At 47.2% G+C, this 213,114-nt stretch overlaps 3 protein-coding genes and 1 long non-coding RNA gene across 19 annotated transcripts; 2 read left to right on the plus strand and 2 right to left on the minus strand.

The window, feature by feature from the left end:
• Nucleotides 1-44,335: 44,335 nt before the first annotated feature.
• Nucleotides 44,336-67,403, minus strand: LOC137217410 (uncharacterized). Of its 2 annotated transcripts, none has more exons than XR_010940090.1 (3): nucleotides 67,264-67,403; nucleotides 59,802-59,921; nucleotides 44,336-44,593 (listed from the first exon to the last, which is right to left on the minus strand). It is a non-coding gene; the product is annotated as an uncharacterized lncRNA (long non-coding RNA). The 2 variants fall into 2 exon arrangements; XR_010940091.1 differs by lacking the exon at nucleotides 44,336-44,593 and adding an exon at nucleotides 58,707-58,912.
• Nucleotides 67,286-102,648, plus strand: GRHL3 (grainyhead like transcription factor 3). Of its 2 annotated transcripts, none has more exons than XM_067724184.1 (16): nucleotides 67,286-67,439; nucleotides 79,200-79,386; nucleotides 82,125-82,186; nucleotides 84,385-84,730; nucleotides 84,988-85,061; nucleotides 85,514-85,667; nucleotides 85,871-85,982; nucleotides 87,376-87,470; nucleotides 89,706-89,864; nucleotides 90,454-90,532; nucleotides 90,654-90,787; nucleotides 92,486-92,577; nucleotides 93,717-93,805; nucleotides 94,657-94,742; nucleotides 97,192-97,256; nucleotides 101,714-102,648. In XM_067724184.1, the coding sequence occupies exons 1-16, from the start codon at nucleotides 67,423-67,425 to the stop codon at nucleotides 101,826-101,828; spliced, it is 1,866 nt and encodes a 621-aa protein (XP_067580285.1). In that variant the 5' UTR covers nucleotides 67,286-67,422; the 3' UTR covers nucleotides 101,829-102,648. The 2 variants fall into 2 exon arrangements, with proteins under 2 accessions (XP_067580285.1, XP_067580293.1); XM_067724192.1 differs by having other exon boundaries at nucleotides 92,486-92,520; nucleotides 101,714-102,647.
• A 2,531-nt stretch (nucleotides 102,649-105,179) lies between these two features.
• Nucleotides 105,180-160,565, minus strand: STPG1 (sperm tail PG-rich repeat containing 1). 9 transcript variants are annotated; one of them, XM_067724279.1, is made up of 12 exons: nucleotides 160,468-160,565; nucleotides 159,054-159,254; nucleotides 156,003-156,121; nucleotides 148,212-148,352; nucleotides 140,438-140,556; nucleotides 131,081-131,182; nucleotides 126,568-126,738; nucleotides 122,862-122,921; nucleotides 121,522-121,630; nucleotides 117,607-117,772; nucleotides 109,237-109,436; nucleotides 107,252-107,457 (listed from the first exon to the last, which is right to left on the minus strand). In XM_067724279.1, exons 4-12 carry the CDS (start codon nucleotides 148,282-148,284, stop codon nucleotides 107,381-107,383), a joined length of 1,077 nt encoding a protein of 358 aa, XP_067580380.1. In that variant the 5' UTR covers nucleotides 148,285-148,352; nucleotides 156,003-156,121; nucleotides 159,054-159,254; nucleotides 160,468-160,565; the 3' UTR covers nucleotides 107,252-107,380. The 9 variants fall into 9 exon arrangements, with proteins under 9 accessions (XP_067580440.1, XP_067580380.1, XP_067580398.1 ...); XM_067724297.1 differs by lacking the exon at nucleotides 160,468-160,565 and adding an exon at nucleotides 159,786-159,965; XM_067724289.1 differs by lacking the exon at nucleotides 160,468-160,565 and adding an exon at nucleotides 159,693-159,965.
• On the plus strand, nucleotides 160,083-210,809 carry NIPAL3 (NIPA like domain containing 3). Of its 6 annotated transcripts, XM_067724245.1 has the most exons (14): nucleotides 160,083-160,222; nucleotides 161,104-161,247; nucleotides 163,275-163,607; nucleotides 181,878-181,946; nucleotides 183,530-183,701; nucleotides 186,272-186,331; nucleotides 190,283-190,428; nucleotides 194,078-194,174; nucleotides 196,731-196,866; nucleotides 198,770-198,858; nucleotides 200,884-200,947; nucleotides 202,665-202,759; nucleotides 203,956-203,987; nucleotides 206,970-207,187. In XM_067724245.1, the coding sequence occupies exons 3-13, from the start codon at nucleotides 163,515-163,517 to the stop codon at nucleotides 203,970-203,972; spliced, it is 1,038 nt and encodes a 345-aa protein (XP_067580346.1). In that variant the 5' UTR covers nucleotides 160,083-160,222; nucleotides 161,104-161,247; nucleotides 163,275-163,514; the 3' UTR covers nucleotides 203,973-203,987; nucleotides 206,970-207,187. The 6 variants fall into 6 exon arrangements, with proteins under 6 accessions (XP_067580346.1, XP_067580315.1, XP_067580337.1 ...); XM_067724214.1 differs by lacking the exon at nucleotides 203,956-203,987 and having other exon boundaries at nucleotides 206,970-210,809; XM_067724236.1 differs by lacking the exon at nucleotides 203,956-203,987 and having other exon boundaries at nucleotides 163,275-163,580; nucleotides 206,970-210,809.
• The last annotated feature ends 2,305 nt before the right edge of the window (nucleotides 210,810-213,114 follow it).

Here is a 213,114-nt window from a genome sequence, read left to right on the forward strand (position 1 = left end):
GGCTCAAGGATGTATTGTACAACATGGGAAATATAGCCAATATTTTGTAATAACTGTAAGTGAAGTGTAAAAAATTTAAAAATTGATGGTTTGATAATATATATGCTGTTCTGTAACCTGTTTTTTTCCTCACTTAGCAATGTATTGTGTCTATTTTTCTCTATCAGTACAGATGAACTTAATTCATTCTTTTTACCAGCTATATAGTACCATTGCATGGTTCTGTCCAAGTTATTTAACAAGCCCCCTATTAGTGTCCATTTGAGTTGTTTCTAATTTTTACTATTTTAAGCAGTGATACCATGAACATCTTGTACACCTGGTCTATCTTTGAACTTCTGTGCCAGCATTTCTGTAGGATTGATTTGTCACAGCAGAGCTACTTCACTGAGGTGTCCACACAGTTACTATTGTGCTCAGATTGCCAATGGCCCTGCAGAAACTACCCTCCAGAACACAGCACATGCAAGTTCCTGCCCCTCGTTGTAGCTCTAGCAGCTTTTGCTAGGATGTGTGTAGAGCCTCTCAACTGTCTTCCCACATTCACCCTGCTACCTTCCAGTTTTTCTCCTCACAATAGCCGGAGATGCCTTTTCAAAATACAAATCTGATCATGTCATTACCTGCCACCTCCCCCAAGAAAGCCCCTTTGAGGTCACACTGCCCTTGGGTTAAAGACAGAATCCTTCCAACACCCTAGAAGGCCCTGAAGGATCTGGCCCCCACCCACCTCCCCAGCTCCTTCTGCTGCATGTTCCACTCAATCTCTGCAGCCACACCGGTTCTCCTTGAGTGCCCTGCATTCTCTGCGTTCCTTCCCACCTCAGGGCCTTTGCACGAGCTTTATCGTCTGCCTGGAACACGCTTTCCAGCCCTCATTCCACCCCTTCACCTATTTAACTCCTGCTTATCCTCCATCTCCCAGCCCAAATGGCACTTCCTCAGGGAAGCCCTCCCTGATGCACCCCCAGACTAGGGTCTCAGAGGACACCCCACCCCCACTCCTCACTACTGATGAGCGCACATCTGTCTATGTGATTATCCTCCTCTTTGAAGGCCAGGGCCACTCCCCATGGCACCCCCACGTCCCAGCACAATGTCTGGCTGCCAGACATTCAGTAAAGATTTGCTGGATTTTATTTTATTTTTTACCACGTGCTTGTTTATAAAACCCTAACCCGTATAATGTGTTCTTGTTTGACCCTCCCTGTGACCTTGCAAAGTTAGTAGGGTTTGGAGTATTGTAGCCATTTTATGCAGGAGGAAACTGAGGTTTTGAAGAGCAAACTGCTTTGGCTAAGATCCCTCAGCAGGTAAATGGTCCGGGCATGGGATTCGAACCCAGCTCTCCCACCGATACTTCTCACACCTCGACTCTCCTGGGGCTCCCATTCCTTCCTTTACTATCTGTAGAAAATTCCATCTTTTTTTAAAAAAAATAAATTTATTTATTTATTTATTTTTGGCTGCATTGGGTCTTCGTTGCTGCACGCAGGTTTTCTCTAGTTCCAGTGAGCAGGGGCTACTCTTTTTGTGGCACATGGGCTTCTCATTGCGGTGGCTTCTCTTGTTGCGGAGCACAGGCTCTAGGCGCACGGGCTTCAGTAGTTGTGGCATGCGGGCTCAGTAGTTGTGGCATGTGGGCTCTAGAGTGCAGGCTCAGTAGTGGCGCAATGGGCTTAGTTGCTCCGCGGCATGTGGGATCTTCCCAGGCCAGGGATCGAACCCGTGTCCCCTGCATTGGCAGGCAGATTCTTAACCACTTGCGCCACCAGGGAAGTCCCAGAAAATTACATCTTTATCATTTTTCTTTTGCATCTATTGCTGATCTTCCATCTGGGCTTTCATGGTTCTGAACAATCAGAGAGTCACAGCCCGTGTTAGAGGTGAAGGGGTCTTGCAGGTGAAGCTCAGGTGCCTCATTTTCCTCACAACAGAACCACGGTGCAGAGAGGGCCTGCAACCGGCCTGCCATGACCCCCCTCGGAGCTTCTTCATTCCCTAGTGAACAAACACACGCTGAGCACCTACTCCTGTGCTGAGGACACGACAGGGAACGAGACTCAGTCCTTGATCTCAAGTTGCTGACATTCTACAGGGGAAAGACAATCAATAAACCTGATCATTTCAGAATATGAGAGGTTTTATGCATTTTTTTTTTACAGAAAAAAAGGGACAGGGAGTGATTATCCATGGTGGTCGTAGAGGGTCTCTCCAAGGAGATAAGACAAAAATGATGGGAAGGAGGGAGCTATGGGAAGTTCTGCGGGGAGACCATTCCAGAGAGAGGAGACAACGTAGAAGGCACGGACAGCAGGGCCACATGCTTAACGCTCAGTGAGCAGGAGTGACGGGGGAGGGAAGGGGGTGTTGTTGCAGAAGGAGAGGTAAGCAGGGACCAGATCAGACAGGATCTTGAGGTCGTGATGAGAAGTGTGGCTTTTATTTCTAGTGTGATGGGAAGCCAGGGGGAAGTTCTGAGCAGTGGAGTCATACAATCTGATTTATAGCCTTACAATACCACTCTGGCCACTGTGTGCAGATGGACTGTGGAAGAGCAAGGGTAGATGAGAGAGCAGGTTAGAAATGATTGGTGATTTGAACTGGGCTGATGGGGGTGGCAAGAAGTGGGGTCAGATGTGGGGTACATTTTGACAGCAGACCTACAGGAGGTGCTGATAGATAGGATGTGGGGCATGAGGGAAAGAAGAATGACTCCTGGACTCTTGCCCTGAGCACCACTTGCTGGGCTGCAGAGCCCGGGGAATGATCAGGGATGGAGTGATGGTTTGGTTTGGGACAAGTTTGAGATGCTAATGAAACATCCAAGTGGCCCAGTGAGTGAGCAGGTGGATATATGAACCCAGCCTGTGGCGGGGGTCTGAGGAGGTACACACTTGGGAATCATCAGCTTAGAAGCGGAATCAGGGAGGTTACCTGCCTCCTGATTCCTGGCCCAGTCCTTTTTCCACCTTTTCTCTCTCTGTCTGGCCCTTTCTTGCCTTCTCAGCTTCCTGGCAGATCCTCCCAGGAGCAGGCAGACAAGGTGGGCCTCTGGGGCGACACAGAGCTCTGCCCTCTGTTTTCCCCGCCTGCCCTGGCCCCGTCCCTTTGGCAAACAGCCCCGGGCCTCCTAGGCTGCTGTATTTCAGAAAAGCGTTCCAGTTTGGCAAAGCAAATACAGCTGAGGAGAAAGGCAACACCTTGCAAAATAGCACCAGGCCCCCAAAGGAGAGTTTTCTTGGTCTTTTCTTTAACTTTCTCAACTGGCCTCAAGCCAAGAATGTGTCCTGTATTTTCTTCCTTGGTCCCTCCCCACCACCCACCCCATCCCTGGTGTCTACAATTCCCAGAGTGTTAATCTCCCATCGCAAGAGTGGGAAATCTCAGAAACAGCCTGGAGGTGCACAGCTGTCCTGGGCCCTCCTCTGCCCTCCCACAAAGCCCTGGGCTTCCAGTGGGATGGTGGGAAGGAGCGTGGGCTCCGAAGTGGGACTTCCTGGATTTCAGTCCTAGCGTGACGGCTGTGTAACCTTCGGCAAGTTACTTCCCGCTCTGTGCCTCAGTCTCCTAATCTGTAAAGTGGGGCCAATAATAGTACCACCTGACAGGATTGTCGTGAGGAGTGAATGAATTACTATATGTAAAGCTTAAAATGGTGATGATTATGATTTCCCTGGGCTGGTCAAGATAAAGAATACAGGCCCCAGACCAGCACTGCCTGAGTTCAAGTCCCAGCTCCACGACTTACCACTTAAGCCCTGAGTGCCTTGGGTCTTGTGTAGAACAGAACTGTCCTCACAGGTGTGGGGGCCTTGTGCAGGTGGAGCCCTTACCAGTGCCTGACATGGAGTCCTGAGTGCTCTGTGGATGTTGACTTGATGGAAAATCAGTGCACTTCCTTACCTGGGCTTCCTAAATCTGGCCCAGGCCTCTGACCTCCTCAGCCCAGGCTGAGATCACTCACTGGCAGGCTTCTCTGCCTGGACTCATCCTGATGATGCCTGAAATTCCACCATTATTGCTTCACTTCTTTGGCTGAACACTTTGTCATCATTAAAATACAGATAGCCCAGGAAAGGGTCACCAGTTCCATCTTCCATCATCTATCACTTAGTGTGAGGACATTTATCAGCCGTTTTCCTGAGAGGGATACGGGAAGGAAAAGCATGCTCTCCCATTGTGCCCCTCCCCTGGGCTTGACCCTCAGGCCCTCCTGTTGCCCCTGAGGGGAGTCCAGGTTCCTTGCCCTGGCCTGTCAGGATCTGGTCCAAACCCACCTCTCACTGTGCATGCCCCACATGACCCCTTGGCCAACCTGGATGTCTTCTCACCCCATATTTGGGCTGTCTGGCCCCAGTGCCTTTGTTCATTCGAGTCCCATCACCAAAATCACCCACCCCCGTCTTCCCATCCCCACTCACACTGTTCTTTGCCTCTCTTGGATAGTCTATGTCAGGGTCTCTGACCCTCAGCACTCCTGACATTTGGGATGGGGTAAGTCTTTGTTGTGGAGACTGTTCTACAACAGTGCAGCATCCCTGGCTTCTGCCCACTAGAAGACTGTTGCACCTCTCCAGTTGTGACAGTCCTAAATGTCTCCAGACATTGCCCAATGTCCCCTGGGGTAGGGTGGGGTGGGGTTGAGAACCACTGGCTTATAATGTATGGCAAGGGGCTGGGAGTCGGCTAGACCTTGGGTTCACGCCCCCCTCTGCTCCTGCTAAGTGGGGAACTGGGCGGGAACTACCACAGCCTTGGTTTGCCTGGCTGCAGATCGGGCACCGGAGAGCCTGTCTCACAGGTGACGTTGTTTTAAACCACAACTGTTGCAAGGTTACCATGATAGCTGCTTGAAAAAGTGAAGCTAAAATTCAAATGACAACCATGCCATCTGCTCAGACTAAATTCCTCCTCCCAGTTTCCTTATTGCAGGAAATGGCAGCCCTGGCCCTCCACCCAGTACAGGCAGGCCCCCAACTCGAGAGTCTTCTTAGAGTCCTTCCACACCCTCATCTGTCCACCAGCAAATGCTCTGGGCGCCTCCCAGGCCAGCTGCGGTCCAGCCTTCTCCCGACTTCCACTCCTCTCACTCCAAACCACTGCGGGCATCACAGCAGCCTCCTCACTGGCCTCCCGATTCCACGCCGTCTAATTCACTGTCCGCACAGCAGTCGGTGGGTTCTTCTTCCAGCAAACTCAAGTCAAACCCTAGTTAATTGCAAACTCCGCATCAGGGCCTCTACAGCCTCGCTGGCTGGCCCTGCCTCCCCTCACCCTGCCCAGGGGGAACCATCCTCCCTGGTCTTTCCCTGTTCCTCAGACAGAATTGCGACCACCGCTATCTCACTCCGGCCCCGACGCTGATGGACACCCTGCCCGGCCCTCGGCGCTCACCTGGCTGGCACCTTCGCGCCCATCACATCCCTGCTCCAGTGCCGTCTGGGGGCCTCAACAGACCCCACCTACAACAACCTTCCCCCGCCCCCCCCCCCCAGTTACACGTGGTCCCCTTAGCCCACCTTATCCTCTTCACAGCCTTTATCAGGATCGGAAACTATGCTCTTTATTTATGTAGAACCTTGCCTATTAATAGTCTTCCCCAACCAGAATGGTTAGCTTCTTGGAAGAGGAGCCATGTTCTGTCCACTGCTGCATCCTCAGGGCCAAAGACAGTACCTGGTGCACAGCAGGCATCTGATAAATTCTCGCGGGATATGTGAGTCCAGCTGTAAAGTGTTGCCATCTTTAAAATGCAGCTCAGAGGCCACCTGCCCCACCCTATCCCGCCACGGAAGCCATATTTCCCTCCCGTGAACCTCCCCTGGCCGAGTCACTTGGCCCTCTCACTTCTTTATGGAACACGGCCCATTTTCCCAGACCCGCTGTGAGCTGCCGGAGGGCAGGGACTAGGAAAGTCTTATTTCTGTGTCGCCCAGAGAGCCTGGCACAAAGAAGCTTCTGAATAAATACATATGGGGACAGTGGGTGCCTAGGGAGGGGTAAGAAGGGCCCTGTTGATTTGCTGATTATTTCCGGAGCTTGGCAGACAAACCTCATCTCCCCTGCTGTAGCAGTTTAAAGATGACTGCAAATTCTCTGACATTTCTCCTGTGGAGAGGTGGGGTCGAGGTCCCCTTCCCTTGAACCTGGGTGGGCCTGTGACTGCTTTGACAGAAGACAGCAGAAGTGGTGCCCTTCTGGGTCCTGGCTCAGGCCTTGAGAGACTGCAGCTTCTACTTGCTGGCAGCTGGAGTTTTGAGCTGCCGCGTGGACAGGTCTCACTACACTGGCCGGTGAAATCACGCGCACAGGCCCCGAGACCTCGTGGAGAGGGAGAGCGGCCCAGCTGCGCCCAGCCTTGCAGCAGTCTCCACCCAGCTGCCAGGGATGTGGGTGAAGCTGACGGACCCTTCAGATGAGCCCCGCTGCTGGCTGAATCAAGCAACCTCAGTAATACCACGTGGAGCCAAAGTACTGCCCCGCCGCCCCCTGCCTGAATTCCTAACCCACAAAACCAGGAGATGTAATAAAATGTTTGTTTTAAACCACTAAATTTGGGAAATTCCCTGGCGGTCTAGTGGTTGGGACTCTCACTGTCGGCTCCCAGGTTTGATCCCTGGTCGGGGAACTGAGATCCTGCAAGGGGTCTGTGATCTATGAGTGAGGTCTGCCATGGGTACAGGGGAGAAGATGAGGAGATACCTGTGCCACACGTTTCATATTCCTGGCAAATTCATGTTGAATACAGCAAGACGTGATTTCATTTAATCCTCACAGGTAGGGCTTATCATCTCCATTTTATAAATACGGAAACTGAGGAACAGAAAAGCTACATAGCTTGCCTATTCGTTTACTCAGCTAATAGGGGCAGAGCAGATTCTGGGCCTCCGAAATCCACTAAACAAGGCAAGAACACAGGTGTTTTCTCCCATCTGTCCTGATTGATGGCTGACCCCTCACCCCATCTTCTGTTTGCTAGCCCTCATTCTGGCTTTACTCTGGGGCTGAGGATAGCTGGCACCTGGCCAGCGTCACCAGGGCCCCAGAACAGCTGGGTTTCCCCCTCTGTCATGGGAGGCTGCTGCTTAGGTATCTCTCAAGGGTGGAACCATCTAAGTTTGTAAAGAGCTAAGGAAATACCAGTTTCATGGCTCCTGAAACCAGGAAAAGACAAGCACTCCATTCAGGGTTCTTAGAGAGCAGTTACGAAAAGCTTTCTTGGGGAATTCAGGAGCCCAGGATGGGGGAGGGTGTGAGAGGGGTTGAGAGCTCAGGCCCAGCTCCACCCCTTCCTTGAGGTGTGATCCTGAACAAGTGATTTCACCATGCTGACTCTCAGTTTTTTCATCTGTCAAGTGGGTGTTATTAGACTTACCCTGTGTGGTAATTTTGAAGATAAAGGGATTTAATGTAAGTAAATTTCCAGAGCCATGCTTGACACACATGGGTGCTTATTCAGTATTTCTCGATGAATGAGGGAATGAACAATGAACAGGTGGATAACACTTTACCAAGCTGAGGTGTGTACTCAGTTCTGGATCTCAGCTGGCTGGCTCCCTGTACCCACTGTGCCTGGCACAGTGTAGGCACCTAATGTGTATTTGCTAAAATAATTCTTCCAAGTCCAACCTAAGGAAGTCGTTTCCAGGCACCAAAAAAACATGACAAAAAACAACAAAAAAAACAATACAGTACATTCCAAAGCAGACAGAATTTATTCAGGTGATGATAATACCTACCCTCTTCAGACCCCATATCAGGCAGCCTCATCTGTGAACCAGGAAATAAGCAAACAAAGAACTCTGAACACACGAAACAGACAGTATACAGTTCATGCTCCAGTACCTATGACTTTTCTCCTAGAAGTACCCTCTGGTCTTCATTTTTAACCTAGTTACCCTTGGTTTACAAACAAATCCAATACGTATCACATGGTGGTTTTGAAGCCCACCTTTCTCAGACGAGAAGAAACAAGCTAGAGATGAAGAAGCCCTCAAAGATGGAGAAGCACTCAGGCAGAAATGATTCCAATGGGAAATTGGGCTTCTCATCCATACGATAGGATGATAATGAAATTCAATAATACCCATGATAATGCAAGTTCTGGTAAACTGCAACTGGCTCCTGGTCCCCTGGAAGCTACGACCAGCTAGCTACGCAGACAGCTCTAACTTTGCAACACGCAATCTTGCATTTCACATGATTGATTCTAACGCCCACCACCAGCCCATGAGATGGGTTTTATCATCCCCTTATTACAGAGCAGGGTTTCTCCACCTTGGCACTAGTGATATTTAGGGACGAATAAATATCACTAGTGGGGGCCGTCCTGTGCATTGTAGAATGTTTAACAGCATCCCTGGCCTCTCCCCACTAGATGCCAGAAGCACCATCCCACCCCTGAGTTGTGACAACCAAAAATGTCTCCAGACATTACCAAATGCCCCTGGGGCAGAATTGCCCCCATGGAGAACCTCTGTTAGAGACTTAGGAATTGAGTGTCAGCGAGAGTGAGAGTTCCCCAAGGTCACACAAGTCCATGGGCAGCCTAAGCTCTGAGCCCCTAAAAATTATGCCAAGTTACCCCACAGAGACTGTTGTGAGGCTCCAATGAGATCATATCCTGGAATAAAGGTCACAAATAGCTGTTCTTAAGCCATCAGTGACTGACCCGAATCCTTGCAGATGACCTTTGTACTTGGGGATGTATTTCCCTGAGCTGCACCCTTGGCTTCCCCGGCCCTCTCCTCTCCTGCCTTGATAGCATCTGCATCCCTCTGGGCCTCACTCTCTGTGATCTGGACCTGGAGGAGTCTAGGTGGAGCGTTCTCTTGGGGTGTGGAGTGGGGGGCCTCTTGCACACAGAGGTAGACAGGGAGCTGGGCATTTACTGAGGTCACTGAACCCAAAGCTGAGGGAGCATGGCATGCGACACAGAGAACTTAGCAGCGTGATGCTGTCTGTGCTTATTTCCCTCTGATCCCCCCTCTCGGCCTTAGTAGCATCTTGTTTAAAGGGTCTCAGCTGTGCTGTGGGGAATGCAGGCGAGAACTCTAAGGCCACGCTCTAAGCAGACCGTCAAAGGGAGGGCTATGGTTCCTTCCCCAAGACAGCAGGGATCTGTGAGAGGGTGAGGCTGGAACCACAGGACTTGGAGCTGCCCTGCTCTGCGGCCAACTTTAGAGGCTGTGGGCTTTGGCAGGCAGATTCCTTATAAAACACCGCCCCAGGGCTTCCCTGGTGGCGCAGTGGGTGAGAGTCTGCCTGCCGATGCAGGGGACACGGGTTCGTGTCCCCGTCCGGGAAGATCCCACATGCCGCGGAGCGGCTGGGCCCGTGAGCCATGGCCGCTGAGCCTGCACGTCGGGAGCCTGTGCTCCGCAACGGGAGAGGCCACAACAGTGAGAGGCCCGCGTACCGCAAAAAACAAACAAACAAACAAAAACACCGCCCTCCCCCAGATTAGGGGCTGGTTCAGATCTTGAGTGGGAGGGATCTGGGAAGTGTCTGAACACAACTGCACCCTTATGGCTCCCATATACACATCACAGCCCCAGGTGAACATTTTAAACAGTTCACTGGGTATGGTGGTCACAGACCCTGGATATTCAGGGCAGCTGCTTTCAAATAGTCAGGTGCTTTATTCCAAATTGTTAAATGATGAAAGTTTTGAAACAGTGATAAGCATGAACTTTTTCTTGATGTGAATTTTCATTCAACAATTCATTAAATAACTGTTTATTGAGCATATCTGTATGATGTGTTAAGGGGAAAGAATAAAGCAGAGAAGAGTTGGTGAGGGGGGATGTAACATTTTAAATGAGGGAGATGACAATGAGAAGATGATTGTTGAGTAAAATCCTGAAGGACACGAGGGTACCAGCCAAGGGATATGAGGGGAAGAGCATTCCAGGCAGAGGAGACAGCAAGTGCAAAGGCCCTGGGGTGGGAGTGTGCCTGCCTCATAAGAGGAACATCTGGAAGTCTGAGCAGAGTGAGTGAGGGGGAGGGTGGGTGGGTGGGGGCAGAGAAGTGACAGGCCCAGGCCATGTTGTGACCGCAGGGTGTGGTAGAGAATCTGAATTTTCCTCTCACTACAGAGGCCATGCTACACAATGTTAACAGTGTTTTTTCCTAGGAAGTAGAATTGTGGGTAATCTGTCTTTACTTTGTGTGTTTGCCTCTAAATACAATGAATATATATTGCTTTTAGAGAAAGAAAGGAAGCCAAATAGCTTTTTAGTTTTAAAAATGTACATTTTTGCTGAGTTTTGTGTTTTCCCCGTTTTAAAGCAATTCTTAAGCGCATCACAAAATTTGACTTGTATTTTGAAGGATTTTTCACTTAAGTAAAAACCACCTGAAGTCTTTTATGGAATGAAGTGGGTACAAATAATTGTATTAAGAATACAAGGTAGAGTACATTTATAAGGCGGGAAATATGTTTTCCTCCAATCTAGTTATTGAGGGTGTTCCCAGAGTATAAGGGATGCCTAGCAGGGTGAATGGAGCTGCAGAGAGCCTGGGGCAGTGGCTAAGGGCATTGCTGGGAAGCTGACTGCCACGTTTTACTGCTTATTCCCACTCTGTGGCCATGGTAGTTTTCCTAACCACCTGAGGCTCAGTTTTCTCATCTATAAAAAGGGAATAATAATTATGCCAGTATTAGTACAGGAAACAAAAGCCATTCAATGTATATTAAACAATAGGGATTTAACACAGGGAACTGGGGGCTTACAGAATTGCTGGAAGGACTGAAGGCAAAAGCTCTAGGCTGGAATTCTGGGAACTGTGTCCAGAATTGACCCACCAGGAGAGCTATAGCCTCTAAGACCATGTTCAAGCCACACACCCCTAATTGCCAATCACAGGACAGGAAAGCAGATTTTGAAGCCACCATTGCAGTTGCTTCCTGGCACCCATGCTTAAGGGGCATAGAAATCTGCTGCAGAAAACCTCGTATTTTCGCAAACTTTGCTGGCCAGAAGAAAAAACTAAAGGCAGAGGAAAAGGAGATCCTGCCTCTCTTCCACCTGCAAATATCTCACTAGAGCAACTAATTGGCAGAATCTAAGTCATAGCCAGAACCCTAGGTGCGAGGGAGTCTGGGAAATATAGTTTTTAGCTTTCCAACCTTTTCACAAAAGAAAGGTAGTCTAGGTCCTCTGAGAAGCAGAGGCCAAGACAGAATTAAACATGCAAGGGTTTTATTAGGGGAAATGCATGAGTAGAGAAAATAGGTAAAGAGCCAGGTGAGGTCGGGAGAGCTGTCAGGTTGCAAAGCAAGTTGACTCAAGTGAAGGGGAGATGGAGAGACAGTTGGGTGGAAGCATGTAAGGAAGTTTCAGCAAAGCCATCGGAGGACACCTGAACCAACGTTGGTCTACAAAGTAGTTCATGTCTCCAAGGAAGGAGTCTGTCTTAGTATCCCCATTACAGTCAGTCATTAATGGAACCACCCCATGGCGATGGGTTTCAAAACACAACTCTTGGGGCCCTTAGGCAATTATACTCCCTGTAGTAAGAAGTTCTAGGCATGTTCTCATGGCCACCCCAGAATGGTGGAATGGAGGTCAATCCACAGAGCCTACCCTGATAAAAATACCCATTTCCTAGGGTAATTTGAGGGTTAAATGAGGTAATAGAAGTAAAGCACTTAGAACAGTACTTGCCACAGAGTAAGTGCTCAGCAAATGTTAGGAGCAGGTTGGAGATTGAAAACCAAGGAGGCCCCTTCTGGCCCTCAAGGCCCTCTCTGCCCTCTCAGAAAGACCATGCCAAGCATCCTGGAAGCAAATAATGAGAGGACACTGTGCTACAGGCAGGGATGGTGTACATGGCTGTATGTGCTCATCAATAGGGACGCCTTTACCATGATACAGACTCTAGGCCCCACCCTGGAAGTGCTGATTCAGCTGGTGGGAGGTGGGACCCGAACATACAGAGACTGATCATGAGACCTGGGGTTCTGAGACCAGCCAGGCTTGGGATCCCAGTTGTAGGTGTCAGAGGAAGGAGTGCTTAGCTGTGTGGAGGGTGAGGAAAGGAAGGTAAGAAAGACTTTGAAGAAGAGATGGAGCCTGAATAGGGTCTTGAAGGATGAATAGGAGCTGAAAGTGAAGGAGCAGAGGACATTCCAAATGGAGGGAACAGTGCACATGAAGGCAGAGTAGCTTCAAGGACCTCAGGGTGTTTGGGAACCCATAAAGTTTGGTGTGATCAGGTCAAGGGTATTTTTTTCTTTTATTGAACATTTGCTAGTGGCCAGGCTCAGTGCTAAGGATTTAACAAGCTTTACATCACTGAGTCCTCACAACAAGTCTATGAGGTCGGTATTATTATCCCTCCTATTTTGCAGATGAGGCTCAGAGAGGTTGAGTGACTTCCCCTAAGTCACAGAGCTATTTTAAGATGAAGTCAAGGTTGGAATCTATTTGTGTCCACAGCCTGTGCTGTTGACATTCCTGGGAGAAGAGGCTGAAGGAACAGGCAGGCATCTGTTGGGACACATGTGCATGTACAATGTGGCACCTAGGAACTCAGTCTTTGGTGTCATCAGAAATGGGTTCAAACTGCCCCTACTGTCTCTGTGGCTTTGGGCAAGTTAGTTAGCCTCTCCAAGCCTTGTTTTCTTCATCTGTAAAATGAGGAAATAAGGCCCACCTTAGGGTAGGTCATGAGATGGAATGAGTTATGATATTAAAGCACCTAACACAGTGCCTGGTTCTTAGTAAGCACATGGTAATTGGGAGCTGTTATTATTAACTCATGCAAATGTGTTGGGACTTCAACTTGTAGAAGATGGGGAAGCTAGAGGGTTTAAGCTGGAAGATTGTAAATATCTCGAGAAGGTCCATTAGGGAGCAAAGTTCAAGGAATGCTGCTCAAATGGTGAGCTTTCAGGCACTAACCAGTAGTCCAGGAGGCTTTGGGGGTAGATGTGACCATGGCAGCACATGGCATTGTGGGTATTCTGGAAGTCTCACCACGTGGTCAGTTACCCACTGCCTGGTCCATCAGAGAGCAACTTATGTGACTTTGGAAAGTCTCAGAAGGGGCTTCCTGGGCTGAGCTGGGGGTGAAAGACATCTCGTGGTGCCCACTGCTATAATGTTGGGGTCACGACTCTGTAAAGACTCAGTTCCCCAGATATTAGGACAAACACCAAAATGTGACATATATGTATTCCTCGGGTGTTGGAATCATTGAGGATTCCTTTTTATCCCCTTGTGTTTTTGCATGTTTTCCACCCTGAGTTTGTGCTGATTTCTGGTTTTTGAAATAGCCAAATAAGTGTTATTTAAAAGGAAAAAACTAACCCTCGCGTAGGGAGGCTGACTCACGTCTCCTGCAGCAGCCCAGTGAGAAGGACTGATCACAGCCTGCCCCTCCCAGAGCAGCTCCATCAGAGCCATCGGGGCTGGCGACTCCTTTGTCCTTATCTGCAAGCCTGTGGTGTGTGTGTGTGTGTGTGTGTGTGTGTGTGTGTGTGTGTGTGTGTGTGTCTGTGGTTAGGAGAGCAGTTCTCAGACTTAGTCTCAGGACCAATTTACGCTCTTAAAAATTATTGAGGGGTTTTGCGGGTTATATCCATTGCTAATTTTCAAAATAGAAATTGAACCTGAGACATTTTAGTAATATGTATTTATTAATCCATTCAAAGCAGTGGTTGCCAATCAGGGGCAATTTTGCCTCCCAGAGGGACACTTGGCGATGTCGGGAGACATTTTTGTCTCCAACTGGGGGCTAGGGGCTGCTACCGGCATCTAGTGGGCAGAGGCCAGGGACGCTGCCAACATCCTACAATGCACAGGATGGTCCCCACAGCAAAGGATTACTGTGGTCAATGTTGCCAAGGCTGTGAAACCCTAAATTAAAGTAAGGATAATAATATCATTACATGCTAACATAAAAACGTATTTTCATAAAAAAAGCAAAATTTTTCCATATTAAAAAAAAATTAGCGAGAATAGTGGCATTGTTTTAGATTTTTGCAGATCTCTTCCATGTCTGGTTTAACAGAAGATGGCTGGATTCTTGTATCCACAACTGCATTCACTCTGTTGTAACATCACATGTCATGTAGCTTCTGGAAAATTCCAGAGAATTAGTTTTGTCAGAGAATGAGAGTGAAAAAGACAAATAACAACTCAAAACTATTATGAAAATAGTTTTACCTTGTAGACCCCCTCGAAGGGTGTCTAGGACCCCAAGGAGTCCAGAGACCACCTTTTGAGAACCGCTGCTGAAGGCAGACTCTCCCAGACTATTTCCAGAAAGAACCATTGTGAGTTGGGTGTGAACACACCTGGCCCGCCGTCCAGGGGGGAAGGGATTGGTGAGAAGCCAAATGTGTGTTCGGTGCCCCCAAACGCAGCCCCCTTCTCTCACCGCCTTACCGTGTCAGCTGCTAGACTATCGTGGTAATTTCTAATGACAGCTCTCACGTTTCACCTCGGGTGAGAAAACAACAGGCCAGACAAGTGGGGATAAAAGGAAAGAGGAGAAAGGGTGGAGGAGGTGGGCTTTGCTGGCTGCTCTGAGGGGCAGAAGCGGGAGTGGGGGTTCTCTGTGGCTTTGAGGTCCCTGCGGGATGTGGGTGTGTGTGGACGGCCCACGCCTTGGCCTTGCCTGGGAGCCCGGCCCTGGGAGCAGCCGTTGAGGTGGCCTGCCGTATCTCTGAGTCACCCACCGGAGTTTCACAGGATGCAATAGGCTACTTTGGGGAAGGAGAGAGGGAGCCCCAGCCTCGGAGACCCAGGTGGGGTAAGCCTCACCCCTTGTCTCAGAAGGAGCCATGAATCCAAGTCAGGAAGCCTGGCTCCCCGGGTCCCCCCTCTGGGCCGCACCCTTCACTGTCCCCATGCCCCCGAGGGGGTGGAGGGTTCCAGCTGCCGCTCTATGGGGGCCGAGGAAACAGGAGCACGAGGGCATTTATGGAGTGCTTGCTGTCTGCGGTGGGCTCTGAGCTAATCCCTTCCAGCGCCTGGTGCATTTAACCCTCACAGTAACCTGCACTGTGGGAGCTGCTATTATTCCCTTTCTATCTGTGAGGATACAAGGCCCAAGGAGGGAATAACTTGTCCATGCGCCAAGCTAGGGACTGGAGCTGGGATTGGTCTAGGTTTCTCTAGATCCACAGCCCAGACTTGTAACCTCTCCTCTATAAATCGCTGTGCTAAGAGTCAGGCATTCACTAACGTACCAGATACTGAACACTGTGCTAGGTGCCCCAACACAGATGAATGAAACACTCCCCTGCTCTCCTCCCAGCGGGCCGTCTCCTTGGCCGGGATGTGCGGGGTGTGTGAGGGCTGAGCAAGCAAACAGGCGATGGCACCTTGTTGTGCCAAGTGCTGTGATGGGGTGAGCAGTGCGAGGGAGCCAGAGGACGTCCTGACCCAGACTGGGGAGGGGGTGGGCAAGGATGGCTTCCTGGAGGAGGTGGCATGTAAGTGAGAGACAAGTTGGGGACCCACAAGCAAGGAGGAGGAGGCTCCGTGGAGGAATAAATAGCATCTTAGGGGCACACAGCTGGTGACCCCGCTCCCCGTTTTGACTTGTTACTGGGACACTGCCTCCTAGCCCAGGAGGAGCTCCAGGATTTCTACCACGAGCCCCGTCCCCTGTTTACATTCTATTTCTGGGGTAAGAATCAGATGGGGCACCAGCTGGGACAGTAACAGCAGCCCCTTCCCCTTTATGGAAGCTGGGGCCAGTGGTGGCGGATGGGGTCTCAGGGTGGCTTCCAGGCCCCAGGGTCAGGAGGTCAAGCCACTTTTAGAAATAAATATTTGTACATGGAGGCTTCTTTCATGCCAGGCACTCGCCTGGGCGCTGGACATAAAGTATCTCATTGGAATCCGACAATCCCGTGAGATTCGGGATGAATTTGTTTTAGGTGACAATCTTTTCATCGAAGACCTTACATAATTCCAAACTCGCGGGGTACCAGATCAATCCTGACAAAGCTGTCTCAAGTGTTTTCGTTTATCATCCAAAGTGTACAACCGTGAGGCTGTGGTGTGAAGAGGTTACAGTTTGCTTTGCTCAGCCTGCTGTGAGATCATGTGGGTTTTGATAAGTTTTTCAGGTGGGAAGGAGCCATGTATATTCTTTCATAGTTTTGTGATGTTTTGTTAATATGTCCTTCTATCGCCTAACCTCCTTCTTTGTACCTTCACTAACATCATTTTGCAGATGAGGAAACTGAGGTTTTGAGAGATTAAGGAACCAGCCTGGGGTAAATAGCGGAGCTGGAATTGGGGCTCAGGCAGCCGGACCCCCAACCTCCCAATTTTCGCCCTGCTTCTCTTGTTCTAGAAATATCCTTGAATCTGGGAAGGCCTCCTCCCTGCAGCCTGCCTGAGCCACTCCTGGCCTAACTCTTGGATCACTTTTCAAATCTTTCTTTCCTCCGAGAGAGCAGCAGCGGAAGAGGGAGAAAAGTGTCTGGAGTGTGTTTAAGATTTTCCCAAGTGACTCAGGGGCTGGGCCCCCAAAGAAAGCCCCAGCACGCCTGGGCAAGCCCCCCTGTCTTGGTGGCCCCTTTCCCCAAACAAGGAGATGAGTGTGGTGTCACTTGGGGCGAGAGGGGCTGTAAGGGGGGTGCCAGTTGCGGGGGTTGAATAAAAAAATCTTAACGCTGATCAACGGGAGTGAAGTAATTTCTTATTGCTTCAAAATAACTTCTTCCTGTTCCAAAAGTAATAAAGAAAACTTGGAAACTCCTGAGACGCCCAAAGAAGAAAAGGTAAAAACCCACAATCCCATCACTCATGCGTAAACAGTGTTAGTATTTTGGGTGTGGCTTCTTCCATTCTTTTGTCTCTGCACCTGTCTATATACATATTTATAGTTATAATAAAAATGTATTCATAATAACAGTTTATTATTGTCAAAATAATACGTGCTCACTGTAGAATATTTAGAGAGTAGAAAGGAACAAAAGAAGAGAGTAAGAAAAGTTAATCTCGGCTAGTATGACTTTCTAGGTTTTTCTCATTTTTCTTGTGATTGTGTTATAATGAATATTATTAATAAAAAGGTTTTCAGCAGGTAGGCAGGCTTATTGAAATCATTTCTCCAAACAAACAATTTAAAGATAAAACAAAGTTGTGGATTTTAACTTCTTTTAGGTCACAGAGGCTCTTGAGAATCTAAGAGCTATGGACACACAAAAATGCATGTATAATGTCTTCCTAAAACGTCAGGGGGTCCGCAGACTCTCCAGAGCACCTGCCTAGGCACGTGGGCCCCAGTTTGAAAATTCCCCAGTTCTTCATGTATTATTATCAAATGAAGAAGGGCTTTCAAGTCCCTCAAGCTGAAAGGAACGTCACACCCAACACCTCTGCTGCCCTTCACCCTCCTCTTTTTCACCTGAATATTTTTTATGGGGGACATTTCAGTTTAGTTGACAGCTTAGGAGGGGGTTTCCACTGGTTTAGTATTTCATTTCTCTTTTAAATGTGAGTTTGATTTTATTTATTCTTTTGGCTGCGTTGGGTCTTTTTTCTGTGTGCGGGCTTTCTCTAGTTGCAGCGAGTGGGCTTCTCATTGCGGTGACTTCTCTTGCGGAGCACGGGCCCTAGGCGCACAGGCTTCCGTAGTTGTGGCACATGGGCTCAGTAGTTGTGGCTCACAGGCTCTAGAGCACAGGCTCAGTAGTTGTAGTGCACGGGCTTAGTTGTTCTGTGGCATGTGGGATCGTCCCGGACCAGGGCTCGAACCTGTGTCCCCTGCATTGGCAGGTGGATTCTTAACCACTGCGCCACCTGGGAAGTCCTAGTATTTCATTTCTTGAAAAAAATTTTTTTGGTGTTCTTGTTTTGCTTTTAAATAGTCAAGTTTTAAGTTGTGATGTAATTTCAAACTTACAGACAAGTAGCACAAATAGTACCAGGAGCTCCGATACCTTCTGTTTTGTTTTGTTAATTACAAATAATAATAATATATGCCAGTCGTAACACGTCAAACGATGCCAAAGTGTGTGAAGAAAAAGTTAATAAGCTTCCATTTCCCCCTCCAACACAAGGAATATAAACATTCTCTAAGTGCCTGTTAACATATACATTCATGCATATGTATTTACATGGATATGTTCCTTTTGCCTTAAAAAAAAACCTTACTTTTATATATACAGTATAGTCTCTATGTCTGAGATTTATGTTTTTGTTCCTTGAAGGCCTAGATACAGTTATCCGGGGCTGGCTTAATTACTTCCAACCATCAGCAGAGAAGATGTTCAGAGAAACATGAGGGAAAATGAAAATTTAAGCAGAGAATCACAGGAATGATTGGGCAACTTCCAAGGAGTGCGAGTGGAGACATGGCAGCTCAGACCCCAGCATTCCACAATTCGCTTCTTACATTTAACATTCTTTCTAATCTCTCTCTAGGTCAACTCACGTTGACTTCATTCTTGCTAATAACGTCATACTTTTTCATTGTATTGCTGGGCAGGACTTTCTTCAACCCTTCCCCTATAGGTAGACATCCAGGGTGACTGAAACGGTCACGAGGCCTTATCTCTGTGTGGTTGGCAAATCCCTGGGGCTCAGCTCTCTGGCTTGTTAAACGCAGCTAGAAGCAGAGCTGGTGTTAGAACCAGCCCCTGTTATAGGTACCCCACTGCCCTTTGGAAGCACCAAGAAGATCTTTCTAGTGTGGGCATATGATACAGACTGGGGTAGTGGTGTGTTGGTAAATGTTTCACAACCAGCTGTCCAGGGGAAAAAGTCTAATTTCTATGCTGTAAAGACTCCCTCCATAGCTGGTTTCAAGCTACCAATCTGATATCACTGAATGTAGAGTTAGGAAGAAGTGCACACACTGGCTCTTGAGAGCTGGTACCAGATGGCTTAAGCACACTGCTGTATCAGAGCAATCAGTCTGTCTCACTGATGAGCGTGACTGTCAATCACATTCCCTCTGGGGCTGTCCATGGACAGCGCTGTGGGTCTGTGTAGCCACTGGGGCAGGGCTGCCTCTTTCTCAGCCTCTGCAAGTATCCTGACCCGCGGCCCAAGAGACCTGAAGTAAGACTGATAGTCCGTTACCTGTTGGCCACCCTCAATTCCCCGTCAGTAACTCTTTCTTAACATCAGAGTTTATATATACATAATACTTTCTATTTTTAAATAGTTTAAGATTCACAAGAAGTTGCAAACATAGTTTAGAGAGTTCCCGCGTGTTCTTCACCCAGCTTTCCCAATGATAATATTTCACACAACCATAGTACATTGTCAAAACCTGGAAACTGATACTGGTGCAATACTATCAACTCAAAAGTAAGCCTCTTTGGATTTGACAAGTTTTTACATGACACGCTCTGTGTGTGTATGTGTATGTGTGTGTACGCACACATGCGTGCCCCTAGTTCTATGAAATTTTATCACAGTTGAGAGTTTATAACCATCATCACAATCAGGATACAGAACTTTTCCATCACCACAAAGAAACTTTCAGAGCTTTTTCTAACGAAACTGCCCAGCACTTTTTGAGTGGAAAGAACATGGGTTTTGAGTGGAATCAGATCCATTATTTTCAAATCCTAGTCTCCCTACTATATGACCTTGGGGTACATAGCTTAACCTCTCTGAGCCTTACTTTCCTCATTTCCAAAATGTATGGTTGACGTGAGGACTGAATTTAAAAATGATGTTTGGGGCTTCCCTGGTGGCTCAGTGGTTGAGAATCTGCCTGCCAATGCAGGGGACACGGGTTCGAGCCCTGGTCTGGGAAGATCCCACATGCCGCTGAGCAACTAGGCCCGTGAGCCACAACTACTGAGCCTGCGTGTCTGGAGCCTGTGCTCCGCAGCAAGAGAGGCCGCGATAGTGAGAGGCCCGCGCACCGCGATGAAGAGTGGCCCCCGCTCGCCGCAACTAGAGAAAGCCCTCGCACAGAAATGAAGACCCAACACAGCCAAAAATAAATATAAAAAATAAATTAATTAATTAAAAAAAAAATGATGTTTGGGGCTTCCCTGGTGGCGCAGTGGTTGGGAGTCTGCCTGCTGATGTAGGGGACACGGGTTCTTGCCCCGGTCCGGGGGGATCCCACCTGCCGTGGAGCGGCTGGGCCCGTAAGCCATGACCACTGAGCCTGCGCGTCCGGAGCCTGTGCTCCTCAACGGGAGAGGCCACAGCGGTGAGAGGCCCGCGTACCGCAAAAAAAAAAAAAAAAAAAAAAAAAAAAGATGTTTGAAAGTGTCAGGAAGCTTGTAGATGCTCAACAAATGTTAGTTTCCTTTCTGGGTTCAGAGGAGGTTTGGACCCTTGCTCCTGCTGAAGAGTCAGGGACATTAATGAATTCTCCCTTCAAGACCCTGTTTTGCATTTACTGACATAATATTTGGGGTGTCATCTCCTGGTAGACAAACTCCAAAATCTAAGACATGTGGTCATTTGCTATTTGGGTGAAACTACAATTTGAACCACATGCACAAAGAGGCTGGAGTTGAGGGGAGAGAGAGGTTCATTCAGCTGATAAACCAAGTGGATCACCCAGGATCTGCATCTTAGCAGTGGCTTCGTTAGCGCCTTGCTACGTGTGCTGGCCAAGTAAATGCAAAGAGAGTGAAGCAGTCTAAGAAAGTGAAGGTCCCTAGGTTTTAGACACATTCAAGAATTAAACGCCATGGGCTTCCCTGGTGGTGCAGTGGTTGAGAGTTCGTCTGCCGATGCAGGGGACACGGGTTCTCGTGCCCCGGTCCGGGAGGATCCCACATGCCGCAGAGCGGCTGGGCCCGTGAGCCATGGCCGCTGAGCCTGCGCGTCTGGAGCCTGTGCTCTGCAGCGGGAGAGGCCACAGCAGTGAGAGGCCCGTGTACCGCAAAAAAAAAAAAAAAAAAAAAAAAAAAAAGAATTAAACGCCAAACTGAGGAGGAAGTTGGGTCTCTAAGGATAACAACAGCCACTTGCCGGGTACTGTTCTCTGCCTTATTGTGTGACTCCAACAGATCCTCACAACCACCCTTTGAAGCAGGTACTAGATTCACCCCCATTTTATAGATGAGGAAAATGAAAGCACAGAGGGATTAAATAACCTGCTCAAGGTCATACAGTGAGTGAGTAACAGAGCCGAAATTTGAATTCAGGCAGTGGGGTTCCAGAGTCCACATCCGCAATGCCCATGCCCCACCATCCATGTGAACAAGCCCTCCTTGTGAACTCTACAGGAAAAATAAGAAGTTATTAGAGAAACCATTTCAGCCAGGGTCGCTCCGGTGTGCAAAAACAAGACAGTTTTGTTGTCCCTAACACACATTTATTTAGCACCTATTACGTGCACACATGTGCTGGAATAGAATGAAGAGGAAAACAGATGTGATTCCTGCCTTCCTGGAGCCCACGATCCAGTGGAGGTGCCAGACATCAGTTAAGGAGTCCCAGCAATCAGTCTAAAATCATAAAATTGCCACAGCTGTGGGATGCAGTCCAGAGTGTTCTAAGAGAAAGTGAAGGAAGGTTCTGACCTCGTTGGGAGGGTCATCCTTGAAGAACAGATAATTGAGCAGAGATCTGAAGGATAAGCAAGAATTATCTAGGCAAAGAGGGAGTTAGGGGGCACCTCTGAGAAAGCATTCCAGGAAGAGGGAACAAGAAGTGCAAAGATCCTATGAGGAGAAGCAGCAAGGTCTGTGGAGGGAGCAATGAAAGGAGGCTGGAAGGCCACGGTGGCAGCAGGAAGTCTTTAAGAGCAGTGGAGAGCCTTTGAAAAAGCTTAAGTGTGTGTGGAGGGGTGTATGGAGGAGCCCCAATCCAACTTATGTGATGTCAAAAATGCACTGAATCCTGACCACAACCTTATGAGGTGAGCTCTGCTCTCCCCACTCTGTAGATGACACGACTGTTGACGTACATATTACAGAAGTACTGATGATCTGGGAAATTCAGAAAGTCTCCATGTGTGGCCCTCATCCTGACAGTATTTCTCCACCTCTTCTCATCACAGCCCCTCTTGAAATTTGAAGAAAGCTAGTGGCTACTCTGGTGAAACCCTTGCCACCAGAAAACCGAACCCACACACTTTTGAAAACTTTGTGTACAGTTCTAGGGGGACTCTGAACCTCCCGAGACCCTTGAGACCCCAGCTTAAGAACCCCTGACCAAGTGATTTTTTTTTTAATTTCAAACTCCAGAGGGACAGGGCTAGCAATGATGAATCCAAAAAGATGAATTATCAATGAGGGAATTTCAGGCAAGAACCTAGATCCACTCAGAGGAAGAGAGAGTATTGGGACAGTTTCCTCTTGGGAAGTGAGCTCCCAAGTGTCTAGGCTCAAATGAATGAGCTGTGTCATCTATCCATCCACTTCTCAAGTAGTCAAGGACCTCTACTCTGTACAAGGCCTTGTGCTCAACCCTGGGAACACAGAAATGAATCAGACACAAATCCAGTCCTTGAGGAGACCACAGGACAATGGCGGAGGCAGATCCAGCTGTGGATCATCACGTTGGGGTTAACATTAAACTAAAAGTAACTACAAAACGCAGAGCAAAGCCCAACAGCCCTTTCCTTGCTTGGGCTCTTAACATATATCTCTTATAAATGAGAATATGGTGACAAACAAGGCGAGTGCCAAGCAGTGATGAAACTTTATCCCAAGTTGTGGAAGAGCTAGTCACATTAGAAGCTTCCTTTGCCCATAAGATGCCTGGGGGTGAGTTGGGAGAGAAAGGCGTCAAGAAACGTTGAGTTAAAGGGCTGGAAACCTTTGCATGTCCCTAGGCTGCTGACTGCCTCCTAATGAAAGGCCACAAAGGGCAGGTGTCAGCTTCTCTCTTCCTTGTCCATTGACGGGGGTCCACCTTATCTGGTGAAAGATTAGCCCCAGATCACCACCTGCAGGAAGTCCAGGGTGCAATCATCAGTCGCATCTCAGACCCGCACACGTCAGAGTCAAGAGGGAGGCTGGCCTCAGGGAGTTCCCTGAGTCTTCGCTGCTTCACCTGGGGCCGCAAGCAAGGAGGTGTGAAGTTGAGTAAATGCCTGCTTGCAGTCTGCCCACTTCATCCTCTCTACTTAGCATTCAAGGATCGCAGGCCTTGGGAGATGGGCTGGTGGCTGGGAAAGGGAACATCCACAGTTCCAGTTCTGTCGTTGTGATTTCTACAGTTTGTGCTATGCTGATTTGAGAGCATGCGATTATTCACTGGAGAATAATAACCATTCTTCCTATAGGCCAGGCACTGAGCTGCTTTCATTATCTCAAATAAACGTCTCAAACCTGGGAGGTTGGTGGGGTAAGATCACAGAGCTAGGAAACTGAAGAACAGGAATTTGAAACCAAGTGGACTGACTCCAAGTCTTGTGCTCCTAACCGCTATACTCCCCTGCCTCCTGTTGAGAGAGAGAGAGAGAGAGAGAGAGAGAGAGAGAGACAGATCTTGGAGCACCGGGGGTTCATCCCCAACACTCAGTGATGGCCATAATGGCGTCATCCTAAGGAAGCATCTGCTCTATCCTTCCTGCTCCAGCGTTCCAATGCTACTCCATGAAGCAGTCCCAGAGCGTCGGAGCACCCAATCTTCATTTCTTCTGAAGCACAGGCCCTTTCTACTTTGTATTCTATTTCTGCAAGTCTTTTTCTTTCTCCAAGGCAGTAGATGCTCTTTGTAGACACGGGTCGCGTCTGGATCATCTTAATGGTCTTCTTGGTGCTGGTAACCAGCCATAACGTCCTGTCTAGGCTTCCACTTCTTGGGCATCCGAAGTAATTTCCCCAACCTGGCCCTGGGGTCGGTTGCGCTGCTGGGCACATAAACTCTGTTCCAGGGCCTCGGACAACACCACTCTGGCCAGTGCCTCAGAACTGTGGGCATGAAGTATGGACTCGAGTCCATCTGCAAGGCCAATGGCCCTGAGGAAGTGGCACATTAAGTTAGGGAAGTGAGCTGTGACTCCAGGAGTCCAGAAAGTTCTGGAGAATGGCTTCTTCCGGGCCGTGTCTGGAGGCAAACCGGTCCCTTGGGTGACCCGCAGCCCTGGCTCAGCTGATTGGTTCAAGGCACAGGGAGAGGCGTGTGTGTGCAAGGCTCTGCCCAGTAGGAGAGCTCAGTGTTGGACGGTGGCAAGTGGACCCAATCAGAGCTTCCCATGATCGGTACGACCACGCGGGGCACCCTGGGACCGGAAGTTCACATTCGGGGACCCAAAAGGTGGTTCTTCTGGGCCTCCATCTTGTCTCTGGAGGAAGGGGGCGCTCCTCCTCACGCTTTCACGTGAGGCCCCTAGGAGGTTGTTTCAAGGCTGGTGGCATTTCCCCCCAACCCCCGACTCTTTCTTTAGTCCAACTGGAGGTCGCAGGTGTGCCCCGTGGTGGCCTTATCCGGGGAGGTTTGCTATTCCTTTTCCCTGACATGGTCTTTCCTGTGATCATACACAAGCCCCACCTGCTCCAGAAAGCGTCCTAGCACCGCATTCTCTTCTTATAAGAAACAGAGTCCTCTGAGAAGTTGAGTGACTTGCACAGAGGTGCACAGCTAGGACAGAACAGTTAGCATTCAGTCCTTGGTCTGTCGCCATAGCCTGCTCTTAACCAGGCACCTGTAGTGTCTCCTGGAAGCGATCCTGAATCCCGTCCTGTTTTGCACAGCCCAGCAGCAGTTATCAGCCGTCGTTACTGAGTAGATTTCTCTTAGCTCCAGTTCACAGGCTCAGAGGGGTGAAAGGACTTGCTCAAAATTGCCACAGATGAGAGTATCAGAACACAGTTTTGAACGCCTATCTGTATGAATCCAAGATCATAATACAGTATTTGGACTTCAAAGTAAAACTTAGCTTCTGATTACTGTTTTGTTGCTGAATATTTCGCCAGTGCTTGCCTTGGCTCCTCACAAACCTGAAGGAACAGGAAGGGCATGATGTCTATGTGCTGAGGGTTTAGCATAGGGCTGAACGCACAATAGGTCACAAATACGCGCTGGCTTGGTGAAAGCATTTTCTCTCCACTCTTTGCTTCACTGCATAGTGTCATGATTAGGTCACCCAAGAGACACCACTACCCGCATATGAATCCATCAATTCCAAAGGAGTGATTGAAGGAGGAACAATGAATGGTCAGCCTATTGCTTCATTGGCAGACCTGTGGTGAATTTCCAACCCTTCAAGGCTGTTGGCGAGGCCCAGCACATGGGAGAGAGTACAGGCAACTGAAGCAGAAATAAACAAGTGGGACTACCTCAAACTAAAATGCTTCTGCGCAGCAAAGAGAGCCCATGGGGCATAGCTCTTGCTGTGAAACCACTCTTGGTTCCAGAGCAGGGAAAATTCCACCCTGCCCACCTTGGGAGGGACGGGCTCCCAGGGGCCGAACACCCAGGAGTCGAGGATGTTAATAGGGGCAGATGTGGTAGGTGGTCACGAAATTTTCCAGTCCCTTCCCCTCTCCTGGTCCTGTGACCGTCTCCACAGCCAACAACCAGTCATCCTACGTGCTGGAGTTCACAACACGCTTTCACATACATGAGCCCATGTCCAGCCTCACAGCAATGCCTTGCAGGTAGGCATGGGTGGGAGGCAGCTTGACCTGGTGAAAGGATTCAGGTTGTAAAGTCCTCAGACCTGGTTCAGATGCCAGCTCCGCCACTTACTAACCTTTAGACTCTAGGAAATTTACTAAACTTCTCTGAATCTGGGCTTCCGTTGTCTATAAAATGGGGATAAGAATAGTCCCTTCATCATAGGGTGTTGTGGGAATTTGTGTTAAAATTAGGTATGCCTTAAACCATGATGATAGAGTCTGTTGCCCATTGGATACATGACTCACCCAAGGCCATCCAGCTCGTAAGTGGCAGATCTGGGGCTCACACTCAGTTCTCCTGGTCCCGCCTCAGGGACAGTACCAGGAGGTGCTTATTATATATTCCAGCCAAGCTGTATAGGATTGGAAAAGGGATTCAGGCCGTCCTGCAGCTTTTATCATGCTTCTCAGGAACAGGAGAGGGCATCAAGCTAGGAAGTAGTCTGGCACTCAGAGGAGGCAGCGTGGGTGCAGGGCAGGTGGAAGGAAGCAGGGACTCCCTATGATGCGCTTGCATCCTTTCCAGTCCCCTGCTGCCTAAGGCCTCCTTCCTGCTAGTCTTCTGCCTGGTGCTGGAACTTTCCAGTCTCTTGGTGATTTCCCTAGATGAATGCACCGCACCTCAAATAAGCTATTTGCCTAAATGATAGGATGCTCTTGGTTCATCCAATGAATGAATATTTATGAAGTCTCTACAAAACCCTATAATCAGGGCTGGAGGGCGGAGGTGCCAGACGAAAAAAGATCTGGGCCCGCAAGTGTCTTCCAATATAGCAATGGATCCAGGAAGCAGTACCGGGTGGCCGTACTGCTGTCCCCTCCACCTAATTCCTGGTTCAGACACGCTAAGTTTCTTTTAAAATCAGTGTCAGTCCCTCTGTTTAACTTGCATGCAGTGGGTGGAGTTTGGCTTCTTTTAGTCCCCAGGGGCTGTCTGGCTGGGTGGGTTTTGAGAGAGCCAAGAGCAGATAGCTATTTAACATTCCCTGGGAGAGGGAAGAATGAATCATAGGTTGTCTTGGGCAGTGCGTGCCAACTGGCCCTGTATCATATCAATCCTCGGCAGTGGTAGGCTACCAGAGAAGAGATCACTGCAGCCTCTATGCCCCTGGCCCTCAGGCCCTACCCAGAAGGCAGCTGGTGTTCTGGGAAGGCAAGATGTCAGGCAGAAGCTCAGATGCTTTTAGCCTCCTATTGGAGTCTTCTTGAGCCTATGATCTCCTTTGTTATAGGTTATCACCTCTATGGGATGCGACAAATTTGAGAATGTGCTATTTTCAAGGCCTCTTCGGCCCACTTTCTTTTTCTTTTCCCCCTTAAAAAGAAATGAGTCATTTTATTATCAAACAAGTAATACACATCTAAACAATTTGGAAAAGGGAAAATGTAAAAAGAATTTTTAAAAACCATATTTAGACCCACCACCCAAAATCAACCACAAGTTTTGGTATATTTTATTTGAATCCCTTTTATAGTATCATTTAATAAAGACCCCCTCCCCTTTTCCCTTGACCTGTACCCACTGCCCCAGCGCAATTCTTGAGTATAGGAGAGAGGCCACGGGTCAGATTTTGCCACCAGTGCCACCAAACCCCCAGAGAGGCCCTGAGACTGGCTTTAGCCCAGGAAGTGGGTCAAAAGTCACTGCCTCCTTATCAAAATATTAGCAAAGGCCTGAGATGCTTAATCACCATGCTGAGCTGATAGCATCTTTGCCTCCCGGTGTGACAGATATCTGGGAGGAGGGGAGGGAACCGAGGGCGATGTGAATATCTATCTCCAGCCCACAATCCCTTGGGAGGGGTAATGGAGAGGATGCACTCAACCGCTTAGCGCAGGACCTGACCCATTGTAAGCGCTCAGTAGGTGGGAGCAGCAATTATTTGTGTCATCAATTATCATTAAAGAAAGTTAACTGCTACTGAGGGGGCGCTATACTCTGGCTACATCTAGAAAGGATTTGAAGCCCATCGTTTCAAATCCGAGTCCATGTCACACCCCACAAAGGTGACAATAAAGATAAAAAGGAAAGATTGGGTTTGGTGCCAGGCAATCTATAAAACAGAGTGCTGGACAGCTATTAAAACCATGCGAGTTGCCGTATTTATTGCCAGTATTTCGACTGCCGTGTTTAAGTGTTCAGGTGTGAAGCCAAGGGGACCTGTGAGCTTCTGTGAGTCACGAACTCCCAGAGCCTCCGTTCCCTCTCTGTCATCCCGGGGGTTGGGGACCCCTGCCTTACAGCACTGTCCTCCCTGTGGACTTGTTGAATGATTCTATGAGCGCTGGTGTCCCCAAGTCTGGCAATTGAATGAGAATCTCGGGAATAATGATACAAATACAAATCCCTGTAGCTCCAGCCAGCCCTCAGGCAGGTCTAATGCGGTGGACGGCAAACCTGCTTCAGGGAACCGTGGAGTCAAGGTTTGTAAATGAGCTTAGCACGGTTCTTGGCATTAGTAAGTGCTCAGTAAATGAAAACGATTGCTGTTACCAGCAGCCTCTGAGCTGTCCTTGAGCTCCCTATTCCTCACATCTGTTGGCGGACTTCATAATTAAGTCTAAATCCATCCAGTGCTCACCATGTCTACTGCCACAACCCTAGTTACTCTAGCGCATGCCATGTGGATTCCTGCGCTTGGTTTCCTTGCTTCCTCACTTGGTACCCCCTAGTCTAGTCCTCACCACGCAGCCACAGTAATCCTGTTTTTCAAATGGCTAAAATCAGATCTTGACACTTAAAACAAAATCCAAACCCTTCTCCATGATTTGCAAGATCTAGCTCCTGCCTGTCTCTACAACTGTATCTTGATGTCTCACTCAGCTCCAGCCACACTAGCCTTCTTGCTGTTCCTAAGACAGACCAAACTTGTTCTCACCTCAGGACCTTTGCACTTGCTGTTTCCTCTGCTGGATCCAGTCCAAGCCCGGCCCGTTCTCATCACTCAAGACTCAGTTCAAATGTCACTTCCTCCAAGAAGGTTTTTATGACCACCTTTTCAAATGTTGCCCCGACATATTGCATTTTCTTCTTTTAAAATTTTTTTATTTTTTAAAAAAATGTTATTGGAGTATAGTTGATTTACAATGTTGTGTTAGTTTCAGGTGTACAGCAAAGTGAATCAGTTATACATATACATGTATCCACTCTTTTTTCGATTCTTTTCCCCTATAGGCCATTACAGAGTATTGAGTAGAGTTCCCTGTGCTATACAGCAGGTCCTTATTAGTTATCTATTTTATATATAGTAGTGTGTATATGTTAATCCCAACCTCCTAATTTATCCCTCCCCTGCCCCACCTCTCCCCTTTGGTAACTATAAGTTTGTTTTCTACATCTGTGACTCTATTTGCATTGTTTTCTTTACAGCAGTGGTCCCCAACATTTTTGGCACCAGGGACCGGTTTCGTGGAAGACAGTTTTTACGTGGACAAGGGCGGGGGAAGGTTTCGGGATGATTCAAGCACATTACATTTATTGTGCACTTTATTTCTATTACTATTACATCAGCCCCACCTGAGATCATCAGGCATTACATCCCGGGGGTTCGGGACCCCTGCCTTACAGCACTATCTGAAACGAACTTTTAAATTTATTTTACTTTTATTGGTTTATGGCCTGATAACTCCAGTGAGGAAGAGGCCTTGTCTATTTTGTTCATTTTTATTCTCAGTGCCTAGAGAAAGGGCCTGGAAAATATTTATGGATATCATAAATATCTTCTTGAATGACTGAAGGTATTGTTACTCTTGTTATTAATATATTAAATTGTCTGTGGTAGGCTAAGGGTAAAATGTGGGTTTCAAAACAGTAGGTCGTGATTCTCCTTTTTCTAAAATTTCATTTCCAAAAGTATATACACACATGCAAAATTATACTTACCCAAATCTATATGTAAGTCTACAGGGGATACATCAAAAAGTTGAGTTTCTTGTTTAGAGTTAAGATGCATGTATTTAAACTCAGAAATAATCTATAAAACAATTTCTATTTTGAACAAAACAGTGTTTAAAAACTCTTTTTTTTTAACAAAGAGAGCAACCAACAGGAAAAAGAGAGGGCTCATTGTACCTAGAGCTTGGGCTTACAACATGAACCTCATATTTCACTTCATTTCCAAATTTTTTAATGCCAAGGAGGTATTGAGCTGCCCCAAGACAGCATATGTGTTTGTCCCAAGAGACACAGTCTCTGCTAGTGTTCGGCTCTGGGAGGAATAAAGCACAGGAGGAATCTCGAGGTAAGGGGCATTGTGTATCTTTTGTTTTTTTGCGGTACGCGGGCCTCTCACTGTGTGGCCTCTCCCGTTGTGGAGCACAGGCTCCGGACGCGCAGGCTCAGCGGCCATGGCTCACGGGCCCAGCCGCTCCGCTGCATGTGGGATCTTCCCGGACCGGGGCACGAACCCGTGTCCCCTGCATCGGCAGGTGGACTCTCAACCACTGCGCCACCAGGGAAGCCCCCATCATGTATCTCGGTGAATAACGTCCTCGCCAGTGACACCGACACATTCTTCAGTGGCTGCTTATCCCATTCACCGTCTATAAAAACCGAGGGAGAATATCATATCACAACTCAGCAAAGATATTTTTGCATGCAGCAAAACTAAAGTAACTTGGGTACATTGCCTAATACATGGCACTCTCAGACGCTCCTACGTTGCTAACAGCAGCATCGTGCCAGGCTGCACTCCAAGCACTTTATATACATTAACTGCTTTAATCCTCATAGTAACCCTATGAGATAGATACTGTTATACAGCTAGCATCATCCCCGTTTTACTGAAAACGTTCAGCAACACGCCTAAGCTTGCACAGCTAGCAAATAGTAAAGCTGTGGTTTGAACCTAGGTGGGCTGGCTCTAGCATCCTGCATTCTTCACCACTAAGCAATACCACCCCCTGAACTAGGGGCTTCTGGGGCAGTTATGCATCTCTTTCGACTCACGGTGATTTCTGCGTTTCCTGTCCACCTGGATATTTTGACGCTCAACTGCTTTCATCGTTCGAGCCAGCTATGTCCCATATGGTCCTGTTCTTTATTGAGGCGTGGCTGAACATAGCTGGTCCACTAGGATGCGATGGTAGGAGTGTGGGTTTGGGGGACAGACTGCCTAGTGTTTGAACCCCAGTCCTAATACTTTTAGCTGCGTAACAAGTTATTTAACTGCTCTGCACCTCAGTTTCCGCATCTAGGAAATGGGAGAACTTACACCTACCTCTTGTGGGGGCTGTGGAGATTAACTGAGATCACCAGTATGAACGTACTTGTTCTGATGCCCGGCTCTATTGAGCAGGCACGTGATGAGGACGAGTTCTTCTCTGGGAGCCAAGTTCAGCAGCCATTCACTTATTCAGCTTCCTCTTCCGTGGGGAATAATCTTAATACCTAGTTCATAGAGTAGTTCTGGTGACTTAACACAATAATGTACGTAGAATGTTTAGCAGGGTACCTGCTACATCCTCCCTACTTAACAACCGTTAGGTACCCTCATTGTGATCATTGTGGTGCTGGCATAACAAGGTCGGTGAGAGAAGGGGCTCTCCAGAGTCACCTCACCTGGATTCTGGGGCAAAATTTCTTCACCTTTCTAAGCCTCGGTTTCCTGGTCTGAGAAATGGGATAATAATAGTACCAAATGTGACAGTGTGTGTAATGCTTTGGCACACTGCCCTGCAATGAAGCCCTCAGCTACCACACTTGCTAATGTATGTTTACCCAGTGCCTACCTGGTCCTAAGTACCCGTTCCTCTGGGGCAGGAGTTGCGCTGATTCTCCATCTGAGGGTCCTTGGCTTGTAGACCGCTTGGCCCGTGCCTGCCACACGCTCCACAGTAACCGGCTGTCCCCAGGAAAGCTAGCCGGGGCCCTGGCCGATTCTGGCTTGAAGCTCAGGAACGAGCACATCCTGATGATCCTGTGCTTGGCAGACGCTGCTGGAAAGCGGAGGCCTACCTTCAGGGCCGGGCCCTGGCCGAGGTCCAGAGGAAGCCCTTGGTCTTGCCGGCGCCCCGAGCGCGCATCGGCTTTGGGGCTGAACAGAGCTTCCTTTGTGCAGTGACAGCGGCAGGTAGCTATTTCTGGGCGGCAAGTTCCTCACCAAAGGGCAGCCATTGACTTAGTAACTGGGGAACTGCCGGGCTGAGCCAGCTGGACTCAGGGGCTGTTACTGCACCGAGGGGGGGACCCCAGGACCACACAGCTGGGGCCCCTCCACCCCAGGATGTCTGGTCCTCACACAAAGCCTGAGGAGAGATGAACCAGAAGCAGCACAGGACCAGGTGACAGATGTTATCCCCACAGTGGGCTTTGGAAACTTTGAGGAGGGGAGGGTTCTCAGAAACCCCGGAGTCCTCAAGCCAGCAAGTCTCAAGTTCATCAAGTCCTCACAGCAACTCCGCCAGGCAGGGCTTTTTTTTTTTAAATTTATTTATTTATTTATTTATTTATTCATCCCACAAGCCGCTCAGCTTGTGGGATTTTAGTTCCGCTACCAAGGATTGAACCTGGGCCCTTGGCAGTGAGAGCTAGGAGTCCTAACCGCTGGACCACCAGGGAAGCCCCCAGGCAGGGATTATTATCTCACCTTAGACGATGAAGAGATGATTCTCAGAGAGGTTGAAGTTGAGTGGTCCAAGGGTACCCAGCTGACTCCAAAGCCCTCCCTCCTGCCTTGCCTGGTGGTGTTGAAAGAAGAGGAAGACGAAGAGAGCCGGAGTCACTATTTCATCCTACTGAACGTTCAGTGAGCATTTACTATGTGACAGGTGCTGAGCCAAGCAATGTATGCGCATTGTCTCATTCAGTCTCAACATTGCCACTCCGAGGTGGGTACATTATCATGCCTCTAACAGAGGAGAAAACTGAGGCCCATGGAGGTTATTTGTCCCAGGGCACACCACTAGTAAGTGGCAGAATCAGAATTTGGACCCAAATTTCTCTGGCCCCCAAAGCCAGGATCTTTCCTTTCCATTTTCCATTACTCTTCCACATGCTGTAGAACCTGGAAGAATGCATTTCAGAGTCAGGGGTGGTGGCTGCAGTGGTTGAGGAAGTGGTGGGGTGGAGAGTGCTGGGGAAGAGGGGGAGGAACAAAGGCCAGAGGAGGCAGGGTAAATGGGGGGTTATTACTGTATACTGATTGAAGCAGGTTGGTAACATTGTGAGTCTCTCTAAAACCCATTTTAGTAACGTATAATACACTTACATACAGAAAAGAGTAATGTACATTATAGAGAAGTGTAGTGATCATGAATTTTCACAGACTGAACACTCCCATCAGCACCTAGATGAAGAAGCAGATTTCCAGTGACCCAGACCCCTCATGCCCCTGTCCTGACCACATCTAACCTCATCAATTGATCACATCTATTTTGTTCCTTTGCTAAATGAAACCACACGTCATGGATTCTTTTGTGCCTGGCTTCTTTCATGCAACACTATGTCTCTGTATAGCAAGTGTGTTCTTCAATGTTTTATTTTAAACATTTTCAAACACACAGCAAAATTGAAAGAATTTTACAGTGACTCCCACAAATCTGCCACCTCTATTCTGCTATGAACCTTTTAATGCACTAGCTTTCCTTACATATAAAGCTATCCCTCTATCCATTCATTAACATGTCTATTTTATTATGCATTTCAAACAAAGTTGCAGAATTCAGTTTCCTTCCTCTAAATACTTCAGCATGCCTGTCATTAAAGAGTTTAATGTTTGTTCACAATGTTTGTCCTTTTGATACAAAATTTATATATAATGAAATGCACAAATCTTAAGTGTGCAGTTATTGAGATTTGATAAACATATACACATGTGGAACCCCCAACCCTATCAAGATATAGAACATTCCCATCACCCCAGAAAGTTCTCTCCTGCCCTATCCAAGTCAATACTCATGCTTACCACCTCCCACTCCCCCACCCCACACCTCTAGGCAACCACTCTTCTGATATTTTTCTACAATAGATTATTTTGCCTATTCTAGAAGTTCATATAAATGGAATCATACAGTATATACTCTTTTGCGTAAGGCTGCTTTCACTCAGCTTAATGTTCTTGAGATTCATCTATACTGTTATACATATCAGTAACTTGTTCCTTTTCATTGGGTAGTATTCTACTGTAGGAATGTACCACAGTTTGTTTGCCCATTCTCCCACTGATGGATACGTGGGCTGTTCCCAGCTTGGAGCTATTGTGAAGAAGATGCTATGAACACTCTTGTACAAGCTCGTTTGGAAATATATGCTTTTATTTCTGTTGAATAAATACTTAGGACTGCGCTTTGTTATTATAAAAAACTGACATCCTTTTCCAAAGTGATTGATCATTTTCTGTTACCACCAAAAATGAATGAGAGCTCCAGTTGCTCCACTATCTTGTCAACATTTGGTATTGTCAGGCTCTTGAATGTTTCAGATAAGTATGTACTAATATCTCATTGTGGTTTTAATTTATATTTCCATGAAAAGGTGGATATAGCTCCATGTCAAGGGTCACAGCTTAGCGAGCAGAGTACGTGCTCTCTTGCGCAGACCACACCCTGTCCAACTGTACATGGCATCCCTGCTTCCCATCTTCCTGTCTAGTGGGCACAGTGAATAAGAGCCAGCCCTTGAGGTACCATCTTTATTTTAAAGAAAAATAGCATTTATAGTGGTTGAGAATGGCCTCTGCAGTCAGACTATCTGGATTCAGATCCCAGCCCCACCACATAACAGCTGGGTGGTGATGAACAAATTACTTAACATTTCTAACTTGTTCTCTCAAATCTACTCATAGGTTTGTTGTGAAGATTAAGGAGATAATACACATAATATGCTTAGCACAGTGCCTGGCACACAGTAAACACTAGTAAATGTTAGCTGTTTTGTTATTGTTGTATCTGACTAGAAAAGTTATATATGATTATTGTAGAAAACTTAGAAAGTAAATAAAAGTAGAAAGAAGTTTAGAGTCATCCTAACCCCACTACTCAAAAATAACTGTTATTAACACTTGGTGCTTTTTTTTTTTTTTTTATTTCCTACGTAAAATTTTTTAAAAAACACAGTTGACATCATACTCTATATACAGTTTCATTTCCTCTTTCCTATATTTAACTCGACATCATTAACATCTTGCCATGTCATTGCATATTCTTTGAATATTCTACACTTAAAGGGTGTGTAATGTTCCAGCAACAGATATACCACATTCAGAATGTGTCCTACGTGTGTAAGGTGATAAGGCAGTGAGTTCAGGATCAATGACTCTAGATACAGTCTTGACTACATGGGATATTTCCTTAAGAAATTTTTAAAGCCATTAACAAACATTGCCAAATTGGAGCACCATGTTAAAAACATGTTTTCACTTTTCCCTGAACATAAATGTATGAGGCAATAAAAAACGAAAAAAAATGTTGTAAAGAAAAGAAGTGAGACCATATACGAATGTGAAAAAATATTCTACAGTATGGAGGCTCTCCTCCCTCTCTTTACAATCCCACTGGTAAAGGACAATCACTTTGACATACATGCTTCCAGACCTTTTTTCCGTACATATACAGCCATAGGTATAAGTACACTAACCCAAGGGTATGGGGGTTCTGGAGCCTGCCCAAGCCTGGTTCCAGTCCTGACTCTGGCATGTGTAACTGTGTGACCTTGGGCAAGTTAACTAGCCTCCCCGGACCCTGTTTTAAAGGTCTCAGGCTATTGTTTCTGTAGGGATTTTCAAACATCTCCAAGGCCCTCAACCTCCTCAACCCTGGATAGCAGAAGGAGAGTGGATGAGTGCCCATTCTTGAAGCTGGGAGTCACCTGAGCCCCTTGGGCCAGACTTCCCTGCTGAACTGCTTCCCCAGACTCCCCACACCACGGGCAAATTTGGGGCCCCCCAGAACTGCAGCAGCTAGAATGGATTCACCTGGACAAATGGGAAATAGCACACGTTTCCTATGCAGATGGGTGGCCCAATGCTCACTCAGGAGGGTGTGGTTACCTGGGAATAGGTGGGTGTCTGGGCCTCACGTACCACTTAGAGGCCCAATCAAAGTCACCCTGTCCCTGTCGTGGGGGTGGGAGGGATACCACCACTTAGAGCTTCCTCAAAAACAGCATCACCCTCTCCAGCCCGGGGAGTCAAGCTGTGATTGTCACTGTGGCACAGGGGGACAGCTCACCGGACTTCTTTTTTTAATTTAATTTTTACTTTATATTGGAGTATAGTTTATTTACAATGTTGTGTTAGTTTCAGGTGTACAGCAAAGTGATTCAGTTACTCATGAATATATATCCACTCTTTTTCAGATTCTTTTCCCATGTAGGTTGTTACAGAATGTTGAGTAGAGTTCCCTGTGCTATACAGTAGGTCCTGTTGATTATCTCTTTTATGTATAGTAGTGTGTATCTGTTAATCCCAAACTCCTGGTTTATCCTGGACTTTTAAATAAATGTGGAGCAGGTCACAGTGAGCAGCCCTCTCCTCGCTTAGGTCTTCACCAGGAATCGCCAAATGCCACCTTCAGTTTACTCGCCCAGGATCCCAGTCACATGGGTGTTTTCATCACCTCTCCAAGCTGACCTTATTCAACAACACAGGGAAAATCAATGGTGTGATTAATTATTAATCAGTGGTGTGATGAATTGAACTAAAACCACAAGACACGCCCTGTTTGGTCCGGAGACTCCGCAGAGCTGCCTCCAGGGGGAGGGAACTGGGCCACTTGTTTGGCTTATTTACTTACGTGCGTGCATCTGGCCTACTACATCGCATAGTGATTCATTTCAGGACAGGCCCATGCACCCAAGGTGGAACCAGGCTGGGGAAGGATGCTGGAATCCGGGAATCAGCTTCCCTGTAACCTCAGCAGCAGAATTCTCCTGTTTTCCATTCACCCTCTCTCTCTTTCATGATGTGTTTCCTCCCCGGAAATCTCATTAACCCTGAGACTTTCTGAACATTTTCCCCAGGTAGATGGGGCTGGCCTTTGGAGGGAGGGGTTACTCAGGTTGAGTTTCCAGGAAAACCCCACGTGCTCAGGATGCATCTGTGGACCCCCGGGAAGGTTACATAACCTCCTCAAGCCTCAGTTTCCTCATCTGCAAGAGAAGTTTCCTTGTGGGGCGTTGCAGGGTTTCAATAATATGACACCATGTGCCAAGCTTGCTTCCGGGCCTTTGCACGTGCTGTTCACTCTCCCTGAGACACAATTCCCCTCTGTCCACCGCAGCCCTAGCCCCGTCGCTTGATCGACACCAACAATCTTTCCAGCGGAAGGCAAATGTTATTTCTTCAGAGAACACCCACAACCTGGTCAGGTGCCCGGTGAAGAGCACCCACAGTTCCTCCTACTTGCCCTCCCCGGCCTCTTCACAGCTATGATTTAAGTAACGTCCGCCTCCTCGGCCCATACTGGGGGCCCCACAGAGTAGGGCTGGGTCTGAGTGGCTCATCCCTCCGTCCCCAGTCCCTGCACAGGTCGGAGCCTTGGTTGGCACTCAGAAAACGTCAGAGTCCTTTTCAGAACCACGGCCTGTGGATCTGAAACCTCCGACACCCGCCTGAGGCCCTTAGGCTTGGCATCTTGTGGGATGAAGTTTGGGCGGAGGCCAAGGAGACTGCGGCAGAAGCCTCGGGGTTCAGCCTGGGGAGCCTCGTGGCTCTGAGCCCCAGGCTGAGCTCCCCTAGAACTTGGGGTTCAGTCTGTTCCCTGATTCTGTGGTCACATTACTGGTGGGCAGGCTCAGACAGGCCAGCTCTGAAGCACAGTCCACTGGGGCGGGCAAACCCTGGGCCTCACCCTGTACCCAGCACGCACACAGGCTGCTACACGCCTGGTGAAACTCAGAGGGCTGCCTCCCCCATGCAGTTCCACCTTGTGTCCATTCCAGGAGAAAGGAAAGCGTCTGACAGAGAGCGTGGTCCCATCAGGCTCCTGCCCAGGAGGGAAAACACACAGACACGCAGGCTAATAAGCACACACGCGCACACACACACTCCACTCGGAGAAAACTCGGGAGCCAGGCCCAGCCCTCTGCTGTGGTTTTTCACGGGCCCAAATATTTCTCCTCCTTGGGTTATGGGCTGAGGAGGGTGGGAATCCTGATAAACATGGCCCAGGGCCACGGGGACCTGGCTGTCTGTGTGCCCTGGGCAGTTACACTGAGAATAAGAATAATGCCCACAGCAGCAGGCCTTTTATCAAAGACTTACTATGTGCCAGGCACTGCGCAAGGCTCTTGGGAGACAGTAATGAACAAAAGAGGTAAGAAGCTCTGCCCTCGTGCACCTTATGGTTGGAGAAGACAGCTGATAAATGAACTAAATAAGTAACTTATATAGCGGGTTAGGTGACAAATCCTACGTAGGAAAATAAAACAGGAAAGAAATGTGGGGCTGGGCAGGGGACGTTGAAAGTCTAAACAGTATGACCAGGAAAGGTCTCTCTGAGAAGGTGACCCCTCACGGTCTCACATAACCTTCTTAACAAGCTCTTGAAGTTATGACTATTTCATCCCCATTTTATGGATGAGGGAACTGAGGCTGAGAAGGGAAATGAACTTGCTCAGGACCTGTGAGGGCAGAGTCAGAATTTGAACCCAGGCCTTCCTGACATCAAAGCCCTAACCTGCCCTGAGAGCCTGCCTGCCGGACCCAAGGCCCCAGCCTGCCATGCCCCTTGAAGGGCAGGTCTGCAGGACCCGGAGCTGTGTTCAAAATTCCAGCCACTGGGTTACCTGAAGAGGGCTGGGCATGTGTCTCCAAGTCAGACCTGTTTGGGCTGGACAGCCCGGCCCATGAAAAAGTTCTTTTGTGCTTTCTCAAAGGGCCTCACAAGAGGGTTAAACACCCTCACATTAGTGCTAATTTGGGGCTGCCTTTCCTATTCAGCCAGTGACAAAGCCGGGTGTTTGCACAAGGGCCTGAGGAATGGGACCACACGCACTGCCAGGGAGCAGGCTCCGTGCCCGCAGCCACGCTGCCCTCGCAGGCACCTGTTTCTCTCTGCAGAGATTCCTGGTCTTCCTGCTCTAGCTCTGCCCCGCCGCCATCTGAACAAGCCTTTGTCCCCCCACCCATCCCCGTAAAAACCCACTGGGGAAGAACAGAAGCCCCATGTACAAAGGACACCGTTGGATCTTGATTCAGTTACGAACCCCCATCGACATGAACCAAAAATGTGTGTCATAAGGCAAAATGGAAACAACCTCATTGTACATCAAAGGGAGAAATGGTTAAATAAACGAGAGAACATGCACACCACAGATGTTTAAAAAGAGCGAGGCAGATCTGAGGGCGCAGAAACACAGAAAGTGCTGCGCAACCTGCTGTTATGTGAAGAAAAAAATGGCAAAATAATATATATATATATGTATATATATATATATATACATATATATATATATAGTGGGCTCTTATTTAGGCTAATTTTAAAACAGTCCCAAGTAGGTGCCTAGAGGCTTTGATATGATTGTAAACACATATGAGTCTGTTAAGAACATTTAAAAATCATTGCACTTTGGTCAGAAAAATAATAAAAATATGTTATAAACGCTTAAAAATATAGAGGGTCTGAAAAGAATCCATCAAATTGTTAATGGGGAAGGAGCAGTTGGATGCAGGTGGGGATGGAGAAATGAAGGCAGACTTTCAATGTTTTGTTGCATTTTCCCCTGAAAGTTTTAAAATATTGGGAATATATGTGTGTGTATATATATATATATATATTTATGTATGACCATATCTGTGTGTGTGTGAGAGAGAAGTACTTTTTTTAAAATAAATTTATTTTATTTATTTATTTTTGGCTGTGTTGGGTCTTAGTTGCTGCTCGTGGGCTTTCTCTAATTGCTGCGAGCGGGGGCTACTCTTCGTTGTGGTGCGCTGGCTTCTCATTGCGGTGGCTTCTGTTGCGGAGCGTGGGCTCTAGGCGCGTGGGCTTCAGTAGTTGTGGCACAGGGGCTCAGTAGTTGTGGTACATGGGCTCAGTAGTTGTGGCTTGCGAGCTCTAGAGCGCAGGCTCAGTAGTTGTGGCGCACGGGCTTTGTTGCTCCGCGGCATGTGAGATCTTCCCGGACCGGGGCTTGAACCCGTGTCCCCTGTATTGGCAGGCAGATTCTTAACCACTGCACCACCAGGGAAACCCGAGAGAAGTACTTCTAATGAAGAACTCCCATTTTGTTATGCACAGCCAATTCTCGTTATTTGTGACAGTTACATCCTATGACGTTGACACGAACCAATGAATTGAATGAGACAATTCTGAACCAATGATCCTACAGGAAATACAGGGTTAAGTTCCTGCAAGCCTCTGATCACAATATTTTTATCCACTGACTAACATACAATCTTGTTGTGTGTGTTTCTGTTTAAATGCATCTTATTTAATATAAATCGTTGACTCACTAACATCGACCCCAGCCTGCAACTTGTGGCCAGTTGAAGCTTCTGACACATGTGTGTTCTCCGTAAGCCCCCTCACGACTTTCCTGCTGTAGGACACCGGACAGCACTTCAGCACTAAGCTTGGGAGCCATTTTAAACAGCAAAATCAGCAAGAAAAAGCACAAAAATGTGAAAAGCGTGACACCAAATAGCGCACAAAAAGGATCCGTGTTTTTGTTTTTGTTTTTCTTTGCCAGCCGCATCGAGTGCTTGTGGGATCTTAGTTGCCCAACCAGGGATTGAACCTGGAGTCCTCGGCAGTGAGAGCACGGCGTCCTAACCACTGGACTGCCAGGAGATTCCCCAGGACCTATGTTTACAGTATAAGAACTGACATAAGAAGGCAGAGCCACGGCGGGGAATGTGCTGCTGGGCGAATCAGGTTTTTGTCACTTTGTGCATGTCCCAGGATGATCACGAAAGTGCCTTGAGTATTGATTTGGGGATTACAAAGAAATTTTAGCGAGTGGGCATGTTCACAAATGGGGATTGACTGTATATACTTCAGCCTTCCTCCCACACCTGGGATCACTCTCATCTTGGGTTTTTAAGGTTCCATTTGGCTTCTGCAAGCTCCCTGGTGCTCACAGCAGACCACTGTCAGGCTGTGTGATCAATATCTGAGCTCAGTTTCCTCTCCCTTGCAGGGTCGAGCATCTGCACACTGCCTAACACAGTGCCTGACATGTAGCAGGTGCTCAAAAACGGCCAATGTTACCATCACCACCATCGTCCCGTGATGGGCATTGGGGGTTCCACTGAGGTTTGGTAAAGGGCTGTTTACACCAGAACTCCAGGCTGGCATCCTTTTCACGTATTCTTTGTCCCACCTTTCCCTTCTCTGGCTGCACCTACAAAAGCAGACAACAATCTGAATATTGGAACATTGAAGCCAATAAAATGACTTCCTGACACCAGGTTGAATGGGAACTTTTCCCTTTGAAATGATGGTCCTCTTCTCTTCTCTCCCATCACCTCAGGTGTGACCCTGGGGCTCTGCTCTCTCCTTGGGATTCCCATGAGTCTGCTTAGCACAGATCTCGCTGCTTATGGTTAACAGTAAAAAAAAAAAAAAAAAAAAAAAAAGCTTCAGGCTCGGAGCCAGGATGGCAACTCACTAGGGCTGGGCTGCTGCTTACTCATCGATATTCCCTGTGCTCAGCACAGATCAGTGCCTTGTGAAAGGCTATCAGCTGAAAAAATAGGGCCCAGGAGTGAACGGAGCTTCCCACTCCAAACCTCCCCCAGTACCAAGTAGAAGGCAAAGAACACGTGTCAGCAGTGTGTGCTCAAGAAGCAGTATCTCACTTACTGGTATTTTCAGCTTCGTCTAGTGTCTCTAAACTTCCTAAATGGCCCTAGACACCTTTTTTCACTCTAACGAAACTGTGATTTCATTAGAAATTTCACCCTAATGCAACCTGGGAGAATAATGTAAATTTCAATTTTTAATTTTAAGAAACTTTTAATACTGGAGAGAATAGTCAGAAAAACGAAGGGAGCAGTGGACAGAGTTAGCACTCAAAATATATTTGTGGAGGGGTAGGAAAAGGGAGGAGGCTAAATGCTTGACAACCGGATGACCAGACAGACTAGCAAATGGACCAATGCGTGAATGAAATGGAACCACTGCGTCTCCCCTACACCTGACCACGGCTGGAAAGGGAGAGTGGTGAAGTGAGTTGGCCAATACAGAACAGGCATTAGCACAGCAGGTATATTTGCTATGTGACTGGCTCTGTGCTGTGCCTTTTGAATGTATTAACTAACTGAAACCTCAAGCCAATTTCTACAAGATAATTATTGCTGTCCCCATCTTACAGATGAGCAGACTGAGGCCCCTGAGAAGCAAAGCAACTTGCCCAACCTCACAAGGCTGGTTAGCAGGGCAACTGGACTTGAACCCACACGGCTGGCTCCAGAAGCTGCCCTCCCAGCCACTACAAGACACTGTCCCTCTGGGCTGTGATGGCTCTGGTCCCTCAGAGACACTCCCAGGAGGCCAACACCCTACCCGGTGGTGCGAGAGAGGGGTTGTGCCCTGCTCAGGATGGTGCCTAGATCCTGCTGCCCAAATCACTGGGTCCGGACTCCTTTGCTGCCTCTTTCCCATTTCTCCACAGTCTGGTTCCAACAGAACTTTTTGCATCTTATCTCTTTCTTCTTCTTTTCCTGTACCAAGTGCTGCGTCCCAGCCCGGCTGCTCCCTGGTCACACCCATGCGTTCCTGTCTCTACGCCTATCCTACTGCTGCTCCTGCCCTGGCCCAGAATGCGTTCTATTGCAATCCTCTCCACATCTCCAAGCCAAGCTTCCATGCTACCTAGCCCATGAAGACCTCCCTGGTTGTCCCTGCTGGAATGCATCACACCTTGCCTGCCTTTAGGCATCAGTAGCTAACTATCATACCCACCCCCGCCCCCCCCACCCCGCCCTGGTCCTCTCCCCCTCCGCCCACCATTCCCATCCTAAGAAAGTCTCATTGACCAACAGCGTGCGCTGCAACTTCACACCCCTCCCCACCCCAGACCTTAAGATGCTGGAGAGCAGGGAGCTTAGTCCGCCTCATGCCCTTGTCCCCACAACCTGGCACTGCAACTGACATAGTAAATGAACATACCTCTGACCTTTTGGATACAATGAGGGTATTAACAGTAAAAGTCGATGACAGTTTAAAAGTCATCTGCCCCATGAGTCCATGTTCCGCTGCTAGCTGCTAATAACATGCTGGCGTCCCAAAGTCCTTAATTCCAGGACTCCTTAAGACTCCCTCGGTACACACCGCTTTTCATCACGCTTCTGTGCCTTTGCCATGCTGTTCCAATATTTGGAATGTTCTTTCCCATCTCAGTTGCTCAGAGAGAGAATCCAATCCTTGTAAACTTGGTTCAATGTCCCCTCCTCTAAGAAGCCTTCCCTGATCACTTAGCGCCCTCCTTTGCCCCAGAGTGAACCACTTCTTCTTTCGAGTTTCTCTGCACGTCACACCTACCTGGGAGGTTACCAGGCTTGCTGCTGTACTGCAATGGGTATTTCCATGTGTCTGTCCCCTGATAGCTCTTTGAGGCCAGGAACATCTCACATCATCTCTATGGCCCCTGGACCAAACATGGTAATGTTCAAGCATATTTTGGGGTAGATTTCTCCAAAAGAAAATCTATGTGTATTTGGATAAATTACTACACATGTAGTGCTTAGAACAGCATCTGGCACATAATAACTGCTACAGACATATGAGCAATTGATACAGCCCAACGGAGCTGTGGTGAGGATTAGATCAGATCATACTTAAAATGTGCCCTGTCCAGAGCCTGGTATATGGTAAGAGTTCAATTGACAGAAGCTGTTATTTAGTATGAATTTAGCTCAAATCCAGCACATTACATATGAGCTCTTGGGGAAGAAAAACAAACCTGGACAGAAACTCCAAGGCTTTCGATCTCACTCTGCAATCTCCTGTGAAAGGGAAGTGGGTGTGTCCTGCTGCCTGACTCAGAGAGAGGCGCCCCCTCCCACCTGGTCCTACCCGTCTTCTTGTGTCTGCCCATCCATGCAGTGATCAGACTTGACCCTGGAGAGTAGCAAAGATCCTATCACTGCCCCAGGGTGGGGGCTGGCAGGAGGGGTTATAATTATGGGTTTCACTGAAATTGTGGATATAAGGAACGCTGCTTTCTGCGGCTCCTCTAAGGGTTCTGTGGGCCCCTCCACGACCCCTCCTGCCTGGGTGCCCCCAGAAGTCAGCACTCCCAGCCCAGCGACTAACTTAACTGTGTGTGCTAAGCACTTTATGTGAAGTATCTCATTTAATGCCCACAAAGGGCATTCTTTTCCCCATTTCACAGATGAGGAAACCGAGGCTCAGGGAGGCAAAGGGGGTGGCCAAGACAGGCTCCAAGGTCTTTTTGAACCTCGGGCCCGTGATCTTAACCTCCACTTGGTACCAAATGGTACCATTTGCGTCCCAAATGGTACCAAAATCTGGTAGTAATCATACAGTTAGGAAACTGGCCTCTGGACCCCAAGAGCCCTGGGTTTGATTCTTGGCTCTACCTGTGTCATCCCGGGCAGTCACATCACCTCTCTGAGCCTGGGTTTCCTCCCAGGTTTGTTGTGAGGACTAGCTGAGAAAATGTATGTAAGTGTCTGTAAGTGCCTGGGACAGATAAGGGTTCAGTAAGACTCGGATAATATTCATTCACTGTCATTGTCGTCGTTAGGCTGCAGAGTCCTGAAATCACTGTCTACATACATACAGACATCAAGGCGTTAAGAAACCTCTTGGTATTAGACATGCCACATGCGACATTTCCAATTTTGTCCGGATCCTGAGTCATGAAAAAATGCACTGAGTCCTGGGCTTTCCGTTTTGCTTTTATTAAGCCATCGAGTTGTGGGATGTATAGTAAGCAACAGGATCTTCAATGGAAAGCAAATGAAATGGATCCCCGATTTGCTGTGTGAGTTGCATCCAGTCAATGAACCTCTCTGTTCCTGAGTTTCTCTCTGAGGTTCATAGTGACCATAGGGTAGAGCCCGGAGCTCTCGGAGGGAAAGGGGTTTTAGAAGCCCTGGGTCATCCTGTCCTTGTTTCCCTTTTCCTGTCTTCTGTTTCCGTGATGAATGCCTGGGAGGGGAAGATGTGCAACAGGGAGGAGGAAAGGGAGGGAACTGTTATTTACCGATCTGGGAGCAAGACAAAGCACAGAGCCTCATGTCTCCTGTGACCCACTTCCCTCTGTGGCCCCGAGCAAGTAACACCCTGGCTCACGGTGACTATGCTACGATCACCTCCCTCCAACTTACTCACCTCTCCAGGCGAAGCAGGAAGGAAATACCGTGCCTGGCATTGGGCAATGCCAAGGCCCAGGCAGGGCTCCATTAAACCCCGAAATGAACCCCGGGTCCCATCTGCTGGGCCCCATCCACAAGTGTGCTGGGGCTTCCTAGGTAATTTGTGAGCTTCTTCACTTTGCCTGTTTTTTGTGTGTTTGTTTGTTTGTTTTTGTTTTGCGGTACGCGGGCCTCTCACTGTTGTGGCCTCTCCCGTTGCAGAGCACAGGCTCTGGACGCACAGGCTCAGCGGCCATGGCTCACGGGCCCAGCCGCTCCGCGGCATGTGGGATCCTCCCGGACCGGGGCACGAACCCGTGTCCCCTGCATCGGCAGGCGTACTCTCAACCACTGCGCCACCAGGGAAGCCCAACTTTGCCTGTTTTTATGTTCCTCTTATTAACGAGTGGGCTTAGGACATTCAGGACTTCCTTAATTATGGCTTCCTCCTTCCTGAGCATTCTGTCTTAGGATTTTTGACACTGTTCTAGACAACTCGGTCTTTCCACTGGAAACAACAAGGTGCGGGATGAGAGACGGAGATGCCAGGCCCAGATGGGCTCTTGCTCCCCAGGGCCACCAGCCCACCACCTCCTGTCCCTGGCGGGCAAACCCCACACACAGCCAGAGTGGACCTGCGGAGATTCCGTACACACATTTCTTTTAAAATTCAGAGGCCCAACACTTGGTCTCTAAAGGTAGTAGAGTTCTATCTGGTTCACTGCTCTTTTGAGCTTCCTGGTTTCTGAGGTAGGTCCGTGGGGCAGCTTTTAACTTTTGAGGCACTTTTCCCTCAATTTCTCTCGGGCTGAGATGGGTGGGGGGGAAGGGTTGGAGGTGAGGGGACACAGTCTCAGTGAACAAAAACGCCTTTCTTTTCATTCCATGGCATTCGACACACCAGCACGCTTAATGAAACAGGTGGCAGGCCCGGCGAATCCAGGTGCTGATTCAGCCCTGACACCACTTCCCTTTCATCTTGGGCCTCAACTGTTTAACAGCCGCTTAAGGAGAAGAGATGGAAGAGTTGATCTCCTTCATACGCCATCCTGAAACTGCTGTGCGTAAGCGTGCTCCTCTCCCCGGAGGCTGGGGGCATCGTTTCTGGTTATATTAGTAATTTATCTGGTGTGTCTAAGAACTATTCATAAGGTCATCCTAAAAAACAACAACAAAGATGAACCATTGATATGGTTTTTTTGGGGGAAAAAAAAGCAAGTTTATAAAACACAGTATCTGGTGTGCAATTCCATTTTTTGGTGGAAAAAAGATCCACTTATGGACAGAAATACAGTTTGGAAGGTTTAAAAGGTAGCACTGAATGTTGGTATAATGCGGTTTAAAAATTTTTTAGTTATTTATTGCCTTTGGCAATTTTGAAAAATTTCTCCAACAAACATACATAATTAGAAATTTTCTTAAAAAAAGAGAATCCCACAACCCCCAGGATATCCATGGTTAATCAAACCCAGGCTTAGCTTAAACTGTCTCTCCAAAGCAGACAAAAAATCTAGATGTCAGTAGCTAATTTCCACTTTTATCCCTCATTCCTCAATTCAGGCCCACCTCCCCCAAAGCCCAGGGGGTTGAAGCTAATGAGAAATTATCGTTCATCATTTGTGTTTGACTCTGTAGCACATTTTTTCCCCTAGACCTGGTTTCTCCCCATAATGAGAGCTGTCACCGAAGTACGCAGGGGTGGGAGCGGCTGTCTTTCCACAGCCCTAAAATGTTTAGTTTCTCCAGCCTCTGCTTTCTCCTGAAAGGCCAGGGATTAGAACTACTGTTCCGTTCTCAGAGGGGGTTTGTTTATAAAAATTTTCTGTTTAAACCTGGGTTGAGGTAACCAGAACCTCGAGTGTGGAACCAGCCTTCTCTCTCCCATCTGTCTGGGGCTGTATCCTCTGCAGAAGCCAGGAACAAGCGAGGACTCAGAGAGAGGCTTCTGTTACTGTCTCTTCAGCTCTCTCGAAAATGGCCTGCCTCCCCCCTCACCTGAAGTTAAGCCTGGAAAGTCTTGGCATCACGTCACTTTAAGGAAGGAGAAGGGCTTATAAAAAAGATCTAGAAGATCGGGAAGATGACAACCGGTCGTTTGAGAGTAAAACAATATTTTTGGCTGATGAAGCTTGAAAACTGATTTTGAAACCTCAGATCCTAGTTCCCAGGGGAAGGGGAGAAAAACCCTCCAGGCAGGCCATCGCTCCTCGGATGTTCTCCTGAGCCTCCCTTCCACTCACGGTCACAAAGCACCTTGGCCCGTGAGGAGGGCCTTCCGAGTGGCCCAGCGCTCCCTTGGGCCTGCTGCCCTGCTGCTGTTTCAGATGACAGGATGCAAGCTTCAGAGGGAGGCAACCTCCCAGGAGATTATATTCACCCCAAGGAAGACTTGTGCGAGGAGGGCTTGGGGGAGACAGGGTATTCGTATGAATACCACGTGCACAGTGGGCGCTCGATACATGAATCTTGGAAAGCTGTCGTTAGGAATGTGAACTTTGGAGCTGGTGGATCTGGGTTCACATCCCAGGGCTGGCACTGAGACCTGAGTGGTCCTGAGCAAAGGAGAGCTGAATGCCCATGACCTAGGGCTGCTGAGGAGATGAAGTAGGAAAGCTGTCTTGCAGCGCAGAAATGAAAGCATAAAACAATAGTTGGCAGCACGAGGGAACTTAGGGAGTGTCAGAGCTGTGCTGTATCTTGACTGTGGCGGAGGACACACAGTGTCACGCATCGTCAAAACCCACAGAACTGCACACCACAAAGAGTGAATTGTACTTGATGTACATTTTTAAAAAATTATCTCAAAGATTTCTTCTGGTTTTGACATTCTGTGGATTTCCTCACCTGTAAGACAGAGTTGTTATTGGAAAGGAATGATTAAACGGATATGTTTTTGCATTATGATGGGAAAAAAGATGTGTATCTTTTTATAATTTCATTCACTCACCTCAGTGTCCTGATACCCGTCAGCCTCTGGTCCCTTCAGGATTTACCCAGGCCAGAGATGGCCAAGGATGCCCCTCAGAGCCTCTTGTGGTCGGTCACCTGGAGCAGCAATACCTCAGAGCTGCACCATCCAGTATGGTAGCCCTGGCACACGGCTATTGAGACTTGAAATGTGGCTATTGCTACTGAAGAACTGAATATTAAATTTTATTTAATTTTTCGTTAATTTACATTTAAACTTGGAAACTGAATCAGTGTAAAATATTTTCCTATTAAAGGCAACTTTATTCAGACAGAGAAAGACAAATATCATATGATATCACTTGTATGTGGAATATAAAAAAATGATTCAAATGAACTTATTTACAAAATAGCAACTGACTCACAGACGTAGAAAACAAACTTATGGTTACCAAAGGGGAAAGGTGGCAGGGTGCAGGGTGGAGGATAGATTAGAAGGTTGGGATTAACATACACACACTACTATATATAAAATAGATAATCAAAAGGGACCTAGTGTATAGCACAGGGAACTCTACTCAATACTCTGTAATAACCTATACGGGAAAAGAATCTGCAAAAGAATAGATATGTGTATATGTATAACTAAATCACTTTGTTATACACTTGAAACTAACACAACATTGTAAATCAAATATACTCCAATATAAAAAAGAAAAAAAGGACAAAAAAAAGACAACTTTATTGCTTTGGTAGGACTACATTTTAATTTTTAATATATTGTATAATTAACTTTAAAAATTGAGATATAATTCCTATATCATTAAATTCACTCTTTGAACGTATACAACTCAATGGCTATTCATACATTCGCAAGGTTGTGCAACCATCTCCACTAATTCCAGAACATCTCTTCACCCCCAAAAGAAACCCTGTACCTATTAGCAGTCACTCCACAATCCCCCCAACTCCCAGCCCCTGGCAACTATCATCTACTTCCTGTCTCTATGTACTTGCCTATTCTGGACATTTCATATAAATGGAATCATGCAATATATGGTCTTTTGTGTCTGGTTTCCTTCCCTTAGCCTCTGTTTTCAAGGTTTCCTCACGTTGTACTTTATTCCTTTTTAAGGCTGAATAATACTGCATTGTATGAATATACCACCTTTTGTTAATTCACCAGTTGGTGAACATCTAGGTTTTTCCACTTTTTGGCCATTAGCCCTTGAAAATGTAGCATCCAAATTGAGATGTGTTATAGTATAAAATATATACCAGATTTCAAAGACTTGTACAAAAAAAGGAATATAAGATCTCCTCATTAATACTCTATTTATACTGACTACACACTGAAACTATTTTTAATACATTGGGTTAAATAAAATAGATCATTTTTTAAAAAGAGAGCTTAAGAACAAGGCAGGGGAGGTGTGAGCTGTTGAGGAGGGGGCGGGGACTGTCCCCCCAGGATCTCGCCCTTCAGTGCCCCCTGCCCAGTGGTGAGCCTGAATGAGGAGCAGAGTGGGCCAGGCAGCAGGAACAGCCACCCTTGGAGTCACCCTGCCTTGGCACCGAGGGGAGCTGCAGAGAGGACAAGTCCAGGCAGGAGTTGGTGAATGATCTCCCCCTGGGAGGGGAGCCGGGATTGGAACTATTGGGCAAAAGGAGTCATTGGAGCGGCCAGTGACAACAGCGCCTTCTCCTTGTATCTGGCTTGTGCCGGCCCACAGAGTTGCTCAAGTCCCCACAAGCTCCTGGGCTCCTGTCCTCGCCTGGGAGCAAGGGCAGCAATGGGAGAGGCTTGTTTCCTCTGGGCACCAGGTGGCTGGCTCCTGAGCAGCCATTGCGAGGCTGGAGCCCAGGCCCTGCTCTGTCACTACCTTGCTGTGTGTCCTTGGGCAAGTCCCTTCCAGTCTCTGGGCCTTGTCAGAACTGGATTAGATCATTTGGAAGGTGTTTTCCAGCTTTAACCTTTTAGGGTTCTGCAAAAAGTCCTGGCTTTATCCTTACCAGCTGTGTAACTTCTCTGCTCCTCATTTCCCCGTCTTTAAGATGGAGAAAATAGGGACTTCCCTGGTGGTCCAGTGGTTAAGAATCCGCACTTCCAATGCAGGGAGCATGGTTTCGATTCCTGGTCGGAGAACTAAGATCCCTCATGTGCATGGCGTAGCCAAAAAATAAAAATAAAAAAAAAAAGATGGAGTAAATAATCGTTACCTCACCGTGATACTGCAAGGTTTAAATGACATAGTCATTGCTGACACTTAGCACTCACTATGTACCAAGCACTGTTGTAATTGCTTTGCACAGATGAGTTTATTTAATCTTCCCACCAAACCCTCTAAGGCAGGTCTCATTAGTCCCATTGTCCAAATTCATATAGTGAGGATGCTTCAGAGCAAGGGTTTTGAACCCACAATGCCCAGCTCCAGAGTCTGTTTCCTTATCCACATGCCAACCTGCCTCCAGCACAGATGGGAAGCATAATAAATCCTCGATAACTGTTGGAAGGGAGAGAATCCCATGATTGTTAAAATACCTCTGCTGGAATCACTATTAAGCAGAGGGGGACACCAAGCCCCAAAGGATAAGGTGACGTGTCCTGGGCCACTGCCAAAATGGTGACAGTGTGAAACCCGAGTATCCTGGCTCAGAGCTCCCCTAAGTATTTGAAACTGGACTGGATCTCTAGTGATACATGCAAATCTGCCGGCAGATACAGAGCCCCGGCCCAGGCTGATCTCAGAACTTATCACATGTCTGATTAATATCTGAATATCAGGGCAGCGCTTCTGGAACTGCCTTTGCCTTCCTCTGTGCAGAGTCGCTGAATTTCCTCCAGGTACCATTCTTAGTTGTTAGGTTTTGCATTATTAAGAAATGGCTGTTCAGGGCACTTAAAGTCACTCTGTCTTCTGAGACTCAGTTCAGATATTTCGTGAGTGTTTATTATGAATAGAGCATGTACTAGGCATGGGAGCTACACGTAGAAGGAACTGCCTCCCTGCCCTGCCCTCTGGGAGTTCCCAGTTGAATCAAACAGATAGAAGAAATCTCCTTGCTCAAGAATAATTGCTTATAGATGGACAAAAATGATAAAAGCCAGTGTTGGTGATGGTACAGGGAAACAGCCACTCTCATTCCTTGCTGGTGGGGAAGGAACTTGGTGCAAACTTTCTGGAGGGCAGTTTGGTAACAGGCATAAAAAATCATAAAATTGTGCCTACCCTAAAAACCCCTGCAATTCTACTTCTTGAAATTGGCCCCAAGGAAATAATGATGGCTGGGCACAAAGATTTAGCCATAGTTAATTTCACGCAGCATTGTTTCTAATAATGAAATATTGGATATGACCTAAATATCCATCAATGGAGGACTGATAAATGAGGTCAGGTCTTCCATATAAAGGTCGTCATGAAATATCTGATGTTGGAAACAGATTCAGATTGTTGGCTAGTGGGGGTAAAAAAGCAGGTTACAAACAGTAGCTATGGTGTGATGGCCCTTTTTTTTTTGGAAGAATATGCATTTGCTATAATAAGAGCTAACATTTGTTGAGTCACTTTTAGGCATTGTTTCAACCGTATAACATAGATGCTCTGTTTAAAATTTAAAAAAAGTTTTTATATCATAGATGCTCTTTTTATTTTCATTTTACAGTTGAGGAAATGAGGCTCAGAAAGTTCAAGAGACTAGCCCACAGGTATACAGCTAGGATTAGAGTCCAGCCAGAGAGGCTGTGCCTTTAATTGTGGGGCGACGGTCTTCCTCTAAACAGAATAAAGGGTAGGAAAGAACAATGGTGGTTCTCTTTGGATGGAAAATTATCAGAATTTAATTTTTTTCTTCATTATATTTACCTGCATTTTCATTTTTTCCCCCTCTCAAAGACCATGGGTTGCTTTTGAAATGAGAAAAATCATTATTTTATTTCAAAAACCACTGACCTGTTGAATTCTACAAATCAAAGAAACCGAAAGCTTGACCTGTCAAAAGGGTTTTTCCCTGGCAAGTCCTCCACTTGCCAGAGGGTTGTTTCAGGCTGAGGGCAGAGAACCCTAAGTTCTGATCTTCAGAACTGTAATGGGGGAACCTCATCCCCCGCCAGCCCCCCTCAGGCAGAATCCCAAAGGGCAAGGTTCCAGCTGGTGGAACTTCCCATCAACCCCTGAATTCCAAGGCCTGGACTTCACCGGCAATTAAAAGGTGGGCACTCAGGTCATAGTGGCCCCATTCTTCCTGTTGCAAGCCTTCCAACCAATCCACTTCAGAATGAGGTAGGCAAGGAGAAGCCCAAAGCAGGTGGCAAAGATGCTTAAAAAACAAAAGAAACATTTTTTTTTTTGTCCCAAATCAGCTAGGGATCCCCTGGAGTCATCCCCACCAGGGAGTTAGCTGACTTTTTTTCCTCTTGGCCTGACTGGCTGCTGTGATGTGTTTATGATGAAAGTATCTGTCACAACAGCTCTTAGAGGACTATAGCCTGGGTTTCCACCCTCTGAGGAAGGGAGGGGTTGGGAACAGGCCACAGCACTGTTGGGGGAGGGGGAGGAGGAGGCAGGGAGTTGTAATCATAGTAAAAATAGCAAAATGATAATAAGCTCAACAAACATTTACTGAGAACTCACACATTCTGAGAGGTTTACATGCATTGTCTCATTGAATGAATCCTCCCTTAAAAGCCATGAGGTAGGCACTGTTATTATACCAGTCTCGACGGTGGGAGAACCCAGGCTGAGTGATATTAAATAACTTGCCCATGGTCATGTTGTGCGGCTGATAAATGGTAAAGTTAGGGTTATAAACCCAAGTCCTCCTCTTGCTAAGTACCCATTTCCTGGAGCTGTGGGAGCCCCCCAAAGCCTTTACTTCCCAGAAAACACACACACACACACACACACACACATTTTCAATTTCAGGGAAACTGCTGTTTTCAAGTCTCTTGGCCAGAAAGATGTCACATTTCTCCTGGATTTATGTGAAGCCACTTTGGAGGCAGTCCAGCTAAATGGATCTGAGATCAGGCAGTCCTTGGTTTGCATCCTATTTCCAGCACGACACATTTCTGTGACCTTAGGCCTCAGTATTCTCGGTGTACAATGGAGACTCATAATAATAATACATACACACACACACACACACACATGCACACGATCACATAAAGCTTGGAAACAAAGATACTATTAACTTGCCTGTATTATAATGTAATACAGCTAAACCATTCACATTTGTTATGCATGTTTTTCTGTTTTCAGACTTAATGGCTACTCTGAATTTATCTCATGGGGGTTGTGTGTGTGTGTGTATACCTATATATACTTGTGTAAACACATGCATATATATATATAATTAAATATATGTGTAAGGAACTTAGCACACAGCTTGGCACACAGTAGGTGCTTAATACATGATAGCCGTTTTTGTTGTTCTTTTTTTTTTTTTTTTTTTTGTGGTACGTGGGCCTCTCACTGTTGTGGCCTCTCCTGTTGCGGAGCACAGGCTCCGGACGCGCAGGCTCAGCAGCCATGGCTCACGGGCCCAGCCGCTCCGCGGCATGTGGGATCTTCCTGGACCGGGGCACGAACCCGTGTCCCCTGCATCGGCAGGCGGACTCTCAACCACTGCGCCACCAGGGAAGCCCTGTTGTTCTTTATTTTTATGAATCTAGCCTCAACTCAATCTCGCAAACATTTGTCAAATACTTGCTGTGTGAGGGCCTTCCATGAATAATTATGGAAGGCTGTCTATGTTGAGTGATGGGCTGCCAGTGTAGACAGAGTGCTTTGAGAGAATAACAAAGGAGTGCATTCTTGGCAGGGAGATCTAACTGGTAAGATTTTAATTTTTAGATTAAATTTACAATACGGGGAAATACACAAATCTTAAATGTACAATTCAATGAATTCTGACAAATGTACACACTCATATAACCACCACTGGAGTCAAGATATAGACTTTTCCATACCTCAAAAGCCCCTTTGCGTCCCTTCCAATCAATCCTACTCCTCAAAGGCAACCACAGCTCTGTTTTTTTCCACAATAGATTAGTTTTGCTTATTTTTGATCTTCGTATAAATGGACTCATTCATAATGTCCTCTTTTTGTGTCTGGCTTTCATTTAACATGGGTGGCGGGTTCTGAACTGAGCCTCGTTGCTAGGATTGAATAAGTATCAGTGCGGGCAGGGGAGGGAATCTGAGGCAAAAAGAATAGCCTGAGAAAAGGCAGGAAGGGAGAAAGACAAACATAAAGTGCTTTGGGGGAGGTGCTGTGACTAGAATAAGGGGTACTCAATGGGGAGTGGTAAGAAAGAAGGATGAAAAGGTAGGTTGGAGTTTTATTTCGCAGGGTTTTAAATGCCAGGTCACGGCATGTGGACTTGATCCTGAAGGAAACAGGTTGCCACACAGGATTCCTGGACAGAAAAGTGGACTGATGAGATCTGGGTTTTGAGACGATATATACACAACAGGAAGCATAAAATCGAGTAGGAAGAGTCTGGAGGCCAGGAGACCAATTATTTGATCATTCATTCATTCACCCAAAAAGTACTTATCTGATTCTGGGCTCTGGACTTTGATTTTTCTCCAGTACATTCCATCCCTGGCTCTGGTCCTTGGAATAGGAAGTAAGTGCCGTAAACCCTGTCTGCTGGTTGTTTCAAATTCTACTCCTCCTCTTCCCAAATTCTGAAAAATCCCTGATTTTTTTCTGAAAGTAGCATCCTCATCAAATCTTAAGAGAATCTTCATCCCCATTTAGTATGTAATTCTCAAAGACCCTACTGAGCAGACATCACCTTAGATTATTTTGCACGTTAGACTAGCCCAGAGAAATATGAAGGTCAATTTTATACTTTGGTGGTGGGCTTGGGGGTAGCATTTCTCTAAGTGTGTTCCACAACGGATCACTGGTTCTATGGGTTTTCTAGGTATGTGGTGGAGATGGGGGCAGGGGGAGATGATTTCATGGTCATCTCAGTTTGGGAAACCTTGGGTTGAAAAAACAAACAAAACAGGATTCCTAACTGCAGAAATTTTCAGACACTTGATAGCTGTATACTGTTCATTTCTAATGAGAGCATCTGGTATGAAGCTTTTCCCAAGTATTTCGATCCCAGAACCTTTTCCGCCTGGAGCATCTTTGGCATTCTTGGGTCTCCCAGAATGCATTTGTGGGATTCCCTGACATGACTTGAGGGGACTCGGAAGCAGTTTGGGTCCAGGAGAGTTACAGAGCAAACTGCCCAGGAAGGTTGAGCCAGAGCAGGGTAGAGCCCACGGCTGTGAAGAAGAGGGAGCTACTTCCTCAGGAAGGCATAGGGAGAGGAGCAAAGGAAGTGGGCTTGAGCTGGGCCTAGCAGTTACACAGAAGTAGGAAGAGGAAAGAAACTTCCAGCTAGAGAAGGAACTGGCTCAGGGCTGGACTGGAGCCTGGAAAGGACACCCACACGGCAGAATTCTCACAGAAACGTTATCTTCAAAACTGGCTGCATCTGGACCCTGCATTTGCTGGACAGGAAGAAAAGGACCATGGTTACTGGCCATTGGACATGACAGTGATCAGGAAATAGCGTCCCCCATCGCAATATCTATCCCTAGAACCAGCCTCTTTCCCACAGACAGAGGAGCCCTGAGCTGTCAAAGGACTAAAAGATGATCAGGTGTGTCTTCCAGAAAACCGAGTCTGAGATTTCATAAAAGGTGAGCAGATCTCTGCCTGAGCAGACTTCACCAAGAAAGCTTCTTTTAAGTTTGCACACTGAAGTCATGGCTGCAGCAGATGTTCTGGAATAACACAAGTTCCAGCACCACCACTTACTCTAAGCAAATCACCTTACTTCTCTGGACCTCAGTTTTCTCACCTGAAAAATTAAAATCATATTTTTTCCCCACAGTGAAGCCAATATTTTTTTTAAGTAAGATAATGGGTATAAGATGTCTGGTACGATGTTGGGTACTCAGGGCTTCATAAAAGATACCTCTGTTTGTTAGTTACCACCAATAAATTCCTCTTAGGCCCACCGTCTCTGTAAAGGGAAATTTGTTACGTTAAAATGGTGAAGTGATGTTTTACTATAGAGGGTAAAAACTGGTAGAACGAGTTGAAACCAATTGCTTTTCATTTTCTGCAAATCCCACACATCTCATCCCCCTGCGGGTTCAAACAGAGCATAAGAATAACTCAGTGGGACTCTGCACTAACGGAGACACAATGGGGAGGGACCCTTAGGGATGCTGAACGCCTCCTCCATTCCCAGCATCTGTCTCCTGCAGGGGGTGGCTCAGACTGCTTGGGGGGCCAAGAAGGGGGGTAGTGTCAGAGGTCACTAGACCAAAAAGAAAGCGTTCTAGTTCCCTGGCGGGGCCTGTTTTATGACAGATCAGAACATTCCCAGGCTCCAGAGGAAACATCCCTCCCTTGCCATAAACTAATCCATTCTGGTAGAGTGAAGGCTGATGCTTGCTCAAGGCACAGAAGGGTAAAATCCCAGGGTATGATGCTGGGGGCTGGCTAGTTCATTGCGATGCCTGCTTTGCTTTCTACACGGAGTCCTGGCTGTGGCTCTAGAAAGCATCTTGGGGTCTTTTTAACAGTTCCTTGGGTCGAGAAGCTTCAGCCTAGAGGCTGCTGGATGGGGCGGCTTTTGAAGATGGTGTCAAGGTCCTGGGATTTGTGAAATGTAATCTTGGCAGATAAAGGCATCTGGTACTAATTCTTTCTTCCTTTCTTTCTTCTTTTTTTTTTTTTGTGACTTCAAAGTCACAGTTCACAGATCTTACACAGCTAGAAAGAACCCAAGTGACCTTCAAACCCAAAACTTTCATTTCACAGTTGAAGAAACTGTGGCTCAGAGAAGGGAGTTAACTTGCCTAAGGTCAACACAGCCAATGAGCAGCAGAGTTGGAACTCAAACCCCAATCTGTTGACTCTGGGTCCAGCACTGTCTCCCCCACTGCAAGACAATAGTACTGATAACCACTATGTGCTGGGCACTATATTAAATGCTCCACATGTATTTAACCCTCATAACCACCCTATGAAGTAAATACTTTTATTATTCCCATTTTACAGATGAGGAAACAGACTCCGAGACACAAGTTATGAAGCTCAGGGTCCTAGCTAACAAAAAGCTGAGCCAGGTTTTGAACCTGGCTCTAGGGCTCTAGAGACCTGGAGCTTGTCATCATTAACACTAAACTATCTAATGCACAATTAAGTCTTTAAACTGAGAGCTTTAACTTTCAACACCCCAAGCCACATCATAGGCTTCAGGGAACCCCCAGGGACTGGAGAGTGGAAGAGAGTGAAACGTAAGCTCCCGAGCTTGTCCCATCCAGACAGGGCTGTGTCTGAGATGCCACTTAGTCCAAATGAAATACTGTGACCCTCTATTGCTTCATAAATCCAGAGGCCACTAGTAGTTTGGAAATATGTACAAACAGCCAAAGCCACTGGCTAGAGAGTCAAGTCACCGTCATCTGCCTATCAAGACTCTCATCTCCACAGAGGTTTCCCTAGGGCCCATCAATGGGTAAAACTGTGGGTATCTGCACATGACCTCGGAGGGTACGAATGACTGAGTTTATTGTGAAAGGGGAGTAGGTTGAGGCTGAAGGAAATCTCTCTTTAGGGAGAGCTGTCAGGCTGTGACTCAGATTTCAAAGGCTCCTGGACAGAGGGGAACACTTATGCTCACATGCCCTGTGAGGCTGAGGAACCTGGTGACTAACTTCCATCACCAGGCACACCTGCCCTGGGCTGAGTGGCAGGAGCAAAGGAAGAGGCAAGAGAGGAACTCACTCTTTCACTGGGGAGGCCAGATAGGCCCATCCCTAATGATAGCAACAATAGCTCACTTTATCAGGACTTAGTGTACAAGAGTGGTGTAAATGTTTGGCATGTGTTACCTCATTTAAAACCCTACGGGGGGGGGGCGGGGAAGGGTAAGCTGGGACGAAGTGAGAGAGTGGCGTGGGCATATATACACTACCAAACGTAAAATAGATAGCTAGTGGGAAGCAGCCGCATAGCACAGGGAGATCAGCTCGGTGCTTTGTGACCACCTAGAGGGGTGGGATAGGGAGGGTGGGAGGGAGACGCAAGAGGGAGGGGATATGGGGATATATGTATATGTATAGCTGATTCACTTTGTTATAAAGCAGAAACTAACACCATTGTAAATTATACTCCAATAAAGATGTTAAAAAAATAAATAAAATAAAAATAAAACCCTACAGGCACTTCCCTGGTGGCACAGTGGTTAAGAATCCACCTGCCAGTGCAGGGGACACGGGTTTGAGCCCTGGTCCAGGAAGATCCCACATGCCGTGGAGCAACTAAACCCGTGTGCCACAACTACTGATCTTGCGCTCTAGAGCCCGTGCACCTCAACTACTGAGCCCGCGTGCCACAACTACTGAAGCCTGTGCACCTAGGGCTCGTGCTCCACAGAAATAGAAGCCACCGCAATGGGAAGCCCGCGTACCACAACCAAGAGTAGCCACTGCTCCCTGCAACTAGAGAAAGCCTGCGCACAGCAACGAAGACTCAAGGCAAACCAAAAAAAAAAAACAAACAAACCCTACAAGGTAGGAGTGAATTTAAAGATGAAGAAACTGAGGATCAAAGAGATCAAAGGACTTGCCCAAGGTCACACAGGCAGTAAATAGTAGAGTCAATATTTGAACTCAAGTAGTTCATCTCCAGAATCTAAGCTCTCAACTAGATGTGCTCTACCGTCTGTGCGTGCGTGTGCATGCGTGTGTGTGTGTGTGCTGGGGCAGGTGCTCTGCAGTACAGACTCCTGCATCACCTGGAGGGTGAGATTAGAGAATTCTCATGGAATCCTCCAACACACATGAATCCGTGAAATTCGATAGCAAAAAAGATTGAGCAAAACTCCAGTTGTAGATAGAGAAACGAGGAAAGGTTTTCCCCAGTAGAGGGATTTGATGAACGTTCACCCACCAGGCTTCCTTGTGGGCAGAAAGAGACAGTATCCGTTTCTCTCCGCAGCCTGTGGTACACATGCCTGACCAGAGCAGGTCCTCACTAAATTTACTGAATGACTGCTTGTTCAGGCAACAGAAAGTGGTGGTTCGGAAACTGAGTTTTTGAGGCAAACAGCCTGAGCTCAGTTCCCAGCTTGGTCACTCTAGGGCCGCGTGACATGATGAGGTTCCTTAGCCTGTGTCCACACCTGTAAGACAGAGGTGATGGCTGTAACGAAACCTTTGGGCATTTGTGAGGATTGAGTGGAACAGGGTGGGTAATGTGCTTAGCACAGTCTGGCATATAGTTAAGTATTAAAAAAATGAGAGCTACTCATTAAAGAATACCTTTTTAAATAAGTATTAAAAAAATGAATAATGTGTGAACACAGCTGGGTCAAGAAGTGGAGGAGGTTCCAGAGCAATTGGGGAATGCAACGGGGGGGTGATGGAGTCAAATAAATGAGCCTAGTCTGGGAGGGACAGCTGGCCACAGCATGGCACGTGCCCAGGCAGCGTGGGCAGCCTGTCCAGACACCAGCTGAAAGGTGAGTTGGGGCGAGTGAGGGGCGGTGAATGGTTGGTGACCTTTGCGTGACCGCCTTCCCAAGGGCAGAGCCCGAGGGGCCTGATCCCGGTGTAAGATATGGCTCTTAGGCCCCTCTAGACCACAGTTTCTAAATCATTCCCCTTTCCCTTCCCTACTGCTTGACCACCTTACCCCAAACTGAGGGACTTAAAATTCTTCTGGGCAGGCCAGCCGTGGATTCAGAAAAACCCTCCCCTGAATGCCCAAGGTCCAAGGTCAAGCACTTAACCTCTGACCACATGGCCTCTGCCTTCCACAGAAGGTACTGAGCTCAGAAGGCCCTAGCAAATCCCTTCCCCTCCTACCACATCCCCCTCCAGTGAGATCAGATCTAAACAAACACCAGAGGCAGCCTAGGAAGGAAAACCCTGAAGGAAAAGGAAGGGACCTTATGGATTAACTGTGCCTATTTGAACCTCCCTGAGCCTGAAGCAGGCCACACCCCATCCACCCCACCCGACCGCACCTCACTCTAACCTAGGAAGGCAGCCCTGACCCCAGACACTCACTTCTTCCATTCAGCACTGGGGTACCAGGACCCCCTCCGTCCAAGCCAGGCCTTGGACATTTTTCCTCTGTAGTTCCGCAAGGAAATCCTCATCTGAATCCCCAAGTCCCCAGTTTGACTCCTTCAGATAGATGAAAGAGAGGGGGAAATACATTTTTAGCCTTGTTGCCAGGGTGGTAGGGATTAACAGGTGTTTCTCAGCAAAACTCTCTTATTTGGAAGTGGGCAGTATCTTGTTCAATGGCCCTTTTCTGATGCAGGCTGATGATGGCCCACAGTAGCAGGTGGGCTACTAGGGCCCGAGGCCAGGTCCCTGGAAAGAGTGGACCTCAGGGGCTGAGCCAGCTGGGTTCTGTTCTTTCCAGTGGGTCCTCTCCTTCCAGGATTGAGGCTACATTCTTCCTGGCACTCCTCTCTCTAGCTGCCTCCTGTTCTGTCTGGTTCCTGGCAACAGAGAAGGAATCTCCAGACAGCACTCTGGCCTCTTCTTCCTTCTCAGCTCAGGGGTAAGGCTTCTCTGATTTATTACTCTTTAATAACTGTAAATAGTTTCTTTTTTTCTATTAACGGAAGAAATAATGTCGACAGATAAGCAAAAAGAACAAGCTATAAATCACCCCTGATCCTATCACCCATGATATTCTCTGGTGTGTATCTTTCCTCTTTTTTCTCTATTCATGTAAATGGATTTTAAAAATAGGAATGGATTAATTTACTAAAGGTAGAGTAAGTGAAAGACTTAAAGTAGGGAATCAGACCCAGGTTCAAGGCCAGCTCAGAGACTCCCTGGAAATGACCCTGGGTAAGTCACTTCAGTCCTAGGCCTCACTTTCCTCATCTGTAAAATAAGGATAATGGTACTTACTTCACAGCGTTGTCTTGAGGATTAAATGAGATTAAACAACTGAGCCCGGTGCCTTGCACACAGCAAAGACAAAAATGCTAACAATTGTGCTGTAAGTGTAGGAAGTAATTTCCATGGTGCTAAGGGGCCTTCTGTAGCATCCTTTTGAACCATGACTCAGTATCCAACTACAATTCAAGTACCTTAATTTACTTCACTGAATCTCTGCTGAAGGGTATTTATATTAATTCTAATTTTTCAGGATTGTAACAATGCTCTGATGCATATCCTTGCAGATAACTCTTTGCATACAGATTATTTGCTTAGGCGAAATTCCTATGAGTGAAACTGTTAGGTCAAAGGATGGGCTAAAATCGAAAGCCCAAGTCTGGACTGATTCACACTCACTGCGGCAAGGAGAGCCTGTTTTCTCTCACCCTTGCCAACACCAGGGCTCAGCATCTTTTCTCTCATCTTTATCCACTTGATAAGTGGAAAAAACAAACTAACAAACCCTGCCTGTTTGCTTGTTTCCAGGGCTTTCAAACTTTCTCTTGTTTTTTTTTTCAGGGGAGCTTCCAGGATGGCTTTAGACCCCATGATTCCTCATGTCCTTCCATTCCTCTAGAAGGAATGTAGGCCATGTTATTGGCAGAACTGTGATAAAAATCTAAAGTACAGAGTGTAAAAGGGCCTGGAGGCTGCCCACTCCTTGTCCTGACTCTTCATGAGCACAACTTCCAGGTCGTTCCACGCCTTCAAATCAGGGCTATATTCTCTATGTCTGGTGTGTGGCCTATCCCTCCACTTAAGTCCAGTGACAGGGTAGAGAATATTAGGATGAAACAGACCTTTAGGTGAACATCCAGGATGGTACTTACGGGACCCACGGGATCCATAATGGTGTCTACGGTAACGCTTTATCCCAAACTTGAGGTTCCAATCCAAACTCCTTTGCTTAAGTAGGGGTGCTTTCTCTAAACCTCAGTTTATGTATCAAATGGGGCCAGTAATACATTGTGCCCCCACCTCTCTGTGGCCTTATCAGAGGAGATAAAGCATAGGAAAACACTTTGTAAACTGAAAAGAGCTTTACACATAGAAGGGGCTCTTTCTAAGGGAGGCTGAGCGCTGAGTGCTGTGAACTAAGCTGTGTATTGAGGCTAGAAATAGGTGGTGGCTGGGGACCCCTTCCTAAGCTGAGTGCTCACCTATAACACCAGCTACCTACTACTCCTTGCCATTGGCTCTACATTGAGATCTTATTTAATCCTCAGGTCAACCCCACTGAGGGATGATGGGGACACTGAAATTTACAAAATTGAGTCACTGGCCCAAAGGTATATGCTAAGAAAAGGGAGGGCAGGGATTCAAACTTTGGAGGTCTTCCCTGTGGGGTGGGGTAGAAGGCCACACAGCTGATTTGTCCAGAATGATCTTGTGTAAATTATACACACTCATTTTTCATTTATTCAACAAATATTTATTGAACACTTGTTGAGATCTGGGACAGGTGCCATGTGAGATTCATTTTTCCTTGTAGAGTTTCTGCAGTCCAGAAGCTAACAAATCCTTCCTTTCTTCCTTCCTTCCCTCTTTCCTTCCTTCCTTCCATCCGTCCATCCATCCATCTTAGGCTTTATTCCAGAAAGGAACTCAGGAGACTGAAAGGACCGTTTCCATGGTTTTGGGGTCGGGTAGAGGTTGCTTTGACCCTATCTCTGTTACTAAGTAGATAGCCAAGTGACCTTAGATGAGTTACCTCATCTCTCTGAGTCTGTTCCTCTTCTGTAAGATGGGGACAATTACGACAACTACTCCACAGGACTCAAGAGAATTACATGATACACAATAAAGCTCCTGGACTGTGTCTGGCAGTAAGGCACTAAGGACACTGGGTTATCTCCTTTAATCCTCGCGGTGATCATGTCACTGAGGAGGAAACGTGGGTAATGAAGAGGTGAAGTTGCTTGTCCAAGGTCTCGGGCAGTTGACTCCAGAGTTACTCCTTTAGGAACCTGGTCAGTCTCCAGGAGTTTGCCAATCTCTGTCTGGGATGAATTATGCGATCCCATAATGCAGGGAGGAGTGAGATAAAGCATCTAAAGACAGTATCATAGAGTAAGTGCTCAGCAAATGATAATAATTCTGATTAAGATCCGATTCCTGAGCTGACTAGAGCCTGCAGGTTGGACAGCCCCCCAGTCTCTATCCATGGACCTCACAGGGAAGCTCTGAGCAAGGACTGAATTTTTACTATCTTTATCTCCATGTTTACTCCAGGAAGAATAGGGACATGATGACCATTGAGTCAAAGGGCATTTATTTTGGTTTAATGACATTTACACTGGGGCTTTGTTTAGAATTCCTAATTACAAAAGCACCATCAATGCAGAAAATTTGGTGGGAGAGGGGAGATAGGGAAACAATTAAAATCCTATCATTTCAGCACCCACAGAGAAGCACTGTTGACATTTGGGTATTTGTCCTTTCTATATTTTTATATATGCCAACAAATTTTCATTAAGTTTGGGATAATCATGAAGTTTTTTTATATATATATAAATTTATTTATTTATTTATTTCTGGCCGCGTTGGGTCTTCGTTGCTGCGTGCGGGCTTTTCTCTAGTTGTGGCAAGCAGGAACTACTCTTCGTAGTGGTGCGTGGGCTTCTCATTGCAGCGGCTTCTCTCGTAGAGCCTGGGCTCTAGGCGTGTGGGCTTCAGCAGTTGTGGCTTGTGGGCTCCAGAGCACAGGCTCAGTAGCTTTGGCACATGGGCTTAGTTGCTCCGCGGCATGTGGGATCTTCCCAGATGAGGGCTCGAACCTGCGTCCCCTGCATTGGCAGGCAGATTCTCAACCACTGTGCCATCAGGGAAGCCCAACCATGAAGTTTTAATGTGTTAGAAAAGGAAGGGCTGTTAGCAGGACCATCATGCCCAATAGTGCAAGCCTCCTGCTGTAAACAGCCCTGTGACTGTGCAGTGCACAACCTTCACAGATGTACAAAGCAGCCCTGGCTCTCAGCACTCACTTACTCAGTGGTCCTAACCTTTACTCCTCCCCAGCATGCCAAGAATGTCACCCTCTTTTGGAACAGTGGCTCACGGGCAGTCATGACCCTGGAAAGCAGAGGGAGGAATGAAGGACTGTGCCATCCTCCGGAGGGGCAGATCACGAAGTCTGGAGGAGGAATATTTCTTTTCCAGAACTAATCTAGAAAAGAAAACCTAGGTGACGATATGTACCTCCGCCCTTACAGTGATTCACATTTCTTGTCTTATAGAGAGGGAAACCAAGGCTCTGAGAAAAGAGATTTACCCAGTCACACATCTAGCTGGCAAGCAGCCAGCGGTTGGGCAGAACTTGAACCCAGGATAATTCCTAACTTAGTCTAGTTCTACAAGAGTGGAGGCAGAAAGATGTGGGTTCAAATCTCAACTCTTTCACTTAATTAGCTTTTGACTTTTGACAAATCATTTAACCCCTCTGAATCTCAGTTTCTTTGCTTGTAAAGTGAGGTAACAGCTTCCTCACTGAGTTTAAATGCGAATTAAATGAGGGGAAGAGAAGCTTTCCTAACAATTAGTGAGCGCTCTGTGCCAGGCGCTGCACAATGCACTTCACATACATTATCTCATTTAATTCTCACAATAAGCCCATGAGGGGGTACTGTTTTTATAACCATTTACAGGTGAGGAAACAGCTGAGGAAAGCTTAAGTCACTTGCCCAACATCACACAGCCAGTAAGCGGCTGGGCTGGGATTCCAACCCAGGTCTGCCAGTCTCAGGGCAATACTATCAGATGACACAGGTGACTCTTAGCACGGTGTTTGCAAAATGCAAACATGAAATGAATAGCAGCCATCATTGTTTACTATTACTGTGAATATAATTATTATGTCACACAGGATTGGATGGCCTCTGTTTTCAATCTCCTCCGCCAAGAACCAAGAACGGGGCCAATCTGAGAAGGGGAAGAGATGCCAGCCCAGCCAAGCCCTGGGCCATGCCCATGCTACCGAGGAGAAGGAGAGGGGCGAGAGCGGGAGCGAAGCTTGGGTGGTGTCTAAAACCTTGGCGTCTCTGAGGCTTTCAACGAAGGCCTACAACAGCCAGTACCTCCATATTGGGAGGCTCAGCTCCTGCTGGAGGGGTCTGGTGACCTTATAGACTGGCTCATGGTACCCTGCCTACCTACCCCAGACCACTAGTCCCTCTATCTCATCCAGGGTGCCTTCTGGAGCCTTCCGTGTGTGGAGACATAGAAAGCCTGGGCCCCATGATTTGGGCCTCTGCTGATCTCTGCAGATGGGTGCGGGTGATTAAAGACGCAAGATCCAGAGGTAGATGGAAAGGACCCATTTTAAAGAGCCCAGCGAGCACAGACACGCTGCCTGGAATACCAGCCTCCACCTGAGCCCAGCCAGCATGAGTCACCCCCATGGCCCTTTACCTGTGAGTTGCAACACAGCTGACAGAAACTCCACAGCCTTTCAGGAGGTGGGCGGACAGGTACACAGACAAGCGTGCCATCCCTTGGGCTATAGTAAGCTCTGCAGTTACAACTGGCACCAAATGGCCCTCCTGCCACCAGTAACCCCTGTCAAATGCTTGGGTACCCAGGCTATGCTGCCAGATCAGATCCCAGCTCCAGCTCTACCACTCCCAGGCCCTGCAGCTTGAGTAACTTATTTAATCACTTCGTACCTCAGTTTCCTCATCTCTAAAACAAGCATAACAGAAGTGCCCATCGCATAGGGTGGCTGTAAGGATTAGATGAGACAATGTATGCAGAGGCTTAGCACAATGCCTGACGCAGGCGGTACACTGAGCGCCCACCATGTGCCAGACACTGTGGAAGGCGCTGAAGCTACAACAGTGAACAGACAGACAAGGTCTCTGCTCTTATGGAGTTCACACTCCAGAAGAAGGGGAGAAAGACAATAAACAATTAGAAACATGTCCAAAAGTCATAAGGGATTTGCAGAGAACCAAATTAAGTGGCGTGATACAGTGACTGAATGTCTGCTTTGACAAGGGTGGCAGGAGAGGCCTGCTCTGAGGAGGTGGCTTCATTAGCAATTATTATTTGCTATTATTTGTCACGACCCCCTTGGCTATCCCCAACACAGCCTCCAGTGAGAAACCAACCTGACAGTTCTCAAACCTGGTACCCCCTTTCCACAGGCATGACTGCACCCCAAGGGGGCTGCTCTGGATCCTTACTTTACCTTGAAAACCTCCATCAAATTGGCAGGAGTAGCTGAAACTCCGCCTTTCCGTGAGAGAGAAAGGAGTGGGCCAAGGTGAGGCTCCCAGGAAGACAGAGCAAAGAGACAATTTGCCAAAAGGGGGGTGGTGGGGGGAGAACAGAAAGAGAGAAAGGAGAAACAAAAGATACCAAGATTGGCTTAGATTCAATTTCAAATTAATCCTGGTGGAAGCTCTACAAAAAACCTCTAGCATTCTCCTGTCTGTGTTTGTGGACCTTCTGGGTTTACCAACCTTGTTTTTTACAGGAGACAGCTCATGGCAATCATTCACAATTACTTAGTCTAACGGGCAACTGATTTCTCCTGCGTTTCCAACACAGAATGAAGCACTTATTAGAGTTTGTGAAATGACTGGCGAGCTAAGGCTTTGGAGGTGACTGACTTCGACTTTTCCATCCCTTCTGTGCTGGCCGGAGGTATGTGGTTTGCTCACCCCTCATTGAGATCTGTATCACACCAAATAACAGGCTGCCTCCCACCCTACTGCCCCACCCCCCCACACCACCAACACCCGCCCCCAGACTATAAACTCCTCTAAGAGCAGTGACCCTGTCTTTTTGGCCTCTGTCACCTCAGAACCCAGAGTAGGGCCTGGCACACCACAGGTGCTCAATAAATGTCTGCTGAATTGTGGCCACTGACTTCAGCTCAAAGGGAAAGCCAAATTTGCAGTGAGATGACTGAAGATTCAGATCTGGGCTCTGACACTCACTAGCTCATGCCCTTGGGCAAGTCACGTTACCTCTCTGGCTTCCATTTCCTCACCTGTGAAGTGTGTGTATTGGGGAGGAAGAGAGCGTGATAATCATAGCTACCACAGTGGGTCACTGTGAAAGTCAAAAGAAATCACCTGAATAACTGAAGAAGACTATTCAGAAATAAGATGTCGTTATCTTAAAGGGAAGCTCTAGGAAAAAGAAAGGGAACTTTTACAGAGACCCACAGGGGAAGATCTGCTCTCTCTTTTGAGAATTCCCTGGTGGCTGTGAAGTAGTTGATGCTGGGTAGAAGAGGGGCCCAAGGAATTTGCGGGGGTGGGGGGATGTTCCGGGGTATCCAGGATACTAACTAGAAACAGGAATCGAGGTTTCCTGCAGCCAAGTATCTGTTTGTCCCTGTACTTTTCCTCTGGCTATCTTCTCTCCAACATTTTTCTCTCCTCCCTCCTCCTTAATCTCCACCCCCCACCCCCTCACCAAGGAAGGAATTGGCCAGCTCCACCCATGGCTCCGCCCCCAGCTCGGCAGGCCAAGAGTTAACAGCTGCACCTGTTGAGGTATACCTGCTGTCGCCGGCACCTGTACCTGTAGCCAATCAGCGGCAGAGCTGCCGGGAACCTACCTGTCAGCAGAATCCCGACACTGAAACCTCAACATAAATCAAACACTTCCCTGGGCAGGGAATGTCTGTGTCAGGCAAGAATTAGAGACGAGCGGTCAGCAGAGCCTTGGTGCGCGGTGCCGATCCATCCGTCAAGCCTGCGAGCCTGGGAGCAGGAAGATGTCGAATGAACTTGAGTGAGTAAACACCAGTGGATGCCTGGCGCGCTGTGAGCATGGAGTCTGGATGGGGTTTCTAGAAGGGGAAAGAGCAGGGAGGCTGGCGCCAAGATTCACAGAGCAATTTGTAAGGGTAAATGAATGGGCTGACGATCTCATTTTGGCGTGCTGAGGCAAGCCCCGTCTCAAGCTAGAGCTGAGTGTTTCCCTGGGAAAAAAATTTTTTTTTCCTTTCTCTCTCTGCTGAGCAGTTTCGAGCCAGGTAGGGAAACACAGGACTGAAACTGTGAAGGCTTTCAGCACCACTTTCTGATACTGTGAAGGGGGCCTTGGAAATCAGAGACAGCTCCAGTCCCATCTAGGCTTTCTATCTTCTTGCCAAAAGGAACTTCTTTGAGGTGGTTCTAAGAACTGTCTTAGGCAGAGAGTTGGGTTTCTCTAAAGGGACTTGTTTGTTGGGTTGGAACAGTCCCAAGTGGGAAGGTGAAGTGTGCTGGTTAAACATATGCACTCTTTAGTCAGCTTGACCTAGGTTCAAATCCAGCCTCCATTCCTCATGGGCTGAGATCTTGATTTGGGCAAGTCATTCAACTGACCTGTGCTTCATTTTCCTCATCTAGAAAATGGGTACAAGAATGTTTTGTAGGATTCTTGAGAGAGTTGTGTGATAAAGGCTGTAAAATGCTTAGCACAGAGCCAAAGTCTGAAGATGCACTCAAATAACATGTGGTTGATTTCATCCAGAGGCGGTTCTAAGGCTGAGGAGGCTGAGATGTGGTTTTCAGTGAGGTCATCTCTACTGCCTGACAGGACACAGGTGCCTTCCTGCCCATATCTGGGATTTAGAATCCCCGCTGGCTGATGATGACTTTCACCATGGACCCCTGGCTTGGGGTCCAGACCTCAGAGAAGGTGGGATGAGGCTGGGATTCTGCGCTGCCGTAGCCTGGGTTTGGGAAGCTGGCAGAAGCCAGGCTTCTAAAACACAGACTATCCTCTTCCTGCCACCCTCAGAGGTGAGTAGGCAGAGTCAAGGATTGAACAATCTTTTTTTCTAGCTACTCCTTACTAGACTGTTTTAAGAACTTGAAGACCTGAGAGCAGAGCAGTTGGTGGGTCCTGACCGCAGACAAGTTTCCACGATACCAGTCAGCTCTTGGATTCTCTGGGGTTAGCTAACTATGTTCATGGTACAATCACTGGGCATCGGATTTCTCTTGAATGGGCTCCCTGGGGCTGATAACATGTTAACAACTAGGATAAGAACAGGGGCAGTGGAGCCAATACCTGGGTTCAAGTTCCAGCTGCCACTAATTAGCTGTGTGACCTTGGCCAAGTCACTTCACCAGTCTGAATGTCAGTTTCCTCATCTGTAAATTGTGGCCATATTGGGACCCACTTAATGGAGCTGCTGCGGTATCCAGTAACTTTAGACAAGCAATTGACTTAAAGGCTGGTAAGGAGCAATCTAAGATAGCCTTGTTACTTCATACAGAAATAACCAATCAATGAGCATTTCTGAAACTCTTGCCTTCTATTTTTCCATACTTTGAAAACAAAAAACATCTTCTGATGTGTCTCCATCCCACTCAGATCTGTTGGTTAAAACAGCAGAGGCTGCGGACAGAAATGTATTCATTGGTGCCCCTTAGGGGGTAAATGTCCTGAAGCTGGGTTACTTGAACAAAAAGGTTTCCTGCATTTCTCCTCCTTAATGATTTGAGTTTGAAGTCAGAACTCCTGACAGTAGAGGCTTCTCCGGTTGGGGTGGGGTGAGGGGAACCTGTGCCTGCTGTGTAATTGCTGGCAGACTCTGAAGTCACCATTAAAGATTACAATGACAGTGTCTCAGTGCCTGGGGGCTCAAGTGCCTTTACTGATAAGGGGGGTTGAGGGGTGGAATCCGCTGCTTGGCTTGCAAGTTTTGAGCTCCTGCTGCTGCTGCATTCCCCCCAAACGTGTAGAATTAAGAGGACTGGTCCTAGCATCCATTTTGATCCCGACAGAAACACCACCTCTTGCTGGGCCTTGGCGTAGTAGGAAAAGCCGGACTTGCACATGACTCTAAACTCTGCCACTTAGCAACTTCAGGGTCCTGGTGAATCTCCTTCTCCTCTCTGACCCTCAGTTTCCTCCTCTGTCCAATAAAGATTATAAACACCCACCTGGTCAGGGAAACAGTGAGCTCCCGTATGTAGGCCAACCGGCCCGGAGGAGCAGCTCCATAAACGTGAGCCCTATTACTAGGCCACTTCGAAGGCCGGCGCTTGAGGAGCATGGAGGCCAAGGTGGTGGAGTTAAAAGCCAGCTCGAGGCAGCTGGTGGGGGGAGCGCACGGGACTTTTATGTGGACGGGCCGGGAGCATCTGCCAGCCTCCAGGACTCCGCAGACCTCGTGTACCTCCATCCCGCTTTCCTGGGCGCCTCGGGGGGGCTAACGCCGGTCGCAAGGGATCCTGGGGCGGCGAGGGCGCAGGAAGTCGCTGCCGGACGCCCACTTCTCGCGGGAAAAGAGCTCCCAGATGGGCGACGGGCCCCAGCCTGGCCGCCATGTTTAGAGTCCCATCTTTAGAGTGCGCGAGGGCCTACTGGGTGCCTGGCCGGCTTGCACTGTCCCGTCCAGCCCGTCGAGGATATGAGGGGATTAAGATTAAGTGATCAGCACGTAGTAGATCTATCGAATGGACGAGAGAGAGGGAAGTGAGCGAGGCGCGCCAGGATTCCCCTCTGCAGCCCCGCTCGGGCCGCAGTCTGGGCCCCCAGCCGCCGTCTGGAATCATCTTCGTCCCCGAAATCTTGGAGAGCAGAAGCGGAGGGTGGGAGGGGGACCCGACCCATCCACCGCTCCACCCAAGCTCCGGGAGCGCTGAGCTCCAGACTGCCTGCAGCGCTGAAAGAGTTAACTAGGAACGCCTCCCGCTGTGGTTTTGTGGTCGAAACCGTGATTGCCAGGAGCAAATTTTTGTCGTGCACGAGGTGTGTTATTAAAAGTCGGAGCTACGCTGCTGGTGAATGAAAAGTTAAAAATCCTCGTTAAGGCTGGGCTGTAAAACAGGCGGACTGGGCCCCGGTCCGAGAGATCCCTCGACGACCCAAACGGCGGCGGTCCCTGCCACTCGGCCCGCTGCCCTCGCCCAGGAGGCCCGGTCGGTGCCTGGAGCCAAGAGGGTCGTCAGGGGTCCACATAGAGGAGGAGGAGGGGGAGGAAGGGCCGCAGGGCTGAAAACACAAATAGCATACCCTAAGCGCCCTTCGGTTAGAACAAAAATAACAGCCAAGCCTTTTCTTGAGCGCTGACTCCACAGCGGACACAGTGTCCGGTACTTGATAAATACATCATCTCCTGTAACCCTCCCAGCAATCCACTGAAGGATGGGAGTATAAATTTAAGGATGAGGGGATTTCAGCTTGCCCCAGGCAATATCTTCCCAACATCTCACTGAAGAGCTGAGATCTTACCAGGGGCCACAAGGATGCCCACACCAATGTGCTACCCTGCTTCCTACCAGCACAGATGTTGAAAAAAGACTAAGAGTTATAACAGACTGCTTACCAGTGCTTATTTCTGAGCAGAGGAATGCAGGTGAATTCTAGCCTCTGCTTCTAATTTTTCTATATGTTCCATATTTTATATACTGTGTTTTACAAATGTGTTACTTTTGAAATGAGGAAAGGAAGGAAAGAGAGTCATTATTTTTAAAAGAGAGAATTATTGGTTCACCTAATTAAAGAAAAAACGGTGTTCTCAAAGTGTGGTCCTTGGACTAGCATCGTCACCCGGGAACTCCTTAGAAATGCAAATTCTCAGGCCCACCCTAGACCTACTGAATTAGAAACTCTGGGGGTGGGGTTCAGCAATATGTGTTTTAACAGGCCCTCCAGGTGATTCTAATGCATGTTCAAATTTAAGAACCATTGGGGGCTTCCCTGGTGGCACAGTGGTTGAGAGTCCGCCTGCCGATGCAGGGGACACGGGTTCGTGCCCCGGTCCGGGAAGATCCCACATGCTGCGGAGCAGCTGGGCCCGTGAGCCATGGCCGCTGAGCCTGCGCGTCCGGAGCCTGTGCTCCGCAATGGGAGAGGCCACAACAGTGAGAGGCCCGCGTACCGCAACAAAAAAATAAAAATAAAAAAAAGAACCATTGGCCTAGAAGACCTGGCAGAGGATTGGAAGGCAGGAGATTCCCAGATCTACCGCTGACCTACAGTATAGTAGCTGAGTAGGCAGGCTGAGAGCTTTGCTATGGGGTCACACCTGTGTTTGAGCCCAGCTCTGCCGTGTACGGACTGGGTGAGTCCGTAAGTGTCAGTTTCTGCATATGTAAAATGGTGATAACGCCCACCTCACGGCATGTTTGAGAACGAAAAGGCACAAGGCCTGACGCATAAAATAACTTAGCTCCTTTCCTTCCCTTGTCTTCCCTCCCCTTTGTGGAACTCAGCTTTTCCATTTGTAAAATGGAGCAAATAATCCTGGCTGGCTGCCCCCTTCTTCTATTGCTTTTGCCTCCTTAAAAAGGTCAGAGCAACTGATCTAGTGAAAGTCTTGAAGGGAAATTCTCTCACAAATATTTGATGTTATTTCACTGGGCCTTCCTAGGAGGTCAGCAAGAATTGAGAACTTTTGAGGGTGGGGACAGCATGATATTTACCTTTATGTCCCAGTACCCAGCACAGGGCCTATTCAGCAGAGTGAATGAATGAATGAAAGGATGTGGTGCCCTGGGTCTAGAGGTAGATTGCAACTTCTTTCACATCTCAATTGAACAATAGAGGAAAAAAATAGGAAAATTGGACAGGAAACCAAGAGGAGAATATAGCATGAAAGAAAAATTCCCATCGAGGAAGGGATTTTCAAAGGGGAGAAAGTGAGTTTGTGGTATAATTAGAAAATGGCATATAATTAATTTCCGTGCAAGTAGAGGTGTTGGCTGGAGCCTGATGGCTCTCAGTCAGCTTGCCCACCTGGATCCAGAGGATGAAGCTGGCAGTGCGTGCCCCTCTTTATCTGGGACTCTCCAAGCATCAGGTCTCCTTCTGCCGCTAGTAGAAGGAGAGAGTGAGGTTGTGAGTTGTCATGCAGTTTTCTGGGGGCTACCCCACAAAGTGAGTGTTAGTAGTAATAGTTCATGTTACTATGTGCTGGCATTGTGCTGATCACTTTGCCTCCATTATCCCATGCCTCCATTATCCCATTGCATTTTCCAACAGTAATACTTCACAAAGTTCTAAAGATTAAACAAAACGATGACTAGAAATTGTTGGGCCAGCACCTGGCACTTAGTAGGCCCTCAGTGAACAATAGCTATCATAATAACTCTGTGAGGTTAGTGCTCTCATCGTCCCCCATTTTTTTACAGGTAAGAAAATTGAGGCACAGAGAGGTCAAGTTGCATAAAGTCACACAGCTAGTAATAGCAGAGATGAAACTGGAACCCAGATCAGCATAGCTCTGGGGCCCACCCTGTAACTATTAGTTCACACTGCCTCATTCAACTGGAGTCATTGTAGAGCCATGCCCTAGGCGCTGCCATTTCCCAATTGAGGCCCCCAAGTGAGCCCCAGCATGTGATAAGGCACATTTCACAACCTGTGCATCCAGAAACCAGATGGGCCACTGTCAAGCACAACAGCCCCGGAGTGCTCCTGTCATGCCCAGGGAACACCTTCCATGCGGATGACTGAAAAATGATTCCTCCGTGAGCAGCGGCGGCAGGGCCTCCCTGTGGGTAATTAGTGAATGTGATTGATCACTGCTGATGAGGCTGGGTGGCTCACAACAGGGTTTGACAAGTCATTGGGTGTATCTGGGTGTCAACACCCAGCTCAGGCAGCCCCTGGAACTCTTCCTCCTCAGGCTGGAGGGAAGTGGGGCCCAGGTCACTGGATCTGTCCTGTGTCAGGCACCTCCTTTGGTGGGGTTTGAGGCTGCCCCCTTGGTGGTGAGTTTTCTTCCCCCATCTGTAAGATTGAGTCAGAGGCCTTACTTTTCCATCTCTGAATTATTGAAATGCCTTTGAGATAAGGTAGTGATTGAGCTGAGTACTGGACAGGAAGCTAGGAGACTTGAGTCCCAATCCAGTTCTGTGCTGTGTGTCCTTAGGCAAGTCACACCTGCTCCCAGAGACTAGATTTCTAGGGAATTCTCTGGCGGTCCAGTGGTTAGAACGCAGCTCTTTCACTGCTGAGGGCCTGCGCTCGATCCCTGGTCGGGGAACTAAGATCCCACAAGCTGCGTGACACAGCCAAAACAAACAAAACTAAAAAAAAAAAAAAAGAGAGAGAGACTTGATTTCTAAAGTCTCTGCACCCTAACTGGAACCCCAAAAGTGTCAACTAATGGCTGAGACACATTGACGTACTCTCACTGGGAGTTTTAAGTGGCTCAGCCAGAATGCAGGGAGCATTGGAGTCTGAAAGGACTTGGGATGAAACCCTACTTCACCACTGTAGGCATTTCACCACTCCAGCTTCTGAGGAGGCAGCCTTGTGAAGGTTCTTGATGATGGAAGACAGAGACCTCTATTCTAGGCCTGGCACCATGAGATACCAGCTGGGTGGCCTTAGGCAAACCAGTGGCCTTCTCTGTGGTTCATTTTATCCTGCTATCAAATGGGGATAGTCATACCTTCTCTCCCTACGTTACAGGGGCGTTGCAGGATCAGAGGTGATGACAAATGTATGAGAAGCATGTTGAAAACTATAACACGCTATGCAAATGTGAGGGATTATCAAATCTCAGACTTGAGTTTCCTTCTTAATGGGCTGGCCTTCCTTGAAACAAGGCAACATATGCAAAAAACCTGGCTCACACCTGTCACACAGTAGGCAGACAAGCTCTGGGAGCTGTCCCAGGCTTCTGCCTTTGTCTTGCCTTTCACCTGGAAAGTCCAAAATCCTCCCCACCCATCTTCACGCCCCTCTCCCCCTCCACCCCTCTCCTCAGCCAACATCTAGTCATTCCCCAAAGTTTAGGCAGGTCAGAAGTCCTCCTGCTTCTTTCCTTCATAGCTTTCTTCACCTGATAGTAGCTGTCCATTTGTTTTTGTGGTCACGTCTGCCTCGGCTGCCACTAAAATGCAACCTCTATGACAGTAGGGATCTTGTTGTCTTGCCCGCCTAGGACAAAGCCTGGCACATAGTATAATAAATACTGATACATTTTATTAAAGTGAAGCATAGATGGTTAGGTGGATGGATGCCACCCAGATTTATTGTTTTTTCCCCTCTCTTCTACATCCCTTCTTGGAAACTAGTGGTTGGTGGAAAAGTGACTAGTCATGGAATTAGATTCCAGGAGTCTCGCTTTGTAACTCACTCAGCCAAGTCCCCTGGAACAGGCCACCTAACGTCTCTTTCCTTTGTCTATTTCCTGGTCGTAAAGTAGAGATAATAACATGTCATGTATGTCGGGAGGCTCCACGAGATAATGAAGGTGAAAATCGAGGCAAGGGGTTATTACACTGTCTCTTTTGTTTTTGATGTGGAACCTGGTTCGCAAACAGGAGGCTTGGAGAGGATGTTGGTTTAAGAGCCTCGGGCAGCGTCTCCGCTTTACTTTCATTTGGGGGTTCTAAGAAGATGGTGATCATGATGACGGTGATGATGCCAGTTATCTACTAAGTGATGGTTCTCTGGCAGGCTCTGGGCCAAACACATTTCTTATGTTAATGTACTTAATTCTCCCAACAGCCCATGAGATTATCCCCACTCTAAAGTAGCCAGCCCTGGTAACTCCATCACGTGACTGTGCTCTAATTTTCTTCACAGCACTTATCACTAACTAAAATTAACTCATTTATCTACTTGTTTACTGTCTGTCTTCCCCAATTAGATTGCAAATTCCGAAGGGAGAAGAGCCTTATCTGTCTTGTTCTTGGCGGATTCCCCAGTGCCTAGAAGAGTCCCTGACTGGCACACCGAAGACTCTCAATAGACCCCATTTAACAGATGAGGAAGTAGGCTTGGAGGGGCTCAGTACCTGACCCAAGGACACATGGTTACTCGGGTCTGTCAGGCTATGACCCTGTTGCTCCTTCCTCCCATGGTGCTACAGATTCTTCTGTGCTGCGGCCTGGTGGAGACCTGATGGCTAGAAGGCTGCCCAGAGCCACTTCCTCTCCCTATACCCTCCTCCCCCGTTCCCCTTTCACCTTCTGACGGCTGAGGAGTTTGGCCTTGGACAGGGACACCAACAGAGAGTTTGTGGAGGCCCTCGGGGAAGGTGACCACGTAGGTTCCAGTCAGCTGGTTTCCCCTCTTTGTTCCGGCTCTGTCTCCCACTAGTAGGGCTCCCTCCTTCCTGGAGCCCTTTTCACATCCTTACCCACTGGACCCTCAACTCTCAATTCTAACCTTTAAGAGAACAGGGAGCCAAGAGTTTTTGGATCCGTGTTTGGCACTGAGTCAAGGCTAACTAACCTTATCCATAGCCAAGACTTTCTAGAAGCCAGATGCGTAGTCTTGGAACGTGACGCTGATTGGTAGCAAACTTGGGAACCAGGACTCTAGAGCTCCCAGCGCCCGGCCAGAAACTCTTCCACTCATCACACTTCCTCACTCAGTCCCTCTTGTCTTGTATGGGTGGGAAGTCCCTTTCTGTCTTGCAGTGGAGGATTGGTTCAGTTTATTCCAGAGGAGGGGAATTGCCGGAATAAAAGAGGCATTTGAAAGGAGACTAGCATGGGGTTAAGAGCTGCGTCTTGGAGTCCAACAAGTCCAGGTTCAAGGTAAGCCTCTGCCACTTACTAGCTGAGTGACCTTGAGCAGGTAATATCACCTGAGTCTCAACTTCCCCTAAACCTATTGTGCAGAGTAGATAAGATGATGCAGAATAATAGGTGGAACAGTGTCTACCTATGGTAAATTCTTGAGGTATGGTAGCTGCTGTGTATCAAGGAATCAGACTTTGGGATCCCAACAGGATGGATTGGAGACCACTGTAGACCAGAAAAACCCTCCAAATGAACAGCAAACATTGCCTGTCCTTTCGTTTCTGATGTGACTTTACCATTGTCTTCTAAAAATTAACTTTTGAATAGGGTAAGATAACTGATAGCTCATCAAAGCCGATAATGGTCATTCCACCAGAGTCAGCAAATTGGGGCTCCAGGCCCAGATCTGCCAGTGACTTTCAGGGTGACCATGTCTTGTACCACGTTGCAATCCTTTGATGTCTAGCTCCAGGCTGGGCCAAGAGCACAGTTTGTTTTTTTTTTTTTTTGGCGTATTACTCCTTTATTAGAAATTATAAATGAGGAATTATTTCAACACCTGAAGACCAAACTACAGCATAAGATTCCATAGGCTCCAGATTTTTGACATTCTGGAAAGAGTGTCCTGTAAAGTATATCCTTTCCGTGGCATGGCAACACCATTCTTTTTGTATTAAGCACTTGTTATGTGCCAGAGACAGTTTTAAGCATTTTTCCTGTGATGTTGCACTCAATCCTCATCATCCTACATGGTGGGTGCTTTTATTAGACACATTTTATAAACAAGGAACAGTGCTAAGCACTGGGATTCCTTGTTGACCCAGAGAGTGGTCCACCAGGCCTGTCCCTGTTTCTCCTGTGCCTCCTTGGTTTAGGAGTTCCGTTTAGGCTGATACTGGGAGGGGTTGGGGGCAGCCACCTGGGCTTGCTCTGTAAGTTCCTCTAACCCCAGGCCCAGGAGGCAGCTGGAGGGGCCTTCTCTCGCCTCTCCATCTTAAGGCCCTTGATTTATAGAAGCAGAAACTTGAGGTGTGCCTCCCTCTACATGCCCCTGGAGCAGGAAGGTTTCTGTCATCTCTCTTTCCTGTGTGATAGCTCCCTCTCCCTCCCTTTCAGAGCCCAATACCCCACACCCTGGGGCTCAGTGAGATGGGAGACACTGCCCTGGAAGAAGCCCCTGGGAGAGTGCCACCCTCGGCCTGTCTGGGTGTGGCCTGGCTGCTGTTCCCATTCTGTGTCTGAGAATGTAGGCTTGAGCTGCCGGGCAGCAGGAGGGCACTTCCTGTGGTGTGATTTGTGAAGGTCCTTGCCCACCCACCAGTCTGCCACAGTGCCTGCAATTCCACAACTAGAGCATTTTTCTGTTGTGGTAGGGATTGCCCTCTTGCACTATGGTAAAGCTGTGTGGCTTAGTGGAAAATGTGTGGCTTTGGTGCTAGACAAGACTGGGTTTAAATCCTGGTTGTGTCATGGACTAGTTGGGTGATTTGGGGGCATTTTCTTATCTCCTCCAAGTCTCGGGTTTCTCCATCTGTGAACTGCAGCAAATGATCCTTACCTCTGAAGTTCTTGTAAGGAGCAGCGCTGATGAGTGGAAAGGGTTCATATATAGTATAGTAAATGGAAGCTGGCATTATTCCTATGTCTCTAACATTAGAGAATCTATGACACTCACCTAGAAAGGGGGGCACCGGGGCACCAGGATACCAGTCTCAGGAGTTCTCTTTTCTCAGCCTGGCTGTCCCCAGCTTCTCCCCTACCAGTATCCTTCACACATTCTTTGCTCTAAAGTGAACATAACCAGAACTTTCCCACCTCTATGCCCTTGCTCATGATTAAGAGCATGTTCTACACCAGTGATTCACAAAGTGTGGTCCCCAAACTACCAGCATCAGCATTACCAGGGAACTTAGGGGTGGGGCCTGGAAATCTGTGTTTTAACAAGCCTTCCATGTCATTCTGTTGCAGTGGAAGTTTGAGAACGCTATTCTATATTACAGCATCATCCTGCTCAAGCTTGAATCCCCTCTGGGCCACTCACTAACCCACTAACTGGGACCTTGGGCAACTCCCTTAACTTCTCAGAGCTTCAGTTTCCTCATGTATAAAATAGGAAAAATAATAGTACATGCCTCACAGTGTTGTTGTGAGAATTAAATGAGATAATCCATGAAAAGTGCTTAGCTCAGTGCCTAAAACATGGTCAGTGTTCCGTAAAGATTAGACATTATTTTCATCATCATCATCATTAATCTGTATTATGTTCCTATTCCTGGGACACTCACCCTACATATCTGAGTGATATAATCCCCCGTGCTGAGGGTTCCCAACTAAAATGTCTGCCTCCTCCAAAGAGGCTTTCCTGATCTCTTGCCTTTGAGCCTATGTGGCTCGTATTTGTCCAAGTGCTCAGCGCAGCGCCCAGGTTCTGCCTGCCTAGGGGTGCCCTGCAGCGTTCCACTCCAGTTCCTGGCATCTGAGCAGCTGCTTGGGCACTCTACAATAAATGGTGATCTGAAATGCCATTTCCCAAGACCAGGTTCTGCCTATGGGCTTCCTTGCTCTGGCTCTTTCTGTCCCTCACCACACTCTCTAAGTTGAAATGATCTCCAGCCTTCTGTGTCTTTCTCTGTCTTGAGGAGAATTTCATCAGAAGAACTCATGCTGAGTTACCTGGAAATTTTATTCTTTGCAGCTTGTCATTGTTATTTCCCATCCTTGTTACACTAATTCCCCTTGAATAAGTATCTACCATGGGAGCATTTTACTGAATCTTCTCTGAAGCCTTGCGAGGTTGGGATTACAGTCTTCATGTTGTAGATGAGGGAACTGAGGCCCCAGGTCTACAGCTTCTACATGGTAACATTTGGTGGTGACCCAAAGCATCTGGCTCCAGAGTTTGGATACATTCTACTGCTCCATCTGCCCTATGATGACAGAAGAAGCAGTTTCAAGTTTTCAAGGCTGGTAACTCTCTGAATTCCTGGGTGTTGCTCTGAGGCTGACCATTCGCGGAACTTCTGCTGGGACAGCCTAAATTTGACCTTCCTTATTTGCCTTGCAGTTTCAGATCTGTACGGCTGCTAAAGAACGACCCAGTTAACTTCCAGAAATTCCCCTACACTAACGAGGATGAGGCCTGGAAGACCTACCTTGAAAATCCCTTGACGGCGGCCACAAAGGCCATGATGAGAGTCAACGGAGACGATGAGAGCGTTGCAGCCCTGAGCTTCCTCTACGATTACTACATGGTACATTTGCCACCTCTGGGCATGCCCCCCTCTAACTGACTGTGTGTCTTTGCTTTTAGGCCTCATGGCTCACTAGCCCACCATGACCACCCCAGCCCCTCACCATGTTCTTTCACACCTCTGGGCCTTTGCACATGCTGTTCCCTCTGCCTATACCCTCCCCTTCCCCCTAGCTAAACCGTACTCTCAGCTTTGGGCCTCAGCTTCAATGTCAGCTCATTCCACCGGAGGTGAGGAAGGCTTTCTGGGGTCTCCCATTCTGTGCCTCCTCTGGGCACCCTCAGCAACCACCATCCTTTTCCTTGAAGCTATCCTTAGAAACTTGCTGTTTGTGCATTTGTTCCTCCATCTCCCCCCTGACACTGAGCTCCTGTAGGGCAAGAGTCATGTCATGATCATTACCGAGCCCCTAGCATCCCATACTGCCTGCCACACATTGCTCAATACATATTGATTGAATGGATCAATGCCTTGGCCTTACACACCACAGCAATACCCCCAACCTACCATCTTCTTTCTGCCCCTGTACCTTAGGTCATTCCAGTTGCCCTGTCATCCCCACCTGCCTATTCTAACCTCACCACCTAGAACATGCCTTTTGCTCTTGAATCCATTCCCTTCTTTCAGGGCCCTTCCCAAGGCCCACCTTCTCTTGGAAGCCATGCTGCCACATCACCTCTCCCTCTCCTGAGTGTCTCACTGTCGTTCATACCCTCGCTGCCATTATATGCATTGTAATACCTCCTGACAGACCATCTTTTATTGTTCTCTAATTGTTTCCTGGGCCTTGGCCTTGACTCTGGGAGACTTTCAGTTCCTGAGAACAGGAATTAGGCCCTCTCATATATGATGAGTGTGCTTAAACCTGTCAATAACCACAAGTACATAACACATGACATCACCCCTCTTCCAGTGCCTGTGCCAGACATTGCTAATGGATTACAAACTGTATTCTCACTGAGGGTATATGAGGACACAAAATCTTTTCCAACCTAGTACTCCAGGCAGCCACTACCCATCTGTCTGAATTGTCATACAGCAAACTTTCTTACTCTTCCTAGGCTGGGTTATTGCTCCAAGAGACTTTCCCAGATACCAGGCTGGGGGACATGAATAGCTAAATGTTGTGATAACTGAATCTGAACTTGAAGATTTAAAGCCACCTTGTAAATAAGCCATCAAATTCACAGGCCCAAGAAGTAGTTTATCTATTCTACTACACAAAGGAAGGTAAACTCTCTGTAAATTCAGAGGCCAAGGGGGGAAGTGGCCTCAGATATGAGAAAGCCCCAAATTATCTCTCTGGCTTTGGTTCTCATCCTGGAGTAGTATGGTTACCCTACCTTACCTTCTCCCCAGCAGACTGATAACATCCTCATAGCATTTGATGGAAAAGAAATTGGAACTGACTGCCTCAGCCTGGGGACATGGTAGGAGCCAGAATTCTAGGTCTGAGCTTAAACTCCAGCCTGGGATATATAGCTTGAGGTTGGGCCATAAAATAAAATCTAGCAGCATCTCCCCTGGGCAAGAGGCCATTCCCAGGGCCAGAGTGGTGGGGACAGGCTCTGAAGGTGACGCTTGCAGTGGTTTATTGCAATATAGTGTTCCGGTGAGATACACCTGGCCCCCTCTTCCCATCCCAGAGCATGTTAGATTCAGAGCAGCACTGTGTATAGTAAAGACATGATCTAATGGTGTGGAAAGAGCACCAAGTTGGGAGTTCGAGACCTGTTCCTACCACAAGCTGGCAATGTGGCTTTGGGCAATATAGTCCTAAAGGTGACCACTTACCATTCCTTACTGAATGCTGGTTACTGTGCCGGGCACTCTTCCTCATGCTCTTCCACGGGGTGAGGCTAAGAACCCAGGCATTGGAGTCACTAGGCTGGGTCGGAGACCTTGTTCTGGCTTTATTGGCCTCAGGGAGAAATGACCTGGATGTTCTAAGATACAACAATATTATGATCATAAACATGAAAGGTAACATTTACATAGTCCTCTCCACGTGTCAGGTGCTGGTCTAAACACTCACAACAGTCCCAGGGGTTGGTATTACTATTATTATTCCTGTTTTACAGATGAGAACAATGAGGTGCAGAAAGGTTAAGGGACGCGCAAGATCACACAGCCAATATGTGGCAGATCTAGGAACTAAACCCAATAAGTCCACACTCCTAATCACTAAGATGACGGAGCCTCTCTTGGCTTCAGTTTCCTCATCCATATAATGGGGATAACATTAGTAGACATCATAGAGTTGTTATAGGGATTAGATTAGAGGACACAGAGAAGGCACATAGCACAGGGTCCAGTGCATAGGAAGTACTCCATTAAAGAACAGTGAACATTATTTTTATTAATAAATCTTCGCAATCCCTTTGAAGTAGAGTTCATAATCCCCCACTTGACATATGAAGAAACTGAATCTCAGAAAAGCACAGTCATTTATCCAGAGTCACACAACACTTTTAAGTGGTAAAGCTAGAACTTAAGCTAGGCCTCCTTGACTCCAAATTCCATGATTCCTAACTGCTAATCTTGGGGTACTTCTCCCCACTCTGTAACTTGGGGCTCAGACTAAAAGATGGCCTGACAATTCGAAGGACTGGTGGGTTTTCTCCCAGTGACCAAGGTAGCTACCCTGCCCGGCCAAGTCCCCCGCAGGGGGTTGAGGCTCCTAACAGCCAGATCTTACCCAAGAGCTATGCATAAATCCTTGCTTCCTCTCCTCTCAGGGCCCCAAGGAGAAGCGGCTACTATCCTCCAGCACCGGGGGCCGGAACGACCAAGGAAAGAGGTGAGGCTCGCCGGCGCCACCATCTCTGGCCCTTTGCCCTTCCCCACCCCCACCTCTAGGCCCCTTATCCCCCGGGCACAGGAGGTACAGTCCCTAGGGCCCACCGTACTCTTAGGGGCCCACGAAGGCATTGTAATCTATTTTAAAGTCAGAAGAAAACAATGAATATGATCCAACCTGGGTTATATTTGTATTTATACCAATGCAATTGTAAAAGGTTTTTTAAAATATTTTTATGGAGGAAGGGATCTATGAAGGCAAAAGAGAGTAGGGCCCACAAAATCATAGTGAGACCTTGCTTGAACACACAGACACACACAGACACACACATATCCTAGGTGCCTGTAGGCCATGTGAGCTGGAGTTTACTGAAAACAAACTTCAAAGCCATAGTAGTGGAAAAGCCCTGATGGAAGCTTTTCTGTCCTAGCTCCAAAACCCTCCCTGCAGCCTCAAAGGGAGGGGACACCTATGTTCCTGTATTTCTTTCCCTTGGCTCTCTTGGGCCTCTGCCTGGCATTAGTGCCTCGGGGCACTGATGTTCCTTTTCTTGTAGAAAGCAGCCCAGGCCGTGCTCATGGCCAGATGGGCACTGGAAGGGCCCTGCCCCCTTTCTCCACTTTTCCTTTCCCCCCATTGGGCAGGGCTTCTGATGGGAAACCTTCTGGTCTCCTCTCTGCCTTTGAGAACATCCAAACTGCTAAGGCAGGCATTGCGACTCTGGCAGCTGCCTCAGGGCCCCTCCACTGCTAGAAACTGTAGGCTTTGGTTCAGGAGACTTTTCTCAAAACTAATTTTTTAAAATGTTGTTAGCTTTTCTGATTATAAAATAATACCTACTTGTTATAAAATATTCAAACTCTGTAGAAACGTATAAAGTGAAAAAGGAAGGAAGGAAGGAAGGGGAGGAGGGAGGAATGAACCGGTGGATTACATAATATACTTGTTCATCTGAAGAAAATTGTTTATAGGTGTATGACAGTTTTAGGGAAATTATGAATAGACAAGTAGAAAATTATAAAATGAAAAAACTCGTTAATATCATAATTCCAATAACAACAAAAGTTGTTCTAAGAAAAGTTATAGTAAAATATTTGACCAGCCAGGAAACAATATTTGTATAATTATAATAATTAAACTACCTATTGTTGTAACCACTTTTAAATTTAGTTTACTTTTTAAAAATAAATTTGGTGTAGTAACAAAATAAATATCCAGGGCTTCCCTGGTGGTGCAGTGGTTGAGAGTCCGCCTGCCGACGCATGGGACACGGGTTCGTGCCCCGGTCCGGGAAGATCCCACATGCCGCAGAGCGGCTGGGCTCGTGAGCCATGGCCACTGAGCCTGCGCATCCGGAGCCTGTGCTCCGCAACGGGAGAGGCCACAACAGTGAGAGGCCCGCGTACCGCAAAAAAAATAAATAAATAAAAATAAATATCCATGCCCGGGCTGGGCATTGGGAAACAGAAGTATGGTGGTGGGAATGGAAGACTGGCACAATTAAATGAGAGCACCCACTGATAATAGAATCATCTTATTATAAGGTCTGTGTGTTCACTCAGTGTCTCTGATTATGTGAATCTCTGGGCCTTATGTGTGAAAATAGTCTATCTGGCTCTTTTGACAACCAAGTGAGGACCATATGTAAAAATTCTTTGGATTCTGTAAAATTAAATGCATTAAAGACACTGTTATTTTTGCTAAAAAATAAATAAAGTAAAAAAGTAAGTTTCTTGTAATCCTACTTCCCTGCCCCCCTTAATAGTTTGGGGTATATCCTTTCAGACCTTTTTCTCAACGTACATTAACTGTACTCACAAATACCCACTCTTGCCCACACCATGGATGACTCAATACGGTTTTTTTAGTGTGGAGACATTTGACTCTGGATAAGAAATAAATAATTAAACTTTCAGTTTTTTAAATTACCAAGTACTGTAATGGATAAAGCAGACATTTGCCCCCTGAACTCTGAGCCTGTACTTGGTTCCATTCTTGACATCCTCCTCCCTGCTTATCCCTGTGACACACTGGCTTGCTGCAGTATCGTGTTTCACACATGTTGGTAAGACCTAACATTACAATGGATTAAAAGAGGTCAGTATGTCAGTGTGATGGTCACCCTCCAATCTAGCCAAGGAACCCCCGCCCCTCAGAGAGAAGAGGTGCACGCACTTATCCCTCCTGTCTCTCCTCAGGTACTACCATGGCATGGAATATGAGATGGACCTCACCCCCCTTGAAAGTCCCACGCACCTCATGAAATTCCTGACAGAGAATGTGTCTGGAGCCCCAGAGTACCCAGATGTGCTCAAGAAGAATAACCTAATGAGCTTGGAGGGGGCTGCACCCACACCGGGCAAGGCAACTCTCCTCACCCCAGGCCCCAGCAAGCTGGAAGCTGGCTCTGTGGACGGCTACCTGCTGCCCACCAGTGATGTGTATGATAATGGCTCCCTCAGCTCCTTGTTTGAGAGCATTCATGGGGTGCCTCCCACACAGCGCTGGCAGCCTGACAGCACCTTCAAAGATGACCCACAGGAGGTGAGGGCCCACCCCCATATCCCTCACAGCCTCCCTGGGTCTAGTCACACGTGTACAGAAGGAGAGAAGACAGTGAGGCGATCAGAGCTTTGGAATCCATGGGAGAAAGAGTCCTTGAGCTGAGGCAGGGCTGCCATGTACTGTTGTCCAGGTTGTACACTATACAACATTCACAGTTGTATGCAGTGGCCCTGGGCTGAGGTCCCAGCAGAACTGAATGTGGTCATTTATTTTCTCTGGATTGTGTTTCTCTGCAGTCGCTGCTCTTCCCAGATATCCTGAAAACATCCCCGGAACCCCCATGTCCAGAGGACTATCCCAGCCCCAAGAGGTAAGTCAGCCTCCCTGGACCCTTGGCCACCTGGGCAGTGGGCTGCAGAAAGACGCTACTGTCCCCAGAACAGGCATTGTCAGTGAATGAAAAGAGGGGAGTGAAGGCACATAAAAGAAGAGAGTCATTTCTACATCCCTTTCCTGGGCTGTGACAAGGACCTCAGAGCTCAGCACCCTGTTAGAAAACCAGGGTTCTGTTGTCCTAGTCGTCCCTATAACTTTGTCACCCCTCAGGGATCTCTGGTTTCCATTATTCAGGAGGATTATGGCTCAACAAAGCCATTAAATAGAAACTCTGAAAAAGAGGAAACTGAGGCCCCAGGAAGTAAAGTGATTTACTGAGGTCACATAATAAGGCCATAGCAGAGCCTTGGGCTTCCTGCCCTACTGCCCTTTGGGATACTCCTGCCTGGAAGCCCAGCCTCACTCTCCTCTCCCTCCTCCCTGCAGTGACTTTGAGTACACCCTGGGCTCCCCTAAAGCCATCCACATCAAATCGGGTGAGTCACCCATGGCCTACCTCAACAAGGGCCAGTTCTACCCTGTCACCCTGCGGACCCCAGCGGGCGGCAAAGACCTTGCCTTGTCCTCCAGCAAAGTCAAGGTACTTGGGCAGTAGGTGCGGGGGTCGGGTCAGCCCTGCCTGCCAGGGACCCCAGGGAGAGGGTGCTGTTGTATGACTGCCCATTGCCACGGAGAGGGGGAAACTAAGCCAAAGGGCTGGGCCACTTGACCCGGGCTGGGGCAAGGGATGAGGCTGCCTGGGCCTCTTCTGAGGCTGGGGTCACAGTGACTGCTGTGTTGCAGAGTGTGGTCATGGTGGTCTTCGACAACGAGAAGGGCCCGGTGGAGCAGCTGCGCTTCTGGAAGCACTGGCATTCCCGGCAGCCCACCGCCAAGCAGCGGGTCATCGATGTGGGTGAGAGCCCGCCCGAGCCCTCCGTCCCAGTCTCCCTTCCTCTGTCTCACAACACACACACACACACACACACACACACACACACGCACCCCACTTAGGCCTTGCTTGCTGTGCCCCTTTTTCCCAGCCCCCTCTGACCTCTGCAGGACTTATTTCTGACTCCAGCCGCCTGCCTGGCCCCTGTCTCCAGGTCGAACGCTGTGAGGTTTGCAGGGATTTGCATCTGTTGGCTGGAAGCAATGACCTCTTTTCTGTGTTGCTTTGGGATAAACAGGACCCTGGGCACCCTAGTAGTGTCAGATAAATACACCCCTGGGATGCTGACCTGCTTGTCCCCATCAGGGGGCTTGGCCAATTGAGACACAAATGCATAAGAGTGCAGGCAGTGGGTGATTTGGAAGGCTTGAAGCACAGTGCAAGGGCAGTTCTGCCTTGGAAGCTGGAACCTTTGGGCTTTGTCAGAGGGAAGGGGACGGGGAAAGGCCTTCTGTGTGTGCCACCTTGTCCCGGGCCCCGAGATGAGTGGGAGGCACAGCCCATCCTCAGATCTCCAGGCTCTGGCTCTATCACCCTCTTCCTGGCTGTGTGACCTGTGTCACCTCCCCTTCCTGGGCCTTGGTTTCTTCAGCTGTCAATTGGGAAAACAGCAGCTGCCCTGCCTGCCTGCAGTGCTGTTTCTGCCTTGGAGCCACGTGTACTAGAGAACATAATACAAATAGGGATGATTCAGTGACTTATCTGAGAGGCCAGTTAGTAAAGTGGTTAGGAGCCTGGGCTCAGGAGACAGACAGAGCCGGACTCCAGTCCTTACTCTACCTTTTATTAGCTGTGTGACCCTGGGCAAGTGACCAAACTTCTCTGAGCTTTATTTTCCTCATGTGTAAGCTGAATATTCATAGCATTGTTGTGAGGATTAACGGAAGGCTTGCCATATTGTAAGTGTTCAATAAATGACAATAGTACTATCATTTATTTAATATGACTAGTTCAATACTAGTAGTACTGGTACTACGACTGTGACTATGGCTATTACTACCACTATTACTGCGATTACTACTACTACTACTACTGCTTTGTCTGGGGGATGTCCTAAATCACAATCCCATGAAAAGTATAAGCTCCACCACAAAACCATGAGGGCCCTGGCCTAGTTGGCAAAGTGAAGGAGTCCCTCTGGAGTTTGGACAGATCTGCTTCTCAGGCTGGACCTCAGTTTTTCCACCTGTAGCCCAGGGCACAATTACTAATTTCCTCCCTGCATTGAAGCATGGTCCTTGGGGGAGAGGATACAAGTCCCTGCCAAGAACAAGGCCCACCCCCTAAATGACCCCTCCCCATGGGGCCCCCAAATCCCTTCCCTTCTGACTCTCCTTCTGGTCTCCTGTGGTTTCAGCTGACTGCAAAGAAAACTTCAACACTGTGCAGCACATCGAGGAGGTGGCGTACAATGCACTGTCCTTCGTGTGGAACGTCAACGAGGAGGCCAAGGTCAGTGCTGGGGCCGTGGCCAGGATGGGGCTAGGCTGCCAGGAAGTCCCCATCCTGGGAAAAGGCCTTACCTGTACCTAGGATTGTGGCAGCTGCTCCGATGAGGGCACCAGTGGAGGAGGCAGGATACATAGTGGTGGAGAAGCCAGAAACGCTAGGCCCACTTCCCAGCTCTGTGACCTTGGACAGATGCCTTAGCTGAAAATTGGGGTGTAACCATAGCACCAACTGATAGGTTGGCGTGAGGATCGGGTGAGATAAGGAAAAGGTAGAGCACAGCCTGGCACATGAGCAGTGGCTGTTGTTAACTAATCCAATCCACCTATTTACCAGATAGGAAAACTAAGCCTTGTGCGTGGCCACACGGCAAGCTGCCGCTGACGCCGGGTTTCCTGACTTGTGGGCTAGTGCAGGGTGTTGCAGGAGAAGTGCTTTGGAGTCTGGTAGATGAGGGCTTAAACCCATGACCTCACTTCCTGAGCGCATAGGAAGGGAAGAATAATCTGCCTCCTAGAGCTGTGGTGGAGATCCTATGAGATCACACACGTCAAAGAGACAGGCACGATGCCAGGCCCATCGGAGAGGTCTGAGAAATGGAGCCTCTGGTGTTTTTTTTTCACACCAGTGATTAAGCCGTTTAGTGCTTGAGACCAGACTTGAAGTCACCTGTGCTGCAGTGTCCCTCTGTGTCTTGGTTTTCTGTTTGGACAAGTGGCATCATGGAAAGGGCACTAGTCTGCGTGTTGGGGACTCGAGTTGGGTAACCCTGGGCCTGTCCCTTCACCTACCTGGGCCAGACTTACCCCATCAGACCAAGGTTGGGTCTGGCTCTTGGCAAGGGCCTTTCTGGCCTAGAAAAGCTGGGGGACCTAATCCCTGTCTCCCTGGCTTGCCTCATGGGGCGGTCCAGGGTGCCTGGAGAAAATGGAGGTGAAGGGACTCTGAAAACAACAAAGGGAGGCACAAAGGCGAGGGATTATTATTATTCAAACAGACACCAGGGACTGGGGGAGGAGCTGGGGCCTCCAGTTCAGGGAGGGGGGGAATGAGTTTCGTGGGAAGGGAGAGGTGGGTTTCGGTTGGGATTTTCTCACAGCCTCTTAAGCCCCCAGGCTTGGGTCTTTCTCAGGCGTGAGCTGGGTGGGGGCTGCATTAGGGCTGAGCTGGCTGAGGGGGAGGTATGTCTGGCATGCACCTGTGGGCCTGGCCCCCCCAGCCAGGGAAGGAAGGGGGTCTGCTCAGGTACCACACCCCACCCCTACTTGTGCAAGTCAGGGTCATTTCCAAGGGAAATGCCCCAAGGAACAGGGGCCAGCCTGGAGTGGGGTCTGGCCTAGGGTCCCACGGAGGAGTCAGCAGTAGGCAATCACTAGGTGAGCTTGCCAAGTGATGCCCAACTAAGACTGACCCCAGACTGCCATCAGCTGCACATAGGCTTCGGGTTGAGACTCCAACTGTCCCACTTATAACAACAGTTACAAAATATCCAAGCCCCCTAGGTGTTCTGCCAGCCTCACAGCCACAAGAGGTAGGTTTAATTGTCCCCATTTTGCAGATAAAGAAACTGAGGCCCGTGAGATTAAAGGACTTATCCAAAGCCACATGGCTTGAGTGGCAGAGGTCTAAGTGGCCCGATGTCCAGGCTCATTCCACCATGCCGCCCTGCCCAACTCCCTGTGGAAACGTTAACAAGTCACGTCCATGCTCAGAGCCTCCATTTCCTCAGCTGTACAATGGGGGTGCCTGGTTCAGCTATGGCTAGAGCTGGTGGTTGCCGTGCACAGGGGCAGTGTCTCACTCGCTGTGGCCCAGGGCCAGCAGGAAAGCGGTCTTCTGGAGCTGGCGGGGAGGGAGATTTGGCCGTTCTCTACCTCCTTGCTCTGAGTTGCAAAAAAATGGGCTCTGGATTTTAAGCTCCTAAAGGACCCTTAGTCTCCCTCCCAGGGCCTTGATCCTTTGGGCTGCCCTTGGCAATCTAGTGGAAGCTGCATTGTCCACTGATGAAGACCTGAGCCCAAACTCCGGTTCCCTTATACATTCCCTGTGTCGCCTTGGGACAGCTGCCACCCCTCTCTGAGCATCAGTTTCCCCGTCTGTAAAAGAGAGGTGGTGATGTTTGCCTTCCAGGGGCGTTGTGAAGTTAAGGGTGACCGCCGGGCACACAGTAGGCTCCATAATTATACAGGGGGGCCTGGTGACCCGGGTCAGCTGTTTAGCTCCCTCTTCTGTCCTCAGGTGTTTATTGGCATCAACTGTCTCAGCACAGACTTCTCCTCGCAGAAGGGGGTGAAGGGTGTCCCCCTGAACCTGCAGGTCGACACCTACGACTGTGGCTCGGGCACTGAGCGCCTGGTACACCGAGCTGTCTGCCAGATCAAGATCTTTTGTGACAAGGTGGCTGTGGTGGACCCTCTGCTGGGCCCTGGGGGGGAGAAGGGCCAGCCCCTCCTGTGCATCCTCCCCAGCCATTCTGGGCGTGTCTGTCTCTGTTTCTTGCTCTCTGAATGTCTCTCCTGTGTGCTTGTCATTCGTCTGTCTTGGTTTCTCTATGTATATTTTCCTCTGCTCTCTGCATTTCTGTCTCTCATCCCTTCCTCTTTCTGAAGACCTCTTTCTAGATCTCTGTAAATAGTTCTTCAGGTTTCTTTTTCTCTGTGTCTGTCTGTCTTTTTCACATTTCTCATTCTTCTTATCTCTCTCCGAGTCCCTTTCTCTTTTCTGTTTCTCTCTCTGTTCCTCTCTCCCCACACCTCTCTGTCTCTCTCAATTTCTTCTTTCTCCGTCTTTCTATTTCTCTGTCTCTCATGGTCTACCTGACCTCAGGGCTGGGCTGCACTGGGCTGGGCCGAGTGCTGGTACCTTCCCATCTCCTGGTCTCACTCTGGGGAGAAAGCAACACCAGAGGGCTGGCCCACATTTAAGAGGCAAAGCAGCCAGCCCCTCCCAAGACCATTGGTGACCACCTTTCCCTTATCCCCCACAGGGAGCGGAAAGGAAGATGCGGGATGATGAGCGGAAGCAGTTCCGGAGGAAGGTCAAGTGCCCCGACTCCAGCAACAGTGGTCAGTGGGGATGGGTCACAACGGGGCAGGGTTGGGGTTAAGGGTATAGGAGACTAGAGGGCAGTGGTCGGAGGCATAAATGGAGGGACTTCACGGCACAATGCCTTCCTTTTCCCATCAGGCATCAAGGGCTCCCTGCTATCCGGCTTCAGGGGCAATGAGACCACCTACCTGCGGCCTGAGGCAGACCTGGAGACCCCGCCAGTGCTGTTCATCCCCAACGTGCACTTCTCTGGCCTGCAGCGACCTGGAGGGGTGAGGGTCTTGGGCTGAGAGAGGGTTGTGGCCCCTGGGTGGGGCTGTCTTAGCACAGACCAGCAGGGAGCAACCTGCTACTCAGCCATTACAGGCCAGTTTAGATGTTGATAGGTCCTGATATCATCAAATTATCTTTACTGAATCCCAGGGAACTAAAAAAATGTATATATGGCCATATAACTTAAGTGACCTTTTCTACTGAAGAGAAGAATGTTAATAAAGAAATGGACCTCATACCCATCGAAATGTTCACTCCTGGAGCACACACAGGGCAGGTTTCTAATATCAGGGTCCCAAGTTAGACTGTAGCCGCATCAAAGCTGGGTGGATAATAATCGTCACAGCAACACCTGTGAGCGCTCACTTTACTCCAGGCGCTGCTCTAAGTGCTTTCCACGCATTATCTCCTTTAGCCCTCACTACCTCCCTGTGTTGCTAATACGATTCTCCCTGGATTCATGGCATGGAAATGGAGGCTTTGAGACCAAAATTACATAGGACGTGGCAGAGCCAGGATTGGGACCCAGGCAACCTGGCTTCAGAAACAGTGCCCGTTACCATGAGTTACACCCCTTCTCAACACAGGGAGCCGTTTACCAAGCACCTTGACCGGCCCGCGGTGCTGGGCCCAGCCTTTTGCTGCATTTCCCCCTCACCTCACCTGGGCAGCCCAGCCCAGCCATCCTTTGAGGTAGAGACTGTTATTCCCATTTTCCAGGCAAGGTCACTCAACAAGTCAGTGGCAGAATCAAGACCCCAGAGCCTGTCTGTGAGTTTGCTTCCATATTAAACAATCTGACTGTTGCCTTCCACTGAGCTCCCACCGTTTAGGTGGGAATGTTTGCAGAAATGGCCCTCGGTGTACGGATGTGTTCAGTGCAGTGACTTCAAACAATAAGATAGATTATGGTGCTGAAAGAGCAGCCAGTCCTGAGGTCAGCCCTGGCTCACATTCAAAGCCTCCTCTGTGTCTGCCGCACCCCCTTCGCTGCCCTGAAGTAGTTCTGTGGCCCCCACAGCCCAGGAGGCTGCATTAACCCACTCTCTCTCCCCAACCAGAGGCCTCAAGTAGGGAGATGACCACTTGGGCTCAAAGCTCCCTGTGGGAGGAAGAAGTGGGGCGCCAGTGCTTGTGCCTGTGAGCCTGAGAGAGGGCACCAGGGGTGCGGGAAGGCAGAGAGCCCGGTTCTGAGCTACAGTTCTGCCCCCATGGTGGTCCCCCAGCGACCCTGCCGTCTCGGGGCCTGGGTGTCCTACCTCACGGGGCTGGTGATGGCTGTACCAGGTAGTACAGTGCCAGGCACACGTGAGGGTTCAGAAAGACTGCCTCTTCCCCCTCCACTTCTTTTGCCTCAGCTCCAACTACCTAGTTACGAGCTGCAGGACAGTCTGCAGTTCCAGCCCTTCTGGGCCTGCTGGGGCTCAGATGGGACTCACTGATTCTGCCACCCTTTCCTTAGCACCTCATGTGTTCACTGAGTCCTGACTCATCCAACTGGGGCTTGGTACTTCCTTTCAACTCAAGGTCTCAGCTCACTTGAGGGGACACATCTGAGCAGAATGAGCTAGAAAGCCATTGAAACTGCATTCCCCCGTATCTCCCCACAAAGATTGTTCATCCCAGAAAGCCTCCGCAGCTGAGGGCTACTCTCATCTTCCTGTATGTGATGGAAAATGTCTTTCTCTTCATTGCAGGCAGTGCCCTCAGCAGGACACGGCACCTCCAACAGGTACAGAGAGAAGCAGCCAAGGGCCTCATCTCCCTGCCTGTCCCCCCTTTACTGCTCGTAAGCTCCCAGCCTGCCCTTCCCTTTGCTGTCCCCCAAGCCAGAGGCTGGGCCCGGAGGAAGCAGCCTTGAGACTCTGCCCCCAACCCCCAAGCTAGACTCATGCTCCTTTCTCACTGAAATTGCCTGAGTTTTTATGGGTTTGTTTTATTTGAAAAGTTGGAGAATCTTTGGCGAGACACCTGCTTGTAAAATGGGAAAGAGAAAGCCTCTGAGATGGTGGTACAGATTCGGAGAGTAGGGAGGGGAGCTGTGTGGGAGGACTTAGGGGAATCAACCCCGTGTCCCCTCCCCCCACACCCACCAGACTCCAGGAGGCCAAGGGGGTGGCCAGGGCCCCTTGGCCCTTCAGCCCAGGATGGACCTCCACGTCCTTCCCTCTGTCAGCCACAGTCCCTTCACCTCTTCAAGCCTCAGCTAGAAAGCTGTCAAAGGAGGAAAATGGCCTCATGAGAATGAGGCAGATATGAGAAGCGGCATGTAACAGAATCTTTGTAAATGGGAAAGTACTTTATGAAGATCGTGTATTGTTGATATAGGTCTCCTCCTTATAAACAAGAAGTACTTTTCATAAGGTTCTTTCACACCAAATTATGTCACTTATTACCTCACAACAGTCCCAGTGAGTCAGGCAAGCAGGGGTTATTGCTCTACTTTATAGATGAGGAAACTGAGGCTCAGAGGAAGTGAAATGACTTGTCCAAGGTCACACAGCTTTTAGGAAGCAGAGGCAGGCTGGAAGCTAAGTCTGACTCACTCTAAAATCCACAAGCCTCCCTCCTCCCACTGACTCACGTCCAACTTGATTCTTTCAAAAAAGAATAATATTGATGATGAAACAATAGTCCATATTTATGGAGGGCCTGCCATGTGTCACACACTGTTCTAAAAGCAGTGTGCATTATCTCCTTCAACCTCACAACTTTATGCAGCACCCTGCTATAGATGGGGACACTGAGGGGCTGTCACCCTGCTAGTGAGGGGCAGGGCTGGGATTCAAACCCATGCAGTCCAACTCCAGAACCTGCTCCTGTAACTTCTGTCCCACTGCTTTGTGCCCACCCTCATAGGGTCTTCTTCACCTCTGGGGCCCCTCAGACTCTGGGTTCCTCACAGGTCTCTCCCTGCCATCCCCACAGGCTGCCTCTGAAGCGTACCTGCTCACCCTTCACCGAGGAGTTTGAGCCTCTGCCCTCCAAACAGGCCAAGGAAGATGATCTACAGAGAGGTAGCCTCACTCCCACCCCGTCTGTCCTCTGATCCCAGCCCCAGCCCTCCATGAGGCCTCCCCAAAGCCTCAGACTGATTCTGGTCCAGGCAGCCAGGGCAGCGCCCACCCCAGTGGGGAGAGCACGAGGGGCTGCTTTACTCCCTGGAGTTTGGGCCTGGGCCAGGATTTGAGTGAGGGGTGGAGCGGGTAAGGAGGGCATCCAGGGTGCTTGGAGGGACAGCCACGGAGCTGGGGGGCTTCTGCCTCTGACCTTGTTTGAACGTGGGCGTCCTGGGGCAGCTGGTAAGGCAACAGGCTCATGATGTTGGGCAGGTCCTCCCCACTTTCTCTAATGGGGGTAGGAGTGGGGTGGGTTTTCAATACCTGGATTTCTGTCTTTGACACAGTAAGTCTGTGACTTCCTGAGAGAGGGGTGCTCTAGCTGACCATCAGGAAGAAACCAACCAGCAAGCAAGATCAGAAGCTTCCAGCAGCCTGGAACTGAGCCTTGCACCCCACTTGGTGTTCTATCAGTACTGCCCACAACAACTCTGTGAAATAGTGGGTGGAGCTATCTCCATTTTCCATCTGGAAAAAATGAGGCTCAGTGATATTAAAAGAACTTCTTCAGGGTCACAGAGCTGGCAGGTGGCAGAGCAGGGATTCAAACCCACCAAAATCAGCAAAGTCTGAGCAAGTGTGTGGGACCCGCAGAGCCAGGTGGGGTGTTTCCCAGCTGGGTACACACCCTCAGCAAGGATTTGCTCTTTTTGCAGAAATCAATCTTAGGTTACAAATAATATTTTTTAAGATTCTCCCACCCCCAGATGTTCCCTTACACCACTAAAAGCCACCCCTTTGCTTCTCAGTGCTGTTGTACGTGCGGAGAGAGACTGAGGAGGTGTTTGATGCCCTCATGTTGAAGACCCCGGACCTGAAGGGCCTGAGGAGTGCGGTAAGAGGCCTTGTGGACCCTGGCCGTGGCCCTCTCTGCACTCCCATCTCCCCCGACTCTTCGCCATATAGTTCCGATTTCCCACAGGAAGACTCTGGGAAGGAATATGCTGGAACGCTGGCTTTCTGGTGGCCCATCCGTCCCACCCATCTGAGGGCGCCTGTGGGGCCCGGCTGGTGGAGGTGTGCCTCTGAGATGTTATCTCCCAGCCAGAACCCGGGCTCCACCCTGGGAGTCGCACACACCATAAATCCTCCTTAATCTGATGGCTGCTGTCTGACAGGCCAGAGCTTTTTGTTGGCTTTGCAAACCTGTTTCTATTTTAATGGGAATGAAACCCCAAAAGGCCAGGCCCCAGAGATACCCTTTTTTCTTTCCCAGAGGGCCTCATTCCTCCAGCTTGTGGTTGGACGGGGGGCGCTGGCTGGGGCGGCTGAAGGTGGTGTCTGGGCAAGGAGACCTTCCCCAACCCCCCAAACCGCCAGAGAGCAGGTGAAACAGCCCCGAACAAAATCCACAGCAGCTTTGTGGTTCAGCTAAAAACTGAGCAAACACAGCCTCCGCCAGGGCCAGCTGTGTTTCAAGGTCGAACCACACAGAAAAGCCAGCTGGTTCTAAGATGTCAGGTTGGGGAAGGGAAAATGAATCAAGTGATAACATAGCTATCTTTTATTGAAGCCCCACTACGTGTCAGGCATCTTGTCAGGCGTGCTGCATTCGCTAGCTCACCATATTCTCTTAACAGCCCTGAAAAGTGGGTGCTATTAGGTCAGGTAACTTGCCAAGGTAACTAGAAGTGACAGAGCTGAGGTTCCAGCCCAAGCTCTCTCCACTCAGCTGTGTTATCCTGTTCTCTTCACATAGCATCAGCCCTGCTTGGCACCAGCCCCAGGAAGTTGGGCTCGCAAAAGGCCATTAATGTCACTAAAATATAGACTCAGAACCTTTGGGTTGGACAGTACCTTAAAGGGTCAGCTCCCACCTGGTGCCCCAGCTCTCTCCTCAGTGACTCTTCCAAGCGGGTGCCCACTCTTGACTTGCATACTTCAGCGGTGGAGAGCTCATCGCTTGGGGACAGCCATACAATGCAGTTGTCTTGGTACAACATATAGTTAGAAAGCTCCTAAGTTCTTGCTTAGACTGACTTGAGATCTTCCTGATAGCCTCTAGCCACATTGCCTGCCATTAAGATAAGTAGTCTAAGAACTTTTCTTGCCTGGAGAGATCTCTGTCAAGGCAGAGACCAGTTGAGGAGCTGAATCGGCTCCTCTTCCTGAAAGGCCCAGAGAGGACAACCTCAGCCTGAAGCTTGTTGCTTGCCGCTCCCTGCAGCTCCAAGGCAGCCAGCAGTACTAACCAGCGGCATTTGACCGAGCTTTCCCCAGGGATGGCGCTGGGCCGGGCCCTTGACGTAAGCGTCTCAATTCCTGTGCAGAACCACCTGTGTGTACATCCCATCATGGCGCCCATTTTACACATGAGGAAACTGAGGCTCCATGAAGTAAGGTGACTTGTTCAGAGTTCTGCAACCCCAGGTGGTGGAACTGGAACCAGACCAGTTCTGTCCACCCCACAGGAGACTTCAGGAGGTCTGGGGAGAAATGGGCTGACTCTGTGTGAGCTCAGCCAGGTTGCTGAGGCCTCTGAGCTGCAATTTCCTCACTTGTAGACTAAGCTCCAATGTTCTGGGATGTGATGGGGGCAGGAAATCTGGGTTCTAGGCTAGGCCTTGGGTGCATACCTTATCTTCTTCGAGTTCAGCACCCTCACCCATCAGATGGGGTAAATAATTCCTGCTAGAAAGGGAAAGTGTTTGGGTTATCCACCCCTCCCCCCACAGCAGGACAGGAGCATCCCTGTCGCACCACTTCTGAAGTAATAATGACCATTTATTTGAGTACTGACATTTATTTAGTACATGCCAGGAACTGTCCTAAGTGTTTTACATAGACCAATTCATTTAATTCTGTCAACAACCCTATGAGCTAGGCACCATTTCCATCTCCACGAGTGGTTTGCACAGCTGGTCAGCTAGCTGGTGAGTGGGGAGCTCCCAGCACTGGAAAAATCCAAATGTCTGATGATAGGCAAGGACTGAGGGAAATGGCAGATGACCTTTGGAATAGTTTACAACCACCAAACATGCTGTTGGTCAAGAGTTTGTCGTGATATGGGAAGGCTTATAACATACAATGATAAGTAAAACTATCTACGCGGAATATAAAAATACCCGTGTACATGGCCAAAAGACAGGAAGGAATACGCTCAGATGTTATTAGTGTTTATCTCTGGGATACAGGATTATGGATGAGTTATAATTTTCTTCACTGTATTTTTCTACAATATGGGTATATATTTTATAATCAGGAAATTAAAAGTCATGACAGAAAAGACTGGTATAAACCCAGTTTTGGCCGCAGATGGTGAATCTCCTGTCATTCTCTTCCAGATCTCTGAGAAGTATGGGTTCCCTGAGGAGAACATTTACAAAGTCTACAAGAAATGCAAGCGGGGGTAAGTGCCCAGCACAGCTCTCCCTCCTCACACCCCCACCCTGCCCCTTTCCCTCTAAAACGTTGGCTCAGGGAGCTCCCAGAAGGTTCGCCCTGCCTGGCAGAGGCCTGCTGCTCGGAGCTGAGCTGTGTTTGTACTTGGCTTTGTGGAGAGGTAGAGGCGATGTGGAGTTGGGGTGGAGAGTGCCCTATCAGGCCAAGGCCACCTGCAGAGACCAGACACTGATCACTGTTGGGAAGGAAAGGAGTGGGAGCCGGATGCAAGGGTCTTTATACGCCACCTACTCAGGGGGAGAGGGAAGCACAGGGCCACATGTCAGGAATAACCAAGGTAACCAAGTCATTTGACTATAATGGTAATGATGAGGGTGACGACTATCTTCACTTAACCACCTACTACGTGCCACATACTAGGCTAAGCTTATCTCATTATCTCATTTAACCCATACCGTGAGGTAGATACCATTACACACATTTTACAGATAGGGAAGTTGAGGCTCAGAGGTGATAAGCAATGATCAGAGGGGCAGGAGCAGTGGAGGAAAGACACAGAAGCAGAAGGGCCCAGCAAAGTTGCTACCGGCTGATCAGAGGGTCCGAGAAAGAAATGGCTGGCGATGAGTCTGGGAAAGGAACTGTGATTGGATGTCATTTTTTTTTTTTAATTTATTTTTGGCTGTGTTAGGTCTTCATTCCTGTGCAAGGGTTTTCTCTAGTTGCGGTGGGCGGGGGCCACTCTTCATTGCGGTGTGCGGGCCTCTCACTATCGCGGCCTCCCTTGTTGCGGAGCACAGGCTCCAGATGCGCAGGCTCAGTAGTTGTGGCTCATGGGCCCAGTTGCTCTGCGGCATGTGGGATCCTCCCAGACCAGGGCTCGAACCCGTGTCCCCTGCATTAGCAGGCAGACTCTCAACCACTGCGCCACCAGGGAACCAGGGAAGCCCCCTGGATGTCATTTTGAGGGAGCCCAGCCAGGGATGCTCCACAGGCCTCCTCCATCTTCAAGTCTGGATGAGGCAGGAGGGAGTAAAGCTTTACCTTCCAGGGGGCCGGGCAGTGACTGCCACCTGCCACGGGCTCCAGAGGATTAGTGCTAAGGACCACAGTAGCCTTTGCTCTCTGCCCAGGAGATCTCTCCTTGGCAGGGGTGGCATGGGGGGGTGGAGTTGGAGGGCCACGTGCTGACGGCCCTCCCAGGCTTCCACCCCCCGTCAGAGCCAGTGAGCCGGGCCTCTGCAGCCCTTGCTGCCTAGGTCGCTTCACCAGCCCAGCATGGGGGCCCCCGTGCAGTGAGGAATCGTGACTGCCATTACCTGCCTAGAGGACCCTGGACTAGGGCCCTGGGAAACACGCCCAGCCCCTCCCCGCCCCCGAACAGCTCGGACTGACCCTCCAGCTCCGGACAGCCTGAGACTAAGTCCCGCGGCTCTTCCTGGAAGGTGCTCAGGCTTTGCCCTGGGGCTACTGTCTGTAGCTCTTCTTTCAGGGGACTGCACAATGAGGCATGTTTTGTACTCAAGCTGAGGGCCATCCAGTCAGGCCCAGGGGCCACCTCCTTCCTCACAGACAGGCCTCCTTCCCTCCCCTTTTTGGCTCCCACCCAGCCTCCCATAGAAGGGCCGGCGGTGGGGGGAAGGTGTGCAGCCCTGCAGCCCCTGGGAAAGGATCGTTTGGTTTTGGTTGTATGAATGTCTAGGGTTCTTTGTGTATTTTTTTCCTTCCAAGTTTCGGTTTCAAACTGGGAACTGGAGCTCACATGCTCTGTGGAGCGGAATCCACCTCATAGCAGAGGGCAGGCTCTGCTTTGCCCAGACAAGCCCAGCCCCACTTCCCCTTTGGTGCCAGTATCCACACCCCCTGGCTGCCACCCCACCTGCCACTGCCGTCCTCTCTTCCAGTTCCCACCTCAGGCTGCGCTGAGGGGCTGGGAAATGCCTTGTGTGTGATTGCGTACAAAGAAGCCCCATAGCCCCACTGGCGGAGCTGCAAGTCTTTCCCTTAAGCCCCAGCCAGATATTTCAACTATAATTATAATAACTTCCATTTGTGGAGCACTTCCTACATGCCAAGCGCTGGGTTAAGGAACTCCCAAGCATCATCTCGTTGACCATTTGAATTTGGTATGATTATTTCTACAGATGAGGAAACTGGGGTTCGGGATAGTCCCAGGGTTACAAAGTTAGTAATGGCAGGAGCAAGCATGGCCTGTCTAAAGCCCATGCACGCACCCACTGTTTTATCTTGCCTCCTGCTTGTTCCCTTAACCGCTAAGCAATGTGCAAATAAAGGCTGTGGCCAGGCCAGCAGATTTATATTTGCCCAGCTCTATAGCCCAGGGCATCACCCAGCGGCCCTTCAGAAGCACCCACACCCCATACACACCCCAGCTATGAAACCTCAGGCCTAGGATTGTCTGCGATGCCTAAATGAGAAGAATCCCCCAAAAAACCTGTTGGGAGAGCAGAGGCAGGCTCATCTGCTGCTTCCCTCATCTGAGGAACAGGAAACTGTAATCACTGGCTTCGTTTATTTTCACAGAACCCTCCAGAAAGTCCTCTGGACAAAGGTAGATACAATCAGCTTTACAAGCACCACTGAGTGTGCTTGAAAGATTAACAAATACATTGTTTTTGCTGGCGGCTGGCCAGGGGTTCTGTGCGAACTAGGACAGAAGACAGCCAGAAGCTGGCAAGTGACAGGAGGCCCCCATTCTGGGACAGCGGCTCCTGACAAGCTCCTGCCTCTAGGGCCCGGTTGTCATTGACCTCTGAGAGGAAAGGGTCTGTGGGCCTGTGTGGGATCCCCTGTGCGTGGGCGTGCGCTCCGGGCCTTCTGGGAGGCCCTGCCTGAGAGTAGGCCTTCAAGTTAGTGCACGTAGGGCACTCAGTAAATGCCACTGTAGGAGACGAACAAAAGCACCATCACCGACAAAGCGCCCACCCCTCTGCCCCAGCCCTGGTCTCCTCTGGTCTGTTCCCAGCCGGCAGCTCCCAGACAAAGATCCCTCTGTGAAATGAAGGCACTGCACACAGGACCCAGGGAAGCAGGATCTTATAATTAGATGCTGGCAGTCAGCACCCAGGCCTCGGAGCCTGAGCCCAGACCTCCTTCCGGAAAGCAGCGGCTGCTTGGTGCCACTGCAGAGACGACTGGACATGGGCCGCAGGCCTCAGCCTACTGCTGTCTCCATCACACCTCCTGGTCTGGGGGATGCGGGGTGGGGGGACAAAGCCACTGCCTCTCCTGGGGTCCCCGGGGAAAGCAGATGGCTGGCTACCTGCCAGGAGTAGTAGTCTGGGATTCTCACCGCCCTCCCTCCCGTCCCACTTAAATAATCTTGCCTTATCTTGAACTCTCCCCCAGCCCTGGATTTTCCCTTCCTTTTATATGCCACTTCCTAACTTATAATTACAGGGTTTTGGGTTTTGTTGTTGTCTTTCTAAAAAAATGATGCAGTGGAAAGAGACAAAAGTCCAGATTCAAATTCCAGTTCTGCCATCTCTTAACTGTGTGATCCCAGGCAAATGACTTTGCTCAGCTGCCCCGTCTGTGAACTGGTCTAATACGGTTATAAGGATCCATTCTCCCGACCCCTAGTAGATTCAAAACTCCTGGAGGGCGGGACCTAGGATCTCTATGTGGCCCTTGTTTTTGTTTGGAGCAAGGTCTTGAACATGGAAAGACCTCAGCAGATGCTGGTGAAGTGGATGGAGGGGTGGATGGAGGAAAACACCTGCCCCATTACAAAGAGGAAGCTGCTGTGCTCAGGTCAGGTCACAGCCCGGTGGGTCCTTCACTGGGGAGGCAGCTCCTAGAGGGCTGCCCTTGGCTACACTGCAGCTTTGACCCTCTGCAGAGGGCCACACCCACAGAGGCTCTGTCCCTCTCAGGTTGGCCTAGGTCCTTGCCTGAAGACTGTGGGGGGAGAGAGCCAAGCCCCTCAAGTCCACGATGCCATCCCTGAGATTTCAGCTTCCTGGGGTGAAACCGAGGCGGCCTTGCGTGGCACCTGCTTGTGGGTCAGGCGGGCACATCTGAGTGCCACATCGCAGCCTCCTGCTGAACCCAAACCTCACGGGTCCACCCGCCATGCCTCCTGCACTTGAACTCACTCCGTGTCCGAGTGCTCAGTCTGGCCTGGTGACTAAGGCGCACTGTGCTGGTTGTGTCCACGCTCGTGTGTGTGAGGAGAGGCAATCTGGTGCAGTAGGTGGGCGTGGCTGCCAGCAGGCCTGGGTTTGAGTTGGGCTCGGCCACTGGGAATTGTGTCCTTCCCTGTAAAGTGGGACAGTGAGTGCCCACCTTGTGGGTTGTTATGAGGGTCAGAGAGAAAGTCCAAGAGGTGCCTGAAGTGCTGGGGGCGCCCGATAGGTAGAGCCATTACTGTCCCCCTTTACTCAGAGGCCCTGTAAACAAGGGGCCCAGCCCATTCTACACACACCTTCTCTTCTCTTCCAGAATCTTGGTCAACATGGACAACAACATCATTCAGCATTACAGCAACCACGTCGCCTTCCTGCTGGACATGGGGGAGCTTGACGGCAAGATTCAGATCATCCTTAAGGAGCTGTGAGCCCTGGGCACCCACAGCCTCAGACCTCTTGAAGTGGACCCCAGGCGAGGAGCCAGCTGGGAAGTGGCCCCGCGCCACACACAACCTCTCCGCATGCCTCAGTGCTGTTACTTGAATGCCTTCCCTGAGGGAAGAGGCCCTCAAGTCACAGACCCACAGACGTCAAGGCCAGGAAGGGACCTGGGAGGTGTCCTGATCCGAACCCTCATCTCGTGCTTGAATCTATTCTCTGAACTTCCGGCCAGGGCCTGCCCAGCCAGAGACAGTGTCATGTTGGTTAACAAGCCCAGCAGGCTGTTTCCTCCTCGGAAGACCTTCTCTACAGCCCCTCTCCTGCGGGCTGCCTTCGGATGGGGGAGGTGGGCCCTGTCTCCCCAAGCTGACTTCACTCTTCCCGTTCTTGACTCTTCCATCAACTTCAGACCAATGAGTCCTCACCCTTTGGTCAGTTGTTAACTTGAAAACACTTGATTTCTAGTGCAAATGACTTTTGAAAGACACTGTAGTGGATATACTCTCCTCACAGATGTACTTCCTCAACACCAGACAGCAGTCAGAGCCGGCCGACTGGAACGAAGTGGCCTCGGTGTAAAACGACCGCCATGCCTGCTCACTACTGTATACATTTCTTATTTACAATTTTCATTTATGTTTTATATATATATAAGTATATATTGTATATATATGCAACATTTTATATTTTTCATGGATATGTTTTTATCATTTCAAAAAATGTGTATTTCACATTTCTTGGATTTTTTTTAGCTGTTATTCAGTTATGCATTTTGTATACTCGTATGGTATTTAGTAATAAAATTCTACGTATGTATTACTTCAAATGCTACACTAGTTCCTTTTGTGAAAGTCTTCCAGAAGGAGAGGGTGAAAGTAAACAAGGCCTCTCTCCTTCTCTATCCTGTAAGTGGTTTGCCTCGAACTTGAAGGGTGCTGGTAAGTGCTGGGCCCTGGTGAAGCAGAGGTGCCGCCATGGAAGGCGGCCGAGTCCTGACGCCCGGCCTGTCCTGTGCGGCCCGTCCTGTGCGGCCCGTCCTGTGTGGCCCGTCCTGTGTGGCCCGTCCTGTGTGGCCCGTCCTGTGCGGCCCATCCTGTGTGGCCCGTCCTGTGCGGCCTGTCCTGTGTGGCCCGTCCTGTGCAGGCTGTCCTGTGTGGCCTGCCCTGTGTGGCCTGTCCTGTGTGGCCTGTCCTGCGTGGTCCCACAGGCTGAACGTTATGACGTCGGGATCACTGACTCTGGAGGGGAAGAAGTCCCAGGATGCCCTTGCCAAGGACCTCACAGCTGGGGCAGTGGGCAGAACCCAGGGCCGGGAGCCGTGTGACCACACTCTCCTGCCAGTTCTGCCCCCATGCTCTCGACCAACTCATTTTTCCTGTTGCCGGCTCCTACCCACTCACAGACGCGATCCAGCCGTCTCTCCCCGACTCTGAGGTCAGTGACGTCCTGTCGGTATGTTGGAGGGAGTGTTTACACCGCAGGAATTGACAAATGCTACAAGTCAAGGCCTTATTTTCCCTAGAGAACAAATGGCAAATCAGAGCTTCCTCCCTCCCTCGGCCCTTCTGGCTTACCAGCACACCACCAGCTCTAGTCCTCAGCTTCTTTGGCTGTAAAATGGGTCATTGGGTAGCTATCATCTTTGGAGCCCCATGGTTCACTGGTGGGTCTCAAAGGCCCCTACAATGTGGGGGAGGAGACAGCAGGCAGCCCTTAGGCATCCTCCCCAGACTCAGTCATAGCAGCTCTGCTTTCCTTCGTTTACACACTAAGATTTCTCGTATTAACTTTTGTCTGAACTAAACTTAAAAAAAAGTATGAAGACCGTGGATGTCTCCAAGGGCCTTCCGGCTCTGACAGGAGGTCTAGAGTCCTAATTCTCAAGGCCCTGTGGCCAGGACTCAGGTCAGGCAAGAGAGGCCCTAGCCTCAGGCACAAAATTAAGAGGAGCCAAAGAGCTCAGTAACCAAGTTAAGTCACAGTCCAATGCGATGCTTTTTGAAATTAAGGGCAAAAAAACATGATAACATATCAAAACTTTGACGTGAGGGTCAGTATTACTGATGTTTCCTGTGGCTCTGACTCCAATACAGCTTGCCCGGCACTGCTGGAGTGACCCCGTGGAGCACGCAGAGCTGCTCTGCCCACTCCGGGCCTCGCTGCTACGTCCCCCTGGGTGCCGCGTGAGGGTGAAATGGCAGAGCGGATGCAGAGTATCAGCACGCGGCCAGGTACGCAGAGGTGTTCCGCATCTGTTCGTTTCCTTCCAGAGCCTCCAGAAGCAGGAAGGCGATCTTCTCAACCTTGATCGCACGTGGGAATCACCTAGGCAGCTTTCATCCCCACTGCCCAGACCACACCCTGCAGCAATTAAATCAGAATTTCTGGGGTTGGGGCCCAGGCCTCAGTGCTTTTAAAGCCCCCCAGGTGGTTACAATGTGCACTCAAGGTCGAGAACCACTGCTCTATGGCCGTCGTTCCATAGGCCTTGCTGCCTTTGCAACCTGCCAGTGTCTGGCTGGACTGATGCACACAGGGAACTATGGGGACCAGTGCAAAGCCTGCCGCCGAGCTCAGGGGTGGGGCCTGCAGCTCCACATCCACCTCCACCCACGGCCTCCAGCCAAGATGCCAGGGCCCGCTTCTCTCCCCTCCACATGAGCAGACAACAGATGAGGCCGTCTATGGCTAGGAAGGCCATTTGGACCTCAAGCAAAGAGAGCTCTGAAAGGCTTGAGGAAATTCTGTCCTGCCCTCAGAGAAGGTCGGGGAGCAAAGGGCAGCTCCTGAGCCCGACAGCAGCCATGCCGGGGTTGTCCTTCTTCAAAGAGTGGAAAGGTGAAAGGAGTGAAGGTAAGTCCTTTCCAAACGGGGGTCACTACAAACGCAGCTGGTGGCTGGAGGAATTGCCATCCCCTGCCTGCAGGTAGCTTTGCACGGTAGACAGCGAGTGAGTGAGGGGAGAAAAGGATGGATGAGGAACGCAGGAGTGAGGGAATGAACAAATAATGAGGAGAAAGAAGGAGGGAGGGAGGGAAGGCTAAATAGGTTGACAGGCAGTTGGATGAACACACGGAGAGCCAGATGAAGAGCTCCACAATCAGGTGTGTTTACTAGACCTTTGCTGCTCTAAGTGTGGTCCATGGGCCAGCAGCATCAGCTTCACCTGGGAGCTTGTTAGAAACACACCTAAAACCAATACAATGTTCTACTTCAATTATATCTCGATTTAAAAAAAAAAAGAAAAAATACGTAGACTCTCGGGCCCCACCCGAGATCTTTTAATAAGATCTCCAAGTGATTTGTATGCACATTGAATTTAGGAAAATACTATCAGTACATCCTAACCCTAACTAGACACTTTGCAATCACCCAAGAATGTTAATAAAGATACCACTGCCCAGACCCTACCTCAGATCAGAACTTCGAGGGTCGGGCCTGGGCAGTCTCTATAACAGCTCCCCAAGTGATCCTACCATACAGATGGGGCTTGAGAACCACAGGGCTGGACAGGGCTGTGAGCAGCCTATGACACCTTCAGAGACGCTGGGTACAACCCAGACGGACCCTCTGAGCTCAGGGCCTCAGCTCCAGCCGTGTCTTCTATGGAATACCCCGATTCCGGCTGGCCAAGAGCAGCCCGGCCATCCTCTTCCCAGACTCTCCACTTTCCTGACCCCACTTGGAGGGGTTTCTATAGAGACAGAGCCCACCTGCTGGTGCTCAGCCCAGCTGCCCCAGGGAGGAGCGGCCTGTCTTGTTTTCTATGCAGTCCCGCCAGCCTCTGCCTGCAGTGATCCCAGGGCCGGTTGCTTCCAGCCCAGTGGCCTGCTAAGGTCTCCTAGGGTCAGAGGGACCTAAAAGCCAAGGCCTTCAGGTCTGGCCCTATTGTCAAGAGTCTGGGTTCAAAGAAAGGTGCAGCTTCAAGTGTCAGCCTTAAAGGGGTCTTCCAGAATTTCTAGCGCCGAAGTGGACAATTGATGGTTAGCAGAAGAGTTTCCTTTAGCCCGAACAAAAAATTTTTAATTGAAATATGGTTGTTAACATCTCCAATCAAGAAGTTTCACATTTTAAAATTTCCCAGGTTCTTTTGAAAAATCTGCAGATCTGGCAATAGATAGCTGGCCTTTAGATGGGCAGCCTCCTCAGCTCCTGGACCTCCTCTCGCCTCACCTGTTTTGCTCCCTTCCCTTGCCCACCCAACCGTGGAAGTGCTTGACCTTGAACCTCCAAATTCGGATCCGACTCTTGACCTCTAGGAGAAGCTAAGGACCTGAGCAGACTCAGCACAAGGTGTCCACCTTTAGGTCCAGACCTTGGTCGCTCTTGGCGCCATGCTCCAGGCCGCCTCCCGCTCATCCCAAAGCAGTGGGGCACTTGCAGGAATATGAGGTTCACAACAAGGCCAGCTTTTGTGAGAAATGAGAACTCTGTTTAACTGGACCCGTTGTGCCATCCTTCTCCCTCCCTCTCCCTCACCCGCCCCTCCCTGAAGGGAGAGGCAGTCAGCGGCCAGTTCTGGACTAACAGTCACGGAGGAAAGTCAAAGGAGAAAGCCAAGGGCAAGGGAGGGACACGCGGAGGGGAGGGAGGCGGCGCAAGAGGCTTCCACTTACAAAAGCCCAAGACACGTGGATAGCTGGGGAAGGAGGGGATGTGTGGTTAGCTGCAGTTCCTCTTGGTTCTCTGAGAATCTCATCCTCTTGCTGAGGGGGACCAACTTGGCAGGCCAGAAAGGATCCATTAAAGATCATATTGGACTTGAGCATGAGGTGGGAGGGACGGAGACCAGGCCAGGGAAGGGGAAAGGCCGGGCAAAAGTAAGAACCTGCAGGCGCCCCTCAGAACCGCTGTGCCCAGGGCTCTGGCCCCAGAGGGTCCTGCCCACATCTGCCCTTTGTGCGCGGAGCCAACAAACGGATGTGGAGCCCTCTCCTGAAAGTGGGTGATGAGCTCACGTGACCATGGTGACGCTGCCATGCTCTTCCTAGGGCGAGACACGAGGCTGAGCTGGGGGCGAGGGCAAGGCAACCCCTTCAGGTCCCTGTCACAGTGCCTGTGGGCCTTCCCGGCTCCTGGAACTCCGGGAGGAGTCTGGAGGTCAAGGCCAGAGCATGGGAGTGTGCCGGGGCCGCGGCCTTGCGCTGCCCACCCTGTGGCCCCAGAGCCCTGGCTCAGCAGCAGGCTTCCAGACGGGGCATCTGCCATCGGCCACCACCTCCTGGATCCTGAGCTGCACGAGCTCTGAGGGCTGAGGGCAGGCGGGCCGAGCCAGGCCGGAGGGCACGTGGCCAAGTAACCCGGGGGGCTCTGTCTGCTCAGGAATCCAGGGGGGTCCGTGGGGTGGGGGTCCACGCTCCAGGGGGCAGCTCAGGACAAGGACAAGCACGGCAGGCCAGCTCTAACACCAGGCAGGGGGCAAGGGCGTCCCAAGTCATCAGCCGTCACACACGAGATGGGCGCTCTCTGAATGACCGTCCGGGGTGCCTGGGGTGACAGCTGGTGGCCGGGGGGGTCTCCTTGAGCTCGGGTGAGGTGGCTACAACACTGGGATCCATTTCTTGTCCCCATTGTAGAGAAAGGACTGCTTTCCGGGGGATTCCGGCTTGTATGTGGCTGTGAGAGGAGAGAGAGACAGTGTTGAGAGAGAAAAGGCCAATTCTCAAGGTCCTGGCACTCGGCGGTGGAGCGGGTGAGGCCGGCGGGACCCCTGCACCTGACATGTGGGGAGTCAGGGAGGGAGGGACTGGGCCTAGGTCATCCGGCTCTGAACTGGCCCAGGCGGGACTCGAACTCGGCTGCCCACCTTCTTCAACTCACTAACTTTTTTAACAGAAGGAAATCTACAAAAGAGTTTTGTAGGAAATTTGAAAAGAAATGAATAGAGCAACACTCTTACAGAAGCAAGGTGTCAGCTTAATGCGGGTTTGCTTTGATTTAGTTCAGAAATTTCGGGAAAACTGAAAGCCATCACAGTAGCGGCCAGGACCACGCAGGGCTTGGGAACCACAACCTGGGGTGGCTGGAAACTCTCACGCTGATGCTGATTTGTTCACGAGGGCCACGCACGGCCTCCGGTACACCCTCAGGAAGCTGCTGAGGTGTCCAGGTAGATCTGCGCCCACTGGAAGCCAAGAAGGCAGGTGTTTGCATGTACTTACTCTGGGAGGCCCTCAGGGAAGCCCACCTTGGCCTAGGTGATCACAGCAGCAGGCCCTGGCCTGCACCTGCCCTCCAGGTGCCCGCATGGAGAAGATGCTTGGAGAAAGCTCCTGGAGGACTGGGCCAAACAGGGTCAGACGAGGATCCGGCTGGTCTCTGGGGTCCTGGCCCCACCACTCCATGGGGCATTCGTACATTTGCGGGACCAAGCTGAGTTCTGCCTGGACTGACCAGATGACCCGTAGGTCAAACCTGTGCCATCTTATTGGCTTATCACTACGTTTCCAAGGACAGAGCCATGAGGATGATATTCTCCCTCTCCCGCCTACCTTACATGTTACTCACCTGTGTGTGTGGAGGGAAGGGGACGCCTCGGGGGCCAGCACTGAGCCTCAGTCATCTTTGCCTCCGCAGGGTGGGAGCATCAGCGATGCTCATTGAGAGCCTGACTTTCACAGGCCTGCTGGCCACCTCAGCTCTTGCCTTCCCCCTCCCACGCCACCAGCCCATCAGCGCACCTGTCATTCCCCAATGCCATAAACTCTGGCCAGTGTCGGGGGTGGTAAATAGCTAGGGGCTCCAAGTAGGCAGGGGAGTGCAGGGACCACCCCCTGGAACAAGTCCCTCAGACTATCAGCTCTCAGGCAGATCCTGGGGGTAACTATATGGCTTGAAACAGCGGCTCAGGTGGAGCCCTGTTTTATTTCATGACAGACAAGGCGTCGAGGCGAGAGAGTCTCGGCCTCTGCCCTCCGCTCACCCTCTGCAGGGCTATGACACCTTGCTCTCTGGGCCTTCCCCATCTGGGAGGTGACCCCGCCAGACTAGACCTACGATTTAAACATTCTTAAGAACATGAACTTTTTAGACAAAAGCTGTGGCTCTTTTCCACAGAAAATAATATCTGCACGTTCCAAATTTGCAGACGATTTCAGGGTCACAGACCTCCTGGAGCCCAGCTTTGTGTCTCTTGAAACATTCATGGTCCTCAGTTATAAATCCCTGACCTGGATCATCTCTAAGAGCCCTTTCACCTTAAAAAAATAAATTAAAAAAAAAAACAAAAACCCACCTTTCATACTCTGACAGTGTAAGCCGAAAAGTCTTCTAGATCCACTCTAACCCCTGTAAACTGTTTGGCAAACAGCCTATAAATCAGTGGTATTTGATGGCCCAGGAATGACAAACAATTCCAGGTTTGGTTTTTACAATCACTGAAAGCAATCCTCTGACCTGGGCCAGGCGAGCCGGGCAGGCCTGGCTGGGACGGCGCCACTGTCCACCGGCTGGTGTTGGACACGAAGGATGCACTGGAGACGAAGCGCTTGGGGGGCCCCGTGTAGTCCACGATCTCATACTGCCCAGGGCCTGGAAGAGGTGGCTTCGGGGGCAGAGGCAAAGGCTGGGCAGAGAAAGTTAGGATGGGGTTTCTCCTTCAGAAAAGACAAAAATGGGAAGATGTCCCTAAATCAGTCTATTGGAGAAATGGCAGTTTTTCGACATAGCCAGGACCTGCCCAGTGCCCAGCCATCTGCAAGAGGACTGGACGAGGCACTGGGAGACCTATTTCCTCTTCCGGCTCCACTGCTAGTGATCTGGGGACCCTGGACCCCGGTCTTCTCGCCTGCACAAGGGCAGTCATAACGGTACCTACCCTGTAGGCTTATTTTCAGGGTTAAAGGAGATGACACACCTAAAACACGGTAGTCAGGACAGGGCCCAGCGCAAAGTGAGAGCCAGTACATTTGTCGTTGTGGATGACGGATGTCGTTGAGCTAATCAGGAATGGCAGAAGACATCGATGCCATGTGCCAACTCTGATCGCTTGGTAGTGCCTGGCTGGAGCTCCATGTAAAGAACTAAGGCCTCGTTTGGGCTCTATGGGAAGAGCAATGGTGAGACACTTGTGATGTCTGCCATGGCCAGGAAATGGGAAGAGGAATCCCAAATTCCAAGGATTTGCCATCCCGAGACTAGTAGATCTTTAGAGGCCATTCTAGCACTGACATCTCAGAAACTTATTAAACATGTTTTTGGCAAGGCAGGATGTAGGAGTGGAAAAATACTGGGCAAGTCAAGAGACCTCTGAATAACGATCACCACTTAGATTGCAGTTGTTTTCAGGTCTGTCTTCCCCCCTTCAGGAAAGGGAGTCTTTTAAGCCTGTTCTCGAGAGAATAAATGAAAGAGAGAACCTGTATTCGAGCCCTCACTCTGTTACTAATTCACTCTGGGACTCAGTCTCCCCATCTGTAAAATGAGGGGGTTGGATATGACGACCTCTGAGGTCCCTTCCAGCTGTGACCTCCCATCTGGCCTTGATTCAGAGAGGTCCGCTGGGTTGCCCAGGAATCCTGGGATTGTTAACAGGAAATGTCCTACCCTCCTGGCCATGCAATAGAAGGGCTGCCCACTCTGAAGCTTCTTCTAAGGTCTTTCACCAAAATGAAAGAGAGATTTCTCAGAACCTTTAATGGCCCCAGGAGACTCACCACAGCTCAAAGCCAACCCATCCAAACAGAGGAGGGAACTGGGATGCCCAGCCACTGGAACTCTGCTGCCCTTTGGCCAACACCTTCTGAAGCAGAGGTATTCTTAGACTCGGAGAGCTAGAGGAGACCTAGAGATGTCTTATCCAACATCCTTATTTTGCTTAAGAAGTTGGTGCCCAGAGAGAGAAAGTGAGTCACCCAGTGTCACAGAGCAAGTTCATGGTAATGCCAGCACTGGAACTCAAGTCTTGGTGACTAGCAAGATGGGGAGGGCATTGTGGCAGAGGAGAATTTTCGAGTTTTAGAGTCACACAGACCTGAGTCTGAATACCGGGCAGCCAAGTCCCTGGACCTCTCTGTTCCTGGCAACAAGGAGTAGTAACACTCACTCCTTATATGCGGGTTGATGACTGGAGAAAAGCTATGTAAGGTGCCTAGCAGAGCGTCCGAGCACAGTAAGTCCTCAGTAAAAGCAGTTGTGTTATTACTACGATCCCTTGCAGCACCACCATCCGCTGCCTGGACGGGCAACGGAGCCTCAGGAAAGTGAGGTTAGGGGGCCTCTCACCAGAGTTACCTTGGGGCAGGGTGGACACTCCCACTGCCAGCGGAGGCTGCTGGCAGCCATCGTAAACCTGCGAGAGGCTCACGTCTTGGGATGGAGGAACAGCTGGCTTGGATGTATATATTTAGGATAAAGGTGCCCACAGGAAAATGGGGGAAAAACGTTGCCTCCTTTTTTTCCCTCCAGTCTGCGTGGAAGAACTGGTTACAGTGTGTGATCCACCACTCTCCCCTTACAAATAAAAGCTGGCGTCTCCTTGTTCTGGCTGCAACACCCCTTCAGAGCACCCTCAGAAATTTGATCATTGAGAGACAGGCTTGACTCCTGGAAGTTAGAGGTGGAATGAGCCAATCACCGCATGAGGTTACTCCATGGGTCCGGGTCACCCTGAGTCTTTGAGGAAACTGTGAGATGTCTACTCTCCTGACCAGGGACAGCCTGCAGGGAGCTGGGCAGGGGGGGTCAGCATCTCACCAGATTCTTTTTTTTTTTTTTTTTGCGGTACGTGGGCCTCTCACTGTTGTGGCCTCTCCCCTTGCGGAGCACAGGCTCGGGACGCGCAGGCTCAGCCGCCATGGCTCACAGGCCCAGCCGCTCCACGGCATGTGGGATCTTCTCAGACCGGGGCACGAACCCGCGTCCCCTGCATCGGCAGGCGGACTCTCAACCACTGCGCCACCAGGGAAGCCCATCACCAGATTCTTGCTGAGAGTGAGTGAGACAGGTCCCTCACCCTCCCCTCCATCCACATGCCCAGGAGAGGCTTTGCCCCACCAACTCAGCTCTCCAGATCTTCGGACAGTGTCAGCCCCGTGTGCAGCTCTGTGCCAGGCACTCTGGGGAGTCCAGACTGTTCTGTGCTAAGACACAGACCCTGAATGCCCCGGAGGGCTTAACAATCCACTGCCAGTGACAATCATGGCCGGTGACAACTTACAGGCTTTGCACTCAGACAGACTTGAGTTTGAATCTCTGCTTCCCCATCCACCAGCCGTGCATCCTTAGAAAAGCCTCTTAATCTCCCTAGGCCTCAGTTTCTTTATCTGTAAAACGGTGGATAATAATACCTGCCTCCCAGGGTTGTGATGAAGATTAACGAGTGCTTTACTGGTACCATTTTTTTTTTTAACATGAAATGTTAGAATATAGGTGAGAGAGACTAATTCTAACTGGGTGAATCCAGAAATCTACCTAGAAGAGCTAACATTTGCTCTGAAAGGTAAGCAGGAATTCTTTGGGTAGAAAAGGTGGAGGTGGGGGCATTTCCCACAGAGGAAACAGCAGGGGCAAAAGCCTGGAAGAGGGACAAGCTGTGCTCCATGGGGCCGGGACTGGGGCACAAGGAGCCAGAGGCTAAGCCCCTGGACCGCCTTCAAGCCTCCTTCCACCCGTGAATTCTGGGCTGTTCGCTTGGGTTTCCGACCAACCCCCGTTACAGGCCCTGAAGAGGAGCTAAAGGAAAACTACCAGTGGCCTCTCAGTGAAGCCTAACTCCCAGGTCACCTCCCAGAAACACCCAGCACAGGGACTTCCCTGGTGGTCCAGTGGTTAGGACTCCATGCTTTCACTGCTGTGGGCCCAGGTTCGATCCCTGGTGGGGGAACTAAGATCCCGTAAGCTGCCCTGTGCGGCCAAAAGAAAAAAAATGACCAGAAATACCCAGTACAGCGTTGTCCAACGACTCCATGCCTTTGCCTTTGTTCCTTCTGCCAGGAGCACCTCCTTTCCCTGCCAACTCTGATTCCCTCTTTGCTTCTCACCTCCTCCAGGGAAACTCCCCGGGCCACAATCCTTCCCCTTCCCCGCCTCCCTTCCTGGGCTCCATAGAGGAGCACGCGTTTTGGAGTCAGGTGGACCTGGATTCCACCCTCTGCTCTACCACCGGGGAGAGTCTGCATCCCCTGTAAACTCTATGTAACAATCCTGACCCGTGGGAGAGTTGGAAGATGAAGCTGTAGGAAGTCTGTGAAAACTCTGAGGGCTGGAAGCTGGCCCCTCAATACACTGTAGCCATTCTTCTCTTCTCTGCACAAAACACATTACTTTTCTATGCTGTTTACTTGTCTAGCTCTTTAATGCAGGGGATGGTGTCTTATCCATCACTGAGGCCCTGGTCCCTATTCCCAAGGACATTTGCCTAACTGCAGAGAGGAGGAGAGGGGTTGAAGCAAGTAGGGGAGCCCAGGCATCTGAACCCCACCTGACAGTTTTATCACCACCCGGGGATGGTCCTTCCATGTCCTCATGGGGCTGGGCAAATCACTGAGGTCAGACTGAATCAAACCCGGGGCAGCCACAGTGCACTGTAACCAGGGATTTTTATGAGCCTCATCGCCCAGTTTTAAAAGCCAACCTGGTCCTGCCCCGTGGAAAAAAACATCTGTCAAAGGCTCTGACTTGGCCACAACTGGATTAAGTTGTGTTTGCAGCTTCCAGTGTGAGCTGTTTGCAAATCACCAAAGAATAATGAATGTCTCAGAGGACTCAGCAGGTCACCTGGGGAGGGCATCCGAGACCCTCGGGACACTCCCAGGCACAGATTCACTCTGCCTCAGGGATTCCCAGGGTTGGGAGGGATAAAGGGGCAATTTTTTTCTCATCATTAAAGGGCAGCCGATTGCCTCTGGGGTGGAATGCGGTATCTGTTTAACAGGGGAGTGGGTGACAGATTACAGCTGCTTGGGAAGAAGCATCCCATATCTAATTGAAAATCCCAGGGGAACTTTAGGTGGGTCCAACGTAATTACCCAAATTGGAGTGGGGCCGATGGGGCTCTGGCTGTGACAGGACAGCATGTCTGAGCAAAACCAGTGGTTTAAAAACTCCAGGAAGGAGATCAAGGGTTAGAAAGATGTCAGTGGGTGTTTCACCTCCCTGCTGGCGTGAGTCGGAAGGCAGCACCTAGGAGGAAGTATTCTGATCTCCAAAAGCCCTTCCCCTGACTCACCCTGATCCATTGAGTCAGCACTGTGACGGATGCTGAAAACCTACAGAAGTGAAACCCTGGCTGATAGCCTCCTCCAAAGACCCCCGGAAGCTGGTAAATCCTCTTAGCTTTTGAGTCAGCAACGTGGCCATAACAAAGACACTCTGTGATGTGTTCTTCAGCCGAGGAGCCCAGAAAGGGCCACGCCAACGACCCTACAGCCCCTCACCGCATCTGTGCGGCAGGGCCACTCAAGAAACATCGGGTGAGTGCAGAGGGCTCGCTCACACGTTTCGATGAAAGTACAAATCATGCACGTCAAAAGTTTACAATTTGCCAGACATGGTTAGTTATGTGAGTCATCTTTTTTTATCCTTGCAAGCGTGTTGTAAAGTGTGCTTGCCCCAACTCACAGAGGATGAATTTGAATTCCCAGGGAGTTAAGTGACACCCCCCCCACCCCTACCCCCAGCCTCCCAGGGCTGGTGAGGGGGGAAGGCGGGAGTTTCAGCGGCCTGACGACTCCCTGCCTGTGCTTATGCCCTCGGTGCCACGGCCTCTGCAGCCGGTTCCCAGCTCAGGAGGCCAGCAGGGGTCGGTAACACGGCACCAGTGACCCCAGCGAGAATTAACATCTCCCCCGTTCTCCCTGCATCCTGAAGAAAGCAGAGCCGAAATACCATCTTTGCAAACTGGAGCCCCACCCGTGAATGGGGAGCCACACACTTCCAAGCAAGAGAAACAAGGGCAGGCCTCACATCCTGTCACATGTGTGTGACGCCTGGGCGGCCCGTGCTTCCACAAAAGAAACACTGTGATGATTCTCAGATTCTCCACCACTGCCCCATGCAGCCCCCGGAGATCTGAGTATGATTAGGCTTGATGTAGACAGAGTCTCAACACATCGATGGGGAGGAAACAACGCAGACCTTCTCCGGGGCCTGACAACCCCAGGATGGGCCCTCAGGTGCTCCTGCCCCTCTCCTCCCTCCAGGGTCACAGGAAAGGAAACAGAATTTGAATTTGAGAGACTGGAGTTTGGATACTCCTTCAATACTATCACACTCGCTGTCTCTCTTCTTTGTGTCGCATCCCTGTCTCCACCGTCCCACAGAAACAGGTGGACGCTGCTTTGGAATAACCAACAGCACACTTTAGTTTTATCTCTTTGCTTTTAAATGAAATTACAGATTTCTCAACCTCACCCTTTCCATGCCAACTCAACAATATATACTGGACTTCCTCTGTGGGTCCTGCCTGCCCCCATGTTCACTGCCTCCGTATGCTCTCCGAAGTGACATGGTGAGCAAAGCTGGGGTCACAGAGTGTGAGAAACGGAAAGATTTCCCCTCTTTTCACAAATGGAGAAACAAAGGCCCAGGGAGGCGCTGAGAGCAGCCCCAGACCACAGAGCCTGCCGTGGAGGCTGGGGCACTGTCCACTCACCAGGGTGAGCCCAAGTTTAAGAGACACTGGGTTTGACAGGTCTCTTTAGTGCGGGCCTTCTCAGAGCCTTTAATAAGCTCATGTATACTGTGATGCACCCGGGGGAGAGGGATTGTATGCAGTGCTTCCTAGGTTTATTAACCCAGGAGCCACCATTCACGAAGCATCACAGAGAGCCAGTGCGCCCCAGATACCCCCAGACACACCAGCACTACTGCACTGCTCCCATCAGAAAGCTGGCACCCTTGGTGGGGCAGTGTGGTCATGCAACCTTGGGGCCCACACGATCCGGCGTTTTGTGGCACGTTCCTCTGCCTTGCTCTGGAGTTGTTGCCAAGTGAGCCTGAAAGTATGGATGGTGCTCTGTCCACGTGAGCTCCCCCATAGCCCTCAGCACAGCACCAGAAACCTCCAGGGCCTGCTGACTGACAGATGCGAATGCCATAAAATGAGGCTATTTCAAACCACTCATCCAAACTCGGACGCAGGCCAAATGACACCGCTCTAGGGAAGGCAGTTAAACACCGAGTGCCCCTCACCCTCCTCTCATTGTTTCCCTGAAGAAGCTTCCAGAGTCAGGGTGGGGGCTTGAGCCTCCATGCCTCAAAACAGCTGCATCCTCTATCGTCACATATCCTCTCTAGGATATAGAATAATAGCTGCTGTAATAAGAAGAGTGAGAGCTATTTTCAAGCACTTTCTCATCTAATCCTCACAGAACCCCCATGAGATAAGGTTCTTATCTCCACTTAATACATGGAAACATGGAGGCTCAGGGAGGAGAAGTCTCTGCTAGAGACAGAGCTGTGATTCTCACTCAGGTCTGCTAACCCCAAAGCCCATCCTCTCTCCCACTCCATTTGGGGGCAGCATAGGGAAAGGTTGTGTGTAGTGGTGCCCAAGCCAACCCAGAGGCAGGAAGTCCCTGACGTTTGGAGAGAGCCTGTTCCTGGAGACTTTCCCGCCCCGGTCCCGAGTCCTGCAGAACCCCAGATCCGAAGGGCAGAAGGGACTCAGCTGGTGGACTCCATCTGAGGTCTGAATCCCTTCCCCAGGTCCTGGGTTGGACTCAGCAGGCTCATGTCTTGCTCCTCTCCCTTACCCCTGACCCCTTGCCCTGGGCTCATGGTCCGAGTAGACCCAGTTTGCCAGCCTCCCCGGGCCACCCAGCCTCCTGACCCCCTGTGGCTCTGCGCCCAGCCAGCTGCCTGAGCTCTCTGGAGGCTCCCAGGTGACCTCTCTGGAGGCTCCCAGGTGGCTATACCCTTGGTCCCAGCCCTGCTGGTCCGCCCTCACAACAGCCAATCCTGTTGAGAGTGACAGGACGGCTGACCTTCACGGCACTTAGCTCTAGAAGTTCTAGACCCATTTGAGGAATATTAAGCCCCGTGAATTTTTGAGCCTCTGAGGTGAAAGTAACATCAAATGTACAGGAGATTAAAAACAGTAACACAAATCCCTGTCTTTTAAAATTTGTGTTATTGACTCACTATTTGTACCTACTACATCAAATATATTTTTTAAATCAGAAAGCAACGTTCGGATAAATTATCCCCACCTTACAATCGAGGGCATGCAGGCTCAGAGGGGTTAGCACAGTGCTGACGGTCACACAGCATGAATATAGCAGAGCTGACGTTCCAATCTAGCAGGTCTGACCAACTCCAAAGTCTAGGCTGTTAACCTATCAGTACAAAGCTATGAGAGTTTCACCGCTTTCGTATATCCTGCCACCCCAGTGGAGATTTTATATTATAAAGATAGAATAATACCAGCACCAGGAGAGTACAGCATCATGGGGAATGTTGGAAGATGCAAACAGTCCTGAGCCTGAGTCCCAGGTGCATCTCAAGTTAGCTGTGTGGACTTAACGCAAGTCTTTCAGCCTCGCTGAGGCCTGGCTTCCTCCTCTATGAAGTAAGAATAATCATTCCTACAATAGAGTTGTTATGATCATTGAAGAAGATGTTAAGTTCCTGGCATACAAGAGTTACTCAGTAAATACTATGTATTCAACAAGTATTTCTTGAGCACCTGCTATGTGTCAGCAAGGGCCCCAGGAGAGCAACTCGGCCTGTGTCTGCCAAGCTGTGACACCCCTTCCTTTTCTCCCCAGGTTCGGGTCCTTCCCCAGAATACCTTTCAGAAGAAATATCAGGATGATCAGGACTCACGGGATAAGAGTCTTTTTTTGAACTTCGATGTGACCTCCTGGGTTGTAATAACCGGGTCCTGGGCCTGTCGACATCAGTTTTAATCCACGGCCAGTTTTTGATTTAAAACAAGACATTAATATCTTCGGCGACTGCTTCACAAGGGATTCGTTGACATTATAATGCCCTGAGCAGAAAGAAATTTTAAAACAGAATAAAGAACTTCTCTCAAAAAAATAAAAAGCAGTAAGAATACATTTAATGACTATAAGGCAGTATCACTCCAGGATGGTCAAGTAGAAGGGGCCTGGAATAACTGAAAATAACGCTCACCATTTAGAGAACATGTGTCCGTGCATCACATATGTGGCTCATTTAATCCTCACGGCAGCCCTGCAAGGTGGGTATTAGCACCTCCATTCTAAACATGAGGAAATAGACTCAGAGATATTCAGTAATTTGCCAAAGGACATTCATCTAACCAGGGCCTAAGCCCAGCTTCCTCCTCCATAAACTAAGGATAATAATTCTTCCAACAACTGGGAGGCTATGGTAGAAAAAGAACATTTTAGGTTCCTGGCACATGGTAGCTGCTCAGTAACTATTATGTAATCAACAAATATTTATTGAGCACCTACTATGTGGACCCCTACCCACCTTTCTCCAAGGTCCATGCTTCCCCACCATGCCTTGTCTCAAGAAACTGTCAGAATATAAGTAATTTGGCTGTGCACAAAGCTTTAAGGAAGAAGAGAATGATCTGAGCTGGGGTAAAGAGGGAGCAGTCTCACCCTAAAGAGCAAGTAACCCTGTAAATGGGGGCAGGCATTTTGGGGTGCAAAGCGGCAGAACTAGGCAAAGGCCTTCAAGATGCTGCACACTTTGACCCTGGCTTCCTATTACTTGGAAGTTAAGGAAATTATTCAACATAATGCAAAAGCTCTAAGCCTAAAGATGTACACAACAGCAGTAGCTACAGTGTGAGAAACGATGAATAGCCCAAAGGTCCAAGTACAAGGGCACAGTTATGGGAAAACAGCCTAATCTCGTGGAATATCAGCCCTGAGGGTGGTAAATGCAAAGGCCATGAAGCCTATGGCAATGTTCTCAAAAGTAAAGGTGAGTGAGAAAAGTAAAATAAAGCCTGACAGTCTATACTGTCTACACTATGACGTCAGTGTGCAAATGGATACATGTGAGTAAAAATAGGTGGGAACCCAGAAAAGTGGGAAAAACTATATTAATGGTGGCATTGTGGGTGGGAAAAATATTTCAAATTTTCTAACCACTGTAAAGTTAATTTTTAAAAAAATAAAATCGACTTTTTCATTGCAAAAGCACTGAAAACAACAATATGGGACATATTAGCAAGATTTTATTGAAATGGTAATACTCATTGATGGCAAAGGTGAGGGAAAGCATATTTCTCATAGAAGCAGGAGGATAAATTATCTCTGTGCTGAAGGGCAATTTGGTCACAAATATCAAAAACCTTAAATATTTTACATACCTTTCGACTTAGCAATTTCACATTAGGCAATTTAGGTAAGGAGGTAATCTTGATTGTACACAAGTTGTGAGCTATAAGGATGTTTGCTCCCACTCTATTTATATGAGTGATCCATTTAAAACAACCTAAATGCCAGCAAGAGGGCATTTGTTCCTTAACTGATGGTACCACCAGATAATGGAATACTATGCATCCATTAACAGAAGATGTTCTAGGAGGATTTTTAATAACATGAAAAGATGGTCCCAATATATGCTAAAGTTAAAAAAAAAAAAACAGATGTCCAGTTAGCAGCATTTATAATACTGGTATATATCTCTAAAATTATCTTTCTGGGTTTTTTACATATACATATATTTATTTTTTATTTTTATTCCCCCTACCAAAAAAAATAGTTTAAAGCAACGCTTGATTATAAAATGTTAAAAAGCGGAAGCAAGGGGGAAAGGCATTCATGCTCTCAAGGCCCAGAATAAACCAGGGTTGAACTCTCTGCTGTATTTACCCCGGTCTTTCCATCGTGCACTGGACACTGTCTCATGGTGTTGGGCCCACAGAGTGGATTCGATCGTGTCACCCACATTTTTCAAGTGACACTTTACCATAGTTGTTTCCCCATGATCTAATAACTTTTTTGTTTTTAAGGAGAAATAGAGAGGAGGATGTTGGGGAAGTGCTTGGCCTTGTGTTTGATGCAGCCAGACTGTAGAAAATCCAGCCAGCCAACGTGTAAAGGTGAGCATTTTGCTCAGAACTGAAGGCAGACCAGACCCGGCCCTGAGCCCCTGAGCCTGGGCACTCTGGGTGGGCGGAACCCAGCAGGGATGCCAATCATGGCTCCACATCTGGTTTCTTCCCACAAGGGGGAGAAGCAGAAACCACAGTGTTTTTCTGATAGGTCAAAGCAGATTGTTTCTCTCAGAGAAGCAGATTCCCCAGGCTGTGGCCCCTGGCAAATGTGGGGGATGCGGGGAGAGTCCTGAAGGCACCAGGCATCGAGCTGGATTCAAATCCAGCAGTGGGACCCTGGACTAGTCACCTGTTTTCTATATATCATTTTTGCTTGTAAAGTGGGGATATAATAATATTAATAATAACCCCCACTCTCGGAGCACATATGTGCCAGGCAACCCTCCATGGGGTTTTGAAAGCTCCTGGCACACAGTAGGAGCTTAAAAGATGCTGGTTCCTACCTCTCCCCTTCCTGCTGTGTTACAAGGGGCCCCTCGGAACCCTCCCAGAGGGAGGAGCTGCCCACTTCCCAGGGGCTCTCTGGTGGAACCTCTGGCCAAACCCCAGGGATGCTGGCTTTATTCTCCTGTATAAACAAACAAGGTGGGGTTTTGCCCGTGGTGATGCAAGGCAGGGAGCTTTAGCCAGGCTTAGCCTCCTAATTAGGGCTGGTTTTGTTATTCAGCCTCAGACTGATCTCAACTTTAATCTGGATTTGCTGAAATCTGACATGCGCTGCGATTTTGCCCACACCCCCATCGGAGAAGCATTATTTGCAGAGGTAAACCCTCCCTGCTCCTCCTCTGGGCTCTGGGGCCCAGAGCTCCCTCGGGGGTCTTCTGGACCTGTTTGGGAAGGTCTAGTCTAACCAGTGGTCCTGGAGTATGGACTGCTATGTCACCAGACCCCTCTGGAAAATTTTCACTAAGGCTGGGGTGGGGAGGAGGTCTGAGGGCACAGAACAGGTGCAATGCCTTTCCCCAGCCCAGCAGGGAAAACATCTGCAGGTGAGCCCTTGTGTGTTCCTGAATCCTGGAGGCTTCAGAAGTCACACTGGGATGACAGGGTTAAGAGGTTCCTCAGTCAGACACCTCTGGGCTTAGGCCGGCCATTTATTAGCTGCGTGATGCTGAGTTGCTTCAACTCTCTGGACCTCCATTTCCTCACCTCACACAGGACTAAGAGTGTGGCCCTATGAGGACAGATGTGTGAGGACCGCGTGGAAAAACGTAGCACTGAGTAGGCGCTCTGTAAACAGAGCTATTTCGCATCATTTGATGATAGATGATGAAGCCGCTTTGTAGACATGGGAGGAGAGGAATATTGCAGCCGAGTGTCCAAGGATCAGAGCGTATTGTGTGCCCTGCCTCCCCCCAGCGCCTGGGAGGGCACCTGGGGTATGCGCATGGGCACACTTCTGGCATGAGAAGCCCCTCCCCAGCTGGCTGCCCAAAGCAGGTGCTCTGGGTCTGGAAGGCAGGCCACCGTGATAGGCCGCCCTGGGGTCCATTTCCAGAGCCGCCGTTCTTCCCCCGAATGGGGAGCCAGGCTTCTCCTCTTTGTACAATACCTGCCTGCACCCCCTCTTCCCTCAATGCCTAACTCCTTCCAAAGAGACTCCCTGAGAAGTGCCCTGCTGATCAGATCTGGTACAGGAAGACTTAAGTCAAGGCCAGTGCGAGGCAGCTGCTTACCTGGGGCAGGTCCTGTTTTAGTAATAGTGAAAAGTCCTCTCTGGGTTTTGGACATGAACCCGGCTCGGGCACAAACGTTGTTTGCCTGTTTGCAGCAAGAGACAGAGGCCTGGGGGAGAAAATAAGCACGGTGTGCTCAGTGTCTTGCCTTTCTTTGTCGTTGTTGTGTCTGGACGAGGGGCACTTTGGGGTTAAAAAAACAAACAAATTTAAACCTGTCTTCAGAAAATGAGCGCACGTGAGTGGAAAACGTCACACTGGCTATGCCTTCCCCTTCACCGCAGCTGGACTGGCGGAAGAGCTTGTCATCGCTAGCCAGTGTCTGGGGACCCAACACAACACGGAGGACGGTGGCCTGAACCAGCCGGCGGCCCTGGCTTCCGGGCTCGCTCCCCGCACACAGGGCAGCGTATCCTGCTCAAACGGATTAATTTCTCTGAATTTGAGTTTTCTCATCTGTAAAATGGATCAGATAATCCCTGCTCCACTTGAGGCAGAGTGCTGTTGGGTTGGGGGTAGGGGACAGCCGGTCAACACAAATCATCTGTTTTTCTAAAAAGTGTGTAACATTACATAGGCAAATTATTTTCATCATGTTTTCTACGATTTTCTTTCTTTTCAGAACACTTAGTCCTACATATCCCCACCCTGATTCCTCACTGCTCAGATAATCCTTCAATACATGTGGGATTTAGGACACACAAAGAAATTGTGTAACTTAAGATTAGGATCAGATTTGTAATCACTGTCTTGACTTTTTTGGGCTGACCAGAAATTTAGAATTTTGGTTGACCCAGGCAATATACATTAGAGAGTGTCCAGTGAGTTCAGAACGCTAAAAATAATTTTGGGAAAAAAAAAAGAACCCTGAGATCATTCTTATGATGAATCATAAATATTTTAAAGGCTAATTTGCAGTCAGTCTCCTGTATTCATTAGATAAAAGATGCAATAAAAATTGTGCCTGCAATGGCTGGAATATTTACTGAATGAGTGAAACTATTTGCTGAGGCCAGGATGCTTGATTTTCTGTGCTACTCCTTTGTCAAAAAAAATGTTTCTCGAGAAATGCAGATGGCATTTTGATTTTGTGTTGACAAAGGCAGAGGAATTTCGCTTTTCCCAGGGTCCTGACGGCCAGACTGCCTGCCGAGAGGGCAGACAAAAAGATCAGGTGGACCAGGCTAATTACTGGACACGGGGAGAAGAGCCAGGACGCCAGAGAGGAAGTAATAACAGGTACCAAGGGAAAGGCTTCCAACAGAGAAGCGGGGGATCCCAGTAAGCAAAGGTAGAGAGGTCTTGACAGCCTCAAAGCACAGTGTGGCTAACAGGATTACCGCATTTCTGCTCCTCGCCAGTTGACTCAACCATTGTTCTCCAGGTCTGAAAAAAGCCTCCTGTAGACAAAACACTACTTCAGCTTTATTCCTCGCCCAGACAGAAAAGCAACAGAAAAAGGGGGCATTTTTGTATACACTGAGTGTGGGTGTTACTGGAAGATTTCACCATTAGACTAGGAAGAGTCAGCTCCACTGGCAGGTTAAAAAAGAATGAAGCAGATTCATTGTATTGCCATGGGCAAAAACAAATCCCAGATATAATTAAGTAGAAAACGCACGCATACTGTGGACAGCATAATCCCAAAACCAAGGGAAGGACCACTGGAGGAAGAGAATACGAATGATATTGACCCCGTTTTTTTTTTAATTTTTTTTGCGGTACGCGGGCCTCTCACTGTTGTGGCCTCTCCCGTTGCGGAGCAACAGGCTCCGGACGCGCAGGCTCAGCAGCCATGGCTCACGGGCCCAGCCGCTCCGCAGCATGTGGGATCTTCCCGGACCGGGGCACGAACCCGTATCCCCTGCATCGGCAGGCGGACTCAAAACCACTGCGCCACCAGGGAAGCCCTGCCCCCGGTTTTTGATGTTTGTTTGCAGAGCAGAATGATGAGGGACTTCCACTTTCTGGCTCATGGGTTTCTGTGATGTTCGAAGATATTTTATGATGAGCATGTATTATTTTCAGAGCCACATTAAAACAATAATGAACAAAAAACATGCAAACTAAAATTGATCTGGTGGCAGAGTCCTGACATGGGGAATGGTCATTTCTTGATTAACAAAGGAAGTTATTCCTTTGGAGTCATAAACATTTATTGCATGATTACTGCATGCCAGGACCTGAGCTGGGCCTCGGAGATAGGAAGCCAGGGTGAAGGAGCAGTGGGCTGGGGAGGTGAAGGCACAAAGCACTAACACCACAGTGCCCTTCAGCAGCCCCCAGGAGGACGCAGAGCGGGCGCTCACACGGAGACAGCCTGCACTTGTGTCTGTCTCCCAAGGAACCCAGCCCTCTCTCAGGAATGGCGACGCCGCAATGGCCAAGCACATTCATTATCACTTGCCTGGACCAGACCTCGACCTCTCTTTTGTTATCATGACAGCTTCCTAACTGTTTTTTCAAAATCCACCCTTAACCCACACTGCAGTCCATTCTCCACACAGCAACTGGAGGGATCTTTTTTAAAAGGTACATCAGAAGACATCACTCCACACCTCCTATCCTCCTCAAGGAGGGCTTCCCAGCACACAGAGAACAAAATTCAAACTCCCTCCCTTTAGGGCCTTGCATGAACTGGTCCCTGCCTATCTGTCTGGCCTCTCCTCGTCCCCTCTCCCCCGAGCCCCCCTAGTTCATTCTACTTTAGATACTTTGGTTTATTTTTGGCTGCGTCACACGTCTTACAAGATCTTAGTTCCCTGACAAGGGATTGAACAGGGGCCCACGGCAGTGAAAGCGCCGAGTCCTAACCACTGGACCACCAGGGAACTCCCTCTAGCTACCTTCTTACAGTTCGCCATGGGCTAAGGTGTTTGCTGTCCCAGGACCTTTGCACATGCTGTTCCCCCAACTCTGGCTCTTCCCTCAATCCTTGTCTCAGGACCTTCTCTGACCACCCAGTCTAAAGTACATGGTATTGCCAACCTCCACACCCCACACATACTCTCTTTCTCAGGCTCCAACTGTTTGTCTCCCTCAGAGCTGGCCACACAGTAAATATTTTGTTTGTCTGTCTCCTAGTTCTCATCTTGAGTTCCCCACTGGGATCTAAGCTGTATCACTGGTCTGGCACAGAGCAGCCACAGGATTTATGAAGGGAAGCCCGGCAGGGCTGGAAAATGGGGACTCTGATCGCTCCCCAGCTTTATACCTTGGCACCTGCCCATGCTCACCGATGTGGGAACAGTCCCTTCAAGCTGGGTAACTTTGGGCAAGTCCCTTCCCCTCTCTGAGCCTCAGCTTCCTCTTCTGTAAATTGAGAATAAGAGAATCCACTTCCTGGGTTCTTGTGAGTATGAAATAAGTGAGTACACAACTCTTAGAACAGCACATAGACCGTGAAAAGTGCTTCATCATATCATCATCATTCTTATTTTCAGGCTCTGATTACCCTAAGAGAAGAGTATCTAGAGCTATACAACCCCAAACAGTAGCCACTGGCCACATGAAGCTATTGAGCTCTGCAAACATGGCTGGTCCACATTCAGATGTGCTGCAAGTATAAAATATACACTGAATTTTAAGGACTTAATATGAGGGAAAGAATGTAAAACATCTAATTAATAATTTTTATATTGATTAGATATTGCCATATCTTGAATATATTGGGTTAAATAGAATCTATAATTAAAACTAATTTCACCTGTTTCTTTTTACTTTAAATGTAGCTACTAGGAAAACTTAAATGATGTATGTGGCTCCTGTTATACTGATATTCCTTTTGGACCATGCTGGCCTAGCAGGCACTTGTATTGCTTTGAACATGTTATAATTGATTGGATTCATCACAGAAGGTAGGCAGGATCTTTGTAGTCAGAAAAATCAATATTATTTATAAATATTATAAAAGAAAAAGGAAATTTATAATGAAGTATTCTAAGACCAAAATATTCTTAAATATAGTATAATAATATTACTACCTTATGTACAATTCATGTCTTAGGTATTTCAGAGCGCTTTCATATTTGTAGTCTCATATGCTTCTTATGATAACCCTGTAGGGCAAGTATAATTAATTCCCTTTTACAATTGAAACTCAAGAGGTAACGGGGCTTCCCTAAAGACAGTTCTACCAGTTTTCATGTATTGTAGAGTCCTCGTGCACCAGATATTGTGCTAGGTAAGCACTCAGCCTAGACTATCTCATTTAATGTTTATATTAACACCATGGAGTAGACATATAACCCCACTTTGCAGATCAATAAACTGAGTCCTGAAAGGTTAAGAGACTTGCCCAAAGCCATACACAGTTAGAAAATGGCAGAGTCAAGATTTGAACCTGAGTCTGTCTCTTACCTGTTAACCACACCATTCTGTCTCAGTCACTACAAAGTGAGGGGAAATGGTGAACCACTGCTGTTAAAAAAACCCAATTTTCTGATATGGGAAGACAGAAGTTTATTTTCCCTGCAAGAATAAAATAGTGTCAGGGCTTCCCTGGTGACGCAGTGGTTGAGAGTCCGCCTGCCGATGCAGGGGACGCGGGTTCGTGCCCCGGTCCGGGAAGATCCCACATGCCGCGGAGCGGCTGGGCCCGTGAGCCATGGCCGCTGAGCCTGCGCATCCGGAGCCTATTGCTCCACAACGGGAGAGGCCACAACAGTGAGAGGCCCGTGTACCGCAAATAAAAAAAAAAAAAAGAATATAATAGTGTCTGCAGATAAAGTGGTACGTAATATAATCATTGCTACAGATGAGAAAACCGTCCCAGAAAACTTATGTGATAAGACTAATTGCAGTAAGTATTTTCCGGGGCAGTGGTCTTCCCACTGCTCTATACTGACCTCCGTGTTGCCCACATTTTTCTGCAAATTCCCTGTGAGAATTTTGCCCAGCCTCACGTAGCCATTGGGTAGTCAGCAAATGCTAACTGGCTTACCAACTGCAGTAAATGCTATTCCCCAAAGCTCCCCCCTTCCTTTCTTTTATTTTAGCAAACCATTAATTCAATATATATTTAAGAAGCACAGGCAGTGTTCTTACATTGTAATGGTTTGGTGCGGGAGTTTCAAATTTGAGAACTTTCACGAAGCTTGGCAACTGGAACATGCTGGAACAGGAATTACTGAAGTCTTTCTTCGAAACAAAACGTGATGGTATAGTGTACGCGTTAGCTGCAGGGTATTTAGAGACGATGGTGTCCAGTCGGTCACACTGTGAGGAGAAAGTCCAGGGAATCCACATCATCACGTATCTCATGGCTCCGAAGGGCCGATGTCAAAAAGATGGTGCCCAGCACCAGGTCTAAACACATTTTATAAAAGGTGAAACCCTGGCAGGTAACAATGATAAAATGACCTTGGGCTTTGAGAATTTGCTCTTGGAAAATGCAAGTTCAGACCTGTGTTAACTTCTGTAAACTAACTCTAATTATTCATCTTATGTTTGGGACTTGGCAAAGATAATTCTTCCATAAAAGCATTTCCACCCAATCTCATTTCAGGACACTTATACTTGACTCATCAGCTGGTGGGTGATTTATATGATGGGACGCTTTAGACTTGCTTCTTCCAACCTTGGTTTTCCTTTGAGTAAAACCCTCACTTTTTGTTTCTAAGTTTAAATAATCCAAATTTCCTAAATAACAAGTTTGCTTCTAACATCTTAAGGGTACAAGGCTCCATAGGGCTTGCCTCCCACCCACACCTCCTATCCACCACCTAATCACTGATTTCATAAAACTCTACGATATTTTTGCTGTTTCAACAGAAACCAATCCTACTCCTTCCAGGAAGCCATGATAAACTATTTTCAGTTAAAAAAAAAACAAACAGAATCAATGTTTGCCAAATGAACAGGGACAAAAGCCATAAAAACTCGGCGATAACATCACCTTACCCTGGGATAGTATGGCAGGTATTGAAGTCTGATAAGACAACAACAAAAAAATGTCATTATTTTATGGGTAAAAGCTTGAGAACATTGCCCTGGGTTTCCTCCACTTGACAGGGGTCAATAAACAAGCGCAGAAAGTGGAGGAGGTGTGGGAAGGCATCAGCCCCTCGCCTGACTTCACTCTGTACGTGGCGGCAATGGTCCTCACCATCTGGTTCATGGACCACCAGTAATGTGGGTGGATGTGCCACCAGAAGCAGGAGTGTTCTTTCCAGAGTCTTAGCTGTCCTGAGTCTAACCTGGGTTCGAGTCCCAGCTCCACCTCCTCCTAACTGTAAGGATTCATTGATGTCCCCAGAAGTAAGGTCACCCCAGCCTTGGACTCACCTTACCTTTGCATTTGGGGCAATAGTTAACCCAGTACTTTGCAGGGGCGTTGCATTGGATCCTCATGACAACCCTGGCTCGAGGATATTATGAATATCCCCACTTCACAGATGAGGACCCTGAACTTCCTCAGCTAGCGAAGTGTTGGAACCAACATTCTCGCCTCCATGAGAGGATATGGATAAGATCTCCATTGTGAAGAAGAATGAGCCGAGAGGAGTCGCAGCAATGCGTTTGCATCTACAAGGCGAACAGCTGATAAATGCCTGTGGGAGGTTTTAGCTCTGGAAGAATCACTACCCGAAATCCGCTGTGCCCGACGGGGCAGACACACCTCTGCTCTTTCCTTCTCACTTCCACAGAAGAAGGGTGGCAAGGTCAGACCTTCCTTGGTGCTGCCATTTGTAGCGTGTCTATCCTGAGTCACCCAACAGAGTGGGCAGAGGGTGTTCTTCTAAAGCGCTAGTTCCCAAAGTGTGTTCCTCGGCCTTCCAGGTCTGTGAGATAAGGTTGTGTTGGTGGTAGCGGCAGCAGGGAGAGAGTTCCAGGGTCAAATAAATTTGAGAAGTTTCACACCATGTTCCCATTTTGAAGATTCATAACACACGTTGGTGTAGTAAGTGCTCTGGGAAGGTCTGCAATAAACAAACCTCTCTAGCTTTGGGGTTTTTTTTCTTTTAATATTTATTTATTTATTTATTTCAGTTGCACTGGGACTTAGTTGCAGCATGCAGGATCTTTGTCGTGGCATGTTTAGCTGCAGTGTGCAAGCTCTTAGTTGCAGCACGTGGACTCCTTAGTTGCGGCACGTGGGATCCAGTTCCTGGACCAGGGATTGAACCCAGGCCCCCTGCATTGGGAGTGCGGAGTCTTACCCACTGGACCACCAGGGAAGTCCCAAGTCTAGCTTTGTTTAAACAGCCTTCCCCAACCTTCCTCCATCATAGAATCTTTTGGCTTAAGATACCTACTAACATACCCTTTGGGAAAAACTGTACTAAAAAATTCCTATTCGAGGCAAAGTTCCCTAAAGCATTGCAGTAGAATTAGTCTGAGTCTAGTTGAAGTTGACGGTCACTCAACAACCCTCCCCGCCCCTTGGCTTTCTTTTCATTGCCAGGCCTCCGGTCTCCAATTTGGCCACATGCTGGCATTTATGAACCTCTGTCCAGCTCTTCCAGAGCCGCTGCTGCCACCACACAAATACAGAAAGGCCATGGACGCCTCCTCCCACCTGCCCCATTTAACTTCCTAGTCCGTCCCGTGAATAATTCTGGAGCAAAGCTTTGGAATACCGTCGTGAAGCTCTTCAGACGATTTGAATTTAGGCGGATGACAGGTCCTCTCAAAAGGCTGGGCGCTGTTGCTCCAAGAGTCATCAGGAAGTTTTTAAAGCGTGTTGACCCCCAGAGTCTCTTGGTCAGCCTCACCCAGAGAGACACGCTCCTGCTGGCCATGCTGGCTCCAGTAAGGCAGACCTTTCTCTGATGGGGACTACTTTTAATTCCCTCAGGGAATTGGGATCCGGAAACAAGAGGCACTGAATGTGAAAGGCAGCAAAAGAAGGGGCGGAGGAATGAAATTCTCGTCCAGTTTGGGAAGGAACGAGGCGAAATGTGGGGATCTCCTGACAGACTTCCACCAACCACTTAAGGTCCCTTCCCAAGGATATAGGAACTTATGTGTTTACAAACAGAAATAGAAACCCCCATATCCATCACAGCGGGCAGAGGAAGCCTGAACAACTCACCTTCTGCCTTCTTTGGGGTTTGGTCTGAATTTTTTAAAGACCTGATTAGATCCTGTCATACACAGGATCCTGTCACACACAGAGCTTCCCTTGGACCCCTTCTTCTCCAGGTGGCCCAGCCACGTCATTTGGAAAGTTACTACATGTAAAGCCTAGCAGGGAACTGATGGTGTGCTCTGATTCAGTGCCTTCTCTGGCACCAGGCAGGGATGGGCAGTGCCATTATTTGGCAACGTCTCAGAGAGAAAACCTAGGTGCTGCAGGAAGTCTTGTTTGTGACTCAGGTGGTGACAATCATAACATTCAACATGTTTATAATGCTCTGCAATTTCAAAGTCTATTTTACTCATTGCAACGTCAATTTGCCCATCGCCTCCAGGGAGTCTCCACTCGATGAGGCAACTGGGACACAGAGGGTGACGTGCTTGAGGTCACATCGAGAACCCACGGCTGAGTCAAGATTGGGTCTCAAGTCCTGTCTCCTGTGCCAGGCCATTGGGAGGGGGTACTTCTTCTGCAGATCGCTTTGGAGTCTCTTTACTCACAGGGCTTGGGACAGAAGGAGAAGTAGAGGCGTGGTTATTCTGTGAACTCACTGGGGGCATGTGCAACCTCAACGTCTTTGTTAATAAGGAGTTAACTCAAAGTCGGTTTTCTCCTTGAGTATTCAACCCTGCCAAGCTTGAATTCCAATAAGTGGCTGCATTCAGTGTGTCTTAAATGGTCTCTTTGTGTGTGGTTTTTTTTTTAAAAAAATCAATTCCAGTGTCAGGTATCGTAATACATTTTTGCAAGAGATTATTATAAGTTTTAAAGGGACAGACGGCATATGTGTTTTGTTAATGCTGGAGTTTGGGTTTGCTTTCTTTTTCACTTTCCTCCCTCAGCTAGTCTTACCCTACTTTGACCCTTTCTCCTTGTTATATCTATTTTTCTTGGCAACTGAGAGGTGTTCAAATAAAGACTATCCTTGCCCAGGTCTGGTCAGAGACATTGGAACTTCGTTTAACTACTTGACGGTTGTAGCCTTCCACAAAGATAAAGACCCACATCTTACAAAGGAGAGAAATGGGGAGGAGAGGAATATCACTAAATTACCTGCCTGCTGCCTGTTTTCTTTTTGGTCCCATCAGATTTCTCAGTAACTCGAATAACCCAATTAGATTAAGCAGTGTAAAAAGTCCTATTAGGGCAAGATGTATAATAATAACTTTTTTCCTGGTCTGCCTAAAAATCTCAAGAAAACATCTGTAAGTCCATTCCACACTGACAACATTGGTTTTGGATGATCAGGTTCTGAATATTCTTCTAGCTTCTCTTCCCACTCTGGCAACACTAGCAGTGGGGAAAAAAATTCCTTAAAGACATAGGCTCCAGTTTACCTGCAGGAAATTTGAGGAAGCAGTTACTCTCCTAATTAGAACCACGGGCCTTTGGAGAGAAGGGACCAGTTGTCCAATGTATGATTATGCAATGAATGAAGGAAAGTACCGAGCAGTTAATGTTCAGAGAAGGGGTTCTCACCATAGAGGGAAAAGTACACGTCCCTTTCCTAGACAACGACACACTGTCAAACACAGGCGACTGGTGAATGACGTTGTAGAACCCAGGACCTGGGATATCATCCTGAAAGGGAAGAGAACGTAGTGTCATTGGGATACTTTCAATTCCATGGTGCTTTTCTGCAAGTTTTACATCCATTAACACTAAGCCTTACTGTAACCCTCTGGGACAGGCAGGGATGCCACCTCGTGGATGACAGCCGGGCTCCACCAATTCCTGACCTGCCCAGTCACCATCTCAGTTAGCAAGCGCTGGGGCTGGAATTCCACCCCGGGTCTGGGACCCGCCCCCACCCCAGGGCCCTTGCTCTTTCCACAGTGCTGTACTGCATTCCAGGAGAATGCTGTTGTTTCTTTGTGCCATTAGAGATATGAGCAGAAAATGCAATCCTGAGCGCGGCAGCGGCTGTGCAGTGTGTGTGTGCAGTGTGTGTGCAGTGTGTGTGTCAGTGTGTGTGTCAGTGTGTGTTGACTGGGTTCACCAAACCCACGGCGAGGGAAGGGTGACCGATTTCATGTTCACCACACCCCACCTGACTCAGCTTCCTCCCCAGCCTTTCAGAAGAGAAACCAGGGAGTGTTTCTGTTTATAAAGCAAAATGAAACAAAAACAACCTTCATCCCAAACAAGACCATTTCTAACTCTCAGACAAAAAGAGGTGGGTTCACGGGGCTCAAGTCCTAAGTGATGCGGGTACGTTAGAGAGGAACAAGCAAAAGCTTGATTTCTAAGCTCATTTCTGCCGTCGCAGTTAATTGGGCTTGGGTCTCATTTCCCATGCTAGTTACCAGGGGGAAGTAAACGTTGACAAAAGTTGGCCAGGCAAGTGACATGAAAGGATAAGGATGCCCCACTGTCTCGAGAGTTTACCGGGTGCCTCCTTGGTGCCAAGAGCTTTTCAAAGGTTGTCTCGTTTAATCCCCCGGTGAGAAAGGGGTGCCCCCATTTTATAGATGGAGACACTGAGGCACGTAGAGATGAACTTGCCCAAGGTCCCACTGCTGTCCGTGGCAGCACCTGAATTCAGCGCTACATGATGGTGTATACAAGCCTTTTGCAGTGGGGCTATTAGCAGGTCCAGTTTAAGGAAAGCGAAGCCCGGAGACGTTGGGGCCGCAGCTAGTAAATGGTGAAGCGCAGATTTAAACCCAGGCAGCCTGACTCCAGAGCTTGCTACCTCCAAGACCTGCCACCCAGGCTCCTCCTGTCCCCACCATCCCTACTACCTTCCTCAGAGCAGAGAGAGAGCTCAAGGCACCATCAGGGCCTTCAAGGACTCTCCAGTGTGGCCCAAGCAGTGTGTGATTATGGTTTAATCTAAGGGCTATTAACAGGTTCTGCTGTGCTGAATTTTAAATGCAGTGAGCCTTTGAGCCTTGCAGGTGGAGGCAGGGGAGCTGATTCCTGCCTTGTAGGTGATTATGGTCCCTGGTGGACAGAGGGGGAGCTGACTACCAGGAGAGTGAGGCAGGAGATGCAGGAGATGCAGCCCGACCAGAAGAGCCCTGGCATGTGGGTGCAATTTGAGGTGCTACAGGAAGGAACAGAAAGAGGTTTTTCTAGGGGGCTGTTTGCAGGACTGGCATATGTTTTTTTTGTTTGTTTGTTTTTTTAATTAATTTATTTAATTTATTTTTGGCTGTGTTGGGTCTTCATTGCTGCACGCGGGCTTTCGCTAGTTGTGGCAAGTAGGGGCTACTCTTCGTTGCGGTGCACGGGCTTCTGATTGCGGTGGCTTCTCTTGTTGCGGAGCACGGGCTCTAGGCACGCAGGCTTCAGTAGTTGTGGCACGTGGGCTCAGTAGCTGTAGCTCGCGGACTCTAGAGCGTAGGCTCAGTAGTTGTTGCACACAGGTTTAGTTGCTCCACGGCATGTGGGATCTTCCTGGACCAGGGCTTGAACCCGTGTCCCCTGCATTGGCAGACGGATTCTTAACCACTGCGCCACCAGGGAAGCCCGTGGCGTATGTGTATTGATGGTCACTGCATGCCGGGCACTGTTCTGAGTACTTTATACACACTAGCTCATTTAATCCTCATTTTAAAGATGAGAAGACAGGGCCCAAAGGGATAAGGACCAAGGTCACGCAGCAAGTAACAGAGCCAGAATTTGAACCCAGGCAGTGTGAGGACAGTCGACTCCTGACCACTAAGCCAAACTAACTCTCAGACGAGTGCAGGATAGAATGTGCAGGATGAAAGGAAAAACAGTCCCGCTGAGTTTTGAATTAGGATCCTAGCATCAGTGCTGCCACCAGCTAAGTAACCTTGATCTAGTCACCTCTCTAGACCTCAGTTTCCTCATGTGTAAATCGAAGATGTTGCACTAAATGACTTCGGGCACCTTTTAGCTTCCAGAGTCCCTACAGTGAGGGAAAGCTGAAGCAGGAAGTGTAACTGCGACGCTTCTAGGTTGAAAGAAGAAACAGTCTTGGACATCTCCAGCCCCCAGACTGCTGCCACGCTCCCCAAACCAGCATCAGCCCACAAGAAATTTCTGGGCACCTATATGTGTCTGAGGATCTAGGGTTGCCAGATGAAACACAAGCCTGCTCCATCCCACCCTGCCCAGTTAAATGTGAATTTCAGATAAACAACAAAAAGCTATTTTAGTGTAAGTAGGTCCCAATCAATATTTGGGATATACTTATACTAAAGTGGTTTGTTATTTATCTGAAATTCTAAATTAAGAATCCTGTATTCTTATCTGCTAAATCTGGCAACCCTACTGGACCTTAATCACATTTTAATTCTGCCACATTGCAAACTGGTTTGAGTCCAGGACAAGTAGGAAGAGAACTGTCACCTCTTAGCCTGGAGGGAGAGCATGCTGCCTGTTTGCTCTTAATGAATATCCAAGAAGGGTCCTCCAGGCAGCAGGATGCTGGGGCTTGCCAGTGGTGGCTCAAGAGGGCGACTGTTAAATATTTTCAGAAATGTTGCTTGTGGTAGCTTGAAATTGACCAGGTTGGGGGGCGGTATTTACACCACAGAGATTGGCCAATGCTCTAAATCAGAACTTTCCTTGTGGAGAAGAGAGCTGGTTTACCAGCACACCACCACCTGCACTCCACACCAAGTAAGTTTCAAAGCTGCCTGGAGGGAAAGGTCCAGCTGTAGGGGGTTCAAGCTTTCTCCTGCAAAAGCTAGAGGTGGTGGATGGCTCCCTGGGAGGGCAATAGAAGTCCAGCCTTTGGCCTCTGGGATAACAGCTCACGTGACTAATGTTATATGAGGTCGATGAGTTCTGGCTTCTCAGCATCTCCCAGAGAGCGAGAATCCAAGTCGAAACTGGTGTGAACTCAGCCAGCCCTCGGCTTCTTGGCCAAGACCACCCCAGAAGGCAAAAACCAAATAAACCAACCAAATAAAATGGGTGTGGGGAGGGAGAAGGGAAGAGAACTATTCATTTGAGCTCTGCTGACTGCCTGTTGTGTGTTCCACGGGGAGCTCTGGGCCAGGGCTACACCCATTGTCCCCTGTGCACGTGAGAACTGAATGAGTCAATGCACGTCCCACCGGCCTCATCATTACCAGTCCTCAAGTTGCCACAACAGCCTCAAGGGAGCAGGACCTTCCCTCGGCGATTAAAGGCCCTCAGAGTGGGATGGAGCAAGAGATGATTGATGTTGCTGGGCAACATTTGGTGGAAATGCACTTTGAGAGCTCTCTTGAAGGATTAAAGTCCCAAATGGGCCGCACGTGCCAAGGGCGGGACACAGATTGACATTCACTTGACCTTGGGATAGGTTTAGAGAGGTCATGAGGAGGAGGGGAAGAGAGGGAGCAGGGCACTTACCCCCTCACCCCAGACAGCTCCTTAGGGTACAGCAGGGCCTAGTGTCCACAACCTGGACCCGGTCACATCTGCACACAGCCTGGATTTTCTAGTCCCGATTTCATAGATTCTGTCCAATTAAGACTTTCAGGTTTGTCAACCCATTTCCGGGTTGGAAAATGCGGTCTCTGCTGGATCATTGGCCAAAGCCCACAACACTAGAGCTGCCTTTTGACTCTTCAGGGATGTTCTGCTCTGCTTTGGTCTCTTATGGGGGCGGCCAGCTGGGGTTCTCAGGAGTGCACAAGATGAATGAAAACTAAGTCTGCGGAAGGGCGAGCGGTATATTACAGGAGGAAGACACGCCTGAGGTGGAAACAGAGCCCTGTCCTGTGGTTAACCCACTGGCACAAGTGCCCAGGAATTTGGGGTTCCTGCGGGAACAATTTCCTTTTACAAACACCTCTGGTCTTAGGGTCTCAGGACAAGGCATCCATCCACACTTTTCTCAGGCTGATGTGGCCAAAGTGGTGATAGCATGGGCCAGTGTCTGCCCCCAGGGCGCGTCCCCTCACTGGGCCTCAGCCCTCTCATCTGTGAACCTGCAAAGAGGCAAGTGCGGGCGTGGAGATCTACAGTTTTCAACCCCACTCCGGGCCTCCATGAGGAACTCAGGGAAAGGGGGCCCGATCGGCAGTGGCTTCGAGCAGCAAGTCCCCTTTACCCGCTCCACCGACGGGCCTCAGCATGGGATGCTGTCACAGATGGGGCCCCTCTGCTGAGCCCAGGGATTTCGGGGTCACTGAAGCCCTTCTGGTTCAAACTGTCTACAACCCTGAGAAGTGCCCCTTGTAAGACGCCCTTCCTCCTTTCTGCTTTCTCCCCTCTCCCCGCCCCAGCTCCATACACTCATGTCTGGCATCAAAGTTTCCACGCCTCTGATAGCAGAGGAGAAGGGAGAGGCAGGGAGCGTACTTCAAGCAAGAAAATGACACTTTTTTGTTCAGAATGGGGATCTCAGAAATGAAAGATCCCTGGGCGCCCTCAGGGAGCAACCAGGAAAAGTGGGATGAGTTCTCTTGAGGAGATTGTTTCTTAGTGGCCCAGGTGAAGAGCAGGTGTGGGGGAAGCCCAGGGACACTGGCCACCTGGGCAGATGAAAATGGGGACCAGGTCTTTGCCCATCGCTGGTCTGGCTGGGTTGGAAACACAGTCAGACAAGAGAAGCCAAACCTGCATTTTCAAAGCATCGGTTTACGTCAGCAACGTCTCTGAGCACCCGTGGTCCTCTTTTGCCGTCCCCTCCTCTTTGTTAACTCTGGCGTCAGCTCATTAGCAGCCCTTGGAAATCCCCTGAGTGGAATGTGCGCCAAGACTCAATTCAACAAGCACACACTGAAGTCTGCTGTGGGCCAGGGCCCGGGCGGGGGCACCAGGATACAGGCGGTTGGCAGCTTAGATGTTCTAGGAATGGGATGGAGGAGACGCAGCAAAGCAATGCAAGATGGGTGGGACAAGTTCCCGTGGCTCGTAGACTTGAGTTGGGATCATTCATTCGACCCACTTTTGAGGGGCTTTGGGGGTCTGGAAAGGACAATGACTGCTGCCCGAGGAGTTCCGGCTGGGTGGAGACAAGATGCGCATGCCCATTACCACCCTGCCAAGCAGAAGGTGCTCGGGCATTCAGGGGAAGGTGTGCTGGCTTCCACCCGGGAGACGCGAGGAAACAGTATGGGAGCCTGGAGCTGCTGCCAGGGTCGTCCTCACTCTGCCTGACCCTGGCTGTGCCACTTACTCAACCCTCTTTGTGTCCCAGAGTCATTATCTGAAAAGTGGGGATAATAACGGGACTTAGCTCCCAGGGTAATCGATTATGGGGATTAAATGAGTTCATAAAGGCAACATCTTCAAGGGGAGCCTGGCACACTGTCTGTGCCGCCAAGTGTTTGCGATTTCCACCAGCGTGTCCTGCAGACCCCTGAGGAAGGGGTGCTGGTGACTGATATGGAAGTGGTCAGGCTTCTAGAGCAGGAAGGTCGGGCAGACCCCACTGTGGTTCAAACACGCAGCTGAGTGCACATGTGGGGAAATTATCCCCCTGAAGGTGGCGGTCTCTGCAGACTGAACTTCCTTTCATTGAAAAAGCTCTGACATTAAAAAATTCATTTAAAAATATCCCTGGTCTGGTGCCTTATCAAGGCAATAAGTGAACCGTATTAACTTTGTACAATTTCACCACAAATTAAACACTGTCCTGCTTACCGCTGGGGAGGGTGGATTTGCTGTCAGGCTATGTCTGAAATTAACATGTATTTTAAAATTGTGCATCTAGAGGAAAGGGTGTCTGTATCCTACCAGTATCCTTTCATGTGTGCCTGGAAGGGATTAATCAGGTTTAGGATCATGGAATAGTCATCCCTGGCAAGGGCCTACCTATTATAACATCCTTATTTTTAAGATGAGGAAACAGAGATGCAAAGACTTTAAGGGAGTGTCCTTAGTGTTACACAGCTTGGGAAATAGTGACCACAATCCAGGGTGGCATGGGGACAGAATCGGGAGGTGGGGGAGGAAAGTGTCCCTCGGGTGGCTGGGCTATGCTCTGTCCCAGATTAGGCATGTCTCTTCATGCACCCAGTGTCAGCAGCACATCTGTACATAACTGTAACATGTTCAGGGAAGTAGACTTCATTTCTAGCAGCCAAAATTGCCAGCCCGGACGCTGAGCCCAGTGAAGGATTCCTCGTACGCAGCAGTCAGAGTCTCATGGGGAATGGGAGCCGGGCAACGAGGCCCTGAAGTTTCTCTCCAAAGTCAGCCTGATAAGGTAAGTGCACATTTCAGAGGGCACTGATTCTCTGTGTTAAAGGTGTGCTAGATGGGTCACAGAACGAATGTGAGGACACAACCAAGTCATGAGATGAGGCACAGGGTGTGTACGATTAATGTCATAAGAAGGGTGGTGAGACACCAGAGTTTTAAAATCTGCTTTTAATTTGTATTGCCTCACTAAATTATTGGGTGATGTTAAACAGAATTCTTAACTTCTCAATGCCCATTTCTCTCAGGAAGAATGAGAATAATGAGGAGGCAAAAAGACATTTTCTTCCTGTTTTTATAGCTTGAAGAATCTAAAAAAGTATAATAATCCAAATTGTACATTTCAGTTGAGGAAACTGAAGCCCAGAAAAGTCAAGTGATTAGTCTAAACCCGGTCAGCTAGTAACAGAGCAGAAGAAGAAATGGAGGGAGTCCTTCGGGCAAGAGAAAAATGATACCTGTTGGAAATCTGGATCTACATAAAGGAATGAAGAGCTCTGGAACTAGTAAATACGTAGGTAAATGTAAAATGTAGAACCCTGAGTATAAATTGATGCATTTAGATATAAACATGAAATTTGATATCTAAAAATGCATCTAAATTGATGCATTTAGATATAAACATAAAATTTAAATCATTTTTTAAATAATTGACTATTTAAAGCAAAAATAATAACCCAGGGGCCAGGGTTTATGGATCCCATGCCCTTTCTAAAAAATTCCATACTTATTTACAAAATGCTTTCAAGTGCTTAGATGAACGTTTTCACATCGTCAAACCAACGCAACCACGTTTGAAAAGTACTAATCAAATTTCTGAGCTATTTCTCTCTGTATCGGATGCTGCCTATAGCTTTGGCTGGCTGCCACCTTGGTTCCTTCAGCAGAAAAATTTCTGAAAAGTAATAGTCGTTTAAAATGCAAACTTTAAAAGCCAGACCATTCAGTTTCTGGATTTGAGTCTTCAGAACATGATCATGTAGAATGGGGTCTACACACACGACATCTTCCCCTATCTTGAGTTTGGTCTGTTTGGCGGAGGCATTTTCAGAAACGCACTCGCTGACTTTCATAGATGGACTTGATGGCTTTGGGGGCCACAGAGGGAGGTGTGGTGCCAGGTGTGGACAGAGCATGAGGCTTAGGAGTGAGCCGGGCCTGGGTTTGAGGTCTAATTCTTTCAACATTGATTCAGCAGATATTCATGTGGGGCCTCTTATGTGTCAAACCCTGCATTGTGAGACCTCGGGTGGGTCAGTCATTTAACTTCCCTAAGCCCGGGTTTCCTCTTCTGTTAAATTAAGGTATAAACCCTTCCTCTTAGCGTTGTTCAGAGGATTAGAAATATGGTCTAAAACTGGTTTCACACATAGTAGGGATCGGTAAATGGTGGCTGTCATTATTTTTATTGGAGGTTGGCTGCAGATATCTGAGAGATGGACAGTATATTGTCGGTAAATTGACAAATGGAAAACCAGACAAAAAAGAGACAGAGAGACAGACGGACAGTTAAAACATAGAGAGGAGACACCTGAGCGGATAGCTTATTTCTCACCGTTGGAGAAAACCTGCAAGTAATTAAAAATATATGTATGTGTGTACACACACACTATATTCTTTACTATTTGCTTTCTCGGAATCCTAAAATATCAGAAGTGGAGGGAACTTAAACATTCTCTAGCTCAGCGCTCTTATTTACAAAGGAGGAAACAGGCCAAGGGGCACAGGGCTTGCCGAGGACTCACCTGCGTCCAGGACCCAGATCTCCCCATCCCCTCTCGCCATCTTGGCGAGGGGGTAGGATGAAAAACATTTTTAGAATGCAGCAAAAGGTAACTGACATGATGACTCCCCAAAAGAATGTTATTCTAAAGGTCCTAGTTAAACGAATAAAGGAACGAAGATGTTAAAAGACTCTTGCGTCTGCGAGTTGCTTCCTCCCCCTGCTGGTGAGAGGGGAGAACATCAGACCTGGGCTTTCAGCCGGTGAAATTACAGAAGTTAGGTGAGGACCCACCAGGACCCAAGCAGAACGTTCCAGATCAAAGAGAAAAAGAGACACAGGTATTTGGGGAAGAGGGTAAGGAAGGGGGAAATGCAGGAACAGTTCTAACACATTGTCAAAGGAAGCTTAAAAAAGAGGGGGGTGTCATCACAAAGGTAATTTTACGTTTATTAGACTCGTTGATTTTTCCTTTTATGTTATTTGAAGAAAGTTTTGTTCTTCCTGTCATGTTTTGAGTGAGGCTGGGGGCGGGGGGAAGGATTTTTATCTTTTACTTCATACGTCTGGGATTTTTGCATTTTTGATTTTTATAGTAATTTTTAAAATACATTTCTTGTGAAAAAATGTTTGGTTTCAGTGTGGCCCCATAAGTCCAGACATGTTTTCCACTGGATGTAATATCTTTCCAGCTCATTCCTACAACCCAGTCAGAGCGCACAGCTGGAGAGGGTGCTGCAGCTCCTTGGATGACACTGCCCTCTACTGGTCACAGAGACAGACGCACCAGCCAGACTCGCGTGTCTGTCCCCTGAGGCTAAAATCCAGACTAAAAGTAAAGCATCTCTAAGACAATGCCATTACCTTTTTTTTTTTCCCCTCGGTTTTGAAAACTCATTTAATGTGTTACTTTTCGATACAAAACATACCACAGGCTAAATTGATACAAACAACTACTACATTTGATTTTAACGAAAACGCCAAAGGCGCGCCATTACCTTTTTATGGTAAAACCTCTTGGCTTGACTATTAAATCCTTTTTTTTCTGATTCTGGAATTCTGGAAGGCTGATATTTAACAGGAATGGAGGATTGTGTTGTATACACAGCAGTAAAACCTAAACAACAAAAATAGAATAAAAAATAGCACAAAACAGAGAACTGACGAATGCACAAAACACAGAGCTATCTGTTAACATTTTATTTTAAATGGAATAAAAAGAGAAACTTGCCTTTTGACAAGAGATAAACATGAAACTGGGTTGTTTTTTTTTAAAGACCCTCTTGGTAATTTATTGGTTCCCGCCCGGCCATTCACCCCACCTTTCCAAGCACCTCCAGCTCTTAAACTAGTGAGACTTGGTCACACAGCTGAAGCATATTATCAAGGGAAGAGGAAGGATCCGACAGGAAAGGCGTTCTTGCCAAGGAGGAAGGGGACACAAAACCATTTGGAGCAGCCTTGGAAGACAGCCAGGCAGGGGAACAGAGCAAGAGACCTCACTCATCCTCAGCCCAGAATCACAGATCAGCGAAGCACCGTAAAGATACAGAGAGGTCAGGAAATCCCAGAGCAGAGTGGGGCTCGCTCTCATTCTTCAGGACACAGTGCAACACAAGTGTAAGTTTAGGTTTCTGAGCAGACCTGGGGTGAAAAAGCAGAAGGATCATTTATAGAAAATAAAGTTAAAATTTTATATGTCTGGGTTGTGATGTATAAATGATATACAAACTCCCCCTTTTACATTCCTTCCAGTGAATGGTGCAGAGAACCAGAGCAAAGAGAGCTATACAGAGAAAGAGTTCCGGAGACGTGCACTAGGTTCCCCTCAAGTAGTTTCCTGAGTATCAATCAGCCCAGGCATGTGAGAAAACTCCCCAAGGCTGGGGAAAGATTCACCTGAAAAAGTTAGGGTAAACAATACCTGAACACTGGGAACAGGAATAGCTCCTGTTCCCACAAGTCAGAGTGGAAAACCTCATAATTCATGGGACACAAGGAGAATATGCAGAAGGGTTTTGCCTCAGAAATAGGGTAAAATTACCCCTAGGCTAAATGCTTCTCTGGTTCCAGCTAACAAAGCTTAAAAGCAAGACTTGAAAAGATCAAACTTCCCAAGTAACTTAACTGCAGCCCAGAACAAAGCACAAGAATTCATAGGACTACTAAAATGTACAGCACCCAACAGGTAAAAATAACTGGCATTTGATAAAAAATTAATGGGCATACAAAGAAGGGAAAAAATACAATTCACAACGAGGAGAAAATAAACAATCGATCAAATCCAACTCAGAAATGAGAGAGATGATAGAATACAAGAGCATTACATTACAATAATAATTGCATTTGATATGTTCAAGAAGCTGGAAAAAATATTGAACTTATTAAGTAGGTGCATGGAAGATATAAAGAAGATCCAAATCAAACTTCTACAGATGAAAACTAAAAAGTCTGAGATTAAAAATACACTAGACACTACAGAAAAAAGACTAGTGAACTTGAAGACACTGAAATACAAACCAAAACAAAACACAGAGAGAAAAAGGACTAAAAAATACAGAGTATCAGTGAGCTTTGTGAAAACTTCAAGGAACCTAATATACGTTCCAAAGAAGAGAGGTGGGAGAGAGGAAATAGAAAAAAATCTTTCAAGAAAAAAGTGGCTGAAATTTTCCAGATTTGATTTAAAAAAACATAAACCTGCAGATCAAAGAAAGGCAGTGAAACTCAGCACATGAAACAGGAATTTAACTCCACCAAGGCACATAATAATCAAATTGCTTTTTGTTTTTTACTTTTAATTTGTTTTTTAAAAGTTTTTGGCCTGGGCTTCCCTGGTGGCGCAGTGGTTGGGAGTCCACCTGCCGATGCAGGGGACGTGGGTTCGTGCCCTGGTGCGGGAAGGTCCCAAATGCCGCGGAGCGGCTGGGCCCGTGAGCCAGTGAGAGGCCCGCGTACCACAGAGAGAGAAAAAAAAAAAAGTTTTTGGCCTCACCACTGTAGCATGTGGGGATCCCAGTTCCCTGACCAGAGATCGAACCCGTGCCCCCTGCAGTGGAAGCACAGAGTCCTAACCACTGGACCGCCAGGGAAGTCCCCATCAAATTGCCTTTTTAAAGTGATAGGAAGTCATAAAATCAGGCAGAGAAAAAAAGACACATTACACACAAAGCAACAAATGTAAGAATAACAGCAGATGACCATCAGAAACAATGTCTGTTAAGGTACCAGAAGGGAAAAACTATCGCCCTAGAATCCTGTACCCTGTAAAAATATCTCTCAAAGATGAAAGCAAGATAAAGACTTTTGAAGATATGCAAAAACTAAAAGAATTAATCACCAGTAACCTGGAACTACAAGAAATGGAGGGAGTCCTTCAGGCAAGAGAAAAATGATACCGGTTGGAAATCTGGATCTACCTAAAGGAATGAAGAGCTCTGGAACTAGTAAATACGTAGGTAAATGTAAAATGTAGAACCCTGAGTATAAATTGATGCATTTAGATATAAACATGAAATTTAAATCATTTTTTAAATAATTGACTATTTAAAGCAAAAATAATAACTCTATTGTGGCATTTATAACGTATGTAGAAGTAAGATGTTTGACAGCAACAGTGCAAAGGCAAGGAAAGAAAAAATAAAAAGATACAGTTGTAAGGTTCTTCTACTATATGTGAAGTGTAATAATATCACTTGATGGTAGAATGTGATAAAATTAAAGATGTATGTTATAAACTCTGTAGTACAGATCAGCAAACTTTTTCTATAAAGGGCCAGATAGTAAATATTTAAGGTTGTGCAGGCTGTATTGTCTCTGTTGCAACCATGCAACTCTGCCATTATAGAGTGAAGGAGCCACAGACAACACATAAACAAATAGAGGTAACTATGGTCCAATAAAATTTTATTTATAGAAACAGGCAACAGGTCAGATTAGGCCCAAGGGCCAAAGTTTGCCAACCCTTGCTCTAAAGGAACCATGAAGAAAACATTGCAAAGAGTTATTCCTAAAACGCCAACCAAGTAGACAAAATAGAAACACAAAAATATTCAATACAAAAGAATCCAGAAAATGTAAATAAAGAACAGATGGGACAAATAGAAAGCAAATAGATAGATGGTAGGCTTAAACTCACACACCAATAATCACATTAAATTTAATGTGATTATTAAACACATTATTTAATTTAATGTGACTATTAAACACACTAAACATCCCAATTACAAGACAGAGGTGGTTGGATTGGATAAAAAAGAAAGACCTAACTACATGATGTCTACAAGAAATATACTCAATATAAACCCAGGGATAGGTTAAAAGTAAAAGTATGGGGAAAAGATACACTATGCTATCAAAAGAAAGCTAGGTATTAATATCAGACAAAGCAGATTGCAGAGCAAAAAATATTACCTGCAATAAAGAAGGTAATTTCATAATGATAAAGCGGCCACTTCCTCAAGAGAATATAACAATTCTAAGCACTGATATACTCAATAACAAGAAATTCAAAATACAGGAAATAAAAACTGATAGAACTGCACGAAGAAATAGAAGATTCCACAAAAATTGTCAGAGATTTCAAAATCCCTCCCTCAGTAATTTAAGCAAGTAGATAGAAGATCAATAGACATACACGACTTGAACAATACTATTACCTAACTTGACCTAACTGACATTTATAGAACACTCCACCTATCAATTCTATACAATCTATCCTAGAAAACTGAAGAGAAAAAGACATTTCCCAAATCATTCTATGAGGCCAGTTACTACCGTGTTACCAAAGCCAGACAGAGTCATTACAGAAGGTGAGAGGGAATCACTATAGATCATTAACCCTCATAAATATATGTGCAGAAATTCTTATAAAAATGTTAGCAAATTAAACTCAACAATATATAAAAAAGATAACACATCATGATGAAATGAGGTTTATCCCAGTGATCCAAAGATAGGTTAACATTTGACAATCAATGTAATTCACCATATTGACACACTAAAAAAGAAAAACTATATGATCATGTCAATAGAGGCAGAACGGAATCATATAATATGTACTCTTTTTTGTCTGGTTTCTTTCACTGAGCACAGTTATTTTGAGATTCATCCATGTTGTTCAAGTATCAATACTTCATTGTTTTTTATTGCTGAGTAGCATTCCATTGTATAGAAATGTGACAATTTTTTATCCATTGTTGATGAAAATTTGAATTGTTTCTAGATTGGAAGTATTACAAGTAAAGCTATTAACAACATTCAATCCCAAGTCTTAAAATGGACATAAGTTTTCATTTCTCTTGGGTAGATACCTAGGAGAGGAATGGCTGGATCATACTTTAACTTTTTTGAGAAGCTGCCAAACCCTTCTCCAAAGTTGTGGTATCTTTGTATATCTCCACTATTAGTGTGTGAGAGTTACTGTTACTTCACATCCTCAACAACAATGGGCAGTCTTTTTTTTTTTTAATTAATTAATTAATTTATTTTTGGCTGCGTTGGGTCTTCGTTGCTGCGCACGGGCTTTCTCTAGTTGCGGCGAGCAGGGGCTACTCTTTGTGGCGGCGCGTGGGCTTCTCATTGCAGTGGCTTCTCTTTTTGCGGAGCACGGGCTCTCGGTGCACGGGCTTCAGTAGTAGTGGCTCATAGGCTCAATAGTTGTGGCTCGCAGGCTCTAGAGCACAGGCTCAGTAGTTGTGGCGCACGGGCTTAGATGCTCCACAGCATGTGGGATCTTCCCGGACCAGGGCTCGAACCCGTGTTCCCTGCATTGGCAGGCGGATTCTTAACCACTGCGCCACCAGGGAAGTCCCATGGGCAGTCTTTTTAATTCCAGCCATCCCATTAGATGTGTAGTGGTATCTCATTGTGACTTTAATTTGCATATCTCTAGTGACTAATGATGTTGAGCATCTCTTCATATGCTATTTGCTACCTGTTTATCTTTTTTTTTTTTTTTTTTGGTAAAGTGTCTGTTTAGTAGATGGAGAAAGCACTTTGTAAAATTCAGTGTTCTTTTATGATTAAAAGAAAACCCTAGCAAACTAGAAATAGAAGCAAATTTCCTTAATCTGATAAAAGGTATCTATGACAAAAGCCTACAACCAAACATGATACTGAAAGCTTTCTCTTGAGATAGAGAACAAAACCAGGTTGACTGCTTTCATACTTCTGTTCAACATTGTACTGAAGAACTCTAACCTGTACAAAGGCCAAGAAAAATAAATAAAAATACATAGATCAGAAAGGAAGGAAATAAAGCTGTCATTATTCATAGATAAGACTGTATATGGAGAAATTTCAAAAGAATCTATAGATAACCTATTAGAGGTAATAACTGAATTTAGCAATGTCAATATACAAAAATCAATTAATTTTATTTCTATGCCAGCAGCAAACAATTAGAAAATGAAATTAAAATAGTACCATTTACAACAGCATAAAAATCAAATGCCTAGAATAGAGATATAGAAGATATGCAAGGCCTCTACATAGAAAACTATAAAACATTATTGAGAAAAATTTAAGAAGACTTAAATAAAAGAAAGGATACACATGGATTGGAGAACTCAATATTGTAAAGATGTAAATTATCCCCAACTTGATGTCTAGAATCAATGCAATCTAAATCAAAATGACAGTAAAGATTTTTTTAGGACATTAATGTGATGATTCTAAAATTTATATGGAAATTCAGTGTGGCCAAGAGTAGCCAAGATAAACATAGTACATAGCTGAAGGACTTATACTAGATAAGAAAAAAACTTGTTATAGAGTTACAGTAATTAAAGGTGGTATTTGAACAGCATAAAGAATCCGGAAGCAGACCTGCATATACATAAACATGATTTACAACAATGATAGCACTGCGGAGTAGCAGAAAAAGAACGCTCTTTCAATAAATGGTGCTGGGCAATTAGATATACATACTGAAAACAATAGATTTGGACATCTTCATACCATGCTCACAAACAATTCCAAGTGAATCGTAGGTCTAGATGTGAAAGGTAAAATAATACAGTTATTAGAAGAAATTATTTTGGGATAGGCAAAGATTTCTTAAATAGGACAGACATTATACACTAACTATAAGGGAAAATATTGATAAAATGGCCTATAGTAAAATCAAGAGCTTCTCTTCATTAGCACACCATTAAGAGAATGTAAAGGAAAGTCACAGACGGAGGGAAGATATTTACTTTACCTATAGCCAACGAACGGATACATTTCTAGAATGTTTTCAAGAACTCCTAAGAAAAGAAAAACCCAATAGAAAAAATGGGTAAAAAACGGGAACAGTCACTTCTCCAAAGAGAATATCCTAAAAGTCAGCCAACACATGAAAAAGTGCTCAATCTTTTTGATCAAAGGACGATGCAAATTAAAACCCTGATGAGCTAAAAGTGTTGGTGAGGATGTAGAGCAACTGGAATGATCATACATTGCTTGTAAGGAAGTAAAATTGGCACGCTCACTTTGGAGAACTAGTGGTATCAACTGAGCTGATCATAAACACACTCTATGACCCAGCAATTCTCCTAGGTATAGACCCAGGGAATGTATACATACATGTCCCAAAAGACACGAACAAGAATAGTCATAAAAGCTTTTAGTCATAGTACCTCAAGACAGGAAAGAATCCAGACGTCCTTCAATAGTATAATGGATAAACTAATTGTGGTACATTAGAACAAAGAATGCTATGCCATTTTACGGCAATGAAAATGAACTAATCACTGATACATGAAACATGAAGTTAAATCTCTCAAACATGAGAGAAAAAAGCCTGAGAGAAAAGAGTTCATATTGTATGATTCCAATTTATATAAAGTTCAAAACAGACTAAAGTAATTAATGATATTAGAAGTCAGGATAGCCATAGTGTTTACATTTGCAGAGAAGGGGGATAATGCCCAGGAAGGGACAAGACAAGGGCTTCTGGGATGCTGGTGTTTACCACGGGGTCTGAGAAGTGATTCCATAGGTGGTGGTTTCTTTGTGAATATTCATTGAGCTGTACAATTATGATTCATTTTCTGAATATATATTAAGCTTCAATTTAAAAGTATTAAAGAAAAAGAGAGAGTACTAAATCAAAAGATGGGAGGAAGAAAGAGAGGTCCAGCTGTGGGTTTGAGAGCAGCAGGGACTCTAGAGGCCCACCAGGGAGGTGGTAATACCCCTAAAAGAAAAAGCAGTGGAGTGAGTGAGGATCTTGGAACGAAGTTTCCGGCCTCAGCAATGATTCCCCAAGCCCAGAGGTAGTCCCGGATTAGTGCATACTAACAAAACCAAAGGAATACATGGGCTGAGACAGTGGAGCTCTCACCTGTCTGGATGGATGACCCATGATCTGAGTACCTCTCCCCTCCCTCACCCAGACTCCCATCATCACATCACCTTTTTCTACTGAGAAAGGTCCAAAACTTGAAATAAGGAGGAATAGCATTTGTGCCAGTAATGGCTGGAGTTTAACTTTCCAACAACCTGGCAGAATGGGGGCTTGGGTTAAGTTTTAGGAAATAAAGTAAGATCTCTTCCTCCTTCTCCCCCCACCCCCCACCATCCTTTCTTCTCATAGTTTCTTCCCAATCATCACCCTAGAGGCAGTGGGAGAATGACCAAAGCAATCTGTTTGATATACTTAAGAGTGGCCTTGTGGGTATAACCCAGGATTTACTATATCCCCCTAAAATATGCTCTTATGTACTAAAATGAACATATGTCAGGAGCTCTCGTCCCCAAAGACCTCTGTTATAAAATTCACTAGACCTTTCTGTACTTTGTCAGTCTTTCTGGAATATTTTTTGCCAGAGTGTTGGTCTTTTTGCATGGAGTTGTCCATCTTAGCAAAGTTCTGTGATATATTCCATGTGTTTGATGAAAAACTTGACTGCGTGTTCTTCTAAGCACCTGAAACAGCAAAATACAGCATTTGTAGGGATCACTTCACAATCTTGGTAAGTATGTTGATTGGGTTCTGTTGTATCTGCAGGATAAACTGAGAAATCTTGTGGGTAGAGGCTGAGATTTACCAAGTTCCACGACCCCAAATCCCAAACACATTGCACTGCTTGTAGTAGGAACTCTGTAAGTGGTCTCTGTTGATGTTGCTTACAGAGCTCCTGTAGGCTTGAATTTTATAAATTTATTTCTACTGAGATAATTTACATACAATATAATTCATCGGTTCAAAGTGTACAGTTTTAAGTTTTGGCAAGTGTTTACAATTGTGTAAAATACCACAACAATTAAGATATAAATATGTCCATCCTCCGCCTCCTCAAAGCTCCCTATGTCTCTTTGCAGTCAATACCCTCCTAACCCTGGCATCTGGAAACCACTGCTTTTCTTTCTGTCACAATAGTTGCCTTTTCTAGAATGTCATATATGTGTAATCATACAGTATGTATACTGTTTTGCGTCTATGTTTTTTCACTTAACACAATGCTTCTGAGGTTCTCCCATGTGGTAGCATATGTATCAATAATTTGTTCCAGTTGCTACACATTCTCACCAACACATTTGGTAAGTCTTACTAATTTTAGGCATTCCATTGATTGTATAGTGGTATCTCATTGTCATTTTAATTTGTATATTTTCATGTGCTTATCTGCCATTGGTTTACCTCCTTTGGTGAAGTGTCTGTTCAAATCTTGACTATTTTTTAAACAATTGGGTTATCTCACTATTGAGTTATAGAAGTTCTTAATATATTCTGGATACAAGCCCTTTATCATATATGTGTTTTAGAAATATCTGCTCCCAGTCTGAGGCTTGCCTTTTCATTTTCTTAACAGTGTCTTTTCAAAAGCACAAGTTTTCATCTTGATCAGGTCGAATTTATCGATTTTTTTTTATGGTTTGTGATTCTTTTTTTTTTTTTTTTTTGTGCTACGCGGGCCTCTCACTGTTGTGGCCTCTCCCATTGCGGAGCACAGGCTCCGGACGCGCAGGCTCAGTGACCATGGCTCACGGGCCCAGCCGCTCCGCGGCATGTGGGATCTTCCCGGATCGGGGCACGAACCTGTGTCCCCTGACTTGGCAGGCGGACTCTCAACCACTGCGCCACCAGGGAAGCCCTGTGATTCTTTTTTGTCTTGACTAAGAAATCTTTGCCTAACTCAAGGTCACAAATATTTTCTCCTATGTTTTCTTCTAGAAGTTTTATGCTTTTAGCTATTATGCTTAGGTCTAAGATTCATTCTGAATTAAATTTTATATTTGGCATGAGATATAGGTCAGGTTTGTTTTATTGCATTTAAATATTCAGTTGTTCTAGCACCATCTGTTGAAAAGAATATCCTTTTCTCTATTGAATTATTTTGGCATAGTCATCAAAAGTCCAAGAATTCTGTTCTTTTGACCTATATGTATACCCTTATATCAACAGCGCACTATCTTGGCTTTATAAGTTTTGAAATCAAGGTAGTTGCAACTTTGCTCTTCATTTTCAAAATTATTTTGACTATACTAGTTCTTTTTAAAGTTATTACTATATAAGTTTCAGGAGTACAGAATTGTAATTTGACATCTGTGTACACTACAAAATGATCACCACCACAGGTCTAGTTACCATCCATCACCATACAGTCGATGCCCTTCACACATTTCACCCACCCCCCCAACACACTTCCCCTCTGGGAACCATTGGTACTAGCCCTTATAAGCTCTTTCGAATTACCATACAATTTATACAACTAGCAGATCAATTTCTACCAAAAAACCTCTTTGGATTTGAATTGGGATTGCACTGAACCTATAAAACAATTTAGAGAATTAATATCTTAACTTTGTCGAGTGTTATGATCCATTAATGTGGTATATTTCTCCAATTATTTTCAACATTAAGTATGACGATGTTAATTGTAGGTTTTCTTATTTATTTATTTATTTTTAAATTTTTTTTGTGGTACGCGGGCCTCTCACTGTTGTGGCCTCTCCCGTTGCGCAGCACAGGCTCCGGACACGCAGGCTCAGCGGCCACGGCCCCAGCCGCTCCGCGGCATGTGGGATCTTCCCGGACCGGAACACGAATCCACGTCCCCTGCATCGGCAGGCGGACTCTCAACCACTGCACCACCAGGAAAGCCCTGTAGGTTTTCTTATAAAAGCATTTTATCACTTCCAATTCTAGTTTCTTCATAGTTTTTAACAGGAACAGGTGTTGAATTTTATCAAATACTTTTTCTGCATCTATGGAAATGATCATATTATTATTCTTTTTGAGTATTCTAATGGGATTATATTGATTGATTTTCAAATGTTAAAACAACCTAGTATTTCTGGAATAAATTCTACTTGATCATGATATACTATCAATTTTGTATATTGCTGAATTCAAGGCAGGCGGACTCTCAACCACTGCGCCACCAGGGAAGCCCAGTGGGAAGGTTTTTTAATGACAAATTCCATTTGCTTGTTAGATATAGGGTCTTCAGATTATCTATGTCTTCTTGAGTGAGCTTTGGTAATTTGTGTCTTTCAAGGAAGATTTTCCATTTCATCTCTGTCGTGTAATTTATTGGCATTTAGTTGTTCATAATAGTCCCTTATTATCCTTTATGTCTGTAAGTTCTGTAGTAATATCCCTCCTTCATTTCTGATATTGGTAATTTGCATCTTATATCTTTTTGTTAAGACTGGCTAGAGGTTTATGGATCTTTTCAAAAGAAAACAGCAAGGGGTTTCATTGATTTTTTTCCCATTTCTGTTTTCTATTTCATTTATGTCTACTATTACCATTATTATTTCCTTCTTTCTCTTTACTTTAGGCTTCATTTGCTCTTCTTTTTCTAGCTTTTTAAGGTGGGAGCTTAAATCATGGAATTTAGACCTTTCTTCTTTCTTAATATAATCATTTAACACTGTGAATTTTCCTTTAATCCCTGTTTTAACAGCATCTCATGTATGTTGAAATGTTGTGCCTTCATTTTCTTCCTAAACTAGCTTCTATTTTTTTATAATATCTTTTTTTTTTTTTTTTTTTTTTTCGGTACGCGGGCCTCTCACTGTTGTGGCCTCTCCCGTTGCGGAGCACAGGCTCCGGACGCGCAGGCCCGGCGGCCATGGCTCACGGGCCCAGCCGCTCCGCGGCATGTGGGATCTTCCTGGACCGGGGCACGAACCCATGTCCCCTGCATCGGCAGGTGGACTCTCAACCACTGCGCCACCAGGGAAGCCCCTTATAATATCTTTTGACATATGGTTTATTTGGAAGACTGCTGTTTAATTTCCAAGTAGCTGGAGGGATTTTGAGTTTTTCTGTTGTTATTGGATGGAGGTTTTTAAAAATAAATGTCAATTAGGTCAAATTGGTTGATAATGTTGTTCAAGTCTTTCATATCCTTATTGATTTTCTCTTTATTCATTCTTTCAATATGGAGAGAAAAGTGTTGAAATCTCCCACATTAAATTATTGTGAATTTATTTCTTTTTTAAGTTTTGTCAGTTTTTGTTCCATGTATTTTAAAGCACTGTTTGGTGCATGCACATTCATAATTTTTACCTCTTCTTGGTGAATTGAACCCTTTATCACTGTGAAATGCCCCTCCTTATCCCTGGTAATATTCCTTGTTCTGAAGTCTATTTTTTCTGATATTAATATAGTCACTCCAGTTTTCTTTTGACTACTGTTAGCAAACTGTATCTTTTTGCATCCTTTTACTTTTAACCTATCCGTGTCTTTATATTTAAAGTTGGTTTCTTAAAGGTAACATATAGTTGAGTTGGATCTCGGTTTTTTAAAATCTGTTCTGGTTATCTCTCTTTTTTTTTTTAAGAAGATGTTGGGGGTAGGAGCTTATTAATTAATTAATTTATTTTTGCTGTGTTGGGTCTTCGTTCTGTGCATGGACTTTCTCTAGTTGTGGCAAGCGGGGGCCACTCTTCATCGTGGTGCATGGGCCTCTCACTATCGCAGCCTCCCTTGTTGCGTAGCACAGGCTCCAGATGCGCAGGCTCAGTAGTTGTGGCTCACGGGCCTAGTTGCTCCGCAGCATGTGGGATCCTCCCAGACCAGGGGTTGAACCTGTGTCCCCTGCATTAGCAGGCAGATTCTCCACCACTGAGCCACCAGGGAAGCCCTGGTTATCTCTTTTTAATTGGAGTGTTTAAAACTTTTACATTTAATGTAAAAATTTATATGGTTGGATTTAAATCTATCATTCTCCTATTTGATCTTTGTTCCTTTTTTCCTTCATTCTTTTGGATTAAATGAGTATTTCTTATGATTCAATTTTACCTTCATTGCTGATTTATTAGCTATACCTATTTTATTTTTAGCAGTTGCTTGAAGGTTTAGCGTTTACATCTTTAATTTATCACAGTAAAAAAAAACACCACTTCACATATAACGTAAGAACTTTACAATAGTATACTTCCATTTCCCACATTCCATACTTTTGTTGAGATACATTTTAATTCTACATATATTATGAATCTCATGTTATTATTTTTTTTTAAGACTTGTTTTAATTTTATTCATTTTTTGGCTGCATTGGGTCTTTGTTGCTATGCACGGGCTTTCTCTAGTTGCAGCAAACGGGGACTACTCTTTGTTGTGGTGCACGGGCTTCTCATCGCGGTGGCTTCTCATTGCAGTGGCTTCTGTTGTTGCAGAACTCGGGCTCTAGGCATGCAGGCTTCAATAATGCAGCACACAGGCTCAGAAGTTGCAACATGTGGGCCCTAGAGTGCACGGGCTTCAGTAGTTGCAGTGTGTGGGCTCAATAGTTGTGGCACGCAGTCTCAGTAGTTGTGGCACATGGGCTTAGTTGCTCTGCGGCATGTGGGATCTTCCCAGACCAGGGATCGAACTCATGTCCCCTGCATTGGCTGCCACCAAAGAAGTCCCTCGTGTTATTTTTCATTTAAACAGTCAATCATTTTTTAAGGAGATTAAAATAAGAAAAAATGTATTTTATACTTACCATTGTCAGTGTTCTTTGGGTTTATCTAAGCTTCTGTCTGGTATCATATTCCTTCTGTCTGCAGAACCTATTTTAACATTTCTTGTAGTGCAAGTCTTCTGATAATGCATTCTCTAGGTTTTTGTTTGCCTAAAATAATCTTTTTTCCTTTTATTTTCTTAGTCATTTTTATTGGTAATAGAATTCTGTGTTGACAGTTTCCCTCCTCTCCCCAACTTTAAAATATATTACTCCATTGTCTCCTAACTTGCATAGTTTATGATAAGTGATCCACTGTAATTCTTATCTTATGTCCTAATATATCTTTTTTACCCACTATTTTTAAGTTTTTCTGTTTATCACTTTTATTCAGAAATTTGATTTTGATGATGACTTTGCATCATTTTATTATTTTCTTTATGTTTTTACTATTTTGGATTCATTGAAATTCCTGAATCTGCAGATTTATAGTTTTCATCAAATTTGAAAAATATTCAGCCATTATTTTTTCAAAAAATTTTGAGCCTTTCCCCACCCTGGCTTCTTTCCTGGAGCTACAAGTATACGTATATAGATTACTTAATATTGTTCCACAATCACTGAGATTCTGTTCTTGCCCCTCCCCCCCACTTTCATTTGGACAGTGTATATTGCCTTTAAGTTCAATGATCTTCTGTAGTTTCTAATCTGCTGTTAATCCCATCTATTATATTTTTATTTCAAATATTGCATTTCTCATCTCTAGAAGTTACATTTGGGTCCTTTTAAAAAATATTTTCCATTTCTATCTTCATTATGTTCATGTTTTCCTTTACATATTTGAGCATGTTTATAATACCTGCTTTAATGTCCTTTTCTACGAATTTTTAAAATTTTATTTATTTAATTTATTTATTTTTGGCTGCATTGGGTCTTTGTTGCTGCACATGGGCTTTCTCTAGTTGCGGTGAGTGGGGGCTACTCTTCATTGCAGTGGACTTCTCATTGCGGTGGCTTCTCTTGTTACAAAGCATGGGCTCTAGGCGTGCAGGCTTCAGTAGTGGTGGCTCAAGGGCTCTAAAGCACAGGCTCAGTAGTTGTGGTGCATGGGCTTAGTTGCTCCACAGCATGTAGGATCTTCCCGGACCAGGGCTCGAACCCGTGTCCCCTGCATTGGCAGGCGGATTCTCAACCACTGTGCCACCAGGGAAGCCCCTTTTCTACTAATTTTATGATCTCTGTCATTTCTGGGACTGCTAACATTGACTGCTCTTTCTCTTGGATATGTGTCATATTTTCCTGTATTTTTCATGTCCAGCAATTTTGTACTGGACGCTGGACATTGTGAGTTTTACACTGTTGGGTACTGGATTTTGAAGTATTTCTGTAGAGTGTTGCATTTTTTTTTTTTCTGGCACAATTTCCAGTAACTTACAGACCCATATGCTCCTTTCCAGCTTTTTAAGCTTTGTTATAGTGAATCCAGAGCAGCTTTTATTCTAGGAATAATTTATCTCTACTACTAAGACATGATATTTCTATAGACTCTGCCCAATCCATCCTCATCTGATACAGTGTCTCTCTATTCTGGTTTATGGGAACATGAAGTAGTCCCAGTTCTGTGTAAGGCCCAGAAACTGTTCAGCCTACTGCTTTCTGGTGGGTCTTTCCCCCGTCTTAGTTTCTTCTCATGCATGTGCCCATCATTCCTCAGCCAAAGACTTAAGGAGAACTCTCTTCCTATTTCTGAACTTTTTATGTGCAGGTCCCTCCTTTATGGTGTTCTACCCTGTAAATTCCAGCTGCTTTGGTCTCCCTGAACTCTGATTTCTATCTCCCCAGCTCAGAAACTGAGGTTTCCCTCACCCTGAACTGTGGCCTAGAAACTGCCCCCAGCACTAAGCTGGAGCAATTGTGGGGCTCACCTTGTTTTTCTTCTCTCAGGGATTACAGTACTGGGCTCCCTGTTGTTCAATGTCTAAAAACCATGTTTCCTATATTTCTGTTTTTTCAGTTGTTAACAGCAGGAGCATGATTTAATTTTCATAGAAGTTAATCTTTCATGAACAGACTTGAGTTTTATTTTGCTCACCTTTTTTCCTAAGGAACTTACATCATTTATAAATACTAAGGAATGAAGGATTGAATAAATGATGTTATGCTCTACCAATCCTTTGCTCCTTCAGTATTTACTCTTCACTTTATTCTATCACCCTCACAGCAGCAATTCTCAATCATTTATGGTGGACAATCTATACTAAAAACTTAATATTTAATATAATTATTGGCAACACACTCAAAGAAATTAAGAAATCAAAAACAACAGAAACAAGTCAATATCGATCACAGCACAATCACTACTCTAGTATAAGAATGTCTTTTAGGATCTATAAACACAGCCACTATTCACTTATCACATCTCAGTGCAGTGTTGTTGTCTTAGAAATAACCATCTACTTCCCTAGCTGCAATAAAGCTGTTATTTTTTAAATGCATTAGTGTGCTAGAATTATGAGTAATTAGAAGAGGTTTAAGCTTCCTATTACAATGGTTATAGGTACATATTGTCAAATTTTTGGAAAGATACATTTAAAAGATTTAAAAAAACAATCCATATTCCTACCACCCAAAGACAACACTATTACTAATGTTTTCCAGCCTTGTTACTGCATACCTGTGAAGCCAGGATGAGAGAAGGTACAGCCCAGGTGTGAATGGAGCACTGTGCAGATGTGCCTCACTGGTGCACTTGCTTGTATAACTGTTCATGACAGGATGTCAGGGGCCTGGAATCTAAGAAAGAGCAATGAAGATATACTAACTTCCTAATCAACAGCATATGTTTAACCAGTTCCCAGGTGAGGGCCAGTGCAGTGATCAAGAGTACCCAGTCCTCTGTTCAAGGCTAATAGTCCTGGGTTCTGCCACTTAATAGTTCTTATTTGGATGAGTCACTTGACCTTTTAAATCCATTTCCTCTTCCATAAAGGGAGATTGGTAATAGTACCTTCCTCTCAAGTTGCTTGTGAGGATCAAATACGATGATCCACAAGTAGTAGTTAATGCTGCCTAGCCTACAGTAGGCTTTTATTAATATTAGATTTTAATACATGCACGGGGATAATGTATTAACAGCTTAAAATAATAGCTGTCATTTCTTGAGCCCTTACACTCCTAAATGCCTTGTATAGAATACTTCACGCAACCCTTACAATAATCCAGTGAGGTATTATCCCCATTTTACAGATGAGAAAACTGAAATTCAGAGGGAGAGGTTAAGTGACTTACTCAAGTTCACACCAGAAGTAAGAGGTGGGATCAGGCTTTGAACCCAGGAAGTCTGACTTCTGCTTGCTCTGAACCACTATAATAACCTCTAAGGTAGCACACACTAAATGTTAACATGCTAAATGTTGACATTTACTATCCTTGAGTATGTATGGTTGTTTTTTAAAAAATTAGGACATTGCATAGAGTCCTATGCAATGTACCATGTAAATAGAGTCCTATGCAAATATTTAGGCTGTCTTGAATTTTCACAGGATGCTGGGGGTCCCCAGAACTCAGTTTGAAAATTCCTGAGGCAGTTCACTGTTGGGTAGTTCTAACTGCTAGAAAGTTCCTGCGTGAATCAGCTCAGAATAAGTCTCACTCCTCTTCCACATTGGTGAGTTCTGAAATGCAGGTCATAGCTTGTAGTCTCTTGTGAAGCTTTTATGTGCATGTGTATGTGTGCTGGATCACAATATAAAATGCATTTCTTACCATGGGTCACAGTCAAAAAGTTTGAAAGCCATTGTTACATATGACTATTCTTCAGGTATTTGAAGGCAGCTGTCATAACCCACAACCTAAAGACTAATCCTCTTCTCCACAAGGGACCTCTTCAGCTTCTGCGATACCCTTGTAACATGGGGATTCCTCCCTTATACTGGGTACCATCCTCTGGCCCCGTCACCAGATTCATCTGGGCCTCTCCTCAAATTGCCTTTGGGATGACTTCCTTGACCACTCTCTCTTCGGAAGAACCACCTATCTCTCTCTAGTCCCTGACCCTGTCTTATTTTTCTCAAAGCACTTTTCACTACCCAACATCATATTTTATATGTAATATGTAAAATAGTTTTTTATGATCTTCATCAATAAGATGTTCATCACTGAATCCCCAATCTGTTTCCTAGCACATAGCAGTTGCTCAATAAATATTTGTGGACTGACTGAATGGATGAATACTAGGAGTAGACACATTTTATCCATAATGTATATAGATGTACTCATAATATTAAATACAACTCTTTCCATTAGGAGCTACATTCTAGAAAGATTTAACTCACAAAACTACAACTGTAGGCATGTTTTCATTCTACCATCTCTATGTTTTAAAAAACCCTTATTATTTACCTTATAGTATTATCACATATTTCATATATTTATGCATGTATTTTACTGTACAAGTATATCAATATATACTACCTCATGTTACCTTTATGTGGAATTTTATGGGACTTGCATGAATAGTTTTGACTATATGAGATTTTTATTGATTCAGTTACAATGCTATGGTGCATCTTGGAAGTATTTTACATTTTTCAAAGCAATCTTGGGTAAATAATCTATTTGATATTTTTCTGAAGCCGAGAAAGTGTGTCGGAGAGCTGGAATAAACTTCCGCTGGCTGCCGGCTAGTGACCTCTAGATTCCAATCACAGCCTTTCGTTTCACAGATGGGTAAACCGAAGCCCCGAGCAGGGAAGGAGATGGAGTGGACCTGGGATTAGAATTTAGCTCTTTGTGGTCCACCTGCTGCCAGACGCCCCCAAACGTTTGTCCACTCGCCGGGGCTGAGGCAGGGGAGTCAGATGCCCACGCCCCTCACCGGAGCTCTATGAGGAAGGGATGCCCTGGTTATTATCACCACTTTTCAGGTGGGGACTCTGAGGGCACACCTCCAGGGAGGGGAACCTCCAACAGTGGCTTCTTCCGGCCCTCAGGGGACCACCTAGCTCGGCAGCGGAATTCCGCACGCACCGGGTAGGCGGCGGTCTCAGTGGGCGTCCCATGCGGTGCGCCGGGTCCTCCTCCCCACGACCCTGGCATCCGTCCCCCAAAAGGGACATCTTCCTACCTTGTCGGCTCCCCCAGGGCTGAATCTGGCCTGTCAACCTCCCTGTCGCTATGGCAACCACAGGCCTAAACGTTCTAACTTCCACCTCTGCCCGCTTCCGGATGAACTCGAGCCAATGGTGTCTTCCGTTTCTTAGGCGTGAAAAGTTGTTGGCCAATGATCAGAGGCATTTCAAAAACCGCTGGGAAGCTGCCAGAATTTTAGGGTTCGGGTTAACTACGTCAGGATGGGTGGGGAACCTTAACAGGGCTTATCTAGGCAACCCCCCAAAATCTTGTGATAGACCCAAAGCCTTAGACTTTTGATCACCCAGAAATCCTACTTCAAGGAATAAACCTAAAAGAACTAACATTCATCGAAGCCCTGTTTATAAGAGCCAAAGAAAAAAGACTGAAACGGGCAACATACGGGGGCAGCCATGTAGTGTTCCAGGAGCCCCTCTTTACACACTTAAGAGCAATCACAGTGATCTTGTCATTCGCTCTCTTAGAACACTCCAAGGGCTCGCCTTTAAACTTAGGATGAAATCCAAACATCTTCATAGAAGCTGTCCCTTGCCCGTCCCGCTCCCCCTTCCCACGCGCCAGAAAAATCTCGCACCAGCCACGCTGTCCTTTGGGCAGTTCCTACAATATGTCAACCTCGTCCTGCTCTCGGGTGTTCCCTCTGAGTTCGCTTGGTGTCAGGGTCTGAACCACAACTGCCTCTTTCTCATCATCGAGGTCTCTGTCCAAATGTCATGTCTTCACCTGTATAATGGGCATGAGCCCAGTGTCTCGCTCAGGGGGTTGTTGAGAGGATCTGAAATGAAATGCACGTGAGTGAAAAAGCAGACGCTCCATGCACGTACTAATTATTTTTTAAATACAACTCATTTTTTAAAATTTTTAAATTGAAATATAGTTGCTGTACAATATTATATGTTACAGGTGTACAGGACAGTGATTCACAATTTTTTAAGGTTTATACTCCATTTATAGTTATAAAATATTGGCTATATTCCCTGTATTGTACAATATATCCTCGAGGCAATCATAATGATTACACTTGTACATTACGGAAGCATTCAAGTGCTGGGCTTACTGGTGGACCTTAAGTATTGCTGAGCTGGGGACGCACCGGGAGGGTTGGTATATTGTGCTGCCAACAGGTGTTCCGGGAGGATAGGCAAGGAGAGACTTTTATGCCCCGCGGCTTTGGGAGGAACCGAGCCTTGAAAAATGTGTAGGATTTGAATACCTGGTGAGAGCGTGGGGGTGGGGCAACAGCAGAAGCAAAGCCTGGGAGGGGGCTCTGAGGATAAGGAGGCAGGACACCTGTCAGGCTGCCCACCTGTAGGGCAAGTGGAGTGAGCAAGTCACCGGAGCTTTCCAGACACAGCCCGAGGAGGGAGCGGAGTTTTGTTCCAACGTCTTTCCTGTGGCCGCTAGAGGGGACCCTCTCCAGGCGAGCGCAAAGCTCCTGCGGGGCGCCGCCTCCTCAAGGCTCTCCCCCTACGCTTCAAGCAAGCTTCTCGGCGGAGCCAATGCCGGAGGTCTGTCCCGCCCACCCCCTCCTCGCAGCCACTCGTCTGCACCAAATGCCTGCCAGCTTTTGACTGGCAGGCTTTCTGGCAAATCAAATCGCGGCCTTGAAAGCAAAACACTGCAGCACTCGGGCAGCGCTGGGTTGGGGAAGGAATCTGGGAGGCTGTGCCTCCGGGTTGCGCGAAGAGTCTAAGTCATTGCTCAGAAACCTCTGATAGGTGGGCCTTAGCGGAAACGCCGCCGGTGAGTAGTGATTAAGACTAAGGGCGGGGGAAGGGGGACTTGAATTCACCCTTCGTTTCGGGAAAAGCGAATGCACTTGTGATCATCTACCGTAAATATCTTCCTTGTCATTTTGGGTCTCATTGCCTCAGAATGCTTTTTCCATTTTCGCATCGAGGAGAGGGGCATGGATTTGCCTTAGTAAAGGTGATGCCAGGCGTTACCAAATCAGGAAGTGAACTAGAGTAACTTCGCCTGAATTGTACCTATACACGCCGGCTTGGGCGATAGCAGCCGGTGGAGTTATCAGGTGGATGAGAGAAGGCCTTCTTGATCCATGTTGGCCTCTGGCAGTTGTTTCCTGCGCATTGGGTGGGGACTTTAGCGTGTAACCCTTCAGTGAGCCAAAGCCCAGGAAAGGGAAAGCGCTTGGCCTGTAACTGGCACTCAGCAACCGGAAGCTGAATTTGCAGGTGTTGGGAAAGGGCGTGTTTGAGTTTTTCAGGCAGAGCCAAGACCCGACTCTTAGCAGCCACGAGCTACGTTTCTCTAGGCTGGGAAACCGTATTCTGTGGGTCAGTGAAGTAATTCATTGAGATGAGGGCTGGCGGATGGAGTGGAAGCCATCACCTAGTGAATTATCTTTCCTTTTTTGAGTCAGCGACCCTGTGCTCACTGGTGGCTGTGAGGGGCCTCAAAATTAAGGGGTGGCTGGCAGCACAGAGTTGGCTCCTTGCCTCTAGGGCATATGTTAGTCCTGGAAAAGTGCTTTGAAGTAAGGAAAAGAGAGTCGCTGGGCAAAGAATGTGTGCCTTATAAGGAAGGGCAACTTGCAGAGAGTTCCTCCAAGGCTTTTAGTCCCAACGGCTACCCAGCTGAGGGAGAGTTTTCTGTCTTTGCAGGCCATGATGCCTCAGAGGCCTGGGTTTCCTGAGGCAGAGAGGGAAGCTGCTTTTTCAAAGCGAATTAAATGAGAGTAACCACAGACGCTACAAAGGAGGGCAAAAACAGAAACCCACCTGGAGGAACCAGCTGATGCAAAGGAGGTTAGTTAGGGGCCTGGATTCCCATCAGCCTCTTGGCACATCCCTGAGGTCTCTCTGACGTGCTGTGGGCGGGGCTGGCTATACGGGCTGTATCTCTGGAGTCGTGGTTGGTTAGGCCTGAGTAATCCGTTCTCTTCTTGCCCGTGAAGCAGCCACGGTGCACCAGGTGCTTCACAGGCCTGTCTATAGCCAGTCAGCAGGTATGTATGGAGGTCACCGTGCCAGGCTTTGGGCTAGATCTCGGCAGGGAGCAACGGAGCAGGGGATTCAGCAAACTGCTTCCCAGAATTTGTGCTGCAGTGCCCCTTCACCTCCAGGCCAAAAGCCTCTAAGAGGGTCTCAGAGATCAAGGGAACCCTGGGCCACCCTTCCTTCTTAAGGCATAAAAGTAGAGTGAATAATAATTACGCTTTTCACAAGATTACAAACAAATATTCGTAGGGCTTTACAGTCAGGGAGGTCTGGTTATGGGATGTGAGTTACAAAGTTGTCTGATGAGTGTACTTCAGGTATATATATACTGAATATATAACCTCATCTAGAGGCAGAAGCAATCATTTAACTTTGAGGCCCTTTGACAAAGTGAGACCTGGGCTACATTGTCTAAGTGCTGCTCCTGTGCTAAGCCCTGCATCTGATGTCTCCTAGATACTGGACTCAGTGTTAGTCCTATAACATAAGACTGTGCTGTTCACACCAGGAACCAGAATTCCTGGGCCTAGGGCTAGATAACAGAAGGAACTGGAAGCTACAGGAAAGATAGGAGGCAGCTTTCTGACACCTTGAGGCACAGCAGAGACTTTGTTTGGCACGCAGTAAGCCCTCAAATATTCGTTGCTTGAGAGAAAGAAAGGTGTATTCATAGGCAAATTAAATAATTAGACCGATAATAATAAAATTAATACTAATAATAACTGACATTCATTGACCATTCACTGTGCACATATTTTATATGCATTATTTCACCAAATTCTCAAAACACATGGGCTTCGAATATCCATATTTCACAGCAGAGGAGACTGGCTGAAAAGTTAAATGACTTGGCCCAGGTAAAACAGGTAGCACATGGCGGATCAAAAGTAATTTAAAATATTTTTATATTAAAATAAACATAGGGCTTCCCTGGTGGGGCAGTGGTTGAGAGTCCACCTCCCGATGCAGGGGACACGGGTTCGTGTCCCGGTCCGGGAGGATCCCACATGCCGCAGAGCGGCTAGGCCCGTGAGCCAGGGCCGCTGAGCCTGCGCGTCCGGAGCCTGTGCTCCGCAACAGGAGAGGCCACAACAGTGAGAGGCCCGCGTACCGCAAAAAAAAAAAAATAAATAAACATAGACTTTGCAGTAGAATCCAAATTTGTATTTTTTTTTTTTTTTTAAATATAAGAAGACGTCAAAGAAACCCTTAGCACTTGCAGAAGGTATTTTGGCCATGCTTCCTATAACACTAAGGGCGTACTTCCTCTTTCTCTGTTTGGTAGAAAAGCTTGAGATGCCCTGAAAATATCAGTCCAATGAAGTTAATGGGAATTACCGTCATTGCTTGTTTTACTTGAGGCCACATTTTACCCCTGTTCTACAGATGAGGCAACTGAGACTCCAGAGGCAAAATGATCTGGTCACTTAGGTCTTACCCCTCCTGGTCCAATGTTGTATCACCTGTGCTAGGCTGACCCTCAGAAGCAGGACAATTCTTCCATCTTCCATGGAGATAACTTTTCTTCTCATTCTTTCTTTCCTGCATCAGAATGTAGATGGTTCCTTTTTTATGGCAGTGGGATTTTTTTCTTTCTTTGGAGTCCTGGAGAAGTAGATGTAGGTAGTGTTCTACTTCTTATGTAGGGGAGCCTATAGAAAAGTAGCATTTAAATTAGGATATGATGGAAGGAAGGAAGCAAAGGAGGCGAGGGATGGGGTTTTTAAAGGGCCGGGAAAAGGCTTTGAGGCAGGTGAGCCATATCTTTATTTGAGATGATAATGTTTCAGTGTTTCCTTGTACATGCATTTTTAATGTTCTTCCCCACCCTCTAGAGCACCGCGAGAATCAGGAAACGCATCCCTGTCTGTGTGCCTGGGAAGAGACCTAGAAACTGGCACGTCTCTGAGGGAAGATGAGGAAAAGGCTGTAAATTGGCCAAAAGAGCCTTGAAGTACTTCTTCCGCGTGGGAAAGTGATGGCTGGTGGAAGGAGGCGAACCCCGCAAGGAAAGATGGCTTAGCAGCAGCTGCAGCTGCCAAACCAGGCCCGGTGGGATGTGCCCTTAGACCACCATGGACGGAGCCCACAGAGCAGCCCTGCAGCTGCAGCAGCTCCCGCCCGCGAGCAGTGCTGACCCTGTGAGTGAGGCTTCCTTCTCCTACAAGGCAAGAGCTTTTATTTTTTTGGTTTGGGAATTTTATATTTTTCTAACAAGAAAGTAACACGGTGCAGCATTGGCTAACAGATAGGTCCAGGGTCCGCGTGCCTATCGCTGGCAGAAACAGGCAGACCCTCCAGGCGTACAAGAGAATGTGTAATCAAAAGAAATGTTCATTAAAATACATAAAAATAGGAAGGTAGAGAAATATTTTAAAAGGAATTCATTCCTTGATTTTTTTAAAAAATCACCTGCTCCATTACTCAGAGACAACCTTTGTTCATATTTCTGTGTATTTCCTTCCTGTCTTTTTCTGGTATTACAGATTGGGGATCAGATTGTACAGAGAGTTTTGTTTCTTGGTTGTTTCCCTTAACCTTATTTGTGGACTATTTCCCCACGTCATTGAGTAGTGATTGAAAGCATGCTTTCTGAATGATTGCGCAGTAATCTGTTGAGCTGCTGTATCAAAATTTGCTGGAAAGACCTCCTATTGTTGGATGTTTAGGTTGTTTCTAATCTGGGATGACTGTAAATGCTGCAGTGAACATCCCAGAGATCATGCCCCTTTGCTATCTCTAAGAATTGGATAGGGCTTCCCTGGTGGCGCAGTGGTTGAGAGTCCGCCTGCTGATGCAGAGGACACGGCTTCGTGTCCCGGTCCGGGAAGATCCCACATGCCACGGAGCGGCTGGGCCCGTGAGCCCTAGCCGCTGAGCCTGCGCGTCCGGAGCCTGTGCTCCGCAATGGGAGAGGCCACAGCAGTGAGAGGCCCGCGTACTGCAAAAAAAAAAAAAAAAAAATTGGATAGCCCTGGAAGAGGCAGTCTCTCCCCAGCAAGCGAGCTCACAAATGCCAGTGCATCAAGAATACAGAAAATAAGAAAATATAGTTGATATAATTGCCCTTGTGGTGAATGGATGCCAAATGGACACAGAACACTCTCCCCCATGAGGCGTCTAGTAAGTTTCCATTTTAATCACAAATTTTATTCAGTTACTTATTACAGAAGTATCTTCAGAAAAGGTAAATAAGTCATAGTGACTCTACCAAAGAGCTTAAGAAGTGAGGTGGCAGATAGGCATGTGAACAAAGGGTGATGGGCTGACGGAAGTACCGGGGGAATAAACGGAAGAAGGCTAGGCTTCAAATCCCTACCTGTTCCTATCCAAGTGATTAGATGTAGGGCTTAGGTAACCCTCAGAGCTTCTCTTACGGGTAGGATGGTAGTAGCAACACCTCCCTCCATCCCTCATCCCTCCTCGGCTGCATGGATCAATGAGAAAGCACGTAGCCCAGCGCTAGGCATGCAGGAGGGGCTTGACTCACCGCTTGACTCAGAAATGTCTCGTGGTTACAAACAGGAACAGATGAAGGTGCACAGAGCAGAGGAAGGAGTAGTTAATTCTGCCTGGGGGAAGGGGAAGGGGTTCTAAGGGGAAGCTGTCTCTTTCCTCTTTGATTTTAAGGCTATTTTGGTTGCAAGGAATAAAAATCCGTTTCAGAGACGCTGAAGGGAAAGGTAAAATTATTATAAGGCTACAGGGTAGCTCATGGAACCCAGGGGCAAGAAGGGCCGTGGGGCTTGAAAGGTGGTAGAACTCTTAATCACGCGTTCAAAAGAGGGAGGATCTGATTGGCCCAGCTTGGGTCAGGTGTCTACATTCGTCCAATCAGTAGTGGCTGGGGGTGGGGTCCTCCAGCAAACATGGTGTCTCCACACTGTGGGCTTGTGGCTGGGTGGGTTTTCCTGGAGGCATCTCCTACCTTTGGGGAAAACATTGAGAGGCCCCAAGTCCACGTTGATGGGGGATGGCTAGAAACAAGCAGTTTGCCCTGAGTTACAGCCCCACCCTCACCCTACCCAGCAGGGAATGGATTCTGGTTGTTGGGGGAAGGTGGTCTGTGAGACCAACAGGCTGAGCTGCCCGAGGGTCGGCATCCCTGCGGGTCTCTGACACTGGAGGCTCTGCTTCAGCCTGCAAGAGTCGGGCCTCACTTCTATTTAGCAAACAGGTCTCTCAACTGAGCACCTGCCATATACGTGCCTATGCTGGGTGGGGCGGGAGCTATGTAGGTAATTGAGATATCTCCTCCCTGAAGGAGTCTAGAAGGGTGGCGGGGAAGCCATTTCCACAAGTATCTACCCTTTAGGACAGAATTTGGCACAAAAAGAGAGATTCAGCAGGGTGTTAAGAGCATGACCTTTGGAATCAGGGAGACCTGGCTTCCAGTTCCAGCTCTATCACTTTGTAGCATTATAACTTGGGGAAAGTCATGTAATTCCTCTGCACATCAGCATTAAGTTCATCCTATAGGGTAGTTATGAGGATGACCTGAATTTACAGAAAAGGAAACTGAAGCTGCCTGTACCATCTCCAGTTTTCTGCCTGTGGTAATCCTACCCACCCTTCCAGCTCCAGCTCAAATATCACCTTTTTCATGAAGCCTTTGTCAGTCTTCCTGGCAGGAAAATATAGGCCCTTTATCCACACTTTTATAGCCAATTCACAATTACTATGGTAATCATCATCATAATAATAGCAACTAACATTTGTTGTGTTTACTATAACAGGGACTGTGTTAATCCTCACAAAAGTCCCATAAGGTAAGTACTATTATATCCCCATTTTACAAATGAGGAAACTGGCACAGAGACGTTAATTAACTTTCCCAAGACCACACAGTCAATAGATCATAAAACTGGAATTTGAAACAAGCCTGTGCTCTGCCAAAGCCCGTGGTTTTATCCACCACTTCCTCTTGCCTACATTGTGCTGGGCACTCTGCAACGCCCCTTCTCTCCCTGATACTGGTTATTAAGTGTCGAAATAGCAGTCGTAGATAAGGTAACGCCTTACCTGCTGGAGAAGGTAAACGTCAGGGAGCTGGCCTGAAGCCAGGTCACGGGTGTAGCAGAGCCTATTAGCCAGCCTGCTGCCTCCCTTGTATTTGAATATGAGTAACCCTCAGAGCAAGCCAGAATGCAGTTTATACTTAACTGTTAGCATTTTAAGCCCAAGGGACTGAGAGTGCAGTTTAAATAGCAAGTGATGACAGTCTTGTCACTGCGGTACGTAAATAGATGTGTTGTTGGCAGATGTAAAGCAGGCGCTGGAACAGGAGATCTGAGCTGAGGTTTCACTTGGATGCCAGTATCCAAGGTTTCCTGCCTCTGCGACCTGTGGCTGCTTTTCTGCGAACAGTTTCTTTTCTTTCAGAGTTGTAACTGGTGAAAGATCAGTTCTCGGATCAGAGACTATCAGAGCCAGAAGGGTCCTTAGAGCTGTTGCTAATGCTAATGATGATGATACAAATAAAAATTGTAAAAATAATAATGGTAGCAGCTAGAATTGTTTTAATATTTATTACATGAGGGTTTACGGTCAGCTTCATTTTTCAGAGGGGAAGCTGAGGCTTCAGAGTGATTGCCCTGAAGTCACACAGCAGTGAGTGGCAGAGGCAGGACCCCAGCCCAGGTCTGCTGGTCTTCAAAATCTGTATCGGTTACCTGAAGCAGAGAGGGAAGTGACTTTGGGTCTGCTGCCCCCTTCCCTTGAGGGCTGGGTCTGTTGGAGCCATGGCTTGAACCTGCCCCTCAGTGGGAGCACCGGTGTTTCAGTCTGCACCTTTTCGTAAGGCACAGAGTCATTGATCCCAAGATCGAATCCCTGTCCTGGGTTAGCCGTCCACATGTACTTACGAGCACTTAACACTTTGAATAACTTTGGTGAAAACCCCCGGGTGGTTCCTCAGCCAAAAGCAGAGCATGCTGGGTCGAGAAGTCTCCCAGCAGAGTGTCCAGAGCTGGAGTTTCCCGTTGCTGTCCTCCTCCCTCCCTGCCAGTAGACCTGGACACCACCATTTCACAGTTTCCAGTGCTGAGGTTTGGAGGAGGGACTTAACGTCAGGAGCCCTGCTGGTTGTCGCCTCAACTCTGAATTGCCCTCCACCAGGCACTTGAGGGCGGCGGGTAGGTGTGTGTTCAAATTGTGTAACCCCTGGGCTGCTGGCAGCTTCCTTGCTTGACTTTAAATGCTCATAAAATTGAACCAGCCACCACATCACAAGGGTTTGGGGCATAATTAGCATTGACGAAGCCCTTTGAAACCCTTGGATGAAAGAGCGTGAAGTTGTATTGCGCTGTTACTAACTGTGTCTGTAGCCAGTCGTTATGAGTGGAGATTAATATGCTTGAGGTAATGGCTTTTAAAAGAAACCTCAGCTTCCTGTGTCATTAGTGGGAATGTAGCCCTTACAAGGTAGGGATCTTTTTTTCTTTATCTTGCCACCTTTGAAGGACACCCCAGAGAATACAGTGGGACACAGATTCTCATCAGGAAACTGGAAGTCAGACCTCTAGCTTTAAGTTCTCCCATCCTCACCTTGGACAGGTTATTTAACTACTCTGAGTCTTCCTTCGTTCATCTCTAAACTCCTTCCAACTTGTGTGCTAAAAATAGGACTCATAGTAGTACCCACTTCATAGGGTTATTTGTGGCTCAAAGGTGATGCGTAGAAAGGGCTTAGTGCCATGCCTGACATATATATATATATATAAAATACATGTGATATTATATATAAATGCTCCATAAATATTATTATGGTAACCTTTAACCTTTTTTTTTTTTTTGTGGTACGTGGGTCTCTCACTATTGTGGCCTCTCCCGTTGTGGAGCACAGGCTCCGGACGCGCAGGCTCAGCGGCCATGGCTCACGGGCCCAGCCGCTCCGCGGCGTGTGGGATCTTCCTGGACCGGGGCATGAACCCGTGTCGCCTGCATCGGCAGGCGGACTCTCAACCACTGCGCCACCAGGGAAGCCCTGTCAGGCGGATTCTTAACCACTGCGCCACCAGGGAAACCCCCCAGCCCCATTTTAAAACCCTGACTTAAATGACTCCATTTTATGTCACATTTCACAGCACATTCTCCAGCAGCCTTGTGGATTCAGTCTCATCAGAGGACAGCTTGGTATCTCTGGGTAATAATAATGTAGTGGCCATCAGTTGTAGGTTGAACCAAAAGAAACTACCACTTTTGTAGGTCAAAACTGGTTGGATATTGGCAATTTTTATGGTTCACCCTAATTCTTATTTACTGAGTTAAGTGTTTCTTCCAAATGATCTCGAGAAGTTCATGCACCAGCTCTGACAGAGGGGCACCGTCATCCCAACTAGCAGAAGAGAGCGGAACGGAAGCTTAGTGAAGCAGGTCTCAGCAGCCTGCCGACCCTGAACCTGTAGCTGTCCTCTGAGCAGCCCCTGCTCAGGTCTCCGTTTCTGCACAGTTCCTGGGGCCTGTTTCCAGCTCTCCCCTGTCTCCCACTAAGGTGTTAAAGCAGCTTTGAAGTGTTTTTGGAGCAGCAACCGGAGTCTTTTTGTCTCCTACCTGCCGAAGGCAGTTCCTGCAAAATCACTGCCACTTAACACTTTGTAACAATTTACTCATTAGCGTAGGTAAACTGAGTTATTAGGCAGAGTGCCTGCCTGGCCCCAAGTTCTTTGCCTCCCATGAGGTTGAGGTCCTTGCTTTCAATCCTTAGGAACCACATGTAGTGAAGGGCTTCCTTTGAGGTCCTCAAACTTGCCCCTCTAAGGAAACACTGTGTATTTCCTCACACTTTCTTTTCATTGACATCTAAAACTTATGATTATAAGTTTAAATATTCACGAAGTATGTAATTCCTGACACATTTAAATTATTTTTTTTAAACTCTTACACGTACTTAACTAAAGCCCCCAGAATATAAAGACCATTGATCCCTACCATCAGACTTCTGAAAAGACTCTTCTTTAACAGTTGGAAAGTTTACATCATTCCTTTTCCTTCTTGAATTTCTGTTTCCCTTCCATTTCCCCACAGAATTTTATCCCAAAATTGTGTCAGCTTAAAGAAAAACACACAACCTAAGAGTTGTGACTTAAGTTTTTTTCAGAGACCTTACTGAGGACTATAGCCTGGGAGACAGACGCTCAGTAGCTCTGAGGAAGCTGTTCTGAAGAGGTTGAGGGGGAAACCAGTTTATACGTATGTGATTTTTGGCTAGGAAATACATGCGGTAAAGTATACATCTTGGTAAAAGATTACTGCTGGTCAGAGAACAGATATCTCAAGTTAATGATTTAGTGCTTTTTTTAATGTGTGGGAAGATGCAAGAATCTGGGTTCATTAAAATTCTTCCTGAGATGTGCATCTAACTATCTAAGGGGCCTGCTTGTCCAAGCACAGAGCATCCTGTCATTGTCTTAATTTCCGTTCAGAGTGTATTGTCGGTTATCGACTGCAACAAATTACAGCTTAATCCTTGCAGAATTGGGTGGTGAGCAAAAACACTCTTGTTCTTCTTTGTTTATATGTGTCTGTCTTTCAATACTTAAAATTTTTACGGACATCTATCATACTTCTTTACAAGAAAGAATGTAGAGTATGTAACCAAATTTCTTTTTTAAAATTTCCTTTGATATAAGGTTCATAGATATTGATTCAATACAGAATTTTTTATACAATTGAATAAAAGCAGTTGATTAATGCAGTATAAATTTTTATCATCATTATTGAACAAAAATAACTTTGTATTAGAAAAATGTATCTGAAAAGATTTGGACTTGATTTTCAATATTCAAGGTAAATATTATTAATTGGTAGAATGAGATAGGGTTTAGCATCAATCCTGTAGCAAGCTTTGGTTTTTATGGCTAGAAGTGCTGAGTCTCTTCATGTACCCCGAATGGAAGAAGTATTGTTACAGCAGTATCACTGAATTCTTTCAACTCCTTCCAAGTTATGTGCTAAAAATCAAGTAGTGATAAACTAGTTTTATTGACCTATCAGCTAACTGTATGATTAGGACCTCATTCATTTTTGTTCAAAGCAACGTACTAGACATACTTAATTTAGAACAGGATTTGTTTTTGCTTTTACAGTTTCCGTGAAGTTTACCAAAAAAGCATGATCAATTATGCCGGTCACTTTTTTCACTTAGAGGCACATTGGGTTAATCTCATATATCCAGAAAGGATTGGGGAAATTGAAATATGATTAATTTTACTACACCTTTGCCCTTACTGTACTGTAATACATATATTTTAACTCTAGAATATAATGCAAATATTTACTATAAATATTTGTACATGTATTTATCCCTAGCTTGAATATATTTTTGTCAAAACTTACAACTGTAGGTATAACCTAATTAACAAAGCTAGTTTTTATTGTACAAACATCAGTTAAATCAGACTTTCTGATTTCAGAATATGTTAACAAGGGCCAAGTTATCCCATTCTGATATCTGTCATGGCTTACAGGAATACGTATGAGAGGGGGAGAGAAAACAGTTCCTAGAATGGGCATTTATCACTAAAGAAATCTCCCAGGAAACAAAATTTCAAAATTCCCCTGGGTTTCTTAGTGGTTTTACAATTTGGGGCAATGTACCAGAGTAAGATTCCACATGAGTGAAGGACAAACCTTTCTTTGATAAAGTGGGAGGAAGCTACAGAGAAAAGTAAGGAAGGGGAACAATGGGAAGCTAGCAAAGGGCACAGATGGAAATGAGGATATGGTGATTGAATCCCTTAAAACTGTCAGTATCAGCAAAACCTTTGTAGAAGAGAGTCTCTGGGCCCCCCAATCTGAAGGATATGGCCTTCTAGATCCTGCTACCCTGATTTCTCTTTTAGAAACAGTCCTAATGACATCACTCAGAGCCTCCCTATCATCTCCAAGCCCAAATCCAAACCCTTTGAAGTAGAGAAGCCCCCTCCCAATCTGACCAGCCCACCCCTAAGCCTTATCCCTCTGCACTCACGTTTCTTCTGTCTTCTGTGGACCCTCGCCCAGCTATATAGAAGCCCTCATTGGTCCTCAAGCTCTCACACACACATCCCCTTTTACCTCTCAGTGCCTTTGAGCCCACTTCCCCCTGGGTCTTACCCCTCCACATCACCTTCTTTCCGTTCCGCAAAGGCACCGTGCTCATTCCCACCATGGGGGCTTCCCACCCCACCCCCATCACTCTACGTCTTCAGACCTCTCTCTGAAACCATTCTTCAAAGATGCCTCCCTGACTTCCCTTAATCCTGGGTCTCTCACACACTAGATCAGGCATCTGTGCTTCTCCTAGGTAGCTCTAACTGAAGTGTGCTTAAAAATAATCAGGTGTTTAATATATACTGCATGAGGACCGGGACAGTGCATGGCACGTTGGCAGTCAGTGCATGGCACACACTAGGCACTGAATAAGTGAATAAGTGTCTGGAATGCTATTCTTCCCTCCTCTGTAAAGTGTCTGTATTCTGCACTAGCCTAGGAACCTTTGAGTCAAGAACCAATTCCCCAGCCCTTGATAATAGCTACTAATTATTGAATACTTATCCTGTGTCAGGCATTGTTCTAGAGCTTTAAATATTCCATAGCTTGACATAATAGTTAAGAGCATAGGCTCTAATGTCAGGCTACCTGGGTTCCAGTCCTGCTTCATCCACTTACCAGCTACCTCATATCCTCTGTGCCTCAGCTTCCTCACTGTAAAATTAGATAATAATACTACCTACCTTATAGAGTTGTTATGAGGATTAAATGAGTTAATATATATGAAGTAATTGGAATAGTACTTGGCATGTAGTAAGTGCTCAATAAGTACTGTTGTTTGTCATTATTGCTGTCATGTTTATTTCTAATATTTACAACAAACCCAGTCTGTCAGTTTCCAAAGGCTGAGCTCTCTCTAGTAGAAGAGCTGGCCAGCCATGTAAAAGAACTCAGGCTGGGACTTCCCTGGTGCCGCAGTGGTTAAGAATCCGCCTACCAACGCAGGGGACGCGGGTTCGACCCCTGGTCCAGGAAGATCCCACATGCAGCAGAGCAACTAAGCCCATGCATCACAACTATTGAGCCTGTGCTCTGGAGCCCGCAAGCCACACTACTGAGCCCACGCACCTCAACTACTGAGCCCATATGCTGCCACTACTGAAGCACATGCCCTCTAGGACCCGTGTGCCGCAACTACTGAGCCCGCGTGCTGCAACTACTGAGCCCGCGTGCTGCAACTACTGAGCCCGCGTGCTGCAACTACTGAAGCCTGCACGCCTAGAGCCCATGCTCCGCAACAAGAGAAGCCACTGCAATGAGAACCCCATGCACTGCAATGAAGAGTAGCCCCAGCTTCTCTTGTGGCCTCTCTTGTGGCGGGATGAAATGAGAAATTAATAACAGAAGGAAATTCACAGCAGCAAAGAGGGAAATTCACAAATATGTGAAAATTAACCCATGGTCAATGAAGAAATCACAAGGGAAATTAGAGACAAACTGATCCTAAAATTCTGTGGAAATGCCAGGGACTCCAACTAGCCAAAACAATCTTGGGAAAAGAAGAACAAAGTTGGAGGACTCATGATTTCAAAAATTATTACAAAACTACAGTAATCAAAACAATGTGGTACTGGCATAAGGACAGACGTACAAATCAGTGGACTACAATACAGGGACCAGAAATAAACCCACACATCTGTGGTCAATTGATTATTGACAAGGGTGCTAAGACCACTCAATAGGGAAAGAATATACAGTCTTTTCAACAAATGATGCTGGGACAACTGGATATCTACATGTAAAAGGATGAAGTTGGACTCCTTCCTCATACCATGTAAAAAAAATTAATTCAAAATTAAAAAATTAATTCAAAGACCTAAATCTAAGAGCTAGAACTATAAAACTCTTGGAAAGAAACATAGGTACAAATTTTTGTGACCTTGGATTAGACAACAATTTTTTAAAATGATGACACCAAAAACCATACAAGAAACAAAAGAAAAAAATAGATAAATTAAACTTAATCAAAATTTAAAACTTTTGTTCATCAAAGCACACTGTCAAGAAAGTAAACTATAACCCTCAAAATAGGAGAAAATATTTGCAAATCGTATATCTGACAAGGGTTTAGTATCCAGACATATAAAGAAATCTTACAACTCAATAATAAAAAGACAACTCAATTTAAAAATAAGCAAAGTGGGCTTCCCTGGTGGCGCAGTGGTTGAGAGTCCGCCTGCTGATGCAGGGGACATGGGTTCGTGCCCTGGTCCGGAAAGATCCCACATGCCGCGGAGCGGCTGGGCCCGTGAGCCATGGCCGCTGAGCCTGCGCATCCAGAACCTGTGTTCCGCAACGGGAGAGGCCACAGCGGTGAGAGGCCCGCGTACCGCAAAAAAAACACAAAAATAAGCAAAGCGTTGCACAACATTGAAAATGTACTAAATGCCACTGAATTGTATACTTTAAGATGATTAATAGTCAACTCTATTATATGTGAATTTTTTTTAAATAGGCCAAGGATTTGAATAAACAGTTCTCCAAAGAAGATAAACAAATGGCCAATATATACCTAAAAAGATGCTCAACATCATTAGTCATTAGGGAAATGCAAATCAAAACCACAATTAGATACCACTTCACACTCTTTAGAATGGCTATCGTAATTTTTTTTTTTTTAAGGAAAATAACAAGTGTTGGCAATAATGTGGAGAAATGAGAACCCTTGATTGGTGGGAATGTAATTTGCTGTAGCCGCCATAGAAAACAGTTCGGCAGTTCCTCAAAAAGTTAAACACAGAGTTACTATATGACTGAGAAATCCCACTCCTAGTGGAATATACCCAGGAGAACTGAAAACATATGTTCATGCAAAAAGATGTACACAAATGTTCATAGCAACATTCATGATAGACAAAAAGTGGAAATAATTTACATGTAACTGATGAACAGATAAACAAAAAATGGTATATCCATATAATGGAATATTATTTGGCCGTAATAAAGAATGAAGTACTGGTTCATGTGAACCAGTTCTTAAGGCTCCTATGAACCAGTTCTTAAGGTTCATATGAACCTTAAGAACATTATGCTAAGTGAAAGAAGCCAGTCACAAAAGACCATATATTGTAGAGTTCCATTTATATGAAATGTCCAGAATAGGCAAGTACATAGAGACGGCGAGTAGACTAGTGGTTGCCAGGAAGTGAGGGGAGGGGAAGCAGGGAATGAATGCTAGTGGGTTTGGGGCTCCTTTGAGGAATGACAGAAGTGTTCTGCATTTAGATATCGGTACGGCACAACTTGATGAAATCTGGACGTTTTCAAGGTTATGTGGCAGCTCCGGAAATCAGATCCACACCCGGCCTCCTGTTTGTTGTTGATGCTTGTTGTGGTTTCTTATTGTTTGCTTGTTTAGTGATTTTTCTCAACTCTTTTTGTAAAGTCTGTGTTTTCTGTTGTGTGTGGCCTATCCAAGTCTGTGTCTGTTAGCTCGGTGGTCAGTTTTGTTTTGATAGTTTTGTTAAATACCTAGAGCCAAAAAGAGGAAAAAAGAAAAAAGAAAAAAACCTCTCCCAGTCTTTGCAGACTGGCTCTGTGCTGGGGCACTACTCCATCGTTTACCAGTCTATTTACAGCTCTGCCTTCACTTTTACTTGCTGCTCTGCCCAGCCTGAAGGCCACCTGAGGTGAAGGCTTAGCATCTTCTCAAGTGTTTTTGGAGCACGCATCCAGCCCTGGGTATATGAATAGTCTTGATTCCCCAGGATACACCGGAGCTTTTAAAAGCCCTCTCTCTCTCCACCCCGCACCCCCGTATCTTCTTTCCCAGCTCTTCCTGCTCAGGCTTTTCCTTCTGTGTACTGTGCATCCCAGTGCTGTCCCTCGCCTCAGGATGCTGCAGCCAACACTTGTGACTTTAAATTCTTTCAGCAAAAGCATCCCGGAAGCTGCCCCCGCCCCCCAGCCCTGGTACTGCTCCAAGTCAGGCAAAATAAAGGCAAGCCCTTGTGCTGTTCCTTCAGGGAGCTGCCAGACAGGTTGGAATCCACAACCTCAATTTTTTTTTTAATTTTAATTTTATATTGGAGTATAGTTGATTAACAATGTTTTGTTAGTTTCAAGTGTACAGCAAAGTGAATCAGTTATACATATACAGGTACCTATTCTTTTTTTTTTTTTTTTGCGGTACGTGGGCCTCTCACTGTTGTGGCCTCTCCCGTTGCGGAGCACAGGCTCTGGACACGCAGGCCCAGCGGCCATGGCTCATGGGCCAAGCTGCTCCACGGCATGTGGGATCCTCCCGGACCGGGGTACGAACCCGTGTCCCCTGCATCAGCAGGCGGACTCTCAACCACTGCGCCACCAGGGAAGCCCCACAACCACAATTATTTTTTAAAAATAAGGTCCTTATTGCTCCCTCTGCCCTCATGACTGCCATAGGTCTGGAGTGTAAGGGATGGTTGGCAAGCAATTTAAAATGCCACATTGCTTTCTGACCATAAGGCAACTGCTTCTTTCTTCACCAAGGCTTCCCCTTTTTATTATAAGTTTTTAATTAGACTCCAGAGTTCTAGAAAAGTTGATTCAGACAGTGTTTGCCAGTTCATTCATTGTTTTACTGGAGGGATGGATCCCTGGAGTTCTTCTCTATTCCACCATTTTCAATGGCATCACTTATAACATTGTGAAGATACTAAAAAAAAACACTGAATGGTACACTTTAAAAACGTCAAAATGCTGACTTTTATGATTTTTGAATTTGTCTCAATGAAAAAGGTAGTGACACATTAAAGAAAGATATTCTGAGTTCATAGAATGGCCTTAAAGAGCATTTAGAACCAGGCATTAAGATGGGAAGACATTAAAATACCTTAACTGAGCAAAAAAGGGGGGAGATGACCAAGCAGTAGAGTGATCCGTACTCAGATCAGATGGACGATCAAAGCCGCCCACTAGTAAATGTCTGGAATAGAGTCACATCTTGAGTCCCAGCCAAAAATTGCTGGATCATTAAGCAACGTTGGTCCACTGAGAAAGCACGTCAGTTAGCTATTGCTGGGTAACAAACCACCTGAAAACCTAAGTAGCTAAAAACAACAACCATTTTACTGCTCACAATTCTATGAGTCAGGAGTCTGGACAGGATCTAAAAGAATTGAAATCAAGATCTCGAAGAGATAGTGGTACTCTGTTGTTAATTGCAGCACGATCAACAGTGGTCAAGGTGTGGAAACAACCTAGATGTCCATTGATAAATGAAGAAAGAAAATGTGGTATATACTACAATGGAGTATTACCCAGCCTTAAAAAAGAAGGAAATCCTGGAACATGCCACCACATGGGTGAACCTTGAGGACATTACGCTAAGTGAAATAAGTGCTAGACTGAATGTGCCTCGCCTCCCCCCCAACCCCAAATTCATGTATTGAAGTCATAATCCCCAATGTGATGGTATTTGGAGATGCAGACTTTGAGAGGTAATTAGGTTGTGACGGTGGACCTCATACATGGGATTAGTGGCATTATTAAGAGAGAGACAGAGCTCTCTTTCTGTACCATGTAAGGACACAGCACGAAGGTGTCCATCTGCAGACCAGGAAGCGTCTCTCACCAGGAAAAGAATCAGCCAGCGCCTTAATCTTAGACTTCTCAGCCTCCAGAACTGTGAGAAATGAAAGTCTGTTGAGCCACCAGTCTATCGTATTTGTTAGCATCCCTGTAGCATCCCAAACTGACTAAGGCAGTCATCCAGTCACGGAAGGACAGATACTGCATGGTTCCACTTACATGGGGTATCTTAAATAGTCAAACTCATAGAATCAGACAGTAGGATGGCAGTTGCCAGGGGCTGGCAGGGAGGGTGGCAGTAAGGAGTTGCTAATCATTGGGCGTAAAGTCACAGTTATGGCAGATGAATAAGTTCTAAGATCTGCTGTACAACATTTTCCAGCAGTTAAAAATACTGTATTGCACACTAAAAATTTATTAAGAGGGTATATCTTATGTTAAGTGTTTATGCCACAGTAAAATTTTTTTAAAAAGAAAGAATTCGAGCAGAGCTCAGCAGTGGTGGCTGCCTTTGCATCTTTGCTTGGCTGGGGCTGGAGCTGGAGAATCCAAGAGGTCCTCACTCATGTCTGGAACCTCAGCTGGGATGGGTTAAATCAGCTGGAGTGGGCTGAGGTGGCTGTGCCTCTCTCTCCTCTTGGTGTTGACTGGGCCCACTCATATATCTGTTTGGCCCTCCACATGACCTCTCTCTCTTTTGGGGGACAGGCTGGGCTTTTTTACATGTGGCTGGGTTCCCCTCCGAACAAAAGCAGAACCTGTAAGGCCTGAGCTCGGAAATCCCAGAACTTCACTTCTCTCTCATTCTGTTGACCAAAGCAAGTCACAGGCCAACCCAGGTTCAAGTGATGGGGAAAAGACCCCACCTCTTGAGGGGAGTCATAGCGCATGCATACAGGGATGGGAGGAATTGTTGGCAGCTGTCACTGCAGTTTACTACAAATGATAACCCCAAGTTCAGGACAATGTAATTGTGAAAGTCTAGTGGGAAGAATCTTGCCTCTCCACCAGGCCTCCTCTGATACCACCACAGTGGGGAGGAGAAGGGGTGCTTCGTGACTGCCAGGTGGGGCAGAGGTCTAGTCTCCCTGTGGTCTCTACTGACGCTGGGGGGAGGGGGGTACCGCCTCATCGCTGGCCTCAGCTGCCCACTTGGCTTTCTCTGATAGTCCCAGCAGGGGAGTTGGGTTGCTTTGTTACAGCCTCCAAAGGGTGGAAAGCTAAGCTCCCTGCTTGGCTTGTGCTGGCAGGGGCAGGGTAGAGCCTTTTTTTTTTTTTCCGGCAGTGTTTGGAGCACATCAGTTATTGTCTAAAACCCTTCTGCCTGGCCTGGCTGCTCCTTTCCTTGTTCTCCGACCAGAGTGCAGGCTTTTCTTGGGGCTTTTTTGGGTCACACCTGTTGCTATTTCCAAGTTGCCAGTTTCTTCAGCTCCAAGTCTGGATACATGAGGCAAAAAGAAAACTCGAGGAACTCCCTACCGTGTGGTTCCTCAGGTCTCAAGCTCCTTAGCCTGTCCGCCTTCTTCTGTCCACCTTTCAGTCTTCTTATGTTTGTTTTATATATAATGTCCAGGGTTTTTAGTTGTGCGTAGCAGGAAGCATAGGAAAAAGAATGTCTACTCCGTCTTACTGGAAGCAGAAGTCTTTTAAAATTAAAGTTGTCAGAGAATTTTATTGTATGTGAACAGCTGGAGTATTTAAGAGAATTTCAGTTTCCTTATATTCATAAGTGCAGTTTGTTAGACTTATAAGAATAACTTAGTTCCTTGTTAAGGTTTTGTTTCCAAAAAACCAGATCAGGGAATCTGTTATTTTAATAACACATATAATTTTTTTAAAAAAGCAAAGTAAGTGCACATAGCCTTTTTTGTCCATAAAAGCTACCCCGTTTTTGTCTATAAAAGTGAGGGGGGACACATATTTACTAGGAGTTGGACTAATAATAATAAACATATTCCCAAACTCTGTTCTGTGAAGCCTTGACTCTATTAGGCTCTTTGGTTGCAAGTAACAGAAACTAGCTCGTAAGCAAACAAGATTGTGGGGCTGCTTCCGGAAAAGAAGGAAGAGCTGGAGAAGCCAGCTTCAGAAGGTCAGGAACCAGGAAGGCTCCAGGGGTCTGACTTGGCTAAACCTCACCTCGGGCAGGAGTGAACCAGCCTTTTTCCGCCTTTGTGTTTCTCAGTCCAGGATTTGGAGCCCAGAAAGAGAGCTTCTGACCTGCCTGGCTTGGATCAAGCGTGGGTCACAGGCCCATCCTTGTCTAGGAGAGGAGACTGGAGCCCTTTGAATGACAGTCCCAACAGGAGTATCCAATGAGGAGGCAGGGGGGAGGCAGGGAGTCCTCCACAGCACAATCGGGGTGCTGTTACCAGAAGGAAAGGAAAGTGATTAAAATGTCAGGCTGGTGAGAATCGCAGAGGTACTACAGATGCCAGTGGATGGACTCTAAGCTAAGATCTCTAGAGCCAAATGGGTTTGGGAAACCTGAGCTAGATAAGGAGAAACTGCCTCTGAGAGCCTCTACTGGGCCAGTGCACTGGATGGAGGATACAGCGTTTTGCAAACTTATCTAACCACATGATGCCTTTTGCCTTGGAACCCCATTGACATATCTAGGAACCCTGGCCTGATTGGCCTCCAGTGACCCTTTTAGCTCTGAGATTCTGTGATCCTGCAGGACGGACATGGCTTCTGTTTAACTGAAAAGAAACCAAAAAGCATGAAACAGTGGAGATGGAGAAGGACCGAGCCAGTGCAGCTCAGGCTGAGAGCTGTATTGGGAAGCAGTGGAAGCCAGCTCCTTTGGGTCCCAGGAGATGCCCCCAATAACCTCCAGTTAATGAGCTATTTTATGTGAAATGAATTGGTTGGTTTCTTGTCTGGCATGATCATCACTTGGTTTCTCTGAGCAGTCTGGCTGTGACCAGAAGCTTGGGTCAGGGCCGGAGGGGCCCTTTGCAGTCGTCTGGGCCAGCACTTAGGTCATCCAGAGAGGACACACAAGCCTGGTTAGGGGAAGGGGACTTGTCTGAGGCCATGTAGCAACGTGGTGGCAGAGCTGGGACCAGATCCCAGGTCTCCGGGCACCCAGCTCAGCATCTTCCCTTTATGCTGCAGCACTGCACCTTGAAGGGGAGAAGTCGGGGACAGCCATGGTGGTTTCCCTCAGCAGGCCTCCTCTGCCCTCCTCCCGCCCTATCCCACAGCGACTGCCCTTCTCTGGGAAGGGCCCCTCAGCTCTATGGGCCCTCAGCACTCTGGGAGAGGGAAGGGAAGAGGGGGGCAGGAGGCGGGATAGAGGGTTGACTTTATCCCCCTTACTGCTTACTGATTATCTGTCCTTCCAGAGGGATTGAAGGACTGAGTTTGTCTTTTTTTTTTTTTTTTTAATTAATTTTTACTGGACTGAGTTTGTCTTGATGTTCACTGCTGGTTCACTTGGGCCTGGCCCAGGCCTTGAAGAACATGCAGATTTCACAAGGGAGGGCACCAGTGGTAGGAGACTCTTTTTTTTGCAGTACGCGGGCCTCTCACTGTTGGGGCCTCTCCCGTTGCGGAGCACAGGCTCTGGACGAGCAGGCTCAGCAGCCATGGCTCACGGGCCCAGCCGCTCCGCGGCATGTGGGATCTTCCCGGACCGGGGCACGAACCCGTGCCGCCTGCATCGGCAGGCAGACTCTCAACCACTGTGCCACCAGGGAAGCCCAGGAGGAGACTCTTGAGCAAAGGAGGAGTTGGGAAAGCCCATGCTGGGAAGAGAGGATTCCTATTTGGTTAAAATGATGCATTCCTTTGGTGTTTAGCAGGATAATGCTGGAGGGTGTGTTGAGCACATAACACAGTGTGGTTTAAATGCTGGGCCATGTACGCTTTGACCCAGCAGTCCCACTTCTAAGAATTTATCCCAAGGGATTAATCTTCATAAATGCACAAAAATGCATGAACTAGGATGTTGGATCACAGCATTGTTTTTAAAAAAGGAAATAGCCTAAGTATCCAATAATACAGAAGCAATGATAGAAATGCACATCCAAATGGTAAGTTATTTTGACATTTATTAAAAATGGTGAATTAGATATGCCTGTCAAGAGAATGTATTTATAATATCTTAGGTAAAGGAACAGGTTATAAAACAAATTATAATATTATTTTTATAAAAATAAATTAACACTGCCATTGACATCAAAATTCATGGACAGAAAAAAATTTTTACAAAAATCAAAATGTTTGCAGTAACTATCTCTGGGGGTTTTAGAGTGACAGATGGCTTTTATCTTTTTTGCGTTTTTGTTCTTTTCATTTATATTTCCTAATTATTCTACAGTGAATATACGTTTGGTAATCATTGTATAAAGTTTTTTAAAAAATGCCGTGCTAAGGAATCTGAACGTCATTCTTAAGGTGACATAAATTAAATTTTTATAAATTAAATAATTAAAAGTGCCCTAAGCAACTTTGCCACTTAAAGGAGCCTCATTGAGACCCCTCTGGGAATAGGAAGACTCCATTGATTAGATGGCAAATAGTATCCCTGCCTGTGTTTTTCTTGTAAATTCTGATCTCTGAACATTGCTTTTCTGCGCAAGACCATACCAAGTCAATACATTAAGGGAACTGGAAGAGCAGATTTAGGCCTTATCAAGTCCTTGTGACTGGAGGACAAAGGATGGTGCTTTCTGGTAGTGTCCCATCGCAGGCCGTGTTCTGTAAACCAGCAAGGCAGCCAGAGTAAACTCGGGTAGAAAAATTCCACTGGAGTGTCTGGGGGGCGTGGCTTTGTGAGGGGTGTTGTTGGTTTTGTTTTGGGACCACAAACAGTTGGATTCCAATGTGTCCTGGGGCCCTTTGGCTTAGGCCCAGCTCATGTCTGCTCCTGTGAACTTTCCTTACAGGAAAACTTGATCGGTGCCCTCTTGGCGATTTTCGGACACCTTGTGGTCAGCATTGCACTTAACCTCCAGGTACGTTTCAGTCACCAGCACTGCCTGGGGCAGAGATACAGCCGATGGGTATCTGGTGCAGGCCCGGCTGCCTCCTCTCTGGGGGACATTGCCTATTCCATCCCAGGGCTGGGACAATACCTTTTAGGTTGTTCCAGAATCTCTCTTGATTCTTTGCCCCTGCTTCATCCCCCATCACCCCTCAACCATGAAGACAGTGCTCTCCGTTACTTAAAAGTCTCTGGGGGGTGCCTTGGAGCAGCTGCTGTGTACGCCCTGCCCCATAACTCCTCGGCCTAGTTGAGCTCACAGACAGCTGTGGTTTAGAGCCAGTTGACAACACCATGGGAACTGGCCCCACTGGCTGCAGGTGCAGCTGGGAAGCCAGCTGTGTGTGTTGGGCGCTGGTGGCGGTTGTTAATGCCCCGGGGCAGCCTTCAACCAGTGGGGGATGGGAGTCAGTGGATAAATGCTCCAGGCCCCCGTCCTTGGGTAGGATGGTTCTGAGGGGAGTTCACAGTGTTTCTCAGAATGACTGAGCCCCAGTTGCCCAAAGCACTAACTCACCGTGAAAGCACCCTTCACTGGCCCTCCTCCCTTCCCTGTCTCACTTTCCCACTCCCTGACTTATGCTTCCTGGAATCACCTCCCAAATCAACTCCCTGCTCCCCAGCCCTTGTTTCAGGGACTGCTTCTGGGAAACCCAGTCCAAGACTTGACACCTGCCAGCAGGACAAATCCCACAGCACACTGGCCAATGCTTTCCCCCAGCGCTGCACAGCTTCCAGCTTCGGCGAGCCGCTCTGCCCCTCTGGAGCAGGCACATGAACACTCTGCTTCCACATACACACACGTGTGTGTTTCTGTGTGTTTCCGAGGCTGCATGGTCTCTTCGCTCCTTATGTGGTTCCCTCTCTTCTCTCTGCAGACCAGCAGCCCTCATCAAGATCCTCCCCACATGGCAGCCTTGACCCTCTAAGTCAACATGCCTTTCTGGCTTTCCTTAGTTACTGCCTCAGGGTCTGTGTCCCAAGTTCACATGTCCAGAACCAGGAATATTGTCCATGCTTGGGCCAAGTATCCACCCGAGGGAGAGCAGCGTCCACTAGCACCCACAGGGCTGCCCAGCAGAGCAGCCAGCATCTCTACGGAAAGGAGTGTATCCAAGTGGGCACACTGAACACGGGGACTCCTGGGCATTGCTATTAGAGGGAAAAGTCAACCCAAGGGCCAGGCTAAAGTGGGGGTCCTTAGATCATGGCTCCCACCCCAGACTGCTCGTTGCCTGTGATGTGCATCAGAAATGCACATTTCCAGGCCTCACCCACATCTCCCCGCTGAGGGTGAGGCCCAGGCCCATGTATTTTTTCAAAGCTTCCCAGGGAATTTAAGGCTTCCCAGCCAATTTGAGAACTACTGTCTCAGAATAGCAACCTAAGGTTTAGATCACTACTGCTTTACTCTTCTCTGAGTCAGAACTCCAAAAACACTTGACAGGTCTCCCCAAACTATTTTTAAAAGTGGGGAGTGGATTTAGGATTCGTGCATCTTAGCATCTTTTTCCTGGAGATCTGGACAAATCGCATTTTTTCTCGGATTTCTAGAAGTACTGTCACATCCGCCTCGCGGGCTCCAAGGACCCTCGGGCCTATTTCAAGACCAAGACATGGTGGCTGGGCCTGTTCCTGATGCTGCTGGGCGAGCTGGGCGTGTTTGCCTCCTACGCCTTCGCCCCGCTCTCGCTGATTGTGCCTCTCAGCGCCGTCTCTGTGATAGGTAAGACCCAGCTCCCACCCCGCCCCTCCCTTGGGACTTACCTACCTCTGTGAGCAGGTCACCGCCAGTATCAAAGAGACTCACCAAACCAGCTTTTGCTTTGCTAGTAATGCCTAACACTTACAAAGCGCTTCATACTCAGCAGGACTTGCTCTAAGCACTTTACAGATAGTGATTCTTCTAATCCTCCTGGCAGCCTTTTGAGGGAGATACTGTTATTATCCCCATTTTACAGATGAGGAAACCGAGGCACAGAGTGGTGAAATTACTTTCCCCAAATCACACAGCTAGCGAGAAGCAGGGCTGGGATGCAAACTGGCGTTCTGCCTCCAGAATCTGTTTAAGATTGGGAAAGTTTATCCGAATTGCTTTTTATTTCTACTGCAGAAGGAAGATAAACCTTGACACATTCATCCTAACACTGTCAAGATAAACTAAGCTTTCAGAGTTCAGGTATTTCGCACCTCTAAGAAATGCACATTCGGCTTATTCTCTGATCTTTTTACATCAACTGATACCATTTTTAAAACATCACTAACTTTCTCATCTGCCATTTTTCTATGATTTCTGTAATCACTGAACCAGTGTTTCAGAACGTTTGAACCAACAGGAAGACAAAGGAGTTTTAATATCCATGAAGTCACAAATAAAATAGAATTAGAAAAAAATTCTTTTCTTCTTGAGTAAAAGATGTTAGTAGATTAGTGAACAATAGTTTTTTGTACATAGGAACAGGGACAGTGAACTTGCTTTGAAATGTTTCCTTCCATCCTGCTGGTAAGCATTACAGTGCCGAGAAGCTCTTCTCTGCTCTTAAAGGAGAAAATCCTATTCTGAGTCTTAATCCTCCTGGAATTAAGAGGGCCTCTTCAATACAGGGATGGCATATGCATGGCATTTATGTGCCCCTGCAGTACCCAAGGCAGATATCACTAATCAATCATAGTGAGCCTGGATGGGCCTCAGAATTCTCAGAGCTTCAGGCATTCATTACCAATTACTGGGAGCTGGCAGAGGAGCAGAAATCTATTTGCTTTCCCTGATCCTATTTATTGAAAGCCCCTCTTTTTCTCGACCAGGGTTGGTAAACAGGCAGCCTACAAGATGACTAAGGTCCTCAGGCATGCTGTGTTCTTTCCCACCCAGTATCGTTTCAAAATGTCATTTGAGTGCCTTTAGTTGAGGCAAGTTGTCTGCCGTAGTCTCAGCTTCTCTCTACTGTCTTACATCTGGCCCGCTTTCTACATCTGTGTTGTTGCCCAGCCCCAACAGGTATTTAGGTTTGTCCTCTGCCCATTGCTCATCTATCCAAAGGACTCTCAGAACCTTTATTGACAATGAGGAGTATGTGACTGAATGACTAAGTACTTTAAATCTTAGTCTTTGAATTTTAATAAGGATCAAATCACCAAATTCTTAAAAATGGGCTGAATTATAATGATGGGACTTCACATATCATCCCCTAGAAATTAAGGGGCTCTGAGAGTTTCTTAAGTCACCAAGTGAAAAATAATATTAAAAATAAATATTAAAATAATAATCACCATTTATTGGGTACCTATTACTTATTAGTTACTGTTCCAGGTACTTTAATAATAATAATAATAATTACTCAGTTATTGAGCATGTACTAAGTGATTTGCCTATATTATCTCATTTAATTACCCCTATGACTCTGAGAAGTAGGTATTTTCAGTGATATGCTGATAAACCAACTCGAGAGAATGAGAGAAGAAGAAAAAGAAAAGAAAGAGGAGGTGGAGGGAGGGAGGGAAGAAGGGAAGGGACAGAAAAGTGGAAGAAAAAGAAGACCTGATTTTTAATGTTTCTGATGTAAAGGGTGTCAATACCCACACTGTCGCTGATTCCAAGCTACCAATGGTTTCCTGACTATTAACCCTCAGCAAGCTGGTGAAGGCTGGATCCAGCACACGATTTCAGAGACTAGGAGACTGACTCTCAGGTGAAGTGACCTACCCGGGTTACCCAGCCAGAGGAGGCAGACCTGAGATGGTAACCCTGGTCTTTTCACGGTGAATGCCAGCCCCATCCTTTAGGACAGTCACAAGAAAGTTTGAGTACATCTGCAAACGTGGAAGAGTCAGGGAGTGAAAAGAAAAGAACCAGGGGGGAAATGTCAGAGGTAGGCATTGCCTTCTGAAGGAGCAAGAACCCTGGCCTCCAACAGTCCTAGGTTTGAGCCCAGCCTTTCCTCGCCAGCTGCATGGTCTTGAGCGGGTCCTTTCCCTCTCTCAGCTTCAGTGTCCCCATTTTCCACATGGAATCATAACAGTGCCCACCTCAAAGAGCAAACACGCCAGAAATAACTTGTGTAAGTTGCCTGTCACACGGCAAGTATTCAACCCCCGGTGTTCCTTGTAGGAAATCCTGAGGGAGGCTCAGAGAGGAGCCTCTGTTTCTAATAACAAGAGACAGCTCTTGGGAGCATGAGTGAGAGTTTAGGCAAGCTCCAGCGCAAATGAGCCAACCCAGAGGGCACTGGCGAAGGGACTCCATTTGACTGATGGCAGCCTCAACGCTCTTCTCCCTGTGCTTTTTTTTTTTTATAGCCAGCGCCATCATAGGAATCATATTCATCAAAGAAAAATGGAAACCTAAAGACTTTCTGAGTAAGTTCGTGGATTGGAGCTCTGTTCTTAATTTTATGCTTGTGCTTTTTTTCATTGTGAAACCGGCTCACCCCAATGTAGAGATCATTTGTCTCCTTCTCCCCTGTGTGGTTCTGTATCCCACCCTCATCAGGCTCCTGAGAGCTGGGTCTTTTAATCAGTGGTTCCCAAACTTGGCTATGCATCAGAACCATCCGTGCAACTTTTTAAAATGGGCTTTCATTTATTCCATTCAATCAATATTTATTGAACATCTATTGCTGGGATTTTAGGAGGCCCAGGAAAAGGCACCCTCTTTCCCTAACTGAGTTTTAAAACAGTGAGAACTAAATAAGGAAGTCAAACACAGGAGATCAGAAGTTATGCTTTATTACTAATAAAAGCTAGATTAGAACACGCAGCCACATGAACTTGCTTACGCTCTCCCCGCAGTGCGCTCCAGCCCACAGCTAGACCTTGGGCCAGTCTCCCAAGGAAATATTTGGGTTTACAGAATGGAACACTTATCCAGAATTACTGCCGTACATATCCTGGGACAGAGAAGGGAGAAAAAAAGATCAAAGCCTGAGTGTTTAAATTCTTTCGATAGATTAACTCCATTTCGGTCGAGAAATGCAGACCAATGGTGCAAGAGGCAGAAGTGTCGGTCCATTGGAGCTTCCTCCACATAGAAACCCAAGGAGTGGGGAAGAAGTTACCTACTGAGTGCCACCCTCTGTTGTAGGTGCTGGAGATATAGCAGTAGGACAGATGAGGATCCTACTCTCATGGAGGTTACCGTCTAATGTATATGTGTGTTGGAGGGGAGAACATACAGTAAACAAGTTAACTATATAACTAACCAAATAAAATAATTCTAGATCTTAGCGAGTGCTTCAGAGAAAGTAGAATGCTTTTTGTTGGGGCACTGGGGATGTGGGGATGCTTTTCCTAGACTGGTCAGGGTTAGACTCTCTGAAGAGGTGGGACCCAGACCTAACTGATACTAAGGAGACTACCAACGCCAAGGTCTGTGGGCAGTGTTCCATGTAGAAGGAGCAGCAGGTGCAAAGGCCCTGAGGCAGGAATAAGCTTGGCGTGTCCGGTATCAGTAAGGCCAGTGTAGCTGGAGGGTGATGAGTAAAGGAGAAAGCAGGACATGAGAGCAAGGAGGCATGGAGGAACTGGATGATGCAGGGGCTTACGAGCCATGCTAAGGAGTTAAGGAGGGACATGATGGTGGGTCCAGTCTCTATCCCCAGAGACTTTAAATCTGGGCTGGGGCCTGGGCATTTGCATTCTCATAAAGCTCCGCAGGGTGAAGTATATTAGTCTGCAACTTGCTTTGAAATGTATCCAAAAATAACCTGGCTTGATGAATGAGTGGAGGGATGAAGAAAATGGATCACGATATGGGATAAAGCAAGTATAAGAAAATGTCAATTTAGAATCTAGGTGGTGGGACTATGGGTGCTTACTATTAAAGTTTCTTTTTATATAAATTTATTTTTATTTATTTGTTTTTGGCTGTGTTGGGTCTTCGTTGCTGTGCGTGGGCTTTCTTTAGTTGCGGCGAGCGGGCTTCTTATTGCAGTGGCTTCTCTTATTGTGGAGCACGAGCTCTAGGCACACAGCCTTCAGTAGTTGCGGCACGCGGGCTCAGTAATTGTAGCTTGCAGGCTGTAGAGCTCAGGCTTAGTAGTTGTGGTGCACGGGCTTAGTTGCTCCACAGCGTGTGGGATCTTCCTGGACCAGGGCTCAAACCCGTGTCCCCTGCATTGGCAGGCGGATTCTTAACCACTGCACCACCAGGGAAGTCCTTGTGTCCGAAAGTTTTTAAACACAAAATGTCAGGGAGAAGAAGCTCCCAAGATGCTGCAGACACACAGCCACATTTGGGAATCACTGTTCTGAATCATTGGTGTAGAGTAACAGCAAGATTGGACCAGGAGGTGGAAAAAGAAAAGAATCTTACACTGAAAAAAGCAGAACTACTGCTCAGCAAACAAATGATGCCACAAAGACCGAAAGATTCAGAATGATTTGTAGTAATTCTGCTGGGGGAGGGGCGGGGCTGGGCTGGTTCTGAGATCAGTGTAGAGGTTTATGTCCCTTCCAGGGTCATGCTAGGTGGTCCTGGAATGAGAGGCATGCCCTATGTGAATTAGAAAAAGATGCCCCTCTGGGCATCTATAGTTCTGTGGGCAAATGCCTTGGTGAGCAGAGCATGGGCTAGATTTTAGCCCTCTTCACTGCCCTTATGCAGTGAGCAACCTGCACAACTGTACCTGGCTGCCCTGCTTAGAGTTCTATTAAAGTTCAGCAAACATTCACCCAGTGCTAGACCTTTGCTGGACAACGCAGGTATATTGATGAGCAAGACCTGTCCCTGCTTACGGAGAACTTAAGACAATAGACTTGCACAGAACTTACCATGTTGAGTTTAACCATGGTTCATTCATTCACTGAGCAATTGAACAACTGGTTTTTGAACACCTTTTGAGGGCTAGAATGAAAATAAAGGACATTTAATATGATATCACATTTCCTCGAGATAGTGAAATGAAACAGGTAGAGTTAATTGTATCACAGAAAAATCCAGAAGCCTGTGGTCACAATATGTGCAGCTCAGAACTCACGGTCCTTTTCAGCTTGCATGGGGCTGGGCTCACTCAACTTCAACCAGAGGCCTTTCACCAACCCCACAGGGTTCAATTGGAGTGTGACAGGACCCTGGGGAAGAGTCAGGAGACTCTGGTCCTTCACCCAGGAGCATGCCTCCTGGGCCACCAACAATATCTGACAGGTCTGTGGACTAGAGTGTTGGTAGTATTTAGATAGTTCCCTTGGGTGTAGGTTAAATAGCCAGTTGGGAGAGACTAAGACAGTTTTTCAAAGGCATACCGTAGGCTCTGAAGGTTTGCTTTTGAGGTTTTTTTGTTTTTTGTTTTTATCTAGCCCATCTAGCTTTAGAATGTTCCTTGTAAAATGCATATTAAAACCAGAGTGCAATGCTAGAACGACTAAAATGAAGAAAAAATACGCAGTTTTGCTCATACGCTACTGGTGGGAGTGTAAATTGGTACAGCCACTTTGGAAAACCATTCGACAGTACCTACTAAACTGGACATCTACATCTCCCATGACCACGAATTCCACTCCTAGTTTTGTACCCAATAGAACTACATGCATATGTTTTCCAAATGACATGCACAAGAATGTTTGTAGCAACGTGATTTGTTATAACCCAAGACTGGAGAGTACTTAGATGCCTATCAACAGTAGAAATGATAAATTGTATCCTATTCACACATGGACCACCGTACAGCAGTGAGAATGAAGAAACTACCACCACATGCCAGGATACAGATGAATCTCACAAACATAGCCTTGCATGAACCCAGACACAAGCAAACGTACTGTACGAATCCATTGATATAAAGTACAAACCCAGGCAAATGGTCAGTGCTGGTAGGAGTCAAAGTGTTGCCCTGGGGGTGGGGGCTAGTGATTGGAAGGGGACATGAGTGGGGATTTGGGGGTCCTACAAATGTTCCCTTTCTCGACCTGGGTGCTGGTTACGTGGGTGAGTTCACTTTGTAAGAATTCATCGAGCACTTTTTTGTATGCATGCTATCTTATTAAAAAAATTTTTTTAACACTAAATGTATCTTTAAAAAAATGACATTCAGGGGACTTCCCTGGTGGCCCAGTGGTTAAGACACCACACTTCCTCTGCAGGGGGCACGGGTTTGATTGCTGGTGGGAGAACCAAGTTCCTGCATGCCTTGAGGCGTGGCCAAAAAAGTAGAAAAAAAAAATGACATTCATGAAGATACTCTGTTTTTTTTCAAGTAAAGAAAAACCCCAAATTCAAGCAATAGCAGGTCCCCATATGTTACCCTAAAGACACATGCTGGCCTGGGGCGGGCACTTGCAGTAAGCCCTGTGATGGCCTCCCTCTCCCTGCAGGGCGCTACATCTTATCCTTCGTTGGCTGCGGTCTGGCCATCGTGGGCACCTACTTGCTGGTGACATTCGCACCCAACAGTCACGAGAAGATGACAGGCGAGAACATCATCAGACATCTTGTGAGCTGGCCTTTTCTCCTGTACATGGTGAGAGAAGCCTCTGGTCCTTCCACCTGAGAGGATGGGGGTGGGGATGGAGTCCTAGAAACCAGAAACCCAAATTCCCAGCAAGACGGGGTTCACGGGAATCATGATGTATTTCACAGCGCCGAACACCACGCTCGCAGAGAGCACGTAGTTCCTGGGGAAGTGCTTTTTTTCACTTGTGTCCTGAGTAATGTCTAAAACTGCATGTATAGTGTGATAACTTGATTTTTTTAGAGGTATTTGTAGGTCTGTACGTTACCTGTAAAAGATTGGATAGAAAAACAGAAACTCCATCAGTAGCTGTCTCTGAGAGATGGAATTATGATTGTGTCTTTATTTCACCTTCATCTTTACATATTACCCAAAATTTCTACAGTGAGCATTTAAAACTGTTATGGTAAGAAAAAAAGTTAAAATTTTTAACAGTTAAAGAATGTTATATATATTTTTTTGCCCGCTATCACACAGCTGATAAAAGCTGATAGAAACACGGGAGACACTGCAGACTTTATCTCCTAAACCCCCAACCAGAACTAATCAAGGTTACAAATAGATTACCACTGACTAATTGTAATCTAAATTGATTACAAATAGACTAATCAAGGAAAACATCTAAGGTATTTGGTAAAGCTTATTCCTGCTCCCCCTGCACCATGTTAAACACTTTTTAATGTATTATCTATCAACAAAAATAACCAGTAAACGAGGAGTTTTATTTGAGCCAAACTGAGGACTATAGCCTGGGAGACAGCCTCTCAGATAACTCTGAGGAACTGCTCTGGAGAAGCATGGTTTTCAGCACAGTTTTATATCTTCTCAGGTCAAAGAACATTAAACAAGTCAGGGATACATTCCTTAAAGGTATAAAACAACAACAACAAAAAACAGATCAGCATGTACACAGCAAGTCGGCTTGTCCTTGGTACCTGGGAAGGGAATCTTATCATCGCAGGGGTACTAGCATTGGCATCCCATGAAGGGAGGCATTTAATATTTATTTTTAATGTGAACATTCTTTACTTCTGGTCAGTGTACCCTTTTCTTTAATAATTAAAGCAGGTGTACAATGTATGTTTGAAAGGCCACAAATAGGCCGTTTTAGTTAACATAAAATTGTTTTTTAAATTTCTCCATTTTAATCTTTTTTTTTCCATATTTATTTATTTACTTGGTTGCACCAGGTCTTAGTTGCGGCAGGCAGGCTCATTAGTTGTGGCATGCAAACTCTAAGTTGAGGCATGCGTGTGGGATCTAGTTCCCTGACCAGGGGTCGAACCCGGGTCCCCCGCATTGGGAGCTCGGAGTCTCATCCACTGCACCACCAGGGAAGTCCCTGTTAGCATAAAATCTGAGTTAAATCATGTAGAAGCCAGAATGACTTCCCTAGACCTCAATGTGTGAAAATTTGTTTCATCACATCTCAGACTCCCTCGATAGTCCTATAACATAGGTGTTTTTCTCCCCATTTTATGGATGAGAAAACTGGATCTCAGGGTTAGCAAACTTGCTCAGAGTCCTGTGAGAGCCGAGCTGGACCCGAAGCCTGCCTGCCTGGCTGGCCTCACGTGTCACCACAGCCTGCTAACGAAGGTGTTCACTGTTTTGCCTTGACTCAAGCAGCCTGGGCCTGCTGTAGAGGCCCCGAACGTCCTTTTTCCTCAGATTGCCCGTGAGGCAGATGATAGATTCCCCCAAGGTTGGGGCTGTGTCATCTCCCTAGCGCCAGCCAGCCCCAGCGTTGACCTGTAGGCATGGAGAAGTGTCTGCTGGGCAGAGCCAGAGACCCACCTCTTCAGGAAAAGCTTAACCCCAGAACACAGGCTTCTCTTTCAGGGAGTCCTGGGCTCAAGTCCATTGCATACTGTGTAGCCATAACCAAGGCACTTAGCCGCATGCTCTGCCTCCTTCTCTGTACGTTAACTGGAGGGGTCACTGGACCCGGGGTGGCTGTCAGGTCCACCCAGCACGTGACGGATGCTCAGTGACCAATTCAGTTTGGCCTCCTCCGTCGTCACTGTGAGGCAGTGCTGCCAGCTGGAAAGATTTGGCCAAATCAAATTCAATAAATATTTATTGAGTGTCTGCTATGTGCCAGACACTGTGGGTATAAAAGCTAAACGAGACAGGCTGACAGAACCCATGGTCCATCAGGAGGCACCAACACATATACAGCCATCTCACGATAGAACGCCAAGTGCTCTCCCAGCGTGCATTTAAGCATCATGAAGAATGGTGGGGAGATCGGCCACTCCCACCCCCCTGCCCAAATGTATGCACATCAGTTGGGAATGTTGATGAGTAACTACATCTGCTTGATGGCGTATTTTGCAACAATTAAAGATAATGACGACAACTTCATAAAACATGAAAATTGTTTACGGTAACGAACAACGGCCCAGCACAAAACTGTGCTTTGACTGTGATGACAAGTAGATAAAATATGTATTCACTGTGACAAAGACGGGAAGAAACAGGAAAATGAATGCAGCTGTGTTTTATGATCTCTAATTCTGAGGAATTTAACAATTTTTTTCTTTCTAAAATGCCCATTAATGTTTCTGCATTGGTTTTTGTGATAAATGAACTTCGGGAGGAGGTTGGGATAGGCAAACAGAGCTGAGCCGTTGCTTTAGTTTTGCCGGGGGCTGGGGCTGGCTTCACTCCTTGGGGAAGTATTGCCAAATGTCTGGACCTTTAAGGAATAGAAGGGACGAGCTGTTGCTGCGAAGGCAGGGAACTTCTCAAACTTTGGTTTTCAAACTTGCTGTTGTCTAGTAAGATTCTACTGATGGAGCACCTTCTGAACACCAGGCACTGCGCCCCCATCTGCAGGCAGTGTAGCCTAGTGGGAAAGCGCATGGGCCCTGGAGCCAGGCTATCCGGGTTCAAATCCCAGCTCTGCCTTTTGCTAGCTTGAGATTCTTCATAGAATTATTATGCTGATTTAGTGAGTTGAGTAAAGATAAAATGCTTAGAATAGAGCCTGGCAGATTTATGAGTTCACCAAGTATAAGCTGTGATTGTGGTCCTCTAAGTTAAGAACACTTATCCCTGTTTCACAAAGGAGGTAACTGAGGTTTAGAGAACTTAAGTGACCTGGCTAAGGTCACACAACTAGTTTAGAAGGAGATCCAAGCTCATAACTGGGCCTCCCTGACTCCAGAAGTCCTCTTTTTTCCGACTCTACCAAGCTGCACGCAGTGGAGGCTCGGTTAGCAGGCAAGTGGTATATATACTTATATACTTAACCAAAGAGCTCTTCTCCTCACCAAACAAGCAGCTCCCTCTTTAACCAACTCCCAGTTTTAGTGGGGGTTACCATGGAGCAGTGAAATGGGACACCAGCTCAGCCTGATGAATCTTGACCATCCAAGGCAGGGTGGACCTGAGGCCAGCACAGCACCCTCAGAGCCTCACCGCGAGGTGAACTGCTCCTCAGTATTGGGAGTAGAGAGATTCAGCGTTCCCTGCTTTCCTGCAGGGTATGTATCAGCGGTGTGGGAAATACTGGCTGTTTCAATTCCCTTTCAACTCTGAGGGCCTGTGACTGATGCAATCAGCAGCATAAACTCCAGCCCAGCCCTCCAGGGTCTCCTGGTCTTGCCTGTGGCCCCCGCTGACCTCCCGCCTCCCTTGCTGCTCTCTGTAGCTCGTGGAGATCATTCTCTTCTGCTTGCTGCTGTACTTCTACAAGGAGAGGAACGCCAACAACATTGTTGTGATTCTCCTCTTGGTGGCGTTACTTGGTAAGTGAGGGTCCTGGGGATTGAGTTTTGCCACCACTAAGTAGCACCAAAAGGAAATGTGGGTTTTGTTTACTGAGCTGTGGCATCTGGACCCAGGAGCTGCTGGAGGCCGCTTCAGGCTGGTCCCTCTGCATCGGCGGCTGCAGGAGCTGGGTCCCTGCTAACCGGATGCAGGCCTTGTCAGTTCCATCGTGCTGCAGACGGCATTTGGTATTCTTGAGCCAGACAGACACCCGTCCCCTCAGGGTGCCCCCCATTCGAGAGGGAGGAAATGACAGTAAACGAGTTGACAAATACATAGATAGTATAAGTCTGGGCAGTGACAATTACAATGATGAAGAAGAAAGCAGAGTAAGGGTAGGGGTGGGGGGTTAAGAGGTTATTTCAGAGAAGTCAGGGGTGGAACAGGTTCCAACAAGTGAACCCCTAAGGGTCCGTGTAAGACCTATCAGAGGTTAAGACTTAATTCTGGATTCAAAGGCAAGAATTGATTTTGATTTTGCTATTTTTTTTTTTTTTTCCTTTTAAAGGCATGGGTGCAATGGGGGAAATGGCTCCTAAATCAGATTGGGGCAAGGTTCTAACCCCACATAGAGTTAGATTCACTAAGTAGAGCTGTGAGAAGCACCCCTTCTTCCTGGAGAGGGAGAGGTGGGTGCGGCCCTGCCACTACCTCCTAGTGACTGTCCCTGTGTCAGCCACACTGTCCTCTAAAAATGGGCCTAAGAGAACACCCAGATCTCGGGGGGAGAGGCGATTAAATGAGATGAGCACCGGTCCCCAGTGTGTGTTGTTTCCTTCTGTCCTTCCGACAGCAAGCCCCCATTCCAGCGACAGGCCATAAAACACACAGATATGTCATCATAGGACAGGGCTCCATTTTTTTGTTTTTAACAGCTTTACTGAGATATAGTTTACATACCGTAAAGCTCACCTGTTTAAAGTATACAATTCAGTGATTTTTTTTGTGTGTGTGTGTGGTACGTGGGCCTCTCACCACTGCAGCCTCTCCCGTTGCGGAGCACAGGCTCCGGACGCGCAGGCTCAGCGGCCATGGCTCACGGGCCCAGCCGCTCCGCGGCATGTGGGACCTTCCCGGACCGGGGCACGAACCGGTGTCTCCCGCATCGGCAGGCGGACTCTCAACCACTGCGCCACCAGGGAAGCCCCTACAATTCAGTGATTTTTAATATATTCATAGAGGATACAACCATCATCATAATCGAATTTCAGAACATTTTTGTCACCCCAAAAAGAAACCCTGTGCCCACTAGCAGTCACTCCCCATTTTTTCATCCTCCCAGGCCCTGGCCAATCACTAATCTACTTTCTGTCTCTATGGATTTGCCTTTCTGGACGTATTACATAAACGGAATCGTACACCATGTGGCTGTTTGTCCCTGGCCTCTTTCCCTGAGCATCATGTTGTAGAGGTTCATTCCTGTGGCAGCATGACTCAGTGGTCCGTTCCTTGATGATTTTGTTTGCAAAGTGGATTGGAAGATCACGGTCCCAGAACGTTCTCTCCTGGTGAGTTGGAAGGTCAGAAGGTTCTGAGGCACGTTGGCCAATTCCTTTCTGCCCCCTCCTCACCAACAAGGACAGCCTGGAGAAAGTGCTGGACTTAACTGCCTGCCAATGTTTGAAAACTGTAGTCTAAGTAGCTGAGGAGCCCAGAAGCCACTGTGTCTGCTGGGCTGTTGGCAGGAGAAGGCAAAATGAGCGGACGCTGAGAAAAATAGGAAAGCAAAGCATTTCAGCAGAACAAGGAACTTCATTTGTACCATACCTGGGAGTTCCTTGTAATTCCTGCTCTGGCAGGGAAATCCAACAGTTTAGAGTTACAAGTCATTTCTGCAGCACTGGGTAAAGCAGTGGTCTCCACAGTGAGGTGGGTGTATGGGAAGAAAAAATATTAGAACTGGTATTTATTTTTATCTCCACCTTTTAAGTATATTTCCTACACATGTTTTATGATGTATATACCATATAAGCACAGTGTTACATGACTATAATTTTTAAATAAATGTATATATATTTGAAAAGTATATACATATGCATAGGGGTATGCATTCCAAAACATGTGGAGACCTCTGGTCTAAAGAAATGTTTTTAAAAATACCAGTGAGTAAGCATTTTAATAGACCAAAAAAAACAACACAAAAAACTCCTGAGCTCTGTACACACCACATTTTTCTTGTGATTGCCGTGAGAATGATACTCAAAAGAAGTTCATTTATACATTCGATTGTTTTGACCTTGCATTGTGTTCCAGACACAGTGCTGCCACTCTGGAGTTCAGAGTGAACTCACTACCCTTTCTTGGTAGAGTTTAGAAGGGCATTTGGAAATACCCTTTGGAGTTTTGCTTTCCTCTCTGCTTTCACGGGAGGGTACAAAAGAACCAATGCCAATAGGATCTTCTCACCGTGTAAATCACTGGCTGGGCTCTGCCCGTGTTCCCTGCGTTTTGGTCACTTTGTCCTTTGAGTTTATAAACCGTCCCCCCCACCCATGTCTCTGAGGCTCCCACACATCCTTGTTAACCTTCTGCAGGCTCAATGACCGTGGTGACGGTGAAGGCTGTGGCCGGGATGCTCGTCTTGTCCATACAGGGGAACCTGCAGCTCGACTACCCCATCTTCTACGTGATGCTCGTGTGCATGGTGGCGACTGCTATCTATCAAGCCGCGTGAGTTGCAGATTCTTTTCCTGCTGGGCTTCCCCACAAAGGTCTCTTCCAGCTTCTGGGCCTGATGACAATTGTTTTTGAAGCTGTAGGGCAGGTAGAACATGCAAATGTTCTGTCGCCAGGGTTTGGCATCCACTGTGGAGAGAGAGGGGTCGCTAATTTGCTGAGTTATCACATGGAGGGGTGCCGTGCTGCTTGAAAGCCTGGAGTGGATGTATTTTTCCCACTGCCTCAAAATGTGAGAAGCACACAATCAGAGGCAGCCTCGATTCCCATCTGGACCGAGGCAGGTGCCCACTTCCGGGGCCTCAGAAGAAGCTGTACCGTCCCCGTGAGGCACCTGTTTGTCTGCCCGGTGGAAGACAGAAAGTTGTCTCCAACTTTCTTGTCCTCAAGAAATCTTTCCAAGTAGAAGAGCAAGGTGATGGTTTCTGCCTCAGAAACAGCAGTTCTGAGGGTAGGCCTGGGCCTTGCTCACGTCAGAGATCCGGTGCCCAGCAGGGGGCCTGGGCGAGCACGTGGCAAACCTGCGTGGGGACGGAGGGTGGACAGTGCAGGTTTCAGTGTGGTGCATGGGGCCGGTTCACCCCGGACAGGTCAGGCCCTGGACTCCAGCCGCCGGGGCTCACCATCCACCAGCGGTGCCTCCGGGGAACACAGCGGTGACCGCTGCCACCTGGGTGCCCAGTGTAAGCTGTGCTCTCACTGCCTTCACAGGAACTTGAATTCATTTGGTCCCCACGACAATGATATCCTCATTTTGCATGTAAGGAACTGCTGCGAGAGGCCAGGAACTGGCGGAGCTGAGACTGGAACCCCGGCGTCTGTCTCCCTCCCCGTCCCGCGCCCCTCACCCCTCTGCTCTAGGCCTGCTCCTCAGCTTCTCCAAGACACAGATTCCCCGTCTGCAGTGACAATAGCAACAGCCCCTACCTAACAGAATCGCAGCAGGCTTTAGTAGGATCCAGGATAACGTCCAGTAAATAGTAGCTTCTTTTATGATTTTTGTTTTATTATTATGCTGAGTATGACTATGCTTAGTCCTCCTACAATGATTCTGGTCATCACCCCTGAGCCCCTGTCCAGTGCAAGGCTCTGTGCTGTGCCCTCCAGGGCTCTGTGCTGTGCCCTCCAGGGCTGACAAAGATGATCAGGTGCCCCACCCTCCTCGGGAAGCTTCTCACTCACACACCACACATTCATCAAGCCCTGCTGTGTACCGGGCCCGTGCTGGGCCTTCCACACACAGAGACATGAGCGATAGTCACTGAACTCAAGGTGCTCACAGCCCTGGTCCGAGGACAGCCGGGTAAACAGACAATTACAGTTGGGTGGGAAGTGTGTTATGGTGTAAGGAACTTTGCGACAATAACCAAAATGCTATGCAGAGAATAGACAAAGAATATATTCCTAAATGATGGAGTGTTTATCCGCAGTGGAGAGGTCAGGAGTGACTCTAATTTACTCTCTCTTTTTCCTATATTTATTGCAGTGAGAGTTGAATTAAGAAAATTTGTTTAAAAGAATAATTACAACACGAGGCAGGATGTGATAAGCGCTACAGGAGTTTCTTGGAGTGTTAAGGGCCCAGGAATGGCTTTTTAGTGGGTAGGGGATGCAGGGGACACAGAGGTGAGAAGGGCATTGCGGTGATAAGAACTATGTGGTCAGAGGTGTTGGACGGGGAGAGGGATGAGCCTCAGGCTGTGTGTCCAGAGGAAGAATAGAAGCAAAGCGTGGACCCCAGCCCAGGAGACACACAAGGCTGGCATCCTTATAATCCCAAGGAATGTTCCTTCATGCCTCATCTTCGTATTTTCAGACCAAGCCTGCGGTCATCGGCTGTCACCTCGGCCTTCCGACATCCCCACAGCCCACTGACCAGAGTGCTTTTGTGTTGAAGGTTTTTAGGTCAGGCCTCACAGATGTACGACTCCTCTCTGATTGCCAGCGTGGGCTACATTCTATCCACTACCGTGGCTATCACAGCAGGTAAGGGTGCGGTCGCTAGATTTCTGTCTTCTACCTTGACAGCAGGGACATTACCCCAGTGTGGAGGGAAGGGGCGCTGCCTCTGTCAGAAGGCCAATTCTGCTGACTTGTTCTGCCTGTCCCAGTTGTAGATGGTTTTGTGGGGAAAGCGCAGGATTTAGAGCCAGAGAGGCCTAGGTTTGCACCCCAGCACAGACACGGAGCTGTGTAGCTCTGGGAAAATCACTTCACCTCTCTGAGCCTCAGTTCCACATTCATAACATGGGAGTAATAATACTTTCCTCCTAGAATTGAAATATGTATAGTGCAGATGTCCCCTACTTTGTACTGCTTGTGTTGGGTTTCGTTAACAGTGTTTGCCACCATCTGCTAGCTCCACAGCCCCCCTGGCCAAGTGACCACAAATTTCTTCTGTATAATTTTTAGAGATCATGAGTATGTACATAACACGTGCTCAGTAAGTGATCATCGTCTCTGTTACATTCCCCTTTTCTTCTACTCCACCCCTATATGTTTTTTCCTTTTCTTTCTGAGGTGGCTTCAGAGGCTGCAAGCATATTTGTGTGTGTGTGTGTGTGTGTGTGTGTGTGTCGGTTTTTTTTGTTTGTTTGTTTTTAAATGGCAATGGTGACTAAGATTTTCAGAGTAAAAAGACCAGTAACAACCAGTGTGCCTCCCTTTGAGGAAGGCCCAGCCGGAAAGCCATATATTTCGCACTGCAGTTTGGACGAGTGGTGCCCAAACTGGTGTTCACAGAGGTTAGAACAAGAGGGCACACAGCCTGCCAGGGCCTGTGCCGTGAGCGGGACCAGGGATTGAGCGGGGCTTGACCCAGAGCAGCCAGAAAGCTAACCTCATGCAGAGATTTAAGTCCTGGTCAACAGCTTCGGTCCAGGCAAGATTGAAAGGGATAGAAACACCGTGGTTGAGTCCGCAGTCAGGCAGGGAATCAGGAGCTCCGGGCAGGGTTGGGGTGGTGGGGTGTGAAGTGGGTCCAGACAGACGCTGGCTGCAGGGTGAGGGCGGCAGGCCTGTGGCACTGCCACACTGCAGGGTGTGACATCTGCCAGTCTCATGAGGTTAGAAAGCTCCGGCGGCTTAACCACGAAGCCTTGGTTTTCCATCTTAAGAAAGATGGGGGGAAAATGTGGTACATATATACAGTGGAATATTACTCAGCCATAAAAAAGAACGAAATAATGCCATTTGCAGCAACGTGAATGGACCTAGAGATCGTCATACTGAGTGAAGTTAAGTCAGTGAAAGACAAATATCATATGATATCACTTATATGTGGAATCTAAATAAAAGGTACAAATGAACTTATCTACAAAATAGAAATAGAGTTACATATGTAGAAAGCAAACTTATAGTTACAAGGGGGTAAAGGGGAGGGGAGGAATAAATTGGGAGATTGGGATTGGCATATACACACTACTATATATAAAATAGGTAACTAATAAGGACCTACTGTATAGCACAGGCAACTCTACTCAATACTCTGTAATGGCCTATAGGGGAAAAGAATCTAAAAAAGAGTGGATACATGTATATGTATAACTGATTCACTTTGCTGTACACCTGAAACTAACACAACATTGTAAATCAACCATACTCCTATAAAAACTTAACAAAAAAGAAAAAGAAAGAAAGATGAGGGAGAGGAGTGTGTAAAAACTGGTAAGTCTCTAGTTTAGCTCATAGTGTCGTTTCACTGGGGGAAGCTGGGCACAGGGTACGTGGGAATTCCGTACTATTTCTGTGCATCTAATATTATCTCAAAATAAAAAGTTAAGAAAAAAAAGATGGAGGTAAGAGGGACCTAGGTGGGGGAGAAAGAGAAGACAGTCTATTCCCCCCAAATGGCTTTTATTCCATTCTGCTAATCTCTTACTAGGTGCAGTCGTAGTATTTTGGACCCCTTTGGTATTCTGTAGGGAAGGGAGCTTCGCCAGATCCTAAACAGACTGGCAGGTGGGTGATTTGAAAACAGCTCACCCGCATTTTCCATTCTTTGCTGCTCAGGCGCCATCTTCTACCTGGACTTCCTCGGGGAGGACGTGCTGCACGTCTGCATGTTTGCACTGGGGTGAGTCTCATCCTGCTCCCTGGCCCCGAATTCCAGGCAGGCTGCCCCTCTCTCCCTACCCCTGCTCCAGCCTCTCAGGCAGTCCCTTAGAGCCAGAGGAGCAGCTGGCAGTGGGAGCTTTGTCCCCAGAGGTGAGCGTTTTATTCCCCAAAGGGCTTTACTTTTCCTTTCTTCTCTTTTGGGCTTTAATCTCCTTGTCATTTCGAACACATCACAATTTGACGCAGGAAAGACTCTCAACCTCACCTCAGATCAAAGGCATGGATACTGAAGCTGAACAAGATGCCATCATTTTGCAAAACCTAACAGGAGGGGTAGTGTCCCATGTTGGCAAGAGGATGAGGAGCCCAGCTCTCTGCCACAGTGTGAGAAGTTCTTTAACGTGGGAGGACAGTTTGGCGATAACAGTGAGATTTTTAAATGAGCTTCTTGACGCAGCCTTCCATTTCTAATCATTTATCTTGGAAAAGTAAATGTTGGACATAACGCCACACGTATGAGGGTGTTTGTTATTTTTTAAATTAATTGTATAAGCAAATAATTGGAAACAACCTAAATGCCCATCAGTAAAATACAGGTTAAATACATTACACATCTTCGTATAATTAGTACCATACTGCCGTTTTGAAAAATTGAGGCCAGTCTATTGGTACTGATGTAGAACCATGTCTAGGATACGTTGAATGAAAAAAGTTACATTTTTTAAAATGTATAGTCACCCTATGAGCCAGCAATTCCACATCTAGATATAGACCCAAAAGAAATTAGTTATATATATTGACAAAATGACTTGTACATGATACTTACAGTAGCTTTATTCATTATATACCCAAACTGGATACAACAGGAGAGTGGAAAACAAGTTCTGATATATTCAGACAATGGATCAGATAATGCGTTCCACACAACAATAAAAAAATAATGAACTACTAATGCACACAATGAAGTGGATGCATCTTAAAAACATTTATCAGGCGAAAGAAGTCAGACATAGAAGAGTACACGCTGTATTGTTTAACTCACAAGAAGTTGAAGAACGGGCCAGTCGATTCTGTGGACGTCGGAACAGTGGTTTCCTCTGGGGAAGGGTCTGCATGAATGGGGAAGGGGCACAGGAAACTTTCTGTGGGTAAGGGATGGAAATGACTCCTCTATTGACCTGGGTGGTGATCCCACGAGTGTGTGCACAGGTAAGATTAATCGAGCTCTGCATTTAAGGATTGTGCGTTTTATTGCCTGTAAATTATGCCTCAGTTTTTAGAAAGTGTGCTTGTTTATCTAAGCTCTGGAGAAAAGAGCAAAACAAAAAAAGACTCTGGAAGAATATACACCTATAGTGGGGGCGAGTACAGGGGCTTCCTAATTTTTACTTTCTCTGCTCCAGTATTGATTGAATTTAGGCCATAAAGAACTTTTTAATTAAAAAAAAAATCTTTAAAGGCAGGGTTCTGAGATGCAGCGTAAGTGGAGGTGAGGGTTTGGCCAAGGATGGCCTGATTTGTTCTGATTGAGGCTTGTGTGGGCTGCAGGGCTGTTATTATTTATCTCGCATCTGCTTCCTGCTGATCCCAGGCTCGGCCGCCTCTCAGGGCCGCTCAGCAGTGAGCCCACCTCCGCAGCCTGCCACCCTGTTTTCCCCTTTTTCCCATTACTCACGTTTGAAAGCATCCCTCCCAACCTCACTCTGGCCTTGTTTCTCTTCATCTGTGTTTGCCAGGTGCCTCATCGCATTCTTGGGCGTCTTCTTGATCACACGTAACAGGAAGAAGGCCATTCCCTTTGAGCCCTACATTTCCATGGATGCCATGCCAGGTAACATTCAAATCCAGCTGGCCAGCCCATCCACATAGAATGACTGCTACTTCCTGTTTAAAAAGACACAACCAGCCTCTGGGTTTGGTGCAGGGAAGGTGTGCTGTGCTATTATGACGTGACTGTCTCTCTTTTTTTTCTTTCCGTTTTTTTGTGGGGTTTTTTTGGTTTTTTGTTTGATCTCAGTTTGCAAAAGAGGAGGCAATGGCTGAGGCACCTCGATTGGTTTTGCGCACATCTTGCCAGTTCTTATGTCAATTTGGGGATCTTTTAAAGACAATTCTGATTCACACTGGATATAATTCTCATCTGCAGCACCAGGCTTCATGCCTGCAAAAGGAAAAATCCAGTTCATCTCAGTGGAATGGAATGATCAGAGAGGGGAAGGCAAATAGGGTGAATGAAATTCAAATACCATAACCTCACTCCTTAGATTCCACAAGGGAGTGGATTGTTCTGGAGAGCCTAGTTCCCCAGGGAGCTCAGGGTTCACACTGAGAAGCACAGGTTCAAATGGCAGGAACGAAAATGTGTGAATCAGCTGAGTACTGCACAAAAGGGAGTGATGGGGCTTGTAGAGGACTGGAGAGCACTTTCCAGCCTCAAGGGATTCAGATGAGAAGGTTAAGATGTTGGGCAGCCCCGTCTAGATTTGCTGACCTAAATTCTATAGGATACTAGCGGCCCCTAGCTTTCACTCTTTAACTCAAATTTAATTTTTATTTTGGATATATAAAATGGAACTCTCTCCAAAGCATAATCTCCCACCCTCCATTAAGACAGTCTTGTGAACAAAAGACAGTCACAGTGATGGAGTAGAGTGCTGCTTAATGAAGCACTCGGGAGGCAGGTGTGTTCTCAGGGCTGGCCGAGGTGCCCATGGTTTAAATGGCCCCAGGGTTTATGTGTCTACTTTTTATATTATTTCTTCATCTCTTGCTATTAAGCTGTTGTCTGTCATTCTTGCTGTTACCAGCCTGCCTGTGTGTAGCAGCTCCGTGTCAATCTTCTCATTTGACCCAAGTTGTTCGAATCATGTATAAAATTAAAATAAATAAGCTCTGAGTTGGGGCCTTAAGGTTTCTCCTACGAGTTAAGTGCATGAGCTTTAGTGCATGGACTTTTGAAACATCTAATCTGGCTGCTCAGATGCCTTTTTTGCTTACTTCCTTGTTTCTCGGCTGTGTTCCGGATAGATGAGGGCGCTGGATAGCTGAATTCCAGATAGGTGAGGTGTCAACTCTGTGTGTGCAAGTATGTGTATGTACATGTGTGTTTGTGTGTTTATAAACCGTGTATGTGTATACATCTATATGAGTATTTGCGTATATGCAGATGTGTTTTCTGGTAGAAGATAGAAGGTAACCTAAGGTAATCTTAGGTATCCGCATTCTGTGATCTGTTTGTGGACGTGGCTCTCGCTTCCTCTTTGTGCCTCGTGACCGGTGGGAAGTTGGATGTTGGAGAAAGGAGACCTGCCCTCGTGCCGTGGCATGTCAGGACTTCTGAGTAGGCCTGGCTTCTGTACTTTGAAGCTGAACGTGGGCTTGGAGTTCAGATGACCTGGATTCAAATCCCGGCTCTCAACCACCTACCTGCTGAGTGACCTTGGGCGTGTGCCCGGACCTCCCAAGGCCTCTGACCCTCGCTTGTAAATTGGGATTCCTTTTCCCAGGGTAGTGGGATAATATGTTAAAGGCCCCTTGCACAATGTCTGGGACCTGGTAGATGCCTGGTTGAATTTGGTTTCACTTTGTCTTTACTTGAAAAAAGACTGTGAAAATTTCAAACACTTGTTTGACCTGATGTCGGGTAAAATAAGAAGAAGAAAACTCTTAAACAGAGATGCTTTTCCAGCTGCTTGGTTTCCCTGGTCAGCATCAGGGCCTCCCTGGCTTTGGGTCTAACCAGATTGATATCTTCACAACCGACTAGTAGCCACGGTTCAAGAGGCATTCAAGTTCTGAAAATTAACTACACGTCACAGTTAGGAGAGGCTTGAAATAATTCTAGCACCTGGAAGACTTCTAGAAAATGAGAAGGAGAAAAACAGTCCCTGGCAGCGAGGAGCTGGCCTGGCTCTCACAGCTGGGCCTTGGTGTTCCTGGCTGAACATAGACCATTTCACAGAACATCAACATCACACAAGGTCATTCTGGGACTGTGAGGGATCAAGACACAAACAGGACCATGCCATTGTCATGTCCAAACACAGACAAACATGAACATTGTCCAAACCATAGAAAGACCAACCATCCCCCTCACATGAGTGACTGCTGCTTCTTTACCAATCACAGCTTTAGTCTCCATCTAGTCTTCTTTCCTTCTAGATAACAATCATTAAGATCCCCAGTTATAGAATTATCCCCACGTCCTGACAGCATCTAATCCAAAGCAAAGCCCTGCTTCCTTAAACCCTCCTGAAATCACCTAACACAACCCAAATTCTGTAGTAAGTCCTTCTAATACCCTCTTACTGAAACAGCTCCCCGTGACGTACACCTCCTTCACTGAAATGAGTCAAGAAACCCAAATTTGTTAGACTATAGGTGTATTCCTGGTGGGTTTTGGCTGGGGAACGTTGACAAAGTTAAACTATACCTGGTAAGCCAACTCTCTTCCCTGAGGAATAGGCATCCCCTCATCTCCTCCCAGTTCCCTCCCCAAAATCTAAACCACAGACTCTTAAACTGTACCCTTCAAATTCCCGTCAGCCGGGCTTCCCTGGTGGCGCAGTGGTTGAGAGTCCGCCTGCCGATGCAGGGGACGCGGGTTCGTTCCCCGGTCCGGGAGGATCCCACATGCCGCGGAGCAGCTGCGCCCGTGAGCCGTGGCCGCTGAGCCTGCGCGTCCGGAGCCTGTGCTCCACAACGGGAGAGGCCACAACAGTGAGAGGCCCGCGTACCGCAAAAAAATTCTCATCAGCCAAGGCTTGTGCAATGTGGAAGCAAAGGCCCTTCCACAGATTGGGTCTTCCCAGGCCATTTGCAGAGTAGATAAGAGCATGGGCTTTGGTGTCAAATCCCAGCTCTGTCTCTCATTAGCTGTGTGTCCTTGAGCAAGTTACTTTACCTCTCTGAATCTCTGTGTTCTTCTCTGGAAAAGGAGGATAGTAGCATATTTCTGTCATAGGATTTGGGGGGATTAAGGTCTATAGGGAGCCCACACAGCATTCTGGTTAAGAGTGTGGGCTTCAGAATTTAAACCACCTGAGTCTGCACCCTAGAGCTGCCACTTGCTAGCTTGGCGACCTCAGGCAAGTTCCTTAACTTCCAACTGCCTCATTTTCCTAATCAATAGTTGTGCGAATCAAATGAGATAAAACTTTATAACTATTTAGTGTCTGCCACCAACTAAATGCTCTGTCCTCATCAGCCATTATCATTACTGCTGTTGTTGTTACTATTACTATTTAAAGCACTTAGCCCAGTGCGTCAGGCATAGGAAGCAGTCAGATGTCAGCTGTTATTATCATCATGGTTTCATGGAAGATAATTTGCATTCAGTGTTTTTATTACTCAACCAGGGGGCAAGAGAATTTGAAGGGTCTTAATTCCCTACCAGGAAAAGAACTGGCCTCAGAGGAGGCCAGGTCCTACTTAACTAGGGGAATTGTAGACTACATTTAAAGGAATTAATGACTAAAGTCTTTGCCCTCAAATGTAAGTAGAAATCCGACATCAACGTGCCCAGAGGTAATAAGCAAAGTCGCACCTTACTCCATATGTGGGTCAGGGATGTTAATGTCAAAACTCTCCCTCTGAGCATCATAATACATGTGTCACCATCATGTATCCATGACACAGAAGTTTTCGTCTTCTCTCAACAGTATAATGAAGTTTTCTGGATCCTGATTTAATTCAGCGAAAAGTGTTGGCATCTACCACGTTCACAACACAGTGTTGGTTCCACTTGCCCTGTGGTCCGGACATTCCCACCTCATTCTAAGCCAATGGTTTCTTTTGACAGTGGCTGGTCTGTGTGCTTATTTCCTGAAGAGTCATCCTTTGTTGCTTAGCAACTAAAATATTTCTAGTGTATATTTATGGGCGCTCTTTTTTTGTTCGATCCAAACCATTCAGGAAGTTGACAGTGCACATGCTTAGCTCCTGAGCACTGTGATTAGTCTGTGGTGGGATAGAGGAGGATGAGATGCAGCCTCCTTCGGCCCCATTGCATAATGATTTGGGGGAAATGAATTTCATTTCAGGTATGCAAAACATGCATGACAAAGGGATGACCGTCCAGCCTGACCTCAAAGCTTCTTTTTCCTACGGGGCCCTGGAAAACAATGACAACATTTCTGAGATCTACGCTCCCGCCACGCTGCCCATCATGCAGGAAGAACACGGCTCTAGAAGCGCCTCTGGGGTTCCCTATCGCGTCCTGGAACACACCAAGAAGGAGTGAGCCCACCTTGAAGGAGACTCACCTCCTCTCCATTTACAGCTGCTCAAGCCATGCTGATAGCGGTTCAACCCTTAATTCTAAAACTTGCCTTTCAAGTCTTATTTTTTTAATCCAAGAACTCTGTGGACGGGGATCTTGAAAAGCCTTCGTCTCTGGCAAAGGGCAGATTATCTTGGTCCTGGAAGTTTCAGATGATGAGGGTGGGGCTGGGGTGGGGGGCTGAAAGCAGTATTCTAGGTGGGCGGTACAGAGCTCAGCCTCTGCCTGATTTAGCCCAATGAGATTTGGAAAGCCGTTGTCATCCTTGAGGATGGGAACTGGGTTTCCCCAGTCAGTGACCAAAGGTGGCCACATTCTTTAGAGCCAAAGCAAGGCAGAGATTCTGCCCTTATACTTTCCAAATCCATTGAAAGGCTGGAAACCTCCAAATCTAGTCTTCCCTCACCTTATGTGCAGGCCTGATCTCTACCCACCTCCCTCTTGATTCTGTACTTGAGATAAGCTTTGTGTCGCCTTCACACGGCATGGTGAACCAGCCCTGGGTGTAACATCCTGTCACTTGCCTGTAGGAAATGCACATCTGCTTTCTGATGGTCTGTGCCGCCCCAGTGAGGGTGTGCTTGATGTGTTTATACTGGGTCCACTCTGAAAACGAATTTGGTTTTGGTTCTGTGAATTACTTGGTTGCTTTCTTTCCCCTCAAAGGAACTGAGAAGTTAAGAGAAGAAGGGGAAGAATAAGAAAGACAGGAGCAGGGGTCATGAGCCTTCAGCCCATAAAGGGAGAAAAATCCCTTTTCATTTTGCAAGAGGTGATTGCATCACCTATAAAGGACAGACAGACAATCTGGCTGTTGTATGTGTATTTTCCTGCACACCAGGGTCCTCTGGGAAAACCAGGGGTGCTCATTTCAGAGACAGCCTCACTCAACTCTCCTCTCTCCTCTCCCTTATAGATTGACGGACCAAGCTTGAGTCATTGGTTAACTTCCTTGGGGTCGATAGACTCTTTGGGTCCTCATCCCCATGCACGTACATCTGGAAGAAGTAGGCATTCTCAGAAATGGGGCTGCTGCTGGCTGGCTGGCTGGCTGCGTACACGATTGTCTTCCCCTAGACTGACTGTATGCTTTTGAGAATGGCAGGTAAAGGTCTGCAAACTTTAATGAAAATAAGGATCCCCTAGGGAGTTTATTTAACATACAGATTCCTCCACCCCAACCACAGGTACTCTGATTGAGTGGGACTGGGACCGGGCCCAAGAGTCTGCATTCTTAACTGGCAGCACAGGTGATCCTGAGGCAGGTAATCCTGCCTGTATCACACACCTTGAAAACCTAATAACTGAGAGAGACAGTCTGCTGAAACCCTGACACACCCCTGCTGGAAGGTTGGAATTACCATTCCTTGTCTCCTCTTGGGGGTTCATTTGGCAGGCCGAATATTCCCTGTAGGATCCAGGGCATTTCTGCATCCAGTGATTACTTCTTAGAACTACACTTCCTGCTTCCCTAGGCGGCCTTGAGCTAACTGGCAAGATAACAGTGTTAACAGACCCGTGTTGATAGATCATTAACCTTTATGGATTTGCTTCATACTGATTTGATTTAGTACCTTGACTTCAAAACTGATATGTTGCCTGTGATAACCACTTCTGCATTGTGTCTTACATGCCTAAGAAGGCAACAGACGATGACTTCTTCTTCCTTTAGAATAGGTATCAAAACAGTATTTATGAGGCACTTACTATGTGTTAAGCATTTGGACAGTGAGGGCTACGAGTAATAAGACCTGGTTTCTGCACTCCAAGCCAGCCGTGAGAGACAAAATACCTGGTCAACTATGACAGGGCGGGCCGAGTGCAATAGCGGACCACAGAAAATGACGGTGATGGAGGTCCTGCTAAAGGTCAGGCCCTGAGCCCGGAACTGGGTATTCAGAAGTGGAGATGATTTAGGCTCCACTCATGGATGGGTGGCAAATCTAGCTAAGATTTGGGCAAAGCATAGAAAGTAGGGTGATCACCCCCAGGCAGAGGGGCCAGCATTTGCAAAGACACAGAGATGGGTTGAGGCGGGTGGCAAAGGAAGAGCCGGGGTAGGTAATGGGAAATGAGCCTGGAAAGATAAGCAGTGGAGGTAGAATCATGGAGGGACTGGAAGGCCTGGCCGAGGAGTTTAAACATATCCTAGAGAACATGGGAGCCATTGATGGTTCATGAGGAAGAGAGTGGCAGGATCCGCACTGATTGGAAAGGAGGCCCTATGCAGTTCGGAGGAAGACTCTGAAGGGGTAATAAAACTCACTTTTCAAGGTCAGGCTGCACAGCTGCAGGAACAAAACACAAAAGGGGAATTAAAATCCAATTTCGCTGCTATTCACATTTTCCCAGTGATGTTTCTAATGTGGGCCGGGAGTGGGTGTGAGGGCAGAGTGGATAAAGGGAAGGTGAGCCGGGAGGCCATTTAAATGTGTCAAACCCAGGTGATCATTTGGTATCTTATGTGCTCCCAGCCTTACTCTGCCCCCTTCCCTTGGTTTTGTGTTGGGTCTTTTAACCTGGAGTCAGGCAACAGTGATGAATGGATGAAAGCACATTGTAATCTCAGGTCAGCTGACGATCATGGGTTCAGTGCCACCCAGGAGCTGCCTTCAGGTTTGGGGCAACAGCGCCATCCCGTGAGGCTGAGTACAGGAAGGTTGCACAGAGTTGCATGGTGGCTGCGGAGTGGAAGCCAGAGTAGGTCACCTGGGTCCCGGGAAGAACGGCTGATGTGGCGCCATGGTCCCCAGAATTCTGACTCTGTCTTGGGCTGGCATCTCCCAGTCTTTGTCCCTGAGTGTAAATGGACGGTTTGCTGGTGGCAGATAAGCAGCACTTGCTGTTAGGGTGGGGCACAAGGACATCAGCTTTCCACTCACAGCCCTGACTCTTTATTTTCTCATGGCTCTCACGTCGCCAAGCCCTCTCGAAGGCTCCAGGCAACAATACGTATCCTGCCGCCATCTCCCTTCTCACAGCAAGGTCACCAAACTTGGGTTTCAGCTTTCCACTTGTTCTCTGGCTTCCTCTCCCCACCCCACTCTGTTCCCCTCTTCTAAAGGCTGGGATTCTGGGGTCCCTAATCAGACATTAAAAGCAGTTCTTCACAGATGGGTGCCTGCAGCTTTTGAAGGGACCTAAGCCCCATTCCACCCGCCCCCAGCCCTCCCACGAAGCCGCAGGTCTGACGTGCCATCACGTGAAGTCTCAGATCGCGCGAGGGTTTTGCAGGATGGAGTTGAACACTGGGTAGGCAAGGGAGGATTGACATCTCCATTGCTCTTCTGGTGGAAATGAGGCGGCTTGATGGTACAGTGTGGAGACAAGATGTCCCTCAGGGTAGTGTTGGGGAATCTCCAACCCTCAGCCTTGTGAATTCCAAATCTGGTCCAACACTGGCTGACAGGCAAAAAATTTTACTGTGTGTTTCTCTGAGAAGCTGTGTAAATCATGTCGCCTTAGGATATATTCTATGTGGAAGCCCACATTTTGTTGATTTAGTGACTAAAGTATGGCATGTCTTATTTTTCAAAAAAATGTATGTGCTATGTGCAAATAGCATTATGAAGTGGTATTTAATTAAAGAAAATCCATGTGATGCCTGTTGAGTTTGAGTCTTTTATGTTTGGTTAATACTTTCCAGAGTTATCTACGACAGTGCTGTCCAATGGAACTTTCTGCAACGATGGAAATGTTCCATGTCTGTGCTGCCCAAACGGCAGCCACTGTCCACGTGTGGCTATTGAGCACGTTAAACCTGGTGAGCGCAACCTAGGTACTGGATATTTAGTTTTATTTAAATTCAATTATTTTAAATATCCACATATAGCTAGTGGCTGCTGTAGAAACCGTGCAGATCTAGAGATGCCCGTGATTGTACTTAAGGCTGAATTAAGCACTTTTTCTTTCCCCACTGCCGTGGTGAAGAGTATAGACTTGTGGCCGCACTGCCTAGGTTTGATTCTTGGCTCTACTACTTATTAGCTGTGTGGTCTTGAACAAGTTGTTTAAATTTTCTGTGCCTCGTCTGTAAATCCGGGATAGTAATGGTCACTTCCTAAGGGTTATTATGGGGATCAGGTGAGTTAAGAGCTGTAAAGTCTTAGAACTATGTATGGCATCCCATCAGGACAATGTATAACACTGAAGCAATGGTTTCCTTATTTACTTATTTATTTACTTATTCACTTTGAAATTGTATAATGAACACTTGTGATTTTTCTTAAGTAATTCTAAGCAAATGTGTCTCTCTTCATTCTAAGTTTCCAATCTACAAAGACAGGTGTGGAATAGAGCCTAAATCTTTATTTATACACACACACACAGAATAATGTATACATACTCATACATTTAATAAGCACTTATTATATGCCACACACTATACTAAGACTTCATGTACGTCTCAATTCTCCTTTATAACAATTCCATGAGGGAAGTTTTAATATTATCCCCATTTTACAGATGAAGAAACTGAGACTCAGGTCATATAGCTGGTAAATAGCAGAACTGCTATTTGAGCCCAGATCTGCCTGACTTCAAAACCTGAGCTCTTCATCCCTCTGCTGTGCTGCCTTTCCTGGTGTGGTTGAATTTCCATGGGGTTAGTTCACCACACATTAGGATTTCACCTTTATCTGACAGATAAAAAGGATGTACAGTTTCTAAGAAGGATGCAGACTTAAAGAAAAGAATGCCCCCTGCCCCCAGTTCATATGTTGAAATCTAATCCCCAGTGTGATGGTTTTTGGAGGTGGGGTTTTGGGGAGGTGATTAGAACATGAGGTTGGAACCCTCATGAATGGGATTAGTGCCCTTATAAAAGAGACCCCAGAGAATTCCCTCATCCCGTCTGTCCAGTGAGAACATGGGAAAAAATACCCTACTATACTATTATTTCATTAAAACAGGACATCAGCACCCAAATAGTAAGAGCAAAATCTCAAAACAAAGGATAATCCTTGAAACTGAATAATTTAGCTTTATGAAAAATATAGGACAGTCTCATTATTTGCCTCATTTTCTTGCAGGCCTGTAAGATGAAACCAGCATTAGGGAACCTAACCTGGTTTGACGCAGCTCAAACTTGGTATTACTTGTGAGGAAAGGGGGGCTAGTTAGCTGTAGACACAGGACTAAAACCATCTTATGAGCTCTAGTCCGTCCCCTTTCCACTGCATCACTGAGTCGTGCTATATCCTACATCCTACATCCACCCCATTCATTGAGTTTTAACTCTGTGCCAGGCCCTGTGCTAAGCACTTTACATCCATTATCGCAATGTATTCTTTCAACAGCCTGGCAAGGAACCTGTTCAATCCCTGATTAACAAATACAGAAACTGAGACTCAAAGAAATTCAGTCATTTGTGTGTGTAAGCCGCAGAGCCTGGATTCAAACCCAGATATAACTGATTCCAAAGTCTGTACTTTTTCTTTTAATCCCATCCTCGATATGTCAATAGACAATACTTTTGTACCTTTACATTCTTTGTTCATTTTTAAGCATAAAATGCAACTTTCTCTGAGTCTGGAGGAGCACAAGAGCATTAGCTTTCAATCTTCACCATTGCCCTGGGCCAAGGCATCTTTCGTTCCTTTGGTACACTGAGTATATGGTATTTTAGGCAACTATTGTATCAGTCAGGGTGCAGTCAGGTGACAGAAACCACGCCAGTTTTTAGAACAGAAATTTTAATATAAAGAATTGGTAACTAGGAATGAAGCTGTTCACTAGGCAACTGAAAGGGTACAGAGAGACCGCTAAGTGTCATACAGATAAGACACAGCTCCCACCCCGAAGGCTGGGGGGAATAAAGGAAGAGGTTGGAATGATTACAACTTAGATGCCTGGAGGAGGGGCCCCGCGGAGCTGAAACTCAGAGGAGCTGAAACGGAGGCTGATGC

Source organism: Pseudorca crassidens, chromosome 2 (genome assembly GCF_039906515.1).
Source record: "Pseudorca crassidens isolate mPseCra1 chromosome 2, mPseCra1.hap1, whole genome shotgun sequence".
Taxonomy (NCBI): Eukaryota; Metazoa; Chordata; class Mammalia; order Artiodactyla; family Delphinidae; genus Pseudorca; species Pseudorca crassidens.

Bases quoted from the DNA above. Each gene is read 5' to 3' on its own strand.
- GRHL3 (XM_067724184.1), top strand. The intron at 85,983-87,375 runs GTGAGAGCCCGC...CTGTGGTTTCAG, and splicing joins GCAGCGGGTCATCGATGTGG to CTGACTGCAAAGAAAACTTC. The intron at 90,533-90,653 runs GTCAGTGGGGAT...TTTTCCCATCAG, and splicing joins CCCCGACTCCAGCAACAGTG to GCATCAAGGGCTCCCTGCTA.
- NIPAL3 (XM_067724214.1), top strand. From the start codon at position 163,515: ATGGACGGAGCCCACAGAGCAGCCCTGCAGCTGCAGCAGCTCCCGCCC. The intron at 183,702-186,271 runs GTAAGACCCAGC...TTTTTTTTATAG, and splicing joins CAGCGCCGTCTCTGTGATAG to CCAGCGCCATCATAGGAATC. The intron at 202,760-206,969 runs GTAACATTCAAA...ATTTCATTTCAG, and splicing joins TTCCATGGATGCCATGCCAG to GTATGCAAAACATGCATGAC.
- STPG1 (XM_067724279.1), bottom strand. From the start codon at position 148,284: ATGGACAACTCCATGCAAAAAGACCAACACTCTGGCAAAAAATATTCC. The intron at 126,739-131,080 runs GTGAGAACCCCT...TTCTCCTCACAG, and splicing joins CGTGTACTTTTCCCTCTATG to TGTGACCGACTGGACACCAT. The intron at 107,458-109,236 runs GTCAGAGGATTG...CTCCTCTCACAG, and splicing joins GCCCGGCTCGCCTGGCCCAG to CCACATACAAGCCGGAATCC.